At 40.0% G+C, this 251,896-nt stretch overlaps 4 protein-coding genes across 10 annotated transcripts in view; 2 read left to right on the top strand and 2 right to left on the bottom strand.

Moving 5' to 3' along the window:
* Positions 1 to 8,592: 8,592 nt before the first annotated feature.
* si:dkey-92j12.5 (multiple PDZ domain protein) lies at positions 8,593 to 86,920 on the top strand. Of its 6 annotated transcripts, none has more exons than XM_036136871.1 (44): positions 8,593 to 8,846; positions 9,633 to 9,715; positions 14,335 to 14,501; positions 20,730 to 20,942; positions 21,205 to 21,273; positions 21,380 to 21,502; positions 21,697 to 21,780; positions 23,193 to 23,300; positions 23,412 to 23,514; positions 23,609 to 23,700; positions 24,881 to 25,094; positions 25,403 to 25,477; positions 26,115 to 26,194; positions 26,380 to 26,526; positions 27,598 to 27,783; positions 27,910 to 28,071; positions 28,270 to 28,479; positions 30,358 to 30,528; positions 36,230 to 36,353; positions 41,750 to 41,948; positions 49,429 to 49,728; positions 53,475 to 53,678; positions 54,213 to 54,390; positions 57,285 to 57,395; positions 57,641 to 57,706; positions 61,734 to 61,805; positions 62,290 to 62,389; positions 66,892 to 67,100; positions 67,711 to 67,802; positions 67,884 to 68,001; positions 68,088 to 68,180; positions 72,123 to 72,197; positions 72,300 to 72,647; positions 72,888 to 72,971; positions 73,772 to 73,965; positions 76,786 to 76,933; positions 77,050 to 77,121; positions 80,147 to 80,270; positions 80,413 to 80,444; positions 80,617 to 80,739; positions 81,895 to 81,999; positions 83,530 to 83,627; positions 83,755 to 83,878; positions 85,500 to 86,920. In XM_036136871.1, the coding sequence occupies exons 2-44, from the start codon at positions 9,703 to 9,705 to the stop codon at positions 85,644 to 85,646; spliced, it is 5,757 nt and encodes a 1,918-aa protein (XP_035992764.1). In that variant the 5' UTR covers positions 8,593 to 8,846; positions 9,633 to 9,702; the 3' UTR covers positions 85,647 to 86,920. The 6 variants fall into 6 exon arrangements, with proteins under 6 accessions (XP_035992764.1, XP_035992765.1, XP_035992762.1 ...); XM_036136872.1 differs by having other exon boundaries at positions 8,593 to 8,902; XM_036136869.1 differs by lacking the exon at positions 8,593 to 8,846 and adding an exon at positions 9,382 to 9,445 and having other exon boundaries at positions 80,174 to 80,270.
* A 5,562-nt stretch (positions 86,921 to 92,482) lies between these two features.
* tyrp1b (tyrosinase-related protein 1b) lies at positions 92,483 to 101,843 on the bottom strand. Its single transcript, XM_012851252.3, has 9 exons — positions 101,676 to 101,843; positions 100,648 to 101,006; positions 100,324 to 100,432; positions 98,559 to 98,772; positions 97,454 to 97,658; positions 95,026 to 95,193; positions 94,571 to 94,750; positions 92,888 to 93,034; positions 92,483 to 92,788 (listed from the first exon to the last, which is right to left on the bottom strand). The coding sequence occupies exons 1-9, from the start codon at positions 101,687 to 101,689 to the stop codon at positions 92,583 to 92,585; spliced, it is 1,602 nt and encodes a 533-aa protein (XP_012706706.3). The 5' UTR covers positions 101,690 to 101,843; the 3' UTR covers positions 92,483 to 92,582.
* Positions 101,844 to 103,467: 1,624 nt separating this feature from the next.
* Positions 103,468 to 121,764, bottom strand: si:dkeyp-118a3.2 (retinitis pigmentosa 1-like 1 protein). Of its 2 annotated transcripts, none has more exons than XM_021309867.2 (5): positions 121,503 to 121,762; positions 118,693 to 119,874; positions 116,030 to 116,347; positions 114,884 to 115,001; positions 103,468 to 104,517 (listed from the first exon to the last, which is right to left on the bottom strand). In XM_021309867.2, exons 1-5 carry the CDS (start codon positions 121,597 to 121,599, stop codon positions 104,346 to 104,348), a joined length of 1,887 nt encoding a protein of 628 aa, XP_021165542.2. In that variant the 5' UTR covers positions 121,600 to 121,762; the 3' UTR covers positions 103,468 to 104,345. The 2 variants fall into 2 exon arrangements, with proteins under 2 accessions (XP_021165542.2, XP_021165543.2); XM_021309868.2 differs by having other exon boundaries at positions 104,425 to 104,512; positions 121,503 to 121,764.
* An 84,553-nt stretch (positions 121,765 to 206,317) lies between these two features.
* Positions 206,318 to 251,896, top strand: part of ptprdb (protein tyrosine phosphatase receptor type Db) — a gene marked incomplete in the record, with an annotated part of 229,714 nt that continues 184,135 nt past the window's right edge. The window contains 2 exon segments of the mRNA XM_036136866.1: positions 206,318 to 206,427; positions 206,556 to 206,664.

Genomic DNA, 251,896 nt, shown 5'->3' with positions numbered 1-251,896 from the left:
CTAAAAAAATAAATAAAATAAAATAAAAAAAATAAACGCAAAAAAAAGGGAAAAAAGAAAAAGAAAAGAAAGGTCCACGGCAGGAAAGAAAGTGGACGGCAACAGCTCCTTCTCACAGACCGCGTCACTGGACACCAACGAGGCTTAGTCTGGTTAGTTGCTGCTCCTGGATGTCGGTGCTTGGTGGCGGGTCACCTCTGAAGGGCAGCAGCTGGAGAGGGAGACGCTGGCCGCTTGGAGCGCACCCTGACAAACCTGGAGCCACTGAACAGTATCACACCTGTAGCGGACTGGAAAACTCTTTCGAAACGACACTTTTTAAAGATTCTGTCTCATTACAACTTTTTTAGCTTTTTTTATTTTATTTTATTTATTTTTTAAGGGATTGTGTGTGATAGTGGTGCAAAACTGAGTCATAAAAGGAAAAGAATGCATGGCTTTTACAAGAATTTCTTTACAAATGAAAATCTAAATAGTGTGTCAGACATCAAGCATTAAATCCCGTCAATCTACCCATCAGCTGTCAACAGTTTCAGTGGAAATTCCATAATTCCATGGAGGCTCAGGAGACATAAACAATTTAGCAGTGGTGGAACAACCCATAGGCTCTAAATGTTGTCACAGAAAAACTGTCCAACTGTTGCAGGACTTGTTGGATAAGAGTTCAGGGTGAAGTGGTGAGGGATTAGTTAACCTGATTATGACCAAAGCAACTAAGGTGAAGGTGTTAACGCTCTTTTTATCGATGGAGAGAGAGAGAGAGAGAGAGAGAGAGAGAGAGAGAGAGATACCTCAAACCCATGAGGAAACATGCAACGAGGTGGAAAAGTTGGCTGAATGCAAGACAATCAAGATTAGCTGTGGAAATGAAAATTTATTTATAAATTCATGGTTGAGGCAGGCCTAATTGAATAAACAAAGGGTAGCTCTGCCTGGAAAGGTCATAGGCATGAAAAAGCGCCGACTATAAATAACCTCAAGCCTTTCAGTGATTATTGACCTATAAAGAATAAATAAATAAATAAATAAAGCGTGTGTTTATCAGCTATCCATGTCCATTTGTGTTTTAGGGTGATGGCAGCCAACACACAAAAACTGTATGGTTATTTATTAGATTGTTTTATTATTATTATTATTTCCAAATGTTAGGTATTAGGCTGTTTGGACAAAAGTAGTTTTAACCAAACTCTGGGTCAAAAAGCGTGACCCAGTTTGTTCGCTTAGAGAAGAGACTAGATGGGAGCCTCATCATTCTTCACAGCCCCCCCCCCCCCCCCCCCCCCCCTTTATTTGAGCAACAACCTGATCAGACATCACTGAACATCTTCAGCAGGCCAAAATAAAACATAGTAAGGTAGAAAAATGTGGATAATTGGAATTTTTTTTTAAAATCCAAAATTAAATTGCCAGTAAATTAGACATTATGAGATTCTTGTCTTTAGATCTGATCATTTTTAAGGCGTTCGTGTCAAGCAAATGTCTTGTTAAAAATCCAGGTGAAGGGGGGGGGGGGGAGGGGATTACATTTTCAGTCATTAAAAATTTGAAATAACTGCGTATCGAAGAAAACACAAAAACATTCAGTTAAAAGTTAAAATGTTGCTTAGTTTCTTGCTTTCTGTGGCTTTTGTCTGCAGTAGAAACACGTTTCATGCGTGGTGTCGCTTCAAATAATGATGTATATTGTATTCTTTTACGTGTCCTGTCTGGCAGTGTAGCACTAACAATTGTTTTCTTAGTGCCAAAGTGCCTGCATTGAAATGCCGCTTCATACGCAGCTGCCAGGCCAAATGAGGAAGCCTTTAGAAAACCATTTTCTCCACAGTTTATTGACTGCTATTTACAGTATTTACCACGTAATGTGAAGTGATTCACGATGGTCAAGTGAAGCATATTCTCTGATTTAGTCAATTTAACCAGTGGCTTACAGTAAAATCCTGAAGCCAGAGGGGAATTAAATGCACAACATGCAAACTGTAGGGGCTAGGCCGACGCTTAAAGCCACTGGAGTGTTTTTAAACCGGAATCTTATGGTTGACACGCATTTGCCTGGGTGAGACGGTAAATAGGAAATGTCCAGACGCTGTTCTTGCAGTTAAAGGCCGATTTATTCCCACTTTAGCTTTCTTATAAAACAAAAGACAATACAAAACAGCCAGCTGTGTTGTGACAGCATTTCCCGGCCAAGCGGTCAAAACCGATTTGCCTTTTCCGGTGAAACACACACCCATGCACACATCATTTCCCGTCTTATATAGACTTTACACATATTGGCTTCAACACAAGCCATGGAGCTCCACCAATTTAAAAAAGTAATGCAGATGCATATCAGTAAATTAGAACATAATCAAAAACTTAATTTATTTCAATAATTTAAGTGAAAGCAAGCCTCTTATGCTAATAGGATTATTACACACAGCGTGTTATGTTTCAAACATTCATTTCTAGTGATTTTGACGATTATGTCTAACAACGGGTGAAAGCCCAAAACACAGTCTCTCAGAAAATTAGAATACAACGTGAGACAATCAAAGAAGAGTTTGTTTAATGCAACAATGTTGAACTACTGAAAAGATGAATGTACAATATATCCCCTCAACACTTGGCCAAGGCTCAATCATTCGATTGAAGTCAACTGAAATGAAGCTCCTGGGACGTCGTCATCTTCCAATATGATTAGTATTGCGGTTGATGGCGTAATTTGCACTCTGCTTGTCTAACCAGCGAGGAAACTGGGCTGTCTCCGGGCAAATGTGGCGTCATTTGAGACATGCCCCCATTAACCATGATGTCATGGTCAGTAAAGCAGGTGTTGGTATTTTTGAAAGTGTGGGTATGTGCCAAGTCCTGATGAAAAAAGCATCTCCTTACAGCTCGTCATCCGAGGGAAGCATGAAGTGCTTCAAACTTTTGTGATGGAGGATTTCTCTGACTCTGGACCTGAGAAAACACAGTTGACCAAATCCAGCAGATGATATACTTACCAAATTATCGCTGGGTAAATTTCATTTCGACATCACGCAGCTTGGGTTCTGTGCTTTTCCACTCTTCCTCCAAACTCTGACTTTAATTCCAAGTGAATTGACCAAAACTAAAGTTCAGCTGTCCTGACAAGACTTTCCAGACATCTTTTAGCTCAGGAGTCGGCAACCTGCAACGCCAGAACTACAAATGGTTCTTTAGGTTCTTTACAGTAGCCCTTATAGGTGCTTTGGCAGTTGAGGAGTGTTTAAAGCTGCCGTATACAAGGAATAATAATTTTCAAGGCAGTTTTTGCACCTTCTCATTACAAAGATCTTGTGTTTCATTTTGCTTTAAAAAACAACAAATGAAATTCGAGATCTGAAATGTGTACATTTTTAATTTTATATAATATTTTAAAAACTCTATAAGCTAGCTGTTTCTTAAAGGGCCATGTTGGGTTTGCAGCTCAAGGCAAATTCTTTTTAGCAGTGGAATGGTACAAATCACTCTTTGATTCATGAAGGTTGCAGAAAACCTGCTTTTACTAAAGCTGTGCTTTCCAGTGAGTTCAGAAAGAATCTAAATGATCTCAAAGTACAAAGGTACCAGTCAGGAGGGGAAAACAAACAAATTTCCACCGCACATATACCATGCCGCAGTGAGTCATCAGAAACACACGGATATGTGGGAAAACATTTACATTAAATAAATTGGATGTTTTTCCAAAATTCAGTAAAACATACCAAGTGATAAGGGAGGCTGCCAAGAGCAGAGGTCTGCTGGTTTTGTTCTACAAGTAAGAACAATCTTCTGCAACCTCCTTTGTACTGGTCCACTGTAAATAATATGTTTATGAAGAAAACAGCCTGACGTGGCTAAAATTTCACATAACCTTCAGCCAGAATTTGTAATTTTTTCTCCAGCCTTTATTTAGCCAGATTAAATATCTATTTTACGAGAGAGACCTGGCCAAGGACAGCAGCACAGTTCCTTTACTAATGAATAAAGAAATACAATTTGACCTTAAAAACATTGGTCATTTAAAACACTTGCACACAAACGTGGCAGACCGTAAATCATTGCAGAACATGGAACTGTGCTGCTGTCCTTGGCCAGCTGATTCTGATGTGTGGCTTTTCCTCTGATTTTAATGAAGGCCTTTCTGGGAATTCTTTAACAGTTTCGTTGCTCTTCTCTCCATGGTTGCCATTGTTAACCATGAAATAACAACAGTCAGCTGAATCATGTAAACACACATTGTCATTCATGAGGTTATTTGCATTGACCATTTATGGTTAAATCTGGGCGTGTAGAGGGCCGAACACGAGGCAGAACCTGATATGCAAATGTTCAGATGAGGCTGTAATTTATGAAGGGAAATTGCCTGTTGGTTTGCATGTGCACGGTTTAATAAATCAGGATTTTCTTGTTCTGAGTACGGCATTTGGGCTTTTGGCCGTAAACTTTTAGTATGGATCGTATGCTCGGTTTTATAAATTAGGCCTCTGGTCATTTAAAAATTCATTGGCTTACTGTTAAATCAAGAATAGAATTTAAAATCCTTCTTCTAACGTATAAAGCCCTTAATAATCAAGCTCCATCATATATCAGAGCTCTGATTACCCCGTATGTTCCTAACAGAGCACTTCGCTCTCAGACTGCAGGTCTGCTGGTGGTTCCTAGAGTCTCTAAAAGTAGAATGGGAGGCAGATCCTTTAGCTATCAGGCTCCTCTCATGTGGAACCAACTCCCAGTTTTGGTCCGTGAGGCAGACACCCTGTCTACTTTTAGGACTAATGTTAAAACTTTCCTTTTTGACAAAGCTTATAGTTAGAGTGGCTCATGTTACCCTGAGCTACCTCTATAGTTATGCTGCTATAGGCTTAGGCTACTGGAGGACATCAGGGGACAGCTCCAATTTGCATTGTTAGTTATTATTTCAACATTTAACTTTTTGTTCTCCCTCTTTTTGTCTTCGTAGTAGGTACACCTGGTCTGGCGTTCTGTTAGCTGTGACATCATCCAGGGAAGACGGATCCCCCGCTATTACCATCTAATGTAGAACAGATTACTAGATCAATGTGTGCTTCTGTGCTTGTTTGTCTCTCTTGTTGTGTCTCTGCTCTGTCTTCTGTAACCCCCAGATGACCATTCATACTGAGCCTGGTTCTGCTGGAGGTTTTTCCTTCCCGCTAATGGGTGGTTTTTCTTCCCACTGTCGCTTCATGCTTGCTCAGTATGAGGGATTGCTGCAAAGCCATGGACAATGCAGACGACTCTCCCTGTGGCTCTAAGCTTTTCCAGGAGTGAATGCTGCTTGTTGGGACTTCGAAGTAATCAACTGGTTCCCTTATATAGGACTTTTTTTTCTGACCAATCTGTAGATCATGATTGAATTTGACTTTGGAAAGTGCATTGAGATGACATGTTTCATGAATTGATGCTATATAAATAAAATTGAATTGAACTGAATTGGTATTGAAATAATCACAATGTTTAGTGGTATAGAGACATAGTTCAGATCCCCCAACAAAATAATTTCATTACATTTCATCTGAGACAAACGCTTCACAAAACCAAATAAGAAGTTCATGAAGCTCAAATGGAGGACTGTAACAATCCACTAACATAATGAGGTGATTTGTGGACAATTCAAGTTCAAATGCTAACATTTGAAGTTATTTAATGACTGATTCAGTGTGCACCAACTTCATATTAATGTTTTGCTTAAAATACTGTATATATACACATATATATATATATATATATATATATATATATATATATATATATATATATATATATATATATATATCTGTCTACTATTACGTCTATCCCTTGTGGGGTCTATCACAGGGCTATATATGTATATATATATATATATATATATATATATATATATATATATATATATATATATATATATATATATATATATATCCAGTCCACCACCTTTACTTTGTTGATCACATTTTTGTAAAAGTCTTTATCTTGCCAAGTTTCAGATCAGATGACAAAAATCAGCATTTCATTACTCTATTCAAAGCTTTATAATATCAGGTTTTGAGAAAAAACTCTTAAGATTGATATAGACATTTCCAAGACCAGGTCTAGCCTTAAAATCATTAGCTGTAAAACATTCTGCAGTTGAATCATGGCCAGTGTTAGATTATACATTCCCTGAAAGCAACAACAATATCATAAAGAATGTATGCTTCGCATTTCTGTCTTTTGAGACAGCTTTCATTCTATGAAGAAAATCTGCCCATAATTGAGGATGCTGCATTAATAATGAGATAATGTCTTAAACCAAGGATGCAAAAAGACTAGATAAGATCTACGATTGTACGGAGCCATTTAATAATGTCAAAAGTAATAAAAATTCAGTGTTGCCTGTTCAGACGATATTAACCTATAGAGCTATTAAGTGGTAATTAGTTGTTGAGTCCAGTAGCTCTGTGTAAAATTCAAGTGATGGAACTAATAGTTACTGTTATATGGATACCTTCACATGTAGGGATGAAAGGAAATGAGCTGGCAGATAAATATGCAAAACAAGCTACAAAAGAAGTCAAATATATAATATGGTGCCATTCAGTAAAGTTGAAATAAAATCAGTATGTAAACAAAAGGGTAAAAGAAAGATGGCAGAAACAGTGGGAAGAAGAAAGAACTTGTTGGTGGCTTTATAACAAAAGGCTGACATAATGAGGAAAACAGGATGAAAAAGAATAGATGTAATAATCACGTTATGCTTTGGTCATACCGGGTTAAATAACCCATTATTTAAATTGGGAAAGCATGCAACAGAGATATGACTTTTGCTTTCAAGAAAAGAGATCGATACAAGTTTTTATTGGTTTGCTCCAAATGTTGTTGAGAGAAGGCAAGTGGTACATAGTTTACAGAGCAACAAATTGAAACTGGGGAGTCTTCATTATCAGGGGGAAAACAGTTCCAGTGAGGAAGTCATCTGATGTTTACAGCAGCAATAAGGTTCACTTTTTTAACAAGTTATTTTAATATGAACAACATATGTGCTTCTACCTCTGATTCACATTTAATAATGGTCTTTCTGTGAACTTTTTATTTTTCTCTGTTGATATTGTTAACCATGAAATAACAATGATCAGGTGCCTCATTAAGATTACTATTGCAATTCATGAGTTTTTGGCATTGACCATTTATAGTTGAATATGGGCTGGTAAAGAGCATAACACGAGGCAGATCCTGATACGCAAACACTCAGACGCAACTTTAATTTATAAAGGGAAATCGTGTGGTGGTGTGTGTGTGCATGGTTTTGTAATTCTGGATTTTCTTTTGTCACGAGTACGCCATTTTTTTTTTTTTTTTGGCGTACGCACACTTTTAGTGTGGATTATAAGGAAAGTTTTATAAATGAGACCCCATGTCAGGAAAGGATCACGGAGCAACGGGAATATTGTGATAACATTACGCTAAATCATAATGAAATTGTAATCCAAATGAGAGGGGTGGTTTGTGCCGATTGATAATCCGATGTAAAGTCATTCTGAATGTGCCACACGACCTTTGAGTGTCAGAAATATGTTGGGGAGCAAAAGTGGCTGTACTCCCAATACAGTCATTCAATTTGAAACATTAAAGAGCTCGAAATTATTATATATTCAGTAATGTAATTAGAACATGGCGCAAGTTCAGCCTGCGTGCTTGGAAGGCAAACAAACTCGTACAATACTGCTTTGTTTACAAATTTTTGGAACAGAAGTACTTCTGCTTTTTTATGGTAACTTTAAAAACTGCTCATGTCAGAGTGGTTCCATTATGAATAAAGCCAGGTGCATATAAACACACATTATGATCGGATTAATTGATTGTTTGTGTACATACACTAATGGTACAATCAGACAGTTTGTTTTTTAATCCAAATACATCTCAATCCGATCATGAAATTATTCAATTCAATTCAATTCAATTCAATTTTATTTATATAGCGCCAAATCATGAAACATGTCATCTCAAGGCACTTTACAAAGTGCATGTAAACAGCTAATGAGTCTGCTGTCATCCAAATTAATAAAATACTTTATCAGCAGAAATGTCAATGTTTACTAATAGTTTAACCAGAGTCTAAATCAGACACAAAATCTGCAGGCTCACCTGAAAATGGCCATGGACAGGAGACGTCCTCACAGTCTGATAATGTTTTTAGACTTTTTAGATCCACTTTGCCATATTGAATGTATTACAGAATCAAGTGATTTTAAGGTTTCCTATTTTATTCAGATTAAGCTCTGTTATTTGTGCGCTGTGGTTAAACCAAAGAGGAACCAAAAAATTATTTTAAAAAATCATGTTGCTAGGGGCCCTAAACAATTTTAGACCGGCCCTGCGTTAAATCAATCCAGTGCTGGATCAGTCTATCTATGACAGAGGACATAATCTCAGGTTGTTTTGAACCCAGAAGTGTTTTTTTTTTCAGTGCATTTTTGGGCTACAGCTGTTGCTGACTATGAAAATCACAATTTATCTAAATTCATGAAAAAAAGCAAGAAAGCAGAAGCAGCCCATTTACTGAGATGTGTCACAGATTATGGGACCGTTCTTTCCAATCAACCCGCAGGGGATGAGCTCTTTGTACTTGGAGATCAAAGGGGGGTGCATGCGCACTGCATGACGCGCTCTCAAGACGCTCCGACGCGACCAAACGCCGGCAAATAAAGTGCTGATCCCTCGTTATTGCCAACTCTGCCGCTGTTACAACTCGATCCCTTCAGAAAAAAAAAAAAGTGGTCCCGCTTTCTGTAGAAGTGCATCTGTGCCATCTGACAGACCGAGCGGTGAACGCGCAGAGGATTCTCCCGGGGACCTGTTGATCGTCGGCTGGCGCTGCAATGGAGGTGAGACGGAGCTCTGCTTGGCTTCTGCTGTCCGTCTGGTTGTCATAGTAATGGAGGTAAACGGGCTTTGTTTATAGAAACAGCTTCACAGATTGACTATCAAATTAACAGAGATTAGCTCGCTGAAATTTTACCATGAGCTACCAATAACCCATTTTCCCCCCTCACAGCTCATTTTTATGCATGGCTTTAATAAGAACTTTTAGATGTGCAATGGAAGGCATATGATATATCCCCGATGCCCATCATTGGATCCTCATGAAATTTCAGATGAGATCTTGTCATTTTGCAAATCAAATCATGTCACTTCTGTTGGGCTTTGAAGCCATTGAGCAACCCCCCCAAAACACACACACACACACACACACACACACACACACACACACATACACACACACACACTCTACTTCTTAAGTCAAAAGGGTCGGGAGGCCGTGTGTCGCAGTTAATTATCATCAGTGGCGGATAAAGCCTTTTGGAGCAGATTTAAATCCTGCTAAAGAGCATTAGGTGACAAGCAAGGCGCTTGGTAACAAACATGGCTCAGGCCCTGGAGGGAAAAGATGTACGGGGGAAATGATACAAGCTGATGAACAGATGTAAAATAATTACTTCTAAACTAATCATTTCCCGGGAAAGTGGAAGGGGGCTGTTACAGAGTCGCAATACTTGCAGCAAATTGGATCTTAGTGGAGAAATGTTCTGAAAAGAACAACAACATTGAACTTTTAAAAATGTGCAAAGTATCCTCTGTAAATTGTCTGATCTATTTTTTTCATGTTACAGGAACCAAGAGGATGCGTGTGACAGTAACCTGAGAAAGAACACGGGGAAATTTGGACTCTCTCAGGCGATAATGGAGATCATGGGTGAGTAGATTCAGTATAACCTTTTTAGATGCAGAGTTTATTTAAATACCACCCCCACCCACCCACCCACCCAAAGTGTTGCGTTAACCTCCACCATTATACCCCAAGCTTAAAATTAGGGTGTAAGACTTGGCTGCTTCAGCCAGACAGACAGACCGAGTTACATGAGCAGGTGGTGCTGGCCTCACACCCCTGTCAAACGTTTGCAAGGAAGACTTTACAGGGTTTTAGCCTTCTGCCATAAACAATTACCACAGTGGTGGCTTGCGCTCATTAGACCCGACTCTGGTAAATGAGCAAGGACAACATGACCTGATGCAGCGGGCAGTCTTTGGCGTTTACTGTGCAGCACAGCAGACAGCAACAGCCTAAAGTTTTCCTCGTTCCGGTTCGCTGGGGCCAAGCCTTAACCTGGAATATGTTGAAAATGTTGAAAGAACTCCCACAGAGACATGTCGCTGCCACTGATGTCATTTGATCGCAGATGATCTTGAGTTTCTTTGCTTGAACCGATGCAACCGTATTCTCTTTAGTGTTTACTGCTTAACTGTTCTACCATTTATTTTATTCACTGCTGAATAATAGTATTTTATACATTAATATCAAGACTCTCTGACTTTCTGTCAGTGTGAAAGAGTGTAAAGCCAACCTGGACACAGAAGTCATTCAAACACAAATGACATACACTCACTACAGTATTGTAGAGATTTTGTCCGTCAAAGGGAATGTGGCTATGTGAGATATAAAAACAAAACATACAAAACCAGCATATTACTTGTTTAATAAAAAAAATTAACCTAAGAGGCTACGGAAATGTGTGAAAAATAAAAAGCCTAATGAAAGGTTCAACTTTATTATTACACATGTACAGGTGCAACGAAATGTGTGTTGCTTCCAACGGGATTAAAAGCTAAATCCAACCTCACAGTTTCTTTAGTAATTAGGAGGGTAACTGGCAGCCAGTTATGGCTTACCAAACTCATTTAATTAACTGTGTATCAGCAGTTGTCAGGAACTCATGCGCCGCTGTTTGACGCAACAATGTCAGGGAGCATAGACATCAGCAATACTTTAACCCTTTAAGAGATTTGATTACCGGTTCTCAAAATTCTAAGAAACGGCGTAAGACTGTTTCTAAATAACTTTAAGTCCACCGCTCTGCAGTGAGAAACAGAGCAAAACATTCTGGTTGGGCTAATTTTCATTGAAAGTGGACAACAAATGAGTGTACAAGCCTAGCTAAGGACTTCACTGTGAACTCGAACCTTCCGTGCACCATCACTACCTGAAGAATAATCCTAAACAATGAGAGTTTGTGTTTCCAATCGGCAACTGGAGGCAACAGACCGTGACTGACTTTTATTTTGCACACATGTTGTTACTATTGAAATTATCTCATTCCTAAAATGAATCCCTTCTTTTCTCTAACATTTAACAAAGGGATTATAGCATCAATGTATGCCTAAAGGTAAATTGAGGAAAAATCTGCACATCATAAAAAAAAAATGGCTGAGCATTGAGTAAATCCATTCTAAAATCCAAAGAACCTATGCACGTTTGTGAACAGACACTAAAAGTTGCTTCCAAATACTTGACCTGTAGTGAAAAAACAATAGTAGGTACACCAACAGAGTTTGTTGAGACTTACAAGTACCTTGGCATAGAAACAGTCAGTAAGCTTTCATTTAATGCATATATTCAACATGTTGTAAAGAAGTTGATGATCAAAGTAGGATTTTTCTTCAGACTTAGATCCTGTTTTTCTTTCAGTGCAACGAAGCATCTCCTCTTAATGGTCTTCCTGTCTCTGACAGATTATTGGTATGTTGATTATATGAAGCAGCTGCCACCTCTTTGCAAATGTCTGGTGCTGTCTATAATAGAGTGCCATGGTATATGACAAGGTACAAATCTCTCACTCATCACTGTACTTCAGTGAGCCTTCATTATCAATCCGCAGACTCACGCATCGGTACGTTTTCATCTATAAAGCTATCCTTGGGTTGTTCCTGAATATTTCTCTTCCTACATGTCAGACAGTCCAGAGAGAGACTTCATTCTCAGGACTTTATCTCCTTCAGCGCTCCATTAGTACGACCAGAACTTGGGGGGGAAAAAAACTGTTTCTTACTCTGCCCCGTCAATTTGGATCACTCCGTAGCAGGATCTGAAACTATCCATGTTGATTGCTCTGGGAGAATTTAAATTTATTTTAATAAATATAGAGATCTCTTCCTATGAAACTTAATCTTGTTTTGAGGTCATATTTTATTAGCTTGATTAATCTGAGTCGGCTGTTTTAATTGTTTGTGTTGTTCCTGTTTTTGTAACTTTTTGTTTTTATCAAAAACAGGCCTTTCTTGGAAATTAGATACTGGGTTTCAATTCTATTTATTGTATAAACAAAAGGTTAAAAATAAAAAAATTAAATCAGAGACTGTCAAAATAAATAGTCCAACAAATGGCTAGTCCAACCTAGGCATAAGTCATACACTGTAATGCAAACTATTAATAATGATAAAAATAATAACTTTATAAAATGGTTTCAAAGTGCTGTACAAGCAGGTAAAACAGACATTAAAAAGACTAGAAAATAAATAGACGAAACAAAAAATAAAAACATCAACATAAAACGTTAATACAGTTAAATACATCATCACATTTTCATATAGATGAAAAAAAAAATACTAGTGCAATGATTATGAATCTATTCATAGTTCTCGCTACTATGCACTGTTGCATGGGGATAACCTTTAGGTACATGCATACATTTTATATACCACTTTTAGTACACTTTACTGGCAATATTTCTGGTGGCTATTCAACACATGGTTTGCAGCTAAGAGAACTAAAAGTAGCTGTTAACAGTAAAAAGTTTTGCGAGCTTCTGCCAAGGTACTTTTTTTTCTTTCAATGTATCTTTTGGGACGCAGTTGGTTCGGAATGGTTGGTAAAAGGATTTTTTGCTTGAATGGCAAATTAAAATAGAAAAAAAAAAAACTCCAAGAACATTGTATTTTATACCAAATCAAAAATAACACTTCATACAAACTGTTACAAAAGAGGAAGTCTGATGATTTTGGCTTTTTCACACAGGCTTAACACCTGGCTGTCAGTTATTTGGTATATCTGTCATCTGTTACTGCAGATAATTTTTTTTTTTTAAATGAAGCAGTGGCTCAGAGTAGTATTAAGTGAGGCCTGTATTTAAATTAATCAATCAATCTTTATTGTCAACTACAATTTGCATTGTAATCGAAATTACAGTTTCAGTACAAACCATCCATCGGGAACGGTTGACTGACACCATGCGTGCCAAAAGAACGCAGCCATTAGGCACATTCCTTCAGCTGCCAAGGACCCCGCTGTGACGCGGTTTCCTTAGGCGCTGCCTTTTGGGTGGGACATCATCGCTTTATGATCTTTGTGTTGTACAAACCACCTCTCACTTCACACCAATTTGTCTCTGAAAACCCTTCATATTCAGTTGAGACGTATCAGGGCTGGATTGAGTAGCACCTAGTCTTAGGCTGGAGCTCCTTAACAGTATGAAGGCTTAAAAATGTTTTTAAAAGTTACAATTTGAAATTCACTCGTATTTGCTGTCATAACTTATGTATATTGTTGTTGTAACATAAACTTACAGTTTAAAGTTATTTTAAAAGAGGTTCCATAAAAACCCTGGCTGGAGTAATATCAGATCCCCTAACTCTTGTTGAGAGAAAGTTGGTACACTTCCGTCTCAAATTCATCTGTGTTAAAATATTTCTAGCAAGATAATGCTGTTTTAACAATAGGCTTGACATGCTAGAAGCTGCTCATCTGTTAAGAAGCCAACTGCAGGCTCCCTAACCAGAAGGTCAGCTTGACTAATTCAGGGTCAGTTGCAATATAGGGGGCAGATGTTGACAATGTATGTTCTGCGAGACTTCACTTTGAAACATTTTCTTAAGTCTATGTTTATACCTCAAAATGGCAATTAAAATGTTAAACAACATTAATATTTAGTAAGTATCTTGTATTATTTGAGCAGCCGTTGGGATCACCTTTCATTTTCTTTTTCATGCTAAAGTAGTTTTAGCGACATAGTAATACCAATAGTATACATAAGTTTTATCATGCAACTGTGCATTGATCCCAACCATGATGGTAAACATAAAGAGTAAAAAAGGGTGTTTCCACTGTCTATTCTATGTCCAGACATTAATCTCAGTGAAATATTGACAAAACTAAATATTGACAAAACTATGCAGAAATAAATAACAGCAAACCTCAATGGGCAAAAAGAGTGGGTAAAGACAAATAGGCTAAAAGTTGCTGAAATTAAAGTCCTTCATGTGGAAGAATACAATGTAATGCATTAATACCTAGCTGTTATATAAGTATATAGGTTAATAGGTAGCCTAATATCAACTATGACATCCTGACTGAAAACTACATGTCAAAATAAAACATTTAGAGACAAAGTCTTCTTAAAGTCATTCCTTAGTTTTCCAAAAGGGTTGCTTAGATTTGTAAAATAAGAGCAACTATGTACTTAATTTTGCCTTCCCTGTATTTTGTAACCTGGTAAAACCAGATTTACTAATCCTGGCAATGAAAATCAATTTTCTTTGCAGATGCTCAGTGCGCCTTGGAAGCTGTGGAAAGACTGCAAGCCAAACTGAAGGAGCGCGGGGAGGCTCCCACTCAAGAGAAACTATCCGTGCTGAAGACTGTCCTGCAGAGCCCTCTTTTCCTGCACATACTTAGCTTGCAGCAAGCTCAGCCAAAGCCTCCGGTGAAGGTATAGCACAAGCCTCAATGTGTGGGTTTTTGGTATGTACGGAATGATAAGGTTAAAGAGGTGGAATTCTGAAAATACTGAATACAGGAACCAAACTAGATGAGTAATCAGCTTACCTAAGCTTTACCCCTAAAGCTGTGATAGAGTGTGGGAGGGATCGGTGGTGCTTATCATGATCACAAATTGGCAGGAAGTGTGTGTGTGTGTGTGTGTGTGTGTGTGTCTGTGTGTGTGTGTTACTGTCGCGAGTTATGATCTAATGTCCCATATGTGTGTTGTAGGTGTTACTACAGCCTGATATTAGCTAAAATTATTATGTACAACGCTTATATCACCTGGCAAATTATTTTGGTATCCATTGTGTCTCCAAAGGACCTCTGTTCCTGTATAATCCCTAGACATATGTTGGGTGTTGCTGTTAAAACTTTATTTTTTATTTTTTTTCTTAAATGTTTCACACAGTTAAAGAATACAGAAATTCGGGGTCAGTTTTCCTTCAGTTTCTATGAAGTAATTTTCCCACGGTGAACGGTGGGGTACTGTGCAGTGGACATGGTTGGTAAAGTTCAGTTGGGATGGATAAAAAGCACGGATGTTGTTCCACAGTGTAATTTACTTGATATACAAAGTATTTTAATGAACTACTGACTTTCACATCAAATTCTAATAAAAAAAAAAAAAAAAAAAATAGTAAGGAGACAGCTATGTAAAAAAATGTTTTTCAGATTATAATTTAAGTGCTGCGCAGCACCTACTTCCAGTTTTCCTAAGGCCTGACAAGGTATGGCCCAGTAAAAGATTATCATGTTACGGCAACATTTAGTCATAATACCATAGTTTAACGCCGGGCTCACACTGAATATGGTGCAGATACAGTTCCAGTGATGCAAGGAACCCAAGTAATTAAAGATCATTGTGTACACTCACATCAGCCACATATGGTTGCAGTTCCTCATACCAAGACCGTGTAGCGCTGCGAAAAATTCCACAAGAAGGAAGTTTGATCAGAGGCTGCAGCGGTCCCTGGATCAAGCTCCTGAATTTTACGAGCCAAACAGGAAGCCTCGGGCGCTAGACAGGATAAAGTTCTGGTAAATTTCAAAATAAAATCACCCCACCAAGTTGCGCTAACTTGACTAATAAACAAAAACGGCAATACAGACCCGCAAGGAAAGAGCGGAGTTTGGAGGATGAAATGGTATATTTATATCACGTTTTGAACTTAAAAGTGAAAACCATAGATGTTTTTAAATAATTTATGAGGTCTAGCAACCGAAAGGACCGTGTGAACATTTGTTCTCACAAGCGGCCATTCCACAGCTGGAGCCACAGCTGGCTGCTGTTTCCCAGGGAACATTGTGATTGGGGGTTTGCAGCAAACCAGAACTGGATCAGGACCGTGACCAGCACCGTACTTAGTGTTAACCCTGGGTAACACTATCACAGTATCAGCACAATCCAATCAGTTTTCTCCATTTCCTTTTGTTGTTGTTTTTTTAAACAATTACGTCCCAATATTTGCTGCCGAACTCATGAACAAATACATTGAATTTTGGCTAACCAATTGTGCGAATTCGCCATTTTTTAAATCTCCCCCCCCCCCCCCCCCATCTTCCCGCTTAATAAAATCAGACATCCCCAGATTTCATTAGAGAAATCTGGTTACCTTGATTTAAAAGTATGACATGTCCAATGCCTATTGAGTAAAGTATTATAACTTTTTGCTGTTCAGCCCCAATAGAATTCTGTCCACTTGTTTATCCATCCATCCATCCAGTACCTGCTTTTTCATGCATGTTCATTGGGGGCTGGTAACCATTTCCGGCAATCTTTGGGTGAGAACTGTGGTCAACCCTTGACCCGTCGTCAGTCCATCACAGGGCGTTAGGGAGATACACTGGACAAACAACAGTATAGGATAAATAAATAGCTTCAGGATCAGATGATAATATGAGGCAAAATGAGAAAATATTAAAACTACACCGAAACTGACATGTATTTCTGCATCTGTGTGTCTGAGCTGAGTGGCAGCTAGCGAAGCTAAGCTAATTAGCAGCTAACAATAGCTTATAATGTCTCAACCAGCAGCAGAGACTGGTTAGCTGAGCAGTCAACAACATTGAGTCCATGTGAGCTCAAGGTTCGGTACTGCCGCCGAATTGGAACAAAAAGTAATGAACACAGGGGAATGAGGGAAAAAAAAGGAGATTAAGGACAAAAAACACAGTTTAATAAAAACAGTAGCCAGTGCAAAGACTGCTATATTAGGTCAAAATGGTTTCAAATATTAAAAACCCACTGATTGGCTCTCTTAAAGCTGATCAAACTAAACCAAGTTGAGCTTAAGACAGTTTCATTGCCACATGCCTTACATAGAAGAGGAGCATTTAGTTTACAGGTGAGCGCATCTGTTCGAAAACAGACAACACAATAATGTTCCTAGGAAGGTTGCTGTTTTATATGCATGTTTTGGTTTGTTAGTTTGTCTGTAAATAATGGAACCATGAATTCTGCTCCCGACAAGAAAAACGACGGAGAATGTCTGGTCATCACTTCCTAACCCTCAAGCTCAATTGCACCTAAATTCTTCAGCATGGTGATGATTGGAAGCACTCCAGCAAGTCTGTCGTTGAATAGAACAAATCTAACCAGAGGTTCAGGGGCCTAAGTTGAAGTTCTACTTGATCCTAATGAGATGATGTAGCATGATTAAACAGGCTATTCATGCTGGAAAATGCCTCAGCATGGCTAAATTAAACAATTTGTACAAAGAAAACTGACCCAGGTTTTCTCCACAGCCATGTATAAATAAAACCCATCGCCAGTTATGAGGGACCTGTTTATTGATGGCAGCTGTTGGTACCAAGAGTGGCACAACCAGTTCTTTGGCTCAGGGGGCATCTACTTTTTCCACATAAGGGCAGATTGTTTTGGATAGGTTTTTTTTTAATACATACTCAAGAGATATTTTAAATTGCTGTCCCCCTACACCAGAGTTCTCTTTGTCAGGTATAAAAATTGTTTGATCTATTGTTGCTTACAAATAAGCAATGACATGAGAAATATGTGAGAGGGCAGTGTTGGCAGGATATGGAAAGAGCCTCAGAAGAAAGATGAACTAAAACCTTTCTGCAGAAGTAATAGTAACACTCATCATTCTGATGATTTGTTAAAAGTAATTAAACATTTTACAGAAGTCGTGGCTTTAATTAGTCAACAAGTTTATAATTTGGGGAACACACTAAGCCTGCAGTGGAGGTGATTACATAAACTGAAAAAGCAGAAGTGTTTTCATGTTGTTAATTGCAACAGATGGGTGTTTTATTATTGTACACTGCATGAAACTCAGAACATATTTCATAAAACAAGGCCATGCAAAAATCCTGGTCATACTGGAGGGCTCAAAAACCTTTTCTTTAATCTGAATCTTTTGGATGTTTATAACACCATTTAGCTCACTCGTTAGTGCTGAGTACCATAGCTTGGTAACTGCCTGATGGGGTGTACTCTAATAAGATACCCGATGGCCTTTATACACAAGCTTCATTAAATTAGCAATCTTGCATAAGCCTGAAGCCATTTAGTATCTTTGTATCATAAGAAACATGGCAGTAGGGCACAGTAAAGGTGTGTATTTGTACCAGGAAAATTATTAGTAGTGTTAGCCATTTATTATGTGGAAGTTGCATAAATCTGCCAAGAAGTGGTGTCATAGTCTTCCTTTTGTTGTCAAAAAGACAGTTATTCATTTCCTTGTAGATGTTTTTAACAACTCTTTTGAGGATGCATTTAAACTTCTTTGTTCAATCTTTTTTTTTTTTTTTTTTTTTTTTTTTATCTGCAATATTTACAACACTGTGTGAACCCTGGTTCGCTTTGAAACAAATATAGTATGGCATCAATTCTGAAAATTGTACTTCAGATCTTTGTAAGAGATGAACCAAATTAAGACTCAAGTTTCAGCCAGGAAACAAATCAGAAAACTGTGAATATCTGTCATGACTGGGGACTAAGATTTAGTGTAACCAAAGAGGAAGCATATGTGAGACAACCAGGAAACAAAAGAGACTCGATGATAAATAAAAACAGACACACGTGAAAAAAAGAATTAGAAAAATTTAAGTTAAAACAAGTAATCAATTTAATCAATTCAAATAAGCAATTGAACATGAAATTCAAGCTTTCCAACTAAAAATGACATTTTTATAATTTTTTTATAAAAGTTTCTATTTATCTATCTATATCAAAACATGCACATTTAAAATATTTTTTTTCTTTTACATAACTGAGCCATTTATCCTACATCAGAAGTTTGCTGGAATATTTTGTGGCATTTTGTGGGACGTCCACCAGTTTGACATGACAAAGACGATTTGTAACCATATCCTTTATCCCTACAGAGAAAAAAAAGCTCTGGGTGCCCCCATCATAGAGCATTTTGTCTTGGGCATATCAGTCCACACAGCACATACAAATTTAAGCAGCACCAGTGCCACCTGGCATGCAGTTAAAAATAAATTGCTCCACAGGCCATTGCTTCTCTGTGCTCTTTAAAATATCTAAAAGATGGCCTTAACTTTGTTTTTGTTCATGTTTATCCTGCATATACCTATTGTTAAGGTAGAATTTGCCCCCAGTAGAGTTGCAACAATATTATAGGACAATGTCATATCGACCTAGCACAGGTATAATGCTTTAGAAAATGAGAGAACATAACATTCAAGCCGGACTGGGTATTGCTTTTAAAAGGGTTAATTAATAAAGAAACCTGGTGTAGACAGGCAAACAGGCCTCATGGCAGGGATCTGGTCCAAGAAGTAGGCAGGGTTCAAACATTGTGAGGCAGGCATGAGATGGCTAACAGGTCCAAAGGGCTTGGCTAGAATCGTGGTCATGAAAACAGCCCAGGTCGTGTCCAGTTATCAGCACCCAATGAGCCGTGCTAAGAACTCACAACAATGGCTGAAACAATCAGGCACCCAGTGACTGAAGAACTGGAGTAAATAAGGGCATGTGAACAGGTGAATGCAATCAGCTTGATCATGCTGCTGCAGGATGGAGGACAGGTGCAGCAGATCACACCAATCAGGAGAGGCAATGAGAGTGAAACAGTCAGCTGGCTAGAAACATAGAGTCAGTGAGACCCAATCCGCTGGCTAGAATCATAAAAAAAGGTGAGATAAACTCACAATGGTTTATTCTTGTGTATGTCAAAATGCCCATATAAACAGTACAATCTCATTATTTTTTGTTTTTTTAATCCTATTCCGTAAACGATTCTGATCTGATCATGAGTCGTTTACACTGTCTCTCAGATATTAAGGTACACTTGCACACACCCTAGCTATTTCAATAAGCTGTCTTACTATCATGCATATTGCATACTATCTCACGTTCTGTAATTAGGCTGGAGTTTTTTTTCACTGTTTAGCTTGAATATTCTATCTTTTACCCGATTATGCCATATTATTAATAATTGTGCAATATTTACTCTGGTATTTTTATTTATTTTTTTACTTTTACTCTGTTGCTATAGAGCTAGCTTCTTTTTTTCCCCATTACTATTAATTGTGTGTAACTGTCTGTGTCTTTGCCACTGTCACCCCAAATTTTCCCATTGTGGGACAATAAAGGAATTTCTTATCTTATCTTATTTTAATTAGTCCATCCAGATCTTCAGACAGATCAAGTGGAGCTAATTAGTCCTTCGGGAAGGTTGAAAGTCCATGAAGAAATAATGTACTTTTTACTGGAACAAGCCACTTTAACATGTGTGATGGAGAATTAAAAAAGAAAAGAAAAGCAGGAGGATTAAGAACTTCACAACAAAACCACAAATCCTCAGAAAAGTTTGAACAAAACCATAAACATCAGAAATAAGCCATCACTGACACGCTCTTTAACACTTTGTAACAGGAAATCTCAAACAAGTAAAGGAACAGTTTAATAGAATTGAGAACAAGTCTTTTTCTCACGTTCTTGTCTTCCAATTATTTTTTTTCTTTTCTTCTCATTCTGTATATTTTTGCATTTTCTAGCAGTCATAATCCTTTTTCTACTCTCCTCCAACATCTTTCTTTTATTGCCTCAAACTTCTCTTCTCATTTCCTTACCCTTTCAGTTTCCCTTCATTTATTTCATAACCACACTCCATCTGACTTCATACTTATATTGTCCTCTTGCATCTGTTCCTTTCTTCCCATTATAAATGTCTTGTTGTCTAACCAGGGGAAAGGCGTTTCCAAATCAGTCTCCCTGAACTGTGGCCCATGCCCGGACTTACCTGTCGGCCTGAAGGCACTCAGCCACAGTGACTCTTACACATGGGCTGTGGCGAACCGAAGGTCTTTTCAGAAGAATGGCAGCAATTCCTCCCTTGGCTCGCAGGAGCTGTCCTTCTCAGATATCTACCCAGATGACTCTTCCCACATGGAATCTCAGGTATGTAAAAACACCCGTAATAAAAGAGAAAGGCGTTGTTGTTGTTTTTTTGACAGATACTAATTTATTTTTAACACCGTCTGACTCAAAGCCACCATATAGTTTCTTTGTTTCAGCACAGTACCATCTGAAATGTCAGATTTTACATTTGAGTATTATTTCTTTTGACAGCTAAAGTCATGGCTGGTTGTCTTACCATCTGACAATGTTTGCATTAGAGTCTATGAAGCTGTCGCTCACATGTGCTATTCATTGTTTTCAGTACTGCACTCCTCCTCGTATCTCCCGCACCATGTCGATGGGTAGAAACCTTTCTGCCATTGCACATGAGGTACAGTGAACATTACACGGGAGCCTTTACTGCAAATCTGCTGAAAGTTTAATGAGATTGTTCTTCCCCATTTGTTTTGGTTTGTTGCTGCTCTTTGTCCGGACAGAGGCGTCATATCGAGATAATAGAGTTGACCAACGATGGGAAAGGACTTGGCTTTGGCATCGTAGGAGGTCGCAGCACAGGAGTCATGGTCAAGACCATCCTTCCTGGAGGCGCAGCAGGGAGGGTATATCTTTTTGTCAATCTTAAAACCACTCAAATGGAGGGCCCAAGACTAATCTAAGCAGGGAAACTATAAACTAGAGGCAGTACCTTCCATTCTCCAACCACACAAACGACCTTGCTCTGAATGAACATATTTTGTGTATGGTCTGTGTACAAATGTGTAATTTATTTTGTTATTGAAATTATGTTTTGCAGGACAGTCGCCTGAGTAGCGGAGATCAGATTCTGCGTATTGGGGATACAGACTTAGCGGGCATGAGCAGTGAACAAGTCGCACAGGTACATAATTATGAGCATCAAGTGCATAACATTGACAATGCCGTGCAAACGTATTCATACAACTTGAACCTTTTCATGTTTTCACACAATAAAACCACATACTTGTGTGGAATGTTACATCATAAACTAAAAGTGGAACATGCATGTGCATTCAGTCTCCTTTACTGTGATAACCCTTTATTTTCACATGCAACCACCTGTCCTCAGATGCCTTTTAATTGGTCAGTACAGTTATTATTTCTTAGAGGTCACTGGAAATTGCTTGGAACTAAAATCCAACCTATTAGAGGCCTGAAAAACATTGAGACTTAGGGCTGACGTTGACGTTTTAGTGCCACAACAACCTTAAGCATACAAAATGACAAAGAATTGGTTCATATTAAAGAATTTGTATGTTTTAGAATGTCCCTATCAAAGTCCAGATCTAAATCAAATTCAGAATGTGTCCAGATGTGGCAACTTCTGTTTGCAGACTCTCTCCAGACTGACTGAGTTTTGCAAAGATGAATGGGCAAATATTTAAGTATCTAACGAAGCACATTGGTTGAGAGATGACCCGGGAGGTTTGCTGCTATGCTTGCAGTGAAAAGCTGTTCCAGAAGGCTGCACAGTAGTGAACTTGTTAGAACTGTTAACCTTGCAGCAAGGAGTTCCTTGACATTATTGAGTTTGCAAGTTCTCAATGTGCATGCATGAATTCTCTTCAGGCACTCTGGCTTCTTCCACACTCAAAAACCTTTCGTCTTTAGTTAATTTGCCTCACTATATTGGCCTTAGGAGTTAACAAGTGCACAAGTGTCTTCTTGTGTGTCTCTGAGTGGTCCATCGTACGATGGACGGACGATCTTTCCAGAGTGTACTTTGCCTCTTGTCCAATGATCACTGGTAAAAGCCAAGAGCTCCCCAGTGACCTTGCAAGGATAAGCAGGTATATTTGGATGGTGGTTCAACAAAGGGACACTGAATACAAATGTATGCCATGGTTTTCGCATTTTTATTTTAAAGGGTTTTAACATCAAAAAGCATTTTCTGTCCACTGTACAAATAATATATTATTGTGTGTTAGTCTGTCTCATAAAATCCCCCTAAAATACATTGAAGTGGTAGTAACATGACAAAACCTTTAAAAATAAGTTAAGGGGTGGGTAGACCTTTGCAAGGCACTGTAGTTTCTTTATTTCCACCTAACCAAGTGTTCATCTCTAAAGTATTATGTAGCAAACTAGGGATTACATACCAACTTGATGGTGCATACTAGCTAACAGTGCCTCTTACTTTCTCCTTGTATCTACAGCAGTGTTAAACTATATGAAAGCCTTGCTTTTACCAGATGCCTTCTCTGCTTTATGGAAATATGCTTACCCATGCATTATGTCTATTTTCACCTGTTTACAAACCCCCACTTGGTGCAGGTGCTGCGAAACGCTGGCACTAGGGTAAAACTCCTTATTGCCAGGGATGTTACCAAATCCAATTACCTCTCCTCCCCTGCTCTGAACCAGGACAGTTTGGACGACAAGGTTTGTGTGTTTGCTGTCTGTGGCTTTGTTCATCTTTGGAAGTGATCTGCTTTTCTGGTGAATAACATTAAATGCTTACTTTTTTTTCTCTCTCTTTGTGCCTGTTTCCAGCCCTGTGACTTGAATAAGGACCATGAGTTCAGTGTCCAGTTCACCAAGAATAGCCGGGGCCTGGGATTTTCCATCTCCAGCTATGTCGGGGACCTGAATTCAGGTATTTTAGCTGAAGTGTATCATCATTTAAAAATGGCTTACATAATAAAAAGAGATCAGCTAATCGGTTACCGGCCTGGCTGTGTTCTTTTAAGCCTACAGTGCAGGTGTGATGGTGAAGAGCATCGTAAAAGGCAGCGCTGCAGATTTAGATGGACAGATGCATGCTGGAGACATTATCCTTTCTGTAAGTTTTTTCTAAAGCTTACTGAGTACTTATTTTTGTGACTTAACTCCTATTTTCATCCTGAATATTTTTTACTTCTGCTTATTTTGGGCTTTTTTTCAGGGTTGAAGGAGTGTCCAACAAACAACTTCTGTTTTTACTGTTGTACCCCTATTATTTAGATAAATGTCTCTTAGTGTGTTGATCAGAAACATCTATCATAATTCTGGCCATTTAACCACTCTTCGCGTCATAAATACTCGAGTTCCTTACCTGTTCCTAAACCAGTGTGATGTCGGTTGGGACCCATTTGAACACTTGACTGTGTCTAAATTGGAACCATTTGGCTCAAATTGTCCCCCTCAGATAAGAAAGGAAATTAGTTAGCATGTTCAAGATTACCCAAGAATCAGCAGGGATCAAATCTAGAATAAAGTAGAAGATTGTTAAAAAGCAGTATCACTATCCACAGTGAAGCCAGTTTTACATCAGCATGGGCTGAGAGGATACAGACATCTGCAAAACAGAAAATTTGCAGCAGCCCATACTGGAAGTCAAATGCCGTCTGGCAAATGGTTTTGTGCTCAAATTAGACAAAATTTGAGCCATTTCTAAACAGTGATAAGAGTCAAGGTGAGTCCTTTAAATCTGAATCAACTAGTGTGGTGCCGGTAGTATAAATAATGCTTAGGGTCTGTTTTGCTGCGTGTGGAACTGAGGCATTACTGAAAGTGGATGGATTAGTGAGGAAATAGGACTGCATTTATACTCCTCAACATGACCTCAACGTTAACAGCAAAACAGGTTAAACCTGTAAACAGTTTGATGTTCCAACTAAATTGCATCTCTCAAAACCCGACTGCAAAAATAGAAGCTAAAAACCACGCTTAAATGAGGTGCTCGTGCCTGGAAACCAGCCGATCTAATTAAAGTCTAATTAATCTGATTTCAGGAGTGGTCAAATGTTCAGCCAAAACTGTGCGCACACTGTGACCACCAGAAAATTAAAATCAAATAAAATGCACGTGTGGTTTTGCTGCAGAATACTAGGGGAGATTTAACCCAATATATTAGTGGGGGTGAATGAACATATTGGAGCAAGTGTGGACATTTTTTTTTTTCATAGTGCCGATGATGAGAGTATGACCCGTGTTTATTTCTGTGCATAACTGTACGTTTACTTTTAATCTCATCCCCCCAGGTGGATGGTGTGAGCCTTCAGGGCTTCAGTGAGCAGCGTGCCATGGAGGTACTCAGGAGGACCGGTCCCCTGGTCAGACTGAGGTTGCTAAGAAAGGCCGTCCGCCTTCGCCACAGCCTGCCCCAAGTTCCTCCTTTGCAGCCCCTCCGACACTTCCAAAGCTTCCATGAAGGCGGTCCTCACAGACCAGGCATCAACAAAATTCAGGAGACAGGTGCTTTGCGCTGATAAAAACAGACAGTATATCTATTCCTGTGCAAATGAGAATATGGACGTTTTTCACAGATACAAACCTGTGCAGCTTCCCCCTGCTGAGGGACGCTTTGATTGAGGTTTTCTGGTATCAGTTTAGACTCAGACTGAAGTCTAATTTTAGTGCTTCTTTGAGTAAATGATGAACTTCTGTGCTCTTTGCATGAAAGAAAAAAAAAAAAAGAAGATACCTTCTGATACAAATGCGCCTGCGTGTAAGGCCATGCTGATCCCTCCTTGTGCGCTCAAACGTATTCCTCTGTCTCCCAGGAATCAGGTCTCTGCGTGAAATCTCCCGGCAAGCGGCATATGTCAGCAGACGACCCCGACACAATCCCAGAGACGGTAAGCTCCTGTTTCCGTACGGCACAGCAGTGCAGGAACCACTTCACAGGGCTCGGTCTGCTGCTCTGCCATGGATCACGAAACAGCAATGCGCCGCGAACCGTGCTCTTTGATGGGACTCTATTTATAGTTTTGTGCAATCATGTGTTTATCCAGCTCATTCAGCTCATTCCAGATGATTTGTCGCTCACCCCGCCTGCATATATTACTTTATTTAGACAGAGGAAATTTGGGGCCTGATTAGAGGCCGCAGACAAATAGGCCATGATTGCTGTTAGGCTTTAATGGATGAATCAGAAAGCAAAACTTTGTCAGGAAATCACGGGATGTTGGATGTGAATATGCATGCCTTCATGTCTGCGTGTGTGTGTGTGTGTGTGTGTGTGTATGTGTGTGTGCGCCTATCTAAGCAGTTGTGTACTGACACTCTTCATTGCCTCAAGGAAAATGATGTTGTCTTCTCTCTATAATAGCACCAAGGTGATTTTTTTATATATATATATATATATAGGACCCCATTCTTTATTGATTGATCCATGTGGGGCTTCCAACAATGTGTGTGTGTATATAAGAGACTTTATGGATTTGTGTGTATGTGATATGAGGACGATGTGTTTTGTGTGTGCACAATTCAAAGGTGTGAAACTGACTCCAGAGGAAGAGGAGAACCTGAGAAAGAGGTGGCAGCAGGCAGTCGGACACCGACACGAAGTGATTGTATGTCTCTCTTCATTAAAGATCAATCTTATTTGCAGCATGCATTGAAAAAAAAAAAGAATAACTAATATAGTAGTGTGGCATCTTACATGCTAATCTCTGAAAACCTTTCGCATCTCAGTGCATCTTTTGCTGCCCAAGATTTCCTTTTCGTCTCCAGTATCCTAACGAGAGTCTCTTTGCAGGTCTGTCAGCTGGAGAAGTTCAGTGAGACGAGTGGTCTAGGCATCAGTTTGGAGGCTCGGGCAGGACATCACTACCTGTGCTCCATCTTACCAGAGGGGCCCGTCGGCCAAAGCGGCAAAATCTTTCCTGGAGACGAGATACTGGAAGTAAGTCATACACTTACCTGTTTCCATCTAAATCACTTTTTTTTTTAATCCTTTACTCATTTGATAAAGGCACAACATCGGTAACGCCAATTAAAGATATGCAGCACTCCATCGATTAATTCGTGCCCCTTGAACCACAAACTCAAGTATCGTGAATTGTTGTCGCGGAGGACCCAAACGCAAGCATGAGATAGGCAACATCACGTTGAAACTATGGTTTAGTTAAATAAAAGACACACTTACACACAGCGGTAAGTACTGGAGCAGAGAGCAGGGCTCAGATCATCAAAGGGAGGAAGTAACAAATGGACGTGGCCAACAGCTGACTGAAATGTTGGGTATTTTAGCTGGGGTGTGGACTGCTAAACCAGTGGCGTGTGGTTGGCCCACTTGCTCCGAGGTTGATTGGTAACAGGGGAGGACTGAGGGGGAAACAAGGAAGCTAGAGTAAACAGAAGAGATTGTTTGGAAAGGGAGAGTGATTCCACAGGGAGTCGGGAATCTGACTAAACAGAGTAAGAGCTATAAAAAACACAGGAAAGCACCAAGAAAACAATGAGAGAACACCAACATAATCAGAAAAAAAAAACCCACAAAAAGGAAAGAAAAACATGACTGACAAAACTACATGGTGTATGACATTTTCCTAATTAGTAATTACTCCACCTGGATGTAATATAATCCCCGCTCTTAATGAATCCAGCTGTTTTGTGAAGGCCTCTGTGGTTCCTCGGAGAGCATTAGTGAACAGACAGCATCCCGGAGGCCAGGGAACACAGCGGACAGGTCAGGAATTTAGTTTTAGAGAAGTTTGAAGGATTAAAACATGATGCTGGAGAGACTATAGTGCAACAGCAAACCTAACAAGATTTGAGGATCCACTTAAAAAGGTATTAATCAGAGAAGCAGCCAACAGGCCTATAGTGCTGGAGGAGCTGTACAGATCCATACACCCAGTGGCAAATTTTGACGCTGACTAAAAATTGGATTCCACACTTTTTAGTTTTTTTTTGTTTTTGTTTTTTGAGAGAGAGAAAAAAAAATAAAAGTCACGACTGATTTTACTTCCAGGTAAATGGAATCCCGCTCATTGGACAGACACACAAGGAGGTGGTCAGTGTTCTCAAAGAACTGCCAGTGCAAGTTTACCTCGTGTGCTGCCGCATTGTCCCGCCGTCGGTTCATGACAGTGATGAAGAAGCAAATGTGGATGTCTGCCTCAGCCTCAAAGAGCTGTTGGCTGAGTTCAACGATAAGGTGAGAGAGGACAATATAAGGAAAAATGAACCTCAAGGTCCCCTTTTTTAAAAAGGAAGAATGCATTGTCCTATACCTTTGTTTAGCACATTTGCACAAATATCTTCTCCTCTCTCCTTGTCTCAGCTGGATCACGGCTGTGTCATACCCTGTCCTACAGCTGAGGACATCACGAAGCGCGGCGTGCCCCCCATGTCACCTCCTCTGGCCATGTGGGAGAAAGAGGCTCAAGTTGTGGAGCTGGAAAAAGGCGAGTTGGGCCTTGGCTTCAGCATCCTGGACTACCAGGTCAGGAACTACAAAAAAAGGCTAAATAAAAATACAAAGGGATTTGTGAGATTTATATTTGATGCCTTTTATCATTCTAATGAGCCTTCTTCCTCTACCCCTTTTTCCTGCATTTGTCCCTGGTTTTATTGATAAATCACAAGCCGGCTGTATCCAGTTCAAGCAAAGCATTCCCTTCATGTTTCTGCTCAACTTTAGGATCCAGAAGATGCCTCCAAAACTGTTCTGATAATCCGGTCCCTGGTTCCTGGAGGCGTAGCAGATCAGGACGGCCGCCTGCTACCTGGCGACCGACTAATGTTTGTCAATGAAACCGATCTAGAGGGCTCCAGCCTGGATTATGCTGTGCATGTGCTCAAGTCTACTGAATATGGGCCCGTTCGCATTGGCGTCGCTAAACCCCTGCCGGTGAGTGAGGGCGAACAAAAACATGCATTTTATTGTCTCTTTTATAGAATGCAGGATTCCACCCAGAACACACATTTGCACTGGGAGAATCTATTTGTTTCATTCATAAGTAGTTTGTCAAAGTCAATATTTAGTAGACGCATAAGGAAATATCTTTAGATATTTGGAGCAAAGCTTTTAACAAATGGAAACAACTAGCTAGAAGTTAAGAGGGATTTAAACTTCTTTTGTGATTGACCTGTTTCTACTGTGTATTATAATTGCAAAAATTGTCTTTCTAGTCGAATCTGAGTATACTTTTAAATTGAATAATCAAATTGATTTATTCAAAACTGTGGCATCTTAAACAAATCTTTGATACAATGGTAATCCTGGGCCAGGTATGCAATTCTCATTATGCAGAGTTTTGTGCTTTTTTGGCGTTCTTCTCTTTCCTTAGTCAACACAAGTATATGAAATGGGCATTACCTGGATAATTAGATAGACTTTCTGCTTTGGTCTGCTGCCTGGAGTCAGCTGCCTACAGACACGCAGACTTCTAATATAAGGCGACCCTTTCATTTCTGCACATTGACTCACTGAGCTTTTCACCACACAGCTAGATTTGTCTTTCTTGTAAACCAGAGGATTCTAGGGATGGGCGATATGGACTTTGGATTTTATCCCCATATATTCTGGTTATGTTGTGATAACGATAAAAGTGATGATAAAAGACTATTTACAGCTTCTTGCAGTTTTTCAGGTAACTGTGTGGCTGGGACTGCATGTCAATTATAGCCCAATAAGCACAAATACTGGCCTTAAATACTAAATATGTTTCACCAGAACACTGGTTACATAAAGAAGTGCGATTTGTTAATACCTAACTGCACACAGTAACTGTATTTAACTATATCTTAAATTTATTGATATTTATTGACTCTTTTAATAAACCAACAGTAGAGAATGTTGGAATTCATCATTGCCCAGATAAATGCAAATTGTTATCATGATTTGACAGGCCCATGACAGTAGCCAATACTGCCTCTTTAACCTAAAGTTAAAGTTTTGAGCCAAACTAAGTTGGGAGGAGCAATTTAAAATGCTGTAACAATTGAGTGTTTTGCCAGATTAGAAGTACTATCTATTACAAAACAAAGTAGCTGCCAGGCAAAAATCATCCTTCCTCAAAATTATATTCTTTTAACTGTGACATGGATGTGATTATAATTAAGGACAAATATTACCAGAGGAAACTGGTGGCTAATACATGTAAACATTAAGTACCTGTGCAAAATTTGTCCTGGAACACTGTTTAATTGTCAAGGTGTTAGTATTTGATCTCCCCTGTCCACAACGAGAAAATGTCTTGAATTGCATGACTAAAGATAGAGGTACCTAATGTTTTTTTTTCCCCTTCTTCGAGATCCCTTTCAATATGTTTCAAATTGTATAATCCCGCTAACAAATGCATGTCTGAACAAGCGTTTGTGAGATCGTAAACGACTTAGATGTATGATTTTCCCAAAAGGCATTGTATTTCTTCTCCTTTTTTTCTTTTTTTCTTTTTTTTTTTTACTGTGGCTTAGTAACAAGGAACAGAGAATCCAGTTACAGGCCTTCTGAATTTTTAATGCGACTGGAAGATGAACACGGCCACACTACAGATGGAGAGAGCAGGGGAGAGCAGCTCAGTGTCTAATTTACAGTCACCGTTTCCAGCCTTTTGCTTGACTGGGAATCTACAGTTCACTAATTTTTTTGAGCCAAACAGACTTTTTTTTTTCAAAGCTCTTTTTTTTCCAGTCTTTCATTTGTGTGTGTGTGTGTGTGTGTGTTTCTCTCTCTCTGTGTTTTCTCATTAAGCTAAATCTAAAATTTTGATCATTTTAATCTCAGCTGGAACTGTGCGGTGGCCTGACGCCCATATCGGAGCGGAGTGCGCGGCCTTCGACCGATGACACCGACAGCCACGCTCACGTCAGCCTGCTAGCTGAGGCAGCTGAGGCCAATTTCCACTGCACAACTTGGAACTACGACGATAACAGCTTCAGCCAGCCGTGTTACACGGTTTGTCACACAAAACCATCTGCCTGATGTGTGTGTCTGTCTGTCGGTCGGTCGGTCTGTTCATCTGTCTGTCTCGAGGAGATGTTGCAAAAAAAAATGTCAACGTTCTCAGGTTTAAGCCGCATAATTTGTTTGGCAAACGCCACCTTGTGTTCTTTATTCATGCCCGATCGCTTTTCAGAATTCAGTAAACGAGATTTCACCTGATGCTTTGCACTCAGTTGGGAGCGTCTTTTGAGTGACACTTGTGGTAACAGCGCAGAATCGTGCAGAGCTGCTCATTATCATGCAAACCTGTGGGTAGCCATTTTAGCTCCTCTAAAGCAGGTTACCATGTCAGCCTCTCTTCTCCTCGTTCCCGTCCTACCGTGTGGAGTTCGCTGACGGCTGTATCGGTGTCACGGCGTCAGGTATAGAGAAAGTGCTCAGTGTCAAAGGCTTTAATTGTGGCCTTGGCTTGATCCTACTCAGCCAGGCTTTTGTACTTGCTGTTGCTTAATTGCCAACAATTTCCTGTCTGCGAAAAGGGCTTACTGCTCTTCCACAAGGACATGAAGGTCTAGCTCAGTGCCTCTGACACGGTGTTCTCAAAGTCAGCCCGGTTACAAAAGGTAGATTTTTAACTTTATCTTCGCTTCTACTTTAAAACTTTAAAGACCTGCGCTTTGCCCTTCTTTCCCTTTAGAGAAGCACGCAGCGATGTGACAAGGCTACCTTTGTCAATAGCTTTCATTTTGCATTTACTCCAAGAGCCTTCGCCGTGGTAATGCTTGTCAACCTTAGGAGAGGGCATTGTTGAGAGGCATAGAGCCAATCCAGGACGAAAAGCTTTTATTTTTAAAAGAGAAAGTTTTGGAAAAGTTAGGGAGAAATGTGTTGGAAACTTCTGTTACAAACACATAACAGGAAGAAGGATTATGCAAACGTGTATATTATCGATCAAAATCCCTTTATGCACAAGGTTTTGTGCATAAAAAGTATTATTGTTTCATTCACCTAATATGAGGCTGCAATCCATTTGCACGTCATATTTTGGATCGCAGAATGGCGTCACACCAGACTTAAACGTTATGGAGTTGCAAGTTTGAAGCTAGAAGGCTTTTGTGCTTAGTGATCAGGGGTAACAGTGCAAACTGACAGTAGTGTATATCTCTGCATTTTCTACATTCACACACTGGTCCCGCATGTTCACAGATAGAAAAGCGTATAACTCTATATCCAATTCACGCCATAATATAGTGTGCAAAAGAAGGAATATAGAAACATTTTTCAGAAAACTGATGATCCCCATTTTTTTCACAAATGCAGCAAAGTTTCCCAAATCATGAAATGTGTTTTAAAGAGGCTTAGAGTAAGGTATTATGACTTCAGGAATATCTATGCCAGAAGCCCACTCTGGTTGCATGAAAAGGTTTTCCGATAAAATTATCGCACCCTGTTGACTTATTTTATTTTATTTCTGTGTTTTACACTTTGTTTCCGTTCTATTTGTTAGTAAACGAATAACTTTTGTGTATATTTACCATAAGAAAACCACATGAGCGGAAGTACGAAGTAAAAGAATGAGGTCACGTAACCCTAAATAGGTTCTTTGACCACGGCGAGCTGCCACTTTACTGTGAGGCATCGCAGGACGGTCTGCCGGCTCTTATAGTAGCTGTGTCAATTGTCGCCATCTTGCTTTCTGATAGTTACATAGTTCTGCCAGCAGATGGAACGATGTTTGTGACTACTGACCGCGTTGGTGCAAAGTTCAGGCTCAAAAAGACTAAGTAAACACTGTCAGAAGGAACAGTTGGTGTATGTTGCCTTTATTTATTTTTATTTGAAGGTAAACATATGTCTTTTTTATTGTCATAGTGTGTGAGTAGGCCCCTTTAATAGAATGATGCAGTCAATGGTTGACTAGTTCATATATTTTATTGTCTTAAAAACAACTGTTGTTCCGAATGGAATCTTCAGTTTTGATCAAAGTATTTTTGATTTTTTTAACAAGAGGCGATTCAATTTAGTCCAAATAAAAAACAACAACAACAACAACAAATACCTCTTTAGTTTAGAACACATATCAGGGATATTTTTTGTGTTAGAGAAGATTTACAGTGCATGATTCCCATCACTATCAAGCTTGATTGCTCCTTACTTTGTGACTGATCTGGCCAGGGATACCACTCTTCTTGCAGCCTAATGTAGAGGGAGAGTAACAGCAACAGTGACTGCACACAGTTCTCCCCTTTCTATCATCAATTTACCATGACCTCTGCAGTATTTGCATCCAGCTCTATCAAATCACAAGGTGCATAATTCTGTGGTCTAAAATGATAGTTGCATGTGGTCATGTTTTTGTTTTTTTTCTGACAGTGAAGTCCTGCAAAAAGATGCTAACTCAATTAGCTTTGTAAGATCAATAACATCTTTTGATTTTAGGTTGACGAAAGGACAGTGTTCATAAAACCTACCTTAACAGACTAAAAAGTCCATTTACTTCAACATTCTAGAAATACTTTACAGGCCATACACAGGACAGCGACCCCTCCAGCATGCTGCATAAGATAAGTGGAAAGGAACAAGTGTGCTCAGGGTGCCTGCTTTTTCTCCTGAACTTCAGCTCTGAATGTCTTATATAAGAGATTAAATTGATAGGTGCCTTTTTTGAAACACACATTTCTTCAAAGTATCATGTAGGATTTTTTTTTTTAGCACAACCCACAAGCTCCACTTAAAAAGTTCTTAAGCATTATTTTTTATTATTCAGGAATAATGGCTGTAATTATACAGTAGTTTCAGCCATCAAAGCTGGGTTATCTTTGCTTCCCAGTTTCAGAACGCTGAGAAACATGAACGGCTTTTCTTTTGTTCTCTCCCTGTGCCTCATTCGAGTATGATCTTGTTTGCTAAGCCCACCACAGTGAGGACTGAAATGGTAACGTCATCTTTTGTCGGGTTCCCTTTGCATTTCTATGCACATTTATAGCCTGAAAACAGTTAATGTTGTTGATTTTTGCTGGGTTATCTCATCAAGCTCAGGCTCATTTAACACGAAAGTCATCAGAGTTTATATTTTACTGCAAAAATCACAAACACTACAGTGAAAGACCTTCTAGGCTCCCCTAATGTCATCACACAATACCTTGTAAAAGTATTCATAAACTTTTCCACATTTTGTCATATTTTCTTGTTATTTTGTACGATACACCAACACAAAGTATTTTATAATTGTGAAGTGGAAGGAAAACAATTTTTAGAACCACTTTTTTAGAACCACCAGCTTTACACATCGTGAGGTTGAATTCTTTTGCCCGTTCTTCTTAGCAAAATAGCTCATGCTCACTCAGCATGGATTAGGGAAATATGCCAACACCTGTTTCCCAGTCTTGCCAGAAATTCTTGATTGGATTTAGGCTGGGGCTTACACTGGGCCATTCTGACATACTATCAGTATCCTTTGATTTATTCAATTGTATCTCCGGATGTATGTTTAGGGTCATTGTCCTGTTGGAATGTGAATCTCTGCATCAGTTTTTAAGCTTTTGGAGGCTCTAATAGGTTTTCTTCCGGGGCATGCCTGTATTTAGCTTGCTGCACTGATAAAGAAATCCAATTCTGTAACATGATAGTTCCGTGACTGTGTTTCACAGTGGAAATGATGTCTTCTGGGAGATGTGCGGGGTTTACCTCCGGGTATACCAATTTTATTTTTATTTTTCTGTCTCATCTGACAAGAGATTCTTAATCCACATGATTGCTGATTTTCCAGAGTATGTGCCGAACTTTAAATAGGATTTATTGTGAGGTGTTTTAACTATGTCTTTATTCTTGTCAGTCTTCTATAAGGGCCAGAATAGTGGACTGCACAACAACAGTACTACCTGTCCGGCCAGTGTTATGTTGAGGTTTAAGGATGGCCCAAACACAGAATGTAGAGGAGGCAAAAATAAGATAAATAATATATTGTTGGAATAGTTAGAAAAGAAATACATGGAGACAAGGAACAGAGAACTGCAGCAACAGAAAACATGAAGTCAGTGGAAGAAACCAGAGAGGAACAGAGAGAATTAGAGAGAATATATACTGAAGGAGAGAGGAGACATGACAGGCAAACAGAAGAGCTAATCAGGGGAAATGAGGAACAGCTGGGACTGAGTGAAGGGAGAGTAACCAGAGGAGATGTGGAACAGCTGGAAGGATGAAATGGTAAATAGAGCCGGACACAAAGAAACTCAGGGAAGTATATAACAGAAAAAGTCTGAAAGTACAAAGAACACAAGAATAAAATGATAGAAAAAACACCCAACAATAATAAGCATAAGGAAATAACTAAAGAATGCACAACCTAGAAAACATAACGACAAGAAGTAGTCAATATCCAAACATCTGCTGATTATAACTGTCAGCAGATTCTCCCACTTGAACTGTAAATGTCCACGGCTCCTTCAGAGTCACCATGGGGTCTCCTGGCTGCTTCTTCAATTAATGCCCTCCTTACTCGGCCTGTCAGTTTGGGTCATGGTTGGTTTGCATAATCGTTCCATTTTCGGACTATGGACAGAACAGTGCTCCGTGAGACCTTCCAAGCTTGATATGTTGTTTTATACCCTTACCCCACGACTTCCTTACCTGTCTTACCTGTTCCTTGGCCATCATGATGCTCTTTGTTCACTAATCTTGACTGACAAGTCAGTGGGTCCTTCAGGGAACAGTCGGATTCATACTGAGAATAAATTACACACAGCTTGGCTATTTCTCTGTTAGGCTACCTCTGATGCCAGTTTGTTGCACCTGATTTTCTTTTGCAGTACAAGTGTGATACTGGGTTGAATACAAATGCATCCCTTGCTTCTCAGATTTTTATCTGTAGAAAATAGTGAAAACCATCTATCATTCTTCTTCCACTTCACAATTATGCTGTACTTTATGATGTTGGACTTTTCACATAAAATCAAAAAGATTCTAAGGTTTTGATTGTAACATGACAAAAGACAACGAGGGCTTCCGAAAGGCCAGGCTTTTTCCTTCTTTCTTATTATGCAGACTTGGTTCTTTTAGACCTTGGCTGCATTGTAATTTTTGTCCAGTCATTGTTACTGATCATGAATAGTGGTATATATGCAGATCTACTACAAATGAACAGTGTCAAGTAATTTAAGTTGAGGAAAAAGGGATAAATCTATTGCATCCCAAGCTTTCGGCTATTAGATGTTGCTTATGTTTTATATATGTTGTAAATTCACATAAATAAATGGGACTAAACTGTGCATTTGTAAAAGGATGATGAATACATTTATGTGTGTCTGTGTGTCTGAGAACCCAGCAGCCGAAAAACTGTTTAATGTTTTCTGTCGACACAACACTAGTTTATCTTTTGAGCTTAGGAGCCTTTTCTCTCCAAAAGATTCATACATCAGAATCAAGCGGCTCAACAAAGAAAAAAAACACTATTTTCTCTGACAGGGGTCAGGAACTGGACTGAAAACGAGGGAGAAAGCAGAAAAACTTCAAAGAAAAACTTTTAGGGCAAAAAGAAATATTGATCGGGACTGGTTTAAAAGATTACAAGAACGTCTGGTTCCCTGAAAGCCAAATACAAAGAATGTAGCACATCTTGGCTCTAAGCAAATGCCAGTATCACATTTCATAAAGCACTCGCCCCACTGTCACATTCTCACTCCCTCCTTCAAACCCTTTTTTGTCTTTCTCTTAGGAAAACCAGCTGCGTTATCGCTACAGCACTATGGAAGATGATACTAGCCAGCAAGCCCCACCTCTGCCCCCTCGCACAAGCTTTGAGAGGACAATCACTGTTGTCCGGGGCAACCGTAGCCTTGGTATGTTCTCCGTTTTTCTCATGGCGATGGCGTCCTGGTGTGTGTACATTGCAGGCATGGCCTTGATGACACTAATTGGAGGCGGTGATGACGACCGTCCTGAAGAGGAGTGATGATTCGGTGTGCTCACCAAACCTGAGAGAGGAGATGAATTCTGTGTGGGGACAGTATGTGTATGTGTGTGTTTTGAATGAGATTTGCTAAGAAGGTGAATTAATGGTTACATTAATGAGAACATGCATCCCCGTCAAAACGCCAGGGATTAGTGACATAAATAAGTGAGACCATGATCCTTTTTTTCAGAGCTTTTTTCACTCCTGAAACTTTGATCCGCTACAAGATGCGATAACCTACTTGCAGAAGCGTGCACACCCCTAAAGGTGATGAAGCATCCTCTGGTTTAATTCAGCATTCAGCAATCCTGTGAGCACGCCCACCATGAATTATATTGAATATTATGAAGATGAACTAAATTACTGCAGTCCTCATTGGATTTCCCTCGCTTTTCAATGTTTGCTAGCATTAGCTATAGCCCTAGCTTGCAGAGAGGTTATAAGCAGACTTCTCAATTTTTATCAAAAGTTAAGAGTGAGATTATGCAAATGTTCGGGGGCGTGGCGGAACGGAGCGAGGGCGTGGCTGGGGGCGTGAGTGACTGGACCCTGGAATAGCCAGTCTCATTATTTTCCAACCAGACCTGAAAGTAGACAAGTGTTACTTTTGTTTAAAAGTGAAAGAGAAGTGTTAACACGTTATTGTTCAGTTAGTGGGTTAAAAAAGAAAAAAACATAAAAAAATATATATAATTCAAATAATACTGAATAAAATAAAGTAGTTTTAAGTTATTGACCGTATTATTACACTGTTAAACATTAATCTATGGGTTTGTTTATCACTGTAGATCTATAACCTCATCCGTGAATTATAAGGGATCGGAAAGATTTGATTTTACAAAGCTATCAGTCGGGAAAAGTGTACAAGTGTTCCAATTTCAGATATATTTACATTCCAGCATTTGTTCCATGGCACGATGAACACAGTCATCAATAATCACAGAAAGTATGAGCCAACAGAAACATTAGAAAATACTTAAAACAGGGATTCTCCCAATAGGCTGACGACGAGACTAAAATAGAAGTATGTGTTCTACATGGAACAACGACCTGTGTCAAAGTTAAGAGGCAGGGTTGCGCGACAGAAGTCCTTTCTTACCATACCTTTGTGAGACAATGTGTTATTGCCTGATGAAACTAAAACTAAGTCACTTTTGAGCCAAAACAGACTTTTAGTTTTCACAACAAAAACTGAAATGTTTCAATGTCACAAACACAAAACGGACCACCGAAGTTGAAAAGAACAACTTCCCCACAGCGAAACATGGTGGTGGCAGCATAATACTCTGGTTTTAATAATAGTAATAATATAATAATGTGACAGATTTGGAACACTGAAGCTGGACAGAGTGGCACATTATTGCTAGGTCAAGATGTGGGAAGATAACAGACCCCTACCACATAGGGCTGCAAGCTAAAATTAATTCAAAAGGTGTTTTAACTAAGTAATCATTTTAAGGGTATGCATACTTATGTAACCAGGTTAATGCACTCTTTTTTTATTTGTTTTTTTTGTTGAAATATATGGGATAAATATGAGGTTATATGTGCAAAAAGTCTTGATATATATATATATATATATATATATATATATATATATATATATATATATATATATATATATATATATATATATATATATATATATATATTCTCAAAACCCAACCTTTTAACAGGGGTATTTACATTGTTAAGCTCCATAGTACATCTTGAAGTTCCAGTTAAACAATGCGTTTTATAAGAGATTGTTGTCTTAAGTCCAGTGTTTGGCTTACTTAACAAGACGGGGAATGGAGAGAGTCGAAGCCAATCCTGCACTTATATCTAAAGGCAGTATGCAAAGCATAAGGAAAACTAACTCATTTGTATTCTGAATGCATGTGCTGATAAGGCATCAGCCTACCTGCGTCTGTGTGTGCTTGAGAGAGAGAGAGATGGTGAGAAACAGAGAGAGAGTGTTTGAAATTATGTAAATGTTTGTGGTAGAGAAAATCAAGGTCACAGTATCAGTGCACTCTACTTCTCATCTGTTATGATTGTTTGGATCCCCTGCTGATTTTTATATATATATATATATATATATATATATATATATATATATATATATATATATATATATATATATGCGTGTGTGTGTGTGTGTTTAGGGAGTGTACCTTTGTATTAAATGATCATCATGTGGCAGCAGGTAAATGTTTAGGCATTCCTATATATATATATGTATGAGTTGGTATGCTGCTTTTAATACAAAAAAAATCAAAAACAGTTAGCGTACCGATCTAAAATACTTTTGTTTATGGGGTTCTTGTGCAGCCCTCAGTTTATACCATGCGTAAGTTCAGTTCATACATTTTAGGCTTAAGGGACTACTCAGTAGAACTTTGTGTTCCTGAAGTCGATAAATTCTGGATTGAGAAGTATAACTAGTCTAAGACAACATTGCCCTATCGGGTTAGATTTGTTTTCTTCAAATATGATTATTTTTGCCCTACTTGTATTTTGTTTCCTGTAGCACTGACCACAAGTAGGTATGGGCTGGTATTAGAATATCACAGTGTGCTAATCATGACAACAAATACCCTGTTTAGGCACGGACATGGTCTTAAGATTAAAAAAAACTTTGAGCAAACAATTGCCACATGATCTAACTCCTTTTATTTAAAACAGAAAGGGGAATTGTTGATCATTGCTGGTTACAACTATTGAAATGATTTTACACGTATTGTTTTCTATGGACATTATGATGCATCCAGTCCACAAGGGTTGCCACTCCAGCATGTCCTCATTAAAAAGAGCTAAAGACCATAGGGCTAGGTTTGCAGTAAATATTAGTGGTGGCCATGATACATTAGTAGACCCTTATACCAGAAACTGGTCAATGCCCAACTGCTGTGCAATATTTTTGTCCCACACAGAGGTTAAATCAACTAAAAGTTATTTTGTAATTGAAGTTTGCCGGACGTGTTTCCAGCCTGAGCCTTGCTCAGATGTTGGCAATTAGGATGCAGGAAAGGTTTTTTTCAAATGAAGGATGAAGGTCATTGCCTGATTATTTGAATCTTTTGAATACTCCTGCAAGATTTAGAGATGCAATGTTGATTGTTTTTCCAGTCCCACAAGCGGTTCTCTCAGCAAGATTCCTTGGTCTTATGCCATTTGTCAATCTAAAGAGAGGGAAACAGCTATTGAAAATAATAAATAGTCTTCTTTACCTTTACTTATTTTAATCAAATTTCCTAATGTCCAGTGCTGGATAGTTGCTTACAGGAGCTCAGGGCCAATGATTGTTGAGAGAAGGTTGCATAAGCAAATATTTGTGTGTTTTTGATAAATGCTATATTTTCAAACAAGCGAGCATCAACTAAAAGTTATTTTGTAATTGAAGTTTGATAAATGCTATATTTTCAAACAAGCGAGGAAACCATGACCCAAAGCCTCACTAATTTTCTGACATTCTCAGTTTTTAAACAAAGTCATCTGAGAGCTCACATCTCGTATGATGCCTTTGAACTTTTTCATGGTGCTATTCCTTGTTTTGTCGCTCAAATTTTGTACCAACGCAAATTAGGAAAAGAATATCACAAAAAAATTGGACTTGTTTTTTAGGATACATTTACTCTGTCACTTAACAGAAATCAGCAGTAACAGAAATGCCCAAACCCTTGCCGGTCACTGTGGACAGAATCAGATTTTGTATCCATTGTATTTGTACGATATGTGGTCTACTTGTTCCGGCTACCATGTATAACTCTATCCATAGGTATCCATACATTGTTTTAGCAGTGTAAACAAATGGTGTTTGTAGAAAAGAAAAAGGATGCAGGTACATACGTAAGTGCAGGTTTTAAAGGAAAAAGGTTTGATGAACTAAAAAAAGAGTCTCTTTGTTCTTGCCTTGCTAATTTGACTCGTGCATCTCTTTACATGTTCCTAGATTTTTCTACCACTTTCTGTAAAACTTTTCCACTTGAATCTTTTGAACTGTTGGACTTAAAACAAATGTTTTTACATGCAACATCTGAATTTACCTTTTATTATTAGAAATGCACCGATAAGAATTTTGTGACCCATTAACAATTTGTGTAAAGTTTAGCCACATTTCTTTGAGAAGTACAAAAATACCTTTTCCCAGCCTTACTTCAATAACATTTTTCAAACCAGCAGCAGAGGCAGCGGCATCTAGATTTGTACAGCTTTTTCATTTTCTTGCTACCGCTGTCTGGAGTATTTGAACATAGTGAAAACTCCATAGAAAAAATAATTAATGTTTAGTCATCCTTCTTCAACAAAAACAGCCACATGGAAAAGTTTTGTTTCTGTCATAAAAAAAACTATTTTTTGTTTCTGATGGACCTAAAAAAAAACAAAAAAACAGCTGATTTTGGTCACCTGCTTTTTTCTCGGTGCATCTCTATTAATTCTATTTACAAGCTTTTTTAGAGTTTGTAATATGAGATGTATTTTGATGCAGTGTTGTCCTTCAGCACCTCTACAGTTGAAAGCATTGACTGTTATTTATTCAATGTCACATTTCTGCATTGTTTGTCTTTGGTTTGCCCTGTAAAAGGCAGTGGCTGTGTCTCCAAGCTGTTGTACTCCATGCACTATGATTGTATTGCAATTTGAATGTAATACCTAAAAAAAAAAGCAATAAACTATTTAAGTAAAATTAAGCACAAAGTCATTTTTTTGACCAAGTTCAAATTTTGTACGACCATAGTGTTGTGGATGTGCTTCGTAAGTAGTTAGCTGTGTTGTTCGCCAGCGCCTTAAACCAGCCTACCTGATTCGCCAAAACCTTCCCTCTGCAGCGTGTGTGTGTGTGTGTGTGTGTGTGTGAGAGAGTATGAGCTGTGCACCTATGTGTGTGATGCCTGATGTACCCAGATCTGCCGGTTTGCATTAATGCAGCGTTAGTGTAATCCACCTAGAGTCCAGAGTGATAATGCCAAAGTTGAGTGTTTGTGCTAATAGCATGGGTCAATCCTCCAGTCACCTGTGTCCCCTGCCTTCTTCATGTTCCTGTATGTGTGTGATTGTGTCATTGCCGCCGATGTGACCGTGAATGGGAAGGATGATACCGTGCAAATGTCAGGCGTGTGTGGCCATGTCTGTGCGCTAATCTGCCTCGTGTCCGTCTTGATTATGCTGATTATTGAAGCAGTCAGGTGTTTGTTTGGGCGAGTGTCTGTTTGGCATGCAGTCAAAGCAGCCTTAGCCTACCCTGTGTTCACCCATGCTTCTGTGTGCTTCTGTGTGGTGTGTCTGTGCGCCTGTTGGCAGGGATGTCGGTGAGTGCTATCAAAGACGGAACAGGCATTCTGGTCCGGAGCGTGGTCCAGGGGGGCTCTGTTTGCCAGGATGGCAGGCTGGGGGTGGGGGATATCATCTTGGCCATAAACGGAGAACCTGCCTCCAATCTGACCAGCGCCCAGGCCAGGGCCATGCTCCGCAGACACTCTGTCACAGGGCCAGAGATGAGGTGAGAAGTGTCTCTTGCCCACATTATTAGACTGTTCTGTGCTGGATAAAACAGGCCTCGGGCATCATCTGTTTAGAAAAAAAGAAAAGAAAATAACTTTTATTAACACCCAGCAACACTTTAGTAAACTATTTTGACAATCTCCAATATTTTCTAATTAATAAGTGGAACGCTCATCTTCACAGAGCATTTATTTGTACATCTGAGTTATACAAAATTAGTTCTGAGCTTCATTTGTGTTTTTGTTTTTTTAATTTTAAATTTGGAAATTATAAATGACTAAAGGATGAGGCTCAAAAGTTATTAATTTTAAAAGTTTGTTTATACAATCAAACACCCCAAATCAAATTAAACTTCAGGATTTGTTTTTTCAAATGGAATTTAGTAATGTATATTTGAGACGTACAGTATCTTACAGATCTAAACAAAAGCAATAGTCAGACCTCTGTCACTTTAAGAAATCTGTCTGTCTGCTGGATTGTGCCGTACTTTAAGTGTGGAATTGTAGAGGTACAGTAGCGCTCAAGCATGTCAGGCTTCTGACATTTAAATAACTGAGACCACAACAGATCATCTCCAACCCTTATCACCATTTCTGTCACCTGAATTATGTGCAGTTCAATTTCAAATCACATTTTTTGAGGGAAAACATATAAAATAAAAAGTGGAATATTAAGGTTTTGGAATGGCCTTGCCAGAGTCCAGAACTAAGCCCGGCATAAAGTCTGTGGTGTGACCTAAACACAAGATCTGAGGCAGAATGCACCAATTTAATCATGTCACGTTTTTTATCTTCCCCAAACACATGTTGGTTTTTCACACTCAAATGTCACCATTTAAATGTCAAAAGGTGGAGAAGTTTGGAAATGACTTATCCTGGTCTCCATGTTTTACTTCTTTTAAAGCTGGAACTTAGTGCCCTTATGAGAGACAATGTAGCTCTAAATATGCAATCAAAAGATCTTTGTTATCTAGAAAATGAGTGACTGATTATTTGTAAATCCATGCATGTGTTTTTACCAAGTGAAGGCCTTCCAGATAGTCTACAAACTATCACAGCTGCAGTAGATAATGATAATGATCTCAGTTTGGAGAATCCGTGTAAACTTCTTACAGGAGAGCTCAGCAAAGAGCTGCTCTGTGCAAGACTATTTAACTGCAAATTGCTACATCTACATCCTACATCTAAAACTGAAACTTGGATAGAAATAAATTTGCATGTTGTATCTTATAAGTAAGAGTTGTTTACATTGCAATTTATTGGTCTAGACGACGTAAGTATTTGTGGGTGCTGTATACTGAATCCTACTACTCATTAAAGTAAGATATTAGTAATTACAAACCTGAAGACTTTTTTTAAAGCAATGTAGCAATATCTGTACAATGAAGACAAATAGTTAGGGGTTAGTAACGGATTAACTTTGGCCAAATGAGCCAATCAGCAGTACACAGCAACCACTGCGTTAAAAATAAAATGTTGCTTGGTTTAGAAAAAAACTAACAGATAAACAATAGGCTCATGTAAAGTAATGAGGTAAAATGCCTCTCAAAGTGTTTGCTGTGTGAGCGCTTTGTGCTGGAGTTGTTTCGGATGGTGATCTCAGTAGGAGTTAGGCCCATTCCTTCATGTGCAATGTCTCCCAGATCCTCCAAACTGAGATCCCTTTAACTGCTGTCCACTGCAAGTAAAACATGGACTGTTCAAAACATGACACAAATCCACTTACAAACAATTCTCCTCTAAAGCCATCACAAATCAATGAAAACAAATAATAAACCCTGTGTAATGTCAATGTCAATTTTATTTATAAAGCACATTTAGTACAGATGTATCTACGTACAAAATAACAACTACACAACACAAACTGAGAATAGTTAAAAAATTATGAAGTTCAAATACTAAGCAGACTAAAAGAAATAAAAAAATGAAAAATTTGAATTTTCTTATTGTAGCAAAGCCTCGGGTAAAAATAAAAACCCATGACTTTTTCAGTTAACTGTACCACTGAAAGACTTCAGACGGTTCCAGTCTGAGAGAAACACAAAGTGGTATGCAGTCAGTTATTTATTGCCGTAACTTAAACAGGGTTGCGAGAGTTAGAGGTTTTGACAGAACATGGCAAACTCGCTTGTTGTAATGCACATTAATTAAATGGCTTGACGATCTTCGTGATGTGTGTGAGAGAGCTTACAGTATTTCTATAATTAATCCAAGTGTGAAGCATACAGAGCGACTGTCACTGTATGGTTAAGGACACCTACCGTTTCGCGTTGGCTCTCTGCAGTCGCATCTGACTGAGGCGCTACAGTCATGTTTGGTTTAGAGACGATGACATTTTTTAAAGATTGCCTGAAGAAAAACTGGCTACATTATCACTTGCTCCAACATCAGCAATTATGGCTCCACATTGAGAAAGCTTGTTTGGCTGATTGGGGATGTGCTCCACCTCCACTATCCCTCTGCCCTGCTAAACACCCACTCACATTCTCTCTGTGTCTCCTCTCTTCTGCTTTTAAAGGCACACACATACACACTTTAACACTCGCTGGCTGACACACACACACACACACACACACACACACACACACACACACACACACACACACACACACACAGAAAGAGAGGGAGAGAGAGAGCCGTTTAGTGGCCTAACCTCCAAAAACACCTTTTCCTGCTATGGGAAATATTTCTGAATAATTCATCACTCATCTCACCTTGAACAGTGTACTTCTGAATAAAGGAGCGTTTTAAAGAGTCTCTCATGGAGGCACTGCTCATGGAATACACACACCGACGAACACACACACGTGTCGTTTTTTTTTTTTTTCCCTCCTCCCCCCTTTCTTTCTCCGCACACTCACGCAAACACTCAACTCCACACACACATGCTCTCTTTGCCTCCTTCTGACAGCACTTCAGACAATCTAAAAGCAAGTGGAGGCAGCTGAGTTGCTTTGGCAGCCGCAGAGTGAGGCACGCAGAAGGATGAGGGCTTGTCACTATCAAACTGCGCCTTTTGAGACAAGACAAGCTGTCCACGCGGTTCAGTCCCAACAGCTTAGCGCTGGAGACGTAAGGATTCAAAATACCATCCTGAATAAAGGGACTCTGAGAATTAGGGAAGATTTGAACAACCTGTTCTCCAGTGTACTTACACTAATGTATGACAACAATACGATGACGAAAAGCTACAACGGAGAAGAGAGAGGCATTGTAATGACAGAAAAACATGATGTTGAATCAGGAATGCAGCGGGTTTTCATCATCGCATATTAACTTTGAGATCTCGTTGGCCAATTAAAATTGTGTCACCGGAAAATCATAACATGTCCTGGCTATGTTGCCTTGTAATAATATTTGTATCCCTTACTACAACCACTAACTTCAATGTATGTAAAGTGGAAGGGTTTTCAGCATTTTTTTTATATAAATGCAAAAAGTGTAACAACAGTTTGTAATCAGTCCCCTTTACTCTGACACCCCTAAATCCACACCCACAAATCACTTTACTTTAAGAAGTTACATGATTAGTTCAGAATGTAGTCAACCTTTGTGGGATTTGATCTCAGTTTCCATCTTGCTGTTCTGTGAAAGCCTCAGAGGTTTGTTAGAGAGGCTCCACGAAATAAACATCATCAAGACCAAAGAAGACAGCAGATGGGTTAGAAAGTTGTGGAGAAGCTTAAATTAGTATTAGGTTCAAACCAGAGTATTGCACAACTGCTAATCTATGACATAATGGCTTTCTACTCAAAATGACAGGCGACAGGCAAGGGTTGACGTGAGACATTTAAGAGGCCCATCCATGGTAGCTCTGGAGGAGCTGCAGAGATGCTCAGCTCGGGTAGGAGAGTTTCTTGACAGGACATCTATTAGTTGTGTACTTCAGTGGTGGGAAGACGAAAAACACCACTGAAAGAACGCCATGGGTAGTGCAATTTGTAGCTTGGCACAAGCAATGCGGGGGACACATGTGGACGAGGGCGCTATGGTCAGATGAGACCAAAACTGAGTTTTTAGGCAAAATATGCATTGCAGAGAAGTAAAACTGCATATCTCCCTGAACACATAATCCCCACCTTGAAACATTGAAAAGCTAAAATGGCATGAATTCTTTTGAAAGGAACCTCATATTTACTATTGTTTAAATGCAGATATAGGACCTACATATCATTCCATTTCATACAAGTAGCTGAGATACAGAGAAGAGAACTATACACAAAATATAAGACAATTATTAATATTTGCTGAAGGAGCATTGGTGAAAATGTTGCAGAGGTCCTCATAGATTTTATGATTTACATTTGATTTGATAGGCATATTTAATCAGATTATTTCTGTTCATGTTAAAATAGTCTTTAAAAACAAGGGTTATGTTTGGAGAAAAACATAGCCTTGCTACATCTGTGACCCTGTCCAAAGGGAAACATCAGAAAATTGTTCAATTCATAGAACACGTTGTATCTGTCACAAGAGTTGGAATTTTACAACCGGATGCCCATCAAGCCACTTCTGACTCAGCATGCCGCGCGGCTTTCAGTACAGACCCATAATCACATCTTAAGTCGACAGCTTAAATGATGTTGCTAGTGGGTCTCTCAGTATGCGCAATGAAACCCCTGTGGATGGTCCGGTATGTGGCATTTTATCAGCCACTACGGCTATACATCACCCATGTACGCGCTGAACTCTGATGGGTTGTTCAAAAAATCTCCAGGGCGATTTCTGGTTGCAAAAGTCTTTATACCCTGTGAACTATTTCACCTTTGGTCATTTTATAATCACAGCTTTTGATGTTTTTTTTAGTGGGATTGTATGTGACCAACACAAAGAGGCCCATAATTGTGATATAGAAAGACAAAATACATAGTTTTCCCTTTTTTCCCCACAAATAAGAACTTCACTTTGTGACGTTTATATCTATTCATCTCTCTTAGCTCTGACATCCTGAAATCAAATCCAGGGCAACCAAACGCAACCATGAGTTCCACAGTTTGTAAAGATAGTTCACAGATGTGTACGTAATTCAATCTCAGTAAATCCAGCTGTTCTCTGAAGGCCTTAAAGCAGCGGTTCCCAAACGTTTTTAGCCGCGCACCCCCTTCTCTGTCTCGAAAAGGTTATGCTCCCCCAATCTTCAAAAAAATATGCAACAAGCTTTTTTATAGCCATATTAAAGACGGCATGTTTAATCATGCTCAAACGACCAGAACACATATTATTATTTTTTAAACCCATCGGTGGCTCAGCCTGGAGCGAGAGAAAGCAAGAGACACTCAGATCAGTCAAACCTCCACAGACAACCTGAAACGTCTCTGAAGCAGAGACCATCCAGGTGGATTCACGGACTAAACACGCTCATGGCAACACACCCCAGTTCCCCGCAGCCCCCACCACCGGTTGCCGTTTTCGCTGTTCCAGTCACAATACGTGCTTAAACTGCATCTTTAAAATGAACCACACCTGTCTGAATCATGCTATCCAATGAAAAGTACGACAGCTCCGTGCGAGAACTTAGTCAAGAAACCGTGTCTACCACCAATTTTCCCAGCAGCAGCAGCGGTGGCGGCAGCGGTGTGACCATGACATGCGCATCAGTGCTGGTAGCGGTTCAGAGTCATGGCACCATGAGCAGCGCTGTTTGTAGGTGTTGCGCGATCGATACAGAGACCGAGTCACTCAATTTAATCTTGTAAATTTTAGGCCCGATTTAAAATTTTCCTCTACTGACGTAAACGACGTGAAATGAGAAGAGATATTTTCTGATTTTCTTCTCTGTAATTCTCTGGTCTGTTGCTTCCGATTCATCACTCACTCTTGGTTCCTCTCCTCCATCATCATTAACTTTGACCTTAGATGTCACACATGACAGTTTCCCCGATTTCAGCCCATAGAGCATATTTGCAAGAATCATTGAAGTAGAGGCCACAAGCTAGGTGTGTATATACAGCACAATGTGTAGAAGAAGATAACTTCTATATTTCATCTTAAAATTAAACGTAGAAGAAGATTTCATCTCTAAACAAATACATTTTTGTGTGCATACATTTTTATTTATTTATTAAATTTACAGTTTTTGATTTCAATTTTTACAAAGGAAATGTTTATTTACACGTCTTTATGATGTGGGGAAAAAAAACTGTCAGACCGCCATTGCATTTTTTATCTCGCGCACCCCCTAGCGGCAGCACTTTGGGAATCCCTGCCTTAAAGGATTTCAAGAGAACACTAGAGAACAAACAGCATCATGAAGACCAAGGGTCAGGGATACATCTATGGAGAAGTTTAAAGCACGCTAGGTTAGAAAAAGATACTGTATATCCTAAGCTTTGAATATGTCATGGAGTGCTGTGCGATCCATTATTCGAAAATGAAAATTCAAAGGAACAACTGCAAACCTACCAAAATATTGGCATTAACCCAAACTGTTTTGCCAACCAAGGAGAAAATGTATCAGAAAAGCAAGTAAGAGGGACATGGAAGCTCTGATAGAGCTGCAGAGATGTACAGCAAAGGTGGAAGAAACTATTGACAGGACAACTTTGACTTGTGCACTCCACAAATCTGGCCTTTGTGGAATATCGGTTAAAAGAGAGCCTTCTTTTAAATAAAGGCAAAAGAAGTCCTCCTAAGAGTTTACCACAGTCCATGTCGGGAACACAGCAGACGCAGGAAACAGGAAGAAGGTACTCTGGTCAAATGAGACGAATGCATGGAGAATGCATTCCTTCCCAGGATGCCTGCTAACACTGAAAGCAATGATTTACTTTAGTCTCTGAAAGATGTCCAAACAAAAGTGTTTTTTTTCCCCTTAAAACTACCTGTGTTATAGATTTTTCTCATAATTAATTTTGGATTTATGGAGAGATCAGATTAATTTTTTTTTTATCATATCAATGCACAAAGCTGAAGAATAAAACCTCACACACTTTCAAATCAACACATTTTACAAATTAAAATGTTCTTAAATATTTTAGATGTAATACATGAAATTCATAAAATTAAATTAAAACCAAAAACATTCACATCAAAATGCTAATTGTAAGCATTTAATTTAGCAATTAATTGAGCAATGTGTTAAACTCAGCTTTATTGAGATTTTCACCAAAGGCAGGTTGCCTAAAGAAATATTATATTAACTTATTCGTAGGTAAGCCAGGTTATTTAACAAAGGACTAATGAGATGTTGGAAATCAATAAAAAAACACAGTAATCTCTTGTGAGTTATAACATGTAAATTATACAGTATGAGTCTCAGAGACAGAAGTTGTTACGATTATGAACTCAAGACCAAATGTTGTTTATTTACTGATCTTTACAACAATTTATGGTCTCACTGAATACAAATAATTGTATTAGATAACTTTTTCTAGAATTGCTGATAAAGTTTATTCTGAATACACCAAAAAAAAAAAAAAAAAAACGAAAAACTTTTGCCTGAATAATTCTAAATGTGTTTTTACCCAACCCTGCTCTCAGGATAACCTACGTTCCAGCTCATCGCGTGGATGAGCACCGAACCCGTCTGGGTTTGCCCCCTCTGGCATCCATCTCGACAGACAGTCCATCTTCTTCGCCCACCCTTCCTGCTCCGTCTCCTGAGCCGGCACCGGGCCCAGCCAGATCCTCTAGTCCCACGGCTTCACCGGCACTCAGATTGTCTGCCTCCGTCAAGTACAAAACAGCAGCTCCAGATCCGCCCACAGTCAGGGCCGTTTCATTCAAAGCCTTTAAAGGCCCAGCAGTAGTGCCCACCATCACCCCGGCCTCAGACACAAGGTAATGTGAGACATGCAGAGATCTCAGCCTTTTACTCAGGGTCATCCGATCCTTACCAAAGCTCCAGAGGACAGCAGCAGAGCCAGAAGATTTTTATATGATCAGAATGACCCTCCTTCAGTCACCATCAGCGCCTTCGACACCTAGCAGCTAAATGATTTGATTTTTATAGTCCATTTTTTTTTCTACCCACACACGATTTTCTACAGTGAAAGTGTAACTGACCATGTGAGTCTCTTCTGCAAATCAGCGCTGTAATGTCTCAGTGATTTCCGTTTTTTTTACCTCCGAGCTAGTTCTAACGAAAGGCACGTTTAGTCCGTTTCTGTAACAGCTGCTTTATAAACGTGCAGCTGAAGCCTCAGCAATATAATCCTGTTTTTTTTTTTTTCAATAAGCTTGTAGTCACCTAAAAGATGTTTTTTTATATATCTTCAACCGTCACAGGGGAGAAAAGGTAATAGAGCCAACAAATAGTCACGCACATAGTAATTGTTTTTTATTCAGACTAACTCATAGTTTTCATCTAACATGTATGTTAATACACACTAAGGGGTAACTGGAGAACCTGAAATAGTCCCAAACCCAGAGAGATTTAATCCACAGACCTCCTCGCTGAAAGCAGTGGTTCAGATGAAAGCCTCCTGATCCTTTCCGTCCTACAGCAATCTGACGTGTCGCTGTAAAATACAAATGCGACATCATTAGTTGTTTTATTTAACAGGCTACCACCGTTAATGCAGTGTACAATGACAAACATCTTGCATGCACCGTGGCTCTTCCAACAGGAACATTAATGGAAAACGTGACCACGGCATAATTGACTCAATGCTCCCGCTTTAAAGTTATAGAGCTACCTAAGTGACATATTCATTGTTTGAAAAGTGCCAATATCTGTCACTTTAAATAACCGTATAGATGAGAAAACATTGCTTGCAGGTTAGAAACCGGCTTAGTGTTCCACTCGGCATTTCTTCCTTTTCCATTCTTCTCCCTCCGTTGAATCCCTGAGTTATATTTAGCTGTTCGCTTATGGATCTCAGCGCTGACTGTCAGCAAAAATGAAATGTTTCGCCTCTGTCTGTTTCTGTTTTCACTCCTCTCCGCGCTCCCCTTCCCAGTTACTCCCTGCAATCTTTTCCTCCTTCTTATCTTTCAATCACTTCTGTCTGTTCTTCTGTTACGCGCCTGCATCTGTCTTTCATCTCACCCTCAGTCATCTGCGTTCGCTTCCTCATTGTGCCTCTCCTCCCGGTCTGGTTTCCCGTCGTCTTCTCCCGGCCGCCCTCTCTCAGTCCTGCTGGAATCATTTGTTCTGCTTCTCTTCTGAGCATTAACTGGCTACAGCCTCCCGCTGTGCAGATAGCACTCCTATCACTCACATCCTTGGGCTTATTACAGCCGTGCACGGTTAAACATATTCATGAGAAAAAAAAAAAAAAAAAAAGTAGTCTTTCTCCCACATTCACACAAACACAGTGCATACACTGTCAACAGAGAGGCTGTATGCATTAGCACACGCCCACACGCACCTTAAGACACAACCTTGTTGTGACTGCGCTGGGAGAAAATAAATATTTTCAGGGCTATTTGCACTTTAATCAGTGTGTTTCTCTCCAAGCTCGACACTATGATTCACTATCAACCTTTGCGCCTTAAAAATAGTAAACAGAGATAGAACTGTTGGAGAATGTGATGTGCAAATGGATCCGCCGTCGATATCATCACGCTTTTGTTAAAATGGGTTAGAAGTTTGCGAAAACTATTACAAACAGGTGTTGTTGTTTTTTTTTTTACTCAGTTTTCCGGCAACGTAAACATTATAACACTAGTAATGCGATGACGATGAGGACGATGGTGATTAGAAGTAGTAGTGCTAGCAATAAGCTACTATTAGATCTTCTGCCGGATCTGTTTTTAAGTATGAAGTGGTCTTTAGAACGACAGTAAAAAGAGTAAAAGAGAGATGCAAAAGTCAGGAAAATTGTTTGATCGTTTATTTCTCCTGTTGTAACAATGGTAACGGCAGTGATTGTTGTGTTTTTTGGAGAGCCTGCGTGTTTACCGCTCAATGGTGCCAAATAGGGCACAAAATTGCGGGTTACAAGTTTGTGCTTTAAGCAGCACAGTTGAGTATGTGGGTAGCCAGTGGTATGGGCTCCACCATGGAGCTGACATTGAAAAAGTAAAAAAAGCAGCATTTCAGATGCTTAGTGAACATGCTGGAGGCTCTCGCTGTCGCAAAATGAAACATACAACACATTTGTGAATGGGAGCAGCATCTTTGGGAAGTCATCCGTTTTAAAATACAGTCCGTGTGTGCCAAGACAACAGATGATGAAACCGACGTTAAGGCAATGGCATAATTCATATGCAGATTTTTCTATGATGTCACGACCTTTTAGAGGTGGGAATCTTTAGTCTCTTCGCAATCCGACCCGATTGTGACGCAGAAGGCTGCGGCGCAACTGTAAGTCAATTCTTCCGTCTTCTCCGAGGCCCGGCGCAACAAGCTGCAGGCAGAATCTGAGCTCAACGCTGAGGACAACGCTCCTCCACATGATCAGGTTTTACACCAGTGGCGTTACACCAGTGCACACGGGCCTGAAGAGCGGTCAAAGCCGGGCTCCCGGCAACCCTATGAGAACGGAGACCAGCTGTGTGCAGTGCATCCAGACTGGCTGGGTAGGCATCCGCCAGCCCTATTGCCCTGCAGATCATCTAAAACCGCCTACGAGTCCTTACTGCTGACAGGGAGAGGAAACCATCTTCCTGCTGTGTTGTGTGCTTCAGACGCCCACTTTGCGGCCACTTCACAGCCTGTCTCCTGCATCCGTCAGTAGGAAACTTGGAACTGTGGAAGTTGCCCATCAATTTGGGGATGGCACAAGAACTTGCTTCAAATAATTGCTGTGACTTTGCTTTGCTAAACACCATTTTGAAGTGCCCAATTGGATGGGCCCTGTATGGATCAGTCACACCAACTGATCGCTGCTCCATGGTCTCAGGCGCCGCTAATCAGGTACCTAATTGTCAGCACCTGGGCTACCAGAAGCTCATAGCCAGAGTTCTCGGCTGCTCAATGCGAATGCATTTTTCTTACAAAGGTAAAATGACCAGATGTCTCAGATGGAAACCGGGGGATGGGCGCGCTCTGCTCTGCTACCTCAATAGTACCTCAATAGCTCTTGCTTTGCAAAACTATTTTTTTTTAAGTTATAAAACGCTGAAATAGGGGACGATTCCAGGAACAGCCTTTGCCAGGAACAGGTCGTCTGAAACAGGAACTGCCCCCGCTTCATTCTAACCCCCCCCCCCCCCCCACCCCTAAGTTTCAATAATAGCAACATGTCATTAAAACAGATATAAAAGACAGAAAACTAACCCCCTGTTTGCTGTATTAACCAAAAGAACTGTTAGTAGTTTTCACGCCCTGACATTCTGAGTAGTCCTTTTGTAGCTTTGCCCAAAGCTGCTCACCTCACGGAATCAGGAAGACAGCTAATAATTATATTATCGACAGAGGTACCGCTTGTTAGAGGTCACATTCTCTGCAAACTCTTAGCATTTCTGTTAAAACCTACACAGTTAACCTTTAATTTGGATGACACAAAACATTCTCCAGAACATCAAATTCTCTGATAATAAAAATGCGACAAAAAATGACTTGTTTTTCCACAATATTTGAAGGCTTTCCAGTCCGTTTCTCTTTATTTTTCCCTCGCCGTCTTTTCTCCTACCACCAGCTGGCAGATTCCGAAGTCTCTCCCAAGACCTCCAAATAACAAAGGGAAGGCAAAAGATGGAGACATTGTTCAGGAGGGCGGAGACAAAACAAACGAAGATTTAAGAGTAACAACGGCAGAAGTCAAAATGAAGGTTGATGGTAAAGCAGAAGACAATGAAGAGCTGTGTTCACATGCAGCCTGGTCTTGGGATCATCCTAAAAGGTTAGTAATTCCCATTGTGTTCAGTTTCACCCATTTGATGCTCTTAAACCCATTCCCGATGTACCCTTCATGGCTTTCTGTGTTAGAGAAGGTTTGCAGAATCCGAGAGGGCTCAAATTATGTTCACAGCGGTGTTAGAGCAGCACAGCAGATTTTTCATGCTCCATATTTCTAAGGTTTGCAGAAAGAAACTACTATCCTAGCTTGAGTTTATTGCATTTGTGCCACTAGGATAAATCACATAATATACCCAGCACACACACACATACACACACACACACACACACACGAAAAGCATCTTTTATGTGGCTTTCTTTGAGGAACAATATGTTTTTGTTTTGACTTAATCCTTGGAACATAATCCCCAGTGGTAAGCAGTAGATAGTGGGAAATGGAAACTTGGGGGGGGAAAAAAAGGGATCCCAATCGGATTATTTTTGTATTTGCATCTATTGCAGCGATGCATTGAGCACACCTCTAGTTTTTAGAAGGATCATCAGCTGCTCAGTGTCAGCCTCCCGCTCTGTGTTACAGCGTGCAGCTGACTCGAGCACCAAGCCAGTCCCTTGGCATCAGCATAACTGGAGGCAGAGGCATGGGCCGCAGACTGAGCAGCGGAGAGATGATGAGGGGTGTCTTCATCAAGCACATCAGCCCTGACAGCCCCGCGGCGCTTAATGGCATCCTCAGGGTTGGGGACAGGATACTGGAGGTTTGTGTGCATGCATGGCCCTGAACGTTGGACATTACCAGACTCAGAAAACAGAAACAAGAGGGCGCTTTTGAACGTTGGGCAAAGAAGGACTTGTGTTTGCCCCAGTAGGAAGCGAAATGCACAGCCCAGGTGTTGCACATGTAATAGACTGCGGTCTTATATTGCATTGGGAAATCTGCAAAATGTTCCAACCTGTTATATTTGTTAATGTTATGCAACACAGAACTGCATGGTAAAATGTAAAATTCCCCCGTTTATGCCCACTGTCTACCTTCTGTTGTTTGTTGGAATTGGTACAGAATATGAAAAGGTGCAAATAATGTAAATGAAGTTGATCAGATGTGGGAAGTCTTAAATATGATCAGGGAAAGACAGCCTTTTCTCTTCAACACGGGGAAAACAAGAGTACATGCTACTTAAAGGAGCCATACGGGAAATTTCACCTCTAGGTTTGCTGTTGAGCACTGTCTGTAGACCAAAACAAGAAGTGTGGCAAGCCATGCCTCTCTCTACCTCCAAAACCTAAGCACCACAAGTTATTCGTTCAATTTTTTAAAAAAAAATGTCAAAAATGTACTCTCCTCTCATAACAGTAACACCGGGCCCATTACTGGTCAAACTCCAACAGTTTACCCACGTGCCACGTGCCTGGAGGAGAAAACGAGCTCAGAGTCAAACTGGAGCTGCTTCTCCTCTCCAAATGTTCTTTACCTTGGAATAGATTTTAATCCTTGTTTTGTCTTTTTCCTTATCTCAAACTTCTTTGCCAAAGACCATTGTTTTTTTTTTTTTTTTTTTTTTTTTTTGTGGTAATAATGGGTCCTGATCATCTCCAGTAGAATGTAGCAGTAGCGTTTTATGGGCAGGTAGGGACTAAGCCCTGACTGGAAGCTATGCACATGCGGCCGGCCCGGCTTTGTAAACAAGAGACTGGAGAACAGCACAGATGTGGTGTATAACGTTAGACCGTAGTCCATCTAAAAAGATACCTTTAGTTATTCATAAAACTATTTTTTTAGTTATTACTATCGAAAATAAGAACATTTAGCTTACTGCTCCTTTAACTAAAGCAGAAATGTTGATCTTTAGAAGTCAGGAAATGTCGGCAAGAAAATAGCTAAACAGAGCAATAATAAAGAAAATGTAAAACAACTGGAACTGTGTCAAAAAGGACGGAGAAAGATAAGGTAATGCATTATGGGGTGCCAAAAACTGCAAAGGGAGCAAATCAGCCCTGCTATACATCTGGCTGAAGTGAAGTGATCAAATTCATGCTAGATCTAAACATAAAATAATATCAACCATCATCTCAGGGATAAGATGTGACCCCCTTGAGTGAGGCAGGATGTTGTTTGTAAAGCTGTTGATTTCAGAGCTACGTTGTTGACAAAAAGGATCCCAGGAGAACGGCCTGGTGTGTCTGAGATGACAGAATGGCTATTGTAAGTCGGATGAAAAAAAAATAAAAAAATCTTTCCATACAAATGCGATAAACAGAGTGGCTGCAGAATGCACAACATGTTGAGCCTTTAGGCGATAACAGCAGAAGAGCATGTCAGGTTCTACTCACATCAGAGGCAGCTGTGAGCACCGGAAGGCGGGAAAACGTGTCATTCTGTTGTATTATTGCTGAGCTGAGTGTACAACACTGGCAGAGGAAAAATAAAAGTGGTCAACAGTCAAGAAATGTGCTTTATCCTTTTTAAGGAAAAGTGTCCTTGAGGTAGCTGTTGCGATTCATTTATGTCAGCTCAAACAAAGCTGTCCTTAAACTTGATCAAAAATATTTTCTTTTCCTTTTAGCATCTTAAAGTAAAAAAAGAAAAAACTTTTTTTAAAACTAGGGATGGAGTGCACTCCACTCGTCCCTGACTGTCCATGCCAGCTAGTCCACCTCTGATTGGTTGATCAACTCTTACCTGACAAAAAACACTCAAGAGGTGAAATCCTTCTCTGAACTGGAGTCAGTGGACTCAACTCATGAATAGATAGAAAATGTCTTTATCACATATTTCCTCAAACTCCTTTGTTAACGGTCCTTTTTGTCAGCAGTGAATATTTCATTTCTTGGGCGAAAAGCTGTTTTAATTTTAGATTTTTCTCCACTTACTGTGAAAGAGCGCTTAGCTTAACATAGTAAGTATATTTAGGTTGGCTCCCTGTCACACTTGCAAACTGAACTGATCATAATCTAAAATTGGGACTATCACTTTTAAACAAAATTAAACTAGTTGTTTGCACTGATCAACACCATCCTGAGAAGCTTAAATAAATGCAAAAATGCTTAAATAGTCTTTAGGGACCGTTGAGTCCAACAGCAGTCCCTGAGCTGAAGTCCACGAACAGCACCCTAACATAGGTGCAGGGATGCTGCAGGGCGCAGCACGTTCATTCCTGCCGGTGGAGTAGCGCTCATCAAACAGCAAGCACAGTCTGAAAGCACATCCATTTCTTACAGGTACATGCACAATTGAATAAGAACACATAAGGAATATTTTCTCCAAATATGTTCGGTGCATATCAAAGAACACTGAAAAAGTACAACTTTGAAGGCCAAACTATGCACTTGGTCTGGTGTGCTAGGCTACTTGGAATGATGGGTTGATAAAAAAAACATTGCAGTATTTCAAAGACTATTATTAAGGTGTCTGGGGATGAGCAGGTATGCAGAAGTGGTGGGACGTGTGCGGTACTGATGAAAGTCAATTTCTTTGACTACCTGAGTGTCACATTGATGATTGCGGAGTCTTTGGAGTGGATTTACCTGTGTGTACTCAGAGCCAATTGACAGCTGACTGTTCTAAACAAATTTCTAAAACGACGAGCAAAGTAATTCTGAGTTTTCTAACCGCATGGTAATGAATCCAGGTGTGTGTCTTTTCTAGGCCAAGGTGAGTGGTGTGGACCTGAGAGACGCCAGCCACGAGCAAGCGGTGGAAGCCATCCGCAGGGCAGGAGACACCGTGGACCTTCTGGTTCAGTCCGGACTAGACAGAACTCAGGTACAGTTGCTCAGACACTTAGGAGTCACACTTGGCCTCGACGCAAGCATTACACAAAAGCTTCAGTGCACAGTGCTCCGACAAACGTGCATCGATATTTGTAACCTGAAAACATGATGTCCACTTGACAGAAACCATATTAAATAAAGGTATCTTTTACTGATAATGTAATCAAAGTTTCATTCAGGTCTCATGGTCATATTGGTTTTCACCTGGCTGCTCTGCGACTTGTATTTCTCCCTCAGCCTCCCAATCCCATCAATCATGAAAGACTATCTCCGGCACCACCGTCCAGCTCACACAGCAACAAGGTAAGACTGCTGCTCTGTGGGAACCTTCTCACTGAGGTTTGGAGATGTCAAATTATACTTTAGTGTTAAGTTTTATTCTTTTGGATATAATTATTTTTTTCTAATTAATAAAGAAACAAGTATTAAGATATCTTCAAAAAAAAAAAAGCTTCAACAGAAAAACACTGTTAGAAAAATTAGGAGTGGATATGTAAACTTTGCTGCATTCTTTAACCAAAACTTCAAAAAACACGAAACAAATGAGATGAGTATTTAGAATACTAACATAGTAAGATTCAAGTTAAATAAAAAAATGCAATATTATGGACATGATTCAGCAAGCAGACACGAATAAGGGATTGTGGAATGTTTTCACGGATTTAAATAATGTATCAGTCAACTCTGTGACCACAACAGGGCGACCCAAGAACTACTCACTTTCTTTGTCTAAAACAGTGCCACAAGATTTTGTTACAATCCTAGTGGAGATGCTGACAAAATATGGTGAGCTGTTACACTGCAGTGTCCTGGGGACAGAAATAAGACAAACTGAAGCTATCTATCTTCTTGCTCTTGTCCAAGCCTGCATTGGCAGTGCTGCACTGCTAGCTGCTGCAGGATATTAGCAAAGTATGAACTCAAATTGCCATAAAAGTTCATGTGTATGTTTCAAATCTTTTATTTGTACTGGTTTCATTTTGGCAAATATTAAACAGTGTGTTTAGGATTTGTTTTTTAGTATTTGTATAAGAAGTAAGCCTTTACTCCCAAATATCCCTTCATATGTGACATTCTAGAGTAAAAGAGAGAGCCAAAGATCACAAAGGACAAAATCCCCCAGGGTTGTTACAAGCAGATTTTGATGTCATGTATTGCATCTAATATTCTAGATTGTTATCATCCTTGTGTTTTATCAATATATGTTTTATACAGGGTTTTTTAGAATTTAAATTCGGAGATGGTGCTACAGAGTGCCCTGTTTCTTTGTAGCAAGGAGTTCTGGGTTTGAAACCTGGATCTCATTAGATTGATGTTGCATGTGTACATACATGGATTCTCCCCGGGTACTCCGGCTACCTGCCAAAGTCTAGAAATATGCAATGAGGTAGTATGTGTGCGTGTATGGTTGTTGGACCTGTCTGTCTTTTTGAGGCCCAGAGATGGGCTGGCGAGCTGTCCAGGGTGTAACCCACCTGTCACACAATGACTGCTGGACAGATTCCTGTGACCCATAAGCCGATGTAGGCAATACACTGCCAAAAGCAAACTAAAAATACATAAAGTTTTCTTGAAATTAGGGCATTTGTTCTTGATTTGAGCAGGTAAATAAGATTATTTGCCAATGAAATAACATTTTTGGACTTAAAATAGAAATTCCTCATCTCCATCATCTTTTTTCAAGTGCAGCATATATAATTGTCTGATTGTAGGGGTCAAAGTACTCATTCCTTTGTCAGATAATCTTATTTACCTGCTCATATCAAGGACACATTTTAAGAAAATTCCACTTTTTAGTTAATTTTTGTAGTGTAGGGGGATAGATGGAATGCTGAGACATTTATATGGTTTATTGTAGAAGACATACCCTCCATACACAAGAAACTCAGGTAAAGATAAGTCAAAACAACAAAAAACATTTTTATTTATTGCAGAAGATTAATCTGACAATGATCATTTTGTACAAAAAAGTCAATAACTTATTATTCAGAATTACTAATTATTTAATCAGTGATTTATGACTAACTATTTATGAGCTGTAAACATAGTATGACACAGAGGTACATTTCTTTAAAAAATCTAAATAGTAGATACAGCATGCTATTTGATTAAGGCAGATGTGTATATATGTCGGGAAATAGCTACAAAGTGATAAATTCCATCTAAACTTTCCTAAATCTACAAAAAAGAAAAATGCCGTTAAAAAACCCTCCAAAAAACGTTAGAGGCTGCCTAAAGGCAGTTTTGGAGGCATGCCTCTTGTGTGAGTATGGCAAAAATAAGTATTCAAAGTTTGCTAAACACTGTTGGGAGCTTAAGTCGAAGCATTTGGTTCAGTAAAACTGGACAAACATTGAGGTGTTTAGCAGCAAATACTTCAGGTGGTGCTGCTAGGAGAGGAAGGTGATGTGGAACTGGCATGTTGAAAATGACCTTTTGCCCTGTATGAGGTATGGTGGAAGAGCTGTGCTGCTTTGGACCTGTTTCTCATCCAAAAGCCCTGGAACAACATGAACACTTTAAATATCAGGATCTTTTAAATGAAAATCCTCCCCCAGTCATTTTATTGTTTCGGTGTGATTGTGATCTAAACTATTAGGTCATGTCAGCGAAGTAGTAGTTCATTAGACACAAAATCAACCTTCTACAGTAACCCAAAATCTGTAGAAGACCCTTTTTGATAAAATAAAAAGCATGAATTAGAAGGAACCCAGGATTGTGATCATTGAACCCTTTCTCTGTACAGTCCAACTTTATAAGTGAAGGCTAAGTGTTGCCCTACTGGCAAAATGGACCAATAAGTCTGGCACTATTTGATTCAAAATAATTTCTTAAAACTGACTCCCCACCACCCACTAATTATTAGTTCAAAGGTCACGTTTTTTTTAACATTTTCAATGTGAGAATCTGCAATTGAAACAACCAGATTCAATATAATAAATCGCTCTTGATCTTACCTTTATTTGCACATGAAATCGATGGAAGCAGGTTGCATTATTAATCAAGTCTTTTAAACTCCCCCAGTGCTCCCTAACCTTCACACTGTGGACACGGGGCGTTCTGTCTGGGCTGCTCGTTCAATGCCAAGTCAGTCCGTGCAGCTCCAAACCTTTTCAATGGTGTAGCTGATCTTTCATGTTTGCTGAGACTCCTTGGTAATTTTATCCTGTCACAGGATCCTGTGTTAGCTCAGACATTGTCACATTTTGAAAATGAAAGGCTTGGAAAGCAGGAAAAAGTGGCCTCTTGTAAGCGTAACCACACACCCGGTCTTTTCAGGCGTACCACTGCTGCTGAAAACAGCAGGTTACCTTTCTCCCACTTGTATGAAGCAGATCTTTCAGGAGAGGTCGGCCGTCCGCGCTCTAATACCTCCCGATTCGACTAAAAGTACAGTTTAGAAAAATGCTTTGGTGTAGAGATGCAATACTCCGTTTTGTTCGAAACACATTGTTACACTCGTCGGTGCCACAACTTCGCCCTTTGTGTAGAAGAAGAGCAGGCAGCGATAGCCACAATTTACCCATAGTTCCTAGGGGGCTCAGCACTGCCCCCTATCAGTGCGGCATTGTACTTTTTCTGCCTCACCCTGTGTGTGCATTTTCACTGCACATTTATGCCTGATCAGGACTAACGATGTCACGCATATTCATTGGCTATAATAAACAGGCCGTGTAATACATGTGAAATCTAACATATATATTGGAAACATAAAAGAGACACCGCGCCATCAGACATGAGGCACAGCTACCCAATGCCTCACCTCACCCTTCTCCCATGTATTTGAACAGGCAGTGTGCAAATTCAGCGATTTTTATTTATTTTTTTATCATAAAAACATTGAAGTCATGCAGGAAACCGGTATATAGTACGGTCAAGGGGGACAAATAACTTTTCTGCTGTCATCATAAGGATTTTACTTGTCATGTTGACGGGTAAGGCACTACCTACCCATCACTGCTTTACAACTGCGTTTTTGATATAAAGCACCATCAAAGGCTAATGAAATAGTGCTTCTAAACATAAACCTAACACTGCCCTGTAGAGGTAAAGAGCAGGAACTGCAGTAAATACTGAAACTCAAAGAATAAAACCCAACTGCTCAAATCATATAACAGTTCCCACACAGTAAATGATATTTAGCTGAGTTTTTTTTTAGCAGCATATAGAGTGATATGCACAGCTCTCTATATATAAAGCGATGAGTCATTAACACCTACACAGTAATCCAAAATGTTTTTGTGTGTGTGTGTGTGTGTGTGTGTGTGTGTGTGTAAAACTTGTGTAGCTCTGAGTACAGCTATAACTGTGTTTCTCTGCATGATCTTAGGAGACAGAGACTCTCAGCAGTCTGTTCCTTAGTCTCTCCCCTGCAAACCCCTTCACTCCCACCCCCTTTAAGGTTGGTACATTGTTTGGTGTGAGTGTGCTCGCGTGTCTTTTTCTGCAGCATCTTGAAAGCAACCTTGCATCAAGCCAACTTGCGTAAAAAGTAATTAGCGTGCACGTGCGTAAACAGGACCCCCGTAGTTCAAAGTCCCTTGCAGCTACCTTGTTTGCTAAAAGATTCTTTATTCTCACTTTGATGCAAATGCAGATGCCTAACTGTAAACAGGCAGCGCGCTCTTTTGAAGTCGTCTTCCCCGTGCACTTGTACGTCTGATGCAAAATAATGCATGATTCTTCTGGCCATCTTTCATGTTATTTATAGCTGGCATTAAAAAACTTTGTTCATTAATTCATCCTGTTCGCCGGTGTTTTCCTCTGCTTCATCAAGCGCACGGAACAAGCCTCGGGGGGTCATTCAGCTCATGCCCGGAGGGCCCCTGAGGCATCTCAAACGCTGCCTTTTCAATAATGCAAAAAAACTTTTTTTTTCCCCCAAGGCCCCGTCACCAGCATCAGATGGAATGGATGGGAGAAGCCCCGTAAATGTCAAAGCGGCAGCCACTGCGGCAGCTGAGGACGGAGACGACACCGGCAGGAGTAAGTGTGCATCATAAAGACGTCACGCAGACATAAATAGACACACTGCCCAGAGCCGTGGGGTTGCAGGTTGCAGCAACACCCTCCCAAAGCCCAAGAGAGAACGAGCGCATGCTGATGCAGGGCCTTGCAAAAGTATTCACACCCCTTAAACGTTTCATTTATTTATTGTGTGGTCACATTTTTGGGGATTTTATGTGACAGAGCTAGAAAACCTACTGGAAGTTTTTCTTTCCTTCAAACTAAAACCTGAAAAGTGTGCGGCACATTTATATTCAGCCCTAAACAAAATAGGCCCAGCAGACACGTAATTAGAAAACAGAATGCACTAATGTGTAATTTGATCTCAGCACAAATTCAGCTGCTCTGACGGCCTCAGAAGTTTTTCAGGGAATCTTGTGAACAGACAGCGTCGTGAAGACCAAGGGACACAGCAGTCAGGTCGGAAACTAAGATATAATGTTGCTCGAAGTGGTTTTAGCTGCAAAACAGTATCTCACAGAGCACTGTTCAGTCAGTCATACAAAATCTGAGTATTGCATTATTTTTATAGTAATATTGTTTAACATTGAATAAATAATAGACATGATAGTTGTGATTTATTGTGAAAATAAGAAACTCTAATTCATAATAAGCAAGCTCCAAAAACTGATACTGTTATTTTACTAGTTTCACTAGTTTTTCATTTTTTTCCAATGAGTGCAACAATTAATATCAATATGTTTTATAATATGATTTAATATTATTATTTGCGCTAAAGTAGCTTCTCTATTGAGTTTAGTTTTATCTTTAGACTAGTGTTTATGTTTGTGGTGCTGCGACTTAATTCAACCATACATTGCCAAAGGGAATGTACGGAGCCCGGGAGAGCTCACTTTAAGTGATATTTTTTTTCAGGTCGTGATAATTTGTGAGCACGTTTCCTTTAATTGAGCCTTCAAATTAATGAAATGTGAGCATGTTTTCTTTTAATTCAGTCCTTGAATTAATAAAACTTATTCGAGCACACGTTTTAATTATTCGTGGGTGCGTTTTGGTAGATCGAGATCTCGAATATACTATAACATGCTCATGTTTACATGTGCCAAGACAATATTGAGTGCACGTTTTACATATTGTGGCCACGTTTAAGTAGATTGTGCACACAATGTTGTATAACCATGTTCACTAAATTGTGCCCTCGTTTTAGTAAATTGTGCGCTCGTTTGATAAATTGTGCCCTTGTTTTACTATGCTTAAAATGAGAGCTCAATTTAGTAAAATGAGCTCACACTATAGTAAAACGAGAGCACAATATAGTAAATTGTGCACATGATTTAGTAAAACCAGTGCACAATTTAGTAAAACTAGCGCACATTCTCTCAACATGCAAAACATTTTGCGATGACCCCTCTAGGGCTCCGTAGGAATGTAAAGGATAGTTAAATGCTTTTCGTCACGTTATCATTGTAATATATACACCCAAAATGTTTTGATACAAATTTGCAAACTGTGGAGGAGTGGCAGAGCTCCAACACTTAGGTGATAGAATCTGTCAAAATGACAACCGCACGTTATGTGCATCACAAATCTGCCGTTTAGAAATTAATGCAAAAACAAATCGATTTGACTATTAGAAATCCTGCTTTGAGTTTGCTTCAAACCATGTAGCGGACGAAGCAAACACAGGTCAGATGACCCGTCAATCACTGCTCGCCTAAAAAACCCACTGCTGTGAAAGGTGCTTCTATAAGTTTATTCTAACTTATGAAAGTATTAAAAAACTACAAGGGGTTGTAATGCTTTTTGCAAGGCTGTGCTTTTATAGCTCACATGCATTTAATTCACACAGTTTGGATGAGACATGGACATATTTTTCATCACATTCACATGTGGGACCAGCTGGCCGAGGCAAGGCTCCAGCTCATTAGTCTTTTGTTGCTTTGGGGTATTTAAAATAAATGTTACGACCTGGAATCTTAGCGGACACCTTGATTATTTCTTAAACAGAGGTTATAATCCTGGATCACAAGCAGCATTCTGGCAGGCGCAGCATTCATGGAGCCGCCTTTGGTTAGAAAATGGTGCACTTCTTCTTCTGGTGTAATTAGCTAGATTGATAACAGAAGAAAGAGTAGGAAAATGTGCTAACTACCTCGCACTGTGAATGATGCAGTTTCTGATCTCTCCTTGCACATGAGGGTAAAGGTGGCTGGATTTTTGTTGAACGGGTGCGGTTCTATTATTTATTTCAAGATAAAAGGCTCCCGCATAAATGCTGTAACTTGCATCTATAAAAAAGGTATATTGACTACTTCCTTTCCGATTTAATCGTAAACATTCCTCTCATTATAGCCAGCAGTCGTCCTTTTCTCTACCTGCATATGGAGTCTTTTAAACAGCCGGATGAGTGAGCTAGTGTGAAACGATTGCTGGGAAAGGGTAACCCGTGTGGATTTGTTTATTTTGCAGATGACTCAAAAACAACAGGGACTCATAATTCCAATGATGGATGGCATTCCTGGAAAAATGTGCAAAACCTGTTAAAAATAACTTAACAAAAGCATCTTTTATTGTAAAAGCATGATCTTACTCTGGCACCTTTAGAAAAATCCAACCTTCAATTTATGCTCTTTCACTGAGTGACAAAAGACAAAATAATTGTCTTTGACCTTGACACATTTTGGAACCTTGGCTGTCAATACTTTGTACAACTCCCTTGTTTAAAATGTACTGGTATTTGAAAACATCCAAGGTTCCCATGGCCTTCGTAAGAGTTAAAAAAACCCTTGGATCAAAGAACCTTTTCATCCTTTGTCCCAGTAGACTTAGACTAGCAAAGTAAACAGTAGACAGTAGACTTTAGCAAACTCCACATGTTTACATCTGAGATGGTGGGACAGAGAAGGTCCTTTCCTGGTGTCACCACCAAACAACTAGCTGGCATGTATAAAATGTCTAAGGGTTCTATGGAGACTCAAAGATGCCACTCTTTGCTGCAGCGGTGATCTTTTTGACCCTCCATTAGCATCCTGCTCACTGACAACAGTGGTGCAAGCCCAAAATGATTTAGAGCTGGCCAACTTGAATTGAAACTGAATTGAAATTATTTTCCAACCAAAAAGAAGTTTGTTTCTGATAGGAATCAAGAATAATAAAACAAGGTAAAAGCAGTGCTTGGATTTTATTTACATCTTTTATTGGCTTGTAAAAAGAATGTACCCACTCTCAGTAATCAGTAGCAACATCCTTTTAGGCATTACAGATGTCATGGTTTATTTTTTTAACTGCTGGGCAGCTTTTTGTGTTTTCATCATTGGCGGTGAGCTCCAAATATTTTAAGTTTGGAATACCTCCTTGCCATCACACTAATCTTCAGATCCCTCCACAGATTATCTGTCACATGGAAGTCAGGGCTTGAACTGCGCCTCTCCAAAACATTGATTTTACTTCAAGTCACACGCTGGTTCAACTGAAACGTTACTTTGAACCTAAATGTACCAGGAGTATGAATGACTTTGAGTCCTTGTCCAGTATAGCGGCCACTGGCTTGAAGAAATGCTGACATTTCAAATTTAATCCCCAGGATAACAAAGTCTTAGGTTACTAATAACAAATTCCTAAATACTCTAATCTGTGTGCTGTATCATTTCTTCTGTCCTTCAAGATTTTGTTAAAAGAAAATCATATATATATATATATATATATATATATATATATATATATATATATATATATATATATATATATATATATATATATATATATATATATATATAAACAATATATAATATATATAAAAAAAATATATATGTATATATGTATATATATATATATATATATATATATATATATATATATATATATATATATATATATATATATATATATATATATTTATTTATTTTTTTTTTTTACCTTTGATCTTACCCCACTGAAAAATTGGATTGGAAAAAAAAAAGAGTCAGAATGAAATGTTGCTGCTACAATAAATTATTTGTTAACGTTTAAAGCTTTTTGCACATGTTCACCAAAGGTGTCTACAACTGTGTCCAGTACTGCAAGTTATTCAAGAGACTCCACTCACCAACATTACTGCAATTTAACATTTTATTTCAAACATGTATTTATAAGGAAACACAGGTCCATGCATTAAAAAGTTCTCAAAAAGCCACAAGATTTTAAGCTCAAGCACGCATAAACATATTATTTGCTGGTATACTTCAGAAATATAACAGACACACGCAGGCACACACACACACATGCACACACACAGCACAATTATATTATGTATGTGCAGCACACAGAAACACTGACATTGTCCTCTCAGCTTGCAACAAGAGATATCCCTCCTAGGCAAAGTTCAGACACACACACACACACACACAGTCCTCCAGGCTGTAACGCTTCTCCGCATGTCTCCAAGTGTCAGTCATTAGATGTAGTTGGCCACACTTTTTGGCTGAGCCATTACATTCTCCCCCTAACAACCCTCCTGTTTGTTAACACTCCCTCCCTGGTAGAGAAGATGCTTCAGCGCTATGGCAGCCTGTCAGGAAAGCTCCATATGATTGAGCTGGAGAAGGACCCTGCAGCTCACGGTTTGGGAATTAGACTTGCAGGCAACGAGGAGGGCTCCAGGGCGCGGATGAGTGTCTACGTGGAAGGAATAGACCCGCGTGGGCCTGCCGGTTTGGATGGGAGGATACAGGTTGGGGACGAGCTACTGGAGGTAAGGTCCAGAGAGATAAGCCAATGGTGGGAGTCTTACAAAGGGTACAAAAATCACAAATAAAATTGTAGTAGTAATAGTAGTAAAACCAAAATAAAATGCATTTGAGTTTGAGACATAAATTTAGTATAGACTCTCTTTTAATTTCATAGATCTACAGTAATTTGCTAAAGTATTCAGAACCGTTTCATCCTTTCAATTTTTTTTTTCACGTGACATCAGCAATCGGACTCTAAAGATTGTTTGTTAGAAAAAAATGTAAATCTCTGAAAAGAGCACCCACTTTTGGGTAACATTTGGAAAACCATGCAGCATTTTCCTTCCATTTTGCAGTCAGACGCTACTTTGAGTTGGTCTACCACCTGTAAGCCCAATAAGCTACGGTGAAGTTTGTGGTTGTTAAGGGACATGCAATGAACACGTTCTAGGGGCGTGAATACTTTTGCCAGACACTATATCATTGAGTTGCACTTTCCATAATAATTGCCGCCAATGAATTTAAAGGGCATTTTGGAAAGACAGATGAGAGAAAAAGACTTTCTCAGGCAGATGGAATAAGCAGACTGTCGTATAACTTCTACAGTAACTTTCAGCTTTTTTTTTTTTTCAGATAAATGGTCAGATCTTATATGGTCGAAGTCACCAGAATGCCTCCACCATCATTAACAACACTCCCTCTAAAGTCAAGATCATTCTCATTCGGTAAACAACCTATTACGGAATTTTTGGACACTTATGTCATATGTTATGAGTTGTCCTTAGAGAATCTGTCTCATTTGTTAGAAATAAAGCAGGCCAAATGCTAAAGAGAATCAAGAGAGAGTGTGAGGACACGGTGGACTCTAAGACGGAGGCAGCAGAGGGTGAATCACGCGGCATGGAGCACATCATCCTACCCCAGGTACAATACCTTCACTGCTGAAGTGGCAGCTGGCTTTAGTTTTTCTCAGCTATAAGCTCTGTCATTCATGCAGCGGCTCTTTGCAGGATCATGTCGGTCTGGGCCTTTGCCTCGGTGAGGACTGTTCCAAAAGAGGAGTGGTTGTCAGGTCCCTGATCCAGCAGGGCACTGCCAGTAAGGTGCGGCTTCATTAAAAGTACTGCTACTAAATAGATTTAAGTGTTGCCAGTGCAAAGATTCAATCTCCTAATTTAGCTTAGGACACTAAATCAGGGTTGTCAGAATTCTTTAGCATGTGGGCTGAAATTGTCAAGTCAAAAGTATTCGAGGACCAAAAATAAATAAAGAATTTAAGGAATAACCCAAAAATGATTTTTATATTTTTCCCCTGCTCTACAAATATGTTCATTTTATAATTGAACAAATTAGTTCGATTTTCTGTAGGAAACGGATGTGTAAAGCATAATAGATCCAGAACAAAAAAAAAAGAGTTTAAAAAGATGCTCATCCAGTTTGCTAATTATTTTGAGCTCAATTGTGGAGGAAAAAATGGAATGCTTTTTGGTATATAAATCATTAACAGGATTTGGGTCGGTCTTTTTTGAAAACACGTACTGTAATTAGCCAATTTTAATAAATTAATTGCAAAGCAGATTTTATTGCACCAAAGTCTGCATTTGATCAAACGTCATTAAATAGATGTTGTCCTATTTACAATGAAATCAAAGAGGATATAAAACATGTCGTTATTCCAAGACGAATGCTTTGTAAAGCCATTTCAATTGTAATATTTTAATCTGTCTGTAATAATATTGTCCTAATTAAAAATCAAAAGTTTCCATCTGCATCAGCCCCCTCTGCTGTTGGACCAAATATTTCTTGAGACAGAGTTGGGGGGAGGGGGGGGGGGGTTCACACAAAATCCATATGGGGCCACAAATGGCCCTGCGAATCACTTTGGACATGCCTGCACTAAATTATAGTTTCATCCACTGAGTTAAGCTAAAATAACACTATGAAGTGTAAAGGCACTCATTTCCTCCCCAGATGCCTCACTCAAAGAAATTGTGATATTATGTCTAGTTAAGTTTCCTTATTGCAATCTAAAAAAACAAAAGATGTCTGCCGGTTATCCAAGCCAGCCATAGCTCTCAAATAAGGAGCTTGTTTCACCGGAAAGTCGCCTGATAGCTGAAGGCTCTACTTCCCATTCTACTGAGTCACTCCAGGATTCAGAAATAACCTTGCTGTCTGAGAGTGAAACCCATGGCGGGATGTTGGTCAGAAAGAGCTTTACTTACGAAGGCCAAGGGTTTTAAATACTGTTCTGGATTTGACAGGGAGTCACTGAGTAGAGAGCTGCACTAATGCAGCAGAAGACCATTTCTGTTCACATTTGTACTATGTTGGTGAAAGAAAATAGCTGGTACCTTAATGTAGAAATTCTTTTCTAAATTATGCCACAGAAAAACAAGGCAATTAGCATTTTTCTCTGATAAATGCTTGTAATTTGACTGCCTTTGTTGTCAAACTATGCACCCTATACTCCCAAAACCATTGGGTCACCGCTTCAGATCATTGAATTCAGCTGTTTCAACCACTTCTGCTGTGGCCAAGGTGTTTACCATCCAGCACTCTGTCAGGCAGAACGCCTCTACTAACGTTTGTGAAAGAATGGGTCACTTTAAGGAGCTCAGGGTATTCCATTGTGGCACTACTGCGATAGGACGCCACAGGTGCAATAACTCATGAAATGTCTTCCCTGAATATTTCACGATCAACTGTCTGTGACATTATAACAAAGTGGAAGTGACTGGGATTGACAACCACTCAGCCACGAACTGGGAAAATCCTCACTGGTGACGGCTGATTCTTGCTGTATTATTTCTTCCTTCATATCATCAGGTTTTTTTTCCAAAACTTTCACATCATTTTTGCCTCAAAACATGCCGCATCATCACCAAATGTTCTCTGGGCATTTTGACTCCACTTTTATCGATGGCAGTGCTTTCAGCAGATTTCTATTGAAGCGTGAGAAGCTGCTCCACATATTGTTTGTATCAGGATGCTTCACTGTTGGCATCGCAAACAACTCGTATTGTTCACCTTGTCTTCTCCACATGATTTTCCAGAAGCTGTCTTACTCACACATATCTTTTCAGCTCTGCCTACAAATTGTCTTCTTTTTTTTATGTGTCCTGTCTGGCAGTGCAGCATTAAGAATTGCTGTCTTAATGCCAAAGAGAGCCCAACCGATTCTACTTTCACAAGTCAGAGATATAAAAAGAACGGCAACACCAACCAATGAAGTATTACAGGTGCAAACAACCAACGCCTTGATGACATCACTGAAAATTATACTAATAATAGGATGGTTTTCTGTGTAGAAGAGAATACAAGCACTTGAATACAAGCACATGCAGGTGTTTGTGAGAGTGTGCTTGTGTATGTCAGGTTTATCCATAAGACAATGCTCAGTAGTGGTTGTGAGGAAGAAACCTGAACCCCAGGGGCACTACGCCACCCAGCGGGGCCCCAAGAGGGCCAAACCCACTTTTTTTACCTATTTGGGGGTCTGCTTAGGGTCAGTGTTCCATTGCTTGTGCACAAGCTTTAAACTACCTACTCATGTCTAGACCAGTGTTGCCTCAGAATTTCCACATAATGTTTTTTTCCTCATGATGCCATCTATTTTCTGTGCACACCCGTCCCCCCGTCACCCCCCAACCACCCCCACCCCCATCTGACATAGAGGGAGGTCCTTGCACAGCCTCTCCATTAATCAAGGGGGTCCCGGACTGAAAAGGTTTAAGACCCCTGCTCCAGAGTGACAAATCATGCCTCGGTTTGTGGTAATCCAATGGATGAGGCTGGGTTTGACAGATTGGTGAAAAAACACTTCTTGAGGCAAAAAGAAAGCCCTCGTTTTAAGGAAACCACGAGTCATGTAGGGGAAGCATCAAACATGTGGGAGAAGGTCACATGGGATCCTGACCATACTATAAAATGGGAGAGCAGATTTGGATTTATATAGACATTTGACCCAACTCCTAACACTCCCCAGCGTGCAATTGGTCCGCAAGAATAAAACGATTATGTGAATTTAATGTCAATGTACATCCTGCATGCGAGCCTTTCTTCTAGAAGCTCTTGTAGCATGCAAAATCTCAGGTTCTCACTACTAAGAGATAAGATAAGATAGTCTTTATTGATCTCACAATGGAGAAATTCAGATGTGGTGCACAGTGGCCCTCGGTAGCTTGGAAAGCTATCAATCAATACCTGGTGAAAGTTGTATTTTTGGCCAGTTTCTGCTGTCTCAGCTATATGCTGATTTAGTTGAAAATATTCACTGCATTGCTATTTCAACAAATGGTGGGGACCTTTATTGTAACCGACAAAATGAGATGAACATGTGTTGATAAGTGGTTGCTGCAAACCAGCAGGTCTGATCAGCTTCCAGCTCAGGGTGCAATGTCGTATAAAGCTGAACAAAAAGTTATTTTATTTGTCCCTGGATCAGGGACCTGTCAGTAAGTTTTAAGCAGATTACAGTAAGACATTTAACAGGGCTATGTGATACACAGCCAGTGGCAGGTACCAGAAGAAAAGCATTTGTCTTTGCACAAAAACCTTGTAGAGCTCCAAATTCAAAGTGTAATTAGGTTTGCAAGGACAATCGTAAAAAAAAAAAAAAATCTAAAAAAACATTGCAGAGTTCATCCTAAGTATTACCATCTTCATTTCCTTGATGAGTTGCCGGAGTTCTTTCAGCACTTAGGTTGCTCCCGATTTCATCACGTTTTATAATTAATCAAGCCCCTCTAATTTGATGGGCAATTACTCATTTATCAAAATAAAGAGTCGCTGATAAGCATCTCATCATCGTACAGTACACGTAATTGTAGCTTTCCAGTGTGTCAGTATCGGAAATGTTTTCTTCAGACGAAACTCCAAATGGTCATTGCGGTTTTTCAGCTTTCATGTATCGCCCCCGGCAGTTATGCAGATCCTTGTCCGCAGGGCGTGTTGGATTTTTCCATCTCTTTAATGTCTTTTGCGCACATACTCGCTTACATTCTGCCTGCCTTACATTTTCCTTCCCCCGCTGCCGCACGCAGGACGGCAGGATAAAAGTTGGAGACAGAGTCGTGGCGGTGGGCGACGAACCCGTAGCCGGACTGTCAGTGGAAGAGGTTGAGAAAACACACTCTCTCATACAAATTCTGCGTCGTACGCCCTCCGCAAGGTCAAGCTGATTTAATGATTTATGACTCGCCTGTCCTCTTTGTATTCAGGTGTCCAGTTTGATTCTCCAACACCGGGTCACTGTCAAGCTCTCCATCAGCCGTTCCAAGACTCTCCCTTTCTCCTCTTCTCCCCCTCTCCTTTCATCGCGCCCCCGCCTCCCCCACCCTCCCACGGCTTCATCTGAACCCCCTCGGGTCTCTCCGTCTTCTTCTGCATCATCGCTCGATAAGATGCAGACCTCTCCGGCGGAGCGCTCTCATTGGGCAGGCTCGACTTCTTCAACTTCTGACCCGCGGAGCTGCCCGGTTGTAGCTGGGAGGGAGACTACCATAGAAATCTGCAAAGGAAATTTAGGCCTCGGCCTCAGCATCGTAGGAGGATGTGACACCCTCTTGGTGAGGAAAAGCTAAGCGGTGTCTTAAAAAATGTGAACTTTCAGTTAATGGCCTTTTGATGTTAAAGTTTTGTAATTGTTGCAGAATTTTGAAGGAAGCACTGTGTAATCAAAGTTCTATCCAGCCTTGATTACTGACAATAATACAGCCTCCCAGCAGCAAATTAGATGCGCACAAATTGTCCTGTTTTGGTGTAATAATGAGGGATGATTCATTTTTCCTTTCTCTTTTTTACACCAGGGGGCAGTAATAATCCACGAAGTGAATGATGGCGGAGCAGCACAGAGAGATGGAAGGCTGCAGGCTGGAGACCAAATATTAGAGGTATGACGGATCGAGGCACACAAACGCACACTGAAGCACACACACCTTCTCTGGCTACTGTTATACTTCCACAATCCATAGCATTAATGAGATGAGACCAATGTACAGTAGGGAAATGGAGGGAAACATAACATTTGTTTTGCAAGAAAGTCTGGAAAAGGTGACATGCATGTGATTTCAGCCCGCTTTGCTGCATCAGTAAAATTCAGTGCAACCTGTTGCCTTCAGACGTCACCAAATTAAAAATTGTCACCAAATTAAGTCCCCCCCCACCCTGTATAACATAGTCTCCAACAGAACAACTTTCCTAAACATGCTGCCAGAGCTACAATGGAGATGTTTGGATCAAAGCACGTCCATGCGTAAGAATCAGAGTCAACGTCCACACCTTCAATCTAGTGAATACCTGCAAATTTAATTCTCTGAATTTGCTAATTCAGTACAGACCTACCTGAAAAGACTTGCAGCATCAACTTTGGTAAAAGTAGGTTCCTTAAAATATTGAGTCACAGGGGTCAATTGCAAACGCATGCAATAATTATGAAAACTTTGAAAGTCATTTTTCCTTTTTCCCTTCCAATTCACAATTGCAGTTGTTTGCCACTTAAAATCTTAATAAAAAAAAACAATTTTGTGATTGCAATATAACAAAAGAAATTTACGAGTATATATGTATGAGCCGATGTGACGAGTGAATTTCTCCATTGTGAGATCAATAAAGACTATCTTATCTTATCTTATCTTATCTTATCTTATCTTATCTTATCTTATCTTATACACCTTCGTATTGAACTCTTCAGGTGAATGACATAGACCTGCGGCAGGCGACACACGACGAGGCGATTGCAGTGCTGCGACTCACCACCCAGCGAGTTCGCCTGTGTGTCTTCAGGCACCAGGAGGCCTACCGGGAGGAAGACCTGTGGGACGTCTTCAGTCTGGAGCTCACGCCTCACCCTGAACAAGGCCTGGGATTCACCACTGTGGGGAAGAGGTAAAGAGTTAAGGTGTTGGGCCACCGGCGGCATGGATAAACTATTTGCTTAGACTGAACTTTTAGTTCTAGGAGGCCGTTCGGAGTAACCTGAGAATTACACTAATGTTGAATGAAGTGTACATCGGAGGTGTGTGTGCTTTGTTACACAACATTGCACCCTCAAATGACTGCTTTGGGTGCGATATTTTGGAACCTGTAAAAGTTATTTACTGTTGCACAGAGAAAGTGTGTTTTTGTTGTCAGGTAGATTCTAAATTAAGTATAGATTGTTGATTTAGCTCATACAATAGGCATGCATTCAGATGTTTATTATGCAAATCAGACAAATCAGGCGTAATTAAGCATTAATCTCACCACTAGGGGGCAGCAAAGTGCTTGCAAAGTGATTCTTGTTTGTGCTGAATATGGACCAACATGTTTGATTGGACCCCGCCTCTCGCCCATTGAAATGCTGGAGATAGGCACCAGCACCCCTCGCTACCCCATGAGGGATAAAGCGAGTAAGAAAATGGATGGAAGGATGTCTGATTGGCTACCTTGGCTACAGTAGGCCTTGAGTTTAAGAGTTTGTGTTGCGACGAATTAAAACTCAGTTTTCCAGTGATGAATATGGCCAGTTGGATGAATCTGTGTATCATTCGTTCATTCACTTTTTTTAATCTGAAACCAGCAATGAAAAAATTAGAAATCAAATGTTTTTTTTGTCTTTTCCCCCAGAAATTCCTTTCATAAAATAATATGGACATAAGGAAATCCATGTATCATTCATTCATTCATGTTTTTTTGATTGAAACCAGCAATGAAAAAAAGTTTTTTCTTCGAAATTCATTTCATAAAATAATATGGAAAAGCAGATAGCAGTTCCATTTTGAATCTCTCATTTCGGGCTATGAGTTGACCTAGAAGTAGTTATGAGTTAGTGATAGAAATGTCTTCAAAAAATTAGAATGGTCCAAAAAAAGTAGCACATTGAAGAAAATGTGGGTTGATTATATTTGATATTGTCTTTGCAATGATCAACAACAATAACCTAAAGTCAAGTTTTCCTAATACAGCACAGTCTTTGACTTTGAGCTAGTTTCTCAGTATTAAGAGCTGTTCCACTGCTAAACAGACATGATAAAGCTTTATTTCCTGACGGTTAAGGCAAACTACGAACTTAGCAATTAGCTTGTTGTTTGGGCTCAATAATGTTTAGCAACAGCTTTTAAAATGAAGTTTGGAGCTGAGTTGTCTTTTTAACTGGATTTATTCCAAGTAATTATCATTGCCATAAAAGCGCTAATCATGCAAAACTTCACTGGCACAAATCAACTTGTTAACTATAGAAAGCTTTAGTTTAGTTTAACTTGGTTGAGAACGGAGGCGAACTAGTACACAACACATCGGCTACACACTGTCACCTTCTGCAAATAAGAAATCTGTCATCAAGAATGCAGAACATAAAAATGGGAGAGAAAAAAGGAAGCACTGCTACCATTGTTTGAAAAGCATGTATTTAGTAACAGTGTTTCTTAAGTTTTTTTTCTTAAATTCATTTATTTTTTGAAGGGAAAATATTTTGTTTTACCTAGGACGCCAAAGTTGCCACAAGGTGACTTTGTTTTGACAAGAAAGTGCAGAAAATACATGATAAATAAGTTAGAAAGAGCGTCTGTTAATATTGTAGAGAAGAGGAGCACTTGCCAATATTCTGTCAGTGGGTCAAAGTAAAGGTTAATCAAATATCCCACAAAGCATTTTTTCATCACTTTCCTGTGAGGGACACTGAATCTGTAAAGCAAATTCCTGGCCAAATTCCACTAAAGCATCCGACTCTTTCACTCGTTGGTTTCTAATCGGTAACAGGAAGAAAAAAAAACACAATTTGCTTGCCTTTGCAGCTTCCACAAGTTGTTGTGTTTTATCAGACATTTCTAATGTTGGAAAGCATCCGCTAGGTGAACGAATAGGATATCAATATGGAGACAGATGTACTGTGACATTGGCCAGCCATAAAATCTTAAACACCTTTTTGCCACAGAGGCAAACATGCGTAAACCAGCAACAACAGGGTGACATGTTTTAATTTCCCCCCAATTGTAGCTTTATAGATAAATCAGTGTTGCTGTTAAGCAGGGTATTTATTCCTTTCGTTTGCAAGCTTAGACCCTTATGTTACTCACATTCAAATTTTTTAAAACCTCGTATCATAATTTGTGAGATTTGGGTCAGAAAAAAATGAAGTTTTCAGTAATGAGCTGGTTGCGAAATAATAATTTCAGGTGTTTTATAAACACAGATTCATAATAACAATCTAATCTCTCCTACCTTGATGCCTGGGAGCGATTAGAACCAAGGCGAATAAATAGTATACCTTCTATGTTCAGGTGTAATGAGAGCTGGTGATATCAGAATGAAATGACAATTCTGAACAAAGATTCCAGATGCTGTTAGAAAGGCAGGGGTCAAAACTTTCATATGTATAAATAATGCAAATGTAACAGATAAAATAAGGGTTTTATCTGTTTTATATGTTCTGTAAGTCCTCGTAAAACATGATCATGATAGTGGAAACAGGTGTTGAGTTTTTGTGACCCACTTAACTTATCATGTCAGACACACCACTGCATGTATGTCTTGAGGTCTTACTTTCTTAATCCTCCTACTCTTGGCACAAGAGGGGAAATCCGGCGAACAGACGAAAGGCTAGAGGACACGACGTTTTCAAAAAGTTTACGTGTTCGATAATCTTTCACAATCAACTTTGATAGGAAAGAAAACAGCAGCATCAGTTGGGATCTATAGACCCTTTTGACCTCTGTTTCCTCCAAACAGCGATGACACAGGCATCTTTGTGTCAGAAATCGTCAGAGGAGGCGTTGCAGAATCAGACGGCAGCTTGCTGCATGGTGACCAGATTCTGTCAATCAACAGGGAAGACGTCCGCGCAGCGTCGCAGGAGCAGGCACAGAGGCTTCTACAGGTCTCACTCATTAACCATCACAAAACACATCAAATGTTTTCTTTTATTTTTTCTGTGCATTATATTACTTAGTTTTCTCTTGCTCTGCCTTATAAGATGTTTTACTTTTATTTCAGGAGCGCACTGGGGTAGTCCACCTGGAAGTAGCTCGTTTTAAAGCTGGGCTGCAGTACTCCCAGAGGAGTAAGGTAAACTGCTTTCTCACCTGAGTGCTATGGAAGACCAAACCTGTGGCAATTCAGGACAAACACAGAAAGAAAGAAATGCCTGCATAGTCATCATAACTGTGTTTAAAAAAATAGAATACAATAATAAAAACAATCACTTTAAACCCTATGGATCCATAAGATAGACCAAATTAATAAATTCTTTGTTATTCCAAACTATTTGACTCAATGGTAATTTATCTATTAATTTCTTCTTAAATTTTGTGTCATATTTTTATCTTTTAAATTCCATTTTGGTTTCCTAACAAGAAAAAAAAAACATTGCAAATGACAAGGGCAGTAATCTAATTTTAGCAGATATTAGCATGTTTGCAGTAATAAAAGTCTGTTGACATGAACAGTAACAGCCTGAACAGCCGGCAGAACAGTTCCTGATGATGGCTACAAGAGCCTGCGTCATGCTGGACATCCCCCCCCCCCCCTCCTAAAAGATAGACACACAAAAAAAGGCAAAGGACCTGAAGAGGAGTAAGTCACTTTCTGATTGGACAGATTTATTATCTAAATATTCTAAGAAAGGTTGCCAGAAATGAGTAAGAACATTTTTTTCAAGTTTGATGCGAGTCCCAACTTCCGTAAACCAGCTGTTATGTGAAGAACGTTGCGTATATTTCCATTTGAACAGTATGAGATGCTGGGCTAAAAGGGTCATAAAGGCAAGTACGCAACGCTTTAACAATGGGAGGTCAGATAGTGTTGGTGGGGGGATGCCGACTACAACTGAAACTGTTTTAGGGCTAAGTTCTACATTCAGCACTGTTGCAATGTTGTCAACAGGACCAAAACACATAAGTAGGGTTGCCTGGGGACCGTTGACAGCCATTGCTGGTAAATGTTCGCCAGCCGGCACTTGTGGGATGCGCTTTAAAAGAAGCTTACATTGTAGTAAGCTGTGCATGGAACATATAGAGCAGGGATCTTCATTTCTGGTCCTTGAGGTCCGGTGTCCTGCAACTTTTACATGCGTCTCTGCTTCAACACACCTGAGTCAAATAATCGGGTCATTAGCAGGACTCTGGAGAACTTGACTCCATACTGACGAGGTCATTCAGCCATTTGAGTCAGGTGTGTTGGACAAGGGGCACATCTAAAAGTTGCAGAACACCGCCGGACCTCAAAGACTACAGTTGTGTAAACCGAGTCCTGAACTCTCCTGACGGTCTGGTATATGTACTCTTCCCGGGTTTGCTTATGTTATACCGTCCATGGAGTACCAGGTAGATTAGATTAGATTAGATTCAACTTTATTGTCATTACACAGGTACAGGTACAAGGCAACGAAATGCAGTTTAGGTCTAACCAGAAGTGCAATAGCAGCAAGTGCAGGATAAATAATGGTTCCATAAGAACAGGACATGGATATGTACTGAATAAATATAGAGATGAATACTATTATAAACAGGATTTTACTGATAGATTTGTCCTATGAATATAATATATACATAACTAGTATTGTGAACTAAATTTACAGCTGGATATGTACCAGATATAATATACAGGTGGGTATTACTATGAATAGAGTTTTACAGATATGTACAATAGCATAGTATACAGACGATTGTTATTATAACAGAGTTTACATGTACTATTAATATAAGTACAGATGGCTATTACTATAGGCAGAATTGTGAGCATGATATACAGGTAGCTATTAAGATTGAAGAAACTAAGAAATAGTGTCTCTAAGACAGGGGCTGGGTGAGCAGGGAGTCAATCAGGTGATTGAGAGGATAGATAGATTTAACAAAGTGTCTGACCTGAAGGAAACGGACAAAACGAGTTTTGGGGCAAGCTGAATCTAGTTAGAAGCTCTGTGAAATCAGTGAAAGTGTTTTCTTTGTAGAGGTGCTTGACCTGGAGTAGGCCCTTTTTTCACCTGGTGCGGAAGATTGGATCAGAGGTGGATGGTGGGAACAAAAGTCTTTTTTTTTTTTTTAAATTGGAGCTACTGTGGAGGGTTCATGCAAGCAGTTGCGTTTACGAAGCTGAATCCAAACTTTCAAGGAGTAGGTGACCACAGGGTTCTGTTAAATGTTATGGCTCTAAACAGGAAGTGGTGCACAGGCAAGAGACTGTAGCAAGAACTTTGAGGACTGCAGCTCTAACTGGGCCCAGGAGGGGCATTTATCAGCACTACCGTTGAGCCGGCAGCAGAGCTTGTTGATATTGCACGCCCTGTAAGATTGAGTGAAATTTGGTAATGCAAGCCCGCCCCCCCACCCCCCCAGCTTTTTAGGGAGTTGCAAAACAGCTTTGCTAATGCAGGGAAGCCTGCCAGACCACATAAAAGAGGATACCATCTGATCTAGTTGGCAAAAGAAAAATCTTTTAATAAATATTGTAATATGTTGGAAGAGATGGATACATTTGGAGAGGATCACCATCTTCACTAGTTTGAGTCTGCCAGTTAAGGAAAGGGGGAGAGAAGTCGTTAAAGTCCTTCTGAAACAACCCGAATAGGAAAATGGCAGGCACCTGGACAGCCCCATTTATTTACTTAATTATTGCATTTTTCTTTCTTTCCTTGTTTTTTGACTGATGGGTTTTGATCTTTATCATTTATACCTAATTTTCTTATAGTTCTATTATCTGAAAATCATTACTTTCTGTTACATATCATCATAATCTAATCATTTTTTAAATATATTCAAAGAAAAAAGGAGAAGGAATAACTCAAAAGAACATATTTTCTTTTAATTACTTTTGCTCCATTAACCAGCATAGTTATTATTTTACCGAGTCATTTCTTTCTTTCTGCAATGAAACTTGATTATTTCAGGTTTAGTTCTCCATAGTGGGGCCTATCGTGTCGGGAAAAAAATTACAGACATATGTGACCTTTTTATTTTAAATGTTGCACTGATTTCAATGGACTAATCCTGGCTTTTTTTTTTTTTCTTTTTTTTACCTGAAGGCTTTTTCTGTAGTATGTACTTAAACCATTATTGTGGAACAATGTTTTAACAATGTTATTTTGTGAACCTAGGAATATTTTCAGTTGTGTTTTATCCAGAGCGAAGCCTCTGACTGCTCCACTCTGACAAGCAAAAGTGGGTGTGATGCATCGTTTTGCCACCAGAGGGAGACAGACAACAGAACGAGGAGTTCCAGTGAGTATTTTTTTGTTTTAAACACAGACAAACGAGTGCATGATATACTTTTTTGACTTTTCAATATAAAATCATTCAGTCAAACAGTTTTCTATAAGCTTTTTCATTTAAAAAATGTTTTCATTCTCTTAATTGCTTCAAGAAACTGAACTCAGAAAAGTAACAATACATAAGGTAAGAGCTTTTAAAATGAAAATAAAGAAATAAGTATGTCTGTGCTGAGAAACATCAGAGATTATGTGCTCCCAAACATCTAATTTGCAATGACCCACTTATCTCACTGGACTTTGAGTTTACTCATGTATTAAACAACAAAGTCCCGTCTGTATGTTTGATATCGCCACAGGGTCCATGTGACACGCTGGGTATCAGTTTAGCTGGAGGAGTGGGCAGTCTCCATGGCAACACACCTCTTTTTATTGCTTCTATGGATACCAATGGACTGGCTGCCAAAACAGAGAAACTAGAGGTGAGCAATTCCAGTGTGTAAAATTTCTTTCACTCATCACATGCTGACAAGGTAACTCTGGTCATTACGGAAGTCTTCAGTTGTTCAATATAGACTTAACTTTCTTGTGCAAAGACTGAAGTGGACACACATGCCCAGTAGTTTGTGGCTGTGATTTGTAAGATGAGACTTGCATGAGCTGAATAGACTGGCATAAGTCTAAATATACTTTATAAACAGAATAAAGACAAAGCACAGCAAGAACATTTTTAAATGGTAGATGAAAGCGTGTAGTTCGGTGGAAATGTTTTGCATGTAGGGCGACTGTCTCAGTGGGCTGAGTCTTGTAATCAAAAGGTTGTGGGTTCGATTCCAGCTTCTTCCTGTCACATGTTGATGTGCCCCCGGGCAAGGGACTTGACCCCACGTTGCCTATCGATCTGCGTATCAGTGTATAAATGTGTGCGTGTTAGCGAGTGGGATTGGGTGAATGTGTGTAAAGCGCTTTGAGTGGTCAGAATGACTGGAAAAAGCGCTATATAAATTCAGGCCATTCATTATTCCATTAAGTATATTTAAAAAATAATTAGCTTCGGAATAATATGCTATATTCAAGACCTTCCATGTCTATGTGTAGGTAATAAATATCTGAGGCTCTAAAAATGCCTTGCTCCATCCACCCACCCACCCCACCTGCCATCTGTTTGGTCAAAAATCTGTCAGTCCACCTGTCCATTAAAAGTCTTTCTGTCTTCCTTTCTGTCCATCTACCCTTTCATCCATTCATTTATCAGTCCCTGTGTTTGTCCATCTGCCTTTTCATCCATTTTTCAAGTCCTTCTGTTCAGATGTCCATCCATCCTTCTTTACAGTCTGTTGCTTTTTCACGTTCCTTACCCCCACCACCGCAGAGACTGATTATCAGGTGATGAGTTTATAGGGGATTGCTTTTCTTACATTTAGAAAACAGGCCAAAATTTGCTCGGTAATGTGAAAACGTGGGTCTGGAGAAGTATACCATTTTTAATGGCCCCTGAGACTATTAAGAACGCTAAACAAAAAAGGCTGATCATCGTCAGAGTAGGGTTTGAGCGCAGTTGCTTTAGTTGAGAGATTTAAATATCTCGGCATATGGAAAAGTGTGTGTGTGTGTGTGTGTGTGTGTGTGTAACCCAGACAGGAGACAGGATCCTCAGCATCAACGACGTGTCCACAGAGGGAATTACTCATGACCACGCTGAAGCCCTGCTGAAGAACGCCACCGGAACCATCAGTCTGCAGGTACTGTCACACCGAGACATACGCTTGTCAATGGATAATGACCGGATGAATAATGGCAGGGTTCCTCAATGTGATAACGTCAGCAAGATTATTCCTCTGCGCTGTCAGAGACGGACAGGAACACCTCAAACTTTAGGTTATTTTTTACTTTCGGAAATCTCAACTAAGACGCTTTACTGTATTCTAAAAAAAAAACGTCTTTAGCTCAGGCAAAAGGTCTTTCAACAGATTTGTGCCATCAGTAGCACATTAAATTGTTGTTTGAAAAGAAATAAACTGTATTAACTGGAACACATACATGTTTTTGCTGTACGGCTATCTTGTCCAGTCTTAATCAGGTGGAACTCCTGAATAACAGAAACAAATATTCACCTTTCAAGATGTCCAGGATAGTTTACACAAACTCTGCCTCATCATTCTTTCCTTCCAGATCCACTTAACCAGCCCGGTTGCAGTAAATATTTTTTGCAGAAAGGCATTTCTTTTCGGGGCTGACTTTACGGGATCAAAATGTTCACCAGTCCTTTTTAGTAAAATAGCTCAAGCTAAGTCAGGCAGCATCTGTGAGCAGCAGATTGCAGATTGGATTTAGCTCTATTCCTGTCCTGGTCATAAGCATTCTGGGACATCAATATTCTTCCATCTAATCCAGTGGTTTCAGCTTTTCAGGGTTTTGTCAGTGTTTTTATCACTTCTTCTTATCGCTCTCCTTGCCCAGGCTTTCAGTTTTGGTTTACAGCCATGTCTTGGCCCTGTGGCATGTTCAAATCTAGCCATATTGTTTAATAGCTTACCGTGCACTAAAGATGTCCAACATTCTCCCTGACTTGTCTGCTGTACTGGTTGGTCTTCGGGATGCTGTTTGTTTGTTCATTGATGTTCTATAACGAGTCCTCAGGACTCGCTGTCCTGCATGTTTTTAGTGTTTCCCTATTAGAGTCCAAAACACGGAGGGAATTTTAATTTTGTGACAGTGCAGTGTTGCCAGTGGCCTGCAGGGGCGCTAAACCTGAAAGTTACTAGCTCCCCACAGAGCTGCTTTAAATAAATGGGTGATTAACAGGCGTCTGTTGCCCTCGATGGCTGCCGAGGAGGTCATGAAATCATTTGAGTCAGGTGTGGTGCAGCAGAGACGAATCTAAAACATGAATGACAGGGGGTCCTGAGGACCAGGGTTGAAGACCCCTGTTCTGTGACAAACCTCCGCTGCTACACACAGAAGGACTTTCTTTAGTATTTAGGTGACCTTTTGAAGACAATTGGATTTTTTTAGGGTTACCAGAGTAAAGGGAGCTAAATACAAGTTTATGATGTTTTTTCCTTTTATTAATTGTAAAAAAAAATTTTAACTGGACACATTTCCTTCCATTGCACAATAATGTGCTACTTTCAGTTGGTATGCCACATAAAATCCCAATAAAATATAATGAATCTTAGGTTTGTAAGGTGATAAAACCAAAAAGGGGTTGGGAATGCTTTTGCAACGCTTTACATACATAGCCTGAGAACTTAGTGTTTGTCTGTGTTTAGGTAATGGGTGGTTGCCATGTGTGCAGCTCACTGGATCCAAGTGAGGCTCGTGTCAGCTCACCAGGTCTGACCAGCAGCTGTTCTCATAATAACTTCTGGTAAGAGTCTGTATCAACATTGTTTAACGTTTTTCTGGTTGTACCACTGAGTAAAGTCAGTGATAAAAGTGTTGATGCAACTCGGGTCTGAGTGAACACCCACCGCTCTGCTCTCTGATCCCTACAGTCCACGTGTTTATAAGACCATCACTCTGGAGAGAGGCTTGTCGGGCCTAGGCTTCAGCATTGTGGGGGGGTTTGGCAGCCCTCACGGAGACCTGCCGATCTACGTCAAAAATATTTTCAACAAGGTCAGAAATCATCTCTGTCGATAGAACAAATTTCAACTTTATGCGGTTCCACTGTTTATTTAATCTATTTTTTTCAATGTGTACCTTTTTATAAGACTGATTTATCAACATCTTCATAGGGAAAGGTCATCTGTGAACTATTTGTTTGGATGGATCCTGAATTTAGGTCGCCCATTTTATCATTTTCACAAGCCCCATTTCCAGAAAAAAAAACAAAGCATTAATGTAAAATTTTAAAAAAGACACAAACAGTAACACATTGTCAAAAAACCATCTTCCTTTGACTCCTCTGGAATTTGATCCCAGATTTCACTCCTTTTTGATTCCTTTCTTCATGAAAATTTTAAGAAAATATATTGTTGCATTTTGGAAGCCCTAGCAATTCATATAAAAAATAAACGTATCAAACAAACATCTGTAATTTATACCTTCCCTTTCAGGTTGTTCAGTACCTGTGTACCTCTAATAAGAAATCCACGACATGCTGCAGGTACATCTCAAAAGATTAGAATATTGCATTAAAGTGCAATATTTTTGCCTTTCATTTCAAAAAATTTATTTCAAAATAATTTTGATGACTATGACTTACAGGTAAAGAATCCAAAATTCAGTCTGAGATAACAATTTTACATTAGGCCAATAAAAAAAGAATGTTTCAAGCACAAATGTCTCAAGCACAAATGTCTGGCTTCTGTATACTGGCTATTAGAACATACACCTCCTCTTGCATGAATTACTGCAACAATGTGCCGTGGAATAGAGGCGATCAGCCCATGGCACTGCATGCTGTAGGTGTGACGGAAGCCCAGATTACTTTGATAGCTGCCTTCAGGTCATCTGCATTGTTGGGTCAGTGTCTGTCATCTTCCCTTTGACAACAGCCCAGAGATTCTCTGTAGGGTTCAGGTCAGAGGACTTTGCAGGCAAATCAAGAACAGGACCACTATGGTCACTGAACCAGCTTTTGGTACATCTGGCAGTGTGGGCATCTCCCTATAGCTTGTCAGCAGAGGGAAGCAGGAAGTCCTCTAGAATATCAATGATCTTTTGTGGCATCCCCTCCTTGTGAGGGGTGTTGATGACTGTCTTCTGGACATCTGTCCAGTCAGCAGTCTTCCCCATGACTGCGTAGCCTACTGACCCAGAGTGAGAGACCGTTTAAAGGCTTATAAAACCTTAGCAGGTCTTTGGAGCTAATTACATGAGTAGGATTTGACACCACGGGTTTCCAATAACGAACTTCTTCACAGTATTCTAATTCTCTGAGACACCGACTGCACGGTTTTCAATATCTGTAAGCCATAATCGTCACAATTACAAGAAACAAAGGCCTGAAATATATTCTCTATGTAGTTATTCTATACAGTTTATGAGTTTCCCTTTCTGAGATTACTGGTAAAAATATTGCACTTTTTAGGAGATGTACCTGTATGCTCCAACCTTATGAGATGTTATAGCAGAAGAGAAAGAACTGTCTTTTTGACAAAACAAATAATTGCTTATTTTGTCTTATTGTTTGCTGGAAGTTGGGTTTGCTCATCCTCTTCAACAAATGCAGTATGGGATAAACATTTAGTTATTTCTGGTCTGCAATTGGCGGCGGGTTCTTCTGTCTCCTCAGGGGGCAGCGGTTGAGGACGGCCGGCTGAAACGTGGCGATCAGATCATTGCTGTGAACGGACACTGCCTGGAAGGTGTGACTCATGCAGAAGCTGTGGAAATCCTGAAAAAGACCAAAGGAACTGTAGTCCTCACTGTACTCGCCTGAGCGAATGTTCACCGTGTCCCACTTTAAGTATATACATGACCGATGTAACCCTGCGTGGATGTAGCTGTCTCTTGTAGAACTGCCTGTCTAAAAGCTAAGGACCCAAACATGGATGGTAAAGGGAAGTTTCAGAAAACCAAACGTATCAACAATGACTCAGAAAAGTATTTATACCCCAAAAATGTTTTCACTTTTCACAACTTAAATTTATTTTATTAGGAATAGCTCAAAAGCACAGTACAAAAGATCATCTTAAAAGTCTGACAAGACTTGTATTCAGCTCTCCGGTCCCATCCGAAAAATATCACCCCAGCAGCATGATGCTGCCACTGCCATTTTAATACTTTTGAAAACCAATTAACCTTTTTTCTTTCACTTTACAGTTGTGTCCTACTTTGTATTGATCTGTCATGTAATCCCACTAAAATGCATGAAAGGTTTTTTTTGTTGCATTGTGACAAAAATGTGAAAAAGTTTTACGGCTATTAATACTTTTGCAGGGCACTGAGTACTTAGGATAAGCTATCTCTAACTACAGAATGCAGGTCAGATTTTATATGTGAGCACACATTAATCATCACTACAAAGTCAGATCATTTTGATTTACATCATAAAAAGTCCTAAGTTGTTTTAAGTAGGAATCTTGTCTCATGTACGGTACAATATGATAAAATAGTGACATATACATTATAATATAAAGTTCTGACATATTAAAACAATGAAAAAGAAATATTTCCATTAGAAACCAAAACAAAAATCCACATGCAGTATTCATGAAGTCAACTGACTTATGTTCAGTCACAGGGAACATACTGACATGCACAACATGCCAAGTGCTTCTGCCAATGTTTTTTTAAGGCAATAAGGTTTTAGGAAACTGTCTGTGAAGGCCTGATATACTCTTTCTTTCCATTCTTGTACTATATTAATTTAAAATGTGTCGTGGTTTGTCTTATACTGAATGTCTTACATGACCTGTTGATACTTGCCTATAATAACCATGTAATGTCTAGCAGTTAAAGAATACCAAAATCACATCTTGGTTTACTTTTCCTCTGCTTTTTAGGACTTGTGGAAAGTATTATTATAGTGCAAAGTCCAGTCTTTATGTAGAATTAGTTTTATATTATTTTATTCACACTTATTCTAATTGAAAACTGTATACTTTATGTATTTAAAATTGGTTGTTTTTAAAGCCATGCCACCTACACTTGTGTGCATTATGTAGCTGTGTCACTCAGTCAACTGTATTAAAAGGTAATTTGTTAGTTTTTTTTAAAGAGTCCAAGATATGTTCCTTTCTACCTTGTTTCTGAGATGCAGCAGAAACTACAGTATATACTAAAGTAGATTGCATGAAAAACACAAAATCTTTATTTTTCCCTGTCTGACGTAAAATCAGACTAACCCATTCCTGTTTTAGGTCATGGAGCATTCCAAAAATTCTTTCTACTTTCTAAATGCCAAGATAATGAGTGAATATGAATACAAAATGAAGAAATAATAGTCTGAGGTTTACATACATATATTTCGTATTTGACAGAATTGTCTTTGAACTGTATGATTTTCATCAGTGGATTTAGGTATGCCGCAGTTCCCTCCCGCAGTTCCCCTCCTCAGAGCTCTTTAGCACCCCCCTGATTACGCTCACCAATGTCACTGATCACACCTCCTCTGTATATGAGCTCCCTGGTTTTCATTGTTCCTTGCTGCTTTCTTCAGTTCTGCTTCCCACGTTTCAAGTCCTCCATTCCTTGTGCCCTACCTATAAGTTTGTGTTCTGTTCCATTATTAAAGATATTGTGAACAATCTTTTGCGGCTTTAAGTTCCAGGGGGATCACCTTATCTATTGGTTGTCCCACATGCCAATCATTGTGATGCACTCACATAACGCCAGTGTGAGTACATGTTCTTTGCTAGTTTCTGATTGATGGCTGTGCATTTCTGGTGTTTATGAATTCGATTAGCTTCTGTGTTAGCTGTTCACTGTAGCTGCACTACTGTCACCGTATAAATGGCCGATATATGCTGAAAGTAAACCGTCTTACAAGTTTAAGAGACGATGAAACGCCTCAGATGAAAGAACTCTGCTCTCCCACTCATTTTGTGAAATGCACCAGTGCTCTCTGCAGATATGCACTTGACAATTGAGCTGGGGTTCTCAGGCTGGCCAAGATTCCCTCTTTTTCCTTCAAATTAAGCAATGCTCACAATGGCCAAACAAAGTCTTTGTCTCTGAGTGTATTTGCAAAAATACATCCACAGGAGTCCCTTTATCTTGTGAAATAGCTTATCAAAAGCTTGTAAAATTGGGACATAATCATCAGGATGTTCTTTTAATTTTTTAGAGTCATGGAAATCTTACTGTACATAAACTTCGGAATTTGAAGAAAGTTGTCAAATGATCTCTAAAACTCCCTTGTTTTTCTGGCATGAAGTAAACAGAAATAATTCTAGTTATCCCTAAAACAGTAAACGTTTAGTTATTTAAGCTCAGACAGTGAGAAACACAAGGTGTATTTTTAAGTGGCGTATGCAAATGCTTTGTTTCAGTTAAAATTGTGAGTATAACAGTGAAACAAATACCTTACATCTTATTTTGGTTGTATTATGAAGGAAAACCAAAATGTCCCTTTGCAAATTCGACAGCCAAAAGAAGAGGACTTTCAGTCAAACGGCAGACGAAACTGGTGACAACTTAACAAACAATACAATTGCACACAAATGTCTCATTTAGGAAAGCGGAGGCATCTCAGGAGAGCCTGTCTGCAGCCTTCGCATTAATCAAAGCCATCTGTTCATATTGCAAGCTTTACTGAAACCCAGCCATCACAGTCTGCTTTATCCCGGTCCAGATGAACAATCGCTCGGCTGATTGGATAAGCAGGCTTTTAAGATGGAGAAATGGAAAAAGGCTTGTGCATTTCAGATTTTTCCTCTCAGAAACTTTTTTCCCCCTCCTGCATTTTGGCCCTTTATCACCCATATATCCCACTGAGACTGGAAAGCCCACCGGTGAGTTTTGTGCTGCATCTTAAATTAAGATAACTCTCATGAGAGTACACTTGAAAGGTACTAATGATCCTTCTTTCTCTGGAGGGTAGCAAGGACCAAGAGACTGTTCTGTGCATGACAAGTCACATCTATTCATATTCATACGTTCATACATCCATGATGGCAATCTGTCTTTTTTTTCTTCGCTGCCAGTGTCACCTGGTACTGTCCACATGTTGGTGGATCCAAAAAAAAAAGAACTAGCTCATCCTCCCAATTCTGTTTGTTGAAGCTCTTTTTCCGAAATACTGTCCGACTCTGCAAAAACGTCAGTCCATGGCGATTCACTCCTCGGCTGAGTCCTTAAAACCCAGCTCACCTCAAATTAAGCTAAAAATACCCCAAAGGGATGAATTGCTGGGCCTGGTGTATGTTCTAATAGCCAAGGTTTAATTGCGGCTGTAGGTTGACGTGCCACCTCCTTCATGTCATTCCTCAACTTTGAGTCTGGGTTGTCACTGGCAAATGAGCCGAACTGATTGGAACCTCGGTATACAAAACAGGTATCTCTGTGTCACTCATTTTAGCTCTGTGTCATAGCCTGAAGCGAGAAGTAATTATGCTCAGTCATGCAGTCTGAGAAGAGGTGCAGAGTACATCCGGGAGGTTGTTATAAAAATCTGCTGTTATGCCAAACTAGATAGGGCAAGTAAAATGAGGGTTTTGGAGATGCAAGTCCAAGCTGTGGCTTTGTACACATGACTTACACTCAATGGAAACTCCTTAAATTTCACCTGTTCTTGTTTAAATCTTATTTCCTAATCATTAAAAACATGAGAAACGTTGTCTTGCGGATATGTTCCAATCATAAACTTCAGAGCACTTTATTCGGATTTTATGTTGTAGACGGACACAAAGCATTCCAAAGTTATATGGTGAAAGAAAAATAGTTGACATGCGTTTGTAAGCATTTTTATTTGTAAGCACCAAGGTTGTGACACGGTCAACCATCTCATACTGTGTCAGCGCCTCCGGGAGGTAGGAGTTAGTGGGACGGCACTCAGCTTTTTCCACTCCTATCTCTTGGGGAGGCAGGAATATGTTAAACTGGGAAATCTCACCTCTACTGCCAGATTGGCTATCTCCGGTGTCCTTCAGGGGTCAGTCCTGGGCCCCCTTCTCTTTTTAATGCACATGCTCCCCCTTGGTAATATCCTTCGAAGCCATGGCATCAGCTTCCACTCATACGCTGATGACACTCAAATTTACCCCCAAACCTCCCCTGACACTCATCTAGCTTTCTCTCTCAAGCCACCAAAGGTCTCTGCGACATCCGTCATTGGATGAGCCAAAACTCTCTTCGATTAAATGGCAGTAAGACTGAGGCCATCCTCATCAGCACCCCCCTATCAAACCAAACAAGCTGGCATTACCCACATCTCCATCAATAACCACTCCATCTCTCCTCACTTGTCACCAGTCTTAGTGTCAGGTTTGATACCTCCCTCTCCTTTACTGCTCATATTAAATCAGTTTGCCAGACCTCTTTCTACCATCTGAAGACGTGACTACTGTAACTCCCTACTAGTAGCAGGTCTCCCCTCCAAATCCATCCAGAAGCTACAGTATGTCAAAAACAGTGCTGCCTGCATCCCCACCAAAACCCGGAAATCCATCCACATCACCACAGTCCTCCATTCCCTCCAATGGTTCCCTGTCAACCAGTGGATAACCTTTAAGTCACTCCTGCTGGTCTACAAGACTATCAACCACACTGGCCCAACCTACCTCCAGGACCTTCTTTTTCCTCAATCTGCATCTCGGTCACTCAGATCTGGCACCCAGAATCTCCTCACTGACCCCGTACTAGGCTATCAACCATGGGTGACCGTGCCTTCTCCTCTCTGGGGCCTCGGCTCTGGAATCAGCCTGAATCAGTCAGGATGGAAGATTCCCTTACAACGTTCAAAAGCAGCCTGAAGACTAGTTTGTTTCATGCTGCCTTCAATAAATAAGACTTGCCCTTTGATTTTCTTGTTCTTAACTGCAATTGTTGGCCATATTTTTAACACTATTATTTTAGATTTGTCATGTTTTTTTTTAGGATTTGTTATTCAGATTGTTTTAAACCTCATTTATTGTAGAACTGTGAAGCACCTTGAGGTGAAGTGTGCTATACAAATAAAATGTATTATTATTGTTCTTCTTCTTATTATTATTATTATCATTATTATTATTAAGGAGAAAAAGCTTTAAGATGTCCCAATAGCTGTTTGTCATAAGTCATTTAGAGACTACAGCAAAGTTGTAAAACAAGAAATGCAACAATTTGACATGCAAACAAAATGTTGAGTGTTGCAGAAAACTAACAGCGTTACAACACCACAAATAGATCACTCTCACTGGGAAACATAGTGTTGGCGGCATCATTCTGTAGAGATTTATTTATTTGACAAGAAGAGAAACTTGTGTGATTTAATGGGAAGATAAACGCAGCCTAATACAGGTCAATCCCTGGAGAACAACTATGGAATGGACTAAAGACTTCAAACTAGGACGTAGGTTCAAATTCCTGCAGGAGAAAGAGCCTAAACCTACAATGCAATGGTTTAAATTAAAGCATATTCATGTGTTAGAATTGTTCTCTCAAAGTACAGGTTCAAATACAATCGAGAATCTGTTGCCAGGGTTGAAAATTGACGTTCACAGATGCTTCCAATCCAACTTAACAATGCTTTCTCCGTTTTGATTAAAACAACCTACATTAAATGTGGTCATTGTAATATGAAGAATATGTGTTGCAGTGTTTTGTAAACTCTCAAAATGAAAGTAATTTTAATATTTACTTTATAGGTAAATATTAAATACAATATTGTATGTATTTCTCTGTCATTAAATGTGACAATACAGAAAGATATGAATGAAACTGCATTTTCACCACCTAGACTCCAGGAGAAACCTCTTGAGGGGCCCACACGTCATTGATCAGGCTTTCAGCCTCCTAAAAACCCCACCTGGGAAGAGAAATGCCGTGGGATTTGTTTCAGCCACTCAGTGCCATGCGGTGCTGCTGTATTACCAGAGAATCTGACGTAACAATTGGCTTTCACTGGCAAATAAAGAAAGCTCACAAACGAGGGAAAGGAGGCTGCGCTCATACTTTAGTTGTTGAATCCAGTGCGTGCAACGTGTCACAGAACCCTTAAAATGACTCAAATTTAAACAAGACTGGAGCTCACTTTAATGTCAGTTTTATAATGGTTTCAAAGCACTGTGCAATTCAGCTGATAAAAAAATATGAAAAGCAGTTTGATGGCACTTGTGTAAAGCAGCTTTTTTTCTTACACTGGGGAGAAAAAAGGGTGCGATCTTTGTTTTCCTCCACAAGTGTTAAGCTTACCAGCCCTAATTTAACCTGAGCACATTCAGAATCCAGACAAACATGTTAGTCCTTAGCCCAATATGCAGTAATGTCTAATATCCACATGAGGGCGATGTGTGTTCTGTTATCAGGCTGTGGCATCGCTCTCTGAATTAACCAGTCTTCGGGTGGACGATTAACATTAAGTGGTGCGATTTGCCAGATGGCCCCAGGCTTTAGACAAATACATTTGCACCTGCAGCAAAAGGCCTGCGTAAAGATCAGTCTGCGGTCTGTTCACACAGCCCTGCCTGTTTACTTAACGGCAAGGCTGGGTAAACAACAGAATGACAGAAACGGGGACACAAACACCGGAACAGCTTTAATAGCGTGAGCCGTTAAACTTAAAGTAGCGCAGCGTGAGCAGAATATCAGAACAAGGTTGAGTACAATTAAATAATGAAGAGGTGAAACAAGTTGTCGATTTAAAACCACCGAAGCTTTATTAGAGGATGTTGGTAAATAAAATTAAAAAAAATTGCAGAGGACAACGGCAGTCCCTCTTAAGGCAGATGTGGACTCAGACAACAGACTGCGATTTGTCCAGCCTCCTGTCTCCCTCCGAGTAACGCCTGTAGGTCTCTGCCATCAGCGGCTCCAAGGCCTCGGCTGAGCTGTGGGAACGAGCTCGCACGGCACAGGCGACGACAGCGCCCACGGCGGCTACGGCCACCACCGCCGCAACGATGGCCACGGTGATGATCTCAGACAGGGTGAGGGGGCGAGCTGTGCAGGAAGGGACCACACATAAAGTGAAGAGGGGTCGTCGGTTTAGGTGGTGGGGGGTGCGCTGAGTTATTGGATGAGTGCGTTTGAACTGCTCACCTGGCCACTGGACTTCATATGAGTATCCCAGGTTTTCGGTGGCAGGGACAAACATCTCGGCGTTGGTGACAGGAGGCCAAAAAGGAACCATGTTGAACCTGCGGTTGTGTCCAATGGGGGCGTCTTCATCAGGGTAAACTATTTCACCTGCCGGCAGATGGTCACAGTTGTAACACTTCTATATTTCCCCACATTTAAGTTGGTAGCACCTTGCAAACGCATTCATTTCCTTGGAACTGGTGCACACCCGTCACATTACAACCACAAAGTACTGTACATCCTGGGCAACACGTCCAGCCAGCCAGGAGTGAGGGGCAATTTAAAGGGAACAGTTAACCTATTATGGATGTTTATGGACTGTGGGAGGAAACCAGAGAACCCAGAGTCAGCCCACAGAAACCAACTCTATGTGGAAATGCTACTGCTCTTTGAAGCCAGAAACTTATTGCAGATATGCAACAATGCAAACTAACTCTCCACCGTGCAGCCCCGTTTGGGGTATGTTTCTTCCAGCTTTGCTCATCTTGGGACATTTTTTTCAATATTAATAAATGAATCGATCAATCGTTTATTTATATAGCCCTTAGCATTGCCAATAAAGGTGACCAAAGTGCTTTACAATTAAAAACAATAAAAAAAATACAGAACAAGCTTCGAACAGGCAATAAAAATGGAAGATCAGGAACATAATCTCAGAGTGCTGCGTGGTTTTAAGACCCAACCTGAATAAAAGTCTCTCGAGATTTTATTTAAAAAGTGGTGGAGCATGGATCTGGAGTGCAGGGAGCTGTTACAGAGTCTGGGTTCCTGCTACCTTTCTTTGCTAAATAGCTCAAGCTTAATAACACTAGATAAGGAGCATCTGTGAAGATTTTCAGATCGTTCTACAGATTCTCAGATTTAGGTTTGTACTGAGAAAAGGGACGGCCTGACATATACGGCCAAAAAACCTAATATTTCAATTTATAGAGGACGTGTTTAACAGGATGTGCAGCGTAGCTTAACATAAACCATTTTACATATCGAAGTCTGGCCTCATCTGCTTGCACTCTTTAAGCTGGTGTTTATATGATTTGCTTTTGCCACTTTTTCGGAAATGTCAGATTTGGGGGATGGCAACCGATTTTAATGCGTCAGATGTGGATCACTGCAGCTCCTCCAGAGTAACCGTGGACATTTTGGCTACATCTCTGCTTATTCTCACCTTGCCCAGCTGGTCAGAATAGGTAGGCAACTATGCCTTGGTAGGTTTACAGTTATGCAAAACTTTCCATTTCCACATGATGCACTGAGGGCTCTGTGAGATGCCTCCAGGTTGGAATATTGTTCTCTAACCTACCTCTGACGCCTTCACAGAACAGCTGGATTAAAACAAACAGAGCTGAACACCATTTATTAAGTAGGTGACTTCTGAAGGCACTGAAATGCACTGGCAACCGGAATAGAGAGGTCTGAATGCAAATGTACACCAGGCTTAGTGAAAAAGTTTGAATTCCAGGTTTTATTTTCATTCCACCTGACAATCATGCCCTGCTTTGTGTTGGTGCAACACCTAGGATCCCGTTCAAATACGTCGAGAATCATAGTTGTAAGCAGACAAAATGCAGAAACTTTTAAGGGGTGTGAATACTTTTCCAAGACACTGTAAGCTTTGAGTCCGGACGTGGCTGAGTCTGAGCGTACCTGGTTGGTGCCTGCGAAGCCACTCGTCGAAGATCGCATCAGTGAAGGTGTGCAGCAAGACGAAGATGGGATCATTCGGAGACAGGTGAGTCTGTCCGCCCGTCCCGTTGAGAAAGAGGTGAGCTAGATTGTGGAGGCTGCGGATGACGGGGTCATACATCCCCTGCGGGGCACTGTAGCCTAGTTAACGCAGAACAACAAAAAGAGAGAAGAGAAATGAAATCACTGATTTACCAAAATTAGGAACAGCAAATGCTGTCTTGGAGCTAACCATATGTGCATGTGGGTGGAGGATTGAGGGAGAGAGAGTTTCTGGCTCGAGTTTTCCTCTCCACACTTTCACACTCAAACTTCAGCGGCTTTATTTCCTGTGCAACTGCGATGCAGTTTTCTCCATCTATCGATGAGGTAATGTCGAATGCTGTGGCTCTGAGTGATAGCCGGCGGCTGGGCACCTTCGATGCTGTTCCTGAAGCTCTCCGAGGAGGTGGAGTAGTAAGGCGGAGTGTCGAAAGTCTTCAGCTCCAGACAGTCCAGCACGTCCTGGGGCTCCGGTAACCTCTGCACCATGGGCCGTGCCACGTTACCCGCCGGGTTCCTCCTGATTGGACTGCTCTCGGTACCTTGGTGATAACGAAAAACAAAACGCACGGACCGAGAAAAGTAACAGTTGTACAATTGGGTCTATAAATTTTCATCTCCTTGGGCTAATTTTCCTGGAATATGATGATATAAAACCTTTTTTTTAATGGGTAGTAGCGAAGGTGAATCTATTTACTGCCAAATTATTGTGTTTGTTCTTTTTAATTTGTAACAACAATAGAAGCACTTCAATTTCTCAGATGGCAAAGCTACTGAATCTTCTTTACAAAAATATGTGACAGGACCATCTCCGTCTTTCACAGTAGGAGTGGCGAACTTTTAATCATAGGCTTTGTTCACTCCTCTCCAAATGTTGCGTCTAAAGCTGCAGCTTATTTATTCTATACCAGAGGTTCTGAAGCTCGTCTCTGTGCTTTTATCACAGTTTGTTCTGGAAATCTGACCATCCATTCTTCCGTTTCCTAATTTATTTGCAGCTTAATTCAATTCAATTCAATTTTATTTATATAGCGCCAAATCATGAAACATGTCATCTCAAGGCACTTTACAAAATCAAGTTCAATCATATTATACAGATTGGGTCAGATTATACAGATTGGTCAAAAATGTCCTATATAAGGAAACCAGTTTAAGAGTCCTGCATGTGAGCTGAAGTTATTTACAAGTTTGTTTGTTTTTCTCATCCCAATCAATTTTCCTTCCTGACTCTTTTGTTGGTCTCCATGACCCTAGCTTGGTTTCACCACAACCCCTAATTTTCCAATCCTTGATCAGAGTTTCAACATTGTTTATTGGCATTCCCCATTCCTTGTGTATTTTTTAAACGCTTCCCTCTTCTGTAAAGTTCAGCTACCTTCTCCTACACCTCCTTTGATAGTTATTTTACTTTCCTAATGACCCAGAATCAAACAACATCAGCAGTGCTCTAGATGAAAGGCGTAGGGGTCTGTCAGGAATCCGAAACCTCGCTAACTTTTCATCCGTGCACACACCAATCCAATCAAACAAATAAAAGGTGAGGATCTCTTTTAGACCCGTGTGCATCATCTTGTGAGTAAATTGTCACTGAAAGAAATTCTGGGGATACGTTCCTGGTCACATGGGCAGTTTCTGTCGTGGTTAGGATTTTCTAAAGAGCAAATGTTTGATAACTAAAGGTTTTACCGGAACACCCATCCAGCCAAGTATATCCAAACAATCCTTTTTGTTTTTTTTGTTCAAACTATGGCGAAAAACAAATCAAACGCGCTGCCAAGTTATTTAAACGTATGTGCACAGCTGGATGTCATTTACTGTCTACTTCCATGTAGTCAGATCAGTCTTAGACATGACAGGATGGCAGATAAATTTATTTCAATGAGACTCAACAGCAGCGTGTGGAGGCTTTATAACTGAACTCTTTTCTGTATTCTCTCTCTCCGGCACTCGTGATCCGCGTCTTTCTTTCTCTTTGTGCTTTCTCTCCTACACGCAAGCAGGGGGGCTCCAGAAATGGGTTGTGTGTGTTTGAAGATTATTCCCAGAGATCAAAAGAACCCGTAGACTTGCTAGATTCCTGTCTTCAGCAAGCAGATGCACAAATGAGGCAACCCCCTTACCAGCCCCCCCCCCCCCGCCCCAACTCAACCCATTTAAGGAGCTGTTGCTTGTTAGTGAGGGAATTACCCGACCTGTCATGACTCTCCAAGGAAAAGAATGAACACTCTTACGTAGGCCTCTTGTATTTTTCTACTTGGGTACCCCCCCCCCCTCCCTTATGTGTTTTTGATGGGACGAGATGAGTGACTCAATTCCAGACAAAGAGAAAACTTAAAAAAAGCAAAGGAAGTGACTAATCCCCTGGAATGAGAGCTGATCCCCATAAATTCAATCGCCTTTTGCGGCTCATGCAAGCTTCAACATATTAAGCCCCAAGTTTCTCTTTATTCGATCCCAAAACGTGCGACCTGTTGTGAAAACCTGAAAACTATTGAAGGCTCCATTGTCCTCTACAGAGGAAATGTTTCTAAATTCAGTGCGCAGTATGGCAACCCAGAAGGCAACGTCTGACAACCGGAGTGGTTTCAAACAAACTGTGCTAATAGCCAGCCGTATTGAAATTTAGCACAACAGCTGTGAGGTATTATTTATAGCAGCTTATGTTCTACATGCTCCCTTTATGAGCTTTTTGCCCTCTTTTTTTTGGGATGCAGCTGAGACTCTGTCGTACATCAGCAGCACCGCTCGCCTTTCCCTGTGAGGTTGGAGGTGAGTGTCTGTGCGGTGCGGCCGGCTTCTCACTGTTGCAGACGGTGCCCAGCGCGTCGTAGTCCTCCACGCTCTCGCAGATGACCCTCCACTCAGAGAACGCGGAGTTGGGGCTGATGGAGTTCGCGTCGAAGGTGCTCCTCGCCCCCAGCAGGTCATCGGTGCAGATGTCGCACTCGCTGCCGCCGGTGGCGAAGTTCCAGTAGGGCAGGGCGAAGGTTGGGTCACTGAGCATGTCCTGCTTGGTTGACATGGGGTCAAAATGATTGATGGGTAAGTTGAATAATCAATACTCCTGTGTAACTGCACTTTTTGTTGAATGTATTTTATTGGCCTTGTTTTCCTGCCTTCAGAAACTAAAATAAATAAATAAAAGAATTTGCTAATAGTGACTATACCATCTCTTAGCACCGACACATTGTGCTGAGAACAGCAGTCTTCGGTGTGGATGTTGTTACTGAGTGGGGAAGAAAGTACAGTAGCTCTGTCCAGTATGAGTGACATGTTTAAAAATGAAATACAAAGGAAGGAGAGATGTTGAAACTGTTTTAACAGACGCTATGTCATACAACAAATCAAGATGTCTGCTGTTCACTCAGAATGCGAGAGAGCAAGAGAGAGCAAGACTTTCAGCAGATTACAGGAGCTTTCACCCTTGGTCTGTTATGGGACATGTTGGATTTGGAAATCTTGGTAGCTTTTTGGGAATCTCCTTTAACCGTCAGGTTTAAATTGTGGATCTACATGGTGTACACGGGAAAATGTTTGTCGTAGCGCTAGGCTTGTTTCTCTCCTATGTTAGATTATAAACTGTAGAGTGAAAAGCGTCCTTGCTTCAAAATATTAGTAAAATCGCCCGCTTGTGTCAAGAAGGCAAGAAAGTATTTTTTCAATGCTGTTCCTACATGTTCTTATGTTCTACTTCCAAAATGGCTCAAATCACAATTACAACAACAGATATTGAACCAACCTAAACATTCTGCTTAATGTATCTTTAATTCTGATCCTTTTCATCACTTTCCCCCTTCACACCTTTCTCTATAATATTCAGAACCTATCCAGCCCTGCCCCCAAACCCCTATCTCCGTTTGACCAACCCAGAAGGTCCCAATTTTCCCCTTCATGCTCTCCTACGTGCCTGCATGTCTCTCTCCAGTTGCAGCAGATGAAATCGATGCCAGGTGACAAAGCCTGGACCTTCATGCGAGAAGTCCACACCTCCAAAGCTGGCCTGGCCTGGTCCGAGGTATGTCTTACTGACAGAGTAGTAGTGGCTCCAAACAAAGTAGTTGTAAATGGTGATGTTCTCAAACTGTGGGGTGTTTCCATCAGGTCCAAACACCTCCTGGTACCTACGGCATGGGAAGAACACAGTTCACAAGAATTCAGCCAGAAGATTATGTCTACCTTTGGCCATGTCTAAGGTGCTTTCCCACAATAATCTGTAATAGCCACTGCTATTGATAATTTAAAGAAGCCATTGACTGAACTTTTTAAACATCACTGCAGTTTTAAGGGACAGTTTGGATATTTCAAATGAGATTTGGGGAAGTTTTTATCTGTGGTTTTGACAGATATCAAATGACGGTCATTTTGTAGAGAACTCGTATAAAATCTCCTCAGTAATGTACTTTGTAGAGTTTTTCATGGGCGTAACACTGGATTTATAAGTCATCTGAATAATTGTCGGGCTGTCATGTCACAAAACCAAGGCAACACCAACAGAGAAGAGTAGAACATGCACTGCAATCGATCGAATATACATATAAAAAAAGAAGTTCTGAAGAGGATCATTACCCTCGTCACCACTTGTTTCAGCCTCTGTATCCATGTTAGAAATCAACAAGGTTTTTGGCTCGTCAGAGTCACATTTAGGCTCAAAGATTTGTGTTTGTACCCCTTGCAGCTGAAGCATTCCCTTTGTCTGTGGGTATGTCCACAGGTAAGTAAAAGCTAAGTGTTTACTAAAGCAAACAATGCATTTGTTTGCTTTTTCTTTGCGATTATTTCAGTCGTCTACGCTTAATCCTAACAACTCCTTCTAACATCGGTGAACTGGAGGTTCATTCTGCAGAAACAAAACTTTTGGTTTCTTTTGACACACTTTTTAAAGACGTTATACTTTGGTAATAGCCTTGCCTGCAAGCTGAATTCTCGCGGTATTTGTGCGCTCACAAACACACGAGAATGTGCAGAACGTACAGTGCTACACATTATCAACCTGGCAGTCCTGTAGTGGACATTCAAAACTTTTGAATCCTGCTCAGTTTGTTTTATAATACATTTCTTTGTTGAAAGTCAAACACACCTCTGGCCATTTACTTTAAGTTTGTTGCTGTCCTCTCGGCCAAGCAACAAATGCAAAATGTATGCTGGTTGAAGCTTTTTAAGCTGCTACTGAACTCTGTGCCACGAGTTCAGAAAACTTTTAGATTGTGCGACAAGCTGTCATTTGTTAAATGAAATCAATTCCAATATGTTGCAAAGATATTCAAGGTTATGTAGTAAACACCTGGCAGATAATCAGCTTATCAGGCAGATTGATACAGCCATCAGCCTAAAACGTCTTAATTTCGCCTAGTATGGAGGCTATTTGGTTGAGAAAACATTCTTGTGAGAGTGCAAACAGTTAATATCCACTAATGTAGAATTGCAGAGCTAAAATGGGGGGGGGGGGTCTAATCAGTTGTTAACCTTCCACCAATGCAATACGTTTTTTTTTTTTTTTTTTCATTTGCAATGTGCTGTCTTTCCACTACAGGTAAAGGGAACTACTACAGATGATCATTTCAGAGAAATTCAAAAACTCTAAACTGTCTCTTTGGTGCCAACCCAAAGGACTTTCCGCCTTTGAATCGTTTTACTTGCAAGCAAACTTATAGTATCAGTAAAGTGTTATATACCTTCTTGTACAGATGACAAGGTTAGGGTGGACTGTCCTCTTTGCTTGGTCTAAGGCATTTATAAAAGCCTGCTTCTCAGCTGTGTTCATCTGCTTGATGTTCCTCCTCACTAGAGTCAGGTTGGCAGAGGAGAGAAAGAGAGAGGTAGAAAAGTAAATGTTAATAAAATTTACCATTTGTATTCATTGTCTCCAGGTGATAAAATGCTCCCTTAATCCCAGAGGCTGATGTGATCGACTTGTGGAATTTTAAAGGGCGCGTCAGGTCAGAGGCTCAACTGCACCGTCTTGAATTTTAAAGACCAAAGAGAATCAGTTTTCTTACCTACGGAGATCCTCTGATCACAGTTCGGCCCAGTCAAACCGTGCTTACACCGTCCACAGTTGTAGCCGCTGAAGTTGCCGTTACACTGGCAGGTGCGGTTGAAGAACCTCAGAGGCCACCTCTCTCTGTCATCGCGCCCCGCGTACGGGTACTGTGGCCCGTGGCGGCGGCTGTCGGTCGCGATTGTCACACACTGCCCTCTTCCTGTGCTGGAGCCACACTCATCCGCCGCCACGCCTGCAGGGGATGGACAGCACTGGCCGCTCCGCAGCCCCTCAGGAGTGACGCACTCTCGGGGGAATTGGGCCAGAGCGAGGCTGGTGCACAAGCTCACCACCATGGGACCCACGATCCACATGCTACCATGTTCCAGAATGATTAAGAAAAGATTCAAAATCAAAGCAGAAGTTAGTTGAGACAATTCAACTACTAGTTATGTTGGTTTATACTTTTACAACCCATATTCCAGAACATACCCGACACAAAAAAAAAAAAAACAGCAACTAATATTCAAAAGCAAGCCGACACACACTCCACTTAAGATCAAGAACAAAACAGTGGGTATGCATTCTTTTGTTGGAGCCAGTTGACTCAACATCATCATCAAACCTTAACTTCTTAGACGCCCCAGCAGGCAGTGCAAGTCATTATTCATAATTCACAATCCCATTAGCTTTCCGATGTAACAAGCTCAGAAACGCTTTCAACAGTAGCTCGTGAGACATTCCTTCCTCCCTCGTTCTTTTTGTAGTTGGATTTGCTTGTCTTTTGAAGCTCGTAGATTAGGAATGAATGAAGTGACTAATGACTTCGCCGCAGCAAATGGAGATAACAAGATCTCAAGGAAAATTACCATTGAAAACATAATGGTGATGGTTTACGTCTCCGTAAACTGGCAGCCTCTAATCTCCACACAGAATAAGCTCCTAATGATTACCATGGTCTTGAATCAGCCATTCTTATATTAAAAGGTAAGAACTTTAGTTGGTTATTATACATGGAGGGAAAAATATAATATAAGACCCTACCTCTGACGGTGCATGCTGCTCCTCTGCTTGCAAAGTTATGACCCTACCCCCAAAGAGTCAGCCCATTTCTCTCATTTGTCTTAAATAGAGACTGGGCACAAAGCGGACCTTTCTGGAGCTGGTGCCAGAATGCTCAAACGCATGCACGAGTGCAGTGCAGCACAATGAAGGCTGCACATAACACTTGAGGGTACTCAAACATTAGAGGAGCTTTTTTTTCATAAGTTCATTCACATGCCTTGCGATCATAGCTCTCATGACGCCACTTTGTGTGATCCCTCCCGGGAAAAAAACACAGTAGGACAGCCTTCATCTTGAAGCTGTTCACACAAAATAACTTTTTTTGGTGTTTTATCTATCAGCTAAGCAGCAACAATTACTTCTTATACGTCAGGTTATATGTCTGGAAGTAAATTCTTGGAGGTGCTCATGTATAGAACGTTTCTATAACATCATTCAACTGACAGGCCAGTCACTGCAATAGTCTAAATTCTATCTTTCAGATAGGACTGAATATGTCTCGCGCGGAGAATGTGAGACCAGACCACTCCATGTCACCTGTGTTGTTCCCCAGGGGTCAGTCCTTGCCCCCATCCTTTTCGCCATTTACGTGCTTCCCCCTGGTCAAGTCATCAGCAAACACGGACTCAACTTCCACTGTTATGCTGATGACACGCGACTGTATATCAAAACCGCTCCAAACCCATCCCTGTCATCCTTTACCAACCTGCCTTGAGGAAATGAAGGCACGGATGAAAAGTAACTCCCTCCAGCTGAATAACAATAAAACTGAAGCACTCCTCATTGGTACCCCTCATCAGGTTCACTCCTCACCCATATCTAAACTTATCTTCGACAGACAGATCATTCCTCTCTTCCCCTCAGCAACAAATCTGAGAGTTCAATTCTTCAACGACCGCATAAAACATCTGTGCAAAACCTCATTCCAACAGCTCCGCAATATTTCAAAACTCCATCCCACTCTATCCCTCCCAGCAGCAGAACAACGGGACAACGCCTTCATTTTCTCAACGGTGGACAACTGTGACGGGCTCTTCATCGGGAGATACCTGGCAAAACCATCTAGAAGCTGCAATACATTCAAAACAGAGCTGCCAGGGTCCTAATGAGAGCCTGTAAACACGAGTACATCACCCCCATCCTTTGATCACTGCACTGGCTGCCTGTCTCATCGCGGATCAACTTTAAAATTCTGCTACTCACCCATGGACATGCACCTACATACCTCCAAGAACTCATCACCCTACAGTCCACCACCCGCACCCTCAGATCCACAAACACCCTGCTCCAAGTCCCCAGTACCACCATGGGGGACCGAGCTTTCTGCTCGGTCACACCAGGGCTCTGGAACAGCCTCCCCACCCAGCTGAGGGCCATTTAGAGCCCCGACTCTTTTAAAACAGGCATGAAAACTTTTTTGTTCAGTAAAGCCTACGAATGCTAATCACAAACTGATTTTTAACCTTATTTTATTGTTTTTAACTGAGTATGTTTTTAATTTCCTTTACCTTTTTTTAACTTCTGTTAACACTGTAGCACTGAGATCTTGCTGATGAAACGTGCATTAGAAACTAAAGTAGTATTAATATTATTATTATTAATAATAATAATAATAATAATAATAATAATAATAATAATAATAATAATAATAGCAATCAACCAAGTCTGATCTTAAAAGTTAACTCTGAAGGGAAAGACACATTAAAATATGTTGTTTTAATAATACAAGAATATGAACAGAGTAATGAATCAAATCAAGCATGAAAACATATGTAGTGGATGTTATTTTATTTTTTAATGCTTACTCAATTTTTGTGAGATGCCATTTATGTCCTGGCAGCAGTTAAAGTGTGTAACATATATCACAACTCGATGCAAAATATTACAGATATCAACCTACTTTATGTACATTTTTATCAGTCACAATTTGTATTGCATGCACAAACTTCCACGTGTACAGATTGCAGCACCTAAAAGCACTTTTCTCCTGTTCACTGGAAAGTGTTACAGAATCTTTAGCTTCAACTACGCACACATATACACATACACTGTTATCAACAGCAAGCATAAATATAATGCTGGATTTCTTCTTTAACCCAATTGCTGGGCGGCAGTAAACTACACCTAGAAATGTTGAGACTTCACAGATTCACTATTTCCACAGGATAAGAGAGTAAGATGGTCAATTTATGCTGTACAGTGCCTTGTTAAAGTATTCACCCCCTTGGCTTTTCACCTATTTTGTTAAATTAAAACCTTGAATATTTTAAACTTACTGTATGTGATAGTCTAGGTAGGTGCAGTGGAATGAGAAAATGTGTGTATAAAAAATAATTAAAACATTGAAAATGGCATATTCATATGTTTAAGCAAATAGTTAACAAGTACAAATCAATGTGGGTTATAAAAAAAATATCAAAATCTTGATCGTCCCATTTTACTAGACCGCCACATCATCTTCAAATGAAAAGCATATGGTACCACAACAAACCTGTCAAGAGAGGGCCGCCCAGCAGAACTGCAATTGCAATCTGTGTAGGATTTGGTGAGTATTGGAGAATATCATGGTGAACTGCGATTGGTTGGACAATTAGAAAGTGACTTATTGGCTTTTATTTAGTTAAAACAACAGAGAAGAGATAGATCTTTTTACACGGAAGTCCTGAAATCTTGTGAAGAGTCTGATCCTGGTCCTGGACTGGGAAGCATCTCTGTGGTGCTTGGTGAGAGGTCTGACATGGCTATTGCATGTTCAACTTCCTGCTTTCCCCTTTTTATGGCCGAGGTTGAAGCCACGTCAGATTGCTCAAGGTGGGCTATCCTAGCAGAAAGGAGAGTTAGCAGAGATTGAACAGTTGCAAGGAAATACATTTCTGTAAAAGAAAAAAAGAAAAAACGAAGCACATTTGATGGCAAAAACTGTGGAGTATGACCAAACATCTGTTAAAAGAGAAGCTATGTTTTGTAACAATGACAGCCAGCAATGTTTTGAGGTGAAAGTAACAATTAACAAAAATTCAAATGAATAGTTTTTTTTACCCTTTTTTCTAAAGGCTGTCAAACTGCCGTTAAATATCCTGCTGAGAGCAAATGCTAATATTGTCTTTGGAAGGTCTGTTGATTTAATGGCTTGTGCGGCAGATGGAGACACACAGATCGAGTGAGACACACTGGGAGATAAATCACTTGACATTATGGACTAATTGTAGGTGAGGCTGTCCCAGGCAAAAACATTTCAGAATTGGATGAATGCGTTTTAAACAGGAACCACTTGAATTCTTAACGCCACACTCCAGGACAATTTTAGACAGGTGCCACATGTTAGCTGAAATGCAGCATCTGACTTACATGAAGTCACATGACTTTTGCCTATGAAGCCTCATAATAAGGAAATAGACATCATAAGGCTTGAGAGCCATTTTTAGGCCTATCACTGAAAAGTTACAAAGGGCAGTAAGGGTGCTGTTATTTGACTAGATTTGTTTTAGATTAAGCAATGTTTTTTGATTTAGATACAATATATAGGTTGGATTTTTTTTTTACTGGTAGCACCACTGCTTTGCATATATTTGCATGTACCATGCTTGCTGCTACATCGTGCCTATTCTGGAGCAATGAGATTGTAAATTCAGCTGGGCTGCCTGAGGGCTATGCATCAGTCAACGTCAGAGACGGTTGTTTCAGGTGAGCCCACCACAGACTGTTAAGTCTATGCTAAATAACAAATACAGTGTAACAGAGGAAAGAGAGAAAGTAGCAACTGTGGGAATGTTGAGCCATTTGTTTCCATAAGAAGCATTTTGTAGAATTAGATTCTTTGATCATTAATACTGTACTACTGTAGTACAGTATTCTGACATTTGATAAATAGTTGTCAAAACGTGCATTGTTGAGTTTGTTTTTCTGAATTTGAAAGTTCTTATCTAAACATTGTCTATGCTTGTATTTCACTGATACCATCTTGAGAGTTCCTTTTTGTAGAACAAAACTGCTCTGGCCCATGTATGCAAACCGCTTCTCTATATGGTATGACTGAAAGGCCGTGACAGGACACATGGGAAACAAAGGAGAAAAACAGTATAACTGTAATCCATTTACCTCAGGAGTCCAAACCTCAATCTAAGAAGGATGTCAAACCCAACTTAACCATTTTCATTCTAAATGGAAAAACTTTGGGATTTGCTCCTTTTTGTCAGGGCAGGGTACTAAACCTTCACCACTGTATTTTTTTATTTATTTTATTTTTTTACATTTCAAGTTTTCAATCTCTACAGCAACATATTCACAACAACACTGTGTGAGACTGATACAGTGAATGAATGAACATAATTTTGAGTGTAGCAGCCATACTGCATTTTGTAGTTTTGGACTGATGAGATTCCAACTTCAGAGAACTAATACACGAGGCCTACTCTTGCATATCTGCCTTTCATTTAGAAGAGGTAGCATTAGCAAGGCTATAGGAAAATAACACTCATGTATTGCCTTACAATGTACATCTGCTCTAAATGCTTCAAAATCAACATGATAGCGACTAAAATAAGGCAGTACTTTCCCAATAAGATGATTATCTTATTGTAAACTGCACTGTGCTGATACTTTACTAACCTCATGTTACCAGATGCTTGAAACTGAAACTGAAATTGATTGTATCACCAGCTGACAGATTTATCTGCCTCATGATTATCTGACCACTACGTCCTAAATGGTTTGCTTGATCCAATAATCTGAAAAAAATAAACTAAATAAGGTGGTGACTTTAAGGAAAAGCGGTGTGTCTGACCATGATCCTGGCTATGAGATGCAGAACACAGTGAATTCAACACCACTGATCCTAGTATACATGATATTCAGAGCATCAAAAGTTACAGGTGACAGAACCTCATCTCTCACAAAATTCCCATGTATTTTTTTCACATTTGCAAAAACTCACACGGCAAAAAAAAATGTAATAGTGTGACAACAGCTTAAAACAGTTTCCGACATAGAAATCGGAAATGCTTTTGTGAGCATATAAATCATAGCAAATATTCAGGTGCACTAAAAGACATATTAGTCAGAGGTCTATGGGCAACATTAGGAAAAGAAATAAAAAAAAACACAAATTAGCTGCAATGGATTCCTCAGCCAAGATGTTTTTGCTTTTCACAGACCTAGCATCCTCCTTAAACTAGCAGCATAGTATTGATTATTTTTACCCATGTAGCTATTAATTACCAGCATAAAGACAACAATTCCAGGTATACCAAAGCAAATATACAAAAATAACTTAAAACTTACCACATTAATCATATTGCTATTGTTCAAACATGCTAACGATCAAATCCTAGAAAAAAATATATGTTTTGTCCAGTTTTTAAAGCAAAAGAGTTTTAAACTGGTACATCTCTAACGTCCTGTACTTGTAGCAGCTTTCAATTGTGCAGTGCTAATGCCAGTTTGTATATATGTTGTATAATTCTTTTGGCCCTCCTACATATCAAAATCCTCAACAATTTCTTTCGTTGTCCTTTTTATTTGGTCAACATAAAAAGACAGACACCTTCAAAAACCATTATTTTAACAAATAACTATTTTCATTATTTTTTTTTATGATAGTAAACAATGCTCAATACTGCAGTTCATTAGCAGCAATGTGATTTGTCAGTTTAATGTCAACATTATATTAGAACATTTTTAATTACTAAAGAGTAACTCTAGATTTCCCTTGTTTTGGCTACCTTTAGTGGGGTCCCGACTTCAATTATTGGATTCCCATGGTTGAGCACCATTCACACCCCTAACATTTAGGTAAAAGTGTAAATATTCTGTCCCCAACATAATACATACATTACACATGTAATTCAGATAAAGCATTCAGTCCAGGATTAATATTTGATACTATGTTTGTTTTGATGCATGGATCTTAGCACTTTTACCGTGGTTTCCCTTATTGTAGAATATTTCTGTGGTGTTGTAAGCCTATACTTTTTCTCTTCTTCACATCTAGCATTTAATGTGTTAAAATCTGAAATGTAAACGACATTTTGCTGGAAAACCTACTTTTCTGTTGTCATAGTTCTTACTGTATTTCTGTGTTACTGCTTTCTTTGCATCATACTATCTTGCATCATAGCACATACAAACAGCAGTCTTTGTCATACTCAGATCATTCTGCCACCCAGGACAGAACTTGTACATTTTGTAGCTCTTTGAACTGCAAATCCTGCAGTTTGATGGGACTAATTATATGCACAGTAATTTTATAACAAATGACAAATTAACTTTAATTATTATCATTATGTCACTTTACAAGAATGCGATGGCTCAGCTGAGGTTTCAGTACAGATTTGAATTCAATATTCCCCTAAGATCAGCATTTCCTTTTATACAATACTAACCAGATATTTCACATTTTCAATATCCTGCTTTTGTCCTATTACTGACTCCAACTTGCTAGTCTGAGTCGAAAAATAATGGCATTACCCAGCAAAGCTCTGGATTCACAATTTCAGTGTTTTATGTGATGCTGTGAGCAGAATCCTGAGCATGCCAGCTACAAAATTCCCCAGAGGTAATCAGCTGAGAAGCACACAGCTGGTTGTGTCTTGGAGCCATAGGTTCATGGGTCAAAGTGTGATATTTGGTCAGCTGACGGTTTGAAAATGTGACATTTGGCTTTGTCTGACTGATAACATGTTCAACATTTTCTATCTATGAATCTTAAAAGTATACAAACCCCTGTTAAAATGCCTGGTTTTTCATCATGGACAATTATTTCAAAGCTCTTTTCTACTTTAACATGACCTACTTCCTGTTTGAATTTGTTTGGGGAAAAGTATGAAAGAATTTAAAAACTGCATTCACCTGGTAGCAAATGTCAGCACACTTTTAAACTAGCACTTGGTTTCATGCATGTTTTGGTCCATTTCCAACATCAAGTTGTGCTGGGTACACACCCATCATAATGATTATTCAATATAGGGGTGACAGTGGTGCATGAGTTAGGGAGTTTGTCCTGCAATTGGCGGGTTGCCAGTTTGATCCCCTGCTTCAACTGTCAGTCAGTGTGCTCCAGGGATGTCAAAATATGTGATGAGGTCCCTTTAAAGCTTTCTATCAAACAGGGTGTTGCATACTTTTGGAATCATACTTTTGTTTATTCATGTTTAATTTTTTATATATTAGTTTTGTTTTCAGCAGCTAAATGTCTGATACATTTTTTTACACCACAAAAACTTTGAACGTATTTTAACAGGGAAGGGTCGATGTAACATAGAACTTTAACAATAATAAGTCTCTTCAAAACAAAAATAAATTTAGTTTTGAAGCCTAGCATTTATCTTGATGAGTTCAATGGCAATCCAAGGACGAAGAGAGAGAAGAAACATACTTGTATTAAACTAAAGAATCCTAAAGACTCTCCCACTGAAGCCATTTTCCAAACTTATGTATATTTTCCACCACTATAAGTATTTTCAGGAGGAGAAATACTCCTGACAGTTTATTTTGTCTGCTAGTATACTTTCTTCACTGCAGTCACCTCCCGTCCCTGCCTCTGGTTCAGCACACTCTTGCCCACATGCCTGCTGCACGGCTGGAGTGCTCCTCACACTGAAACAGATGACCAATGTCCCTTAATCACTGTTTTATTCGCTTCTTGTTGCCCTTTACCAAATAAACCAGGTATTATTGTGAAGTATTTGAATAGGTGATGGATAGCTATAAAGTATCTTAATAAAGATAAAGAAATCAGTTTGCAAACACAGGGGGGAAATACTGAGCCAAAGCAAAGCACATTCTCTTCATTTCATCATCTGTTAGTGTTGAAATGTTAACTGCAGCCTGGGCAACATCAGAAGCAATCATGTACCAGCACTGCTGTGAGTCCCATCTGTGATTGTGGGCCTGTTGGTGCTACAGTTAGCAATCAGCTGGTTTGTTTCAGCTTTAAGAAGAGAAGTACTCAGATGTGTTTGGTTCTGCAGAATATTATTTTCACTCTTTTAAATGAAAGATGAACATGATACTGTGCTTTGCAAGATTTAATGTAAAAGTATGGCATATGTGTAATGGCATGTGGATGGATGGATGGATGGATGGATGGATGGATGGATGGATGGATGGATGGATGGATGGTGGGTGATGGACAGGTGGACAGATAAATGGATGGAAAAACCTTATTCTCTGGTATGGGTAATGCTCCCTTGAGCTTTTGGGATGCTGTCACTGAAAGAGTTCTTTAGCTTTATAGCAGCTTCATGCATAGGGTGGGAGACACTGTCCAATGGTAATGTTGAGTGGGGATCCTAGAACAGAGTTGGTCTTCCTGAGTCATCTTTTGAACCTCTGAAAATGGCAACCTGGGAAGTAGACGTAGAAAAACAGGAAAGGTGCCAGCACAACCTTAGGAGTAGACTTCTGTGTAGAGCGTGAACAGGAACGGCGCCAGCACAGTTCCCTTCAGGGAACTGGACACGGGACAGCTGGTGGTCTACCCCTTAAAGCCCCAGCTTGTTCTTCAGAGGTCCTGGATGGTATTAAAAACAGGGTAGAAATCTAAGAATATGATCCTCACAGTTCTTCCAGGCTTCTCCATGTAGGTCAGAGCTTGGTGCTCGAGGGGGATGAGCCTCATCATCCACCTGGATGTCAGGCTGGTAGACAAACTGGAGTGGATCCAATGAAGACCTTACCAGAGGGCAACGATGGTTGAGGACCAGCTCTCAAGGGTCTTCTTCAGATTGGAAGTCAGTGCTACTGGCCTGTAACTGCTAAGGTCCTTTGGTTGTGTGTTGTTCGGCCCTGGTACCACACAGGAGGTGCTCCCCAGCAGTGTCTCTTTCCCCAGTTTTAGGCTGATGTCAAACATGTATCCCATGATGCCCCACAATTAATCTGTGGCTGCACCTCAAGAGTGTTAAACTGATGCCATACGGATCTGTAAGCCTTTTGTTCCTTGAATTTGTGCATTTTGTTCATCTTCTGAAGTGCTGAAAGCGGCAGAGTGGTGGTCAGGGAATAGGACTGTGGGATGGAGTCATCTGAAACGAAGGGGATGAGGGGTGACTGAAAGCAGAGAGGTGTAGAGGTCCAGGAAGTAAAGCAGGCACCATTTTGTCTATGCCTTTTAACATCTAACCAGCTGCAAAGCCCGTGGAGATGGGTGACACTTGTTTCAGCAGCCCCCAAACCCGATTTCAACGGACCTACACAGTGTCTGCAGAAGGGCAGATGCAATGCTGGGCATTGAGTGGTCAGAAACCCTCACGGAGACCAGAAAATCTCCAAGTGTCAAATCTTCCACATGCCAGTCTTGGAGAAATCCTCTCGTTGCTAAGAATCCTGTCTTGGAAGGGTTGGTACTGGACTGGGCTGGCATGGAGAACAGCAGTTTCTCACATCTGCCTCCTGTGGAACCTCTGCTGGCATCTTACCTGCGTCCATCACAGAAATCAACCATGACAGCGACAGGACCCACTGTTCTTTTCAAAGCTCATTCTTTTCAGTCCACTCTGAATAAAAAAAAGCTGGAAAGTGCTGGCTGTGTCGATGAAAGCTCTGAATGTTTAATTTCCTCTCTTTGCTTACTCTGAGTCCTCCCCAGATGACTGAGCTCCTCACCCTATCTCTAAGGGAGAGCCCAGACACACTAAGGAGAAAACTCATTTCGGCCGCTTGTATCCGGGATCTCGTTCTTTCGGTCACGACCCAAAGCTCGTGACCATAGATGAGGGTAGGAATGTAGATCGACCGGTAAATCGAGAGCTTCGCCTTTTGGCTCAGCTCTCTCTTCACCACAACGGATCGGTACAGCGCCCGCTTCACAGCAGACGCTGCACCAATCCGCCTGTCGATCTCCCGCTCCATCTTCCCCTCATTTGTGAACAAGACCCCAAGATACTTGAACTCCTCCACTAGGGGCAGTACATCCTCCCCAACCCGGAGGAGGCACTCTACCCTTTTCCGGCTCAAGACCATGGTCTCGGATTTGGAGGCACTGATTCTCATCCCGGCTGCTTCGCACTCGACTGCGAACCTCTCTGGTGAGAGCTGTAGATCACTAACCTGACAACAGCCAGCTGCATGTATCGCTCCGCCTAGCTCCACTCACATACATCTGGGACACGGCTGATTGAAAGTGATTTCCCCAACCAAATTTTTGGTCTGGCCAATCAGGACGCAGGGCGGGTGTTTCATGGATGTGACGTAGTGGAGAAGCCACCGTGAGATTCCAACAACAATGGCGGCTCGCATCGAGGAAGCAAGCGTTAGCATTGATGCTGCTATTTCTTCCGTGTTGTCCAATCTACCTGATATTGTTTCATTAAAAGAACATCAGAGAACGGCTCTGAAGGCTTTTGTTGGTGGAAACCATGTGTTCGCCCTTCTCCCGACCGGATTTGGCAAGTTTTGTTTTCCGGGGCGCGGACGCGCAACGCGGACGCGTCCCCGGAGCGGTTAGCGGTTAGCGCGAACCATATAAGGAGGCCTATTAGTCCTCAACGCGGTCGGCCCGGGATCGACTCCGACCCGCGGCGCTTTGCCGCCTGTCTTTCCCCCTCTTCCTGTCAGCTCACTGTCAATAAAAGGTGTGCCACTACAGTGTTTCCCGCAGGAATTTGCTTATGCGAGGCGGAGTGGACGACACGTTTTCCGCGGAGCGGGGGGGGGGGGGGGTGGACGACATGTTTTCCGCGGACCGGCTCGCGGAGCGGGGGGGGGAGAGGGACGACACGTTTTCCGCGGCCGCCTCGCCAAGATAGCGCTGCGGGAAACCCTGCACTAGAGCCGCAAACACATAAAAAAAAAAAAAGGTTTTTTTTTCCTGCGTCGGTCTCATCAGCGTCATGGGTTAGCTTCGGTGTGAGTGGTTGAAATAGCACGTCGATAAAGATGACAGACAAGTGGCTTATCCAATCATATGCAAGGAGTTTTGATAAGGCCCAGCCTTCAATAAAGGCAATCCCTATGGCCGTGTCCCAGATGTATGTGAGTGGAGCTAGGCGGAGCGATACATGCAGCTGGCTGTTGTCAGGTTAGTAGATCACGCCCTGTTGAAGCCAATAGGACCACGTCATCCACGAAGAGCAGAGATGCAATCCTAAGGCCACCAAAACGGATCTCCTCAACACCTTGGATGCGCCTAGAAATTCTGTCCATAAAAGTTATGAACAGAATCGGTGACAAAAGGCAACCTTGGCGGAGTCCAACTCTCTCCGGAAACGAGTCCGACTTACTGTCGGCAATGCGGACCAGACTCTGACACCAGTCATACAGAGACCTAACATTCCTTATTAAAGGGCCCAGTACTCCATACTCCCGGAGTACCCCCCACAGGATCCCTCGGGGGACACGGTCGAATGCCTTCTCCAGATCCACAAAGCACATGTAGATTGGTATGTCCCTGAACTAAATCAAGTTCAGACCACACCTCTCAGTGGAATGAATAAAAAAACGTCCAGGTTTGTCTGGCAATTTTTCGCAGAGGCACAAATGTGAAATTAAAGGCTCTTCAGATGCTGAGTGATCTTTTGGTTCTTAGAGCTACAAGTTCATTAAGACCGTATTCGGTGCTGCCACATTTGGTCCACTTAAGAGTTAATTTTCCCCCTTGGTCCAGACCTTTCGTGCAGGTGAGAATACACTCAAGTGAGTTCTGGTCCAGACCAAACGACTGGATGGAGACCTAATTTTTGAGGTGGTCTCAGTCTACTTCCAAATGGACTGGTGCGGTTTGCTTCTGTGCTATGTTGGCAACAGGAGCTTTCAAAAGTGTCCGAAGAAGCTCTGCAGAAGGCTGGGATTAGGCTCCTCTCTGAACAGGGCTGTGTGTGGGCTTTTTTATTTCTCTGCGTTAAGAATGTCATGTGTTGGGTGGGACTTGACAGCTCTGCCTATTACGTTTGTTTTGGGAGAACAGCAAAATATGCTTAAATAGGGCCGTATTTAACAAGTCATCATTTAAGCATACACACAAGCGCAAGGTCTGTACGCTTGTGAAAAGGCTGAACGAATGACCCCAAAATGTTATTTTCTTTTAGTGACAGACTTAGACATCCTGTCTGTAAAAAGGAACGCTGCCGCGGGTCATTTATCCCAGCTGCTATCAGATTACACAATGCGGCACTTTAACTGTAATAACTAGAGTTCAATTACTATCTAATACCCTGTGCAATAATCCTGTTAAATAAGTGACTTCAGCTGTATAGTTATCTCACTACCTCGCTGTTGTTCACTACCTCACTGTTGTCCCTTACCTGGTACCACTTAAAGTACTATGTCAATCCATTTGTATACAAACCACCCTGAATGTACAGAGTCACCCCAAATCTCCACTTTATATGCTTTGTATTTTTATTTTTTATTTTATTTTCTCTCGATACACTGTATATATACATATGGACCCACTGTTTATACCTTATGCACCTTTTCCTCCTTTTGGCACCTTCTTTTGATCACTAAGCCGATGTGTGACAAGTGAATTTCTCCAATGTGAGATCAATAAAGCTTATCTTATCTTATCTTATTCATTTCATTGACCTTTGATTTCTTTTTAGGTATTGCTGTTACGCATTCTGCTCTGTTTTTTTGTCAACTGTTGTTTTTGGGCTGTTTGTCTCTGCCCCAGTCCACTTGGTTGATTAGTGGAGCAGCTTCACCAGTGCTGACCCTGACCCTATTTAACCCGGGGCTCCATTGAATGCGGTGCGGAGGCATCACGGCTGATCGCAACAATTCTAGTAAGTCACAGTGGTTCCACCCAGTGCGGCGTGGCGCATTTCAGAAGCATCCTAGAAGCGTTGGCGCTTGCCTCTTCTATAAAATACGCGACTGTTCTATTTCTATTTCTACACTAGCACAGCAGCACATCGGTGCTACACTCTCAATCACTTCCATTGGAACAGGATGCCTGGCAGACAGTGTGGTGCAGCTGCACCATGTCGCACTTGTACTTACAGTACAAACTTTCTATATAATCCCTTTACATCTCAAAGGAATGAAGGAAGCTCTATTTAAATTTTACATTCTAGTGTTTCAAGACATTGGTTAAAACCTATGTGGATTGCACCCTGAGGGTTCATCAGAATAGACAGTCAGTGGTCATACACTCCAAGGCAATTCCTGTTTTATTTTTATTCACTTTTTTCTCTCATTTTTATTCATGTTAATTATAGTCTGTAAAGCACAGAATCTTCACCACTTACCTTTTTTTATTACGACATTTGAGAACGTAGATAGTGATGACGACAGTCTCCAAACCCAAGAAGACTGCAGTAAAGATAGCCCCAATCTTCCATGCCTCAAGTCCTTGTTCATTTTTCTCTAAACAGATATATAAGGACCAGCAAAAGACAGAACAAAAAAAACAGGAAACAGAAGGGGGAACTGCATTAAATAACTATGAATTTGCAAAACTTTCATGCTCAACCATTTTTCAACTAAATCAACATTTTCCTACATGAACAAAAAGTTAACTTGAAACTCTAAAATATCCTTTTTTAAACATTAGTTTATGCAAGTTCCTTTATCCAATATTGTCTTATTTGATATTTGATACCATTATAAAACTATTATAAACAGTCAGGTTTGCATTTTCTAAAAAAAAGTATATGTATTAAATACAGATTTTCAATGTTTGGCACGTGTCACATTATGAATGGAAGTTCCCAAATTTCTGAACAACTTTCAGGTTTTTAAAAATATAGCTGCAAAACAACATGATATTATCCATCCATCCATTTTCTAACACGCCTATCCCTGTGCTGGTGCCTATCTCCAGCTGTCAATGGGCGAGAGGCAGGGTACACCCACACACACAGGGCGACTGTGGCTTGATGGGTTGAGTAGTTGTCTGGCAATCAGAAGATTGTGGGTTTGATTCCAGCTTCCCCTTGCCACATGTCGATGTGCCCCTGGGCAAGGCACTTAACCCCAAATTGCCTACCGAGCTGCATCTCGGTGTATAAATGTGTGTGCGTTAGTGAGAGCGACTGGGTGAATGCGGCTATAGTGTACAGCGCTTTGGGTGGTCAGCATGACTGGAAAAGCGCTATATAAGTTCAGTCCATTTACCATTTACCATTTACCCTGGACAGGTCGCCAGTCTATCGCAGGGCAACACAGAGACAAACAAGACAAACAACCATTCTCACACACATTCATATCTAAGGAGAATTTAGAGAGGCCAATTAACCTAACAGTCATGTTTTTCGACTGTGGGAGGACATGATATTATGATAAAGTGAAATTGCAACCTCTTTTAACAACTAATACTTGGATCTATGGCTATGTAACCGCCAACAAACCATTCTCATAAATGTAGTATGCTCTAATTTTTTCTGCTATTTTACCTTTTGCTCCAAGTATATCTTCCACTACATCTCTGGTTCCTTTTGATTTCTCTCCTTCTGCCTGATGGTATTCAGCAAAAACGTCATTCTCAAACCTTTCCAGTGTGGGTGTGATCCCTCCATCCTTTTCTGGCAAAAATCTGGGATTTGTAATGATTATCTTGCTGCGATGGTTAGATTTTGCATCAATGAGAGTATTATCTTCAATTACATCTGCATCGATGGATGGCCTCGGGGTAAGAAGCTGGATTTCAGGTTTCTTTTTTCTAAAGTCCTTCTTGCGGTCCTCAGATGGTGGACCAGGGATCACCAGTGCTCCTAAAGAGAGATGTTGTATTTGACACAAAGAACATTAAGTTGAAAGACAAAAGTTTAAAGTTTGTTAAGTGGATAGAACTACAATGCATTGTAAAGGCACCCATCCCGTTTCACAAATAAAAATCTGAAAACTGTGGTGCACATTTTTATTTTGCCAAATTTACTCTTATGCTCTTGCAACCATTGCAGCCTTGTGTCCTCATGTGTCACCGAATCAGTACAAATCACTTATGTTAAATTTTGTATTAGTGTAGGTATAGAAAAAATGTGAGGGCTTCAGGAGTTTGTTAGAGAATAGTGCTTCATGAAAACCAAGGAAAACAGCAAACTAGGTCAGGAAGAAAGCGGAGGGGTTTAAAACATGGTTAGTTTATAAAACAATATCCCAAATTTTCAAACTCTAACAGATCACTGTTCAATCCACCATTTGAAAAAGGTATGCTCCAACTACAAACCTACTAGGATATGGCTGCTGTGATTTGGAGGTCTTTGAGTTTTTGTTTTTCTTGTTTAAACCTTTTTCTTACTTAGCCTTCTTTAGTTCTCATCCCACTGTTCATTATTGTTTTGTCCCTAATAGGTTGTTATTTTTACTTCCTAGTTTATTTTTATGTTCCTTGTACTTTGTGAGCTGTTCCTGTTAGGTCTCAGTTTGTGTTTCCCTTGTGTTTTGTAGTTTTTTTCCCCCTGTTGTATCTCTGTTTAGCTAACCTTGCTTGCAAGATAACTTCTCATGTGCATTCACAAACACACGAGAATCCATCTTGTATTGCTCTGGCTTCAACAGTTTGTATCCGAACAAAAAACGCCGAACCAACATAAACATGGTAGCACAGGAGGACGCACGTGTAGCTGCTGCCATTACATCTGTTTTGTAAGAATCCACAAATTTCATCTTTGAAAGAAAAGTAGCAACAAGTGCCTTGACTAGCTTACCTTCTTGTGGTTTCTCATGACGTGTGCTGCTTACGTTTTAATTTGATACCATGACTGGCTAAAACCAACCTTGGTAGGTGGGCACTAGGTGTCGCCTCGCCCCAAACAACTTGAAGAGTTCTGCTGAATGTCCATCATTTCCCCAAACAGATTTCATGGGAGCAGTCCCAGATTGATAATGTGCAGAACGAAGAGTGCTACACATGATCAATCTGGCTGGCCAAGTTAATGTTTAGCTCAATTCATGCTCATTTCAGTCTTTCACCCTCAGCTATAGCCATCTATTGAAACCCATTCAGTCCACCTGTTGGCTGCTCATCACACTCCTGCCTGTTTCCACTGCTATTTAGGTTCCCATTTCTCATTTGCTACTTGGCTGCATTATACTGTCAAGCCAACCCATGTGCATACTTGTTTGTTGCCACAATATTTTGGTGCTGCTCTCTGGTTGAGTAGTTGGTTTTTATTTATTACTCTTTTCAACTCCCTGTGCTCCTTCTGCCAGCCAATTCGCATTTGGATCCATTCCCAGCAACCTCAACTTCACAATGGCTGTCAATCTAAACTGACTACAGTAAATGACCATTATTCAGCAAATCAGAGAGGAGACCCATGGTTACTCTTGAGGATTGATAAAGAGCCACAGCTCAACTATTAGATAATAAGAAAGCTAAAGTTTAAAGGATGCCAAAACACGACAATCATTTAGGACAAAGGTACTGTGGTCAAATGATGCCAGAAGTAGACTTGTGTGCACATCAGCCTTAACCCACCATTTACACTCTAAAACATGATATTGAAAACATGATGCTGTGGAGTTGCTTTTCTAGAAATGGGGAAGCTGGTCAGAGTTGATTGACAACATACAGGGCAATCCTGGAGCAAAACCTTTGAGAGGCTGAAAGAGAAGTTGAACCTGGGATGAATGCTCTTCCCAGGTTCGTCGTCTTCAGGAGGACAACCCAGGAGGGCATAATATAAATGCACCTTTTTAAAATCAGTCTGTAATTTTCCTTCCACTTATTTACAATGAAGAGTGTTATTCATATATCGTGTGCTTAGCTTAACCAAGAAAGCAACCTAACACAGCAGTGGTCAAAGGCCTGTTAATCAGTATAACTGATCACAAAGGGTTTTACAAGTAGTGACAGATGGCCATGGTGTCAAGTCTGAGTGAGTAAACATTTTCTACTTTTATTTGGACTCATGTTCTGAAATTATATTCTTAGTATTCTAGATATTTATGTAAAATGGATTACAATTTAAAGTGAATACATGTGGAAAAGTTAAACAGCGTGTCTAAAGATTCTAGATTGCTTGTTCCGTGTGTTAGGTCTTGAATCCACAGGACTACCTGTACATTATCGAAACTTTTACCAATCTCTTTATAGCAACTACACATATCTCACCTTGATCCTCATTGTGCTCCGAATCCTCCAAAGCTTTTTGCTCCTCTTCTCCAGCATTATCACCTCCTTTAACCACCTGTGCCACTGATCCTTCCTTGATTTCGACCTCACCATATGTTGCCTCTACTGTTGCTTCCCTTACATCTGTGCCTTCTACTCCTCTCTTTTCTTCCTGCTCTTTGACACTTTTTTCATCCGGTTTCTCTAGTCGGACCATGTTCTCCCCACTCCTTATCTCTCCCTCTTCTTTTATTAGTTCTCCCATGACAGGTTTTATTTGTATTACATGACCATTAGGATGAGGTAACATTTCCTCTCCATCCATTTGATCTGTTTGACTTTTTTCAAGCAAAGCTGCTTCCTTTCTCCTGCTATTCTCTATCTGCTCTTTATCAGCCACTCCAAGGCCAGTAATAGACTCTTCCTCTGTTTCCTGCTCTGGCTGTTCGCCCACTGCCACCTCCACAGTAGCTGGTGTTTCCTCTCCATCCTGTGTTTCTCTTTCAGTGGCGTTCTTTAGAACTATCAACAAAACCTGCTCCTCGCTGTCCTTCTTCCCTGCTTCTAAATCCCCTTCTGTCTTCTCCGAGGGTCCGTCCACATCCCCCTGAGTTGACTTAGTTTCCAATAATGACTCACCAGTAACCTCCAAACCTACTGCTTCTCTGACTGTCATCTCCTCAACAGATCCAGCGACTGTTTCCCCTTCTTCCTTGACAACTTCTTTAGCCCCTCGAGCTATGTTTTTTAATGCCTCCACCTCTGCTACTCCGTCACTCTCTTCAAAACCATTATCTCCTATCTGAAGGCTCATATTCCTCCCCTCCCAGGGTAGCGCCAGTGTTTCAGCTTCTTCTTCAGCTTCCCTCTCTCCCATTTTAACTCCCAATGGACCCTCCTCTGCCCCTTCCTTCTCCAGAGCCACGTCTTTTGCTTGATCGCCTGCTTCTACCTGTCCCAGAGCTGCCTCTACCACCCTCTCAAGTAGTTCCTTCAACAGTTCTTCGGCCCCACGGCCCTTCACTTGCTCTGAGGCTTCCTGCATTGCCTGCTGAACCTCCTTCAAGCGGGGAGGGGACCCTAAATGGACAGTCTCTGCAATGGGCAGTTCAGGTTCCTGGGGAAAGCTCTGGCCATTTTGGTAGGCGACCTCAGTGGGGAACTGGATGGGAGTAGACACACCTAAAAATATAGAAAACACAAGCATTTTTTTTTTGTCTGCTTTGGATTCTAAATTGCACACAAAAATCATTTATGATTACTGATGATGGGTTCTTTTACATAGCTGTGGAGGACTTTTGACCCACAGTTTTTCACAGATTACTTTTACATTCAGCAATGCCTGAGGATTGTCAAGAATGAAGCACCTAGTTTATGTGATGCTATAGAATCTCAACTAGATTCAAATCAGGACTTTGACTAGGCCATTGTAAAATTTCAATCAGTTAATGTTCTTTTTTTCAATAGCAGTTTAGAGACGGACTTGCTAGTATGCTGTGGAGACTAAGGTCACATTCTGCTTTATGATTTTCTGGTAGAAAGTAGAATTCATGGTTCCTTCAATTTCAGCAAGAGGTCAGGGTTCTGAAGCAGCAAAGCAGTCCAGATCACCATACTACAATATTTGGCTGAAGGTATGTGAATCCTTTCCTAAATTGCAGTTTGTTTGTTTCTGTCACATTTAAAGGCCCAGATACATTTCAAAAAGTTACATTTCTGTCTCATCAGTCCACAGAATGCTTTGTCCAATATGAGACAGACCTTTGTGTTATTTCTGCTCAGCTGTGCTTTTGATCTTGAGACTCTTCATTTTTTTCATTCCCAGTCTCATTATTGTTGTTAGATCCTTGATTCCTAAGGCAAAGGAGGCCTTTAGGACTCTAAGTGTTATTCATGATTACTCTATAACCTCCTAGAAAAAGTTATAGATGTGCTCTTGGAGTAATTTTGGTGGGCCAACCACCACTGTCTCCTGTTTTCTCTATTTGTGGATATTGGCTCTAACTGTGGTTAATTGAACCTGCAAAGCCATATAATTAGTTTTATAACCCTTATTAATTATTTTTGCTTCTCATCTGTTCCTGGAGCACAAAGTGTGTTATGAGATTTGTTAGCCTACTTTATGTTGTCCGACAGGTTCTATTTAGGTGATTTCTTCATTCTACAGTTGTGATAGTAATTAGGCCTGGTTGTGAAATTGAACTCATCTTTATTTTACAGATCATCTATGACTCCCTTTTCCACCTAGGTCAAGGTAAATTTGGAAATTTTGTTTTCCCCCTGTATAAATGAAATGAGCAGCAGCACAAATATCACTCTGTAGTTAGACAAACTTGTGATAGAAGAATGCACCACATGATCTTATTGCTTTTTTTCAAAGTAATCTGTAAGTCAACTGGACAACTTTAGTTTTAAATTTTATTTAAAAAAAAAAGTTAAGTGTCGCACTCCTTTAGGTTTCAGACAACAGTTATGTGTTTTTAGGATTGAAAATAATACACAACAGCCAATATCTATCCACCTCATCTTTGGGAATTTCATTAAAAAGACTTTAAATCGTAGGAACAGTATGGCAAAGTTTCTGTCAAGTTTTAAAACCGCAGCACAGTTTTACAAAATGGAAACTAGTAAATTAAGGGAAATTTTAATTTACTAAATCCGATTTCCTCCTTTATCAAAACATATCCTTTTATGTTTTGTATCATTTATTGATTTTCCTATTTAGAACGTGAAACCCTGAACTGTACAGTTACTAAAGAGAACAAGTGCATGGTGACTGTCTCAGAGCATATTTTATTATACCACCCTACCTTCAGATGTGCTGTGATGTATCAACAAAACCACCTGGAGTCCCTTCAGAATGGAGTACCTCATGTTGTTCCACAAAAAAAATATACTTCTAAACATCCAAGCCTTTCCAAAGAAAATTATACTTCCTCCTCCTCCTCCTCTCGAAACGAATGCTCAAATGTTAGCTGTTAAATTCTGCAGCAGTAGAAACCATCCAAACAGTGCGTGGAGTCAGACTGGTTTGACTGTAAGTTGGACCTGGATGAGCAGAACCTTCATGGGTGACAATGATATGAGGGAGGGTGCATTTACCATTTCCATGTTAAATATGGCTACGCTGATTTCTGCCTTTGGACAAGCTGTCTGTCCATGGAATAGCACTAAAATGTCAAATGCTTTCGAGTCTTCTACAAGGGCTTCAGCAAAGCATCGGCGGCATGTCACACATGCCGCACACTGTGGCCGAGCAATTATAGAAGACCTGTGAGGTGGAGGGGGGTACGGGTCGCTGCAACCGGGGCCTGACATAGAAGTAGAGAAAGTAGATCAGAGTACAAAAGAGAAAGGTGAATATATAGGCCCTCTACACATCTGAAAAAAGGTTTAATTAACTGAGAAGAACAGAGGTAAACCCCTTTTTTATAAACTATATTTAGAACCTCAACAATAGAAAACATAGAAAGTCATTTAAAAGCAAACAATCTGAGGGCATTAAACAATGGACAAATGTATATGGTCAAAACTGCATGGAGAATTGTATCCTTTTGAGGCTAGATATACTGTATATTTCGGACTATAAGTCACATCAGTCAAAAAATGCATGATAAAGAGAAAAAAAATTTGTATAGTCGCACAGGACTATACACATTTATTTAGAAAAGTATTTCATACAATCCAAGACTAAAAACTGACATTTAATCTAGTAAACCAACTTAATAAATTACAAAGCAGCATCCACAACCAGCTGAATAATTTGGAACAAACCTGGGAGGATGAATGGGGTAAATTAGCAACTACAACCAGCAAGGCGCGTTTCAGCGTAACAGCTTTTGAAAGTTGTCAAAAATTACGCCTAAATTTGACACTGAGCATAAAGGTGCCATGTGCTAAGCTAACAGTACGACACAGATGTTTCAGAGCAACATAAAGCTCAAGTGCATCAGCAAAGTTGTAAACCGTCCGGACATCAGACCTGTAAGCTAGCGCTAGCTGTCATTAGCTTCACAGACAGCCCAATAAAAATTTGGTGTATTATTATTATTATAACAGGGTTCTTTCGCGGTCTGGGTCCTTCAAGTTGCACCATGCGACACTCCTCTGCGTGAATGCAGAATGAAACAGGGAAACAGCATACAAACGTGTTCAGTCTTTGTTGTCTATAAGTTAATGTTTCAATAAATTTTTATGTTAAGGTGACCAAATTTATCTAATAAAACCGGAGACGTCTCTGATTTTATGGAGAATCTCTGTCTAGGGGGTTGGTTTGCTTTGCACGATGTGCAACGCCAACAGGGTGGGGAAGGTGCATGTCGGGACAGTGGCAGGACCGGGTAAATAACTCTCATTGCGCTAAACTTCTTTACTCCATCATGATACACTGAAATATGGGACATGGCGAGGACAGCTTATGCCAGTGGCAGGTAATCAAAAGTGGGGATAGTCCCCACTAATCGGGGACGTCTGGTCACCCTAATTTAAGTAATTTTTGTGATAATGTAATCGGTCACCAATTATCAAGATGGAGCAAGTGTCTTTGTGGCTTAGGGATCAGTGTAACAAAACTTTGGCTCCTTGTTTTAGAACTTTCAAGATAAACCTGAGTAAAATGAGATAGTCATTCTGAACACCTTTTTCTAAGATTCTGCAGTAAGACCATCAGTACCTGTAAATTGTTTAATTTTAGTTTGTTAGCGGACTTTTCAATATCCAAGTGTGAGGAAAGGGTCACGTTGTTCTTTCCTATTTTTACTATTTGTTGTAAATGGTTGAGGTTATAAACTCTTTGACTGCTTCATCAAAATATTTTGATGGAAAATGTCTTGAAAAAAACGTTTACAGAAAGTATAAATCTAAACAGGGTCTTCACATATACAGTTCTGTCATTGAGTTTAAGGCTTATAATACTGTCCGTTGTTTGGTGTCTTTTTCCCAATTTTTTTTCTTTCTTCTAACAATCACTGTCTTGATTAAATGTAAGTTCCTTCATCCCTGGAAATACAGATATTGTCCAAATTCAGTTGTAATTTGTTTGATTTTAAACCAATTACCATTTGGTTTAACCTTAAATGGTAAATGGTAAAAGGCCTGTACTGGTATAGCACTTTATCAAGTCCAGCGACCCTAAAGCGCTTCACGCTACAGTCAGTCATTCACCCATTCACTCATACATTCACACTCTGATGGTGGTGAGCTTAACTCCTTACTTGTTGTTGTTGTTGTTGGATAAATTTTCTGGTAAAATGCTGTTTAATTAAACAATTTTCTTTTCTTTTCTTTTCCTTTCTTTTTTTTTTTTTTTTTACTTCTGATTAAACTTTCATTGTTTCTAGTGCTATTTCAGACCCAGCTCTCTTTAACCTTTTACAGTGATTAGCTTTAATTTTTTCAAGCAGACTAAGCAGTTTGTGGTCCGACAGAGAATCTGGTAGAAAATAAGAGCAAAGTTTTAAATCCAAGGAATTAATGAAATTGCCACCTGTGGTGTGATGAAACATAATGTATACATGCATAAGTTAACCTTGAAAAATATACATTGATTATTTTTTTATGTTGTGCACATTGTTTAATTTGCATATAATGTGTATACACAATTTACTATTAAATGAAAAAAACTTTTTATAGCATTAAAACAATTAAATAAAACAATAATCATAGACAGTATGTGAACTCTAGTATGTCAACTAGTTTGTTTTTGGAAGACTGTAGGCCCGGATTTGACTCGCATCATCTGTCGTGTAATGATGTACGAGTTAAAGGCTATCCGAAATCAGCACAGCAGTCTGAAGCTTCTTTAGTCCCTACAATAGAGTTTTTACTGTTGACGTCATAAAAGATCAAGGAACAGGAGCCAGTAGCTATAATTAGAACATTTCAGATGCTACCTATTTTTTTTAAACTCACTGGAACCGTGGATGGTAATTTCTTTTTGGCCATTGTACTATGCACTGATGCCCAATTTAAGTTTTCGTACAGAATGACAGCTCTCTTTGTTAGCTTTTAGCATGCCTGCCTTGTGTTTACCTTTTTCTGTCAAGCTTTCTTACAAATGTTTTTACTTCAGACATGGAAATAAATGATAAGTTGAGCCTAGACTAAAAAAAAATATTATTTTGACCAACACGTGTGTTCTGACTGGAAGTAATATTCATATTTTGGAGTGCTCCTGCGAGTGTTTTGACTTGAACAAAAAGAGAATCTATTAAGGCAACTAGAAATTAAGATTTAGAGCTCGTAGATAAATCGTCAAATAGCAGTGGAAACATGAAAAACAGCAATTTTAGGATGTGTTTGATTGTGGGAACGTTCATAAAGAATTACATTTTTGAATATTTTTATATAACATTTACGTAAAAAAAATATTAAATGTAATTAAAATAGGATCTGTTACATTGTTAGAACATCTTTAGAGATGTGTCTGTCTCTTTTCTATCAGAAACAAACTTCTTCGTTGAATGAAAAATGTGGTGAACTTCAAGGCCCAACACAGCAGAAAGAGAGTATTTTCTAAAGGTTTGAATTGATTAAATACTGTATTCCCTTTGACATAATTCTCTTTTCGTAAAACTCAGTTGTTTGCTGTTTAGATAAACATGTTTTTGGTTGAAACCACTAAATTAATTTCAGTTTTTAACATTAGAAACTTCACATTGTCTAACTTTACATGTTTTACCCACTGAATCCCATTAAAACACTGGATGCTCAAAGCCATCAACAGGGATGAGATGAATCGAACCTTTCGTATGGAACATAATTAGATCAGTTAACTCAAGGAAATCAGATGTCATGGCTTAAGAAGTTACATTTTTAAGTTTTGAATTGTCAAAATAAATTTTCTGAAATCTTCATGTTTTCTTGCTCCAGGTGTAGAGATGAGGTGAACTGGAGATCTGTTTTTAATTATTTCTTGTGTTTGCTTCCTCTTACCGGACTGGATATACCTTTGAGTCAACACGTACTTTAGTTGCTCTGTGATCTGCTTAATAATTCTATCCTTTGTGAGTGATATGTATTGTATTGTGTGTTTTTTCCCTCTAAACTCAGCTGATCCTGACCACAGGCTCCATTTTTTTTCCCCTGCTAAAAATCTGCTTTACACAACTACAAACCCAGATTAGTCTTCTCAACCCACCAGTTCATGATTTATTTTCTTTTAGGCATCTTTGCACAAACACTCAATGTTTTGAATTTAGAAAAAAAAAAACAATAAAGAGCCATCCTCAGTCTCAGTTTGCACATGAACGTGTCAGTATGAGTCTCTCTGGTCTCTGTAGATTTTTTTTTTAGTCACATGGGCTGCTGCACTGTGATCTCTGCTTCAGCGTGAATCACTTGACAGTTCACTGCCAAATCAGCACTCCTGCTCATCAAAAGCCTCTGTTCTCAATGACAAAACAAAATCATACAAGAACTGAGAGTTGGGAGCTTCAGAGGGGCAGCAAATTGTATGGGAAATGGAGGATTTTTTTTTCTGAGTTTTTTCCCCTTCTGCTGAAAGCTTTTGAAGCTGTCTCCGACTTTAGATTTCTAATCTCTTCTTCTTTCTCTCCACAGCGACTGCCGCAGAGTAGCTCAGAAAGGTTAATGCAGTCACATGAGCTTCACGTTAGGCTTTGTGCTACCAGGGAGAAGAACTTCAGACTTGGCATGTGACTGGGCTGCAGAAGGGGATTAACACAGTTGTATACCTTACAAAGACTAATTGCAGATGTGTGAGTCCCATAACTAGAAGGAATCGTAAAAAAAAACGTGTATTTGCAGAAATGTAAACAAATCTGAAAATCTAATTTAAAACATAACTGACCAGCAAACCATAACTGAGTAATTATCCTAGGAAAAGTACTGATTTCAGGACCCCTGAGGCTCCTCTTTGTATAAGGGGAGTGAGAAGCAGGACTTTGTACTCGGCTGTGAAGTCTTGGAAGCTGCCCTCTGTTTTTCACACACACTTGTTGGAATTTCAGATGCTTTTTCCATGAGAAGAAGCTGTTGGAGGTTACTAACGAACATTAGCCTCCACCCTGACCCACTGGGATTAACTACCCTCACTGGGCCAAGCCAATATCTATAGTTTTGCGGTTCTAGTTCAAACTTGAAGTGAGACATGATTGTGCAGTAGGCTTGCTGATAAGCTCCACCTACAGGCAGAAACAGTTGTTCAATCTCAGGCATTTACAGTCAAGAAAAGTTAATGAAGTTTTTTTACCTCGAAATCTTAGATTTTTAGAATAATGTTAAGACATAGTGATAATTTTTTTTATTATTTTTGTTAGCAAATATGTACAATGCATGCAAAGATTCCGAGTAGGGCTGGGCAATATGGCTTGAATATAAAATGTATGATTTTATTATACCAAATCCCATTAATCAAATTTGCCTCCTTTTCATCTCACAAAAAGAAATTAAAGAAATGATTTGAAACAGGTGCTTTTATGTCAAGCAGTTGACCTAAATTCAGGGTGAAACCAAATACAAGCTGTGAAACATGTTTGTAAAACAAGATGACAGGGTGGCAGAATGTTTGCTGCTAGTGGTATTACACAATGAGCTAAGGACAGGCTTCACTTCACTTGTGTAACTTCAAACTAACGTAAAAAAATAAGTACATGAATAAATCAAAGTGCCTCGTCTTATGGTATAAAAAAGTTTACTCTTTAAACTATTTTTTGACAAAATATTATCCAAAACATATATTCAGAATTGCACGCTATTCTCTTCATGGAAGCCCAATGAGTGCATTGACAAAATAAAATCCCAATTTTACAAAACTTAAATCTTAATAAAATGTTAATTCAAATTAATCCATTAAATCAATTTATCGCCCAGCCCTAACTCAGATTATTCATCATTTATGCTGTTTAAGACAACATTTATTGTTTCAGCTTTTGGGCCAGTTCTCTGAGTTTTCCTTCTTGCTGGTCCAATGTTATGATTGTTCAACCATCTGCTTGTCATTCATACTGGGTATATCATCATTAAATTGTGCCTGGATAATTGATTGTTCTTAGAGGACATTTTGTTTCTACTCATGGCAAATGGACTGATATATATTATTTATTTATTATTATTATTATTATATAGATCATATAGCGTGTTTCCAGGTATATTGACCACTCAAAGCACTGTACACTAGAGCCACATTCACCCAATGGCTTTCACCTACGCACACACATTCATACAGCGATACACAGCTCGGTAGGCAACTTGGGGTTAAGTGTCTTGCCCAGGGGCACATCAACATGTGACAAGGGGGAAGCTGGACTCAAACCCAGAACCTCTCGATTGCTAGACAACTACTCAACCCATCAAACCACAGTCACCAGTGTTCTTGAGCAGAACAGGGATTACTGCCACACTCTTAGATGTTGATGGACCTCAAACATAGATTGTATTAGGATTTACGGTTGTTGGTGCCACTCCAGCTTCCTCCCACAGTCCAAAAAGGTTAGGTCAATTGGTGACTCTAAACTGCCCTTAGGTGTCAGGGTGTGTGTGTGCGTGGTTTGTCCTGAGTGCCTCTGTGTTGCTCTGTGATGGACTGGTAGAAAGCTGAAAAAAGATATTGATATTGTATTTCACTAACTTTAGTTTTCCTTCATTGGCTCCCTGTTAATTAAAGAATATAATTTAAAATGATACTTCTCATATACAAAGCCCTTAATAATCAATCTCCATCATATATAAGAGATCTGGTTGTTCCGCATGTTCCTTCAGCACTTCCTTCTCAGACTGCAGGTTTACTGGTGCTTACTAGATTTTCTAAAAGTAGAATGTGAGGCAGATCTTTTCGTTGTCAGGCTCCTCTCCTGTAGAACCAACCCCCAGTTTTAGTTTGTGAGGCAGATACTCTGTCTACTTTTAAGACTTGCCTTAAAACCTTCCTTTTTGATGAAGCTAATAGTTACAGGCATAGGATTAGGCTGCTGGTGGACATAATGGCCACTTTTCTTCACCCTTCTACCCCTCTACTACTCCCCAATTTTGCATTTTTTGCTTCTATTTGAAAGCAAACATTGATTCCTCTGACACAAATGAAGTAATTGTGATTCCACTTTCACTTCACTGCTAGGGAGAACAAAGGTTTTTCTTCGGTTCCTTCACAAACTATGTATTATTGTTGCTGCCCACTCCTGTACACAGCCAGATAAGGTAGGTTAACATTGCAACCTAAGCGCAGGAAGTGGAATACTTAGAAGGCTGAAATTAGGACAGCATGTCGTGTTTGTTACATTTATCTGAGAGACAGCTAGTTTATCGCAGATGCAATAACTAGCAATGGGTTGGGAGAAGCACGCAGTTTGATTCTGTAACACATGAAACACTAACCATGGATTCAGAAAGGAGTTAGCATTAAAGGGGACCATAGACGCCACCGGTATAGCAGAGAGAAAAGAAGGATTGCTCTTATGATACCGAAGGTGAAGGCAAGCCGACAATCGGAAGGTACTGGAGCTCGTGACATGAAGAAAAAATATCTAGTGGAGAACAAATAGGTGGATCTTCCATTTATAGCCAATCCCTGTTGTCACCTGACCACTACCTCACAACTTACAATGTCAGTTAGTTCTCTAAACAACAGAAAAAAAATAAACTGTTGCCTTTTTTTAGTTTTAGCTAGGTAACAGTTTTTTACAGCATGTACTGAGGCAGATCATAATTTACTTTATCTCTAAGTGGGAAAAAGGAAATCAGTTTGTGTACCACTATAGAAAAGGTGATTGGTCTGCTACTAAGTTTCTGTGCAGGTTAGCTAATCAGATATGAGGGTTTATATAGTAAGAAACACTACTAGTTTAAATTATGTAATGATGTACTGCAGTACAGGTAACAAAAGGTTAATATAATAACATGATGTATGTATAATTTAACCATATTAGTAGCTCAAATATTTATTGGATTTCTCAAGTCAAAACCCACTTGAGTACTAAATTGAGGCTTTTACAACATATACAGTTAATTATTTACTGGATATTTACGATTTTGGACTTATCTCCCTTATTCTCGTATTCCATACATTTTTAGATTGAGCAGGAAATTTACTTGAATGAAATTCAAGTGAATATATTTCGTCTGTCTTCTGAATGTGTCAAATCTTTTGTTGTTTACCTAACTGGGTACCAGGACCCCCATCAGTACTAGACAGAGGCACACAGCAGTCACAAAGAAAATCTCCCTCTGAAATGTATTACTTTGAAATGCAGGCTGCTAAAAGAAAAACAAATATTTCTGTGCTTCAAAGCTAGCATGAGGATTTGTGTTCTGTGTCACCTTGATGTTTTGCCATGACAGCTTTCTCTACCTTGAACTTTGTAAAAACTTGAGATTATTTTTCAGTTTACAGAAAGGTGTGAAAACAAACCAGAAAAAAAAGATCATCTGAGTAAATAATGCACATTTCATGTTTTTAGTTTTATTTCATTTAAGAAAGAAGTGTGGTAGAAAAAAGTTTGAAAGCAACAGGGGTAACCTCAACTTTGATAAGATTGTAAAGGAAAGCCAAAACAAATATTTTGTGCAGATTCCAGCAAGGGTCAGTGTTTAATGAGATAGCAGATGTATTCAGGACATGGATGCAAAATGCAAAATAACTGAGCATACATCGTGCACAGAACATGGACATACTTTTCATTAGGCTAATACTTCGTTAAAAATCCTATTTTATTGGTATTATGTGATATTAAAATTTTCTGGCATATCTGGAAATTCGAGGAAACCACATTGTGGGCTTTCTTTAGCTGTAACACAAAACTACCAAAAAATAAACAAACGCTTCAAATTTATCAGTGTGAAATATATATATATATATATATATATATATATATATATATATATATATATATATATATATATATATATATATTGAACTTCACTTTTTGAATTGAATTACTGAGATATATTACTTATTGACTTTCTAATGTTTACAGTTAAGCACCAAATTACTCACACCTAGCAGATTTGGATTCAAATTATTTTCATTGTTGTGCAATTTTACCTATTTGATTATGAATATTACTAATAATTATGATTTAACATTAAACTTAATAATGTCTTATTCTAGTCAAAGGTAAGCAAAAAAAAAAACATCTTCAAATGGTTGTGATTAAGGGCTACTAGCCTTTAATGAATTGGCTTATTAATTAATAGTTATTAACCTTATTTTCCATAAAAGATGGGTGTTTAACTAGTTGTGAAACTGAATTAGACAGGCCACCAGTAAATGTTAACAACCTTAATTTATAACTGCAATTGGAATAACTAATCATTAACCACAATCAAAGGAAAATGTCTCTATGTATATCTGTGTTGCTAACACAAAAGGGATGATTCGGTAACTTTTAGAGACAATATGATCACTGATATAAAAATAAACACAGACGAGCGCGCTTAAGCTGGTATAAATTCATTAAACCAATAATTCCCTGCTACAGCGATTATTCTGTTTTATAATACAGCATGAAGACACTAACCACTGAATCAAACACACAACATAAAAGAAGAAAATAAAAATAAAAATCAGCAAAGTAATGAAACATGGAGGTAGCAGTGTCTGTAATTTTCACACTTAATTAAGTCTCACTTAATTTAATAATGAATAATCACCATAATAACAGCAGCACATATGATGTAAACTGCATTGAAATTAATTTGGCTATTGCTTAGAGGTAATATAATGGCTCTTCAAATCACTAGGCCTGCTGGATAATGCCGGTTCATTTCAGTGGCCTACAGCCAGAAGGCTTAAAACGGTGGGCGCCTCAGACAATGAGCTAACCCACTAGCCACAGTTAGCTGCCACAACCACGATGGAAGACCGAGGGGTGGGCTAAACTCGAACAATGGCTACTGGCTAACACAATGAGCTTCAACAAACCCACAGGAAACCCAAGAAACGGAGAAAGAAAATGGACAGAAACAAAAAGAGAATGGAGCTTGCATTTAAAATTTAACTATCGGTGCGGCTGTCTCACAGAAACCAAAATAAAACACAATAAACAGCTTATTACATGGATTCAGTCACAATGGAAAAGCATTCAACACAGTTCAACAAACTCAACAGTACAATTCAACAACATAGTTCAACAAACTCATTTCTTCTTGAGTAACAAAACGTCAGCATTAACCCTACTTCTGATAAACCCCTACCCAGGCTCAGTATCAAGTTTTGAGATCTAGAAAAATAAATGAAATGGTTTCGGTCGGGGTCAGTCCACCCAGGAATACAACCCAGCTGGCAGCTCCTTGCCAAATCTTGCTGGCTTCAGCGGCAGGTGGAGGTGCATTGGCTCGTTCAGTAGCAGTTTTACACCAAGCTTAGCAGGGGGCCAGGTTGGGGCCATTGTTTTTTCATGGGGGCACAGAACAAAAGATTGGGGGGGGGGGGGGGGGGGGACACTAGACATGTCAATATTTCATCTTTTAATATAGCAAGAGAGCCAAAGAACCAAGTGTGGCTCTGGAGCTGCACGTTGTAGACCCCGATCCTATCTCAATATGGCTGGGGCTAAACGTGAAACAGCTTAATTTTTAAGTTATTAGAGTAAAACTGTAAAGGTAAAACATACAAATGGTCCAAGTGACCAATACGTTACGGTATATTTGTCAGTATATATCATCATAAGAAATTTATCTAAATAATGTCTTTAGTACAGGGGCCAGAACCAGTTCTACAGGGGTACTGGCCCTTGTAGGCCCCTCTCTAGAACCACCCGATGGCTCATCCAATCTGCAAGGAGCGGCAGTAGTGGTCTGTGTGATATGTTTGGCCAAAGCAAACAAAGGGACGTTAGCTGTAGGTCTGGGACCATACTACCTGCCCCGTGAGTTCTCCCATGCTGTCATTATTATTTGTTTATATTCCACCGAATATAGTTTGTTTTTAGTTATCGCGACCCCAATAGGGATAAGCGTGTTGGACCATGGATGGATGGATGTTTTTAGTTATTATTGTTAGCTTTTATCGCGGCTATTGCACAGGAACCGCGATACACTTACCTTTTCTATCTGTCTTGTTGTATCTGCTGCTGCTGTGACAATATGAATTTCCCCTTCGGGGGATCAATGAAGTTTTATTCTATTCTATTTTGTTTATTGGACACTCCACAGTAATCACAAAATCTAGAGCTACATTTCTAGTGCTGTGTGGTTTAGTGGTTCGGCCAGTGTGTTGACACTGAAACATCAGTCATACAAGAGACCATTTGAGTTTGTAGATTGACAGAATCACATCAAAAAATAGCTTCAGGGATTCCCCTGATGGGGAGTGCCGGTGGGAGGGTAACACGTAGCTGGTGAACTCGTAAAATGGTTTGGGAGCAGGATATATCCTTTTAATCATATTAATAAGAATTTTTTTCCACACTCCTTCATTTGATCCACCACTCTCTCCTGAAAGTACCAAACGTCACGAGTGCTGAAACATTTGGGAATAACGGCAGGTTTTGTTTTGTGAAATGAGATATATTAGTCAACTTAACACAGAAGTGGTGTTTCATCTAATCATTCCCTCTCCTGGTTTCCCGCTTCCCTCACTCTCTCCCCCCCTCTGCTCACTCTGCTGCTCTGTCTGTAGCTTCAAGAATTTTTCAAAAGGATGTTCCCTAAATATCTAGGACATCTTTTTGGGTCACCATTAACATCACCCAAACTTATAAAACATGCAGAGAAGTTACCTTTTTTTTTTTTCCTCCCCTTCCTTGCGTATAAGGAGATCTAAGCCTTCTTGCCGACACAAACAACAACATCAACCAGTACCAACAACAGAAATAATGTATGCTCTCATTATTATTCCTATTTGGAGCTATAATTTATTCTACATTAGTTAGAAACAGCAGTTTCAAAGGAAAAGCCATGAAGAGTGGCTTGTTGATAAGGCACGAAAGTTAAGTCAATGTATTCAGTCTTTCCCCTCTGTTTCCCCCCCCTCCCTTCATTTTCCCTCGCACATAAAAACACATGCAGGCTCTACATGCCCACATCTCTCAGAATACTCATTTCGAGTGGAGAAAATGTACAATTAATTAGAGAGAATCCACATTTCCTTGCTTGTTTGTGCCTTTGCACCGAGCCTGTGATCTGCAGCTCAAAGCAGAGCCACAAAGACAGAAGCCCGAACCACCCCCCCACCTCCAATCAGCTCCATATGCTTGGAAGAGGCTCCATCACCAAACGATGACAGGCACATATGAGCTGGCGAATAAAACACCCCGGTCGCTCGCCGTCATAAATGTCCGTCTAATGCCACAGCAGACCTTCAATTCTGGTTAAGTCATCACTCATTTTGCGTTTATTTCCGCTGGCCTGAGTGTTTCATTTCATGTTTAAAAAAAGAAGGTAGACGGGGAGTCGCACTTGATCGAACACTTTCAGCCACCGTGCTCTCAGATGCTACCGTCATAGTCTGCCAACAGAGTTTCTTTTTTTTTTTCTCTTATGTTGGGAAAAAAAAAGGAAGAAAAAAAAAAAAAACAATACCTCCCTGAACAATTTCTGCTCCTCCTTGTAAATGGAGCACTTATATAAGGCACCATTGTGGATTACATAAATATCTCAAAGTTATCAATATTTCATCCTCTGTGCTTTTGATGTGTTTGGTAATTGGATATTTATGTTGTGGGCTTCCTGTCTCAAAACCCCATTGCACTTGAATGTTAGTGCATGTGTGTCAGTAGCATTTACATATGTACATATATAAGTACTTGTGTATTTTTACTATACAAAACCTAACGACTGTTGAATTGATTGCAGTTACTAAGTGAGTCACCTTGCAGACAAATTTTCTTTCTAGTAACCCATGACTTCCTGTTTTCTAAGTGTATAAACCCGGAGATCTCCTTTAGCTACTCTTTAAAACAGGAAAACCAAGCAAATATGGCATTTGGGTGAAAGCATTTTAGGGTTGAAGGCATTAGGCAGGAAATATCCCCAGAAAAACAGCCACTCACTCAAGTTTGTCCATAAATAGATAAACAAATAATTTATAAGTAGAAATAACATTTAAAAAAAGTAACAAAGTCAGACAAGGACACATTTTTTTTTCTTGCCACCACCCACGGTGGACAGGTTGACAAGGGAGGTACAATATCCCCAAAGCTCCCTGCTGGAGACTTTCAGCAAAAGGTGACATTTTAGGGTCAACAGGTCTCAATGAAACCATTAGATTCTGTCGACATGCCAAGCAGCTGTTTGGGAGGGATGTCAGGAAAAAAGGCTTTTCTGTCCTGCCGTCAGACACACAAATGTGGGGTTTTTGCAAAACTGTGTTGGGACTTTACCAAGAGTCTGATTTAGTCAGACGACACCATGATTGGGCTTTTTGCCAACGTTATGCTACCGTGAAGCTTGAGGGAAACACATCAGGGGTAACGCGGTGTGTGTCACTAAATCACATGCGTCAGCTGCAACCTTTAACAAACGCTGGATGCATCATGATGAAGTGCGCTGACACAAAAGAAGCTTGTGCACCTAACAATGGATAGTTTTATCATAAGTGTGGATGTTTCTGAAAATAACAATATTAAAACTGTCCGCTGTCATTCCTTGGAGTGTCAGCCACTAACGAGCGTGGTGGTGTGGTTAATACAAAATAATGGTATATATTTTTGAAAATCATCTTACACCCCAGATTTGTGTTACCCTTTCAAGTGTATGGAATCATAATATTTAACTAAACATCTTGTATTATCTGACAATGGTTCATCATTGGATCTTCATTTGTCTTTGCAATTGTACATTCCCACTGAATTTGTCTTCTGCATTTAGGCCATCCCTTAGGGAGCAGTGGGCAGCTTACAGCGTCCAGGGAGCAATCCGTGGCAAAGGGTCTTCCTCAGGAACCCAAACTGTGTGAGGTTTGAACCAGGTACAAGTGCGCTGCTCTAACCTCTAGGCCTCCACTGCCACTGGAATGATGACCCAAATATGTGATTAAATCATCAAACATTGTTGACCGGGCACATCATCAACCTTCTTCTACAACTTTGTCAGTCCCCAGGCTTAAATTCTACTATTTTGTTCAGGACCCTGGACAAACTTGTTGGCACCCCTCTTTTAATCAAAGAAAATCCCGCAATGGTCACTGAAATAACTTGAAACTGACAAAAGTAATAATGAATAAACATTTGCAGAAAACTATCCAATGAAAATCAAACATTGCTTTTGAATTGGGGTTTAACAGAATCATTTAAAAAAAAAATTAAACAGGCCTGGACAAAAATGTTGGCACCTGTATCTTAATATTTTATTGTGTATGCTTTTGAGGCTCTGCAGTCAAACCATTTGTCCAACTGTCAATGAGACTTCTGCACCTGTCAGCAGGTATTTTGGCCCACTCTGCGTGAGCAAACTGCTTCAGTTGTCTCAGGCTTGAAGGGTTCCTTCTTCAGATGGCGTGTATCAGCTCCTTCTATAGATGTTAAATTGGATTTAGATCAGGACTCATAGAAGGCCACTTCAGAGTAGTCACATAGCTGTTCCTGGGTGGTTCCTGCTGTGTGGTTTTGGTCATTATGCTGTTGGAAGACCCATGACCTACAACTTAGACCAAGCTTTCTGACACTAGGCAGCACATGTATCTCCAGAAAGTCTTAATAATCTAACAATTTCATTGAACCCTGCAAAGATTTGAGACACCCAGCGCCAGATGCAGCAAAGCAGCCTCAGAACAGAACCAAGCCTCCTCCATGTTTCACAGTAGGGACAGTGTTCTTTTCTACATATTCTTTATTCTGTGAACAATGGAGCTGATGTGCCTTGCCAAAAAGCTCCAGTTTTGTCCCATCTGTCCGTAGAACATTCTCCTAGATGTTTTGTGGCTTCACAATATGCACTGTGGCAAATTCCAGTCTTGCTTTTTAAGATTTGTTCTCAGCAGTGGTGTCTCCCGTGAAGTCCTCTATGACTTGATCTGATACTGATGTACATTGACCTTGGAGGTCACCTTTAATTTAGTATCAGTTTGTTCTGGGCTCTTTGGTCGCCATTCCAATGAACTTCCTCTTTAATTTGTCGTCCATTGTCCTCCTCCTGCCACATCCAGGGAGGTTGGCTACAGTTCTGTGGAGCTTAAACATCTGAATGATATGCAGCTGTAATCACAGGAACATGAAGCTGCTTGGAGGTGGTCTCACAGCCTTTACCTTATATGTGCTTGTCTATATTATTATCCTTCTAATCTCCTGAGACAACTCTCTCCTAGGCTTCCTGTGATCCATGTTCAGCATGGTCCACACCACAACACCAAACTGCACAGTGACGACCTGTAACCCTTTATATAGGCAGATTTCAAGCTCTATAATGCTAATTAAAGGTCACGCCCCAGCTTATCATGCCCCTAAGGTCAAACTTATTTCAATCTTTTCTAGGGATGCCAATATTTTGGTTCAGGCCTGTTTTATTAGCTTCCTTTTTTAATGATTCTGTTGTGCCAACATTCAAGAGCAATATCTGATTGTCATTTGTTAATTTCAGGATTGATTTTTTTATTTATTATTACATATGTCAGTTTCAAGTTCTTTCAGTGACCATTGTGGGAATTTATTTGATTAATGGGGAGGGGGTGCCATAAATACTCTTCATGACGAACGATAGATAGATAGATAGATAGATAGATAGATAGATAGATAGATAGATAGATAGATAGATAGATAGATAGATAGATAGATAGATAGATAGATAGATAGATAGATAGATAGATAGATAGATAGATAGATAGATAGATAGATAGATAGATAGATAGATAGATAGATAGATAGATAGATGTTTCTTTCCCACACTGAAACATCACAGCTGTTGCAGAATTCTGATCTGTCCTTCTCAGTCGCATCTTTAGAGAAGGCTGAGGGAGAAGGCGTGCTTTGTTTTGGGGTCTCCCAGAGGCAAAAAGAGCTGGTGGCTCCTCTCTTTGATGAAGATGGAGATCAAGGACAGAAGACAAGAAAAGGAGGAGAGGTGAAGGAGAAGCATTAGCGTTGGACTCCTTCGTGGGGACTTGAGTCTAATAAATGTTTCACGTTTCTGGCAGTTACAATGACAGAGGAGCTGCCCGCGTCTCTAGAAAATAACAAATCATTGAAGGACCAATCTGGCAGCCTGAATGGAATTTTACAGAATGAAATGAAAGGGCTAGGAGGAATGTGCAGCAGTATACTTGTGGACAGATGGAAGGTATGTGCACATGAAGACAGAGAGTACACAAGCAGCAGCTGACACATCTCGGCGTAGTTTCTTGTTTCCACCAAGCGAGGGGGCTGTTGGGTTTCGTTTCAGGGATCCCTGAGGAGTAAAAGCAGGAGACTGCCAAGACAAAAAAAGAATGAGAGAGAGAAAAAAAAACAAAAAAAAACAAAGAGAGGAACAGAGAGGAAAAGGAGGGAGGGAGAAACAGTGAGACATAGAGGAGGAGGAGGAGGAAGGCAAAAGAAAGAGACTGACTAGTACCTTCATATTCCATTACATCACTGCTTTCTATGAGAACGCTCCTCTCAGGCTTACGTCAGTGGGAAAGACTCCAATCGCACTTTTTGGTACAAGAGAAACACCTTCATCATGTTTTATCACAACAACAAATCCAGTCCTCGACAGCCGAAGATGCACTCCAAAAGCAGCAGGAGATGTACGACGCCTGCCTCGACTTGTGAGAGCCCAGCTTCGCCAGCCATCGTATTTCACTCCTTAAAGTTCAGAATTGGGTTTCTAAAGGTTCTGCACCATTAGGCGCAACATGGCGGGCATTAGGCACCGGGGGTTTTTAGCTTGGTAAACATGAGAGCAAATGCATCCCCTCCCAGCTATTCTGGCGTTGACAGCTTTACTGCTCATCAGACTAACAGCACCTCTGCCCCACTGCTGATGTGCCTGCTTACCTGCCTGCCTCCTCAGCACTTCAGCAAAAAGTTGTCTCAAAGTACCTGCAAAACAAGCATGTGGGGGGGGGCGGGGGGATTAATATGCAACCTTCTAAAGCCATTCTGCATAAAACGAATCAAAAAAACAGTGTTTCATTGAATCATTTTCACTGTAATGAAAATAATAAGATTTCAGCAAATTTCATAAATAGAGAAAAGGTTTCATAAATCCTATGGTGCATTATACTGCTGTAGTCTTTTATCAGTGAAGGACGATTCAGTCCAGGTTTGACTGGCCTACGTATCGTGCTTTTAACCTGTCTCTATCTAGCAACTGAAAATCCCCTGTTTTGTGCTCTTAAAACTAAAAGAAAGGTTTAATGTATCTTGAATGCTGGTTGTAAGAATCTCTGTTCAGCATAGATAAAGTGACCTGAGGCCTAACCAGTGTGAATGCTCTATGTTTAGGACCAGAGATGACCAAATTGATTTAAAAAAAAAAAAAAACTTTGCACCAGAATTAGAAGCTTTGAATCAGATACTAACTTCAGCGTCATTAGCCATCCACGGTGTTGCGCAACATTTACCTGCACAGTATACGGGATGCTCATTCCTAAAACGACACAGCCCACACATTAAGAACAGCGTGTTTGACGTGATGTCATAGAAAATGCCCTTGAGCCAAAACAAACAACGAGTGTAACCATGGCAATGCTTTGCTGTAATATGCTGCAAAGCTCATATTAAAAACAGTTATTAAAAGAAGTGGCAGGTTTGAAACAAGTTTTTTTTAAATCTAACTGAGGGACTGGACCCATACCAGATGCCAAATACCAAAGCTAGCCAATGTTGCGCTTGGCCTGCTGAACATTACATGCATCTACATGCAGAATAATGTGGTGCTTTTAGTGAAACGTACAACCAGCTTACCTATGGTTGGATGAGAACCGTCAGTGGACTACACGAAGGAAAACAACTATTTAACCATTAAAAGGCGCTACATTTTTGTTTTAAGAACCTACACCTTGTCTCTAAGCTACACCGCAGTTAGCCTAAATCAGGGGTCACCAACCTTTTTGAAACTGAGAGCTATTTCATGAAGGGCTGCCAGTACTGACCTTGGAACTAGAAGATTTCGAGTTCACCTTACGGTTATGTAAAATAAACATATTTTTCATGCTTGGTTGTTGATATTGTCGTTTTTAAATCTGTACGAACGGAAGTGTGAATAAACAGGAAGAGTAACGGAATAAAATGACGTTTTAGATGCAGCTCACTGGTGGATTATGCTTTTTTTTTTTTTAGAACAGGCTCATGGGCACCACAGGTGGTCCTTGGGGGCTACTTGGTGGTGACAGACACCATGTTGGTGACCCCTGGCCTAAATGCAAAATTTTCTCTCCATATTCTTTTTGAATATGTATCCTCGTGAGTTAAGACATCATTTCAAGCTATTTAAGTTGCAAAAATAGATGTCCCGCCCAAGTTTGCAAATGTATTTTCTGCAAATTTTCTGCAAAAGTAGGCTTGGAGCTAGATTTAGCTCTACCAACAGACTGGTGATGTCCAAATACATAATGAACCACTACTCCTTTAGGTAATATGGGAATCAGGGTAACAGAAGGTGATATGGAATAATATGAGCAGACAAGGATATGGTGTAGTGTTGAATCGATTAAATCATATTGTATGACAACCAAATAATCTTCATTTTGATAATTCCTCCATTTTCTGATCCTTATTTGGGATCATGATTACTAAAAGGTATGATTCATCTTGTCTCTGGACTCTACAGCTTAAATGTCAAATAGTAAGTTAGCTGAGGCGCTATTGTAAACCCCCTATAGAAGGCCGCACTTGGGGCTGCAACAATCAGAGGAATTCTTCTTTTCAAGCACTAGCGGCGCCCCCCCATGCCAAGCTGCCCTATGTGGAGAGCCCCCCCCCCACCCCCAAGTAAAAGAATAAACATCACCATTTGTGCCCAAATGGGATGATACGTGCAGGGCTGCGGTTTTGTCTGCAACATTTCACGGTCTTCTGCTATGCCAAAGCAGCTCAGGGCCTCAAGGTCCCAGATAACCTGTTTGTGTGATTTTGCTGTGGCTGCGGTTATTCCACTCTCATCATCAATCATTAGGCTTTCTGGCTAGCTGTTTGAATCAGGTTTACCCTGCTGCGAACACATTTAGTGCTCCGAGATCCGTGTGTGGGTGTGTGTGTGTGTGTGTGTGTGTGTGCGCGCGCGTGGGCTTGTGCGAGGGAGCACGTGCGCGGCCGGTCCCGCTGCGAACGTGGATCCGGCTACACTCAACACTGGACATCGCAGCGGGCAGCACCTGAGAGATTGAAAGAGGCGAGAGCCACGCGCGTTGTGTGTGTGTGTGTGTGTGTGTGAGTGTGTGTGAGAAAGAGAGAGAGAATGAGAGAGAGAGTAAAAAATGCTGCCTGAGGAAAAAGCTGGAGAGTGAGGAAAGGAGACAGGAGGAGGCAATGAGCATACTCTCACATCAGTGAGCAACAAAGCGATGTACAGCAATACCTGCGTTATATGTGTGATCATGGTTTCAACACACACACACACACACAAACTCACACAAACACACAAAGTCACAGTCCAGGTGCCATTGCTGGTGACTGTCTTTGATGAAGCAGCTACATTTAGGCAGAAATAGGTCAGCAAGCCTCTGGACCTCTGGAGTCAGGGAGGCTGGCCTCTCTGTGTCTGTCTGTGTAACACATGTCCCCCGGAACGCTTACCATACAAAGCATCCAGTCAGAAGGTTACACTGTCGTCTGCTGTTCACAGAGGCATTCAAGGACTGGTCGATTATAACTGGTAAAATACGGCATACTAAACGGTTGCTGGTGTTGCCACTTGATGGCATCATGCGATGAAAATCTAAGCAGGCACTGGTTAGTCACAAGTATGGAAGACTGTTTAAAATCCCCAGTAATTCTTTCATTGCAATGCTCGTGTAGTCTAAAAACGCTGTGCTGAGATTCCTACATTATTACCGGACCCTGTTTTCCTGGCTCCAAAAGAGCCCAGAGTAATGCATAGGATCCATTCCTCCAGCTGTTGCTGTGGTCAGCTGGCTGAAAAGAAGGATCCTACGCCTTTCCGTTGCTTACGTGGAAGACGAATTCTGCCTTCTGCGATAAACATGGGCAACCATAATGTAGAAACTAACAGAGCACCACCCTTCTCTGTTTTTAACGTAGTGCTGTTTTAAAACTACAGTTAGAAAACTTGAGCAGCACGCCCTTCAGAAAGCTGATAGCCTGACTAGCTAGCTAGCTAGCTAGCTAGCTAACTAACAAGCTAACTAACATGGGGTGTGTCTCAATCCGCCTACTTCTACACTTAACTTACTAACTAACAACAGCTTAATCCTTGTACTACAGTGTACTAAAACTGAGAAAAGGGTAAAATATTATGATCCGTAACTACTTAAAAACCACCATAAAATCATACAGGTGGTTATTGCTTTTCCCTCCACATTCGTATCAAAACACAATAAATGTTTTACATGACCTTGGGATTGAATATTTTGTTATTTTAGCAGCAATAGGATTAATTGCCCATCTTCGGGGGGGTTTTCTTCTTGATTTTTGTTTTTGTCTCAAGATTGTTACATCATGTGAATCTCACAGGTGCCAAACATACAAGTTAATAGGCGCGTTTACCAGTCAGTGCAAAGAAAGTTCAAAGCAACAGTAGGTTGCAGGGAGATGGCACTAAATGAAGCTGGCCCACAAAATAAATAGACAACTTTTCACAGCAATTTTTTTTAAATCACTAATTAGCTTTCAACTTTGTAGCTTTATTGTAGTTTTGATTTTCTGGTTTAAATTGTAGTCTTTGGTCAAGACTTTTCTCTGAGTAGTTTTCTGTGCTTAGCTGCTGTTTGGTTTCCCTCAGCTCTTAGAACCCAGCTGCGCTGCATTCATTAATCACCCACCTGGTTTCTCTTCTGCATTCACTCCTCCTGTATTTATACTCACTGATCTGTGAGTGCTCATACAGCACTATATTGCCACATTAGGGGTTATCATGGTGTCATAATATTGTCACATATTGTTCAGTCTTATTGTATTAAGCAAATGAAAGCATTGCCATTTACTGGGTGACATAAATTCAGATGTTCGGTACCAAGTTACCTCACTTTCTAAGCTCTATGTATTTACCTTATTGCAGAAAAAATAATTATTAAGTTAAAATGAGTCCTCTGAAATAAAGTACAAAAATACATCTTCAGCAGCATATTGCAAGATTAAAAATAAATATGATGGTTTTGGGATATGGGTTGGTCCGCATCCATTTTTTTCTGCTGTTAATCCATCCCAAAAAATGAAGGGGGAATATAGTATTACAGTACCATCTGTCTAGACAGCCTTGGGATATGGCTTTATTACTGCATGTGAGTTAGAGCATGTTAAGGCTATTTAGATGATTTTAAACCTGACTTTCTTAGATCAAAGATGCATCAAAAAACTGTTTTTCTCCGACTGGAATTGCTTCATGGAAGACAGTGATCCATACAAAAGATAGCACTACTTGGCCCATTGTGTCAAAGAAAGAAGGTCTCCAGTTCCCATCTAAATTGCCCAGGCCTGTCTCAATGGAGTTTACAAGTTCTCCTAGTGCCTGGGTGGGTTTTCTCCAGGTACTCCATCATCTTCCCACAATTCAGAAAGAAAATGGTCATTGGGATTGCAGTATGAGTATAGGAGTAAATGAAGAGGAAGATTGTTTTACCAAAAGACTAAGTTGTGCAACCAGACCATTCTCCCAGATAAACCTGGTGTAGTTAATATTCCTATACAGTTCCTAGTGTTCATGCCCCTTGACCGTTTTCACATTTAGTCACATTACAACCACAGACATCAATGTGTTTCATTCTGATTTTCTCTAACAGGCCAACACAAAGTAGTACATAATGGTAAAATTGGGCTGGCCAAAAATAATAAATAAATAAATAAAGATTGTGGGTGCAATAAGTGGGCGGGTGATCTACAAAGATTATTTTTAAAAATAACATTGATAATAATGATGAATATTATTTAAAGTGCTTTTTAAGTATGTCAAAGTGCTAATACAAAAGTAAAAAAGACCAAAAAGTTAAAAAAGGGGGGGAAAAGTTAAATTTAGAGGATTTAGAGCCCCAGTGTGTAAGATTTTCACACTGGCGCCCCATCTAGTGGTGTGTAAATGAATTACAAACGACCCAGCTGTCACGCACATAACTATTACTACGAAAGCCGCGGAGTATCATAAATGTGACAATGTCGCCATGACCTCCATGTATTAGCTACTGCTAATAACTAATAGCTATGGTCATCATGTGAAATGGTTTTTGCCACTGTTGCCAAGTCTGCTATTTTTTTTCCTAAAGTTGCTTGTAAATACAGTGAGTCACAGCTTTCTGGGTTTGTTTCTGAGTTACTTATTTGAGGTCTAAAAAAACGACTTTAAACACGAGAAAAGAGACCAGGTCTCGCTGCGCACTACAGACAGCGGACCAGCTATTATCCCTCCGCCTCCCTCCCACATACTCCCTGAGTGCGAGAGGGAGACGAACAAATGAGGGATCTGTACAGAGTGGTTGCTGGCCTACACTGCCCTGTTTCTAACATAACGACAAAAATGAATTTCACTGGTAAATTGAATTAACTTAACTGCTGTCCAGCAGAAAGCCTACAACCTCTGAATTGTCTCCACCTGGTAATAACAGCTGCACCAATATAGACTCTAATTTTCTCCCAGTTATTACTTCTTTTTCTTTTCTTGGTTACTTTCTCTTCCCTCTCGCTGAGCAAAGAGCACGTATGATCCTCCATTTCAACAGAAAACAGCAAATAGAATGATATATGGTCGTCTTTGCTTGTTTTCTGCTCCTCCTCCATCGACAGCCCGTCCTCATATAGAAGACAGGTAGGTAAAATGCATATGACTAACAACTTTGGCCCCTTTTCGCCTTCTGAAATCAGTAAAAGCAACGCAACATGGCGCCTCCCAGTGGGTGCACTGACACCTATGTACTTATAAACTACTAATTGTAAATTATGAGAATGCTTTAATTTTTGATGTGATGTTATTAGACTTTGGCAGAATGGTATTTATAAAAGCAATATTTGATTTTTGCTAATCAATAGCCAAATTAGTTTGCACACTCTCCCTTTAATTTCAATCAAAAAAATTGGAAAAGCTGACTTTATCAACTCCTCCTTGCAAATATTTTAGTCTCTTGATGTGTATTCTTTTTTTATTGGTAAACAATTTTGAAATATGTGAATCCTTTCCCTTTTAACTATGCAACGGTGCACTAGTTAGCTCTATAACATAAATTCCCATTTAAATACATAGACAGACAGCATGTTGGAAAACATCTTGCACATATTGCAATGTTCAAACCCAGGGTATTGGCAGAAAATCTTATGTTTTAAATAAACCAACAGCAACAGGTTAAAATACATTTAACAGTTTGACCTCCTTAAATAAATCACCGACACTTAAAAACCATCAAAGTCTGGTTATCATCCGTCTTGTCTGCTTTCCAGTCACACATCCAAACTGACGCACACACATGTCAACATCAAAATCCTCTCTCTGTTTCTCCAGCTTGTCTCATCCATATCTGGAACCAGGATTAGCCACTATGGCCGGCACATGGGAACGAGGCTTACCTGCAAGTGGGCGTCTCGTCCTCAGTCCCTCAGCAGAGGAGACGGAGATTAGCTCGGTGCATAAACATTGCGGGATTACTTGCCAGAAAGGATTAATAAATGCATGCATACAGTATTTGGAGTTTTGTGTTGTGCATCTCTAAGTGCCGAAGCCAGGACTTTCCCCCTCCGTGTTCGTGCATCTTTAAGATTACTTAGTGAGATTACCTCCTCTGAGAACTGGGGTATCTTGAGTCTTATGAGAAGGTAAAGGAACGGGGTGGAGGGATTTACTCGGCAAATCTAAAGTGACACATAACAAACAGTCCCAACAGTGCTCCTTCGTTTCAAATTTGAATCAGAGCATTATATTTACTTACCAGTTGTGTCCACGTCAGTGTGGTAGTGGCTGTTTGCTAGAATCAATACAGCTATTTTTATTCTGTTTACGTTTAAAGTTCTGCCTAGTCAGGCAGTCGGCAGCTACTTGTTTGTCCAGAATCAATATTTTTGTTTCATTCTCACCTGCCAAGTAAAGCAGCTGGCTTTGCAAAAAAAGAAAAGAGAGAACTGATGTAAGTCATGGATCCCAGTAAAATGAACAGAAGAGTTACAGTGCTTTGCAAGATTTAATTTACATGCCTGGAGCTATTTCAAATTTGGTAACATTGCTACTACAAACCTTAATGTATTTTAGTCAAGGTTTAGACAAACCAACATGAAGAAGTGTATAGCAGTGAAGTGGAAGGGAAAGAGTACATGGCTTCTACGAATAAAAACAGTGTGGCTTGCATTTGTACGCATACCCTAAAATAGTCTCTATGAGCTTCATACAACTAGAGAATGCATTTTCTCCCCTTTTGTTTTTCAAGTGCTAGAAAATAAATCCAAATCTTGATAGACTTGGTTTTAGATCTGTACTTTGACTAGGCCATTCTAACACATGAACATGGTGGGATCCAACCCATTCCATTGGAGCTCTGGCTGTATATTTAGGGTTGGCGTCCCACTGGAGGGTGAACCTGCCCCAGTCTTAAGTCATTTGCAACCTCTAACTGTCAAGAATGTAGGTTAAAATGAGATCCCAAGACCAGGGATAGGCATAGAGAGGCAGCAGGTAGACAGATTAATGAGTGATGAAAACCTTAATGAAAGTTTGTAGAGGACTCTGTGGACATAATTCACCGTGAAAAGTGTTTTGTTTTGGCAGCAGCTCAGCTGCTGAAAGATCTTTGTTAAGTTCTGTGATGTTCAGTGCTGAGGTTTACATGTGTTTTGTTATGCTTTTTGTAGTATTACTTGGATTTAGAGACAGGGAATTATATCTTTAAGAGAAGTACTTGCTTTATACTTTATTTGTGCCACAAAAAAACAAGTGTAGCTGTTTCAGCAAAGTGGATTTTAGCTCCCTGGCAAGCCTAGGGAGCTAAAGTAGTTCTTGGGTATTCAATTGCAGAAAAGAAATCCTGCAGAACATATTGAAGCTTGTGAGAGACTATTTAATTAAATACAGCAAATATTTATACAACCAATTCATAGCATGTCAACTCGGGTCACTTTAAAACACAAAGAGACAGTTTATATTCAGAAACACATAATACAATCACACCAATCCCACAGAGATTCAAATTTGAGTCAAGTCAGCTCAACATATTTATAAAGAATAAATTAAAATGATTTAAAAGCAACAAGAGCTGAGCAAAGTGTTGAACAACTTTCAGAATATCAAAACACAAAAAGAAAGATATCAAAGACAGAAAAACATCAGTTTAAACAGGTTTAAAAGCTAGTGAACAAACATTTGATGTATGATAGGTCTGAATATGCAAGGGCAGTCTATTCCACAGATTCAGAGCAACTATTGCAAAAGCTCGATCTCCTCTAGGTTTCAACTTGGATCTGGGAACAACAACAAGACATTGTTCAGCAGATCTTAGCGATCTAGCTGGAGTAGATATGGTTAACAAGTAATGGGGCCAAGTCAGTTTCAAAAAGTTACAAACAAAATCTTTAATTCAATGCTAACACACAAAGGCAGGCAGTACAAAAAAAAAGCCTATATGGAGCTAAAGGTGGTTTTGTTTCTGTATGCCAGTTAAAAGTCAAGCTGTAGTATTTAGGTACAACTTCATCGGCCAATCCTTGACACCACATTGCCAACATAAAGTGTAATGCAATGGACTGGGAGGGATGACATGTAGGCATGGCTGACCTTTTTAGGGTCACCAGACCCTCTGCCCTTCTGGTAGAGAGTAGAGGACCCTCAGACTCACTACCCTTCTGCTGGATGGTCTAATGGAATTCCAAAAAGGTCAAAAGTCTAATTCAAATTGAATTACATACACTTAAATGTCCTCCTATTCCAGTTAATTATGCCAATTGATAAAAAGTTGACTGTAAACAATCTCAGATTTTTTTAAATTTTGTTTCTATGTTTTTAGTTAAAGCAAGGAAGGGCTTTGATTCACTGTGCCTCCTTAGAAATACAGAACAGGTCAGAAAAGAAAGTAAGAAATCAGTTTTCATTTTGAATTTGGTGGTCTGTAAAAAGAACCTCGATACAATCCAACAATAAAACTCAAGATGAGCGAATCTTAGCTGTAAACCTGTTTTGGTCCCTGGATACAGATCTCCTGACGATCTGTCAAATATTAGGTCAGGCATATCAGAGGAACCTTCTTGTTGTTCGTTATTCTCCCGCTTACTGAGGGAGACATGAAGGAGCATCTTTTCCCTGCTTCAGGTTTCAAAGCCGTGTTACAGCTATGCTCTGAAAACAAAGCAAATGTTTTCATCTTGACTTTTAAGAGAACCTACTTGCTATATATATCCTGTCGGCAGAGGAACGATGACAGCTCTCTCTCGTGTTTCTCTGTGATTGGGAGAAAAAAAAGAGCAATCAGTCACTTTCTCTCCATCTCAGAGCATTCATTTAGGTGTCGTACTGGCACTGCTTGTGTGTGTGCGCCGTATCTGTGCTTGTAAATGTGCACGCTTTAGTAGTCTGCTTTAATGACAACAAATCAAGCTGAGATCATATAGTAAAATACACACACTTAAGTTTAAGTATGGACAAATTAAATGATATATTGATAGATAAATGAGCTAAACAGTTTTGCTAAAGAACAAAAGGAATAGTTTGAACTTTGTTTAAAGGGTTCTGTCTCGCTGTTATCAGCAGTCAGTAATTTATCTGCAGCAGACAGCTGAAGAGCTGAGGTAATGGCTAGCCAAGCTGGGCAAAGCCAATAGAAGATTTGTCCTATCTTAAAGGGATACTTCAGGATTTTTGAAGTGTGGTTCTAAAAGGTTAAAAGCGGTAGACAACTCTCTTAGTATTGTCATTTAGTGGAAATCCAGACTACTTGGTCCTAGTGCCAGAGGCTCACTGTTAGACTGACAGGGCTAAAGCTGACTTTTACTGCCAACCTTTTGGAACAGTAACAGAGTAAAACTTAATGAAATAGCTTTTGTTTTTGTTTTTTTACATTACTTCATTTTTACATCAGCTACTCTGATCAGCAATGCTTACATGTTTCATTTTCAGTTTTACACAGAAAGACAATCATTGCAGCATCAACTCCTACTGTCATATTTTGAGGTTGTTGCAGATCCAAATAGCAACCGGATCAACGATGAATGTTGAGGCAATGTTTTAATAAAGAGATTGAAAAAACTTCCAAGACTCAAGGAAACATGAACCAGAGGGAAAGCAACAGCAGAATCCAAAAGACAAAACTGAAACACTGCAGGGAATGGTAAATTATCTGTACATGTATGGCGCTTTATCAAGTCCAATGACCCCAAAGCACTTTACATTACACCGAGTCATTCATTTGCTGATGGTGATTAGTTACATTGTAGCCACAGCTGCCCTGGGGCAGACTGACAGAAGAGAGGCTGCCATACATCGGCACCACTGGGCCCTTTGACCACCGCCAGCAGCAATGCCAGTAAAGTGTCTTGCCCAAGGACATAACAACTGAGACGGTTGGAGCGGTGGATCGCCTTCTAGCAGGACAAACACCGTAACTCCTGCACCACTGTGGCCCAGTGTACAGGAGCCAGGAAGAAAGCGAGAGTAGAATCCAACGATGGAGAAATGAAGCAAGCAACTTAAACTGCAGGGAAGTAATGGGCCACATGAAAATTGGGTCAGTATAATCAACAGAATGCCAATCAGCTGGGGTAAGAATCAAGGCGGAGAACAGAGGAACGTAAATCATAGGAAATTTAAATATATACACAACATAAACATCTGAGAATCATGACAGGAACTAACCGCTGTGAAGGTGGTTTCCAAACGTCTCTTACAAGTCCATGCTCAAAGTAACTTAAACCTGGGTGGATAGATGGAGGGAGCCTCAGAAGGAGGGCAAAGGGAACCAAACAAAAACCAGAGTTCAGGTTGGCACCCAGTGGGTTCTCCAGAATCCTGGAGGCAGGATGCAACAAAGGAGATCTGGAGACCTGTAGTGGATGTCAGGAGGCCAGCAGTGCAGGAACCTTAGAAGATGGCAGCAGAAGATCCTTGGAGGGCTGGAGTGAAAAAGAAGGTCAGAAGGCTGGCTGCAGCTAAGGAGGTCTGGGGGCCACCAGTGGCACAGGAGGCCTGGAAAACCCATGGAGGACCTCATGTGACTGGAAACCTCAGAAGACCTCGAGAATAGGAACCCAAGGGGACCGAATTGCTGGTGGTTGAGGTGAAACCCACAGCTTGGGATGGAGCTGTTTCTGGGATGACGAGGCAATGAGGAGCTGGATCTGGGGATCTGAGGTGACAAGGATGAGTGAAAGTGTCAGCCAGAACCTCCAGAAACAATGTGGAGGCGTCAGGCAGATGGGGCTGCTGGGGCTGAGGCTGAACTGAAGCCTTGGCTCTGGAACATAAAAGAAAATTTCTGGTTCAGTCACTAAAAGCCCATGTGGGAACCAGGGAGCAGGCTGTGGGCACGCCTGCCATGGACCGTGCTGACCCTCACGGAAAAGGTGCGAGATCTCAGGCACAGAGGCCGTCTCCTGGTGTAGAAGGAACTGTATCGTCATGGGCAGCTGCCCAGAGAGGGAATTACCTAGCCTGGCCAGCCAGACTGACTTACGCCGTAATCACGGCATATAAATCTGGAAACAGCGTTAGAACCAAGATAACTATGGATGTGATGCAAACTCCAAGCAACACGCTCTGTTGTAACTCTTAGAGCCGCCAGTTGTCGAGATTCTAAAGATATACACGGCTCATTTAGGACATAAAGGCATTATTACAACATTGCTCTGTTGCAGCCACCATCTTGACTGTTTTGGTTACAGAAAGCGCTTCTGCATTATGGGTGATAGCAATCAGATCGAGGCTGATTCAAACAGGAGCCAGGAAGAAAGCAAGAGTAGAATCCAACAACGGAGAAATGGAAACCAGGAACGTAAAATGCCGGGAAATAATGGACTACATGAAAATTAGTTAAGTGTAGTTAATAGAATGCCAGTTAGCCAGGGGCAAGAATCAAGGTCAGGAACTGAGGAAAGTACAACGTAGGAAATTCAAATATAAACAAACACAAACATGCAAGGGTCATGACACCTACTTTTCAATTCAAAAAAAAATTCAATTCAAAAGTTTATTTCAAACCTGCACACATTTTACAATACATATACTGATAAACAATACAGATGCATGGCTTGAAAGGGGGATGGAAGAAGCAAAAGCTTATACATGTCCAATCCCCTCCCGCTCATCCCAGGGACACTCCCAAGACCTGCAAACGACAAGACAAAGACAAACGACACATCCACACTCATGCATACAAGACAACACACTGGCCCAACTATCTCCTTCCCTACACCACACCACCCTCATAGAACATCACTCACTCTCTTCCAGGTATTTTCTCAGGACATCCCGCTTAAATATTTTTTTTAAAAAGATTTATGTTTTCACAACACTTTTGTTCCTCCGATAAACTATTCCAGAGGGTGACACCACGACTTGAGATGCACATTGATTTCAATGTAGTTCTTACTTTTGGTTGGTATAATTGATTTTCGCCTCTAAGATTATAAGTGCTAAGTGCCTCCCGCTCCTGAAAAAGTTTTAAGACATTATCTGAAAGAGAGCCAGTTGACGCTCTAAACATTATTTGCGCAGTCCTTAAATTTACAAGATCAAACAATTTTAAATTGGAAGAATTTAGAAACAATAAATTAGTGGGATGTAAATAATTTACTTTATGAGCAATTCGAATAGCTCTTTTTTGTAGTGTAACCAGGGGCTGAAGATTGGTCTTAAAGTTGTTTCCCCAGACTTCAATACAATAATTCAGATATGACATAACAAGTGAATGATACAAGAGGAACAATGCATTTTGACTGAGGAAGTGACGTACTCTGTTCATCACTCCCACACATTTTGCAACTTTTGTGCGCAAATAATTAATGTGATCTTTCCAGGACAATGTCTCATCTATAATCACACCCAAAAAAGTATTTTTTTTAACCCTCTCTATGCTTACATTATCAATAATAATTTCAATTGGTACATTAGTTTTCCGTTTGCCAAATAACATTAGTTTAGTCTTTTTCAAATTTAGTGATAATTTATTGTTGTTGAACCATTTCTTTAACTTGTTCATTTCGATTGTTGCTTGTGCCAAAAGTTGCTCCAAGTTGTCTCCAGTGCATACAATACTAGTATCATCCGCAAAAAGTACAAACTTCATAACGGAAGACACATTGCTAATATCGTTTATATACATAATAAATAAAGTTGGACCCAAAATGGAGCCCTGCGGTACTCCACATGTTATGCCCCTGAGCCCAGATTTATGTTTTCCAAACTGTAAAATTTGCTTTCTATCCTCCAAATAGCTCTGCAACCACTTGTTAGGTAACCCTCTGATGCCATACCTTTCCAGCTTTTTTAATAGTAAACTGTGATCAATAGTGTCAAATGCCTTCTGTAAATCAATAAAAATTCCCAAAACAAATTTACGTTTATCAATGCCATCTGTAATGCTTTCAATTAAATCAATTAATGCAAGTGATGTGGACCTATTTTGTCTGAACCCATACTGGCTTTCGGTTAACAATTTATTTTGTTCTATGAAACTGCGAAGCCGACAATCAAATAATTTTTCTAAGATTTTAGAAAACTGTGGCAAGAGTGAAACCGGACGAAAGTTGGTGAAAGTATTCTTATTTCCAGATTTGAAGAGTGGGATTACTTTAGCAGTTTTCATTCTATTGGGAAAGAGTCCATTTTGGAAGGATAGATTGCAAATGTGTGTAAATGGTTTGATGATTTCTTCCGCCACCCCTCGAACCAATCTCATGTCTAAGTCATCTATGTCACGTGACTTTTTGTTTTTACATTTTTTAAATACACTCAAAACCTCTTGTTCATTTGTAGGGGCCAAAAACATTGAATTGAAATTGTTATTTATTAATTCACTGCACCAATCGTCTTCAATTGGAATTTTCCTAGCAAGTTCTGGTCCTACATTAACAAAAAAATCATTAAACCCATTTGCAATTTCTTCTTTGTTTGTTATAACTGTATTGTTCTCCACAATATATTCCGGGTGATATGGTCCACTAGATCCACGTCCAATGACAGTGTTAATAACATTCCAAATTCCCTTTATATCATTTTTTTTCCTATTTAGTTGATCAGAATAATATTGTTTCCTACATTCTCTTTTTATACATGTTAACTTATTCTTATATCTTTTATATTTAAAGTCCGCTTCTATTGTTCTTCTTTTCAGGAACTGTTTGTATAAATAGTTTTTCTTTTTACATGCATTTAATAGCCCCTTAGTCATCCATGGTGTTTTTGTATCACATTTAATCCTAATACTTCTAAAGGGACAGTTTTTTTCGTAAATTGAAAGAAATGTATTAAGAAAATAGTCATAAGCTGCATTTACATCAGTCTCCTCATAAATAGATTCCCAGTTGTGACAGGCAAGATCATTTTTTAAAGAAACTACAGATTGCTCCGTTACAGTTCTTTTATAAGAAACATAATCCAGTTCTTTGTTTTTATTATACTCAATATCATATGCCATAAAGACTGGTAAATGATCGCTAATGTCATTAACTAATATTCCTCCAATTACTTTGGTTCCCAGAATATTACAAAAAATATTGTCGATTAATGTTGCACTATAAGTTGTAATTCTGGTAGGTTTGGTGATCTACTTCAATATCCTGTGTAAATAATCATCGGCTATGGTGTAAACAGCCGCCTAACCACCCAGTGCCTAGCTCCACTGAGAGGCAGGTTACACCCTGGAAAGGTAATGAATCTATCACAGGGGAAAAAAGAGAGACACCCAGGACAAACAACAAAAGTCATGTTTTTTTACTGTGGGTGGAGTGAACCTACACATGCACAGCGAGAACATATAAACTCCACGCAAAGAAAGATCCCTGTAGGATTTAAACCTAAGACCTTTTAGCTATAAGGCTCTACATTGCTGTCCTGAAATGGGTTCTGAAACATATTGTGTTCGCCATACCCAAAACAAAAACAACTTTGCAATACATGACCAGTGCACTGAACCTTTTATAACCGTTCAGCTGAGTACCAACTTCTTTCAGGGGGAATAATGCTGGTAACACTCCTTTGCAGAATTTGGTGCAACTAAGCCTTCTAATTATGTAACTAATGCAAAAGTAACAGCACCTTAACGTCATATTAAATGAACCTCATATTGACCACTGTGAAAGTTTTGGAAGCTTAAGATTGTGGAAATCCTCTGTAGGATTGACATTAAAATATATTTTCATTCAACCTAGAAATGAGACAATCATCTCTCAAAAATAATAAAACAATGTAAAATATATTTAAAAAAAATAACTTTCCTATTTTGTTATGTTTTACATTAGAATGGGCATGAAAATAAATCGTACACATTCGTATAAAATATCTGTTGGCATTACAGCAATCAAGCTCTTCCTAAAATCCCTGAGCACTTTTCTGCACGTTTTCAGCGGTATTTTCAAAATGTATCTGAGGTTGTTGATGCTGGAGAGAATTACCAAAGGACTAGTAGCGGTGAAAGGGGTTCTGCGAACTAGTATTCTGAGCGTGGTATGCCACACCTTTTAGATTTTAATTTAAAAAATAAAACCAAAACTAATATATAGAAATGTATAGTTCTAACATGGCAACATGTAAAAGATTTGTGGTCTTGAATACTTTTCAAAGACACTGTCACAAATATATCCGTTTTCAATTGTTTTCATCCATCCATCCATTTTCTGACCCGCTTAATCCCTCATGGGGTCGCGGGGGTTGCTGGTGCCTTTCTCCAGCGTTCCAACTGTTTTCAATCTGACCCAAAATTTTCAAAACATCCTATCTGAAACAATCTGTTGGATAATGATTCCCAGCTATTAGATGTTACACATCCTAAACAAGTGTGGACCCTGTAATTACATCACTTTCTGTTGTATCTTGCCTAAGGGATTTCTGACTGCCAGGTTCTTTTTACACTATGTTGGCCCGAGGAGCTCTGCCAACTTCAAGACCACAGACCCTGAGGTAGATTTCTAATGGTTGCTAAAAGGAGAATCTCTCTGGGTAACGACTCCACTGTCTCCCACTCAGAAGCTTTCCTTGAACAATACAATGGACCCACCAAATTTTCTTTACTGGTGCCTACTCACTTTGCTTCTTGTGGAGTCCTCCCACCAGTTCCAGTAAAGGCTTCTTAGGTGTTTTATACTGCATAGGAATACTTCACAGTTTATGCTCCACAACAATAAAATTTGAATACAGCATGATTCCAAACTACTAGTCAACCTGTAAGTGTGGTTTTTTTTTCCTCAGAATATTAAAACATGGGGCTAAATAGCTATTTAATTACATGGGACATAAAACACTATAAATCTCAATAACCTGTTGTTAACATGAAATGAATAGCCAGAAGACACAGGTGCTATGACTGGTTACATTTTAAAGTACACAAATGTTTTGCACTACATGGAAACAAATAAAGATTCAATAAAAAAAAAATTCACTCCTCCACTCTTCATTTTCTCTGTGATTTTGACCCTAATTGCAAAAAGAACACAATTTCTAACAACCCAGATGTATCTTTGTGATAAATTGTTTACTTTATATATCTGCATCAGGTTTAAAGTCTTCCTTTTACTCAGGGAAGGAAAAAAAGGAGACGTCATTGTAGATCGCCGTTTTCGTAATGTTTTCTTTTCAGCTTAATTAAATTATTTTAATGGTGCTTTAATCTGGAACCCAGGAATTAATTAAGGATTATTTTAATAGCACTTGTAAAGTAACCTTAATCAAGTGCCAATCTCATATTGAGCAACTACCGTGTTTTACTTGCAGCAGCAACAGAGTCTAGCTTCATCTTTAAAATGCGGGAATAAACTCAGATGTCCCTGTTCTCCTTGAAAATTTTCTAAATAGTGAACCATTATTACAAACAGTCAGCTTTCAGTTGGTGCCATTTGCTAGTTCCGGGCTGAGCAGTTGTTCAGAATGACAAATTAATGGCGGCTGTTTGCTTTGAAAATAATATTTATACACAAATGTAGATTAGACAGTTTGAGGTCACGCGAAAATTGTCATTTGATAAGTGAGCATGTATTGTAAAATATAGATGTGTTCCATTTAAATCTTGTCATGCTCCATTGTCTCTGCACACCCACCCCCCACCCGTTCCCCCTTAGTAACACTGATCCAAATAATAAACAAAGGGCTTCCTACGAGAATATTAACAACATTTGTTGAACTCCTCAGGCTCTTGGAGATGTGTGCAAACTTTTGATGGTCTGTCATAAAAACATTCCCCTAAAATGTGCCATTGGTTAGGTTTTTGCAGGAATTAAATTTATGCCTAGCAGTTTAAGTGTCTTTTCTCTTAATGTGAAAGATGAAAGATAAGCAGCATCAACCTATTATTCGGTTAACGATGGTTGCACAAAAGTTAGGTTGCACAATGAAAGAAAAGCTGAAGACTGCAAAAAAAAAAAAAGAAAAAAAAAGAAACATGTATTCAAAAAGCCAGAGGTGGGTAGAATAGCCAAAACTTTTACCCCAAAAGATTTGTAGCTGTAATTGTATGGAGCTAAAAAAGTGATACTGAAAAAGAGATTTGTCATTGTAAAATAAAACACTGGAAAATCTAATGCAAAGTTGATTGCAAAATGTGACTTATGCAACTGGTGTTTAATTCTTCTCTTCTTTATTTTGTGAGTCCAAGCACATAAGCTCTAAACCAAGCCAATATTTAAGTCAGTCACATATTATTTTATCATCTCACACAAACCAAACATGCAGAACCACAATGAAGAGACTCCTCAATGGCCTTTGTCAACAATCAGTCCTGCAGTAAGACCAAAATTATACCACACTCAACAACAAAAGGGTGGCTCAGATAAGACAATAAATGCTTCTGACCAAACAGTAATTAATTAATTAATCCCATCAAGCCCTCATCGCAGTACCACCAGCCACATCAGGGTCTACCACCATGGAATGTGACACCGAGCACTATGCCCTACCCCAGTGATTAACTTAAATATATCCCGACTGGTCACTGTTAACTGCCAAGTGTGCTCACTCCTCCCGAGTTTTATGGTACTTCAGTGCAGCCTCACCAGGTGAATACCTAGGGGGCTGGAAATTGTATGCAGACACCAGTCATCACCAGTCATGTCCCCATACTGGCTGCTCATGTTTCTACGGCCGCTGTCCAAGGTCCTGGCAAAGCCATTCACATGTTAATGCAATGTGACAATACTCCCCCATCTCCCTGCCTCTGCCCAGCAGGAAATGCAACCCCTGCTTCTCACCCCATTAAGCTGAGGCAGTTCTCTCCCCCCAAGTGTCCTCTCCTTACCACCAGCATCAATGCCACTGACATACACATCCCAAGCTACTAGGCCAGGATGCTCTATGTTCCTTGCAAATTGTGACTCAAATCCCAACAGCTCCTCCATAGTCCCCTGCCAATAACATGACATGTACACCTGGTTAACCACAGAGAACCAACAGGTAGTAGAGCATTTTCCACAAGTCTTTTCCCACCAGCCCTTACTTAGTAAACATGCCTAGCACGGCCCTCCAATACAGACCAGCCATATGCCTCTACCTCCAATGATCCAAAGCCCAGACCAAGTTAACACCTTGGGCCACCAAGTGGCAAACTTCAGTATAGTTACTCCAGCTCTGTCTAGATATAGTGGCTTCAACCAGATGCACCAAGTTAAGAATGTTCAAGTATTGAGTTGGGGTGCCAGCTGCAGAATCCTTATTGAAGACTGGGTCAGAGTCATGCAGTATCTTCTGTACTCGGTCGGGGGGAAAAATACTATCGAGAAACCCTTACTTATGAATCTGATTGGCACACTTGTTCTCACCTGAGACCCCAATGGCACGAGTATGTTGATGCGATGACCCATGCGTATAACTTCACTCAACATGACTCAACAGGTTACAGTCCCTACTTTCTCATCTACGGCCGACACCCAAACCTTCCTGTCAATCTTGTGTTTGGTTTGACATCCAAAGACAGCCTTTGCGAATACAGTGACTATGTCCAAGACCTCCAAGACTGCCTGAAGTGTGACTATGCTCAGGCCAACAAGAGCCGTCATCAGGCGAAAGAGCAGCAAAAGAAACATAATGACTGCAAGCTCCATGCCTTTGAGGCAGGAGACCGAGTCTTGGTCAAAGTCTGTGCTGTTGACAGTCGACAGAAGTTCAGGGACAGGTGGGAATCAAGGCCTTATGTGGTCCTAAAGAAGCAGCCTGGTGTCCCGGTTTATGTTATCTGGCTGGAGAATGGAGAGAAAGAGTGGTCCATAGAAACTTTCTCACCCAGTGCATGTTTCTACCTGTGGAGATCGAACGGAACAGTGATGATGGAGAATTGAATGACGGTGTTTCAAGCAGTGAGTCAGATGGAGAACAATCTGAGAGAGATGGCGTGGCACCCCAAAATCATCACTGACTGTGGAAACTTCACATTGGACTTAAGGCAATGTTGATTATGTGCCTCTCCACTCTGCCTCCACACTGTGAGACCTAGATCTCTAAGTGTATTGCAAACTTTACTTTCGTCCAAATGAGGAGTCTCTTCAATTACCTTAGCACGTCTGATGTTGTCCCTGGTTCTCGAGTGGCTTGGCACATGAAATCCGACAAATGTAACCCATGTGTAACATTCGTTTGTGCATAGTGGTTTTCAGGCCTCAGTCCACTCCTTGTGAAGCACCCCCAAAATCTTTAAATGGAATTTGTTGTGGTTATCCCTATTGCTGGGGCACCTTTTACTGCAAGACTTTTTTTTTTAATTTCCATTCAACTTTCTGAGAAAATGCTTGGAGACAGCATTCTGTAAATAACTGCCTTCTTGATCAATGACCTTTTGTGAATTTTCTTGTGAAATTTACTCTTAAAAGTGTTGTGGAACAATAGGATTGGTTTGGCTATGAATAACTAACATTAAGTGGCAAAGGCAATTATTAGCAAAGTTAGTAATTTTGGTGAAAATTACACAGTCGGGGCCCCACCTGACAATCAGAAGTTATCATTACCCAAACAGCTCTCAGTCTTTGTAAGTTATTGTTTTATGAATACTTGTCCGGTGAGGTGTGGTATTATAGAACAATAGATGAAGGAGTGAATTCACACACTGGCATTCTCAAACACCAAGCATTGTGCCAATATACAGAACACACAACGTTTATACAAGTAAAATAATTTATTAACAGAATACTTCAACTTCCAGTTAAAATATTTGAATCAAGAAACACTTTAAAACTACAGTAGGGGGTTTTGAGAGAACCTTGAGAATTTGAACAAGCACACCTTACATTTCCCTGCTCTCCACTGTGTTGCAGCCCTACCTCCATAGCACCTCCCCCACAGCGGAGCCTACCGTGCTGCTTCAACATTTACCTGTCTTTGTTTTCTGATCGGAGTCCACCCCAGAAATGCAAAGCAGAAGAGGAAATAAATCATCAAGTTGATAATATTTTTGTAAAAATAGTTGCAAAACAACTGATCTTTAATGTCATGTTAACTAGCCATTATAGAGACTGAATGGATTGATGGACTACCAAGGTGGCAGTGTAGTACAGCTGACTGCAGCATGAACCAAGTGATCTGTGTATTAAACACTGCAGAACTTGTGATGACTACCCTCTCAGTGATTTTAGCTCTAGTTTTAGCTTTGGCTGAGATTTAGCCAAAGCTAAACACATTAGCATTAGCAGCTGGGATGACATAGACACAATTTAGTACAGTCACAATGACTTTGTAGACATATTTTAAATAATTTATTGAAATTGGATGACAGAAATCACTAATAAAATTAAGAAAGCTCAATTTACCAATCCACTAATTGAAATAAAGTTTGTTACAACTTTAAACCTTAAAACATACGTTTTGTAGCATCAGGCTCAGTGGACTATTCAACTATTTTCTTGCCAAAAAAACTGTTAACATGGTTGTCTTATAGTACTGTCTACATATCCTTGTCATTAATTTTGAAGAATTAGAGCATATTTGTTGAAATCCTTCTTCGGTGTCTAAAATTGTCAGTGTGGCACCCTCCTATGGTAAAATGGTGGTCTTGCATTGAATTTTGAAAACATATCGGTTCAAAAGTTTTTGTAACAAAATTTGGAGAAACTGAGGTCAGTAACTCTGTGTTGTTGTATATGGCAAAAGGTTTTAACATTCAATCAGTAAGTACAACTATCCTGAAATTACCTTTATTTATATATATATATTTATATATTTATATGTGTGTGTGTGTTGGTTCAGCTGTGATCCCACAGCTGAACCAACACAAATATGGCAGCGCAGGAGGTCGTACGTGTAGCTGCTACTATCGCATCTGTTTTGTAAGATGCTGGTGAAGATTCTCAGTCATCCAGGTCATGATCATTTCAAAAAAGTTAAAAAACAAAACTGGACTTTTTTTTTGAAGTTTGAAGACGTTTCGCTTTCTGGATGGGAAGCGAAATGTCTTCAAACTTCTTGGAATCTGTTTTGTAAGAATCCATGATTTCTTCCTTAATTCAAAATAATAGAACAGAAAGAGGTGCCTTGACTAGCTTACATTCTTGTGGTTTCTCATGATGCCTGCTGCTTACGTTTTAATTTGATGCCGTGATTGGCTAAAACCAACTTTTGCAAGGTGGGCACTAGGTGTCGCTTCGTCCAATCAGCTCGGAGAGTTCTGCTGAAATCCTCTCCTTTCCCCAAATTGATTCAAATGGCACAGTCCCAGATTGATAATGTGCAGAACTAGAGTGCTACACATTATCAATCTGGCTCACCAGGTTACCATACTCGTTCACGCCGCAACACAGGCTTCATAAACTGAGTCACAGCGCAAACGATTAATGGCATGATTTACACAGTAGGCAAATGAGGGAATCAGAAAATCAGGTTTTCAAGTAGGTTTGTGAACCTTGGCTCAGTGACAGCATGAATGAAAAATGTCCTGATTCATGTTGTACAAGAGTGAGTGACTCAGCTCCATTTCTGGCCATCTTGTGCTGAGTTTAACTGAACTGAGAAAGTTACAGATCAGCAGGTGATTCGACTTAGTTAGTTACAGTGGCCGAGAGGTGCAAATGCACTGCAAGTACATAAATGCTCAGCAAAGACAAAACGTACTCCAAACACAAAACACAGGCTAACACAAAAAACACATGCATTGGAAAGATGCAGCTAAGAGAAACGCTGTGATCACAGAAATTAGACACACAAAGTGCAAACATACTGCAAACATAAATTATGCCTACGCGCAACCACACAAAACGCATGCAAGGGTAAAATGCTGCAAATAGGAAAAACAATTGCAAATTAAGAAAAGCTGCAAACTAGCTCCGCATAACGGAAGTACTCCAAACCACTAGGGGGAGTCGGTCACCAACCAAGTCATATGGGCCTACAGACCTCAGACTGCAGTCAGCACACTCTGGTTCCAAACATATCAGCGCAGTCAGTTAGTTTTCTCGGCTGCTGGCGGGACAGAGGGCAAAAAACAACTAATTTATCTTTTTTCCTCGCAATTATTGACCAGTAATGTGCTCCGATTAGTTCTCTGACTGCATCTTATTAAAGTGTTTTTTTAGAAGCAGCAGGGACATTTATCTGTGCTTTAAACATTAGAGTGGAAACGTTTTATTCCCCACACATTGTAGAACACACTGGGGCTACAGATCATGTTTGATAAAAATAAAAAAAATAGGTGTTTATGCATTACACTGATCAATATAAAGTGTCTAGAGTGGTTTAGAATAAAGTTTTGCACGTAAAGCAAACCAAACAGGAATAATATTTCCAGTGTTGAAGCTCTTGCAGTTGTTTTCTGCACGCTAACGTGGGAATGCTACAACCTGTCCTCCAGCTTTGTCCTGCTCCAGCTCACCTTCAGTTCTACATTTTATTTTGAGCCTTGTGAAACTGACTAAAAGACGGAACGGGTGAGTGTTGTGCTGTTTGTTGTAGCATGCTAATGCTGATGCCCTAGTTTGCAGCTTTTCTGAACATGCATTTGTTTTTGCTATTTGCAGCATTGTAGCTTTACGTGTGTCTGTGTGTCAGGATCATTTCTGTTTGTAGCATGTTTGCACTTTGTATGTCTTTGTGTGACCATAATTTTCTTCAGATCCAAGGTTTCATTGCAGATGCAATCTTTTACTCAGCCAGCGAGATCAGGAAGTTGACGTGTGTGTCCACCCAATGCAGCCTGTGGAGAGCTGTGGGCAAAGAAATGCTGCTGCACTCTATGACATCATGGGGATTGCAGATGTTAAACTCCTTCCCTGGGAGCTGTCATGAAAATAGATTATTGCTCTGCATTCTGGGATTCAGAGTTTCTGGTAGTTCTGTTGTCTGTGTGTATCATATGGTTTAATTTTAGATTTTTTTTAAGACATGATATAATAAATAAATTAATGATATAATATGAAGACCAAAAAATAATGACATTTAAATGTGGTTGAGGAATAAAATAAATAAAGAGGCATGAAGTTGGAAGTCTCCACAGGTCACCATGACTGAACTTTATTTTTTTTGTTTGTTTGTTTGTTTGTTTTTTTGGGGGGGGGGGGGGGGTTTATAGCCCAGCAACAACAGTGTTAATATTACATGTGGTATTATTAGTAGGTAACACTGTTCAACCCATTGGTGTACAGCATGGACAAAGACTCGCTTCTAAAATTTCAGGATATGAGAGGCAGCAATTTAACACAAAGATGCCCCTTTGTTCTTCTTGCAAAAAAAGAGAATTGTATGATGTGGATAAAATTGCAACAATAAAAGGTTTGTAACACACTTTATGACTGTCCTTGTTTTCTCCGTAATGATCATGATAAGAATTAAGGAAAAATGTAATTTGCGCATTTACATATAAACGCCAAACAATAAAACATGCACAAATAAAAAGAATAATAAGAATAAGAAAAAAAAAATCAGTCTACAAGCGTTGAGCTGATTGGCTCTCAGACTTTCTAACCTTTAGAGTGAGTCAGGGCCGCCATTCCCTTGTGTTTAATGTGATACATCTCCTTTGCATTGCTTTGATCAAATTGCCAGTTTGTGACTTTTTGGCATGTTGTTTCACTCCTCTTGGAACGGATTTCAGGAAGAGCAGCGCAGTGCCAAACGAGTTGATCCAGAATACATCAAAGGTGCTAGATAGATAAAACACCCTGTGAACATGCTGCCAGATTGCTGATTGATGGATCCTCAAGCGAACTGCGAAGACACTGATGACCACACCCATATGTTTCCACCAGGGAAGTGTTAACCAGAGTTGCAGACACGCTTCTAAATCAGGAATTGTGTTTCTACCTGATGCAGGAAAGCAGTGGCAGCATGAATGGTGTTGCTGGTGCGGGAATCGACTTGAACTCCATTTTGCAAAAAAAAAAAAAAAAAAAACATATCGTCTTTTTATGTAACCTACAAAAAAAACATTTAGAATGGAAAAAAAGCACCAACATCCAATAAACCAATTCATGCTGTGCTCTGCTCAATTTGTTTTATTTCTTTAGAAAAGATACAAAGACATAGCCATGCAGGAGCAAGAGGATCGGCATTTGAGAAATATGACATGTGGTATTAGAAATTATGTTTCATGTGTGTGTGTGTGTGTGTACTGTATGAAGAAATCATAATTGTGTGGCATTTACCAAGAGGAGTTTAAGGAGTAGGTTGGTGATGGATTCATTAAATGTGAAAACACAATTTCAAAGATCCTTGGTTCTTTTAAGCAAACGCCTGGTTTAGCTCACACTCCACAGAAAATGCAAAGGGCAGATTTATTTTAACAAACTACCTTCTCATGAATCCCAGATGATTTATCAAAATATGTAAAGTATTGTAAATTATTTGGTGTTTTATATACATTACCTGAATAATGCACACGATGACTTAAAAATCATTAACTTTTAATTTTCAGCGGTTGGAATTGTGCTGGAAAATGTGGACAAAATTTAAACCTTTTCTTTAATTTTCACTCAGGCATTGGTAATGCTGCATATTTCATTCCAAAGCAAAATGTAGGGAAAAGTGTATCTCAGTTATCATACTTCAGAAGCTGGGAAAATAGGAATACAAGGTTACTTATTTCAATGCAAGGTTCTATACAAACCTAGGTGTTCCCTGTGTCCACTGAAATTCTTTTGAAGATGCATGTTTTCTGTCAATCACTGGGCTAATATTTAGATGTAAAAGCACTGTTTCTGAGAATTCCTTCATTTATGTCTTACATGGAGACACCCAACTTCTGCCACCAGATAACAGGTATTCAAACTAAGGAGGATCGGACCACATTTCACACTTCCTCTGCATTCTTTGATTTTTGCATTAGAAACATCATGTTTGATATCACCTCACAGGTTTTGCATTGGATTAAGGTCTGAGGGCTGGGCTGGCCACTTGGTAGCTTTAATCGTCTTCGTCTGGAGCTAAGATGTTGCACCTTACTGGTGTATCTGGGGTCCCTGTCTTGTTAAGGCATGCATTGGGGTTCTTGGACTAGCTAAAAAGCGCTATCCAAGTACAAGCCATTTACCATTTCAAGGGCATTTTACTCTTTTGGATAAGGCAACATGAGAGTTTCAAGTATTCAAATGGATTCTAACTGATTCATGATCCCAGGTATGCAATGCATAATCCCAACATCATAGTATGAGAATAATTCCAACCGAATGGCTACTTTAAAAAAAAAAAAGTGAGATGATTTTACCTGTGCAACCCATCCTTTTCTGCACTTCTTTTTATGTTTTCCTCTCTCCAATTAACGTTGTAATGAAAGTACTCTGCTCATCTGAACAATATCTGGAATAACTCATTTTATTCAGACTTTCAGAGATGAATGCACTATAAACAGTGTACAACATATCTGTTTCCTTCATCCCTTAATATAAGGTTTAGCTGTTATCAACACAACTGTAGGTGGCAGGGGCACACCTGCTGCAATGACACATCTTATGAATATGTAACAAAGTTTGTTTTTAAAACCTGTAGAAAAGAGTGGCTTGTTGGTTAGTTGTACCCTTGAAAATACTGAAATCAAGTTTTTATTTTACTAACCAGACTTTACAGTAAAACCCATCCAATTTCCTTTAGAAATTTGTTTACTATGAACAAATCAGCACACCATACTCCATTTATTTTTTAACTTATTTTGAAATTCTGTTGTAAAGTGTTACTTAATCAGATGAAGTCGATCCTTCTAACAAACAACTTCTGCATTCTGTGTAGAAGAAAGTCATGAATCACAAATTCTTCAAAATGAAAACAATCAATTTTAAAAAAAATCTACTTCAGTTATGTTTACTTTATAGGAATTGTTAAGGGTCTTGCTAATTGTGACATTGTTTATTTTTGTAAAATAACTAATTTAATTTAAAAATTAGTTAAAGTGTACATTTTAGGACACCCTCAGGTCTCAAGAAAGCATCCGCAGACATTAGATCAAACGGGCTCAGATCATAGACACAAAAGTATAGCTTTTTATTGGAAACCCCATCAGACATCTGAGCAGAGGCGGACAGAGTACACAGCTTCATTACTTGAGTAAAAGTACAGATACCCCTTGCTAAATTTTACTCAAGTACAAGTAAAAGTACTGCAGTCAGATGTCTACTTAAGTAAAAGTACTGAAGTACTTGTTTTTAAAAGTACTTGAGTATCAAGAGTACATTTTCTAAATATTGCATTACTACTGCCACAGTGCTTACAGTTATGTACATAAATGTCCTACACATCGAGTTATGAAAAATGTTAATGTTAATACCTTGGAGAATGTAAAAGGAATCGAAAGTAAAACCAAGTCATTTAATCTTTTTACCATGTTGCTTTATTTAACATTTCTCACAAGGCAGTAGCACAATGGCAACACTCTGACAAACCTCTGCTAGAGTTTGAATGGATTTTTTGCACCCACATTTGAACCTGACTGTGTTAAACACACCGCATACTAAAGAACATCAAACCAAATGCTCGGCTTAATTTTTGTAGGCAGTGATGAAGTTCTGTTTTTTTTTTACTCACAGTTATGGATAGAAATGTAGCGGAGTAAAGAGTACAATATTTACCTCTCAGATGTACTTGAGTAAAGTCATGAGTACTCGCCAAAAATTATACTCGAGTAAAGTACAGATCCTTCAAAATTGTACTTAAGTACTGTACTCAAGTAAATGTACTCCGTTACTGTCCGGCTCTGCATCTGAGTAAATAACACCAGAGTAAAAAGTCTCAGAAAAAAATGGCATTACACTGAAAGGACTCAAAAATATGGCATTCAACTAAAAGGTTTTCAGATAACAATGCTTCAGAGAGCAGCCTTCTGCAGGTGAAGCTGTTGTCAGCTCCCAGCCAAATCATTCTGCACACACGTCATCAACGAACAACAGTGTCAGACGCAAGGTCATTGACGTCACCAAATTGCCAAAACGTTTCATGCTCATGACGCGTCACTGTGAGTTTTAGTTGGTTTACCCATTTTGTCCGCGCTATTGCTACAGTTATGTTTTACTAAGCTGAAGCCAGGATGTGAACTTTACATGAAGTAATCACAGGAGTAAAGCTAAGTTTGTATGATAAGCTAAATCGGTGGACCTATTTGTGTTTGGCTAGAGTCAGTGGTGCTGATGCATGACGAGAATTTAAAGTGGTAAGTAATCGCATAGGAGCTGACAACAGCATCCCCTGCAGAAGTCTTAAGACTTTTTAGTCTGATGGTTTTTCTGATACTTTTTATTCTGATGCTGTGTAGTCAGAAGCCTAATGGGTGTACACTGTACTCCAGTGATCATGCGATGTTCAAATTAGAGGTTGTAATTTTGGAATTTTTTTTTTCTCTGATATTTTGCTACTGCTATGAAACGCTGATTTATTTTAAGGCTTCTGGCACATCTTTGCAGGAGAGCCAATAAAGGAAAACTGGGGCTATATAAAACATAAATATTTAGCATTTTAAAGGCGGTAAAAATGACACAAGCAGTCCACGGTCATGTTGTATATTTGCAGTCCCATTCTCTTTGCTTCATGGATGTCTCCAAACCTTTGCTTCACCTTGAAGGATGTACATTTTTTTTATTGCTGCAACATCCAAGGCCTCTTTTTTTTTAACGTCAGAAATGTAGTGGCGCCAGAGGCAGGTTGGATGACCGCCTGGAAGGTCTTCACAATTAGCAAATGGTCTGTTAACTGCCTCTGATTCCTTAAGAAATGGCTTCAGTCACTAGCTGAAAACTTGAGGAGACAGAACATTTGCAGCCAGAGCCCTGAAGCTGTACTGAGCTTCTTGACAAAATTAGGTCACTAAAATCAGTACATGTGTTTTCACTCGGTTAAGAGGAGACTTTTAAAATGTTGCCTCATGGAAAATGTGCATTTGGCAGTTTTCCCTTAGCTGCCATGGGGTCAGGACAATAAACGGCGTCATGACGTCTGGTTACAAAAGCGCAGACTACAATGTATATAAGAAACAGGGTAAGAGTTAGTGGAGACAAAGTTTTGAGTGCTAAAAGTAAATAAAATCACATTTTCAATCCATTAGATAGAACATGCAAGTAATTTAAAGTACAATACTTGTATTTGGTATACAGTATACAGATATCACAACTATTAAGTTTCAAAAATAAAATATAAATAACGGTTTAATCATTTTTTTTAGGTGCTTTCTCTTAATCTTGCTTGCTGTTTAGCTCCTAGAAGACCAAGCTCTTGTTTTCTGGAGGTAAATCATTGCCATCAATTACTCCCAGAATGGCAACAGTACATGGGGTAAACATTAAAATAGTTCAAATTTATAAGTATGCAGGTCTCATCACTTGCCATAATCTTTCATTCCAAGAGCACATAAACACTCTCACTTCTGAATCAACACTGAAACGTAGTTTCTTCTTTTGAAACATTTCCAGTGGTTCTAAACAAGTTAGAGATTGCTTAATATCATCAACATTCGTACCCCTCCGTCTGTCCGCAGACGTTCACAAAAAAATGTATGTTGCGGTTATTTCATTTCTTTTTTTAAATAATTTTATCCTATCACTTTTCTAAGGTCCCACAATCCTTGTGGACTGTACTCACAGGCTCATTTTCATTTTTGTTTTCCAAGGGTTTGAACAGACTTGGATAAGAAAGCTTTTAAATACACCACCACCTCTGCCTTGAGTGTCCTTCAGCCCAAATTAAACCAACTTAACCTGGGCCTTGTGAAAAAGCACTAGACGAGGAACAAGAGATATTTATTCACTATATCTATGTATTTGTTTTTTTTTTTTTTTGTTTTTTTTTATTGTAACCATAGAGCTGGTACCTTCCCAGGTCCCTCTTAAAAAAGCCATTTTATTCTCAATGAGAATTTTACCTGGTTAGATAAAGATTAAATAAAAAGTATATAGTCTTATAAGGAGTATTCCTACAGACTGATGTGTAACACAACAGCTTTTGAATCAGCTTTAATAAACAAAGCTGCTGATAGATAGACATTATTTTGGATGGATAACAAGCCACATCTGTGAAGATAGGCCATCTCTCTGCACTGTGATCATCTACGGAATTTCTGAATGGAGCAGAGTAAACATTAGATTGTTGTGATCCTTGGATGTTTGGGTTTCAATGATGCTTCTGTTTTATTTTCTTAGTTTATTCTTCTGTTCTGTTCCTTGTGTATTTGGCTTCATTTCTCTTTAATCAGTGTTTGTCTTTTACCCCATGGTTTGTAGTCTCTTTGGGTCCAGGTCAGCTTCCTTTTGTTCTTCCCTCAGTCTGCCTCTTTGTTCTCTCCCACAGCTGGTCCTAATCCTCTGATTCAGTATATAAGCTGAATGTTCTTTGCTGGTTCCTCCTGTTGCTCTGCCCATGTACTATGTCCCTTTCTCATTGTCTAAGTTTAGTAAGTTTTCTGTTTTTTACTTTGGTCCCACTGTCAAGGTCAAGGTAAACTTTATTATCCAGAGGGGAAATTAGCTGTACAGGCAGCGATCAAATAAAGAACAAGTGCAAAACAACAACAACAAAATTTTTTATCCTAACACTGCCGAGTTCATCAAGCTGACAGCAGCAGGAATAAAATTATTTTTTTTTGCTGAGTTCATTTTACAGCATATAATGTTCTCCTTCCTGAAGGTTGCCGGTAAAATTCCCCGCATACAGAATGACTGTAGGGTGACCAGGCGTCCGGCTCTAGGCCGGACACTCCGAATTTTCAGTGCCCTCCTTTTTGAGGCACTAGGCTTGAACAGCGGATTTTATTTTTCATCTTTGCAGGACGGAAGCACAATAACCAATCATAGACTATAAAAAATACATCCAATGCAGTAACATATCTTCTCTAACAAATAATTGGCTAAGAACGGTCAGATGAATATTTTCTTGTCATTGGTTAAAAAAAGTAAACAATGACCCACGTGCTGCTACGTCATACGACATTGACCGAAAGTTAGCATCATGCCAAAACGCAAGACCTCGTTTTCGATGCAATGTTGACGTAAGCAGTCAGGGTTAAGCTGCAATTGAACGGCATGCGGGTACGGATAAACATAAGAGTAATAATCACGTGGCTGGTAAAGGGATGTAGCTGCTACAGAGAGTGAATGTGGAGTTTCCTTAAAGACAGGTCTGCTGCACACACACAGAGACACTAAAGACAAGTCCCCCAAAAGACTGAAGCACTCAATGTATTGAATAAATACAAATACCGTGAACCAACACTTTTTCATTCTTAATTAATATTTTTTTCCTATTCAGCTACACAAACATCTTTAAAGCACTTAAAATTGTACTATAAATGAGAGTATACCTGAGTCCTATGTACACCGTAGTAACTTATTGATATGCCACATGTCCTCCTTTTTGGTCCACTATGGAAATGGTCACCCTAAATGGCTGTGGCCAGCCAAAATCATTTTTACCTTCCTTAGGGATTCATTGTTTTAAAGGTCACACAGTTCGTTTGAGGGAATGCCAGCAATTATATTGCATATATTTACAACACACTGCAAACATTTCTTGTTTTTCACTTAAAGGAACTGGGGTCAGGAGAGAAAAGGAAGAGTAAAAACAGAAACAATAAAACAAGAATAAAACATCCGGAGAACTGAAAAGACAATAATAGTGCCAAACGGTCGATAAAAGTGTATATGGGGAATTCAAAATCCATGCAGGGGTCAGACCATGGCAACTAAAGAAAGACAGAGGGTGACAAAGATATCCAAAGGGATATAGACGATGAGCTTTTTCTAAAAATAGATCCACACCTGATTGTCGGCCAGTGCCAGAGGATTGTACCACTGCAGGCCTGTGTGGAGTAAAACTGTAGCTTTATCCTTTCTGTGCTTTTCATGGGCGCTGCCATCTTGACATCCTGTCACTCAAATCGGCCAAGATTTGTAAGAATGACGTACCAATTTCACAACGCCCCGCAATATGAACATGCAATAGATCCAAACCAATAGTCCCCGTTTTCGAACTATAAACTGTTCAGTGTGAAGAAGTCTTCACATCGAAATGTTTTATATGTGACGCCGTGCTTGAGACACTTGACTGCTCCAAGAAGGCAGTCGCAAGGACCTGAAGCATCACTGCCCCTCTCTGTTTCGTACTGACAGGTGTGCGATGGGTGCCTGCTGGAGAAGAAACGGCTCTAGGTGCTCCACTAGCTCCTCAAACATGCTAGTATTCATCCCCTGCTTCATCCCACTGGCAGAAGGTGTAGGAAATGTATAAATTTGTCACAAGAAACGTAAGCAAAGGGTGGGCTTGACAATGAATGGTATAACGTCTGCGGACAGTCCGCATGGCTCACAGTATGCGTACAGTAAGCCTGAGTAAGTGGGAGTCTTAGCCCCTCAGATTCATATTCAGGCTCGAACAAATAAGGTTGGATGTCATGAGGAGATTTCTGCAACTCTGTACACAGAATTGACTGACCTTATGAAAATGCTGACTGACTGACGCCTTGCTGTATGGTGGGAAGGTGTGTTTACACTCTCCTTAGTGCAGTTTGTACACCGCTTCCGGGTCAGTGAATAATGGCCGTGCTCAAGGATTGCTTATAGTCTTCTATCGCAAATGTTTTGCCGTGCATCAAGAGGTTACCATGTATCATGTGTTAATTATGAATGCACCAATGTCTTATACTAAGAATATGGCACGTTTTACAGGAAAATGGTTGTATACTTTTGTTTGACTTTTAAGCTCCTTGGGAGGTTCAAGAGACGGAACGTGAACAAAACTAGCCAGCAAGTCAGTGAATTTCAGGTCCTCTTCAGGTCCTCCATTGTGTTGTGCCTTCGGCCGGTGCTGCAGAGAAGGAATTATTGTGGCTGCTCTGCTTAAATCACCTCGGTCTGTGACGTCAAAGCTGCAATGAATTATGGGAACCATAGTTCATCAGTCTCTTCCTGTAATATGGGCCAAGAGTAATCTGCCTTTTTTTTATGTTGCTTTTGGAGTAATAGCTTCTCCCTTGTGCAGTAGACTTTTAGCCCATGTAAGCACTGCACCTGTTTCAGGATAGATGGAAAAACTTGACCGGCTTCAACCCCAATTTTTTTTTTCTTTTTTGCAATGTATTGCTTAAACTTGTGTCTTGGGGGATCACATGAACATTATCACATAATTTTTTTTGAACAGATGAACCAGGTGGCATCTTCAGGGATCTGGAATTTGTAGCCAGGGATTTTATTTATTTAGTTTAGCCTTTATTCGTTCTATGAAAAAAAAAATCAATTGAGATTATTAATCTCTTTTATAAGGATGTTCTGGCCAAGATGAGAAAACACAATGTGCAAGGTGCAAACAAGCCATTACATTTACAAAGTAAATATAACATTATGTTATTATTACCCTGTTGTTAATGTAAATAACAATACGATACAAAGCAATATGAACCCAACTTGTACAGGTTCACAATTAGTTTCCTAATACCTACACTGAATTCTTTGATTTTTCCAGGATGTCAAACAAGAAGGCTGTTTGTTTCAGGTGTTACTTTAAAATACATACCCATGTGTTTTTTTTTTAACTAACTCAAATATTTTTAATTAATAATCATAATCTTACAAAGCCATGACATCATGATACTGACTTACTTAAATTGTTTAAAGATATAATAATTATACTGAACTTAAATTTCGTAGTTTGAAGAAAGTAATACAAAACTCTTTGAAAGCCTCTCTTGCATAATGTTTTTACATTAATCAAATAGAAATCATTTTGGTAATTCTAACAGATCTAAAATGGGAAAGGTTTAGTTTCATTTTGTGTAAGAAAGAGAGGGAAATTCTATATAACCTTATGTTACGGTGTATGTAAACATCTGGTTTCATCTGTTTATGCTCAAATATACAGAATGAATGATTTTATCATAAAACGTTGAAGATGAGGGGCAAGAGAGCCACGATCTGAATAATGTCAATTAAATACTTTTATTTGTGAAAGATTTGCAAAAATTGTGATAAAAACACTAACTTAAATAAGTCTCAAAAATATGTATAAATGTCAATAATTTATTAAATATGCAGTTAAATGATTCAAGTGTAAATAATTTCAACTTGAATTTATATGTGGAACATGTTATAAATGTTGTATTTATTTAATCACTTCATATTTCCCTTGCTATAGGGGGCCATGAAATAATTTAAAATGTTTCTTGCTGTCTCAAAATTACCCTGACATCTGATTGGTTACCCAACCTAGCAAATGAACTACTCACCAATCACCTTGTTTATTCCAGATTTGGCCCCATTTGCAACACATGACTGTGAAATAATTCAGCAGATTCTGAAATAATCATACAGTATATCCTTCTAACAAATAATACATTCAAATTTCAAGAAAGGCCTTCCACATTTTAATATTTATATTTTATAATATGTAACATTTATAAAGTATTGAAATGTTTAAATAATTAGCCCATAGATTAATGTGTTTTTAATGTCTTTTGAGTCTTTTAAAAATATTACATAAATATTGTGGCACTTTTGGCCCTTGATATCAACGTTTCTGTCTTGTTGTGGCAAACCAAGCTTGTTTACTGATTTTTTTAATATGGAATTACTTGATTACTTGAACTGGCTGTAGTTAGGTTCGTTTAAAACCTGCTGAGATTTCAGAAGAATCATCTGCATGTCATATCCTTTGGTTGGGCCTCCATGTGGTAACCATTACTTACATTTTCTGTAATTTTGCTTCAAAATATCTACATACAGCAACACAAAACTATAAATTGTTGAGCGTAACATTTCATCCCAGATAATACTTCTAGAAAGCTTGTTTGTTTCCATAATTCTCTTCTTAGAAAACTGACTGATGATTTGGTCTTTCAGTTGCTTTGAAACCTGTCCGCTCTGGCATTGAGGGCACAGGAATGATTAACAGTAGTTTCATCTCTTTCATTATTTCAATTACCCTTGTTACACTGATTAATTTCACTCCTCAAATTATGATCCTTCATTCCTGTGGTTATGGGGGCATTAATCTTAAGAGACTTTGCCTTAGCATTTGTAACGCCCCGTTTTCCTCTTTATCTCAAAATGGTTGGAAAAGTAGTCTCTATCAACAAGGTCGGTGAGGCATAAAACATCATATTTGTCTTCTTCAAAGTCCCAAAAGGTTTTGTTCATCTATTACACCAAACAAATAAGTGCAACTAAATGTTAGCCAGTACTGTGCTACTTATCTAAAGCTTTGTCTTATTCACTCTATTCACCTTTCTTTGTACAAACTTTATCATAGAGCTGAAAAATGAAATGGTGTGTAATTGCTTATAAGACCTAGGGCAGTTGGGTAGCAAACATATTTTTACACTAAAAGATTCAGAAATTGTGGTTTAAGGTTTTGTGTCTCCATGAAAATAATAAATACAAAACTAAATGAAATTCAACAAGTATTGGGGGGAAAAATGAATTGAGTGAAACAGAACACACACACAACACAGGGCAGAGGTAACAAACAGCAATTGTATAGTATCTAGCAAAAGTATCTAAGCAAGCCCCAAATAACCTATAAGGTCTGATTGAAATATTTTCTCCAAATACAAAAGACAAAAAAAAAATAAAAAACATTTTCAAACCATTTAAAGGAGCAATAAATTACATTTCACCACTAGGTGCGCTGTTGAGTTTGTAGACCAAAACAAGCTGTGTGGCAAGCCACGACTCTCTAAAATCAAAATCGAAGCACCAGACCAGTTATCTGTTTCAATTTGAAATTTTTGTCAAAAAACGTATGGCTTGAATGTTCGAGAGGATCACAGTGGACAGCTCACAAGCCCGCCGATCTGCATCAAACAATTTTAACTGTGTTACCTCGGCTACTGGCTACTCGGCTCTGATAACAGTAACGCCTGGCCTATTGCTGGTCAAACTCCAAGAATCAACCCGCATGCCACAGTTGTAACATTACATTGAATTGAATCAACATAGCAACACAATTCTAACAAGCCTGAAAAACCAATAAAAAAGAAAAAACAGAAACCTTGGAACCACGAGGTCAATCTTTCTCACCTTATCTGAAACTTGCCAAAGATACCTTTAGTTCTCCTCAAAACTAAATTTATTATTTTTATCTAAAGTAATTACATTTCGCTTCACTCTACTAGTGGAGCAGCTTCACCTGCACCAATCATGATTACCTGCATGATATTCACCTGGAACTCTGCCTACTTGTGCCCGCCTTTCACAGCCAGTCAGCTCCAGCCTTGTGTGAGGTGCCTTCCTGCATTTGCATTGCCTGTTTCTGACCTGCTGCTCAGTTCTGCCACCTACTCTCTGCCTTCAGCCTATTTAATCCATCATCTCCATTGTGAGCAGCCTGTTATCGGCTCTGTCTGTTACCCGCTCATCCTGGACTCTTTCCTGTCATCTCCACAACTTTGTTTAATTATTTTGTTTTCAATAAACCTTTAAAACGCAACACCATGTCTGGCTGAATTATTGGGTTCCCCGTAGATCCTTCACTGTAAATAACAATGTGAATGAATTGCTTCTCAATATATACATCCTTTGCTTCCAACCAAACTCTTTTGGATTGTTAGTTGCTGTATCAGTGTCATCTGAGCAAAGCACACATGGTCCAATAAGGTCCATGACAAAAAAAAAAATCTAAATCATCCCAATAGCTCATATAATGAATACAATTTGGTTTTTGGGGCCTTGGAATTGTCCCAACTCCCCCCAACCTCTCCCCCTATATGGCACCCCTTCTACTAGTCACTGTATTTGGTGGAACGGTATATATAGGCCCTCATCCAGCCTAGTGGCCAGAATTTGCCTTTTTTTACATAATGTATTAACCGGGAAGAAAAACAGTAATAGGAAAACTAGTAACATTTCACAACATTATCTATAAAGAATTTTAAAAGGTTTTAATTAAATTTATTTTAAAGGAATCACTAGGATTTTGTTACATATGTTGTTCTCTCTGAATGTACTCCACTTGAAGGCTGGCTTTTTCTGAATCTTCGCTCCCCGATTATGCCTTTGCAATAAGAGTAATTACGTTTAAGGTTCTCGTCACCCGTCTTTACCATGAGCACCAATAAATGTGGCAAGCCGTGTATACTCAGTAGAGTCATGCATATTTGAAATCCCTCATTTTTTGTTGCATGAATAAAATATCTGTTGAGTTTTAAAGCCACTTATCTCTTAATGCCAAGCCTTATCTTCCTCTGTCTCTGCTGAGTGCAGTTTCTGATGACTAAGACTGAGAGAGACTGTTCGCTGGAGACCACCGCTCACTCCCCTCCGCCACAATCACCATGGCCACCTGCTTGTCATGAACGAAGTCTTTGTGATTGACACAACTATCTCATTTGCCTTCTCCCCACGTCCAGTAAATAACAGGGCCAAAAAGCAGTGACCTAGTCTGTTACATAGAAGCCCACGACTAGCTTCCCAGAGAGGGTGTTTCTGTTTTCAATGGGAAATTCCCTCAATAAAAATTGTTCCCAAAGGTAATTTACAACTCCAATCACAGCTCAGGCACATGCAGAAAGTGGCATCAAAAATCCTTTAAATCCTTTAAAAGACTGACAAAACCAAATTTTTTTTGCTAAATTTGACTTGTGTAAACAAAAAGTAGGCTTCTTGTTTTGTTCTACATTTTAGTCTGCAGTGCTGCACAGACGTATTTTACCTTTTTTTTCTTTTTCTTGTTTTTTTTTTTTTTTTTGCATGATATCATCTCAAGAACCAAAAACTTCCCATTAAATCTGTCTAGGTTCCTTGTTGTTGTTGTTGCAGTGTTGGCTCAACACTATGACGCTGCTGCCACCATGTTTCACTGTGGGGAAGTTGCGTTGAGTGTGATGTATTAGATTTCTACCACACAGTTTTTGAAAATGTAACTCTTGGTTATGGCTTCCTTTTAAGCAATGGCTTTCTCTGTGGCACTTTGCCATTAAGACTAGATTTGAGGAGTGTACCATTAATGACCCTAAAGGCTGTTTTCTAATGTTCTCCTTGCCCGACCTATCCGTTTAAGTGGACGGCCATGTTTTGATAGGTTTGTGGTTTTTGCCACATTCACTCCAGCTTTTGATGATGAATTGCAAAATCGTCTGTGAGACGTCCAAAGCATTTGATGATGTTTTATGACTAAGCTGTTTGTTTACTAATGTTCTCTAACAAACCTCTGAGGTCTTACACTAAATTGACAAACTACATTACTTCTGAAAGCAATTATACTGTATTATAAAGAGGTAATGATACAAATGCATGTCACACTCTTCAGATTTTTTTTTTTTTTTACTGCAAATCATTTATCATTTTTTTTCCACTTCAGAGATACAAACTACTTTCTATTGGTCTCAACATAAAACGGGATGAGTGTGAATTATAAATATGTAAAATAAATCTACATATATTTTTAATAGATGTAATTCAAGTAATTCCATATTAAAAATATCAGTAAACAAGCTTGGTTTGCCACAACAAGACAGAAACCTTGATATCAAGGGCCAAAAGTGCAACAATATTTATGTAATATTTTTAAAAGACTCAAAAGACATTAAAAACACATTAATCTATGGGCTAAAAAAGCAATATTCAAAATTATTGACATCACAGAAAGTAATGTTTTTGGTGCAAGAAGTGAAAATGAAAACACGTAATTTGCTGTAAAGTACATACAGTCCTGTACTTCTAAATGTTGGTGTTGGCATTGAAGAGAGATGCAAAGATGGGCCTGTGTCATGGTGTTGTGTTTCTTACATTGTGTGGATATGTTGTCTTTGGAAAGGAGCTAAAAGTTTTGAGGCCATCCTTTTAGCAGCTGTATGCTAATAGCCTGCCATGTTTGTGCATGGGGGTGGGGTCAGTATGATTGTTCATTCATGGAACATGTTTGGAACCCAAAGGAAGAAATTAGAGCTAGTATAACGGTTGCTAGTAGCTTGACCCTTGTGTTATTGACTTCTTAGTTAGTTTGCTTCTACTTTCTAGATTTTCCTTTTTATGCAGTATTTCTTCAGCTGAACCTCCCCTGCCCTGGTGCGTTAGCTTTAACTTCTCCTTTCAAATCCCTTTAGTCTGTTTTTTTTTTGCTTTTTTTTCTCCTCACCAAACCCAGTCCCTGTCATCTCTGTTGCCACGTCCCCCTACCTTTCTGCTCTTTTTATCTTTTTAATGCATCTCTCCCTCCCTATCCTTCCTATGTGTAGGCTGTGTGATATGTAAATAATGCAGACAGCTGCTCTCGTTCTCTGAGTTTCCGTTCTGTCACCGTCGCCATTAACGTCTCTGTGAACCTGTGATTCATCCCAAACTAGGGGAAAGGACCATCTCTGTTAGGCGCAATGTTTTCACTCCAAGAGGTTCTGCAACCACAACCTCTTTAGGATGTTTTCTGATGTGGTTATTCCCATTTCCTCTGTCTAATTATAAAAAGGTTGGAGAATGATGGGTCTTCTCCCTGAACCGTCTTTTCATTTCTCAGTTCGTCCTATCATTTTCCTCCCTCTTCTTTGGTTTCTCTTTTCAACTACACCTTCCAGTAACTTCTTGCCTCCCAGAGCGTACTTATCTCATTAATGGAGACATCAATTAACATGGAAACAGGGACCTTAAGGCTCCTTGGAGAATAAGTGCACAACATCTTAAGCCACAGAGGGAGCACCAAGGCACTCATCTGCTTCCTGCCTCGCAACTTGCTTTTTTTCTTATTATTTTCTGATGTTTGATGCTTTTGCTCTGCAGAAAACGAATAACTCATTTTGCAAGTCCGCTTTCTGGTCTTAAAACCTTGTGCTGTTCATACTTTGGCAGCAGGTTTTAAGTTTGACATTTCCATATTTTACCAAAAGCTGTTTAGTCACATCCACGTGCTGCAGCTCAGGAGATGAGAAACTTACAGGGCAGGTGTGTTCACTTTATTGTTATAAAGGCTTAGTGAAAATAGAAAATGACATAACAAATAGTAATATGGACACATCAATAATAGTTACAGTGCCTTGCAAAAGTATGTTTAAGCTTGCTGTCCTGCTGTAAGGTGTCCCATGGCCCCAGTCTACAGTCTTTTGAAGCCTCAACATATTTTCTTCCAAAAATATGCTTTATTTAGTTCCTACCATTTCCCCACTAACTGTGACCAGCTTCCCTCTTCCTTTAGAAGAAAAGCATCCCTAAGCGTGAAGCTTTCACCATCATGCTTCCTGGTTAGTTTTTAGGGTGGATCGCAGCATTCGTTTTCCCACCACACATTGCGTGTAAGCCAGAAAGTTTAAATTGGGCTCATCTGACATGAGCACCTTATTCCACACATGTATTAGCTGTGGTTTGTAATAAAAACCTTGTCACGTCTAGGAAAGAAGAAGTGTAAATATAACACAGTGCATGATCAAAGTTGAGATTCACACAGGAAGTAAGTCTTTTCAAGCACAAATTAAGTAAAGGCAAAACTTCACTTCACTGAACTTACCTTTCTGAGTCATCCCTGTGTTTTACATTGTAGCTGTTTTTATTGCAGTAGTAGTTATTCCAAACAAAACATCATCAACTCAAAAATTATCTTTATATCAGAATCAGAAATACTTTAATAATCCCAGAGGGAAATTATAGAGGAGTTCTTTGAGGGAAAACAATATTATTATTACCAATGATATGTCAATGTTCGGATTAGTAGTCTCCTTATTTATAGAGGTGCTGAGCTATGTTTCTTTATATCTATATATATATCTATATCTATATATATATATATATATATATATATATATATATATATATATATATATATATATATATATATTGACATAGCCATTTTGACATTTCATGGCAAAACCAGAAGTTAAAAATATTGGCTGCATTCATAAAGGGGGCTGTAGTTCCAAATGCTGCAGTGCAGTCATCGGACAAATGTTAGTCTCTACTTGATTTAAGACATGGATGTGCAAGTACTGTGGGGTGTTGGAGCCATAAAGCATCGATACAGGGAGTGCATTGGTAATAAATTCACTTGCTGTGACTGTGTTTTTACTCATCTCCATACCAAAGCTTGGCTCCTAAACAGCAGAAATGACTAAAGATGAAATATTTGTGATAAACAATGTTTGTGTGTACAACTGGCATCTGTTAAGCCTGTAGAAGTGGGCTTATTATATGTGTCTCTGGGTGTTAGGATGCAGAGGATGTCCTCCTCTTTACCAAGGTTTAATTGGCCTAATAATACATCATCAAGCAGACAGGTGGTGAAGATCTCTACATGTTTAGACCGACCAAGTTGCTAAACAAAAGTGATTTGAGCCCACACAAAGCTGTTCAAGTTTAGTTGATATTTTAGATGGGCTAAATTAGCTGAATTAACCTGACAAGAATCTAACTTTTACAGGAAGCATTACAAAAAAAAGGATTTCTATGCGGCACCCTAGACACTTTACCGTGCAGCCATTGACTCTGAGTCACGACATTCGTTCATCTAGACTTGAATATGTTGTTGGTCTAAAAGAGGCAGTCCCGTCATGATCTAGGTCTTATTTGTCGGATGGGTATGTCTCTGTTCCCCTGGGGGATGTTTTTGCAACTCCTAATTGTTGTGGTGTACTCAAAGGGGTACATTGTCGGACCTAACTGTCCTACTCAGTTGCACATTTCTTTGTTTTCGTAGGCTGTAAATTTGCGCTTACTGTACAGTCTCTTATTTTCTCTGTTTTTATACTTTTACCTTTGTGTGAATCCACATGCTTAAACTGGCCTGTCACTTTCCTGCTGGTATGCGTATGTGTGCATGCTCCTGTTTAGACATCAGAGTGAGGACCTTTTTTCCAATTTCACTATCAAAGTGAGGGCCATTTGTACTAAAATGATGACATTTTGCTGGTCCTCACTTTGTATTTGCCAACACTAAAGTTTAGGACTAAGGTGTGAATTGAGTTTAGGTTAAGGTTAGGAATGTACTAGTGATGGTTGTGTTTAGTGTTATTTTAAGGGTTGGGGCACGGAAAGAGTTGAAATGACTGAAAATCCATGGAATTCAATGGGAGGCAACACATGGTCCTCAGTACATATAGCAAGACGAGTGTGTGTGTGTGTGTGGGGGGGCGGGGGGGGGGGGGCGTACTCTTTGCCTCTAGAGGGTGTGACCAGCAGGTGACAGCTGCAAGGCGATTCAAGAGGGGCTTAAGAGGAGTGGGTTCCCCTCAGGCAGACGCTAGACCGTTCCTACTCAGGGAGAGGTAATCTGGCCTCCTAAATTTGTGATTGACTTATTCCAAAAAAAGTAAAAAACAAAACAACTGGACTTGTTTTCCGAAGTTTGAAGACGCTTCCAGGAAGCTTTGTCAATTCATGACCTGGATGACCATGACTGGATAACAGAATCTTCACCAGTGACTGACTTATGTTCTCTCTGGCATATATCTCTATCTTCATTCCCGGTTTCTGTCCAGGACCTCAGTCCACTGCCTCTTAGTCCTCAGGGTTCCAGGAAAGACTCATTCTGGAATCCCTCCATTAATCTCCTCACCGCTCCTCTCAACTTGTCGTCGGATTTCTTCCATACTCCAATACCACCACTCACCTAACTGCCAACCCTCCAATGCTCCTCTTTCTGGAAACATCAAAGGATTATTACTAATCTACACTGCTTGCCACAATCTGCCAACCCCCTATATCTTCCCCATCTCCACAAAAAGTGAGAGTGTTTTCCTCTTGATCATCATCATCACTTCATCTTGCACCACCGCAATCACCTAGAGTACTCAAGGATCCTGTTTGCGGACTTCATCCTGGGCCATAAACACCTTCAACCCAGAAATTCTCTACCCGAAGCCCCCTCAGCTCACAGGGCCTGTGATTTTGAATAAAAACCTTGTCTTGTTTAGGAGTGTAAATATAACGCAGGGCACAAACAAAGTTGAGATTCACACAGGAAGTAATTCTTTTCAAGCACAAATGAAGCAAAGGCAAAACCAGCTTCACTGAACTTACCTTTCCGAGTCATCCTCTGACAGCCTCCACTTGCCAGAGGATCACCAAGTTGCTGACTGACCGGCCACCAAAAAACATCGGCACCTGCGCCCCCCACTCTTATTTTCTCTGTACACAATGGACTACACATCAGCGAGCCTGTCTGTGAAACTCCTGAAGTTTGCAGATGACACCTCTGTCATTGGTCTGATCTAGGGCGGTGACGAATCTGCATGCAGACAGGACGTGGACCGGCAGTTCACTGGTGCAGTCAGAACCACCTCAAGCTTATCCCACTCAAGACAGTGGAGTAGATGGTGGACTTCTGGAGAACACCTACCACACTGGCTCTCCTCACCGTCCTCAACAACATTGTCTGGGGTGCATCAACTTCAGTGCCTAGGAACCAGCCTTTCCCGGGACATGTGGTGGTCCTCACAGATAGATACTGATCAGGAGAAGGACCAGCATAGTTTGTACTGCCTGCATATCCATCACTGTGTGGTTTGGCTCGTACACAAAAGAGATCAGGTCCAAACTGCTCTGAACACTTGTAACAGACTTGCACAGTTTAAGTGTCAGGAAAAGGGCAGCTAATCTCTGCAGACCCCACACATCCTGCACACAAACTGTTCAGCAATTGCCTTCAGCTCAGTGCCATTTGCAAAAACCAGCCACCACAGAAAGTTCCTTCCCCATGGCTGTCTCCCTGAAGAATACTGGAAGCGGAAGCGTCTCGCCTTCGCAGCTGGTCGCTGCAACTCTACTCAGTCAGAGCGGTTCCACCCAGCGCGCCGCAGTGCATTGCTGAAGCGTCCCAGAAGCACCGCCGCTCACCGCTTCTCTAAACTACATGGCTATTTTTGCCGCTTGCCACGCCGGCTCTACGTCAATCTAGAGCAGAGCGGCTGGTTCAGGCAGATATTCAGTTGATGGACAGCAAAGTGGATCCGGTCAAGTTTACAAGTAAAGGACTACATGTGCAGACTTTAGATCGCATTTCACTGTGAAACATCAATGTCATTACATGCAGCTCCTGCACCAATCCGCCAGAGGATCTCACTTGATACTTGACTCAATGGATGACGACTTTAATTTTATTTAAAGCCTACAAGTACACTGCTATCACACGATGATGCAATCCTCGCGTGATCCAGGTCCAAGCGGTGGAAAGGGTGCTTGGCAGAAAGCCAGGCGCTCCCGCCCCGCGATGCTTCTGCATTCAGTGGAACCCCGGGGTTAGCAGTCGGAAGTCCCAGATCCATACTATGCGTATTTAGACTAAATCAACTTTATCTCTGCTTTGTCTTATTTTGTTTCCATTTTATTGTAGATTTTTGTAGCCATTATATTTCACAAAATTCACAAAAAAAATATTTTTTATATTTAAAAAGTCTTTATTGAATTAATGTGGAACCGAAGTAGCTGTTTCTGATTCCACTGCGCAGTTTATCAAACTTTCGACAGAGGTCAAAGAATGACGAACACTGAATTCTTTAAATTTAACTGAAATTATTATATTTTAAACAAACTTTAACTTAACAAATTAACTTTAACTTTAACTTTAACAAATAGAAACAATTTTTAACTGATCTAAAACAGTTTAGTCTGACTGATAGTAACAAAAAAACTGGTTATGTGTCTTACAGGGAATGTAAATCTCTGGTTTTAGCACTTTATAAGCCCAAATGAGTCCAGATGTTATTCAGTCAGATACTCCCAGTTCAGCAAAGGTCAGAATTTAAGCAAACTGATCAGGCATTTGCTGTGGTCATTCTCAGTCTCAAGGGATAACCTAAAGAATCCACAGTCTTTTAAAACCTGCCTCACAATGTTTTGCTTTGGCTTCTCAATAAGTTTCAGTCAGAGTCTCATCAGGTCTTTTACATTGTGTTTAGTCTGTTCATGTATGTTTTAATGTAATTGGTGTTGTTGTCTAATAGTGAGTTTTAGATATGTTTTTGGGAGCTCTTGGAAACTTTGTTCATTGTGTGTTAACCAGATTAAGATTATTCCTCATCCAGGGAGTTCTTCCTGGGATGTTAATAAATCTGGAGTGTGCTGGATGTAAACACCTTCAAATATTTGCCAAGACAATTGTTAGAGTTGAGTATTTGTAATTTATCATTAAGTTTTACATACTTCCTTTTTTTCATCTAAGGTAATTGTGAGTATTTCAACACACGTTTCCGGTGGGTCAATTTATTGTGCTTATCGCTTACTTACTGCACTGCACAGAAGCAGATCAATATTTGGTGTAACCGCTTTAGACGCACAGATTGATCAGCTGATGACTGCAATCAGTTTGTTTCCAGCTTCACTGGCCATGAAATGACAAATCAGTCAGATAAATCTAGCTCGGCGCCAGGCACAGTTAAACATTTGCAGTGTGCATTTGCACTGTAATTTGTTTAGTGTCCTGAGCATACCTAAGCCACGTAGATTTATGGTAGCTGCAGCACAGGAGCAGTTTCCCACTGGTTGGAAGGTTTGTGGTTCCACCCCATCATCAAAGGCAAAATGCTGAAGTGCCTGTCACTGTTTAATCATGTTTGGCTATGTTCTTTAAACCACATTCTGCAAGTTGCAGCACAGCAGCTTTTCAGATGATTAGCTGACTAGCTTATTGTCCACACCTGCTCACTATTGTGGTGCCATTGAGCCATGATGAGAAAATAAAATCAGATTGGATTGGCAGCAACAAGAGTTGGGACCCTCACAGGCAGAAAGGACCTCACCTCTCAGCAGGAGTTCTCTGTTGCTATAAAACGTTTCTCCCACAGGACAAAGCTCAGTCTGCTTCTTCTTGCTGGAGCCCTTGAGGAGGAGCTGCCACCCCAGTCTTTCCTTCTTTCAGTCTATTCCAGCAAGCTACATGGAACAGCAGAGTCTGCTCTGCCTCCCTGGGGTTGCCAGGTGGCTAACTAGCCACCTCTGCAAGCCCCCAGACTTCCAGTCTTCGCTTCTGACCAGACTCTCTTCTCTCAGACCACTTCTCCCTGAAACACCCCAGGACAAAGCTGCCACCCAGTCTTCACCTTCTTCTTGCCTGAGAGAAAGGAAGAGGGAGATGGGCCTGAACCACGATGGGCCCTCCCAGGGCCTGAAAGACGCACAAGCCTGCAGCTGGGAGAAATCTCTTTTCGCCCGGAGAACATGACCGGGCAAATCAGAGTTAAGTCTGCTGCCTTAACTTCAGCATCAGGCGCAGGAGGAAGAAATCCCTCCATGCCAAAAACAGCTTTGTTTATTTCTCTTCAGCTGTTACAGGAAAGGTGACTTGAGACGGTGCAGATCGGCCTCCTTTACCTGCTTCCCACGCTGTTAGAAAGAGGGAGCTGACATAGAGACTGCATGGACCATCAGTCGAGGCCTCCCCCCCGACCACATGTTGCTGCTGCTAGGCTGCAGAGCTGCACGCTAGCCTGCTGCTGAACAGACCAACAATTTTCCCTGCTTTTCAGTGCTCCTTCCTTGGATAGCCAAAGTGGACCGAACTCACACGAGGCACCGACAGGTTGGACAAGAGACCCAAAGGAAAAGGTTACAATGGTCATTGGAAAATGTTTGTGATGCGTCCACATGTCTTTAAACAAAGGGGCTAACGGAATTAGCCCATGCCAGCATCCTGTTCCATGGCATTGCTGATATGGTTCAAATGTGTTTTATGGTTATAACAAATGTTATCTCCACAGGGGTTTCATACATTGATGGGATATTAATGTTTTTGTTATCCAGCCACTCATTATGACTAGAATAAAAGCCAAAGCTTTTAAAGTCAGCGCCAAAAGTCCGCTAGCCAAAATGCTATTTAGCTGCTGGTTACATCCGGTTCCGGACTTTAAAAAAGGAGCTTGTTTTAAAGCATAAAGCTTGTTTGTTTCGCTCCACCATCGTTCGATAGTGCTATGAGCCTTATTCCCGCATTAATATTTAATATTAATGTCGATTTAAAGGCATTTTGTTAACTTTAGGAGTAACCGATTTTAGTGACCGATCGCTACAGCGACCCCTAGCGCCTGGAGATAGAATCGCATTAAGAAGATCGGCCGTTCATAAAGTTTAAATGATTTTACTGAGCAAACCATTCTCTAAAATTGTATTTTCTCAAAGTCACATTCTTTAAGATGAACTTTGGTTCTTTAACTCAAACAAAATGTTATTTCATCAAATAACGTTTTGTTTACTCAGGATTCGCATTGTGAATGGATTGAACACATACCAAATGTTGTTTTGAATTAGTAAAGCTAATTTAAGCTCATTCCATATTCTTTAAGATGAACCATGGTTCTTTAGCTCATACAAAATGTTATCTGGATTCGCATTGTGAATGGATTGAAAATATGCCAAATGTTGTTCTAAATTAGTTAAGCTAATTTAACTACATTCCATGCTTTTTGAATCAGATCTGCAGTGAGCAAGGATTCACTGAATTATTCTGATTATGACCAACCACTTCGTTCCGTCTTTTGTGTACCTTTGCATGTAAATAGTTCCTTAGCTTAACTTCTTTTTATCTTCATTTTGCTTAGTAGTTTAGTTAGGTTTCACTAGCCTAGTAGAGAGGATTTGTTAATCGAAATATTGTGTTAATTAAGATAAACAGCATTACATAGTGATGTTCTATGGATGTTCATTTTATTTCTGTTATTAAATTCTTGAACTTGAAGAGAAATTGTCACTCCTTTATTCTATGTGTGTGCAGAGTTTGCTGTTAAAAGATCGCTAGTGCTCGAATTCACCCCTTTCAACCATTGTCTTGATATCAGCTTGAGAGCTGATTATCACTAGACAATACTTAACAGAGAGTTATTTATTAAACATTAAATAACTTTAAACAGTGTATAATTGCACAACACTATAATTTATTTAGCTTTGGGTCAATGTCAGATCGTTAGGAGCTTTGGGTCACAGCGTTGCAGCTTTGTTTGGTTCGTGCTTAAAGAATCCTTGTTTCAAGGTTTTTTTTTTCTGCTTTTCCCCTTAGGCCCTTTTCCCACTGCAAACAAATGTGGCCCAAATCTGACTTTTTTTGGGTGAAGTGACCAGGTCAGACGTTTTAGAACCAGTGGATCTGGTCCATATCAGATTTGTTTTCAAGTCGCATTGAGCCACTTCCTTATGTGGTCCTGAATTTGATTTGTACCTGATTTTGTTTTTTATATATAAATCCAGTGACTCCAGTGGGATCAACCAAGGCAGATTTTATGCTTATTTGATGGAACTTTAGTAGTAGTTAGCATAACAAGACAGACAGCAGCCGCCTTCCATAGCAGTGCTCTGTGGAGAGACAGCGAGATGTTAGAACTCATTAATATATGCAGCAAAACTTCTACTCAAGCCAAATTAGACGACTCATATTGGACCAATGTGGATGAGAAATGTTGTGCACGGCTGTGCAAAATTCATGCACAATCTTGCACATGGGGAACTTTGCAATGCCAAAGTCATTTTAACTTGTTGCAAATCCATTATTGCATTTCAACAAGGGCAGCGTGTCATAATTTGCCCACTTTGCTAAGCAATACAAAGGATTGCAATGAGTGTCCTGTCCTAGGACTCGAGAGGTGCTGACATATGGGCTATTATTAAAAGTGGCCATTGACTTCCAGAGGTTATAAATGAACTTGGTTGCTTTGAAGTTGTCCCTGTCCCACCATTCCTACCTTTGTCCCCGCATCCAGATAGACCTCTGTGCAGCCAAAGCTTTGGAAAATGCTAGAGTTTCACTCTCTTTTTATTCATGCGTTTCCCCCTCAGCATCACTGACACAGTAGGTTTCCGTTTGACACTTTAAACCACAAAACCTATTTGTTCCATGTTTGCTGGACCAAAGCATGCTGGGCGTGAAGTCATTGTTATTGTTCTTTTGCACATGTGGGTCGGTTTGGAGCTGCACACTGGAGCCAGATATAGGCAACATTTTAAAAGCAATGTCAATGAGTTCGCAAAAAAACAAATCAGAAGAAAGACCTACAGTGGAAATTCCTTTTGGATTTCATTTTTCTTTGACAACCAAACGGATTATCAAGTGTGTGGACCGCCTTTGATGGGCCTCCGGCTTGGTGGAGTTTGATTTTTTATGCTCCACCTTTTCTGTGCGGATACAGTATTCAGCTCTGTGTGGATGCAGCCTAAGTGACATCTGTTTTATACTTCATTAAATCTGCTTTTTCATTACTTCCGTTCCCCCACCATTGTCACTAATCAGAAGACCCTCTCGGGCTTGTTGAATATTCCCATGTTCAGGAGAAGTTAGTCATGGAAAGATTAGCACTTGGGTTATTGTAACACAATTTATTGGTCTTGTTTTAAAGAAGATCCCTAATTAATCCCAGTTTTAGAACAGAAGTTGGTAACCTTTCAGCAAACATTGCATTTCTGTATGCAACAAAATCTTTTTTTTTTTTTTTTTTTTTTTTTTTTGCAATAGTGCATGGGCATGGAAATGATGCACTCAATACGTTAAACAAAAAAGTAACATGGTAGCCATCTTAACTTAGATCTTCCCCTAGCACCATGTCCGCTGAAACTTCAGCTTTAAATGACATAGCTTCATCGTCAAACACCAAACAACACTTTGCTGGTCTTGTTTAAAAAATGGTTCCTACATGAGTTGTCATTTGGACAAAAATAACTGCTTGTTGTTCAAATAGTACAATATGTTTCGGTCCATAACATACACGTTATGGTCCGAAACATACGAACAAGTTGAAATAACGCATCTCGGTGTGCCTTTGTCCACATATAAGGCACACCGGATTATAAAGCGCACCAAATATTCTTCCTAAGTGTGTAATATTACTCTGCCCCAAGCATGGACTGGTAATCGGGCGTACCGGGCATTTTCCCGGTGGGCCAACGTGCTGTTTGGGCCGGCAGACCCGACATGTATATTAATAATATGTATTTATTATTATTATTATTATTATTATTATTTTATATATCGGCCTCGTTATATTTGCATAATGCATGAAGAAAAATAAAATAAGCAGCGCAAGAGTCTAATCCGATCATCCGGCCCTTACCACAGGCTACTGCAGCCCATTGGTTATCACCCCTGACAGTGTAAAGGGCTAGGCCAATCATAAAGTAGAAAAACACCTTCACGCTCCATGTGGAACTTTGTGCAGAGGTGTTCACAGTAGTAATGGATAAGAAACGCAAGGGAGGCGCAGAGAAACTGCGCGAAAAAAAGAAACAAGTTCTTCAAACGGGTGCTGCGAAATGTGTCAAACTGACTGACATGATCCCAACAGCAGGCCCATCATCTGCTCCGTTGTCTGATGTAAAATATGGTGGTGGTGGTGGTTGTAGTCAGTGACGTGCGGTAGAGTTCATAGCTGGTGAGGCACTGACGTCATCAGAGTCAGATTTACAAATATATACACGCTACAGAATAGACTCGTTGCAAAGTGCTGAAGGAGACTGATTGAGCCAAATAAATTCACCAGGAGACATGGAAAAATATTGATTATTTGATGAAAAAATAAAAATAAATTATTGGTCATTTGACTGTAACAGTTTATGAGTTATGATGGATTTCTGCATTTGTAACACATTCTAAAACTATAACCCACATTAAGCACATTTCATTACAGAAACAAAACATGAATAATTATCGCTGTCTTACCTCTACTTATAAATTAAGTTCATGCGCAGCTCTTTCTGCACAAAAATATCTTAATTTTCCAGTAAAAGTTCTCTTCATCTTCTTCAGTTTTAAAAAAGTCTCTCAGTCTCAATGGAGCTCACTGCCAGGGAGGAAAGCCTTCCTTCATCAGTCCTGTTCCAGCTGTATGTTTAGAGTCATTTTAGTGCTTTACTTGTTTAGCAAAACTCGCTAATAAAACATCCATAACTTCCTGTCACTCTACAGTTTTGGTATCAGGAGCGGTGCTCCTTGAGCGCCCCCTGCCTAGAGGCCAAGGAACTGCCGGCCTCACCTACAACCAGCTCTTTGCCTTTTATGTTCGCGCAGCAGCACAAAAACATGTTACCTGCACACAGTTTGATGACCAAAACACAATTCCTAATCCACATATATTAAATTGTGGAAAATCAGCTCATAACTGTTTGAACAATTGAATTTATGATCTAGAGACAGGAAGAGGCATTCACAGAATGGAAGCCAGCGCAGTTAACATGGAATCCCAGGGAGGCCAAGCGCGCCTGTTTAGGAACCATGACAATGTGGTGGGCCAGTCTAATCTAAAGTCCCTTAAATGATGTTTCTAAAATAAAGCCAAAATAAACTTTACTTTTGTATTGAATTAACTTACTTGGTTTATCGTTGCTAGGGGCGCAGGCTGCCTTACATGAATGCACTTCTAGTTTTGACATTACAGTCGGGCAGTCTTGTAGACAGCTCAGGGGTCTGATCATGTAGTGACACAGTGTACCATAATGCTCCAAATACACATTGAGTGGAGCAGCTTTGTTGGTTACCAAAGTCGTAATTACACATTTCAACAAATTTTTGAGCAAAGAAGATTGTGGCTGATCCCTCGCACCCCAGTCGCAAACTATTTCAATCTCTTCCCTCTGGCAGGAGGCTGCGGTCCATCAGGACCAAAACCTCACGCCACAAGAACAGTTTATTCCCATCTGCTACCAGCCTTATGAATAAGGCCAAGAGCCCGTGAAACTGGACACTGCCTCTCTCCCCCGTTTCAGGACCTACAAGCTACACCAACGTAGCATCTCCAGACCTTCTGCGTTACATAAACGCACAGTCTACTGTGTATATAGCTATAGATTCTGTATTTATATATCTATTTTGTCTGCAACATCAACACCAAATCAAATTCCTTGTAAGTGCTAACCTACTTGGCAATAAACTTGATTCTGGTTCTGATTCTGAATCTGCGGTTGCACAGCAGACAGTGAACATAGTGGCTGATATTGCTCCGCGTGCACACATACTAGGCGGGGTGTCAAACTCATTTCTATATTGGGCTTCTTTGGCATCATGAAGTCATTAAAAGGGCAGCTTGCACCTGTATAGATAATACTTTTGATTTCATGATTTCATTCCAGTTCACAAAACAATATAAAAATAAAAATATAAAGTCACAATAACATCAAATTAGCACCCTAGAGCCCATTGAAACAGTTTATCTGCAAAAAAAAGTTGTTATTGGGGTGAGTTAAACTCTCATCTGTATCACTTTTTTATCTTTTTGGACATTTCCGGGTTGTTTTAATGTGTTGTGGAAAAAATGTGTTGTGTAGTGGCAGGATGCTGTTACTACACAGTTAAAAAAATCAATATTAGCTACAGGAGGCAAAGTTTCAGCCACTTTAAAATGATATATGCCTCTACTTTATGACATGATACGCTTTTTTTGGCTCGTGAGGGCCAGAGTAATTGCCTTGACGGGCCAGATTTTGCCCGCGGGCCTTGAGTTTGACACGTGTACTAGAGGGAGAGAGAGATAAACAAACAAGCCATCTCTGTCGGGAGGACAGAGTAGTTGCTGCTCTACACTGCCCTGTTTCTAAAATCAAGCCAAAATAAACGTCACTGTTATATTGAATTAACTTACCCGTACAGCAGAAAACCTGCAACCTCCACATCCGTTTTAAATCCCTGCTCCCTCATGAATTATGTACAACTGGTAGTAATAGCGGATATAGACTCTCGTTTTCTTCCAACTACTACTTGTTTTTCTTTTCTTGGTTACTTTCTCTTCCCTCTAGCTGGGCAAAGAGTATGAACAGAAAATGTAACAGAAACAGAAAATGGTAAATAGAGTGATTTACGTTTGGCTTTTCTTGTTTATACTCCTCCTACTCCAACAAATAGGGAAACCCTGTATGGAAGACGAAAGCAGCACTTAGATTCTCAAAGATAAAACATCTGATGGGCTGCACAGTGACACAGTGGGTAGCAAGAAGGTTCTGGGTTCAAATCCAACCCTGGGTCTTTCTGCATGGAGTTTGCATGTTCTCCTTGTGCATTTGTGGGTTCTCTCCAGGTACTCTGGCTTCCTCTCACAGTCCAAAAACATGACTGTTAGGTTAATTAGCCTCTCTAAATTCTCCTTAGGTGTGAGTGTGTGAGTGGATAGTTGTTTGTCTTGTTTGTCTCCATGTTGCCCTGCGATAGACTGGCGACCTGTCCAGGGTGTACCCCACCTCTCACCCGTTGACAGCTGGAGATAGGCACCAGCAACCCCTCGTGACCCCATGAGGGATAAGCGTGCAGAGATAATGGATGAATGGATGGAAAACTTCTTGAGTTGACACCAAGGAACAAATACAAATGTATTCATGTTTATGGACTTACATTTACAAAATCAGAGCCCTATCCATACGTTTATATTGACTGTTATCTTACCCCATATTATAAATTATATTCTTTCTGCAATTCAAAATGTATAGTTATCCTTTTATTATCTTCAGAAGCAGCAACTTAATTTAAAACTGGTTTCCAATCACTGTGACCGTTCATACTGAGCCTGGTTCTGCTGGAGATTTTTCCTCACTGTTAAAGGGGAGTTTTCCTCTCCACTGTCACTTCATGCTTGCTCAGTATGAGAGATTGCTAACAACTGTTCTGATTTGACAAACCTTTTTTGATTTCCAAAAATTTTACGAGCAAAAATTGGAAGAATACATCCATACCAGGTCTGTGGAGCGAAATGTAAATGTATGCCCCTAAATGACTCTTAAGTCTGTCAGATGGTATACAAATATAACCTTTCAAGTCATTTGGATTTAAATCTCAAATTCCACTGGGCAATCTAAGGCATGAATATGTTTTTACAAAACTGTGGCTGTATTTCTAGGGTCGTTGTCCTGCTTTAAGGGGAACTGCAGTCCCTAAAGTTCATCCACCCATCCATTTTCCTACACGCTTTACCCCCGTTGGGGTCACGAGGGGTACTGGTGCCTATCTCCAGCATTCAATGGGCGAGAGGCGGGGTACACCCTGGACAGGTCGCCAGTCTGTCACAGGCAGTCCCGAAAGTCTTCTGCAGTATTTGCCAGGTTCCTTCCAGTATTGCCCCGTGTTTAGATCCATGTATCTTCCCATCAACTTTGACCCACCTCCATGCTGAGAGAACTACCCCCTCAGTATGATGCTGCCACCACCATATCCCATAGTGGGCGTGGTGTGTTCAATGTGATGTGCAATGTTCAAACTTCAATTTTGGTCTCGTCTAGCCATAGCACGTTCTTCTACATTTGCTGTATCCTTTATCTGTCTTTTGGCAAACTATAAAAAGGGTTTCTAATGGATGTCTTCAACATGGTATTTCTTCTTGCTACATTTCAGTAAAGAACAATTTTGAGTACAGGGTATGAGTAATGTTTTCAAGGCACGGTGCATGATCTGCAACCAAAATATTGTCTTTTTAAGAAGCTGCAGTTTTTTTTTGTTTTTTTTTAAATGCTGCTCCGAAACATGCAGCTAAAACTTTCCCTTTTACACCACTGACGAGGTCAGAGGTTCAGTTTAACTGCACAGCTGATTCCATTCATATCCATGATACTGTGAATGGATCAATAGCCCAGCAGCTCATTTCTTATGAGCTGTCAATAATGGGAGAGCCTGATCTGCAGGAAAGTGGCGAGCCACTGTTACAACCTGGAGGAGGAACTCATAAATGAAGCATGGATGTTTATTAAGGAGGATGAGGTTGGCTTTGAGATGTGTGTTTGATGTTACTTTTTGAACATAACGGGAGTTAAGGGTATCCCTGATGATAGGGGGTGTCTGTCTTTCGATGTGTATGTGTGTGTGTGTGTGTGTGTGTGATTGTGCCCATTCCATGTACGATAATGTGCACAAGTGCGTTTTTTTCCCTCCTCCTTTATGGCGTTTGAAATGGTTTTTTTTGTTATTTAACCCATGTTGCTTTGGTACCCCTTGAGCTTTCAAACCCCTGGGTGGTCGATATGGCCTAGTTTTTGAATTTCCTGCTGCACGCTGAAAGGCACACAAACAACTTGCACACACACGCACACACACACACACACACACACACACACACACACACACACACACAATGCACCGTCAGCCCCGCTCGCACAGCGCACACATGCAGACCCCGTGAGCAAATTGACGGAACATGTATGATTCTTTCTTTGGAATTCCTGGGAGAAGAAAAAGAAGACGGGTATCTGAGGGGAAAAGGTGGATTGAGAACTAAATGGGGCTTTATTAAGAAGAAAGGGGATGGGAGGACAAGGGGGCGAGTAGAGAGAGGAAGCGGGGAGGGGGGGGGGGGGTGTACATAATAATGTGTCACAGCATATGGAGCCTAGCCAAGACACACTGTGAATAATCTGTGGTGTTTTTTTTGCTGAGCTGGTTATTGTTGCATTAAAAATATAATGCCAAATATGTCCCAGTGTCTGGCTTGCTTAATGATGACAGCCCAGGGGGATAGATAATTAAGACACAAGGAAGAGGAGCCCGCCTCTATGCTGCATTAATGGTTTTCCACTGAATACCACTGTAAAGAATATTGATACTATGACCATAGAGAAATTATACCTTCACCTTTACATTCAGGTTTCACGGAAGAAAAGTTTGTAAATGATATGTTTAAATGAAGATGGTGTTCCACATTCATAAAGTGCAATATTAAACTTACCAGTTAATGCAGTCTGTACCTCTCTTTTCAGCCAACTGCTAATAGGTCAAACACATACAACAGTATATGTATGCCTATGTGGTATAGTGTAATCTTGTCCCAGGTGACCTGCTCCACATATTTTGGGACAAACTCCTTTGATTTATAGATGTGCAAACAGTTATAAGGTCTCATAAAGTCCCTTTTAATATTCAAACTTGTATTTCCAAAGGTTTTGCAATATACATCATCTTGGCAGCGATATCTTTCTCAATAAGGAGAAAAAGCAAAGATGTTTGGGGTTCTGTTTGGAGCCATGGGTAAAGCAGACACCTCATGTATAGAAGCCAAAAGCGCTCGATGGAGTTGTCCTGGATTTGACTCCCAGCTTAGGCCATGTACTGCATATCTTCCTGTTTGTTAAAATGTCAAAATAGGCCAATAGCACTGTATGGAAAGCTTTGAAAAAATGAAAGATTTTCCGATTGCTTTACATGCATTTATTTGTTTTCGCTTCCTTTTAATTTTCAGGAGGAAGGGTTTTTACAGAGCTTGTAGGTTCTGCTCAGTATCTTAGCTGTTACCTGTGTTCTTCTGGACAAAGGTCTCAGATGTCGTTCCTGGATTCTGCTGCTGCCACTCCCCATGTTTTGCACTTTAGGTCACAGCCTAAAGTGCACCAATGACTACTGGCACTACTGAAAATCTTGATATTTATTATTGCCCAAGCATCTCATATCCCTTTTTCTTGATGTTGCCATCTTTAGGAATGTCTTCCACTGGCACTCTCTTTTCTGCTTTGTCTATTACCACAGTTTGTGGTTCATTAGCCACCACCTACTGCGTATACAAGTCTGGATCTGGTAGTGCCTAGATAATTAGTTCTTTTTTTTATGCCATTGTAATTCATGGGTCGTAGTTAAAGGTCATAGCTACAACTTTTTCATGAAAACATTATTTTTGATAACTTGTTCTGAAATAATGCATCCACAGAACATCTAGAGTGGTGCAGAATTAAAGTAATAATTTCACTGAAAAATAAATATATTGTATATGAATAACAGTTTTACAAATATATAAATATTCAGGTCTGGTTACGATGCCAACATCAGCACAAAAGGATTCTGCACCAATAGGAATAGAAGGTCGAAGTCACAAGAGATGGAGCTCAGGCATTGCCAGGCCGTAGTAGCTCCGTGATAGTGCTTAGAAATGGCTTCAAAAAAGAAGCAAAACGAGGGTGACCATCGGTCAAGCTTTTGACCCTTGGTACCGACTATAAGGAAGCGATGGGGCTCAGAAGCAGAGGTTGCTGCTTTCCTTCTGGACAGGTAAGTTAAAAGTAGAGTTGACGATTGTTCCGGAGATGTCAGTAAGAAACACTCATGTCCCTTTTTGAATAACTGCGTGCCTTACCATCTTACCTGTTCTTTTTCTCCTAAGGAGGATTGCATGAAAGAATCTCCCAAATTCACTCTGGTCTTATTTCTTTTGTCTGAGGCCTTCCTCTTCTTCTCACAAACTTGTAAGACTGTTTGCTTCTTGCGACTCACGGACATTTTTAAAGTATACGGCGAGAACAACGGAGCTACAATGAACAGCTAACACCAAAGCTAATCAGATACATAAACATTAGAAGTGTGCATGCGCAGAACATCAAGCGGCAACTAGCAAGGATCCAGCATGCACACTGGTGTTATGTGAGCGCGTCACAATGATTGCCATGCGGGACATCCAATAGATAAGGTGATACCCCAGAACTCAAGGGACATAGCAGGGCGTGGCAGGACCAGTACTCTGAGCAATCCCTGCCATGATTAGTCAAATTTTTTACAGGCCTGCAGCTCTCAGAGATCTATTTTTTTTCTACTTCTTTTCTGAGTACATTATGTATTGACTACTCTGAGGATGGAAGGAACATTTTACCCAGTATAACAAACAGGGTTTCTGAACAGGATTACAAACTATAGCTTTGAATGTTTGCTAATGCTAACCAAGGGACCTGGCAACCGGCTGGCAAACGGTACAACCAAAGGTTGGGATGAGACTGGGTGAGTGTGCCATGTATTGGCCGGGGTGAGTTAAACACATAGCTATCGCCTTTAAATGGTCTGGGAGAAAAAAAAAACTATTAAAGTACTTAACATATATTAAGGTAAATGGCTGCCACATTCCAAACACATGTAATTTGAAATGGGTTCATAACGAATGTAGAGCTATCATATGAGAACAAATTGCATCTGATGTCATTTACAAGTAAATAGAAGGTGGTTACTGTAATTAATACTTGTTCATCGGCTGTGCTTCAGCCTATGTCACTTGTCGACAACAAATGGCAAATCCTACAAACCTTCCAACTTAGAACTTGGACATGATCTGAATATATTTACATTTTCAAAGCTAAACATTGAGTTATACAGAGAAAAAAACTGACTGATCAAAAAATTTACTCAGCTTGTAAGTAATCGTCATGCTTGTGTTGTCATGGCCAGAGGTATTTTCTTGACCCACATGCTAAATAAAATGCAGGAGCCAGAAGCTAAATGCAAAGGAAATATATTTGAATAAAAAAGGGAGATAGAAGTGCAACTGAGCAAAGCTGTCTGGGTACGGAGATCAATGACGTTTGGAAGTCAAGAGCAGGAGTTAAATCGGGTAATAGTGATAAATATCCAAATGTAGGAAGAACAGGATGAGGTGACTTACAGGTGTCTAATTGGACGATTGTATTATGGAGTAAATGAAGAACTTGATGGTTCCAAGAGGGATGGAATAGGTAGTAGGCCACGAGTGAGTTAACAGAAACTTTGACAAGTAACAAGAAACTCTAGGAAACAGAATATGCATTGGCCCGACCATACCAACTGAGTTCATCATCAGGCGAGGTGGAGTAATTCTGCAACTCCTTATGTCCGCAGTTGTTAATGATGGAGCCTTTTCGCCCCTTTTCCACTGACCTGACTCGATTAGACCCACCCTACTCCACTCTGCATAGCTCGGGATTATGTGGCGCGTGTTTTTTTTTTTTTTCAACTGGCCTAAAAAAGCTTGGAAGAGGGCCTTTGACCTCTGCCCCACGTCCTGTTTGTGACATTAACACTTTGAAGAAATCTGTGAGAAACAGTAAAATATAAAAAAGTTAATACTTCATTATAGATAAAAAGAGAAAACAAAAAAATTCAAAATATTGTTTGTATAATTGTATATGCAAGAATGTCTTGAATATTTTTATGGATAAAATACCGCCCTTATTGAAGGGCGGTAGATTTGTTTCTTATAATCTGACCGGTGACAGATAATTAGAAATTATCTGTCACCAGTCAGAGTATTTCTGACCGGTTTCAGAGCTTGGTCCGCATTGCCGGCAGTAAGTCGGACTCGTTTCCGGTGAGAGTTGGCCTCCGCCAAGGTTGCCCTTTGTCACCGATTGTGTTCATAAGTTTTATGCACAGAATTTCTAGGCGCAGCCAAGGTGTTGAGGGGATCCGTTTTGGTGGCCTTAGGATTGCATCTCTGCTCTTCGTGGATGACGTGGTTCTATTGGCTTCATCAGGGCGTGATCTTCAGCTCTCACTGGAGCGGTTCGCAGTCGAGTGTGAAGCGGCTGGGATGAAAATCAGTGCCTCCAAATCCGAGACCATGGTCTTGAACCGAAAAAGGGTAGAGTGCCTTTTTTGGGTTGGGGAGTATGTGCTGCCCCTAGTGGCTCCTCTCTCTCCACGTCGAGAGGAGCCAGTTGAGGTGGCTCGGCCATCTGGTCAGGATGCCTCCTGGACGCCTCCCTGGTGAGGTGTTCCAGGCACGTCCCACCGGGAGGAGGCCCAGGGGAAGACACAGGACACGGCTGGAGGGGACTAATGTCTCTCGGCTGGCCTGGGAACACCTTGGGATTCCCCGGAGGAGCTTGGCCCGAGTGGGCTGGGGAGAGGACGTCTTGGGCCTCCATACTGAAGCTGCTACCCCATGACCGACCCCGGATAAGCCGGAAGAGGATGGTTATGATGGATGATGGAATGGTGGATTGATGGGGGATGGATGGATGGATGGATGGATGGATGGATGGATGAATGGATCACTCGATCGATCAATCGATCGATAATCCACCAGGATAAATATCTGGATCCCCTCAGCTTGAACTAATAATAAAATAAAGCACAGCTTCTCTCTGCCTGCAAGTTTGCCTCACAGAGTTAGAATTTAGGGCTGTGTGAGGATATTTTGCCTCAGTGAGAACATCGAGAAGGACTACAATAGCACATAACCGTGGACTTTTGACCGCAGTGCCATTGTTTCTAGGTTGGATATTGCATATCTGTTCTAAGTGATCTTTGGTCAGAGGGACGGGCAGTGCCCCCTGTTGCTTTCAGCCTTCTCCCCCAGAGAAGGCTCAGAGGTGCAGGGAAAGGCAGACAGCAACTTTGCCTTTCCACACACACGGTGCTTCAATCAGTGGTTGGGAACAAATTCTCAAACCAGTGGATGAAAAATGAGAGAATGTCTCGGTAAATCCACGGATCTTATACAGCGCGTCTGCATCGAAGGCTGAAATGTCCTTTCTCTGTTTTTTTGTCCTTCAGACGTGGTTAATGGTTTGTAAATAGTGAAATTATATTTTAGTTTGACCCACTCTGTTCATAGTGGTCCTTAATATTAATGTTGTCGCTCTTCAGTTTAACTTTCTCCTGCACTTCCTAACAGAAAACGTTCTCGCTTATCCTCACCCATCGGCCAGGCTCAGAAAAGCTGTTTGTTCACGTCAAAACTCTGCTCAAGTCCGCTCAGTTGGACCCTGCTTCTGAGCAGGACTGGAAAAATCCCAGCTGGGCGTGAAAAAAAAAAAACTGTTGTTGTAACACTTGCAAACGGGTGGAGCGAAATAGAGCCTGGCTAAACCGAGCCCGTTTAGATCCAGCCCAGGGTCAAGCCCACACCCAACCCTGTTACATAAACTCAGGTCAGAAATGACCCATATTTGACCCAATGCTTGCTGAGAACCTAAGTTGTCATGTTTTTAACCTGCCAGTTTACAGTTGTAAAACTAGAGAAGGCACTTGTGTGGATGTAGCCTGAAAATAACAACGTTTATTGCATACAAGCTCAGTTAAGCCTCTTTCTTCTTCCTTTTCTCTGTATTTTCTCTGATCACTTCAGGTGAACACTAAACACTCGTTTACAAGGGATTCCTCTGTTGTGCTGCTGGTGCCTTCGTTCACTTTGTCGAACAATCTCTGATCCTGGCTGCTGCTTTGGTTGAGTATAGACTGTCATTTTGTCAAAAAAAAAAGATTCCATTTGGTTATTTATTCTTCTCTCTCTTCCTCTGGCAAGCTTAGCTGCAACAGGGTGATTCACGAAATAGAACTGAGACTGGCAGATGGATACAGATATAACAGAGGCCGCGTAGCAATAAGATTCATCACCTCTAAATCCAGGTTTAGACCTAAATCTACTCGCGGCTCCATTCCCAGAGTGTCTTAAATAAACGGCTCTGGAGCCCACGCAGCTTCCAGTAGGGGGGGGGGGAAAAACCAGCTCTGAACTTTAAGTTGGGGAGTAAAAGCTTTATAATTTGCACCTCTGCCCTCCTATCTGATTTCCCCCCTTCTGCCCTCTCAAGGTGAAATGAAAATGACCTGATTGATGTATTATCTGAGTGACAATCTGACACACTGCCACTGTGTTGTCCTTTCCTTCTATTGTTAAACAGTTTTCGCATGTTTAACCATAGATTCCGAAAGGCCCAAAATTAGAAACACGGATCAATTTTTCAATGCACAGATCACAACGAGGCATTTAAAAACAAAGCCAACGCACAAACACAGGGAGCCACGCAAAGTTGCACAAGTGCAAATCTGATATACACACACACACGCGCGTGCGCCCGCGCGCACACATTTCATCCCACATGCTCTGTAAATAGAGAGCAGGATGTTGCAGACATTTCGCTGCACGGACAAACAAGCGGTGTTCCTTGTGAGGGAACGGGAGAGAGAGAAAAAGCAAGCGCGGAAAGACGAATGAGAGGTAGAGACACAGAGAGACACACGGGAGAAGAGAACGGGGGGTAGGTGGACAGATGAAGTGGTGACTCAGGAATGTGATATGAAAAAGAAAAGATTCAGCACTTGGAATTATTCTCCTCTTCCTCCTGCCATCTCAGACACAGAGTGGTGGGCTTCTGCTATTTTTTACCTATTTCATCCCTCTTATCTCCTCCACATACTACGGTAACCTCCCGTTCCTCCTTATCCACCACTCCTACCTTGTGAATAACAGCTGTCAAAATTAAAAAAAACGGATATTGTAGTTACAATAAGAAAAGAAAGAATACTCAAGAGGCTGGGAGACAAGCCCTCTACTGGCAGAATTTTGATATCAAGACAGAAAGTCCTGTAAAAATAGTAGTAACCTTCCTTTTATTCGGTTTATTTTATTCTATTTTTTGGCATCCCTGAATGCTTAGGAACACCAAATACTAATATCAAAGAAGGCCTGAGAAAAAAAATACAATTCATTTTTAAGTGATCATTTAATTTAAAAAGGGAGAAAAGCTGACCAAACCAACCTATTACTATGTGTAAACGTAATTGCCTCTTTTGAATTAACTGTGCTCCACCAAAGCTTTTTTTGGAAAGCTGATAACAATTTTACTAGCCACACCTAGACGGCATCACTGCCAGACTACAATTAAGAAATCTATTAAATAAAACCTGCTTGGCAGCATGAAGTAGGCTAAAAGATCTCAACATGCAAGACATCATTGCCAGATCTAAAGTAATTCAAGAAAGGATTTGAAACAAAGTATATCAGTCTTACAACCTCCTTTGTAAAGGTCCAAAATAACCCAGAACAACATATATACCATATATACTCACTCGCCTCAGCTAAGGTCAGCGTTCGTGGTTCAGCAATAGAAAAAGAGACTGGACAGTTAAATATCAAGACAAAAACAACACAAGGGCCCATCTCACATCTACCAAAGAAATTCCTCCTGATCCCCAAGCTTTTTGGAAGTGTGTCTCCGATTACATCTAGTAGTCTCTCATCCGTAAGTCATTCAGCTCTGCAGAGGCCCGGCACCGAACCATTTATTTAATTCAGGTGTGCTGGAGAAGAGATGCATTTAAAGGTACCAGTGTGGTAGCTCTCAAGTACTGGACTGGGGCACACCCGATCCAGCATTAGACAAACAGCATTTCAGAAAAAGAGCATCACACCTACTTTCAAATGGGGTGGGGGAGGGGATGTGTTGGTCTTGGGCTGCTTTTGTGCTTTAGACATGGACGGCTTGTTATAATGGACTGAACCATGAATTGAGCTCTCTAACAGAAAACCCTGAAAGGATTTAACCCAGCGACAGCAAATCTACATCTGAATGGCTCAAAACATGAAGGTTATGCAGTGGCCTAGTCAAAGCCCAGTCTGGAATGTAATGAGAATGCTGCAGTTTGACCTTCAACACACTATTTATGCTTTAAAACTCTCCAATGTGGTTGAATGAAATTTTTTCTCCAAAGAATAATGTAAAAAAAAAAAAGATCCTCCAAAAAGGTTAATGCAAATGCTCGACGCCAGTTGTTGTCACTAGGTTATTATGTTTAGTAAGCAATTGCTTTATCACATGTGGCCAGGCTGGTTTGGATAGTGTTTTCCCTCATTTAAAATCTGCTTTCAGTTTTAACAGTCATTGCATGTCAGATAATTTGATCTGTTTGATTATCTAAACTATTAAAATGTGACATAAAAACAGAAAAAAGGAAAAAAAAACAATAAAGGGTGTATCTCAAAATAACTTTGCATGCAAAAAAACAAAAAAACTAGTCTAAAATAACCCATCCGAGTTTAATGCACCACAACATTAGTTTGTGTAAATTATTGGACCCGTAGATGTTTTTTTTCCTAACTGCTGTATCCCTGTGATACAGCCATTGTGTAATTCTGATCAAAGCCCAAAGGCCTGTTTGTGCTTGGGTTCCTACTCTTTGACTGTGGACCCACAGTTACAAACGGTCACTTTTGGTTTAGATACGATGAGGGGATGACAGAATTAAATGCAGACATTTTATCTAAATGGATTGCTCCTCAGAGGAGTGACGGCCTAGTGGTTGGAGCAGTGCACTTGCACTCTGAGAAAGTTGCAAGTCCCTGCAGACTACCACTGTGGGTCCAGGCTGAGAAAGACCCTTAGCTCCAGATTGCTCCCCGGGCACTGTGATCGCTCCCCACAGCTCCCTAAGGGATGGGTTAAATGCAGAAGACAAATTTCATTGGAATGCACAATTGCAATGACAAAAAAGATTTCTTCTTTTTTAATGGAGATGCCTGGCAAGCCAGTTTACTTTCCCAGGGATTTAAACTGTAACTAAAGATTTTTTTTTGTGGCCATTAAATACAGTGCTTTGCAAAAGTATTCCCGTCCCTGTAATGTTTTCATATTGTGTCACGTTACATCCGCAAACTTCCATTTGTTTTTCCTTGACTCTTCTTTGTAATATAGGTGGAGCACAATCAGACTGGATGAAAAGCATCCATGAACCGCAGGGTCCAAGTCTTGCCACTCGTGACACATTTGTGGTCTGGACTGTGCCATTCTAACACATGAACATACTTTTATCTGAACCACTGTAGCTCCGGCGTTTCCTTTGATGCACGTTGCATAAAATGGTTTATGCTTGAAGCGTGTACGTTCCACATGGAAATGAGACATGCGGACGTAATGTCTGCAGCATTTATGCTCTGTGAGGCTTTTCCTCCAAAGTTGCACAAATCTCCTAGATTCTAGAGGGCAGCGTCGCGCTCCTACGCCAAGCGCCACATCCCACTACGCTAAGAAGTAGAAAACAAGATTTTAAAGCCTCTTCCATGAGTGACAGCGATTTCTCTCCAGGAATTGACAGCTTGTTGATCACGGTGATCTTTATGGGCCGAATCATAAAGATGTCTATATATATGTACAAACCTCCACCATAAGGAAGTCGTGTTCTCTTGCACTGGGCTGTCCACATAGATAGGAATTTTCCTAGATTTGCAGAGCAGAAACTTTTGACCGTACGGAGGGCGGGTGGCCAAAATTATTAAACCAGTGTTTCATGTTGTTGCACTGTTTTAAGGTGTGTGTGTTTTTCTCATTTAGGGGGGCCAACGTAAAAGCTGAGTACAAATGCATACCCCACTTTTCCCCTATCCTTTAAAAACAGTATGAAAAAAAAGTATGAAAAAAGACATGTATCCTTTTTCTTCCACGATGTGTTGATCTATCACATAAAATCCCAATGAAAAGCACACCAGGTTTTGTCTGTAATTTGACCAAATGTGAATAGTTTAAGGGGTATTAGCACTTTTACAAGTGACTGTAGTGTAGCTATATTGTTTCTTGATTTTTTTTTTTTTTTAAATAAATGAATCCTTTTTTCTAAATAGATGTCTGTGAATGAAGAAGTGAGAAACACCCACTTTGTGTCTCAAATGGGAGTATATTATAAACAATAGCCTTGATCTTCTGTTCCACCGGAGGCTGCAAGTTCGACTCATTATTTTTAAGGAGTGTAAAGTAACTGCATTATGTGAGACTAACCTCTGCCACTCAAAACCAGCCGAAGAGGCTGCATTGTGTATGGAAGCATTAACAAGCCAACGGGTGAGGAAAGACGGATTGATTTTATCTGTGAATTAAATGTGTTGATCATTAACACCACAAGTGCCTTAGGTGACATTAGTCAAAACCTGAGGTGTGATAGGTCTAACTTACAGCTAGATTAAAAGTCCAGGGCTAGTTTTTTTTTTTTTTTTTGGAAGTATGACTACATTAATACCTTTTTAGAGCATAAAATGAACAGCTGGCTTTTCCTCTTTAGATATTCAACATCAGTAACCTTAAGTGTCGAATCAAGCTCAATCCTTTGACTGTGATGAGACACATTTTCTGGGAGAGACTGTAAATGTGTGTTGGAGACAAGCTCTTCTCAAAGAACCTGTGTAAATATTCCAGTAATTCATCATGCTCAGACGAAAGCTAAATGGTGTCTCCTCCTACCTTTTAAAGGGCTGAGTTTCGTATCCACAATTGCTATTTCATCCAACAACTTAGCATCACTAAACAAAACTGTTTGGTGCCCTTGTTCTTAAACCATAGCTTATCAGTTAATGTCTCTTGTTTATGACGTGTTTTGCTTAATGATGGCTAAAGGTAATCATAAAGACCCTTAAATAAGTTGCTCTCATAACTGTACGGTCAGAAAGTACTGACCATGCAACGGAGGCTGTGATTCAAGTTTTTTTTATGAAAGCCAAGGGATGGCAGGTTTAAATTCTAACTTCAAAGACCTTATCTCTAAAATAATCTATATACCTCACTGTGGCACACTAAAAGCATATCTTGGGGGTTATGCCAATATATTATGCTAGCAATTATCGTAATATTCTTAAAGTTACCATTTGACCATGAGGATATCCAGTGGTAACTGGTAACTTTGGGGAACAGTGAAACTGGAATATCCAGCAAATGTTTCACACGTGGGTGGCTCAGTGAGTGGTCCTCCCCAGGTGTCTGGACAGGTAAAATCAGGTGCAACACAGTTCCTTTCACAGCGTAATCATCTTATAAACAGAGGAAGATGAAGCTGATTACGGTCACCATGTCAACATTTTACTTAACAAAACAGAACCTGTTTGTCCCGTCAACTAGGTAACATTGGCAAAGCTATTTGATAATCAAGCCCAGCAGGCCCACATGTGGACCTAGTTGATGCAGGTATTTGAACTGCACCTCCAAACAACATGAAACAGCTTTTTTTCTAATTGGCTCGTTCCCAAAACTTTCCCCTAATATTTTTTTCTTTGCATTCATGTGGTTTTACAGCTATTTAAACATACCTTATGAGATTTAAAGCTCCTCAAACCGCCCCTGTGCAGTATCATGTGATACTACAGACCCTCCTGTTTTGGGTTTTATAGAGCTCATCTTTGTAACGTCATTTCCGGGCACAATTGAGTTTAAAATCTCGGTTTGCGCGTTGCTTTGTGCATTATTGATAAAATGCTGTGCACAATGGTACATTTTGGTGATAGAAGTGGGTAAATGTGTTGACCAAAGAATATTCCACATGCATAAGAAGTCCTACAATCCACATCAGCACTTTTATTTGACCAATTTCTGTTTTATGAGGTGAAAAACACATTTGGCACTGATTTGGCACATTTGGCTAACTCACAGCTCCGCCTGGCACACTGCCCACTAAAGCTTTTGTGGAACAAACATGCTTCAACTGATTCACTCTATATTTGCCGTAGTTATAGTCAGGATGTGGATCTATATAGTCGGATGCTTTTCCTGTGTTTTTGAAAGGGTTTTCATGGTGTTTTATAATGTTTATTTAGAAAAGAAGTTGTGCGAGGCACAACTTTTTTTTCTTAGTCCGGTCACCAATAAACGAGGCTCAGTAACAGCAGCAATAGTGGTTCCACTAGAAAAACAATATTTAATTTCTTACCGTTATACAGGTAACAATAGTTTGCTACCTGTGTAAGGATAGTTATGAACTACGCTTTATAACTATGGAACTGGGCTTGATTTCTATCAGGTAGGTAACTTCAAGGGGAAATTTCTCCTAGGGTTACACTGATCTAGGTTACACTAAAATTTGTCATTCAAAGTCACCATAAGATTGTCATTCTGCCATAAATTTGATGTTCAGATCTGTGGAAGTGAAATCCCATTAGAACAACAAACTTTAATAAAAGTTGCAAATGAAGGGTTAGAAAGTGAAACAACCTCACAAGCTTTAAACTTCTGGCAGGACACTGCTTGGTCCTTCGTCTGAACACGGAAGGAGCATGGCACAATGTCAAAATCTGAATTAATTTGATAAATTGTATCAAGACTTCAAATTATGGTGATCTCAGATGCATGACCAGACGTGGACTCTAAGGAAGAATGGACAAAAACATCCGGTCCTAGAGTGAGAAGCTGGTAAACAAATACCCCAAAAGGGGGAGAAATTCAAGTTCAAGACATTTGCTGGAAAAAAAAACGTTGGAAAACCGTGGATCATATTCCTTCAAAATCAGAATCGTACTTTGTATTGGTCTGTTACTTAAAGCTCCAATGAAATGCATGAAATGACCAAAAAAAAAAGACAAAATGTGGACCTGTTCTAGCGAAATAAATATATTTTTCTTTTCTTTTCTTTTTTTTCTTCTTTTTTTTTTTCTTTTGCAAGCCACTCTACATGAACTACAGATGAGCTTTGTGCCAGTTTATTCTGCTCTGTTCTGAATATCCACCTGCTTTCTGAATGCCTTGTTTTCATCCCCACACGAAGTTGACTGGAAGCTGCATTTATTCGTTTAATAATTGAGTAGAAGATGAATAAGAGTCGTACTCTATTAGCGCATTTTGGCGGATTCGTACAGTATGATGTTCTGTGTTCACACGCTGACCCACTTGTGTAACTTTTAAGGTGGTGGGAGGGGGGGGGGATTGTTAAAATGAGCAGATCGTCTCCCTCTGCTGCCCTCTGCCTCATCGTAGCTGCTCTCTCTCTCTCTCTCTCTCTCTCTCTCTCTCTCTCTCTCTCTCTCTCTCTCTCTCCTCCGTCGCTTATCTCTGTGCGCATCGTCAGCACTAGTTTGGAGTCAAATCTGACAGCCGCTGCCTTTGCCTGCTCCTTCCACCGACTCTCCTTTGACTCTCTGGCGGCTGTCCCGGCGCCTTTAAAGGGGTAAAGCCACTATTTATTAAGCTTAAAACACGTGTTAACAGCTGTGTTTTCTATATAAATATATATAGATATATATATAAAAAAAAGAAGAGTCTGGCTGACCTCGATTACCTTGTCTCTGTTCCCAGCACACATAGTCGGGACCGCAGCCGATCGCTGTGTTCAACTTGGGGCGAAGAAAGACACGGGAAACTCCTCGGGATTCTCCGTACACCGAGCGCTGATCTGGATTCTGTGGTGAGCACACTTTGTTGCATTTATTTCTTTTTTGTTATCGTTATTATTATTTTCATGATGGGAGCTGCATCTGTTGTAGCCCACTGTTCTGATCGGAAACCAGCGTGTGCAAGGCAAATTAGTCAAGTGCATTTCTCTTTCTAACTGGTCACATAGAAACTCTTTTTTGATGTTATTTATTTTTATTTATTAATTATTTTTTTATTTTAACGTACACAAAAGCAGAAATGCTGCAGCACTGTTTTCGCTGATCTTTCTGAAAACCTTTTTTTTTTTTTTTTTCTTTATTCATTGAGATGTACCCGCACTTTATCCCTGCTTATTGGGCGAGTGAATTAAAAAGGTGGCCGCTTGTAACAATCCCGCTGTCGGTATTCCCATCACGGAGCGCGATGAGAGTCAACTAATACGTCCGGACGGAGTGCGAGAGAACAAGGGGCAGATTAGGGGAGAGAGGAGAGCACTGTGAGAAGAAACATTTGAGGGATCCCTCAGGGAAGCGCTGCTGTCTTTCTCACCTTAATTGGAAGGTTTTTTTTATTAGTCTTTTATGTCTCTACAATGATCATATTATCTAACAGTGCTTTACAGGCTCCTTTTTTTTTTTTAGTATGTGCTCATTGCTAATGCCATTACTGCCCCATTATATGTGGTGGCACACTCCTGGGCTGTGCTGAAAAGAAGGCATCCGCTGGGCCATTTGCTGCTTTTTATTGTCCCGTTTATCAATTAAACTTGTCTCTAATGGAGATCTCACACTTCCTCCAACATAAAACATTACTCTCCCACACACCATCCGTTAGCATCTCACCTCCCACATAGCCACACTTGCTGTCCACAGCCGATTATCTGGTGAGATGCCACCATTTGAGCTAATAGAGTCCTTACTTAATGCGACGGCTTCTCGATCGGAGGGGCCGAGCGCAACCGAGGGCCGCTTAAAGGTTCATAAGCGGTGCCGTCGAGGGCAGATCGAGAGGCCAGTGAAGACCAGACAAAGTGCCCCGTGGAGGTTGTCTGAGTTGTTGCTGAGACGTTTCATTGTTTAATTACAGTACAGGGCTGTCACTGCCATGGAGAGATGTGTGTCCTCGATTTGTGTGTGTGTGTATAGCCCACCTGTGTGTGGGTGTGAGGCGGCTTTGCTCGCTCATGTGTGTGTGTGCGAGTAAAGAATGAGCGATCAAAAAGAGTAAAAGAGAGAGATTATGCTAACTCAATGTTTTGGAGGATAAGATGGTAAGCAGTTTTTCAGTCGCAGTCTGCAGGAACACAAACATCCTTATAGACTTTAAAATACAGCGAGAAGAGGAAGAACTACCAGCATCATAGCTTTTAAAAGTTGCCATTTCCACACCCCTAAAACTATATGTTACACAGGTCCTACACTGTTAACGAGATACCAGATAAAGTTCTGGCTGCATAGGCTGGCACAGCGCTGCCCGTCTCTGACCTGTTGCTGAGCACTGCCCACAGTTCTCTACACAACACCAGCGGTGCTGTGCTAGTAGGTGGTTAAGTCTTTGAATGAGGAGGCAAGTTGTGACAGATACACATTTATTCTCCCTTCTGTCTAGACTGTGCACCCCATTCGCCACCCCCTACCGTAAATGCCACCCTGGACATAATCCACCCAGACTCCATCCAATGTGATGAATAGCACATCACACTTAAAATTCACATACATTTTTTGCTTTTTCTTCAAATAATATTTTTTATTAATTTATGTGCAGTTGTTTAAAAAAATATTTACCTGTGCTTTCGCTGTCCGGTAAATGCTAAACCATATATTGATTGTTAATTTTACTATGGTAGATACTTATAATACAAATTAGCAAATCTATGCATAATTAGGCATAACTCAAACCGCTAGGTGGCAGCAACGTACTTCCAACCTTATCCGTAGTCGAATATGCATCAACAGGCATTAGTGGAATATAAACCTTACCTTGGCTTCATGAAGACCCAAAGCAGTTTGAATAAAATACGCAATAGTTGGAATGGGGATATGAGTTGTTTATACCGTGTCAACCTATCAGAGTTGATGACAGATTAAAATAAAAAAAGAAACAGTCAGAGCATGGCTAAAGAGCCCCACAAAAAGTATACTGTTTGCCGTTGCCTAAACCTAATGGCAACAGTTAGGCTAAAGCAAGACACATGAAGGATAACCTGTAGAAATGGCTTGCTTGATGTGTTTCCCAACATATTAAGCTTAAGTGGGCTAGCAATTTGTAGGTATCTTAAATTAGATGAAGCAACAAATAAACAACATAAAACTCAGCTTGTTGGGCTTCTAGTAACAATTTTAAAATTGTAAACTCTTTCTCTTATAGCTTTTTTATGGTAAAAAGCTTCAATGAAATGCCAGAGAAACTGCCAAAAAGTTTTCTCCAGCTATAGAAGTATAGAATAATTACTACCCCACCTGCAATTGGACACTGCTGATCAGTGTCTAATAGCATAGTGTTATTTAAAGTGGCATGTGACCCACAATATGATCTCAGACTAAGCCAAGTTGACAGGTTTTTTTTAAGCATGTCAAAAACATTCTTACCTTACATAAACCTTACATGCTCTCCTTTGCTACTGTTTTTTTTTGTAAGTGGTTTGAAAATGTTGCAGCAGTAAGCCAATTACACCATTACTTAACCTAAAGCTACACTATGCAGACACCCTGTCTGCACTAAAGAAGATCCATCCAACTCCACATGCAGAACTGTTCAATTGATGTGATCCATTTTATTTAACTACTTAAGGGCAGTCATGCAACTTAATTTATTTGTTCCCATATGGTCAGTTGAGCCATAAAGATGAAATAATTAAATAAAAGAAGATGCCGATGTTTTTAAACCACACCATGCAAAATAATAATGATTAAAAAAAAATTTTCATCACATTATAACATTGTGCATTCTCCACTTTTTATTTCAATACATACTCTACTAAGCTGGGGTACATCGACACCAACACACATATTTCATATTCATGACTGAAATTAATGTTCTACAAAATGCTCTTCGTTTTCTGAAGTTAATTTTTTGATACACATAACTACATGATAGGATAGTTTGATAATAAGTTAGAGGAGTGCCACCCATATTTCTCATTAAGGTAACCACCTTAGAAACTTAAGTTGACGAGCAACCAGATAATTTTTTGTTTTAAATCTTTTTGTTAATCCTGTGATGCTTTGAAATCATGATATTTTTGCTTTGTTGTATTTACCGGCCCATGACATATAACAAGATTGCTCAAGCAAGACCCAAATTTTGGCAATCTTCGCTCAGATGACATGTCAGAAAGGTGCTGGACAGCGGTTGAGTTTCTGTCGTCCTGTATCTCTGTTAAACGTCTTGCAGTTTGTAAAAAAAAAAAAGTAAAATAAAAAAAAATGAAATGAAATGAAATGAAATATGTGAAGAGATGATAAATCTCAAGCCGGCTTAGTAATGAATGAAAAAAAAGTCATTTTATTGGGAAGTGTCCGGTCTCTTCCCTCCTCGATTTACCTCCTGCTCTCTGTTTAGATGAGTTTCAGTCAGGGAATCAGCGAAGATGTTTCAGCAGAGAATTTGAGCCTTGTTGTGTAGACATGGCAGTGCAATCATGCTACGAACCAATCATTTAGCCCTGGTAGCCCCCGTCGTTTTTTTCTTGTCAGGTGTAAAATGATATCTTCAGACGATGAGCTGATGTGGTGTCACTGATGGCAGTCCAGATGATTGTTACGACAGGGTTGGTACCCGTCCCTCTAATATCAGCTGCAATACTGATTTGCTAAATTTTACCCACGGTGAGATGTTTAATCATCCGACAGATTAAAGAAAGTAGCTTCCACACCTAGGAAAGCTGTTGACTCTGTTTAGTTATGACTGAAATTTGGGAGGCACTGTTTGGGACCACTTGCGCAAAAAAACCCCCACTTCAGGTCAACACCAAGTTGATTTTGAGTGCCCCAAGAAGGTCGTCTTTTCCAGTATGACAGTGAACCCTGGGCATAAAGGGTCACTGAATTATTTCATGACTATAAAAATGATGCAAGCAGCTATACCTTCAAATCTCCAGACATCCTTCAAACATCCTTCAAAGTCCAGAGTTCAAACCTTCAATCGAACCTTGGAGTGTCCCAAAAGATTCCCACATCCCCTAGAAAACCTCCTCTCCTTTCCATTAAGCTAAACGAGTTTACCTTATTTAAATGAGAACAGTTTTAAACGAAAAAGGGTTATATGTCACTCAGGCTATAATGATAAAACACCATAATATTTCACAACAAAGTGAAGCCAGTGTTGTTAGTTGCTTTGTGGTTGCTTTTAGCATGTGACTTTATCTGGTGAATTACGGTATGTGTAAGGTATATTATCTGTAGGTGTGTGCTCTAGGTAGCTGTATTGAATTTTGGGACTCATATTTTCAAAAAAAAGGGATTGATTCTTAGGTTGTACCTGTTGTGTCAATGGAGTCGGCAAAAAAAAAGACTTCCTGTCGGGCTGGGGAACAGCACCTGGTAACAAAACCAGAGAATAGGCCCCCACCAGTGGTTTGTGTCTCATCACCGGTCAAAAAACAAAGTGAAAAGTTGACAGCGTTGACAGACGGGATCCAAACAGCCACGACTGGCTAGTTGCTGCTAGCTAAGCTGAAATTGGCAACTGCTGGGCAACGTCCTGTCAATGCCAAAGTGAAGGGCTAATTCACCGTTCTTTAATGAGAGACATTTGTTTATCTCTAGTTCAACATCTAAAATACTTTTATTAGTTCTATAACTGAACAGAGATTCTTTAAACAGAGGTGGAGATTTCTGAAAGCTTTGTTTTGGTTGTGAGAAAAACAAAAGGGAGCAATTTCAAAGCTGGTTGTTTTATTGTTATTGTGAATACTTTAAAATGGGGATTCCTAGATTTCCCTAATATATTTGCTGAAATCTCATCTAGTCTCATTCTTGTGATATCAGTATAGTGTCCTTATCTTATAAGCTAGGTTTATCGTTATACCTTCATATTCGCCATCTCTCACCTCCAGTAGTATATCTGCATGCACATTTGTAAATTTGGCACATTAACAGCATTCTAGGAATCAAATATGGCACATTGTCAATAGGAAACATTGAAACATTACGTCAAAAGCAACCGCACTATACAATCTACCATAGTTTCATACTCCTTAAGGTAAATATACAGGGGAATAAAATCTGCTGAAACAGCAGGAGCTCTTGAACGTGTAGGTCCGAGCTCTGCAGCTGCAGCTTTTTCCCTCCATCTGACACAGGACAGAGATAACGCACTAGCTAAGCAAAGAGGCAGCACTGAAACAGCAGAGGCAGTTTTTTTTTCTCTGGAGATGATCACTATAAGTCCAATTTAGAGTAAGGCAAATAAACCCGTATGGATGAAAAAGTCTGTCAGAGTCCCTGCATCCCTCCATGGATGGTATGACTTTCCAAATCAAAGCACACTTTAGGCCAGTGTCAACTGTTCCGGTAATTAACCTGGATTTGGTGTGTTGTCTAAGGTGAAGCATACAGCAAACATCATTTGTCTACTATTAATGTTGAAGTTATATTAGAGAGGAGTAAAATGCAGTGAAAAAGTATTTTGACCCTATCGGATTTCCTGTGTTTGCTTTTTTCCCACTTGAATACAAATGTACTCTTACTTTAATTTATTATGGGGGGCTTTATGTGAAAAAGTACTTGCTCTGTAAACCTAATTAATAGTTTTACTATCTTTTTTGTTCTCTCCACGTGTGGGTAATGGTTTTCTCTTCGGTTTGCATGTGTCCCAACATCTTACAAAATGACTGAGAGATGTCAATAGGTTTTGTTTTCTAGATTTTCTATAGACCAGGGCACGATGTGTTGATTCTGAAATGTTTTAGCATTCTTCGTGTTGTTAGACAGGTCCTGTTTAAGTGATTTGTTGTTTTTTTTAATGTGACAGATCTGGCATTTGTCAGGCCTTTTTTGTGGCCAGTAAAATGAGCGAAAACATGGCTAATCACAGCTAATATATTTAACAAAGAGGGGCTCTCAATATAAAAAAAAAACATGGTTTAAAAAAAATGCCTTTTATATTTGCTGCTGTTATCTTTTTTATATTCAATTTTGTTTGAAAGATCTCACAACGAAGTAAAGAAAAGATCTGTAAGGAAGTATTTTCACAGCTCACTGTAATATAAAAAGTGACATGTCAGTGCCTAAATCCTGTATTTTGACGCTTTCTAAAGCCACACATGATCCTTGAGACACTGTGTTGGGGTTTGGTTTGTCTCTGGCAGGTGCATGACTTCATTGAAATAATGTTGTTACGCTGCTGCAGTCAGGGATAGGGTGCTTACATTAGAATAAGATTAAAAGCCATTTCTTTTCCTGAGTGCTCCTCGTTCTTTCAGCTTTGTATCTGGAACAGACACAAACAGCTGCTTAAAGAGCTTTCGCAAGATGTAGACGAGTTGAGTGTCTTTTACTTGAGAGAGAATAGCTGTTATTGTATTAAGTGTTTTTTGTTAAGATAGTGCGTTGCCACGACCACACTCATAAGAACCTGACAATCCGTGAAAAATGGCCCTGGCATTCTAAACAAACGCTGATTTCTTATTTATTTATTTTTTTCATCTGACAGATTGTGAGTGTTTTTTGTTTTCCTGCAGCAGTGTATTATTATTTTTTTTGCTGTCTTTTTTTTTGTTCTAAAAAGATGCACACTCGGTAAATTATACATCACATTCATATGCACTTTCTCGCATAACACAGGCAGATGAGGCAAATAAAGCATCTCGAAAAACAGAGCTAAAGTCCTGGCTGGTGCTATCACAATTAGTCAAAAAACCTTATTGTGTCTTGCAGCTATCCTCCCATTCTGTCAAACAGTACATGGCCCCGGGTTTAAAAATAGCTGAGCACAAACACAAACACAGTTTTAGCAGGGACAGCCCCGGTGTGCTGGCACCGAACCAAAGAGGTGGTGATAACAAGGTTGAAGTTAGTTGGAATTTTCGCGGCACTGCACAAAACCTCCTCGCACCCTTTTTTTCCAAATCTGATTCATCCTCAAATGAAATGTTTTTCCAAGAGTGTGTTTAAAAAACACACACACACACACACACACGCTTTCTTTTCCCTCTCTTTTCCCTCTTCTTCTCCTGCCAGATACAGTTGAGCTAACCCCTTGTGCGCACACACACAAACACACATACCCACCCACCCTTCTAATACTCTCATACGCTCACACACTTTCTTCTTCACACCCCTTGTTCTCTCACATTTCTCTCCTCTCTCCTCCCTTGGCACCTCGATGTGCTTCTCTTTAATTGAGATGCATTTCAATGTGGTGCAAATTAGCTTTCTGCAGCTCGAGTCTAAACTTGCAACGTATATATGCTCGTGTGTGTGCGCCCATGCGCGTGTGCACGTCTGCGTGTGTGTGTGTGTGTGTGAGAGATTTCCCACAGTTGAAAAAACGAAGGTGCTACCTTCCTGTTCGTTCCACTGTCTTCTCCTCTGATGCCTCATCTCTCCCACAAACTTGTATTTTTAGCCGGGTATTAATAAAAATTGGCTGCTTTGGACTTCTTTAGTGTGTGTCCTTTGGCTGGATGAATTCACTTGGCTTGCCTTGGGTGGATTTGAATTCCGATCTGAGTCTCAGAGAGATGACAATATGCTGCAGCTCGTTAGGGAGAGGGATGGAAGTGAGGAGGGTCAGGAAGGTCACGAAGACATCCGCTACCTCAACGCTCTCCTGACTCTTTTTCTGATCCGGTGTGGTGCCGTGTTGCGAGCGGTTGAAGCGCCCCGGCTTTTATGGTTTACCTCAGCCCAACGCAAGGCGGGGATGCTGGGCATGTGGCATATCGGTCGCTGATCTGCACTCTGTTGTCATAAAACAGTTTGCAACCACTGGCTAAAACCACAGATATGACCTGTGATACGGGTAAAAATGTGAAATCGCGTCACGCCTTTGAGCAAAAGTTGACACTTGTCATCCTATTTCAACCTGGATTTGCACTTTCGCCTTAAGTGGCTGCTGGCAGTTATTAAAATATGTGCATGTAAGATTTCCTCTGGGCTTGTCTTCCAGGTAAGTGCAACTTCCCAACATGTGCGAAATGTAAAACCTGACATTTTTACAGTGCAGCTAAACAGGGATCTATATTACCCTATTATGCCCATAACAGGATTTTATATGCTTAAATTAACAGGTTGAGATGATCTGAGTCTCTTCCTTTCCTTTGTTTCGCTATCAAGAAACAGACACCATTCTTTGATTTAGAAATGCTTTTAATATCAATCTAAGGTACTGTACATTCTGCTTGCTTTAGGGATGGACCAGTATTAGAATCACTGTACCTTTTTTATAAGGATGGGGAAAAAAACAACAACATAGGAGCAGAAAAGCAGTGCACAGCGAGTAGTGGGGAAGGGGCAGAACTGTGAAACTACACTAAATACAGTCCTGAGTACCCTCCAGAGGTCACTCCAGCACTCTGGCTCTTCATTCAAGCCCCTTTAAAACCAAATGAACAATGTAGTAAAACTATAACTTTTTAAAAATCCAAAATAATTGGTTGTTACCCATGAGCAGCATGTGTAGTCTACAAGGCAGATAAACATTTTTCTCATATTTTACTCTCAGTTAGTGTACTGTAACTGTGCAGTTTCAGCTGTATGTTCTGTTTTTTTATTATTATTTTTTTTCAATTAAAATACTCCAAATGCTCCTGCTGCTAAAATGCTGGTACTTCTTTCACAATAAAGGTTTTATCCATCTTAAACTGTCTGCATGAGAACCATAATTTCCAGATTTGTCTATTTGAGATTTTATATAAAAAATTATCAAATACAGTTGATATTAATAAAAAAAACCTGAAATAGCTCTTTAGTTTTTCACTAAAAGGAAGTTTTGCATCAGATGCAGACTTTGGCTGTTTTTGTGGCTAATGGTTAGCAAGATGCTGTACCTCCATGGTGCGTGAAAACCGCGTGGATCTTTTCTTTCACTGTTTCAACATTTCAGTTGTCTGACCGGTGTCTCGTAAACTGCCACTCAAAATATGCGTTCTTGTTAGAAGCTTGTTCAGTCTTTATGTTATTGAGTGTTGTTTGCTAGCCTGACAAGCAGCCTTTGTTCGTCGAAATCGTCAACACAACCAGAGCTGCTTCCTTTTTGGAATTCCAGCATTACTCTGAAACTGCATTGTAGAATACAATAATGCAGTAACTTAGATGAATGCAAAATGGCAGCAAATAGATATTTATGTGACATACCAACCAAAAGTACTGCACAATTTTCTATTGGAAGGAAAATATAACATGGTTGTCAAGTTTTTAAAATAATATTAATCATAAAGCTAGCTAGCTAGCTATATGATTAGATAGATAGATAGATAGATAGATAGATAGATAGATAGATAGATAGATAGATAGATAGATAGATAGATAGATAGATAGATAGATAGATAGATAGATAGATAGATAGATAGATAGATAGATAGATAGATAGATAGATAGATAGATAGATAGATAGATAGATAGATAGTCTCCTTCAGCTTTGCACAGCAAAGACATACATTTTTGTCCAGTCTTCTTTGCGAAATTACTCAACCTCAGTCAGATTGACAGATTAGGCCTCTGAACATCATTTTTTAAGTCTTGCCACAGATTCTGAGTTGGATTTGTGTCCGGACTTTACTGGGCCATTGGAACACATGAATATCCTTTAATCCAAACTATTCCATTTGGTGATAATATGAAAACCTGGGGCGATATCGATAGTCACATGTTTGCTGTTGGTTCCCTAGGTTCCCTAATGTTCTTTCTCAGACCTATGAGTCCTGAAAGAAAATTACACACCATTGGAATGTATTTACTCTGTAGGTGACTTCTAAAGACAACTGGTTACTATGGATTGGAAAAGGGGGAGAGGTGGCTCAATACTGATGCATTTCACACTTCCTAGAATTGAATCCATAAACAATTAATTAAAAAAACAACATGTTTTCCTATACTTTCACAACTATGCACTACTCAATGTTTGGTCTATCACATAAAATACATTAGAGTTTACGGTTGTAATGTCACAAAATGTATATAAGCTTCAGGGATATAAATACTATTGCAAGACACTGCATGTTCTAAAACTCACTGGTACATAGCAAATCATCCTTTTCCAAAGCTTGTCCTAATCCTTAGCTTTGTAGGTTTGATGTTCAAATCAACTCAAGTGTTGTTGTTTTTTGAAGTACCAAATAAGTAGAGAAAACTTATAACTTAAGCAGGTTTTGAATGCAGATCACCTCACGGAGACTAGAGACGCTCACGTTGGTTCAAAAACCCATCCATCGGGTCTTATCTAGTAAAGCTGAGCAACGGTCAATGAGGTCTTCTCAGTTGGCGGATTTTTGCGGCGTTGCGGGGCTCTTGGTGCCACTTCTGGTGTGAGAACACACATGCATGTGCGAGAGAAAGAGAGCGCAAGGAGTCATTTGGGAGAGTAATGCTGACAGTAGGGTGACCTTGGGGCTCCCAGTCTTCCTCCTGTCGATGAAAGAAATGACTTAGTGCCTCTCTTCCCGCCCATGATGGCTCATTTATTATCATTAGGCACATAGTCAAAAGATGCTGTGCAGGCCCTCAAGACGGAGCGCACAGTGTGTGTTGCGGTGTCGGGCTGTTCCTGTGTGCGCGCGCCGGGCTGAGAGTGACAGACAACAGGACAGAAACGGAGAAGGGAGCCTTATCTCTTATGATAAGTGCTTCATGTCTGAGCATATGTGTTTGTCAGCCAGTGTTTGTCACAGGTGCACCCGGCGTCGCGTTGGCTCGTGTTCGGAGTGTTTATCCGTATTTTGACAGCCGACACGTCGCCTGTCTGCCTGCATCTGCCTGTGAGCCGCACCTCTCCGCCTGCTCTCCGCGCCTCCAGCCTAACCCTGCGTCACCTCGGCCGGCTACCGAGCGACACTGGTGGTATATGGCTACATCAGGGGCGGCCTCCGAGCTATCGTTTCTCAGCATGATGGATGGAGACTTCTGCAGTCCAGTCAATACCCAATCTTAGCCCACTGTCCTGATTTAAGATACAGCAGAACCCAGGTGACACACTCAGAAGCATGCCACTTTAATCACTCTGAGCATCAACTCTGTGCCTCCGAGATGGGTGTGGGGCTGGGACAGTGTGTGTCTGAGTGTGTGTGTGTGTGTGTGTGGGGCTGTATTATTATCTCAGTCAGTCAAGCAGTGCTGTAATCACACCGCGATCGGCAAGTGCTTGCACTTCTGACAGAGTTAACATTTCTTTATAATGTAGAGGTGCTGACATAAATAACGTACAGGGTGGGTGGGTGGGTGTGGGGTGGGGGTGCAAGATTTATGTTTGGAGTCGCTGCAATTGTACCAGAAAACATACATTATCTAAAGGGTAATAAAATTTGCCACTGAGCCGAGCGTGTGCAGAATGTTGGCGCTCTGTAAAATGCCTCCGACCCAACTTGTTCACGCGCTTGACGTAACCTCAAAATTGGCAAAAAAAAGTCGTTCTTGTAAAGTTGTAATCCCCACAGTGCCAATGGCTGACGTTTGTATAAGTTGTTTATACAATGTCTTTTTTTTTTTCGCTTTTGTGAAAAGAACATTTCTCAGGTCCAGGACTCTGTTAGCAGCTGATACTGTGGTGTGACAGACATATCAGTTTTGGCATTGGATATGTCTGCCTGCTTATGTCAATATGTTTGCCAAGCAGATGAATTTCATGCATTTAGCTATCTCATTATTCTAAAATGCGGTAAAGAAAAAGATGCTTTGATTTCTTGGGGCTTTTCCAGAACCTCGGATCTGTCTGCACATGTATTGATCATAAAAGTGATGAAGCTGTGCGCAGCATGTGTATCAGTGCTCAGCACATAGGAGCAGGTGGTGGCACAGAGTGTAAAGAGCCCCGCATTCTAAGTGTTAAAGTCATTTTCTAAAGTTTTAACGGTAGTATTTGCAGGGATCACATAGCAGCAGTACGATAAACAACTAGCAAATTGCTTCCTTCATACTGTATCTTTTCACATTAATAAATTGGCAATAGGCGGTATTAGTTTTTGAGTTTTCAATAACCTGGAGTGAAAACACCAGGTTTATTGCATTACTAAAGTATAAAAACACCCATTAAATGATCCACTTGCCCTTTAATAGGCAATAGAGAAATAATTTATCTCTATTGCTGCCAAAATAAATTTAAATATTGATGATCACAGCTATAATGTTATCTAATTTTTAGAGCAAAAAATTATTTTTAAGTGAGTAAAATCACTAGATTTTTTTCCCTTTCTGATCTTTAAAGAGCAACTATAAAAGGCTGGAATTAGTTGTTTAATTAACAGCCCCCCCCCCCCCCCCCCCCCCCAGATTACTAACTGCAGGTGTAATACACTGTTACCTTAGTGAGAGGTTTTATAAGCAAAAAAAAGTAGTGGCAGCCTCTTTTCAGCCAATTGACCATCAGTGTGAAGCAACAGCAGGAGGAAGGGCAGCACTTTGTTTGCCTGTTCCACACAGAGAATTTCATTATTATTATTAACATTTAAAACATTAAAATTAACATTTAAAATGACCAGACTGGGACCTGTCCAGGGTGTACCCCGCCTCTCGCCCATTGAAAAGGCTGGAGATAGGCACCAGCCACCGCTCGCGACCCCATGAGGGATAAAGCGAGTAAGAAGATGGATGGATAGATGGATTTAAAATTACCATTTTTTTAAGGGCCTCAAACTGTAGGAATGGGATGAAAAAATGCTTTAGCTGTTTTGAAACTAAACTTTTTGGATCTCAAGTTTACCTTGATAATGGTAACTGGGAAAGCCTAATAAAGAGTCAAATATGAACAGGACATGGTTGGAACAATTCGCTTGAGGTAAACTGCTCTGTCAGCGCCGATTCAGAAGCAAACATCAAACAAAATGCCCTACACATGAGTCTATGGTTTTTTTTTTGTATCGTAGAAAAATAACATCTATGATCTGAGAAAATTGTAGTGCAAGTGTATGATTTTGAAATATTCAATCAGCGTTGAGGACAGAGATCACTAAAGGATGGGGTCTCAGTGCTGCACCGGCGCTGTTATTTAAAGTGGTTTTCCTGTTGCTCTAATGGTCATGTTTTCTCTTAAGACACGTGAAAAACTTTCTTTCCAAGTTCATTGCAAGGATTCACCTTGGTTAATTTTCAATTCAGTATATTTATCTATAGTGGTAAGCCACAGCACAAAGTCATTTTAGAACACGTTACTTGGAATCAGTCCATGGACTCTGTGTCCATGTGTCAATGTAGAGGTTGGTGGGATGGTAAAAACATCATCATCACTTTTGCCTTCTCTTTTTGTGGAAAACTGCAATCATGATTTTATCATAAACACGAAAATTCAAGCCAACACGGTTTCCATCCTTTTGCACAATTTTGCCAAGATGTGTCAAGTTGTTTTACTTGATACGTGTTGGCAGAACCTTTCACTGTTCGTTAACATTAAGATTAGAGCAGACCTAGTCTCAGACTGTTTAGCCTAACTCCAAAGAATATATACCCAACACCCAGATAAAGTACACACTTAGTTAAACAGGCTAAAGTAAAAGCAGAAAATAAGTTGTGCAGGAAGGCAATGAACAGAATGTGCTGCATAAGATACGCGTTGTATCCAATATCACCGTCTCTCTGCTTTGGCGGATTACAGCATGTCTTATTTAATCATTTTTGGCTTTAAATTTCTTTTGTGTGTCATGAAGCTGCCAAGTTTTGTTGTACGCTGCAACACCGAACATCACTCAGCATTCATTTTGTTTTGAGCGGCGTCACCTTCTCGTGCCTCTGCCTTGTTTGGATTTGATGCATAGCCTGTTTATAGATTTTCATTTCTTTAAAACTCTCCTCATCCGCTAACTGGAAGAAAATATGAGCAAAAAACGTAGAGGTGGGCCGAGCCTGAAGATGTTGCCGCTCAAGCTGGACTCCGCTCTCAGATCCAGAGACGTTCTGCTACCTGTGCAAGAACTCTCAATATAAGTTGCAGTGTTTTCACTATAAATCAGTTCACATATTAGAAGGACCAGGTGAACGATGCCTCTCTATCCCAACCTCCGTCATGACACCATCTCCCTTTACACGTTCCAGAGGCTTCACGCTTCGAGAACCACTGTCTTAAAAAAAAGTTTCGAACTTCCACATTAATATGTTGGACTTTCATGCGGTTGCCGTATGGCACGTGCTGCCGCGTTTTCGCGGCGCTCTGCGGCGCTCAAACCAAACTCCGCTTTTGGCTCGCTCTTGAACCGGGATAAGCCAGAATGAGCCGGGGAGAAGCCCGGAGATTATATGTGTGAGCAGTCTGGAAATACAAGCAGCAGCAGAAGGCAGGGCGGGATGCAGGAAGCACTCTGGAGGCCACTACTTGTGTTTGCAGCGAGCGCGTCATGGTTTCTAATAACCCATTTTCATAGGGAGGGTTGAAGAAAGGAATCAAAAGGGATATAAAATAGATATATAGTCATAGGCAGGAACATGCTCACTACATATACAGAGTAAAAGTATGAGCACGGTTCGGTTTCGTTTCAAGTCAAAGAAGCATGCTGGACTTTAGACTTGTCAGTGTGACTCTTAGCTCTGTTGTCGACATATTTACAGTACATGCCGCAAGATCACTTGGTTACTGTAGGATACATAAAGGGCCTTCTGTGATGATGATGATGATGATGATGATGATGATGATGCTTAATAAATTATGTGAAAAATGAAAAAGAACTTCACTTCAGTCAGCTTTGTCAGCAACTGCTTGATCAAAACGTTGTTTTCGCTTCCCCTAACTGGAGCCAAGTACCCTGATAAATCCTAAAAAAAAAAAAAAAATATTCCATATCAAAGTTTCACAGTAGCAGTAAGTGAATCGCATTTATGATGCAGCACACAACATGTCCTTGTTAGTCCAAGAGCACAAAGCGCGTTCAGGAAAATTAGGTGCACTATACCATAGCTCCAGAACTTTATCATTTCATTTTGTCACATTATAACCATAAACATCGTTGTGTTTGGTTGGTATTTTATGTAAGAGACGAACACAAAGTCGGGCATAATTGTGTAGTGGAAAGAAAATTATACATGCTTAAAAAAGGTATACAAAAAGATTTGACAAAAAAAAGGGAGGCATGCATTCGGCCACATGCACTCTGATACCACTAAATAAAATCAAGGATAACCATCTTTTTCCAGAGAAGTAGCTTGCGCATAGATTCTATTCCGGTCTAATCTCTGCATAAATACAACTTTTCTGTGACATTTTATGTCACATGTGAACATTTTATAGAGTACTACTCAAATCACTATAGTGCATGATGTCTAGAGACTGAAGAGAGTGTACAAGAAGAGCATTGATCACAGAAACAGCAAAGACTCTGTAGGGGCTGAAGAAATCCACAGCTCTGGTGGAAGAATCTGTTAACCGGATAACTATTATCTGTGAATTCAGTAAATCTGGCCTCTATTGAATTATAAAAGAAGAAAGTCGTTGTTAAAAGAAAACCATAAGCAGTCCAGTATGCAGTTTGTCGCCAGCTACATAGGGGACATGGCAAACATGGACAGAGGTGATGTGTTGGATAGCATTAAAGTTTAAGTATTCGGCCTCGGTACAAAATACGGTGCAGAAAACTAAGATTCTGAATATCATCCCAATGCTTAAACACGGCGGAGGCGGAATCATGCTGTGGAAATGTGGTTCTTTAGCAAGAAGAGGAAAGCTATGATAATGGGTGATGTTGGTAGAATCTAACTGCTACCCTGGGGGTTCCACTGAATGTGGGAGCGTCGTGGCTGGTCACTACAACTTTACTCAGTCAGAGTGGTTCAACCCAGCCCGCCGCCGCCACATTTCTGAAGTGCCGGGGCATCTGGGATGCTTAGGGCCATATATTTTAGAGTATTCTCTGAAATACATGGCTGTTCTATTTTTGACTCCACGTCAATCTAGAACAGAGCTCACCATTCAAGCAGGAAGTCAGTCGATGAAAAACGAAGTGGATCCGGTCGAGTTTACACGTAAAAGACCACATGTGGGGACTTTAGATCGCTTTTTACTCTGAAACATCGATACGTGATTACCTGCAGCTCCGGCAAAGAGCCACCAGCAGAACTCGCTTGATACCTGACTCCATGGATGACGGTTTTCACTTTATTTAAAGCCTACAAGTACTCTACTATCGCACGATGATGCATTCCTCGCATGATCTGAGTCCAACTGTGCACCGGCGCTGCGCTCTGAATCACCCCCGGTGGAAAGGCTGCCTGGCAGAAAGCTCCGTGTTGAGTGGAATCCTGGGGTAAGAGGCTGAAAAAGTCTTGAGATTGGGTTAAAGGTTACTCTTCCAGACAGCGACCCTGAACATACTGACATTGCTACAAAGTAGTGGTTTGATCAAAGTATGGTCATATATTAGAAAATCCCATCCATAGTCCAGACCTAAATCAAACTGGGAGTCTGTGGCAAGACTACATGCAAACTGAGTGACACATCACCCAAAAGATTTACAGCTCTACTTGCCCTGCTTTGTTCTACTAAATATTTCCTAAGGGATCTGAATATAAATGTATAAGATACTTTTTTATTTTATTTGTAAAGAATAATTAAATTAACTATTATGTTCTACTTAATGTTGCTCTACAGCAGGGGTCACCAACATGGTGCTCGCTGGCACTAAGTAGCCCCCAAGGACCACATGTGGTGCATCTAAAACTTTATTTTATTCTGTCACTCTTCTTGTTAATTCACACTTGCATTTATATAGATTTAAAAATGACAACATCGACAGCAAATGTTTATTTTACATAAAGTTAAGGTGAACTCTGACTCTTCTAGCCCTTCGTAAGACACAACACCAGTGAAGTAGCTCTCAGTTTCATAAAGGTTGGTGACCCTTGCTCTACAGAATCTACCCCCCACCCCTCCCAAAAAAAATACTTTGAGGTAGGCAGTTGTAATTAAAAAAAAAAAAAAAAAAACATGAAAAGTATAAGGATGGCAAACACTTCTGCGATGTGCATACGTCTTTATTACCAGACACAGGAGGCGTCATGCCCGATTACCCAAACCAGATTCCCTTACATGAATCCTGCTTCGGCAACAAGCAGACGCAGACGTGTTGGAGTTCACGAGTGCAGGAGAGAGCACTTTGGCGTGTGTGGTAATCCAGAGGAGATTGGGTTGGTATGAGTGAGTGGCTGGATATCACGGCTTCATCAGACAGTGATCTGTTTGCGCTGGTTCAAATTGTTCCCCCTCGACGTGCCATCACTCTCGGCAGCGAGCGAGCGAGCGCGCCCGCTCTCCTGTGTACACACGGACACACTCGTACACGCTGACGCTCAGTCACATCCCCTCCCCTCCCAGCTCGGCCGGGTTCGGCTGTTAGTCTAATTTATGAGGTGCCGTTAATTTGGCCTAAACGCTCATAGCGAGACCCCCCCCCCCTCCTCCTCCTCCTCCTCATCTCTGTGCCCCTCCCTTCTCCCGCTCCTTCTCATCAGTCACTCGGCAGAGTAAATCAGAGGGGTGGTATTGCACAGCAGGCAATACACAGACTGGACACCTTGACTAATATACCGCTGTCCTTCCCATCCTCCCTCTCCGTCTTCCAGTCTGTCTAACTCTGTCCAGCCCTTCCTCACCACAGTTTGTGTAGCCTGTCTGAATCCAAGTTGGCTCCTCTCCTTTTTCATTTCGCTCTTTTTTAGATTTGTTTAATCCTAATATCTGTCTAAACTTCTTCCACCACTTATGTGCACTTCTCCTGCACCATCCTGTCCTCCTCCACTTTTCCTCCGCTCTCCCATCTATGCTCACTTTCGCATCCTCCCCCATTTTCCTGTTCTCCTGTTAGGTATAAATTTAGAACACAAGGCAAGAGGGGATGCTTTGCGTACGTGTGCTTCTTGGTGTGTCTGAATGTGTGTGTGCGTGCGTGAGAGAGAGAGAAAACTACACATGAAAGCTTCTCAGAGTCCCCATGCAGTGCTGATGGGGCTGATTAAAAAGCCAAAGCCTTGGTTTTCATCCACTTTTTGGATTCGCATTAAGTCAGACCCACACAGGCATAAATGCGCACACACGAGCTTCATAGCTCATTATCTCTCCTTTATTACTCTCTTTTGCTTCTTGTCAGGTTTTGTTTCTTGATCTCCCTCAAACAGAAGAAGGGCGTTCTGATTAGTAAGAGGTATTTCCTCCTGATACGGTGGAAGTAAAAAATAGACGCTGCGGTCAGGCCTCTGAGGCTCCCTCGTCACTTCACATTGTTCCCCCTAATTCCTCACACGGTTGCACGCCCGGGAGCGCCGCGGCCGACTGCCCGACAGCGCACCTATACATCACTGTCCGTCTTTCTTCACCTTTGCTTATTTTCTATCCTTCGCCCCCTCTCTTTCTTTGTCTCCGCCCCATCCCCTCACCTATTCCGCTGGTTCCCGTCTTTGTTCTTACCTTCTCAGATTTCCCCGAGCACAGAGGGGTTTTAGCCGCTTCTCAATAATGTAGGCGCGCCAAGCCTCCCGCTCTCCTGCGCAGCCCCTACCCCATTTACACCATCCCGTCTTCCTCCTCCACCCTCCTTCCTCTCGCTGTCACATCTTTCTCGGCGGGTTCCTAATGGTGCACGCTTTGAGTCACAAGATAAAGCATGCTACCTCTGCTTTATCCCTCTGTGTATTATATAAATCCACTATGGTTATCATTAAGTAAGAGTATCATAAAACACTGCCTCATTCCAAGTAAAGGTCAGGTTTTTTTATAGCAAAGGACCAACTTAAAGTAGAGTAGATTACAAAAGAAATGTGCCAATTTGTGCACGTTACAATTAAACAAACCTGCCGTTTTTAAGCAAATCTTTGTTTGTCTAAGATATTTGTCCAGTAACATGTGTTTAATAAAGCCTTTCACCCTAGAACAAAACAACTGCCCCGCGCTGCCCTCTATATTCAAGCGCCTGCGAAGAAACAGAACAAACCTCCTTGACCAAAATACATAAAACATAAAGGCTAACAAGAGTTCCCGTAGCTGAAGGTTATTATTGCATCGTGAAGCAGTGCTGCACCTATTCCATTAATCGTGAGTGAACCAGATTGCAGTATAAAAAAAAAAACCCAACAACATTCAACATAATTAACACACAATAAAAAAAAACTGGTCTGTCAAGTTTGCCGGGGAAAAGATATATCGAATGCACTGAGAGGTAATTAAAATAAGTGTAAAAGCAAAAAACAAAACTTAAGATCCAGGGGGCTGGACCCTGTCCTAGAAGGCAGCATGTGGGAAGCTGGGTGCGCCATACACAGGTCACCCGTCCATCACAGAGAATCACAAGACTACAAAACCCACCCTTTGATATTGTTGTGCAATACCATTGGTTTGGCTTTGCTATGAACATCTACTAATAAGTGCCAAAGGCGATTGTTAACACTGTACGTCATTTTAATCAAACTTACACAATCATGGCACCACCTCGTTATCAGGAAATAATAGCCAAACACTTCTCAGTCTCTATCAGTTGTTGTTTTATGAATACCTTCCTAGTGAGGAGGACATTTTTGACCAATCTGTATAATCTGACCCAATCTGTATAATATGATTGAACTTGATTTTGTAAAGTGCCTTGAGATGACATGTTTCATGATTTGGCGCTATATAAATAAAATTGAATTGAATTGAATTGAATTGAATTGAGGTGTGGTATTAAAGAACCATAGATGATGCAGTGAATTCACACACTGCCATTCTGAAACTGCAAGTACTGCGCACGTTAGACGGAAGAAACGCAAACAAGATACAATCATTTATTAAATAAACTCCTCAGCTAGGCTAGTAACATTCTACTAAGGTACTTAGTAAAAATGAAAAGATGTGAAAAGTGGTCACCTTAAAGCGCAGTTGCTAGGTTTTCAAACAACCGGTTCACAACACAGAGCAGAAGGGGAAAATAAAATACTATTATGTTAATGTTTTAGTAATAATTTGCCCAATTAAAGAGCAATAACCTTTTAGACATTTGATTCTTAATATGGTGTCAACTAGTCATCACAGTGACTGTTCAATGGAGTAACGGACCATAAGCGTAAATATTATGTAATATTTACATTTATGGTCTTAAGCCCTTTGCATGGGATAAGTATTATCTGGAAACTCCTTTTTATGTGGCCCATGTGCACAGGACAACTGAAGCCTGACATATTGCTGAAATTCACGTACATTTCCTGGATATGATGTTAACGCGGTGCGTATAGTGTGCAATCCGACTTCTGGTCGGTTGCGTACTTTATCAATCGACTCGAGGACTGAGGTGAACTGATGTGAGTTGACGTTAAAACTACTTTGCAGACTACGGCCACAGCTTGGTGCTGTGTTATCGGCAGAGCTAGTCAGCTGTATAACAGAAGGCTACAAACAGAAGAAAAGGATTCTGATCGCACAGTGCAATGCATGATGTAATCCACCATTTGCACCCTGTGTCGCTCCTTCTCTTCAGCCTTTTCTCTTCGAGGCCGTACGTTACGGGACGATAGGGTGTTGCTGTCCCGGGACCCAAAATAATTTTCTAAGCACTCCAATGCAGCCTTCATTCTTTGCCAAAAGTAAATAAAATAGTGCCCAGGAAACAAAAACTGCATAATCACGTATTGGATCCTGCACATTTCTGTCCAAATCACAGAGATGTATATTCACATTGGATTAGTTTTATCACAGGACCATGCAGTTCAGCAAAATATAGTAGCTAATTTGCATAGGAATTGTCACTTTAAAAGTTACTGACATGGCCGATTTGCAGGGAGTTAAAACACAGTCAATCGGCACAATTATTACAAATTTTGCATGTGGTCCCTAGGTAAAACTATACCCATCAGAATAGGGCTATAGTCACAGACTCGAGTGACCAACTCTTGAAGAAAGCCAACTAATGCTTTGCCAAGAGCAGGCAAGCTCCACATAGATGGCCAGCTGAAATGTTGACCAACAACCTTCTAGGTATAAGGCAAGAATGTTAACCAAGGTAGCCATCGAGGGACTCAAAAAGTCTAAGCATTAAAAATATGTGTTTTTGAAACATCATTTGGAACAATGACAATAAAGGTTTAACTTAGTCATTTATTTTTATTTCATTTATCCTGAAAATTTACAATATAGAAAAAATAGATTTTCTCATCTCTGGAAGATAATCATAAAAGTAAGTGTTTTCCCAGATGTAGGAGAGACATGTGGGGAGGGGGTGGGGGTGGGCTGGGAATCTAAGAATTTAGTGGGACACCTTCATCAGTAATGTCTGTCCAAAAACCTGTGATTGGTCTCCATAGTAACCAGCTGATGTACTAGCCGCTGGATGGTGACGCTCAATGCTGCTTTAATATTTTTATTGAGCTTTAACTCTGATATTTTACCATAGCATCAGAAATGAATGTTTAACAGAAAACACACTACTTTCTTATCTGAACGGTAAGATGCCGTCCTGCTAGTTCATTTGTTGGACACATAAAAAAGTGTCTCTTACTTCAAGGTGTACCTTACTATCTTTGTACGTGTACCTTTGGGGATTAGTTCAAAACGTACAGTGTTCTGCAGTTTGTGCTACGTTGCTATGGCATCTCCAGCTCCACGTTTTTTCTTGCTGTTGCTTTTTTTTTTGTACTTGTGTTGTCGTTGCATAAATCATATCTGCGGCGTTTAGCAGAGGGTATAAAGAGGAGGGTCAACGCTGTTTGTTGTAATTCATTCTTGAGATTATATCGAAACACGCAGCACCTGTGCAGTGCTTAACATACTTGCGAAAGCAAAACTCAGATCAAGATTCAAAAAGGGCAAGGGCATAGGCAAGTTCAACACACCGGCAGCAGCATGCAAGCCACCGTCTGAGTTTGAAACATAGCCAGAACATGTGCCAGAAGCCGTGAAGGCAGAAAAAGGGTGCCAAGTCTCCTGCTGTGTCATCTACCTCAAGCATTCAGCAGACCACAGGGACTGAATCCTTATCCTCCACATCATCACACACGGAGCGTTTGCATAGAAATGCATGAGGCTGTGTGGCATGCTTGATGGTGATTGCTGAGTTGCTGCCATGTAGCTTTTATGAAGAATATATTTGAGAGATATGTGATTTTTCAAAGTTACCCTTATCATGAAATTGGAAAGTTAAATAATAAATCCAAGACACCTTGGCATTACCGGAGTTAACATTGGTGGTGGTAGTACATTGCATACTTACAATGCAGAGGTATTTGTAACATTTAAATATTTTTGATTTTTTCACATTAGAATTAGAAGTGACAATATTTTTTATTGGGATTATGAATGATAGTCAACAAAAAATAGAATGTAAAAAGGTATTGGAGTAGCTGCACAGGGATATACTGTCAACCGATGCAGTATATCAGATACAGTTGACAGGACTCCAATTATTGATGCACTCCACAGATGCCCCCCCTCCCCCCCCACACACACACACATACACACACACACTATTCCATAAAGAACATTCAGAAGTTCAGCAGAAGATCAATTTGGAGTCCAGTTGGGGATAGAGCAACATGCTTGTGCAAAACTAACACTCCACATCAACCTGAATTGACCATCCCCAAGGTGAAACATGATGGTGGCATAATCATGCTGTGGGATTGTTTCTATTGAGCAGCTGATCTGAAGATGGATGGTGGTAAATATGGGTCGATCCAGGAAAACGATCTGTTGGAGGCTGGCTGTTGAGACAGTGACCCCAAACATAGAGCCAGAGCTGCAGTAGATGCGATATTAAAGTTTAGACAGTTCCAATTAAACTTCAGACCTAAATACAGTGACGAATCTGCTACAAGACTCAAGAACTGACATTAACAGACATTCTCCATCAAATCAAATGGAGCATCAGCTATTGTGCAAAGAAGAGTGGACCAACATTTCATCCTCTAGAAAAAGAAAGCTGGTATAGACATATCTATATCAAGAGTATACGATGTAAAAGGTGGTTCTAATAGGTTTTGACTCAGAGGGACTGAAAACAAAAATCTACAACATGCTGTTGTGGATTTTTGTTTCTAAGAATTTTAGAAAACATGCATCGTTTTCCTTCAATTTCACCGTTAGTCATTACTATTTGGGATATTACACAAAATTCCAATAAAATGCAGTTTCTACAGAAGTTTGGGGCTGTAACATGAAAAAAAAATTTTAAATCAAGGTAAGGAAGATTCCTGAAAATGTCTGTTACCAGCTGATATTGGTACTCTACAACCACATATCTCGACATGAAGTAAAACTGCATTCAGAATTGCAACCGTGTGATAAGCAGCTACTTTCATTTGTGCACAATTTATATGGTTCAGTAAGGCAAGGAGGGAAGAGTGAATAATTGAAATGTTTTTGTCAGCGTTTAAGCCAGATATTAGCTTAAGCCTTTATTGCCTCATTATTGAGACATTCATTAGCATACACATAACTGAGTAGATTTCAGCACTTAAGTGTAACACTATGTGTTTTTAAGCCTTCCTACCATAATTGAAACAAAAAAAAGTAACTAAGTGAGAAACTTTCAAGGAAAATATATGCATGTATTTTCTGTGGGGTATAGATTAAAAGCATGTCATTTGGCTCGTTGTACCGGTGTCCTCCCAGGCGGTGCCACTTTCATCTTGAATTGTGATCAAATTCATTAAGAGACAGTGAACGTATCAAATCAAGTACGAATCAGATGTGTGTTCTTGTGCGAATCCATAATGTAGCCGCATCTCTGCGAGATCTCCGGGAGCCAGGCCAAGTGTCTCTGCTTGAGTCGTTTCTAATCGGCGAGTGTGTGTGTGTGCGTGTGTGTGTGTGTGCGTGTGTGTGTGCAGTCAGCCACACAGAAGACAGATAGAAGCACCAGTCTGCTCACCCCTCCAGTCACACCAATGTAATCAGACCTCAGCAGCCATAAACCACCGGCTATGGACACTCTGGCCAGCCCTGCTGTCATACACACTCACACAGACGCACACCCACACACGGAAGCACGATCGCGAGGACACGGATACAGGAAGGCAAAAGAAATGACTCCAGACTCATGCACAGAGACAGAACTGCGTGCATAAGCTTAAACACCGCCTGCGAAAGCAAAGAAATACATTTCCACCCCGAATGTGTGTTCTTTCACGCTTTCTGTGCAGCGTCTTTAACCGAGGCATCAAGAAGTGAGTGGTGGTCCTCCATGAGTTGAGAGAACTTAGCTCATGTGCCTCTCCGCCAGTGGGAGAAGGATGCCTTCCAGCCTAAGGGGAATTTTAATCACGCTACTCATCCTGACGCCAAAATGAGAGTGTGAGTGTGTGTGTGTGTGTGTGTGTGTGGACGAGTGGAGACTTTGTGAGCAACGTGAACGCTTACGTCTTTATCTGTTTCTCTCGCTGTCTCCTCTTACATCACCCCCATCTGCGTCTATACCCTCCAACCCAACAGCACCCATCCCACTACCTCTTGCGTGTTGCACCATTCTTTTTGCTCTATTTGTCTTTGTGTTATCGCGTGTCTTTGTTCTTCCTCTCGACAAACCAACGTTCGGCGTCTCCCCCCGCTGTCTTTCTTCGCTCCCTCGCCAGCTTTGCGCCTCGAACGGCGGTGGATGAGCGTGCTTTAGGAGATTTATCGCTTGATCCCATCTCTGTCAGGTGCAGGGAGACAAAAAGAGGAAGCGATAACAGGGTGAGGCGGAGAGGGGGCAGATTGGGAGACAGAAGGATGTACATGAGAATGCGAAGAAGGGTGAGAGGAGAGGGAAATTAAACTAAGGGGTGATGGGATGAAACAGAAAAGATTATGCTGGAATATATACTATAGGATGTGATAAAACGAGACGAATGTGCGTAATTCAACAAGAGGCTGTATTATTATTATTATAAAACCATCTCCAAATATAGTTTGGCAATGTCTTTAGAGAGAACCCCATTTTCATTTTCTTTTCTCAGGTTCTCACCTAAACGGTAACAGAGACACAATGAAATTAGTGCTGTAAGTTCGAGATAAATCTTAAGATTCCAATTTGGGTTTATTGCAAAACACAAAGATTTACTGATCTCACCCTCTCGTGTGAAAGGTTACAAGTTAAGCACTCGGTGAATGTGTTTAACCGGTAAATAGATAAATAAATAGATAATTTTGCACCTCTTACTAAGCTACAATAGGAACGGCAGTGCTTTGAAAAAGTCTATCCTTTTTCAGATTTCTTCTGTGGTTTTCTTATGTCACACATGGATGTTTCAGATCATGAAACAGATTGTAAGATCATACAAAGATAAGCTGAGTAAATACAAAGAGCAGTATTTAAATTATGATTTTACTTATGAAGGGGAAAAACTATCCAAACTAACTTTTTTTTGCCCCACTGGACAGTTATGTTTTTGAACTGTGAAAGGAAGCCAGAGCCCCCAGAGAGAAAACACACCTGTACAGGTAGAACATGCAAACTCCATGTAGAAAGACCCCAGAGTGGGATTCAAACCCTGGCTACAAGAAAACAGTGCTACCAACTTTGTATTGCCAAGATACAATACAAAGCTTTATAATTGAATTACTTATGAACAGATTTCTGACTTATTTCAAGAAATAAAACTGTAGTATAAACAGATTTTTACTGTTTTGCATAACTCATTGTCATTCAAGTATATACTTCTAATCCATAGTTTTGGTGGCTTCCAATTTCCCAATTTTTAAGAAGATTGATGTGTCAAATTTCCTTCCTTTAGATTTTTTCCTGGTTCAACTCAAATTTGTCCACATTGGTGTTAAATTTAAGACAGCTGCCTGTTTGGAGGAGAGGAACAAAAACGGCCAAGATGCCAAATAGTAAGAGGGTATATTGAGTGACTGATCTCAGGGTTGATCAGTAACACCAGGCATGGCTGACCTTCCAAGGTGGCATCAGAATAGTTGGATTAAAATGGTTTGGTGTTGTCCAAAATGAGAATGTGTTTTTCTGAAACAGCTTCAGACACATACAGTAGGCACTATGTTAGCTTAGCAATAACGTAACAATACTGCTAACCAGCAGATGTGTTTGAACTTTTTGACTTACTTATCAAGTTTTTGGCTATTACTCACTTTTTGAAAGTTCCCATTTGAGATGGTGTGCGTTTGATTACCATGTAAGAATAGCCAGCCTTACAAAAAGCCATGGAGTCGCTACACAAACAGATGCCGGATGACACACACATGTGGCGAATGTGTGGCACGCACGAACGGCCACCATCACGCTCCGAAGAAAGCAAAGAAGCAAAAAAAAAAAAGAAAGAAAAAAGTAGAGCGAAACCGAAACAGAAGTGGATTTAGGCACCCATCTGTCAGCGGAAAAGCAGAAGAGAGAAGCTGAAAGACAGATAGAGGCAGTGAATGGGGCGGGCCGGGTAGGGGGGGGGCGGTTTGACAAACCCGAAACAGCATGTGACTGTACAAACACGGACACGCAGAAGACATCAGCGAAAACAGAGGAGCGGACGGACGGCGTGATGAGACAAAGAGGAAGCAGCGAAGGAGACAGTGACAGGAAAGGAGAGTGAAAGACAGTCAGCTTGAGAGGGTGACAGAACACAGTCCTGAGAGGGCTAGTGTGTGGGTGAATGTGAGAGCAGCACCGGCTAACTCGTCTGTCAATCTGCATCTGCGATCTGAGACCCAAGGGTCCAGAACTCCTGACTGAGCCTGCTGGCTCCCTCCTGTCAGGATTTAGGGCACAGGGTCACACTGGCGCTCAAACTCCGTCTCCCTTCTACGAGACGCGCGCACGCACTTCCAAACACGCCTCGCTTTGAGGAGAATATGCAGACGTCCACGTGTTCCTTCATGTTTGTATGCTCACGCACACATAAAACAACAAACGGCACATGCGGCCCGGGGTCTTGCAGAGGTGAAGTCTCTCTGGTGGAGGGGGGGTCAAGTCTTGCTGACTGGATCTCTACCTTTGACACATGACCGTTGACCTCTACGCAGTCAGCATTGCTGCTTCTCACTTTGATCTTTTACGTCAGGCTGTCGTTGCTGGATGGGTGTCATATTTTAACGCTCATCCTACGGCATGTGTAAGACCGCGTTCAATTATTTACATGTCAGAGCTGTGAGAGGATGCAAAAAGGCCACATTCCCCTTTCCAAAGCTGACTTGTGAGAAAGCTTTTAGAAACCTTGATGATTCTTCAAGGGGCGGTCCAAACGGGGAAAGGCATGGAGACGCGGCTCTTTGCAAGGCTACTCATAAAAAGTATCGATTATGTGTAACGTAAAGTCCAAAGGCTGTGAATACTTTTGCAAGGCACGGTATATTTGTGCGTGTACCTGTTTAGAATGATGGTTCTTGAGTGCAGCTCTTGTTCTGGGGAAGGGGGGGGGGGGGCATTACTGCTGTGTAGCAGTAAATAAACTGCAGAGTGGTGCCGGCCTAAACGGCAGCTCCACCACGTTGACGTCACAGCTCCCTCATGCCAGGGCCGACGCTCCAGCATAATCTCGGCTTTATGGTTCCCAGATTCCGCTCTCTTCCCGGGGCACAGAAGCCGTTCTCCTTCTGTCATCCTTTAGGACTTTCCAGTCTCTTAAATACATGCTGAGGAACGAGGAGAAACGAATGTGTGTGTGTGTGTGTGTGTGTGTTTTCTTTTTTAAGAGACCCAAAGTGAGGCAACACAGGTGCATTCTCCGTGGAAGTCTTTTATCAACCGGAGTGCTATGAGTCCTTTACTTTCAGGCCACATTTTGAGGTCACTTTAAACTCCTGCAGGACTTAAAGTGTTTTGTTTTATATATATATATATATATATGCATGGTTCTCACCGAATTTAGTTTGCACTGCAGGTTTTAGCGGATGATTAATGTCTTTCACATCTTCAATAGCAGAAGTTCCCCCATGTCACTGAGCTGGAGGGGCTGTTAGTCCGACATGTTGTATCAGGGGCTTGAGCATGAAAGAGCGGAAGCGTGTTAGAAATCGTCTTTTGTCTTTCCTGGGTCTCTATTCCTTCATGGATTTCCGTTCCAGTCATCTTTCGGTGGTCAGAGCTCCCATCGTGCTGCATAACCCGCGAGTGCTGTTTTCATAGGGATCCTACTGATTGCTTCAGGCATTTTGCTTACCTTCAAACATTTGAATGCTGAACAGAATGTCTACCACATGTTAGCCTGGCCTGACCTTTTGACAGCGGCGACCGTTTATTTTACGAGAAATTAATTGGAAAACGAGTACCCTGAAAGCAAAGGCTTGCACGTGCTGATTAGTAGTGTAACAGTGCATATGCTCCTCCCGCAAAGGTTTTCTTTGCAGCTTGAGCTGGTGACTTGGGTTTCAGAATTGGGCTCGAGCTTCACCCTAGTTGCAAAAAAAGCAAAGACGTCATACTTAACTTAGACTCCCCGTCTGATTCTTCAGTCTCATCAACAATCTTTTTGTAATTTTCTAATGTAATTAGAAGCCAAGGCAGGTCGCTGTGTCATCTGCAGGCTGCGGCTCTGACAGATGATTATGCGTATTCTCCTGTTAAACGCCGGACTTTATTTTTTTTTAGCTAATGATATTTCTGGACTGTGAACTATCGATGGCTCATAACAACGTATTCATGTTGGCCGTTGCTTCACAGTAACAGCCACATTGATCTCTTCCCAACTGAGCGCCGTGTTAAACGACACCGTTTCCGAGAAAATGCACTCACCTCACCTCTCGCGTCTTATTATCTCGCCATTAAGCTAGCTGCATCATTACAAAAACAATTCCCTCTGATCAAAATAAAAGCACTTCCTGTCCCGCTCTGTCAGAAACTCAATAGTCTCGTTTATTTGCCACCCTGCCTCCCGCTCATTACTTCAAAGTTTATAGTGTACCCTGGAACACTGGTTTTCTCTTCGAAAGGATGAAAAGACTCTTCAAAACGCAGTTTGTGATTTTTGAAACATTTAGCCTGCTGTGGACAAAAAAATGGGGAATTTTAGTTTTTCACAGAATTTGACCAAAATCTCATCTTGTCAACTTGAGTCTAATATCGTATTATCATATCTTCTGTCAACTGAGTGTAGGCTTTGTCCCCTATAAAGTACTGAGCTAGATATAATTTATGATTTATGTTGGAATATTTTCTTTTAGGGTTTGAAATAAAGACGGATGTGACTCACAGCCAACTCTACAAATAGCACTTCAGACTTGAAGATTAAGTGGACAATGATGTGCCTCTGATTTAGTTTCTTTAAATTATTTTTTTTTTCCTGCATGGGAAATTAAGGATACCTCTTTCAGGCCCTACGTTCTCTGGAAATGTGTGTTTGTAAATGAAGCACCAGTAGTCATTCTGTCATTAATGTCGGACGCTTTAAAACTGCAGGACTGTCTCAGAAAATTTGAATATTGTGATAAAGTTCTTTATTTTCTGTAATGCAATTAAAAAACATGAAATGTCATACATTCTGGATTCATTACAAATCAACTGAAATATCGCAAGCCTTTTATTGTTTTAATATTGCTGATTATGGCGTACAGCTGAAGAAAACTCAAAAATCCTATCTCAAAATATTAGAATATTTCCTCAGACCAAGTAAAAAAAAAAAATTATAACAGCAAAACAAAATCAAACATTTGAGAATGTCCATTAATGCACTCAGTACTTGGTTGGGAATCCTTTTGTACAGATTACTGCATCAATGCGGCGTGGCATGGAGGCAATCAGCCTGTGGCATTGCTGAGGTGTTATGGATGCCCAGGATGCTTCAATAGCGGCCTTTAGCTCATTTGCATTGTTGGCTCTGGTGTCTTTCAGCTTCTTCTTCACAATACCCCACAAATTCTCTATGGGGTTCAGGTCAGGGGAATTGGCAGGCCAATCAAGGACAGTAATGCCATGGTCAGTACACCAGTTACTGTGAGAATCTTATGTCGTCTCTTAACCACTACCATACTTGTGATTTAGTTTACTGAACCAAGCTGAGTGTTTTTCAAGGCTCAGGAAATCCTGCAGTGTTTCCAGTTAATTAGACGATTCAAGTGATTAGTTGAATAGCCTACTAGTATACTTTTTCACGATATTCTAATATTTTGAGATAGGATTTTTGAGTTTTCTTCAGCTGTACGCCATAATCAGCGATATTAAAACAATAAAAGGCCTGCGATATTTCAGTTAATTTGTGATGAATCCAGAATGTATGACATTTCATGTTTTTTAATTACATTACAGAAAATAAAGAACTTTATCACAATATTCTAATTTTCTGAGACAGTCCTGTACATCTCTGTCAAAGTAGATGAAGCGAAATCCCACATTTGGTCTCAAATGTTATCTCCAAACAACACAACTTCAAGCAAGGACAACATGGAGTAAAGCCTTGAATTTAACTGTGAAACCGCACTATATTTAAATGGGATTCTGCATGTCCTTGACGGTATAATGTTGAGGGTTGTTTTCCCCTCCTTTATGTTTCTGCAGAAGTCTTTCCTCGGTTTGAAAGTCAAATGAGAAGTTGCTTCAATGAATGAATGTTATGAAAATATTCATTGAACGGCATGATGAAAGCAAAGGGCAAATTTGTGCATGTTTAATGAGAGGTGAACTTTAGGAGGCCTGCTATATGGAAAAGGACAATCATTTATATTCATGATTATTTAAAAAAGGTTTAACTTTAAATTAGAGTAGAAAGAAAGACAGTGATTTTAAAAAAATTATCTTGGCTAAATCTCGCTGAAAACAGCTTTTATGCTTTTGCTTTTTGAAAAATACAAAAAAATATACCAACATAAATACTCCAAAACCACTGTAGCCAGAGTTCAGGCCGTATGAGCGGACTGAGGTTAAATCCTAATCCTGCTTTTGCCATTTCCTCTGACGCTACATCGCATGACCAAAGTGCAACTAGGAAATTAAACTCTCTGTTAGACACAGACCAGTATGAGATTCTCACAGTAAAACCGCCACAGTTTCATGACATCACTGCGCTTTTGCAAAAACAAGATAATAAATCTAATTGCCTGCATACAATCAGCCTTTTCTACCGCTGCTCTTTACTGAGCAACACTGGGAGTAGAGCTGGTCCGTATGGACAAAAAAATTGCGATATTCTTTCTCTGTTTGGAACAATTTTGATAATTATCTGAGTTTAGTTACAAATTAGCTATCCAGTATCTAGGTCAGTATATATTTCAATGAAAACTGAAAGAAGAATTTAAAAGCATAAATATTGTAAATAACTAATTACATAGATCTTTTATTTTTTTTTAAAAGTTGAAATAAAGTAAAAACACAATTCCCTTACGCGTTGTGGGGCAAATGTCTGACGGGAAGTGTTATTACCATTTTCTCGACTTCAGTCTGACTGAGAATTTCTGGAGGGAGTACAGATTAGGGTGATTGCAAGGAGGCCTTTCAACCTTAAAGGATTGGAGCTCTTTGCGAAGTATAATTTGTCTAAAGTACCAGCGGACACATTGAAAAACACTGTCAGGAATTATAAAAAGGGTATTCCTGTTTTACTGGAGCTAAAGGCTTTTCCACTGAATATGGAGAAGTGGATTAATATTTGTTGACACCCATTTTTGTATGTAGAAATGTTAAGAAAACAAAGTTTTTCCATTCAGTCAAGTTTGTTTCTGATAGAAAATGACGAATAAAACGTTGTATCATTTGAAAAAAAAAAAAGATTTTCCCTAAGTTTACCTGAGGTATAAATGATTTTGGGCATAATTGTCCATGCGTACTGTGGAAACACCATCTATGATGATATATGTGATTGAACGGTTTGATTCTATTATTCTGTACATACGTTTGACCTGTTTTTCTTGACGTAGCACTTGTGAATTGGCATTATATAAATCATCTAAATAGATTTTTGTCAAAATCATTGGTGGTCAATGGAATATTTAACTTCTCTTTCTTTTCTATCCGCTTCATCCTGACAGTAAATCAAATTAATTAACTGAACGAAAACCCCTGAAATTGTTTTTATATTTTAGATTCAACTGACAGTTTTGCAGCGATGGCAATCCATAATTTGAACATCGGCAAGATCTTTGGACGTGGTTGGAACAGGATTTAAATTGTTTGGAATAATTGTCAGAAGTGAAACGCATTAAGTGTCCATACGTGACAAGGTGGGCATACCGTTTTACTGTAAAGCACAGCATAGAGATGTACACGCGCTAATTAGAGGAAGTGTCCATCTGGCAACGTGAGTGTGTATAAGTGTGTGTGTGTGTGTATCAGTAGGGGTTTGTGACTAATGGGGTCATTATTGATGCTGAGTCAGGATTACCGCTGATTGCAAAGGTTGGAGACCAAACTAACGAGTGTGAAAATACACCAGTGTACCACACACATGCATGAGCGTTAGGCCTCTCCCGTCTCATTGTTGCTCACACACGCTCGCATTTTCATTTCGTTCAGGTTCTCACAGGCACACTTATGCACATAAACCTACAACCTCAGCAAATAAACTTACCCAACCAGACATCCCTCTCTCGGCCTCCCTAGACCGCTTCTGCACACACTTAAACACACAAATACAGACGCACACTCTCAAAACAAAGACATGCACAGCATCATCTATATAACCAGGAGACAAGTTTTATTAAGCTTTTTTTTTTTTTTTTTTTAAAAAGCCAGAAAGCGTGCTCACTGAAATATCCATTGACAGATATACATCTGAGATATTTACAGTTTAAAGCCAGATAACATGTAGTGGATAAAAAAAAAAACACAACCTTTGTTTGAAATCAAATCATACAAAGTTTTTCCGGTACACCTTTACAATAAGGCTCCCTTATAGATGGCCAGTAAATAGTTTATAGATGTGTTATTAATTAACCTGTAAACACTTTATAACTTATTCATAAGTGTTCATTATTCATTCATTGAGGAGAAGCAAGAGACAAAACTGACTCGTTTCTTCAAGTAGTGAGCCTAATCTGTTTACCTAGGGTTGCTTATATTAAACATTTCAGACTAAGTTACTACCTTGCAAACACAAACCGGTCAGTTTTGTCTGTTGCTCGCCCTTATTTAATGCATAATATAGTGTTTACAGATTAAGTAATGGCATATCTATAAACTATTTATTAGCCATCCATGAGGGGAATTTTATTGCAAAGTGGTACCGTTTTGTTTTTGGGCAGGTAGGATTATCAAAATTATTTCTATTTGCTAAATGACAAAATAATGAAAGAGAGAATTTGTTTAGGAAATTTGTATAACTTAAGTCAAAAGTTTAAATACGTTTGCTCAGTATTTGGTAGAATAGCCCTTTCAATTGTATGACTTGCATTTTTTAAAAAGTCATACAGTCAATGACTTGGGTCAGTCATTTTAGGTTTGCGTCCAGAGGTGTTATCACAGTATTTTCTTGGAATTTTGGCCCAATATCTCATGACTGAACTGCTGTAACTGAGTCAGATTTGTAGGTTGTCTTGATCACACGCAGCGTTTCAGCTCTGCTCAAAAATGTACAATAATGAGATCAGGTTTTTGTGATGGCCCCTTCTGGACATTTTTTTTTCCATCAATTTAGCAATGTGTTTAGGGTCTTCGTCTTTTTGGAAGACACATTTGTGCCCAAGCTTTAGCTTCCTGGCTGATGTCTTGAGAATATTTCAACCGAATGTTCTTTTCTTCATCTATTCTGTGTAAAAAGCCAGTCCTCCAGCAGAGAAACACCCCCACAACATCAGGCTTCCATCCCTGTACTTTACCGGTGGGATTGTGTTCTCAGACTTGCAATCTTCCCCATTTTTCCTCCAAATGTAACAATGGTAATTATTTCCTAACACTTTAGTTTTTGTTTCATCAAACCACAGGACATGACTTCAAAATCAATGTCTTTATCCCTTTGTCCCAAAGTTCATTTGTAAACTGTAATACGCCTTTTATGTTGCTTTTGGAGTGACAGCTTCTTCCTCTTTGGGTGGTCTTCAAGTTCATTTCGCTACACGTTTCATTGTGGATAACACTTTCTAAAGACCTTCACTCCAAAACACCTTCATCTCTAGGCTTATCTCCATTGTCAAAAGAACAAAGCTGGACACCCCCATGATTAGGGATCGGTACCTTTCACATTTGAACTGATACCCGGTACCTGAGGATCGATACTGGCACTTAACCGTACCTATTTTTGGTACTTTTGTGTGTTTATGTAGTAATAAATATTAGTTTATTAATAAAATCTCTACATTTTTAATTAAACATATTTATTTCTCAATATATAAACTTGTTTGAATGTTGAAATTAACATTATTAAATAATTTAGGAATGTTAATACATTGCCTGAATAATAATTAAGGCAATGTAATAATAAAACAAAGTTTTACCAAAACAGCAGTTATCAGAGGCACAGAGTGAACGAGGTGAATGAGGGATTGAAGTTAAAATTGACTTAGTGCAATAGTTTCAGAGACGAATATATATATATATATATATATATATATATATATATATATATATATATATATATATAAATATATATAAAATATATATGTTTTTATATGAAAAACATATTTTAGATTTTAGTTAAATCAGGGTGGATATATTTACAATGAGGGAATAGAAGCTTTTACTCTTTCTGCTCTGACTGCAGGCGTGTTTCAGGACGAGTCAGCTGTCTGTCTGGGACACAGTGCTTGGACAAGCTTGTAGAAGTGCTTAGACAATGACTCCAGGATTATTACTTTCACGGGAAGTCACCAATAACAACAAAGTCGCTAGATTTTTTGCTAGTCACTTTTTTGGAAGAAAAGGTCGCTGGATAGGTCTGAAAAACCGCTAAATTTCGTGAGAAATTGACTAAACTAGCAGCAGTGACCAGGGGCTTCCTCAGATTAGAACTATTTCCACCGCTGGCCTTGCACTTCACATCACAAATATTGCAGTGAGCGTAATCTGCACCGCATTTTGAAAAGTGGAGACAATGCTTTCTATCAGCCATGCTTTGTTGACTGGCCCAGCGGCTACATGCTCTTGCGCGTGCAATGCTGTATTCATGTTCGGCGTGGAAAATCAGCCACTCTTGTACTCTCTCAGTGTCACAGTGATGCGTTGAGGTGCTGAAACGTGGTACGGTTTGATATTGCGTGAATCGGTACACGGTAGTACCAACGGGATTCGGTCGGTACCTGTAAAAGTACCGAATTCGGTACTCATCTCTACCCATGATGTTTATTCTTGCGTATAATTGTTTAAACCACAATTTGTGATGGACCACAATTCTTTCCTACTGTAGATATGTTTTGCCTAATGTCTTTTCAGTTTTCGATGATATGACACAAGAAAGCAGCCTGTCTGAGGTGTGTCTCCATTTATCTCAATTGTTGTGAATTAATCACAAGTTAACAACACCATGAGAACATCATCTGGGCTCTCACAAATTGTTCAAAGGTGTAGTGATCTTTGTGTTTGCAAACTTCTGAATTTGAAGAAAATAATTAAAAAATTATCTCCATACAGTTGATTCTCTCTTTCTCTCTCTTTGTTCTGGCGTTTAGCAAATAGAAATACTTTTGTAATCCTAACTGAACTTTCTTAAGCAAGTTAACCCCATGCCTGTGCAGCACTGTGACTATGAACAAAATTACTGAGTGCACATTATTAGTTAGTGAGTGAAGTGGGTCACAATCACAATTCTGCTCTGGGCCGTATAATACTGATAAAATGTATTTTGCAAAATTTAAAGCCACTCATATTTTATCTCATGCATGGCATTGATTTTAATACCTTTAATCTAGTTTCTGAATCGGACTCACGTTGCAGATTACTAATCCTAAACGACTCAATTCGGTATCATAGACTAAAATCCAGATTAGGACGCTCCTGCTTTCTATGCTTAAAAGGACCAGGAACCACAAATTAGCAATATCATAAGAGATACAGTATGACTATTTTTTCCACACAAACATATTTCAGAATTTTTGGTTTCATTTTTTTAGCATCCCAATCTTGCATAATGCATCAAAACAACTTGTAGATTAGAAGATTGTTAAATATTTTTGACTCATTTGCAGCTTACTTTAACTTTCTTATTTAACAGAGCCATTTTAAATGTGTTTATGCAGAAAACGTTCCGTTATTGCAACATCTTATTTCACCCTCTGCCTGGAACACTCTGCTTAATCTGAAATCTCTTTAAAGTACTTGGGAGTCCTTTAAGTATAGTGACATGTCTATAAAGAGCCTCATAGAGCAGTTAGGGTGACAGGAGGCTCAGGGACTTTTCTGAGAATCCAAGGTTTATGGTAGTGTTTTTGTGAAAGCTTTTTTGTGTTTTAAAGTCAGGTCATCTTTGTGTGTGAAATATGCACCAGCAGGATTTCTCATTTGTGTGAAAACATTTAATTGGCACTATGAGGTGGGATCATCTTGTTCTTGCTTGGGGGAAATCAAAGTAGTATTTGTGAATTACAATGCGTTGCAAAAGTATTGTTACCAGGGGCGAAGCTAGAGGGGGGTAGGGGGTTGGATGGACCCCTTCTGAAATCTGATTGGCCCCCTAAGGTAACACCCTCCTCCCCCGCCCCCCTGATGATATACATGTCACAAAAGCAGGTCACTCCTGTACACTAGTTGCCACTATATAACACTAATGATTGCAATCCAACCAACTAGAGGAAGATCTTTATAGTACATAAAAGTAAATTAGGGAAAAAAAGTATCAATCGAAAACTGAAGAAAGAATTGCAGAAAAGATGAGATGTAGAAGAAGAGGAAGATGGTTTTACAGGATTAGAAAAGCAACAGATGAAAGATTTGAACATACTGTACCAGAATTATAACTATACTTCATTCTACTTTTTGAAGTACAAAAGTATGATACAGGGAGTTGTGACCAGTGTGGGATGATAAACCAGTAGAAGTAGTTATATTGGTATGTCTGAAATATAAGTATGAAAGAGGATTTAGACTAGAATTAAAAAAAATGAAATAAAAGTTTAACTTAATAGGCACAATGTAAATTAACTTATAGAGCAAACATAATATAAAAAAGAAAAATATAATTAGATATTTCTGGTATGTTTATATACATATACACTTGTGTTATGATTATTATTTTTATTTTTATTATTAGTATTATTATTATTATATATTAAGGAAAATTGTTTTGATCACATATTTCGATTTTGATCAAATATTGTTTACATCTTAATATTTGTTTTGATCATTTTGTCATTTGGAACATATATTTTGACTTTTTTTTTGATTGGGTTCGAAACAAATTTCTCTCTATACATACACACACTTGAGATACGAAACCATCAAGAACCACACTCCAACCAGATGGTGGTGGTAATGCACACCTCCTGTTTTTTGCCACCCTCTAAGAACTCGGAGATGAAGAAGAGGAGCCAGAAAGAATGGAGTCTAAAAGGAATACTAGGAACAGAGAGGGAAAGGGAGGAAATCAAGATTTTTACTGATTTTTACAAGTACAAAACTAATACATAGCGTATAGAAGGTGAAGGCTATAGTTGCACATTCACGCACAGTAGGTGGCGGTATACACCACTGATGTTGTTTGCATTCTGAATAAGAAGAATGATTATGCTGTGGTTCTAGAATTGAAAATGTCAAAGATATGGGCACATAGCTGCCACCTGAAAAGGAAGCCGGAGGTGTCCCAAATGTGGTGCTGATCATAAATTAGAAGAATGTGCACATGATGTGCAGGAAATGTGCCGTAAATGTGGTTTATACGCGCATAGTGACATATGGGGAATGTGACATATGGGAAATGTGAAATCAGGTAAAAGAAAAACCTAAAACAATCAATAAGATAAGCTATCCAGAGGCAGTGAAAAGTGTTGAAAAAAGAATGAAAGCTAGAGAACTTATCATACACCAGCATAAGTTTGGAAAGTTATATATATATATAAAACTAAACATGCGTGCAGTTTTATTTTATTGTTTTGCCCCCCTCTTCGAGATCTTGTGAGTACTAAACTTGACTGAGTGGAACTGTGTGCATCGCAGTTTAAGCTGAGACCCATTTATTAAAGAACGTTAAGTTTTGTTTTCCTCTTGTTTTTTGTGCCGTAATTGTGACTTAATGGTGTAGCGTAAGGAACGTTTTTTTATTTCTTTTTGCCCTCCTAAAGGTTAAGAAATCATTTTAGCTGATGTAATACTTTGTTTTACTTGTGATGTGGTAGTTGGGGCGTTTTCCTAATTGGATGTGGTTAGATAACCTTCGTCAGTTATCAAACCCAGTTATCCGTCCATTCTGGTGCACACCCTTATAGAGGGGTGGTAGGGGAATTGTTTGAGTAACAATTCCCCTACCACCGAAAGGCAGCAGCCTTTGATGAATGTAATTTATTTAAAAAGGACAGAGAATTTACGGGAAGGCACGGAAGAAACAGGAGGAACGCAGGCAGAGTCAAGGGCAGCTTGAAGGAAAGTGTAACGGCAGGATCCAGTGGCAAACATTAGCTACGTTTACATTGAGCAAAAGTATTCCGAATAAAGGGCCGATCGTAATAAAAATGCGTCATGTAAACAAGACAATCGGATTATTATGATCGGATTAAGCTCAATCGGAATGAAATCGTAATGCGAATGAGAGGGCTGGTTTATGCCGATTGATGATTTCATCAACGTGGATATAAACGCTTGTCAGGCTCAAGTTATTCCGAATGTGGCAAACTGACCTGAGTCCGCTTGTGCGCCCGATGTAAACGTGACGTATTTTTTCGTTGTTGAGTGGCGGGAATACGTCAGGAAATAAAACTGTGGGGGCTCCCAACACAACCTTTGTGTTTTGTTGCTTACTCAGTAACGTTTCAACCACAATTCGAATATCGTGCAAGTCCATCCTGGGCGCTCAGAACACAAACAAACTCGTATAATACTGCTTTGTTTACTATTTTTGTTGTTTAGCAAAGGTGGAAAGTTCTTCTTCTTCAATGTTTTTCTTTAGGGAAATTTGATAACTGGGCATGTCAGAGTGGTTCTATTCTGAATAAATCCAGATGCATATACACGCACATTATGATCGGATTAATTGATTGTGTGCCCATATAAACAGTACAATTTAATCTGAATACATTTTAATCCGATCGTGAAATTTTGTGCATTTAAACATAGCTAATGACTTAAACACTGAGGGATGTATGGAGAATAACACTGTTAATCAGAGGATGAAGTGGGGAAACTGATGGAGATTCACCAGTTAGCTCAGAGAAAATGAACAGAGATAAGCAAATCAATGGGAAAATGGAAAAAGTAGAATATACAGGGAGAGAAACATAGGAGTACTAAATTGTCTTGTCTCAAAATACATTTCAAAATTGCCAGTCAGGTAGGGACAATGTAGATCACCAAACCTGCCTTCAGTTTTCTCAGGACCAAAGCTAAATAAGAAGAGGTGGCTTTTAGTTCCTTTGCTCCTCAGGTCTAGAACCAACTAACTCAAAACTTAAGGTGTGCAGAAATTATTGTCTTCTTTATATCTGGACTGAGAACATTGGTTCACTCTAATCAAGTCTCATTCATTTAAAGTTCCTTTCTTATGAAGCACTTACTGTTTACAGTTATCCTTTGTTTATGCATGTTTGTAATATGTTTTTTTATTGCTTTTGTTCCTTTATGTTGCTGTACAGCTCTTTGTATTATCTTGTGCATGAATAGCTCTATACAAAGAAGCTTGCCTTGCCTTGAGCTACAAGGATGGATCCAGTAGTGTCAATTTAGATACATCCTTTCTGCTTTTTACATTGATGTTTTTTATTTTATTTTTTTATTTTAGATTTGTTATTCTGATCTTGGTTGTTCAATTTCACTGTAGGTAGTGAGAGGTAAGCAGGGTTTTTTTTATATTGCAAATTTTTCCTATATTTGTTTTTTGGCTCCTCGTCTAAATAACACGATGCTTTAAGGACATGTTCTATAACACATGTATTAAAACTGCATATAAATATACAATAACATATTTACATGTGTAAAATTTGGTTTAGATTGTTTGTAGTCTCTAAATGTCAGCTTTAAAAAACAAAAAAACAAAAAAAAAACACTGGTATACCTTTACATTGATTCTCTGTTATCACAGCCAGCATCTTGTGTGTCTTATTTCATTATGTTAAAGAAAATAGAGAAGATTGCAACAGATTGCTATTTCACAATTTCCTGGTGACGGGCTGCTTCCAGGAGGGATATCCTGCCGCGCGTGAGCTACACTTTTAGCGACGTTTGCTTTCAATACCACGTAAAGCAGCATAGCCTCAAGTCTTAATCAAAACACAAGTTGTATGTGGCGTGTATATGTATGAAATGATGTGCATCAGCGTGAGTCTTCAGCTCTGTGGGATGTGACAGCTCTGGTTCCTACTGAAAGCCACTATGGTTTCTAAATCAAGACTTTTATGAAGTTTTGCCGCTCTGGGCAGACCATTAACATTTCATGTCACTCTGGCTCACTGTCTGTCATACTCCGATGGGCACGAAGCTCAAATTTCCCGTTTGAGTAATCTATGCTACAGCCAGCAAAAACAGTCCATGTTGGCTGTGCTTCCTATTGAGTTTTCGCGCATTTTAGGTTTTTTTTTACTCATTAAAATTAACATTGCTCGTTATTTTTCTGCTTTATGTAAGGTGTTGCACATTCATGGAGGCAATGTCGATACTCAGTTTAAGATGGGTGTTAATTGAAATCCGTTAAAAAAAAAAAAAAAAAAAAAAAAACAGGCACTCTTGATGCAGAGTGTTTAGATTTGTTACAGTTTCTGGTTTAGTTGTGTCTGTTATTCCAAGTGGAAACAACTTTCTCAAATTCCAGGGACTTTTTAATATTTGAACTGTTGCCTGTGATCCCGGCGGCCAGCCCAGCTGTAGTTGCCGTGTTTATTGGCACTATGTCTCTTTAAAACAGATATGAGAGGAGTCCATGTTATTGAAATTTCCACAGTTTTAAATAAATCATTGCGGCGAGCGTGCCCACATCAACTATTTATAGAAGACATTTAGGAGGCTTGAGTCCATGGAACGAAAGTTAGAAATGTAGGCATATGATGCATGTTTATTTTTTGCCGTTTATGTATTTAATTTTAGTGTCATGTCCTCGTTCCAGGGACAATAGACGTAGGAAGAAGTATTTTTTTTTTTTTTTTTACATTTGGCACAGGTAGTAACTCGGTTTGAAAAAAAAGAACTGATCAGATTTTGTTTTACAGTTCAGTTCAGTTGGATGGATTTATAATGTGTCACATCACAAAAAGGTTGTTTTTTTCAAGCTTGACCTACAGAAATATTGTACATATAAGATTTTTGGAAAGTGGTTTGGAGCTTTCTGAAAACTATTGACTGGAAGGCAAATACTCTTATGAATGTAACGAATTTGGATGGACCAAACGAATACCCGAAAACAAGTGAGTAAAACTTAAACAGTTTTATTGAGTGGATGGCGGCGCGGACCCCTGGTCTGTGCGGCTCGTACTCTGCGACTGGCAGCTCCTGAAGGCAGAGCGGTGAGTTAGTGACCAGCAGAGACAGACAGAAAGGTGAGACTGAAGCAAGGTCACTAACCTGGCCGCACCGTGGGTAGATTGGGCAGAAGTCTGGCTCCAGGTGTCGACTGGGTCCGAGAGGGGATAATCCAGGGCTCTTTATCCAGGTACAGTCCGGGTCTTGTTGAGGGGGAAATCTGTTCGTTCCGGCAGCGGTGTCCAAGGGGGAATCCAATTGAGTTTCCAGGTCCAGGTCCAGGTCCAGAATCCAAAAGGCACAGACAGTTAAAGGGGCAGGCAATCTCGGTAACTTACGGGCAGGCTGGGGTCAGAAGCACGGGATGGCAGTCCAGATCACTGAGGCTGACGAGCAGAACTCAGGCGGGCAGACAAATCCAGGAAGGGGTTAGACTGACTCAAAAAAGGGGCGAAAACAGGTAGACAGGCAGACAGGATTTCAAAAAACAAGGCTGGAAGCGCTCACCGTTTGGCTAGAGACGTTCTGGCACTGGAGGCTGCAAAGAGCAGAGCTTTTAAGCAGGTAGGGCGGAGATGGAACAGGTGCGCTGATTGCAATTTGCAGCTCCAGTGCCAGAAACGTTACAATGAATGGGAAGACATTTCATTGACAATATTTTAAATAAAATAAGAAATATTTCCCTTATAGTCCCAAATAAGAGAAAATACTCTGTGGATTTAACCCATCTCTTAAGGAGCAGTGTCCTGCCGACACCGAGTGGTGCACAAGGAGCAATCTGTGGTCCAGAGTACTGCTTAGGGACCCAGAGTGACTGACGCTGAGCTTTGGGGCCTCTCCAAGAGGCAAATACCCGCCTCTCTAACCACTAGGCCACCTCTCCCCGAATTATTATGGTAAATGGTAAATGGCTTGTACTTGTATAGCGCTTTTAACTAGTGTGACGACCCCGAATCGCTTCACATTACAGCCAGTCATTCACCGATTCACACCCTGACGGTGGTGAGCTATGTTAGTAGCCACAGCTGCGCTGGGGTAGACTGACAGAGGTGAGGCTGCCATACATCGCTGCCACCAGGCCCTCTGACAAGCTCCCTCACCACTGTCTTCACCACTGTCGACCCAGTTTAGTTTAGTATTAGTTAAAAAGACGTCCAATGGGATGAAATGCTACAGTGCTACTCATATATATATAACAATAAGGAGTTCATTTCTGTTTAATTTTATTTCTTGCAATCCATTATCAGCCATAACTTTGGGATCAACTTTTTTTTCGCCATTTCCTTTCTCTTTTTTATTTCTTTTTTTTTTTTTTTTTTTGTTCATTCTGACAAACTGACTTTTTAATGCATGCGGTAAAACTTTTCTCTCTTCTTTTCTTTTAAATCATTATTGAGCTGTTGGGGGAAATGTTTTCTCCCAAGTTTCATCACCAGACTTTAGACTCTCTTTTTCTCGCTGTGTTCTCACTTTCTTAAAATTCACCACTCACTTGTCAGTTCTGAAGCGCAGCTTGCCTTAAGTATTGGGATTCGGTGCGTAAGCTCATCTCATTATCCCCAATTTCGTGCATCTATGTGTGTGTGTGTGTGTGTGTGTGTGTGTTTGTCTGCAGTTCATGTATAAGTGCATAACTGACTATGAGAGTGTGAGTGAGTGATGGGTGCGTAAGCCTCCCTCTCCTGCGCTCTGTTTGAAATAAAGCGACAGATAATCGCAGGGCTCTGGTGAAGCGAGCTCATCTGAGCACCGATCGATTCGGATGCCATAGCTTCAAAGCAACCCTTCAAAGAGGGGCGAAATAGCCATATGCTCTTCATTCTAAGTGTGTGTGTGTGTGTGTGTGTGTGCGTGTGTGTGTGTGTGTGTGTGTGTGTGTGTGTGTGTGTGTGTGTGTGTGTGTGTGTGTGTGTGTGTGTGTGTGACGTGAGAGAGGGGGAGAGCCAGAGCACTGACAGTGAGACAAAAGCCAGTGAGCGGCAGAGTCAGAGAGTCTTGTAGTTGAGAAGAAGCTGTTTTCATTTGACAGCAAACACGATCTTATCGCGGCTGACTTTCAAACACCTGGATATAACTGCTGTCCCTATTTGATTTTGGACAAAATCATTGTTTCCTTAGCTGGCAGTCACCTGATATTATTGCCCCGTCGTCTTTTATTCATCATGCCGGCAGCAACTGTCGCTTTTTGTCGAGGAAATGGGAGAGGAGGATGCACAAACACGCTCCTACCGAAACTCAGTTTAAACTTTTAAAGCCTAAGCCTCTTTTTTTAGAGTTCTGCTCGGAAATGACATGCCCTAAATGAATTGGCTACACATCTCAGGAACTACAAGGTCTATTTGGCCTGAACAGCAAAAAAAAAAATGCTATTGGAATTTGGAGTGCTTTTGCTTTTTCATATTATCTCCTGAAATAAAGTGAGTTTTACCAGGCCTAAACATATACCAAAACTCACCAAATTTCACCCCTGCCTCAGACGAGCATGTAATTTAGGCATTTCAAAGGTTTTGCAAAAGTCCCCCTTTGAAATAATAATAAAAAATAAACTCTCACTTTATCGCGGAGTTATGAAATTTGGTACACTTGTAGAACTTCACAAGATTCACCAAAAACTCTCATGCTCCCATGCTCTATCACAAACAGGAGGTCCTCCATCTTGGATACAATTTTTCAATCTTGACTCTTTTTTAGCCGTTTCTAGCCTCTGCATTTGATAAAACACCTCCCAGAAGTTTTGCTCATTGGGCCTGAAATTCAGTGGGTTTGCTCATAAGGCATGGAGGATCTAAAGTTGTCAGAACCCTGATCTTGTGTAGATGTCTAAGGGCCAGGGCTGGACCTGAAACTTTAACTGATCGCCATAAAAATCTATGTTGTTGTAGCTATTCCAAAGAAAGACAATTAAAAACCTGTGGTGATTAATCCTCATCTGATCACCAACAACCTAGTCAACCTGAGACTGTGCCCATTTGATTACGAATAGAGCACATTTATAGACAATACATTTTAAAATAAAAATATAGAATACTGAAAATGTAATTAAGAATTAACACCAGTTTGTCAGAAAAAGTAATAAAAGTGGTAGAAATTGGTGTAGATTCCATGTTATTGACTGTTTTAGCAAAGTTTTCTACCTGTCTTCATAACTTCTCCCGACAGATTAGTGTTGGTTGTTGTTTGCATTTTTACGGTTCTATAATTCAATTGTAAATGTTAATGTTGATAAATATGCGTCATGTGGATTCCAGATCATTGTTCCTCCATGTTTTCTTTTCTTCAATGGCTAAATAAACGAATATAACCCTAAAAGAAGCACATTTATCTTCATGTCTACAGCAAATTTGCTCAAAAATATGATAATAACAGAAACTGTGGTGTTGCTAGAAAATAATTCTCTCAGGCACTGTTAAAATGTACTTTAACCACAAATAGTGCAAGCTGTAATTCATCTACAAGAAATAAACAACCTGACAAGTTTCTGAGAAGTTGGTGTTAATTCTTAATTACATGTTTACTATTCTATCATTTTATTTCAAATTTTACTGTCTATAAATGCGCGCCATTCGTAATCACATTTTTTAAGAGGGAAATGCGTGGCAACAGATTTCACTGGACTGCCGCTGCCACACCTGCTGACCAAAGGTACTGGAGATACAACCCCTAACAACAATTATTAGATAAAACTACACTCTATGGTGAGATATAAGGGAGGAAATAGGAGAACCAAAGGGGAAAAAAAATACATTTTAAACGGAGCGTATGATACCAACATGCGCAAAAATGGCTAATTTAAAAG

Source organism: Fundulus heteroclitus, chromosome 5, assembly GCF_011125445.2.
Source record: "Fundulus heteroclitus isolate FHET01 chromosome 5, MU-UCD_Fhet_4.1, whole genome shotgun sequence".
NCBI lineage: Eukaryota > Metazoa > Chordata > Actinopteri > Cyprinodontiformes > Fundulidae > Fundulus > Fundulus heteroclitus.
Note: the sequence above shows the minus strand (reverse complement) of the source record. Positions and strands in the feature narration are given on the sequence as shown.

Coding starts and splice junctions, on each gene's coding strand:
- si:dkey-92j12.5 (XM_036136867.1), top strand. CDS start 9,423: ATGATACAAGCTGATGAACAGAT. Junction 20,943..21,204: donor CTTCCCACATGGAATCTCAG/GTATGTAAAAAC, acceptor CATTGTTTTCAG/TACTGCACTCCTCCTCGTAT. Junction 82,000..83,529: donor CCGGAACCATCAGTCTGCAG/GTACTGTCACAC, acceptor GTCTGTGTTTAG/GTAATGGGTGGTTGCCATGT.
- si:dkeyp-118a3.2 (XM_021309867.2), bottom strand. CDS start 121,599: ATGTTTAGAAGTATATTTTTTTTGTGGAACAACATGAGGTACTCCATT. Junction 119,875..121,502: donor ACATCACAGCACATCTGAAG/GTAGGGTGGTAT, acceptor CTATATTTTTAG/GTGTGTCTACTCCCATCCAG. Junction 115,002..116,029: donor AGATATACTTGGAGCAAAAG/GTAAAATAGCAG, acceptor ATATCTGTTTAG/AGAAAAATGAACAAGGACTT.
- tyrp1b (XM_012851252.3), bottom strand. Junction 100,433..100,647: donor TGATCAGAGGATCTCCGTAG/GTAAGAAAACTG, acceptor ACCTGACTCTAG/TGAGGAGGAACATCAAGCAG. Junction 98,773..100,323: donor CTTGTCATCTGTACAAGAAG/GTATATAACACT, acceptor CCCATGCCGTAG/GTACCAGGAGGTGTTTGGAC.